We start from the raw sequence: 288,358 nt of genomic DNA, 5'->3' as shown, positions 1-288,358 counted from the left end.
TTCCTCCTTTTCCTCTAGGTAACCAAAACTTTGTTTTTACATCTGGCTTCACTATTTATTGAGTAATGTTTTTCTATTAATGACATACACACAAATTGGGTGATTTTTTTAGGAGAGTTTTGTATCAGTCAGAATAACCTGGGTCTATATGAATAACAAATAGTCCCCACTTTTTGTTGGTTTAAAATAACAAAGGTTTGTCTTTCAATCCACATGCTCTTCTCAAGGAGAACAGTATATCAAGAGTTGGCATACTATTCTTAGAGGCCCATTTAGTAAACATCTTAGGTTTGCATATTGTAACAGTCTCTGTTGCAACAACCCAATTCCACCATTGCAGTTTGAAAACACATAGATAAATGGATATGGCTTTTTTCCAATAAAACTTTATTCATAAAAGTAGGCAGCCAACCCAGGGGCTGTGGATTGTTGATGCCTGTGGCATATCATCCTCACTCTGGCACTGAGGCTGGTGGAGGCTCCCTCATCTGGAATGCGCCCATCATGGTGGCAGGGAAGAAAAAGATCATGAAGAATCATGCCACCAGGTCTTAAATGCTTCACCTGGAAGTCACCCATATCACTTGCACTCATGTTTTATTGACCACAGACAATCATACAGCCATATCTGTGTTCAATATATGGAGGTAAGGAAGCCCATCAGTGGGCCTAGAAGAGCAGAACCGGAAATACAACCAGGAACACAAGTTCCAGTCTATCTACCATATGTTGCATCATTCTGTTGTTCATCTCTTTTTGTGGCTATGTTTTTGCTGAGCTTTAGGTTCCTAGATAAGGAAATGAGTTATAAAGCTGTGGTTTGCTCTATGTTCTTACAGGTGTATTACTCAGTTTCTGGACAAACTAAGCCTCTTTTTCCTGCTTTTCTCATCCAACCCTTAGGCTTGTTATTACTCAGCAAGCAGAGTGCTAAAGAGCCAGAGGGAAAGTGAAGTGTAAAATGCAAATTCATCCACCTCAAATGTGGCTCCTGGCCTTGTACCATCCCCCTAGGAAAGTCCCTGCAGAGGGCCCATTGTCAGGCTTGGGGGTTGCAGAAATTTGCATATCATCAATTATTACCTAAATTATACAGTATTCAAAGTAACCATTTTTTGTGACAACTTCTGGCCTATGTTGAACAGCTATGTATTAATATGTTAGAAATATGTGTGTGTGTGTGTGTGTATCAGGATGAATATTAAAAAAAAATTTGGTTAACTTCTTGTTGCCATCCTCTTTTCCTCTGTTTTCTCTTTATATTTTCTCTTTCTTTCTTCTTCTTGAACCCTAATGTTTTCAGAGAGTCAAAGATAGGTTAAAGGGAGTGGGAATTAAAGTTTTTTTTGTTTGTTTAAAATATGTCCCTAGCCTATGTGCCTAATTATATTTTCCCCAAAATTTCTTTTTCTCCTTCATGCATCCATTCATCTATACATCTGACATCTAAATGAGGCCCTATTATTTGCCAGGCTCTTTGTAGGCAGGTAACAGGGATATCAGAGAAGGCAATGGCACCCCTACTCCAGTACTCTTGCCTGGAAAATCCCATGGACGGAGGAGCCTGATAGGCTACAGTCCATGGGGTCGCTAAGAGTCAGGCATGACTGAGCGACTTCATTTTCACTTTTCACTTTCACCCATTGGAGAAGGAAATGGCAACCCACTCCAGTGTTCTTGCCTGGAGAATCCCAGGGACAGGGGAGCCTGGTGGGCTGCCGTCTCTGGGGTTGCACAGAATAGGGCACAACTGAAGCGACCTAGCAGCAGCAGCAGCAGCAACAGGGATATAGCTTTCCAGGTGGCTCAGGGATACAGCTTTCCAGGTGGCTCAGTGGTAAAGAATCCACTGCCAATGCAGGAGACGCAAGAGACATGGGTTCAATCTCTGGGTCAGGATGATCCCTTGTAGCAGGAAATGGCAATCCACTCCAGTATTCTTGTCTGGAAAATCCTGTGGACAGAGGAGCCTAGCAGGTTACAGTCTATAGGGTCGCAAAGAGTTGGACACGACTGAGCAACTGAGCTCACACACACACACACAATGAGGATAAAACTGTGAATTCGAGCAACACAGTCTTTGCCTTCATGGAGCTGAAAACTTTTGTGGAGAAAAAAAAACTGTAATGGTTAGTAAGAGACCTGAAGAATACTGGAGGTTGGAGACTGTAAGGGAGCATATGGTACAGGCCTCTAACTCCTGGAAGGTAAAGCGTTGGAGGGGAAGTTTCTGTTCCTCTAAGTGAATGAAGGTACTATTAAGGGATTTTATTCAAATGCTTTTGTTCTTTAACCTTTTGCTTCCTCTGTTTATGCTACTGCTATCCTTAGCTCTGTTTGAAGAATGGCAAATAGCCAGCAAGTTCTCGGTAGATTTCCCATTTGTAATATGTTTCTCATTTATCAGATTTTGGCTTAAAGATCAAATTGCTGTTAGGGCTACTTCTGATCTTTGCCAGAAAAAGCTGGCTCTTCTTCCACTCATCTGTGTAAAGCATTGCTCAGGTGAGAATTTTCACATGATTTGAATAGACGAACTAAAACTTTCCAGGAAATAAAGGGAGCAGGAAGGGTATAATTTATTTCTTTATTTTGTTACTTCCAAAGATGAAGATAGTATTTTATGGTTTTCTTTTGTTTTACTTCTTATTTTGTGGCAAAAATGTATATGTAGTTGAAATGTTGACCAAATAAAATGAATGCAATACCTATATGTAGAGATATTTTGAGAAAATAATCCTCACATAAAATCAGCACAATGGTAAAAATAACAGAACTATATCCAGTGTCAACTCATTTATTTTGTAACCTGGAAAAATGTAATGTTCCATATCACAGAATTTCTAGAAAACTTGCTCTTTTTGCTTGCTCTTTTGTAAGCAATTTTAAAAAATGCTACGGAATCTTGAATTAAAATATTTCTATGATATTTCCTATCTCTTAAACCAAACATAATTTATTCTTGATGGCTCCAAGAATAATTACACATGAATTCAGATGATTCTAATTTTCTGCAGCATACTGACACCTTTGGAGCCAACCTAAGAGGTTTAGGACAATTTATTTCAATAGGTGTGATAAGAAGGCTATACTTTAAAAGTATTTACAGGAAAACCTACTACACGTTGGGCTTCCCAGGTGGTAAAGAACCCATCTGCCAATGCAAGAGACCTGAGAGACGTAGGTTTCAACCCTGGGTCCAGAAGATCCCCTGGAGAAGGGAATGGCTACCCACTCCTGTATTCTTGCCTGGAGAATCCCATGGACAGAGGAGTCTGGCAGGCTACAGTCCACAGGGTCACAAAGAGTTGAACACAGCTGAAGCGATTTCGCAGGGATGCATTACCACAGGTTTGGCAGTTTGTGTTTTCTGGTTTGTGCATGTGTGTGTGTGTCTTAGTTGTCATGGATGTCAGACCTCTCTTCTCCCAGGTATCACGTATCTGTTTCTAGTAACCACAAAACTAACAATTCATTACCTTCAATTTATGTTGAGCATACTTATTAGAATAAACTTGGATGCATATAACATTGAGAACAAAAGTAACAGCAGCTAAAATAAGATAGTAGCTTATTTCTGTCTCATGGGTAAGAAACCAGAGGTAGGCAGTTCAAGATGAGTACAGCATGTCTTGAATTTTTTAGGGGTGCATCTCCTTCTACCTCTCCACTCCATCTATAGGCCGTAGTCCTTATACTCACAGTCCAAGAAGATTCCTAGAACCATCAAAGCAGGGCAGCCAGCAGACTGGAAGGCAGGAAGACAGAAGGGCTAGGTCTCACTTTTGTGGGATGCTTCCTGGGTGGCTGACGAAACACCATTTCTGCTTGTCTTTCCTTGGTCAGATTTTATCACACTTATGGTTGTAAATGTAGTTTTTATCTAGCTTACCTGAACAAATTTGAGTTTCTGATACTAAGTAGAAATGGAAGAAGGGATGCTGGGGTCAATCAGCAGCAGCCTCTGCCATATTTCAATACTAAACATATAAGCCTCTTAGAAAATTGTGTAGAGATTTTGAATAACATGGGTTTCTCCTAGGAAGTAAAGTGAATGGCATTTAATGCATGGACTTACATATCTTAATTACTACAAGACCTTTGAAATTTTTTCCATATTCTCAACTGGGTTCTGAGTAACTAAATTCGTTACATGAGTGCTATTTGAACAATGAAGGTGCTGTTGTGGCTGAAGTGAATATTTATATATAAAATCCTTTTCTAGAATTCAAGAATGGGAGAGGGGTTCAGGATGCGGGGGACACGTGTATACCTATGACTGATTCATGGTGATGTACAGCAAAAACTATCACAATATTGTAAAACAATTATCCTCCAGTTAAATAAATAAAAATTTTAAAATAGAATAAAAGAAATTCTAATTTGCCATATTGCATAGATGCATTCCAAGTATGAGAGTTTCCTCTTGAAGTATGTGCCTTGAATATATGCAGGAATTGTATGTGGCTTGAACAATCTGAATTGGATCCTTATATTTGGTTATATCTACTTCCCTTATCACCATTTCTCAGCTTATGAAATTTATGCCAGGACCTACTCTTTGAAACCCCATGGACAGTAGCCTATAGTTAAGTTAGAAATAACTTTTTCACATCATCTAATTCCTAGAATATAAGCAAAATCTTGTATTTGGTTCATTTTCTACATTTTGTCTAAATCTATTCTTCGCTGCATTTGAAAATTTGGAGTGAAGAAGACGAAGTACACATGAAAACAGGATGCCAATCTGTACATTTAATATATGTGTTTGGTGAGGATCACTGCAGGCATTATTTTTGGTTCCTGAATATTTGGTTTAACGTTAAAAACATTTGCATGAGCTTGATACATGTTTAGTCTAGAACAGGGTCTCCTTCCCCCATGCTCTTGAGTGACAGTTCTCTGGGTAACTCTCATGGCAGCCAGCACATACGCTTTTCTGGTGAATTGTACGGTCAGGTATTAACTGCCCTGACCTAGCTGTGTCCACAAATGTGACTTTTGTGTGTGGAGTAAATGGAAAGCGAAAACAGCGTTTGCTAAGCTGCTAAGCTACTTCAGTCGTGTCCAACCCTGTGCGACCCCATAGACGGCAGCCCACCAGGCTCCCCCATCCTTGGGATTCTCCAGGCAAGAACACTGGAGTGGGTTGCCATTTCCTTCTCCAATGCATGAAAGTGAAAAGTGAAAGGGAAGTCACTCAGTCGTGTCCGACTCTTCATGACCCCATGGACTGCAGCCCACCAGGCTCTTCCATCCATGGAGTTTTCCAGGCAAGAGTACTGGAGTGGGGTGCCATTGCCTTCTCTGGAAAACAGCGTTTAGCTCACTCCTAATACAGCTGCGCACTCATACAGCTGCACTGGCTGTTTACAACCACCCTAGAAGGTATCAGCTATTTTGAATATCTTCCCTAGTAAGGATTGGACAGATCTTCCTAAGCTACATATCGAGGACTCACCAATGCAAGATTTCCAGCTCTTCTAGGAGAAGTCCACCTCACACACCATCTCTGGCACCTCAAGTTGCCCACAGTTCCCAGCCAAGCCTGGGAGAGATGAGTGCACTGGGAAGATGACAGAGTTGTTTGTCTTCCACATTTACCATAATGACCACTGTCCACTCCGCTTTTACTCCCCATCTCAGCCATTCCTAGCCTTAGCATGTTCACATGAAGTTATAATAAGTGGACTAAATGCTTTTTTTTTGACATACCATTAAAAGGAAAAGGTGAAATAACAAGGTGGCTTAGGCATCTTCCTTCTGCACCCTCTGCAGGCATCTGCCTCCTCTTTACATTCTGCCTGAACTCTCACACTGTACTGGAGGAGAAGCATCTGCCAAATCCTGGGGAGTTATGGAAATGACAGCAATGTAGGAGACACGGCAGGAGCCACGAGTTTGATCCCTGAATCAGGAAGATCGCCTGGAGGAAGGCAGGCAACCCTCCCCAGTATTCTTTCCTGAAAAATGCCATGGACAGAAGAGCCTGGCTGGCTATAGTCCATGGGGTCACAAAGAGTTGGACACAATTTAGCGGCTAAACAAAAACAGCAAATATGGAAATGACTGCAACTCCAGCTTTGCCTTCAGGTGCTTACAGTCCAGAGGTGGAAATAGTAAGAAACCATAATAATGAAGTGAGGGATCTTGACCTGGTCCAACCCTTCTTGTGAAGGAATTGCATTCAGTGGGGAGAGAAGAGAAAGGATGGGTAACTTAGTCTGCTCACGGTGCCATAACAAGATGTTATAGATCAGGTGGCTTGAATAACAAACCTTTATTGTTTCATAATTTTGGAGGCTGAAAGTCCAGGATCAAAGTTCAAGTCAATTTGGTTGTTGGTGACAGCTCTCTTCCTGGTTTGTGGACATCTCTTTGTGCATGTCATCACTTGGCATTTATTCAGTCTGCACTGTGGGGAGCAAGTTGCCAAGCTGTCTGATGTCTCTTCTTATGAGAACATTAATCCTATTGACCTTAAAAGGATTCAGTTCAGTTCAGTTCAGTTCAGTCACTCAGTCAGGTCTGATTCTTTGCAACCCCAAGGACTGCAGTAGACCAGGCTTCCCTGTGCGTCACCAGCTCCTGGAGTTTGCTCAAAGTCACATCCATTAAGTCAGCGACGCCATCCAACCATCTCATCCTCTGTCATCCCCTTCTCATCCCACCTTCAATCTTTTCCAGCAACAGGGTCTTTCCCAGTGAGTCAGTTCTTTGCATCAGGTAGCCAAAGTATTGGAGTTTCACCTTCAGCATCAGTCCTTCCAATGAATATTCAGGACTGATCTCCTTCAGGATGGACTAGTTGGATCTCCTTGCAGTCCAAGGGACTCTAGAGAGTCTTCTCCAACACCACAGTTTAAAAGCCCAATTCTTCAGCCCTCAGCTTTCTTTATAGCCCAACTCTCACATCCATACATGACCACTGGAAAAATCAAAGCTTTGACTTGGTTGGCAAAGTAATGTCTCTGCTTTTTAATATGTTGTCTCAGTTGGTCATAACTTTTCTTTGAAGGAGCAAGCATCCTTTAATTTCATGGCTGCAGTCACCATCTGCAATGATTTTGGAGCCCCCCAAAATAAAGTCTCTCACTGTTTCCATTGTTTCCCCATCTATTTGCCATGAAGTGATGGGACCAGATGCCATGATCTTCATTTTCTGAATGTTGAGTTTTAAGCCAACTTAATACTTAAAGCCAACTCTTCTCTTTAACTTTCATCAAGAGGCTCTAGTTCTTCACTTTCTGCTATAAGGGTGGTGTCATCTGCATATCTGAGGTTATTGATATTTCTCCCGGCAATCTTGATTCCAGCTTGTGCTTCATTCAGCCCAGCATTTCTCATGATGTACTCTGCATATAAGTTAAATAAGCAAGGTGACAATATACAGCCTTGAAGTACTCTTTTCCAGATTTGGAACCCGTCTGTTGTTTCATGTCCAGTTCTAACTGTTGCTTCTTCACCTGCATACAGATTTCTCAGGAGGCAGGTCAGGTGGTCTAGTATTCCCATCTCTTTAAGAATTTTCCATAGTTTGTTGTGATCCACACAGTCAAAGGCTTTGGCATAGTCAATAAAACAGAAGTAGATGTTTTTCTGGAACTCTCTTGCTTTTTTGATGATCCAACGGATGTTGGCAATTCGATCGCTGGTTCCTCTGCCTCTCTCAATCCAGCTTGAACATCTGGAATTTCACAGTTCACAAACTGTTGAAGCCTGACTTGGAGAATTTTGAGCATTACTTTAGTAGCTTGTGAGATGAGTGCAATTGTAAGGTAGTTTGAACAATTTTGGCATTGCCTTTCTTTGGGATTGGAATGAAAACTGACATTTTCCAGTCCTGTGGCCACAGCTGAGTTTTCCAAATTTGCTGGCATATTGAGTGCAGCACTTTGACAGCATCATCTTTTAGGATTTGAAGTAGCTCAGCTGGAATTCCATCACCTCCACTAGCTTTGTTCATAGTGATGCTTCCTAAGGCCCACTTGACTTTACATTCTTGCATGTCTGGTGTTAGGTGAGTGATCACACCATTGTGATTATCTGGATCATCAAGATCTTTTATGTATAGTTCTTCTGTCTATTCTTGCTACCTCTTCTTAACATCTTCTGCTTCTGTGAGGTCCATACCATTTCTGTCCTTGAGTGTGCCCATCTTTGCATGAATGTTCCCTTGGTATCTCTAATTTTCTTGAAGACATCTCCAGTCTTTCCCATTCTATTGTTTTCCTCTATTTCTTTGCATTGATCACTGAGGAAGATTTTCTTATCTCTCCTTGCTATTCTTTGGAACTCTGCATTCAAATGGGTATATCTTTCCTTTTCTCCTTTGCCTTTCACTTCTCTTCTTTTCTCAGCTGTTTGTAAAGCATCCTCAGACAACCACTTTGCCTTTTTGCATTTCTCTTTCTTGGGGATGGTCTTGATCACTGCCTCCTGTAAAATATCATGAACCTCTGTCCATAATTCTTCAGGCACTCTGACTATCAGATCTAATCCGTTGAATCTATTTGTCACTTCCACTGTATAATCATAAGGGATTTGATTTAGGTCATACCTGAATAGTTTAGTGGTTTTCCCTATTTTCTTCAATTTAAGTCTGAATTTGCCAGTAAGGAGTTCATGATCTGAGCCACAGTCGGCTCCCGGTCTTGTTTTTGCTGACTGTATAGAGATTCTCCATCTTTGGCTACAAAGAATATAATCAGTCTGATTTTGGTATTGACCATCTTGTGATGTCCACGTGTAGTCTTCTCTTGTGTTGTTGGAAGCGGGTATTTGCTGTTGCCAGCACATTCTCTTGGCCTAACTCTATTAGCCTTTGCCCTACTTCATTCTGTACTCCAAGGCCAAATTTGCCTGTTACTCTAGGTATTTCTTGACTTCCTACTTTTGTATTCCAGTCCCCTGTAATGAAAAGGACAAGTTTTTTGGGTGTTAGTTCTAGAAGGTCTTATAGGTCTTCATAGAGTCATTCAACTTCATATGACCTATTGATCATATGACTAATCCTTATGATCTGATTTAATTGTAATAACTTGCTTACTCAAATACAGTCACACTTGGGGGTAGGACTTCAACATATGGATTTTGGGGAGATACATTTGTTCCCTAACAATGGTTTGAGATGAAACACTTGGAAAAGGGGCAATGGACTGTCTAAATTTTAATCTCATCTCTGGAAGATTTACTTGAAAAACAATTCTTTATTCCCTTGAGAAATTCCTGTTGGTCTAACTCCCCATGTCCTAGTTTAGATCTTCAGCCTCAGAAGCTACTTGATTTGAGGAGGATGGATGATGCTAGAAGTCTGAGAAACACTTGAGTGGGCTGTTGAAGTGGCAACATCTTGATGGTCCTTCAGACTGCGGTTTTGAATAACCACATTTTCAGAGCTAAAGCCAGGACAGACCTCCAGACTGAGATAAAAATGTTTAGAATTGGAATTTCTCTGGACTGTATTGAGTAGAATATGGCTGCTCTAGGGTGGGTGCAGAAGACAGTAGGGGAAATAGTGGACTGTGTCCAGGTAGAGAAGTAGGGGATTGGGGTGGGAGAGAGGAACCTGGCTGAGGAGCAAGATCTACTTTTATCCATGTCTATAAAAGGACAGGAGGTTCACAGGTGTTTAATTAGGCCCTTTATGTTCAAAGTCTACATCTCAAAGACCTCCTTTCTGTGCTGCCCTGGGCACTCAAGGTTTCCCCAGCTAGGTTTCCCACATCTTTCTCTGTGCTTGTGAACAGATACTGTGGGAGATTCTCATTCTCCCCATCCCTCTGCCAGTAGGTCACTCAGAGGCAGGGCCTGGAAACTGGAGAAGCAGGTGTGGTCAGGACAGAGCAGCAGGCTGAAGTTTGACTCCTGGCATGTGTGTAACAGTTCATAGGGAGAGATTGCTAAGGTTTCTAAAACTCCAGAAAATTCTTAGCCCTTTCCTGGATCTGCCATGTAGCACAACTTCAGAGGGTACGATTCATACCAAACTCTACATGAGCAGTGCCCCAGAGTTGTGCAGGACAGAGCCTGCAAGGCTATTCAAAGTGACCCTGGCTCTCACTAGTGACCCCGCCTCTCTCTAGTGACCCCAGTCCTGAAGGGATTGGTTACTGCATGTCTTCTCTAGCAACAGCAGGAATAGGAACAGAGACAATAATGACAAAAAAGGAAAATGGAAATATTAGTCACTTAGTCATGTCTGACTCTTTGCAACCCCAAGCACTGTAGCCTGCCAGGCTCCTCTGTCCATGGGATTCTCCAGGCAAGAATACTGGAGTGGGTTGCCATTTCCTTCTCCAGGGGATCTTCCTGACCCAGGGATTGAACCCAAGTCTCCTGCATTGCAGGTAGATTCCTTACTGCTTGATCCACCAGGGAAGCCCAGTAATCACAAGGCCAAAATCTATTCAAGTGCTTGTGCAAAAACTTGATTTTCTATACCATCTTATTGCTCAGCTACATGCCTTGATATTGGAAGTGACCTGTACTCTTATGGATCTCCACTCATCAGATTTCTTCCAGCTTTGTAAAGGGCAATTTGCCTAAGAAATGTAATTATTTATTCCAGACAAATGCTGCTTTCACTCCCTCAAATATCTAAATCTCCTCTTGGAAAAATAGGTTAATAATTCTTCTATTTACAAGACTGACTTGATCTTGGTGGACCAAATATATGCAAAATTATTTAAATTAGCATTGGAAAGTACAAAGTGTCCCTGAAGCTTTCAAAGTAGCAGAAAGGTTTTTTTCCTAATTATTTTAAATCTAGTGATGCATGCTAATGGCTAACAATCTGTAAACCAGTAACTCTCAATATGTGGTGTCTGAAACAGCATCACCTGGGAATTTGTTAAAAATGCAAATAATCAGGTTCCAGTCCAGACCTACTGAATCAAATTCTGAGGGGTGGGGTCTGGCAAGCCATCCAGGTAATTCTGATGTGTGCTTATGTTTGAGAAGCAGTGTTCTAGGTCTAGGAAAGTGAGTCTCAGTCTTGCTTGAATTGATATCTAAGAATCTCTTGTTGTTGTTGTTTAGTCTCTAAGTCCTGACTCATTTTTCCCCCATGGACTGCAGCATACCAGGCTTGCCTGTCCTTCACTATCTCCCAGAGTTTGCTTAGATTCATATCCATTGAGTCAGTGATGCCATCCAACCATCTCATCCTTTGTTATCCCCTTCTCCTCCTGCCCTCAATCTTTCCCAGCATCAGGGTCTTTTCCAGGGAGTCAACTCTTCACATCAGGTAGCCAAAGGATTGGAGATTCAGCTTCAGCATCAATCCTTCCAATGAATATTCAGGGTTGAATTCCTGTAGGATTGACTGGTTTGATCACCTTGCTGTTCAAGGGAGTATTCTCCTGAACTGCAGTTCAAAAGCATCAATTTGCCTTTGTTGGCAAAGTGATGTCTCTATTTTTTAATATGCTGTCTAGGTTTGTCACAGCTTTTCTTCCAAGGAGCAAGAATGTCTAGAGAGCTCTTTAAAAATATTCCCATGGCCTAGACAACTCAGAATTTCTGGAAGGAGAAGGCAGGCATAAATTCCTGAGGTGATTACAATGTGCATCAAAGGTTAAGAACCACTTATTGCTTTAGGAACAATACATCTCAGATTTTACCATGTATAAAAATAAACCAGGAATACTTGTTCAATATTTAGATTGTCCCCAGAAATTTTGATTCAGTAGATCAGTGGTTCAGTTCAGTTCAGTTCAATTGCTCAGTCATGTCCAACTCTTTCCGACCCCATGGACTGCAGGACACCAGGCCTCCCTGTCCATCACCAACTCCCAGAGTTTACTCAAACTCATGTCCATTGAGTTGGTGATGCCATCCAACCATCTCATCCTCTGTTAGCCCCTTCTCCTCCTACCTTCAATCTTTCCCAGCATCAGGGTCTCTTCAAATGAGTCAGTTCTTTGCATCAGGTGGCCAAAGCATTAGAGTTTCAGCTTCAGCATCAGTCCTTCCAATGAATATTCAGGACTGATTTCCTTTAGGATGGATTGGTTGGGTCTGCTTGCAGTCCAGGGGACTCTCAAGAGTCTTATCCAACACCACAGTTCAAAAATATCAATTCTTCAGCCCTCAGCTTTCTTTATAGTCCAACTCTCACATCTATACATGACTACTGGTAAAACCATAGCTTTGACTAGATGTACCTTTGTTGGTAAAGTAATGCCTCTGCTTTTTAATATGCTTTCTCAGTTGGTCATAACTTTTCCTCCAAGGAGCAAGCGTCTTTTAATTTCATGGCTGCAGTCACCATCTGCAGTAATTTTGGAGTCAAAAAAGAGTCTATCAATGGTAAAGCCCAGGAATTTATATTTTTAGCCAATATCCCAGGTTGCTATTGTAGAAGGTCCATGGACCACTCCTAAAGGAACCCTAGTTTAAAGCCAGGACTACCTAAAGAATCTTGAGAAAGAGCAATACTTACCAGTGGTAATTAAGAAACCATAGCTCTGAAGACTTAAACTTGCAGGGTCAATTGGCTGGTGATTAGATGGTAAAATGACCTTGGGTGGTGATCATTTTGTAATAAATACAGGTGTTGAATTATATTATTGCACTTAAGAAACTTATACCATGTTATATAGCAATTTTTACCTCAATAAAAAAATTAAGTGTTTTTCAAAGTTGGTGGCTGAAAAAACTCCAATGGATTATTGCATGGAGAGTTTGGGAAATGGAATTGCAGAAAGGTGGTGAAGCAGTTTAATTATGTTGAACCATAAAAAAAGCTGAGTGCTGAAGAATTGATGCTTTTGAACTGTGGTGTTGGAGAAGACTTTTCAGAATCCCTTGGACAGCAAGGAGTCAAACCAGTTCATCCTAAAGGAAATCTGTTCTGAATATTCATTGGAAGGATTGATGCTAAAGCTGAATCTCCAGTACTTTGGCCACCTGATGCCAAGAACTGACTCATTGGAAAAGACCCTGATGCTGGGCAAGATTGAGGGCAGGAGCAGAAGGGGATAACAGAGGATGAGATGGTTGATGGCATCACTGACTTGGTGGACATGAGTTTGAGCAAGCTCCATGAGTTGGTGATGGACAGGGAAGCCTGGCATGCAGCAGTCCATGGGGTAGAAAAGAGACATGACTGGGCAACTGAACGGACCCCTGTCACCATTGATTTCCTTAACCTTGGGAGCTAATGAACTCTCTTAGCAATGGCAACCCACTCCAGTGTTCTTGACTGGAGAATCCCAGGAATGGGGGAGCCTGGTGGACTGCCGTCTATGGGGTCGCATAGAGTCGGACATGACTGAAGCGACTTAGCAGCAGCAGCAGCAGCAAATGAAATCAGGAAACTGACACAAACAACTCCTTAAATTGCACGGTCTTATGGTGGAGGCTAGGGCTTTCCTGGAAGTGCGGTGACAAAGAATACATCTGGCGATACAAGAGATATGGGTTTGATCCTTGGGTCAGCAAGATCCCCCGGAGGAGGAAATGGCAGCCCACTCCAGTATTCTTGCCTGAAGAATTCCATGGACAGATGAGCCTGGCAGGCTACAGTCCATGGGGGTTGCAAAGAATCGGGTAAGACTGAGCAACTGAGTAAGCACACACACACAATTGATGGAGGCTAGCACATCCAAACAAAGGAAATTCCCACACCACGAAGCAACAGACTTTGGAGTCCAGCAGACCTGGACTTGAATGTCACCACTAGCTAGCTACATGATCTTGGACAAGTTGCTCATCTCTCTGACTGCGCTCTGGTCTGTCAAATGAAGATATGGATACCTCCCTCACAGGGCCATTGTGAAGATTAACATGAAAGGCACTTGGCACCCACTACTAGCCTCACACAAAGGGTAGCTATTGTTACTTTGCTGTTGACTGACCAGGCTGCTTTCTAATTTATTGTCCCAGATGCCGTTCAGAAGTTTTGACTTACTGAGAAATTTCTCCAGCTTCTCTGTTTAGACACAGAATTCACAAGAAGCACAGGCATGAAAACTGTCATTATCTTTAAATAAAAGCAGCCAAGAATGGATAATCTAGGGAACACTTTTTATAAGCCCTGTGCTTGATTTAAACCTCTAAACAATTCTTCAGTCTGTTGAGCAAACTATACCTATAGCAATTTGACTGATAAAAAGCTAACTTGGGGAAAAAAATCTTAACTATTTTCCCAGCTGTGTTCTAATTGTCTGCTTAGAAAGAGTATACATACATTTCTTCTGTTTTGCTGTGGTAACTTCAAGGATAGATGCTGCTAAAGGGAATTTTAAGTGATTCATACCATGTTTCCTCATTCGAGAAAGCTTTTGCTAACCTTGTTCTGATAAGCCTACAGAAATAAAAGAGCATATGGTAGAGGAGGACATTAAGAATTTAAGTTGGGACAAGGAGTCGCCCAGTTTATTTTATGAGCTATATATAGACAGAAAGTCTAGCCTGACCCTCACGGTGGTCTGAGACAGATGGAAACTTCTGCGAACCTGTTTTTACTAAAGTGAAACTCTCCTTATTGTTGGGCTGCATTTCTCTCACCACAGGACAAACACGGCTTCTCAAGTGGGTTTGGGATGGAGAGGAGCTGGGGGATCACTCAAATCGGAATTACCCCTCAGACATGCAAGGTGACAATTGAGTCATCCTCTGGCCTCTTTTTTTTTTTCCCCTAGGAAAAAATTCAGTTCCTTAAAACCTACTAATGGGCTTTTCTCCAACCCTGTAGTCACGGTCTCTTGTGCCCTGGCCACCTGCCCTGCTTCTCTTCTCAGCTGTGACTCTCAGAGCTGGACCTGGCCCACGAATGAGGACCTGACCATGCTGACAAGAATAGGAAAGCCCCTCTGTTTCCATAAGCACTTTTAAGCCAAGAAAGTAGTTAATAGCCATCATGGAGTACCTCCCAGGCTTTGTTGTAGAAGGTGTGGATAACTCTGCTGCCATAGAGCCAGGCAGGACCACAGTGAAGTGAGGGTGGGGGGGTGTGGGAGGGAAGCGGAGGACGATGTCAAGCAAAAGATTGTGGCCAAACTTGGCTCCAGGATCTCTTGCCCTGAGGTCCATTCTTTCCAGATCTTTTCCTTTCTTTCTTTCTTTTAAAATTTATTTTCTATTTTTTGGAAAAAAAAAAAAAAAAACAAAGTAAGCTTGAGGTGTAATTGACACATAGCATTATATTTGTTTCAGGTATACAGCATAATGATTCAGTATTTGTATATAGTGCAAACTGATCACCACAGTTAGTCTAGTTAAATCAGTCACTATACATAGTTAAGAGTTTTTTTTTTCTTATGAAGAGAACTTTTAAGATTTACTGTCTTGCTGCTGCTGCTGCTGCTGCTAAGTCGCTTCAATCTCTGTGCGACCCCATAGACGGCAGCCCACCAGGCTCCCCCATCCTTGGGATTCTCCAGGCAAGAACATTGGAGTGGGTTGCCATTTCCTTCTCCAATGCATGAGTGAAAAGTGAAAGGGAAGTCGCTCAGCTGTGTCCGACTCTCAGCGACCCCATGGACTGTAGCCTACCAGGCTCCTCTGTCCATGGGATTTTCCAGGCAAGAATACTGCAGTGGGTGCCATTGCCTTCTCCGTTTACTCTCTTACCAATGTTCAAATAGTCAATGGTGTATTTTAATTAGCACCAGCCAAGGGTGAGTGATTCCTCTCTCAGAGCACTTGGTAACCAGGGTGTTGCTGTCACCTCCTTGTCGCTCCCCATGTTTACCATCTACCTTCTTGTAAGAATATCTACACTTGTGATCTTTCCAGCTTTATTTCTCACTTAGTCTTCAAGTCTCTAAAACCCAACTTCACCCATCATAACTGAAGCTACCCTCTCCCAGCCCCAGTACTTTCCTGAAAGTAAATTCACTGGGCGCTTTGACAACCTGCTTCATGTGACCTCTCTGTAGTGTTTGACACCTTTTACCCTGGTCCTTCTGGAAATGTCTCTCTCTCTCCTTTAGCTTCCAGTACCTCATCTCTTGCCACTCACTACCTCATTCTGTTTGTGCTCTAGCCATACGTAACTCTTTGCAGTCCCTTGTGCAGGGGATGTGGTGTTGACTTCACAACTCCTAAACCAAGTATGATACTCACACTCCTCTTCTAGCAATTTGATTGGGAAACACAAATGATCCAAATCCTGGCCAATAAGATGTAAAGGGAAGAAAGATTTTCTTACTGCAGAAGAGAGTCCTGTGGAAGAAAGTATCTTTTCTTATGGGCAGGATGGAGCTGAAAGCAAGGAGGAGAGACACCTGGAAGGCACAGAGAAGTGAAGGTGAAATTGTGGGTTCCCAACTTGAGGCCCACACCACACATGACCTTCTTGTCATGTGAGATAACAAACTGTTTCATGGCTTAGTGAATGTGAGTTGGGTTTTATTTACTAATGAAACTTAATGTTTCTTCCTATGTGTATTGGCTGTACATGTTTCTGTTCCTGATAAGTGTTTTTAAATCTCTTTTGTTCTTTTTTCTAATTTTATGTGTCTTTCCTCATTGATTGGTAGAAACTTTTTTATATTCTTGGTACTAATTAGTGTTAGTTGCTCGGTCATGTCTGACTCTTTGCAAACTCAAGAACTATAGCCCACCAGGCTCCTTTGTCCATGGGATTCTCCAGGCAAGAATACTGGAGTGGTCTGCCATTTCCTTCTCCAGGGGATCTTCCTGACCCAGGGATCGAACCCAGGTCTCCAGCATTGCAGGCAGATGCTACTTACCATCTAAGCCACCGGGGAAGCCCTTGGTACTAGTTACGTGTGTATTAAAAATATTTTCTCTCCATTTTGCTTTATTATTCATTTAATTGAAGGTATTTTTCTGATGAACAAAATATACTAATTTTAATACAATTTAAAAATATTTATAGCAGATGTTTTTTTAAGGAAAAAACTTGTATTAAGAAATCTTTCAGATGCTTGGGGCTGGTACACAGGGAAGATCCAGAGAGATGATATGGGGTGGGAGGGGGGTTCAGGATTGGGAACTCATGTACACCAGTGGCAGATTCATGTCAATGTATGGCAGAACCAATACAGTACTGTAAAGCAAACTAAAGTAAAAATAGAAATTTAAAAACAAAAATAAAAAAAGAAAAAAAAAAGAAATCTTTCAGACTTTCCTTGTGGTCCAGTAGTTAAGAATCTGCCTGCCAATGCAGGAGACACAGGTTTGGTCCCTGGTTCAGGGAGATTCCATATGCTGTGGGGCAACTAAGCCCGAGTGCCACAACGACTGAACCCACATACAGCAACTACTGAAGCCCATGCACCTGCAACCTGTGCTTTGCAACAAGAGAAGCCGCCACGGTGAGAAGCCCGTGCACCGCAACTAGAGAGAGCCCACACGTATCGTCAAAGACCCAGTGTAGTTAAAAATGAATACATAGCATTTTCTTAAAAAAGAAATATTTCCCTATCCAAAAATCTAAATCATTTACTTTCATTTTCTACCATGAGTTTTAAAGTTTTATTTTTTGTATTTAAACCCTCAATTCATCCTGCGGTAATTTTTATATGTATACGCACTCCTCTATTTTATTGCTCCTTCTGCCTGGGATTAACTCTACTTATTCACGACAGTTATCTTTTCTGTACATGGTTGAACTATGGTTGGATTTGTTTTGCTAATTTTTTAAAAAAATTTGTATTTATTTCTTGAGAAATAGTGGTTTATAGTTTTTGTTTTCTTTATCTTTATTGTAGTGTTTGTCTGGTTTTAGTATCAGGGTAAAACTAAATTTATGGAATAAATTGAAAAGTGTTTTCACATCTGGAATTTTCTGGCAGAGTTTGTTTGAATTGGCATTATTTCTTCTTTAAACCTTTATAGAATTCACTAAAAAAGTCACCTGGGATTGGAATTTTCATTGTGAGAACATTCTTAACTACAAATTCAATTTTTAATTAGATATATGACCCTTCAGGTTATTTTTTTAGTCTTAAATGAGCTTTGGTTGTTGTGCCTTTCAACAGTTGTGCCTATTTTATTTTAATTTTGAATTATATGTGCATAAAATTATTTTTGGTAATCTTTTATTATCATTTTAATGTCTGTAAGATCAATAGCTGTGTCCTTTCTCTTTTTTCTTTATATTGTTAATTTCTGTATGTGGTAGGGTAGATATTTCACAGCTTAGTGAATATGAGTTGTTCCATAATCAGTGAATATAGCAACTTGTTTAATGGTGCAGTTCAGATCTTCCATATTCTCACTGATTTAGTGTCTCCCTATCACTTCTACCAGTTATTGAGAGTGTGGTAGTGAAAAAATTATAGATTTGTCTATTTCTTTTAGCTGTCCTGTCAGTTTTCTTATTGTGTATTCAAAATCTGTTATTAGTTTCACATACATTTAGAATTTTTATGTTCACTTAATGAATTGATTCCTTTATTACTGTGAAATTTCCTTTCTGATCACTCACAATATTCCTTTTTCTGAAATTGTCTTCATCTGATATTTATGTCTCCATTCCAGCTATCCATTTATTAGTGTTGGCATAGTATATCTAATTTCATCTTTTCAAGTGTAATTTATCTATATATTTAAAGTGCATTTTTTTGTAGACAGAAAATAGCTGGGGGTTGTTTTTCTATCAAGTGTTATAGTTTTACTTTTTAATTGGAGTGGTCTTACCAATTATATATATTATTGTCATTGCTGGACTTAAATCTACCATCTTGGTCTATGTGTTCTATTTGTCTCATGTGATGGTTCTTTTTTCCCTCTGAAATTTCAGCCATTATTTCTTCAAAAAAATATTTGTGTTCCCCCACCCTCTGCCCCATCTCTCTACCATCTATTCTGGAATTGCAGTTGCATACATTTTAGGTCACTTGATATTGTCTCACAGATTATTAACGCTCTTAATTTTTTCTTTAGTCTTTTTTTCTGTGTGTATTTTATTTTGGATACTTTGATGTCCTCACATTAACTAACCCTTTCTTCTGAAGTACCTAGTCTGCAGTTAAACCTATTCAGTACTTTTTCATTTCATATATTATAATTTTCATTCCAAACAGTTTAATTTTGAGTTTAAAATACCTTCCATTTCTTTCCTCATTATTTCCGTGTTTACACTGGGCACACTGTTTGAGGTCTCATCCCACCAAGATCTGTCTGAGTTTCTCTTCCCTGCAATATGGCCTGGAATGTCTCTCTGGAGTAATCACAGAGCTTATCTTGTTTAGCTATTCTCAATAATCATTCTCCTGCCCTGGTATTTTTCAGTATCTAAATATCATTGGTTCATATATTCCACCCCCCACCTTTTTTTTAGTGGTTTAATGCAGGAGGGCCAACCCAGTCCCTGTTACTCTATACTGGTCATAGACTTCATTATAAAGATAATTCTGCTAGGTGTACAATTCTATGTTGAAAGCATTTTGCCTTCAGCAGATTAAAGCATGTTTTGCTCTTCAGTATGTTAGAAATGTTATCTTCTGGCTTATGTTATTTTTGACAAGAAATTGTTATACTATTTTCAGTGACTTTCTTCCCGGTCATAGGTCACATTTTCTTCCTTCTCCACTTGTCTAGTATTTTTTAAATCGATGCTGGAAATTGTCGTATCGCATCGTTGTGTGTCTGGATTTTGTTGTCTTTCTGATTTCTGTCTCCTCAACTCATTACTCAACTTCTGTACTCTGCTTGGATTCCTCTACCTTGTGGTATGGTCTGGAGATTGCCTCTAAGTAGAAAGCCAGAGTGATCACAGGATCACTTTATTTGATTCTCTTTCCTCAGGGATAACTTCAATGAACTGCTTATTTTCCAATATCTGAAAGCTTGAGTTTTTTTCTCCTACATTTTGTCTAATTTTCTAGTTGTTTACAGTGGGAGCATAAGTCCAAAATCAGTTACCCTGTTTTTTGCCAAAAGCAGAATTTGTTACATTATTAAAAATAACTGTCCAACTAACAAGCACACAATTTAACAAGGGTTTTCATGTATTAACCAAGGAAGAGTAGTATCATAAACCATGAATTATGATTAGAACAATCCCACACCCCTGAGGCCCTTTTTGAAATAAGTTGAAAAAATTAATTCCACATTTGTATCATTATTCCATTCAATGCTGAAAACTCACACTATTTAGCAATATATAGTTTTTGCTCTTGTGCGCAATTGTTGGTCTGATATATGCCTTTTCTTTTTCTCTGTTGTGACCTAATTCTCTTAAGTATTATGAAGAGGTATTATATGCCTTAGGGAGTATTTGCTATTTGGGAAAGTCTCAAAGATTTCTGGACTAATTCTTTCAGAATGAAAACGATGTTCCAAGTATTAGTTTCTCAGAATTTACTCCACGCTCATATTTTCCTTCTTTCTTGAACATCTCACTCCTGTCTGTATCTGTTAAAATTCCATTCCTCCTTCAATATTTGAACAATAAGTCACCTCTTTTAGTTATTCCTTCCTTGTCAATATCTTTAAATTCAGACTTAGCTTCTTCTCCTCTGTGTTTCCACATTTTTTTGGCTTATACTTCAGTAGGATAATTTTGAATTCTAAATTAAATTGTAATTATTTGTACAGATGTCACATTTACCCTCCAGTGAGTTCACTGAAGGAAAAATTAAATCTTAATAATCTTTGAGATCTCATGTCACTTTGTATCATGTTTGTCAAATAACTGTGCTCAGTATATCACTGTTGAATGAATGGTGAAGGGAAATGGAAGGGCTTTCAAGACAAGTTGCCCTTAATCTACTGTTTTTACCTACACCCAGCTCTATTCATTGCAGTCACACAATGCAGGCATCACTGTTCTCTGAATGCGTGCTTCAGAGATCAGTGGTCCTGATGTGGCTACAGCTCATGCCAACTTCTCTTCATTCCAAGTTGCCTTGGAAAGCGGATGGTCACTGAATTGGTGGTAAGACAGAGTTTCTTCTCCTGCTCGTCTATTATATTCTTCTGCCAATCCCCTAGCCCACTGTCAGTCTCCCTAAATCTCTGAAGCTCTGGAAGCTTCTGTGAGCTAATGACAAAATGTCCCAGTCATTTCCAGATGTGTGTCTGCCCATGGAGAGTAGTGGTGTGTGTTTAGACGACAGGATTTCAGTGCCACTCTAGTGCAGCTTCCTGCTTTGAGAACACTCTGGGTTCCATGGCTTTTTGCCTCTGTAAACTTCTCTTTCTTCAATGTGTTGGCTTATTTGTCTTTAACCACCCTTTGACTGCCAAATTCATCTTCACATGGTTATATTCTTTGAGAGTCTAAGTGAGCTGGAAGTCACAGTGCAGCTAAGCAGGGGAAGGCTTACTGGTGTACTTCGGGCTCTTTATTGAGAGCAGTCCTCAATTATTTACGGAGTAACACCTGAATGCTGTGCACAGCTCTGTGTAATGAAGGTGCAAAGTTTAGTCTGTTTTGGCCTCAAGGAACTTATCTAGATGGAGAGATTGATAAGCAACAAACAAGTATACCCTTCATGAGTGCAATAATAGACGATGGATAACAGGATGGTCTTCCCTGGTGGCTCAGTGGGAAAGAACCCGCCTGTAATGCAAGAGACACAGGGGTCGATCCCTAGGTCTGAAAGATCCCCTGGAGAAGGAAATGACAATCAACTCAGGGATTCTTCCTTGGAAAAGCTCATGGACAGAGAAGCCTGGCAGGCTACAGTCCATGGCGTTGCACAAGAGTCAGATATGACTTAGAGACTGCACAACCACAACAGATCCAGAACTCTGGAAATGTAAAGACGAATTAATTCTGCCTGAAGGCAGTAGTGTGGTGTCTTGATACTGGGGAAGGTAACATCTGACCTGGGCCTTCCGGAATGAGTAAGGAGGTCATCAAGCAAGAGTAGGTGAAGAGTTCAGCAGAAGGATGTGGCAGAAGAAAGTGCAAGAGCCCAGAAACATGAAAGAGTGTGGTTTGTTTGGTATGCTTGGGAGAGAGGCAGTAAGAGGAAATTGTTGGAAAAGTGCTCCTGAACCAGACTGCCCTTTTTATGATCTGCTAAGAAACATGGATTTCTTTCCATAGGGCCATGTTTCCTAAATTTTGGTCTTTTTTTTAAACCACTGTCACATTATCACCATATATAATTTACAATACCTGTACCAATGTTTCTTTAACACTTTTCCTTTAAATCAGCTCTAACTTATCTCACTTTAAATAGTTTATTATGCAATATTTGATTGAAAAGAATATTATCACATGTATGAGTCAGAATAACAGAATGGCCACTTGTGAACTCTTTATACAATAAAAGAAGTAAAACATTTTTATTCTACTTAAGAATTAAAACATTTCCACCTTCATTGTTCTGCTTGTATACTTTTTTCCTGTGTCATCTCCTTGACTCTCCCAAGAGATTACCACTATGCTATAGTTTGTGTTCATTATTCCCTTGTTTTTACTAAAGAATTTCTTCTCCTCCTATGTATAGGTCCCTAAACAATGTATTACTTAGCTTTGCCTGGTTTTTTGTTTTTATTTTATTAGAGTATAGTTGATTTACAATGTTGTTTGTTCCAGGTGTACAGCAAAGTGATTCAGTTATACATAAGCATACATTCATTCTCTTTTAGCTTTCTTTGATTTTGCACTTTAGATTTTGATTTCTGATATACTTGTACAAGAAAGATTAATGCAGGAACAAGCCTAGAAGCAGGGAGATCATTTAGAGGTTATTGTCATAATCAAGAAAAAGTTGATGAGAACCTGGATTAAGGCGATACAGAGAGGAAAGGATCATTATGAACTATTTCAAAGGCAGGGTTGCTGAAATTAAGGGACCATTTAAAGAAATATATAATATGAGCTTCTTAAGAAATTTGCCCTCTATGATGTTTCTAATACTAAAAATCTTTGTTTAGTTTATTGATACATTTTGAATTTTGACCCTTGATGAGCTAATGGTTCCTTGTGGTTTCCAGGGAACAGGGAAAAACAAACCCATATGTCTCCTTCCTAGAAGGCCTGTTCTGTGACTTTTAAAGTTAAGTAAATAAAAGCCAGGTATTTTTTGAATGATGTTTAAGGTATAGTACTTAATGATTCTACTAGGAAGCTGAACAATCATTTTTAACTCCAAAACAAGTCCTCCCCTCCAGGCCATAATGTCTTGAATTTACTTTTTAATTCGCCACACCCAGATTTCCCCCACATTTTTTTAAACAAAAATGTCATCTTTTTGTAATTTGTCTATACAACATCACTATTGTTTTCAGAATGACTTTGGAAAGACCCAACAATTTGGGCGATATTCACAAATTGTGGCTGTCTACGCTGAGGAGATCTTTAACTTTAAAGTAAGAGGTTGAATTAGCCAGTTTTATTGAGACTAGAGCAATTAACTTGTAATTTGTGGTGGCTGGAAACAGCCATTCACTGGAAGGGGAGCCTGGGTGCTCCCCAAGGCCTCATGCTGACCTGGATTGAGCCATGTGAGCAAAGCAGTGTGGTTTGGAAGAAGCATTCTCCAGCCAGGAGACCACTCATGCTACGCCAATTAGACTTGGAAATTGGTTCAACACATTGGATCAGAGAACAACCACACAGCAGAAGTTTTGTAGGAAAATACAAAGTGATCACTTGTGAAAAATATAGGTGAAATACAGTGATTTAAGTCCTCTTTTGAGAGGCAATAACCCCTCTATCTTTTTAGTCTTTTATTTGAGCAGTTTCCTTAGTTTAAGCCAGATTGGTTGCTCAACAAACTATTTGATAGTCTAGGAAAGGTACAAAGTCTTGGATAAATTAGCCATTTTCACTCCCGGTAGAATTAAAAAGGCGCCCTGTGGTTCCTCATGCCTCTGCTGGGCTGTGGCCTCTTAGACTATTTAGCTCAATTAAACTAATATTTAGTTAGTGTCTGTTATGAAAAAGTTCTGCCCTAGGCACCCTGCTGATACTGTATTACTTTCCTAATGGGCTGGGGAAAATGGGAAAATATCAAGTAGGTTACAACAGGTTTCCCAATTTAATTCTAAGGAGGAGATACTATTTATCTCCAAAAAAACTGACCAGTCTGGGGAAAGGAGGTAGGGCATGAATGGGGATCCCACGGGGAGTCGCTCTGTTGTTTTGTCTTCCCCAGTGGAAATCTGACTAATGTGAGGTGGGAAGCCTAGTGCAGAAAAGAATTTGGTGGTTTGGGGATCTGGAGAGGCAAGATCTTAGGATCTACTCTCTGATGCTAGAGGAGGACCTATGACTTAATTCTAACAGGGTATGACACATTCAGGACTTTGTGGTCACCTTGATGGGTTGACATACATTCTTTCTGCATTGCTCTTCACTCCAGTCATTAATTTTGTTTGACTATATACCTCTACTCTGGAGCGGTGCTCTTTGAAAAGGTGAAGTTCACTTTATTTTTATTTTTTACCTCCTGATGATTGATGGTGGGGAGGGGAAGGATGAGACAGGAAGCAGAGATAAGCTGATAAAAATGACAAAATACAATTTTATGTTTAAATCAGAAGAACAAAAGGCTGTTTATGAGTTGTGATATTATTTGGCATTGAAGAGTAATGCAGATGTAATTAAAGTCTTTCAACGCAATGTTTTATCCAGAGAGATAAAGACTTTCTTTTCAGAGTCAGGCAGTATTTATCTCATACAAGCAACCCTGGTACATGCAGCTCATTTATATGACAGCTATTATGACCATGATATCCAGAGCCAGGGCCAGAAACACGGTCCCAAATAGAATCTTTCAATACCCGAGGCATGAAGGAGTGAGTATGCATACAGAGAGGGTAATAAAATCCGACATTTGCATAGTGCTTTTCTCTTCTTTCAAAGCAGTTTTACATCTATTAGAACACAAAATGGTGATGTTAGTTTTTTTTTTTCCTAATGATCATTTGGCCACAATTCTCTGGATTGTGTTGTTGAACTAAGCTGAACTAAGAATCTTCAGGTCAAAAAGGATATTTGGTGGTCTCTTGGACTGGGAGATGAACTGTGAGATCTAAAGGTCTTTCTTAAAATGCAATACCCCTTGGAAGAGATACGTTCCTAGATAACCGCTTAAAATGTGATTGTTCACATATTAACACAGATTTGTTGCAATTACCTGAAAAGAGAGGGGGCTTTTAAGGTGGTGAAGGAAGTTATCTGAAAGAGGAAAATGCTTCCAGGAGAAGAGGGAGTGTCCATGTGCCTGCCAGAGACAAAGTTCATCTCTCCACCTCTCCAATTGCAATCTCATAAAACTCCATTAGAATTATTTTCTTAATTTCCCTTTCTGATAGTTCATTATTAATGTATTGAAATACAATAGATTTCTGTATAGTTTATATCTTGCCACTAATTAATTTGGTAAAACAAATAAAGGGAAAGATATACTGCGCTTACGGAGTGGAAGAATTAATATTGTTAAAGTGTCCGTACTACCCAAAGCAATCTACAGATTCAATATGCTACTGCTAAGTCACTTCAGTCATGTCCGATTCTGTGCAACCCCATAGACGGCAGCCCACCAGGCTTCCCTGTCCCTGGGATTCTCCAGGCAAGAACACTGGAGTGGGTTGCCATTTCCTTCTCCAATGCATGAAAGTGAAAAGTGAAAGTGAAGTCGCTCAGTCGTGTCCGACTCTTAGCAACCCCATGGACCGCAGCTTACCAGACTCCTCCATCCATGGGATTTTCCAGGCAAGAGTACTGGAGTGGGGTGTCATTGCCTTCTCCAACAGATTCAATATAATTCTTATCAAAATATTCATGGTGTTATCTCAGAACTAGAACAAAATAATTCTAAAATTTGTATGGAACCACCAAAAATCCCAAATAGCCAGGCAATCTTGAGAAAGAAAAACAAAGCTGGAAGCATCATACTCCTTGATTTCAAGCTGTTCTACAAAACTATAGTAATCGAAATACTATAATTCTGGCACAGAAACAGACACCTAAATCTATGGAACAGAATAGAAAGCCCAGAAATTAACACATGCTTATATAATCAATCAATCTATGACAAAGGAAGCAAGAATAAACAATGGTAATGAGCATTTCTTCAATAAATGGTGTTGGGGAAACTGGACAGCTACATCCAAAAGAATGCAACTAGACCACCACTTTTTTTATACCATATACAAAAATAAACTCAAAATGGGTTCAAGACTTAAATATGAGACCGGAAACCATGTATTTTCCTAGGAGAAAATATGGGCAGTATGTTCTTTGATATCAGTCTTAGGAGTATTTTTCTGGATAGAGCTTCTCAGGCAAGGGAAACAAAAGTAAAAAGAAACAAATAGAACTATACTAAAGCTTTTGCACAGTGAGAGGAGCCATCAACCCAACATAAAGACAACCTACTGAATGGGAGAAGATGTTTGCAGATGGTATGACTGATAAGGGGCTAATGCCCCAAATGCAAAAGGAATGCATACAATTCAAATTTTTTTAAAAGGCAAATAACCCTATTAAAAAATGGGCAGAGGACTGGAGTAGACATTTTTCCAAAGAAGACATACTGATGGCCAACGTGCACGTAAAAAGGTGCTCAACACCATTAATCATCAGGGAAATGCAAATCAAAACCACAGTGAGATATCAGCTCAGAAATGACTGATATCTGTCAGAATGGCTACCATCAAAAAAGCAACAAATAGGAAGTTCCCTGTCAGTCCAGTAGTTAAGACTTGGCACTTTGACTTTTATGCCCCAGGTTCAATCTCTGGTCTCCTAATTTAAGATCCCACAAACCAGAGGCCTAATAAAAAATAAAAAACCCAAATAATAAGTGTTGGTGAAATCCATGTGGAGAAAAGGGAACTGCTGTGCATTTTTGGTGGGAATGTAAATTGGTATATCTGCTACAGAAACAGCACAAAGTTTCCTCAAAAATTAAAAATAGAACCATGATACAAACCAGCAATTTCACTTCCAGGTATTTATCCAAAGAAAAAGAAAACACTAATTCAAAAAGATATGTACACCCCAGTATTCATTGCAGCATTATTTACAATAGCCAAGATACAGAAGCAACAAATGTGCTCAGCAATAGATGAATGGCTAAAGAGGATAGATGACTATTTTTAGACATCTCACAATGGAATATCGCTGAGTGGTGAAATAAGAATAAAAGCTTGCCATTTGCTACAACATGGATGGACCTAGAGGATATTACATGAAATGAAATAATTCAGATAGAGAAAGACAAATACTGCATGATTTCACTTTTATGTAGAATCTAGAAAACAATGAAAGAAGACAACAAAAGAGAAACAGACTCAAAGATACAAAGAACAATCTGGGGACTTCCCTGAGAGTCCAGTGGCTAAGGCTGCCAATGCAGGGAGCGTGGGTTTGAACCCTGGTCAGGGAACTAACATCATGCATGCTGCCTGGTGTGGCCAGCAAAAGCAAAGAAAGAACAATCTGATGGTTGCCAGAAAGGGGGAGAGAGGTGAGGGGATGGGAAAAAAGGGGAGAAGGATTAAAGGGTACAAACTTCCAGTTACAAAATAAGTCATGGAGATGTAATGTACAGCAAAGGAAAGATAGTCAATAATATTGTAGTAACTGTATGATGACAACTGGTAACTAGATTTATCATGGTGATCATTTCATAATGTATAAAAATATCAGTTCACTAAGTGGTACAACTGAAACTAATACAATATTGTATGTCAATTATACATCAATTAAAAACTGCATTAGTTACCTCCTCCATGCGCTCGCAGGGCCTCTGTACTCTCCTGACAGCACGCATCACTCTTGGTTTATTTGCTCAGTCAACACTCTCCTTCTGTCCCTAGACTCTGCCTTCTTTGGGGTCAAAGACTCTTGTCCCTCACCATTGCTTTCCAGCATTTCTGCATATAGTAGAGACTCAGGAAATAAATATAGAATGAATTAAAACTTACTAATCCATAATTTTATGCCTAGTTAAGCTTCTCTGTCATGCTATCTTTGTTTTCAAAAGGAATGACTCTGGAGCATGCCAGAAATTGAAATGTTTATCTTTGTCTTAATCCTCTGGAAGAGAAAAGTATCCAATTTCCTTGTACAATAGTATAAATAATAGATAGCTAACACTTACTGAATGTTTATTGTGTGCTGGGTGCTGTTCTATCATTTTATACAGATTAATTTATTTCATTCTCATTACAGTCCTCTGAGGTAAATGCTACTATTATTACCATTTTAAAATAAAGAAACCGAGGTGCAGAATTTAGTCTTCTTGCATGTAAATTTTGCCTTTGTTATTATGGAAAAGGAAAAAAGACACTGAATGACAATGACCAAAAATGTTTTTTCTATTTGCATTTTTCACACTTCAATTAGACTCAAAAAAAATAAACGCAATTTTAAAAAGACAAAAGGAAGAATTCATCCCCGAGGGGCACAGCACAATGCCTAAGTATGTCATTGTACAACAAACTATTATTAACAAATTCCTAAAACCCACATGAATGTGGGTTAGCAATAAATATTAAGTGGAGGATCCAAGATGGCATTCAAACTATGTCCACCAGGTGGCACTAGTGCCTCTAAATGAGGGGCATGGGTGGGAACACTCCTGATCCTGCTGTCAGCACCCTTAACAAAACTGGTCCTCAGTTTCCTAGGCCCCAGTTCTGCATCCAGAGGGAGCTGAGGAGCTCTCTGATACCCACCAGTGTACTCTGCCTATTTTGCTATAAGAGGAAAGTTCTCAGAGGCATAGTCACTGTGGTGTAGTGGATAGATGCTGGTCTGTTTCAAATCCAAATTCAAATTCAGGTTTCTTCAAATTCCAGCCCTACCAGCTACTAGTTGTATGACCTTGGGCAAGTTATTTAACCTTTCTGTGCTCCCAGGTTCTCATCCGTGAAATGCAGACAATCCTTGAGCCTACCGCATCTTGCACCACCTATTGTAACAGTGCTCTGCTCACAGAAGTTCTGCATGAATCTTCTACGCAATAGAATCAATAGTTGACCTTTCCATAGCTGAATGTGTGTGTGTGCTAAGCCATTTCAGTCATGTCCAACTCTTTGTGACCCTATGGACTGTAGCCTGCCAGGCTCCTCTGTCCATGGGATTCTGCAGGCAAGAATCCTGGAGTGGGTCGCCATGCCCTCCTTCAGGGGATCTTCCCACCCAGGGATGGAACCCACGTCTCCTGCATCTCCTGCACTGGCAGATGGGTTCTTTACCACTAGTGCTACCTGGCACACTCAAATGCAATTAGCATCTTACTTGGCTCAGAATAGGCCACAAAGGAGATGAACTTGAGTTTCAGTTTTACTTTTATTTTCTTGGGCCACACAGCATATAAGATCTTAGTACACTGACCAGGGCTTGAACCCATACCTCCTGTAATGGAAGCACTAGACTTCCACAGAAGTTCCTGAGCTTACGTTTTAAGTATTAACGTAAAGCTACTACTGTTAACTAGATGTGAGCTGGTCATTAGAAGAAGAAATATGATTCAGCATCTGCAATGCTGCAGTCTCTTCTCTAGGTGCTGCTGCTAATGTGGACAAAGCAGGTAATTCCCTCACCCTCATGAAGGCTGTAGTCTAGCCAGCAAGATAAACATTAAACAGATGATGACATAAAAGTAGACAATTACAAAGGTGCAAAGAGCCAAGTCTTATAGGAAAGTAAAACAGGTGCACCTAACCTAGTCGGGCGGGGGGTGGGGGGGGAGGGTCAAGGAAGGCATGAAAGTGGAAATGACTGTTAGCAAAAGGAGGGTGGCTAAGCATTCCAGGTGAAAGACATGACATTTGTATGGGCCCGTAAGTGGGAAAGAGCCTGCTCAATTCACACGACTGAGAAAATTCCAGTTTAGTCAAAGGGTAGGAAGAGTAGATGGGGAAAAGGAAGCTGGAGAAGCTGCCTATTGGGCAGTAAGAAGTATTAAAAGATCTTAACTAGGAAAGTGACATCAGATGTGCAGTTTTTAAAAGGTTGTATGACTGAAATGGGGAGGTTGGTTCGAGGAGGTGAGGGAGTTTGAGGAATTTAAGGAGGTGAGGGGGAGAGACCAGTGGGGAAATTCTGATGCTGTTTTAGTCAAATAGTGATGGCAACCTGGCCCAGTGTGGCAGGAAGTGTGAATTTATTGGATAGGTGTGTGAGAGGGAGGAGTCAAGTCTTCTCCCTTAAACAGGAGGATTGATGGTAATGCCATTTTCCAGGGTAGAGAACGTTACAGAAGGAGCCGTTTTGGAGGAAAGCTCCTATGTTCCTTTCAGGATATTTTGAGTTTGAAGCACTTGACAAATATTCAAGAGGAGCTGTTTAGAAAGCACTTAAATGTGAGGAGCTCAAAAGAAGGACTGTGGTTGTTCATATAGATTCAAGTGTTAGCAGTACACAGATTTAAGTGGAAACCACAGGGAGCCCTTGTAAGGAGAAAGTGAAGCGGGAGAAAGGAAGCTGTCCAGAGACAGAATGCTAGGGAACCCTACCATCGCCAAGTTGGCAGAGATTAGATATCAACAATCAGTAATGAAACCAGAGAAGGAACAGTTAGAGGTACCGAAGGAAAACCAGAAAGCCCAGTTCCCCTCCCCCGAGAAATGATTATGAAAGAGGACGGTGTCATTAGCATTGAGAGCTACTGAGAAGACAGGCAAGCAGAGAACTCAGTGTGTCCTTTGGATCTGGGGACAAGAAGGTCACTGGTGACCTTGGTGGGCTGAGTTTCTATGGCACCCTGAAGGCTGAGGCCAGATTGCAGGGAGTTGGAAAGTTGAATGGAAGGTAAGCAAATGCTGATGATGTCATCCACATGTTGACACTTGCCAAGAGCATTTGCCAGTGACTGAACAACTCTCAGAGCATTTGCCATCTGCCTGAGCTGCTGCAGCTGCCTGCCTTCAACACCCCCTGAGGGGAATTCAGCGTGGACAGTGAGGCACTCCTTGCTCCAGGGAATGCGGCAGAACAGGCCTTTGTATAGTTACATATTTTCAGGAACTGACTTCAGGAAACCAACCCTTGCATATCTCCTCATATCTAGAAAAGCACTAAATCCCTTCACAGCGACATCAGCTCCTCGTGATGAGCAGAAAACTTTTGTAAAATAAGTGCTTGATTGCACTGAACTCCTCCTTCTCCAAAATCTTATATATTGACCTTCCCCTGCTGCCTGTTTGGCGCAGTCTCTAAGAGCTATCTGAGGTGCTGTCTCCTGGACTGTGGTCCTCATTTTGCCCCAATAAAACTTAACTAGCAACCTTCACATTGTGCATCTTTCTGTCAACAATGATTATGCTAAAAATGTAACCCAATTGATTGACTGGGCCTACACCAGGGGCCTAGTCTAGGGAAGACCCCATGTCTTTGCCAGGGAGGTTCTTTTTCCAGTCAGATTTTGCACAGCCAATAATGGAATAATGCGAGGCTGGAAGAGCACAAGCTTTATTCAATGGCCAAAGAATGGAAAAGCTGGAACCTAGATCACAATATTGGCAGAGACACCAAATATATAGGAGAGATGAAGCAAAAGGGAAGGAATTGAAAAGTAGGCTGTTCATGACTTATCTAAGAACAGGGGTGTGGTTTGGACCTGGAACTGACATAGCTTTCTTTTTTGGTCCTCTTAGGGACTTATCCAGTTGTTGTCATGACAATCATCAATGAGCACAGTGCTGGTGGTTGTGTCATTGAGCATGCTAATGTATTACAAAGAGTGTGTAATAAGGCCTAAGATTATGGGAAGTCAAATCTTTCACCATCTTGGGCCTACTTGGTTCCAACTAGTCTTGTTTGGTTGGTTTTTTTTCTCTTTGCAGCTTCCTTCTGAAACTTAGATGTAATCGGTTTCCATTTCAGGGAGGGGAGGGGTATGACTCTGGGGCAACAACCTCGGTAAGAAAAATATTTTCTAGAAATTTGGTTGGGAAGGGAAGGGAAGGTAGAAGGAGGGCTTTTTCAAAGGGGAGAAACACGAACAGTTTTAAATGCTGATACAACAAAGCCAGTAGAATGAGAGAGATGTTGGAAATCTCAGCAAGGGAAAGGTTCCTAAGAAGGCCGCAGGGGATAGGATTCAGAACACAAGAGGAAAGATGACCTCCCTATGAGAAGGTCAAGGTGAGGCAAATTCAGGAATGTTTGTAGACTAGGTGGCCGGAAGCTGGTCTTTCCTGTGCGATGTCTGTGATTGCCTCTTACGTACAGAGGGCGTCACCGCTAACAGTGAGTGAGGACGATGTGAATTCAGAAGGAAGACCTGATGTAGTCAAAGCGCTAACCAAGTAAGATGAAGACCCGAACGAGGCTGGTGACCACTGACTCGTAGTGACACAGGTAGCAGAAGGTATGCGATTTTCTGCAAGCTATGTCCATGATGCACAGTTACTCAAGAGAGTGAACAGTTGGGATCACTCACTTGCACATTTTTATTGTATATCTGCTGTGTGCCGACCTCCTGCTATGCATCGGGTTCTGCTGGGCAGATGTTGTACAAGGAAGACTTGGACAAGGTAATTTTGGATATTAATAAGAGAGTGGTTTAAATGATGGAGCACTGAATCTTAGCTCTGTAAGGGATGAAAGACTTCCTCGAGCCTCTCAGATCCTGTGACTGGGCCTGAGAATTAAGCTAACAAAAGACAGATTAAGGGAAAAGAGCATACAGCTTTATCTGGTGGTGCTATTTTCATGTGACACAGGAGCCTTCCTAGAAAAGAACTGAAGACCCCAAGAAGCAGATACTTATGTACCATATCAATAAAGAACAATGCATTGTGCAGATGTAACACGGCAAGGGAAGAAGGGTTTGGGGTGAGGGGCAGGAGACTGAGGGCAAATGATTAGGAAATAAATGGGGGGGAATTGATACAAGATGCAGGCTATTTTAGTAGGTCTGTTTGTACGGATTCATCTCATTTCCTGTGATAAGAATGTTCCTCTCTTCATGGTACAGTGAGGGCATCCTTCTCACTGGAAATTTATGTCCTGCTTTTAGACACAAAGTGGGAGCGCAGAGAACCCTTCCCCCATCTGCTGTTTCTTAAGTGCCTTGGGCTCAAAATAATCAATATGTCAATGTGGCATATTTTGGGATGGCAGGTTCTGATCCCCTTCAGCTAGATAGGGAGGAGAGAGAAGGAGAGAGGATGGGCGAGTGTGGAGACAGCAGGGTGAGAAAGCCACTGGAGGTCTCCATGAAATAAAAGAACAGGTGCCCTGAGGTGTCTGCTATAACACTAGGAGAAAAGGAAGTTGTGGCCAGAGATGAAAAGTTCTGCGTTACTGCTCTGAACTGTTGGTGTGGCTCTAAGAATTGATGGCTGGGGTGAACAAACCATGTTGTCACAGCAACCAGAGTGATCTTTTTAAAATGCACATTTGAATGTGTCATTTATGACCTTTGGGGTTTCCGTTGTGGCTCAGATGGTAAAGAATCTGCCTGCAATATGGGAGACCTGCGTTTGATCCCTGACTCGGGAAGATCCCTTGGAGAAGGAAATGGTTACCCACTCCAGTATTCCTGCCTGGAAAATCCCATGGACAGATGAGCCTGGTGGTCTAGAGTCCATGGGGTCGCAAAGAGCTGGACACAACTAACACTTTCAAGAGCAACTAACACTTTCACTTTGATGGCTCTTAGCAAGAAGACTTAAAATTCTTAACATGGCCTGTGAGGCCCTGCTCACGCTTCCAGCTTCACCTCTTTCCAGCCACTCTGGCCTTCTACCACGGAGCTTTGGAAAATGCTGTTTCCTTGATCTGAAATGTTATGCCCTCACTCAGCCCTCAAAAGCTCTATCAAGTTATACCCTCCTCAACCATTCATACTTGGGTATCAACTGAGTTCTGTGAACTTTCCCTTCATAGCGATTATTACAAGTTATCATATGTTTGCGTGATCTTTAAGAATTATTTTTGTGTCTCTCCCACAAATGGCAAGCCCCACGAGAGTAACAACTATGCCTGCTTCCCTTCTTGTCCTGTTGTGATAACGAGCTCTGTGCCAAGGATGTAGGAGGTGCTTAAAAATATTTGCTTAAATGAGTGGGTGAATAAAGAGGTTAAGTGACTTGCCCAAAGGCATAGATTGGGCTTGCTAAGAACAACAATATTTATAAATTGTGCTTCTTATACTTTATACCTTTGTGACCTTGCATGTATATCATGACGGGCGAATGTCCCCAACAGACATGACTGATGGCAGAGAAGACAGAAACAGGAAGGGAACAGCAATATACTACAGGAGGTAACACAACAGAGAGACTTGATACCCAGAAGTCTTCACTGGCACTCCTCCTGTAGAATGAGGGTTACGCACTCCTCCTGTAGAATGAGGGTTACACACGTCTCCTGTAGAATGAGGGTTACGCACGTCTCCTGTAGAATGAGGGTTACGCACGTCTCCTGTAGAATGAGGGTCATGACAGGCTAAGATGGGCCCTTTTCTATAGCCACAGAAGGCTTTATTTTATTCTGTCTCTCCTCCTACCTAACCATTGTGGAAAGCCTAGCAACCTACGTGCCTGTCCACCAAGAGCAGACATGCGTAAAACAACCCCTGAGTACTGACTACATGGCTGGGTAAAGAGAAGGAGTACCAGCCCAAGCCCGAGGTTGGTCCGAGGTCTAGACCGGCCCATCTCTTCCCTTATTTTCTTGAGCCAGCATTTGAATAGTTGGTAGCAAGATACTTTGACCTACTATCCGAGGATTTTGCTCACATATTTTCTTGTCACCCTCCACCTCTGCTCCCATTTTATAGCCAGAGGAGAAGCCATCCCCTGACTCAGAGGAAAAAGAAGTGTTTTCCTGACTCGAGGCCAAATGTACAAACCCTATAGGGAACAAGTTAATGGATCCGAGAGAATGATGCAGGAACAAGATTTTCCACCCCAAAAGATTGTTTGATGGGTCAAGAGTGATAAGTGTCACTGAGTGTCAGAGGGGAAACAGAGTCTGTGAGCTGCTAGTTTGTTCTTAGGAAAAAAAAAAGACACCTCATTCCCACTCCCCATCCGGCTGCTGGAGAGGAGACAACAGAAACTCCAGGCACACAGAGAGACTGGCTCCTGGCTGCAGGTAAAGCTTAAGGAAGCTTCAGGGTGTCAGAATAGGCTGTGGATTTTGTCTCAGTTCAGAGGCCTGATGCCCTGCCTCACAGAGCATCCCCAACACAACTTGATGCAGCTCTAGGGAATGAGTCTAGTGTGCTCATGAGGAGTACAGAACTGCTGAAGGCCCTTGGACAGCCCTCCAGACCCCCCAACCCCCACATGCAGGGTCCTCAAGGAGAGCTTATGTAGCGAGGACAGTCACTGACTTTAAGGGGCCCTTTGGAAAGGAACAAGGTCCATCCAAGTAGCCATCTGGCAGCCCAAGCCCCAAGAGCCAGATAATACAATAGATATCAGTGGATGTCAGCCTGGGCACCTGCCTGTTCCCCATTCTTCCTCCTATCATTTCAGTTCAGTTCAGTTCAGTCGCTCAGTCGTGTCCGACTCTTTGCGACCCCATGAATCGCAGCACGCCAGGCCTCCCTGTCCATCACCAACTCCCGGAGTTCACTCAGACTCGCGTCCATTGAGTCAGTGATGCCATGCAGCCATCTCATCCTGTCGTCCCTCAAATTGAGAGCTGAGAGCATTGATGAAGAGAGAAGTTCTTTTATTGACGAACACTACAGTTTTGCCTCTTGGAAGAATTTGAACTTCACGTCAGTTGTAGACATTCACTAGCTTCTATGTTAGCGACTCTAAACAATAACAACAAGCCTTTTCTGTTATTGAGAAATAAAGCATTCCTTGCACACTTGAATCTGCGAGCAGAGAAGCATGTTCCACACACAGTTTGCTAGTGATCTTTTCCTGCATTCATGTCCAGTCTCCACAGCTGAACTGCAAGATTTTCAAAGCTGGAGAGGGGCCCCTTCCTACCCTCTTTTCTTCCCGCTCAGCATCTTGTACACAACAGGCCCCATTTTGTAGAGAAAACCTATGGAACAGGGGTGCATGGTGGTTTTGTTTACATGTTGGTTTGCCAGAGTCTCATTTCAAGAGTCTCTCAGCTCTGACTTCATTGGTAAGTTGTGAAAGTTCTCCCAGTATTCATTTTTCACTTTGAGAGATAACAGATGTTTGCCAAGTGTCCATCATACCCAAAGCCCACTTGGACTTCTTCCTAGGGATGCAGGCCTCGTCCCTAAGGAACTTGTTATCGGAAATGTAGATGGGATGTAGACGAGGGAGCTAAATGTGCCTTGACTTTCGGACAACATCTAGGAGGTTTCGTTGCCTGTTATTTTAAATTCACACATAATCTCATCACCAGAGTGACAAATAATCTATTTGAGAAAACTTGCAAAATTTAGAAGCAAAGAAATTGTACCCACAAACTCAGTACCTGTAAAATTAGAAGTAGTCAATGCTGACATTTTGACATATATCACTACTTATGCATTTTAAAATGGTATCATGATCTATTGGAGTTTGTTATTTAAAGACAACTCTGATATACTAGGTTGTGTGTGTGTGATTTTTATTTTCTCCTAAAAAGGAGATAGGGGTATTCCAGGGTTTCAGGGACTATGTATTCGGTAACCAGTACAATGATGAAAGAAATTTGAAATTGTATTGCAGACTAGAAAAAGTTGAAAATCAGGTTTCTGGTAGCTGAGTGGGATGGGAAACCAAATCAAACATACATTTGAATTGTATCCATGATGGATCCTTGGAAATGATTCTGCTGATTTACTCAAATATCCTCTCTTCACTGAAGTGCTCCTGTTTTCTTCCAGCAGTTAGCCAGCTAGTCTCTCCTTCCTCTCAAATATATTTTTACTATTTATATTTAATAATATATTAATTATTTTAATAAAAGATAACAGATACTGTTATCTCTATACTATATCTTAGGAAGGCAGTATACTGTTGTGGTTAAAAAAAAAAAAAGATTTTGGATTTAAACATCCCAAGTTCAAATTCCAGACTTACCATTTGCTAGCTGTGTGACCTTGGACAAGGTATTTAGCCTCTCTGAATCTGAGTTCTCATCTGTAAAATGGGAATAATAATACTTACTTCATAGGGTTGTGGTAAGAGACAAGTAGGACAATATTTGCAACATGCTGACCCACCCCAAAACACAGTCAATAGCTAATAGGTATAATTATTTTTATTGCAGAACTTACCAAGTTGCATTACAGTTATCAACCTAGGAATGTTTTCCTCACTGGACTGTGAACACCTAGACAGCAAGCTCTGGGTCCTGACCTCTCTCATCCAACCTCTCTTTCTTCTAGCGGAGTAGCCTATAAATAGCAAACAATCCATATGCATTTGCTGGAGGATAAAATAGCTATAGAAAATGCCAGGTTTCCATTGCTTTCCCTAAGAGTCCTATATCCTTACTCAGATTTTTAGAACAAACTCTTAACTGCAAATGATCAACTCTTATAATCAATATAATACAGGACCATTTCCACTTCAATGCAAGCCAACATTTAATGGGGCTTCCCAGGTGGCACTGTGGTAAAGAACCCAGCTGCCAGCACAGAAGACAGGAGACATGGGTTCGATCCCTGGGTCGGGAAGATCCCCTGGAGAAGGAAATGGCAACCCACTCCAGTATTCTTGCCTGAAGAATCCCACAGACAGAGGAGCCTGGCAGGTTTACAGTCCATAGGGTCGAAAAGAGTTGGATACCACTGAAGTGACTTAGCATGCACGCATGCACAAAATTTAATGAGCACTTGCTGTGTGGCAGATTTTGTCCTAGAGCCTCACATTGCATGTAAACCTTTATGAGAGGGACATTATATCTCCTTTAACAGATGAGGAAACTGAGGCTCAGAGAGAGTGCTGTGAACTCTTTGACTTCTGAGATCTTGTCAAGCACCCCAGGAGGGTTTTTGGCTTTCTGTCCTTCCATTTAAGTATGGAGGTGGGAGGTGAGGAAAAAAATCAACCATCTATTTTTCTTTCTCTTTAGTAAAAACAATTTAATTTATTTTGCAGTTTCTTTTCTCTTCTGGAAAAACAAACAAAAGAAATTCTTGCTTCATTCATGATTTTACCCCTGCTGAGGTCCAGGGTAAGACTTCTCCCCTGCAGAGCCCTGTTCAGGGATGCAAATAAAGGTTGGTTACAAGACTCAACTGAGTGTCCTAAGCAGTAATTTTTTTTTTTTTTAAAGAGAGGCATTGAAATAGATGTTCAGTACATTCAATTGATAACAATGCTTCATATCCCATCTGTGTATATAAAAACAATTAAGTCACCTGTAAAGCCATGAAATATCAATATGCTAGTAAAACTGAGAGTGGAGAGCACTAAGACTTTTTAAAAAGCAGCTTATTCTCAGGGAAGATATTTTATCCCATATGACCCAGGTTTTATGTGAAGGAAATTTATCAGTTACTTGTTCATATCGCCTGCATGAGTGAAAGATATGTTTTAAAAATAAGAGAAACCTTGGGATGATTTTACTTCAAGGATGCTGATTGGAATCTCTCCAGATTCCACATTTGTTCCTATTGACCAGAAGTCTTCTGACTTGGGAAAATATTTTTGTTTCCCTCCCCCTTTTCTAAATGTCCTATGAAGACCTGCATTAGGATGGGAAACATTTTCTGAGTCCCAAAGGAATCTTGCATTTGTCTGAAAGAGACAGTTGAACCAAGTGTTGAGAGAAGCCACTAAAGAAGAGGGTGAAGATGCCTCAGAATAACAGTTTCGAACATTCTGTGCATACTTTCTTCATTCATAGTGACATCGGCCGTGTGATAGAGAAAACGGGAGTCTAGAGAGCACTATGCTATCTTTCTTCCACATACATCATAAAAGATGTCCCCAAAGTCACTTTTGAGATTACAACTGCACGGTGCCTAGCTTACTGATTCTTTAAAAAGTTTGTTTCAGTTTACTTCCAAAATTGAACAAACAGCAGAGGCCACTACCGTAGAAAACTGATCAACTGTTATTCTTCTCTAAGAAAGTAAATAAATTATGAGGAAAGGGAAGAATTGAACAGGTCCCTCAAATATGAATTTTGCCTCATTTTTGCCAACATTACCCTGATAATAATAACCTAAAACAGGTTAAGTAGGTAAATTAAGTCCATCTGGTGAAACCTGATGTAGTAACAGAATTCTCAAGTGCAATATGTAGTGAATTTGTAAACTAATGCAGTCATAAAGGTAGCTGCTGGCTGCCCAGTGGTCCTTTCTATAGTGAAGCAAGTAGCCCTTCCTTGGAAAAACACTTTGAAAAATACTGTCCTCGTGGAACTTTGTCTTAGAATTGAGGCCAGGATTGCTTCAGGCTTCAGCTCTGGGAGAGAATATTCTGAATGAGTGAAATGAGAAATGTAATGTGCTAAGACAGCAGGCAAAGACTTCATTCAAGGTATGAAGAAGGTACTTGTTAAATGTTTGACGAATAAATGATGAAGAATGTTACTGGTTGTTAAGGGTCTGAAGGGTTGTCATTTAGAACACACCAGAATCAATGAGTCTCATTTACTTCCATTAGGTGTGAATTTATTTCTTCCTTCCTTCTTTCATTCATCTATTGATGCCTGCCATGTGTCATGGAACTGAAAATACAACTGTGAGCATTACAGACACTGCTTTTATCAAACTGACATCCTGAAAGATGGAGAGCAAAACAAACAAGCAAATAAAAACTTCATAGACCAGTCAATCACCTTAGGCAGCCACAAGTCTTCATGTGGCTCTGATCATGTCGGTATAGATCCTGTCTGTATAGAGGTTAGAACATGCCTGGTATGAGAAACAGCAAAGACAACCTCTCTCAGGAGCTCCTCCCCACCCCTTCTCTACTGCATCCCCTGATCTGAGGGTCTGACTGGCTCAACCTTCAGCTTCCAAGCTCTCAGTTAAAAAAAAAATAGAAATCAAAGTGTATCATTCCACTGTGGGGGCAGAGAAGGGGCAGGACACTTGTTGGAGTAATAAATAAATCTCATATGCTTTTTCTTTAAAAAATGCTCATTTAGGCTTTAGTTTACTTAGCTGCATCTGTCATCAGAATAGTCAGACAATTTAAAGTGAATAGAACTCCTTGAGAAGAATGGCTGATGACTGGTTCCATAAAGCAGTGATTATCATACAAGCCCCTCTCTTCCCTCACTGTCCCTCCTCCTCATATCACCATCATCTTCCCTTGGTTGTCTTATAAAATTGAGTAAAAAGCAGGATCTGGGGTCAACATTTTCAACAAAGCTAGCCCACATCATCCTCTGATACCAGACACTTTTTACTTTGTTTGTGGCTTTGAAAGAGGGCACTATGTCCCTCTAACTTTTCATGTTAAAGTAGTCAAATTGCTTTTTCTATACAAGATTCCTCTACCGTGCAGAAAGGTAGAGCTGAAGTCTTGTTTCGTCTCTTCTGGTTTAGACAAGCCCTTAGGTTTCGCATGGTTTGACTTCCAACATCAGATTTTAAATGCTGGGTCTTTGAACTAGACTTAGGACTTCACACTTAGGACTCTGATGCATGACCAGTGTTGAATCTGTTTTGCAAGTGGGTCCCTTGTTGTCATGTGCGAACCACTGTTACCTTTCCTATGAACCAGTGTGGCTGGGTCCTGAAGAACAGGGTCGTGAAAAGGAGCCAGTCTGGCAGCAGTTATCCCCTCTTGACTTCATGGGCTGAATCATGCAGAGCTGAATGACAGCAGGCAAGCCAGACAGCTGTCCAGGAGTGAGCCCAGGGGACCCAACTCCATGCCAGGTGGGTGGAAGAAATGCTGTGAGAGTCCCTTGAAGTACAACCCCAGGCTACATGGCACAGGTGTGGCTGAACTGGAAACACCAAGAGCAAGAGGCTTTCTCAATCAGAAGGGAGCCAGCTCTTACAGAAGAAAGGAGCTGGGTACTGTGTGAATTAACAATCAGGACAGAAGGTCAGGTGTTACCATTAAAAGCTGTGCCCCTAAATTTAAAGGAAGGCCTTTACACAATGATCATGTAGAAAGAAGTCCTCTGACAGTCACTGAAGAGTATTGCTCTTCTCTAGAATAAAACCCCTATATCCGCTGAAGCGACAACTACAGCTTTTAATGTGGCACCACATATGCGTGAATGTATTCACCTTAAACATTTTTTTATTCATGTATTTGCTTGCTTATTTGTTCGTTTTGGTGGTGTTAGGTCTTTGTGGAGGTGCTCAGGCTTTCTCTAGTTGTGAGGGCTGCCCTTCTTTGCAGTGTATGGGCTTCTCGTTGCAGTGGCTTCTCTTGTTGCAGAGCACGGGCTCTAGGTGCTCGGGCTTCAGCAGTTGCAGCATGGGCTTAGTAGTTGTAGTGCAAGGGCTTAATTGCTCCAAGGCATGTGGGATCTTCAAGGACCAGGAATCAAACCTGTGTCCCCTGCATTGGCAGGTGGATTCTTAATCACTGGACCACCAGGGAAGCCCTATAGTCATTTTTTAATCAAAGATTCCTCTCATTACTTGAGTTGCAGGGTTGCAATAATGTATCTATAGCTGCATAAACAGTTATCCCAGCTTAAAACCACAAATTTATCTCACACAGTCTCTGAGCGTCAGGAATGAAGGAGTGGCTAATCTGGATGGTTCTGCCTCTCCTAAGGCTGTTGTTGAGCTCTGGGCCAGGGTGGGTGGGGTGGGGATGGAGGCACACAGTCATCGCCATGCTTGTCTGAATGCTTCCAGGATAGCTCACTCACATGACTGTTGGCAGGAGGCCTTGGTTCCTCCCCACAGGGGCTTCTCTGAGGGCTGCTTAAATGTCCTCATAACACAGCAGCTGTCTTCTCCCAGAGCAAGTGACTGGAGAACAAGGCAGAAGTCACAGTGCCTTTTATTATTGATCATAAAGACACACACCATCACCTCTGCCCATTCATTAGAAGTGAATCATTAAGTACAGCCCACAGCAGAGTGGGGAGTAGAAACTTTTGAAGGAAGAACTGTTGAAGAATTTTGAGCTCCTGCATATAGTATTCATTTGGAGGATCAAGAAATGTATATAGGATTTGTGGGACCCAGTGCAGAATAAAAATGCAGAACTACTTAAGAATTCCAAGACAGTGACTGTAGAACATTAAGCATGGGCCCTTTCTAGGCACCAGGCCCTGTGCTACTGCCCAGGTTGCGCATCCAGGAACAGCAGTCCTGAGGAGAGTAATGAGGAGCATGGGCTTTGAAATCAGGGGTTTGAATTCTAGCCCTCTGCTTTATAATTGTGAGACTACTAGAAAAACTACTTAATATCTCAGAACCTCCACTTCTGGGTATGATTAATGTACCTGCTACTTGGGATTTCTGTGAGCATTAAATGAAATAATTACAGTGCCTTGTTCATAATAGGCACTTGAAAACCTACAGATGTAATGATTATAGTTTTAAGGAGCTTGGCCTTCCCTTGTGACTCAGCTGGTAAAGAATATGCCTGCAATGCGGGAGACATCGGTTCGATCCCTGGGTTGGGAAGATCCCCTGGAAAAGGAAAAGGCTCCCCACTCCAGTATTCAGGCCTAAAGAATTCCAAGGATTACAGTCCATGGGTTGCAAAGAGTCAGACACGACTGAACAACTTCCACTTGCACTTTCAGAAGAGAACCACTTTGCTGGTAACTCAGATTATTCTGCTGATGATTATAAACTCCTTAAAGTAGGAAGAATATCTCTTACTCTCTGCAGTATCACATTTCTTTTACCAAACATGTACCCACATGTTCATGCATGTGAAAAATGTGGATGGTAAGCTACATTAAGAATGGCTAAGAAGACGTGTTTCAGAAATGGCGTTCTCAGCATTCTAGAAGTAGAACCAAAGTTACTGTTTTAGGAAAATTCATTTATGATCAACATTCCATTGGCTGTTGTGATACTAGGCATTTATTGGCAACTTAGAAATAGTTGCCATGAACAGCTCTCTATGAATAACTCAGCTGATGAGACTGAATATTAACTAGGAAATTTCCCTAGCAATATTCTTTCTTAGTGGCTCAAAAAACAAAAACTGAAACTATTCCTGGATGAAGTCTTAATACCAGTAAAATGATTTTATGAAACACTTTAGAACTTCAAGCAGACTTTCTGCTTTCTTTCTTCAGCTGAGCTGAGCCTGGCTCAGTGACGCTAACAACCATGGACTGCCCGTCTTCAAAAAGCATCAACTGTTTCCACGTGGACCTTCTCCTAAGCTCTTAACCAATGTCTACTGTTGGGCCAAGACATCTTCACTCATTTGCAAAAAGCACGTGTACCAGCTCAGGCAACGGAGTCCACAGAACCTAGGAACACCTTGCTGCGTGTATGCTTGGTGTTGCTCTTCAGTCACAAAGTCGATTCTGGGGACTGTAGCATGCCAGGCTTCCCCCTCCTCCACTATCTCCTGGAGTTTGTGTGAATTCATGTCCACTGAGTTAGTGATGCTGTCTAACCATGTCATCTTCTGTTGCCCTCTTCTCCTTTTGCCTTCAATATTTCCCAGCATCAGGGTCTTTTCCAATGAGTTGGTTTTCCCATCAGATGGCCAAAATGCTGGAGCTTCAGCATCAGTCCTTCCAATGAATATTCAGGGTTGGTTTCCTTTAGGATTGATTGGTTTTATCTCCTTGCTGTCCAAGGGACTCTCAAGAGTGTACCATACCTTTAATTACTGCTGAATTGTGCCAGGGGTATCTCTGTTGTCTCTTCTAAAAAGACGGTCTCATCAAAGACTAGAATAAGGAAAGTGGATAGAGATACTGGTTCTTTGCATGAGCAGATAAAAAATATTAAGAGAAACAGCACAAGCTGGAGTCTTTTCACAAACACGTTTAACACCATAAAATAAATAAGCCAGGTCTAAGTGGGAATAGACTCATTCCCCATCCCCGTGCCCCCACTTAACTGTAGGCAGTGCTGTTTTCTTAGCAATAGTCTATTTCTCAAGGAACTTCTTTATTTATTCCCCAATCCAAAATTAGTTCCTTAATTTGAAACAGCCATAAACAAACATTACTAAAGAAATCCCTTGGGATCTCTTCTCCCACACCCTCTCCCCCCACACACATATTTTCTGTTGCTTTGTTTGTTCTCAGTTTTTGCCTTTGTGCTCAACACAAGGACCTGCAGTGGCTTGGCTTTTCTGAAATCCCTTCATAAGTCTCTTGAAAGATGTTTAAATTCCATTTTGGCATGAAAGAATTAAATTCACATTAATTTCAATTAATTATATATTAAGTACACACAAACTTCAATAACTTCAAAGCATGGATTTGAGCACTCCACTGATTTCTAAGGTTGCTTGCAGCTCTAGAATTCTTCTGTTGGCCTGTGCCAGCTACCACTGGCCAGTGAGTATAAATGGAGCCTCTGATCTCAGCAGCTGCTCCAGCAGACTTGGAGAGAGATCCCCTCTTCTTAACTTGTGATCTTTGCTACCCTTTCTTCCTCTCCTACCTTTTTCCTTGGCCTCCCTTTCCCTCCCCATATCAACAAAGAATTTCACAGCCATGTGGCTTTCTTCTTCAGACTCATCGCGACACTATCTTTATAAAAAGGAAGGTGCTGTGGACATTTACCTGGTTGCTCTGGCCTTTCTCCTGCTCTGCTCTCTATCATGGGGACTGCATTTGCCAGCTTTGTTGCACTCTGGCTTCCACATAAGCTGAGTCAGGGGGATGCTCAGGCAGATTTGGGGAAGGTGGGAGGAGGGGAGAAGCCAGGGAGTTTCTCCCCCTCCATTTCTGTTATGAGTGGTTTCTCTGGCAGGGACTGCTTCTCTTCCATGATTCCAGCTGCTGTCAGATAGTCCCTCCCTTCCTGGTCTCAACATCTGCTAAGAATCCTCCTCTGTGCTCCTGACTTCCCTCTGATGGTCCCACCTTCTAGGCTCTGCCCTCTCCCTGGGGCTCTCCAGCCCCAAGGAAGGGGAAATCAGGCAAGTTATTAACCTCTAACCATTGTTAATGTTCTGTTACTCACACCATCCTACGTAACTCCTTGGTTTGGAGTCTTTTATTTCTTCCACCACATGTATAATGAGTTCCTGTATTAAATTTTCTCTGTTTGAAACACCTAGAGTGGTTTCTTTTCTCTCATTTGGCCTCTGATTGAAGTAAGAGCTCATGATGACAACAACAACAAACAGGAACTCCCAGGCTGTGGACACGTGGAGGCGCAGGGAGAGTGGCAGGCTCAGTGAGGTCAAGGAAGCTCCTCTCCTTTCCACGTATCTGGCCTGGGCATCTCTTCCATCTGGCTTCTCATGAGTTATGTAATAAACTGGTAATCTAAAAGCAATTAAAAAAATATAACCTCCTCTGAATCTCTCCTTCAGCATTACTGGTCAGGCATAGACTTGGATTACCGTATATTGAATGGTTTGCCTTGGAAACGAACAGAGATCATTCTGTCATTTTTGAGATTATATCCAAGTACTGCATTTCAGACTCTTCTGTTGACTATGATGGCTGCTCCATTTCTTCTAGGGATTCTTGCCCACAGTGGTAGATATAATGGCCCTCTGAGTTAAATTCACCCATTCCAGTCCATTTTAGTTCACCGATTCCTAACATGCCAATGTTCACTCTTGCCACCTACTGTTTGACCACTTCCGATTTGCCTTGATTCATGGACCTAACTTTCCAGGTTCCTATGCAATATTGCTCTTTACAGCATCAGACTTTACTTTCATCACCACTCACATCCACAACGAAGTGCTGTTTTTGCTTTGACTCCATCTCTTCATTCTTTCTGGAGTTATTTCTCCACTGATCTCCAGTAGCATATTGGGCATGTACTGACCTTGGGAGTTCATCTTTCAGTGTCCTATCTTTTGCCTTTTCATACTGTTCATGGGGTTAGCAAGGAAACAATACTGAAGTGGCTTGCCATTCCCTTCTCCAGCGGACCACATTTTGTCAGAACTCTCCACCATGACCTGTCCATCTTACGTGGCCATACACGGCATGGCTCATAGTTTCACTGAGCCTTAGACAAGGCTGTGGTCCATGTGATCAGATTTGTTAGTTTTTTATGATTGTGGTTTTCATTCTGTCTGCCCTCTGATGGAGAAGGATAAGAGGCTTATGGAAGCTCCCTGATGGCAGAGACTAATTGAAGGGAAACTGAGTCTTGTTCTGATGGGCAGGGCTATGCTTAATAAATCTTTAATCCAATTTTCTGTTGATGGGTAGGGCTGTGCTCCCTCCCTGTTATTTACCTGGGGTCAGACTATGGTGGAGGTAATGAAGATAATGGCAACCTCCTTCAAAAGGTCCCAAACACTCACTGCTACACTCACTGCCCCCAAAACTGCAGCAAGCCGCCGCTGACACATGACTCCACTGGAGACCCCTGGACATTCATGGGCAAGTCTGGATCAGTCTCCTGTGAGGTTAATGTTCCTTTGTCTTGGGTCCTGGTGCACACAAAGTTCTGTTTGTGCCCTCCAGGAGTCTATTTCCCCAATCCTGTGTAAGTTCTGGCAGCGTTATGGTGGGGTTAATGGCGACCTCCTCCAAGATGGCTTATGTCATACCCAAGTCTGCTGCACCCAGCCATATCCAAATCTTCTACCCATAACTTCTAGAACTAACACCGAAAAAAGATGTCCTTTTCACTATAGGGGACTGGAATGCAAACGTAAGAAGTCAAGAAATACCTGAAGTAACAGACAAATCTGGCCTTGGAGTACAAAATGAGGCAGGGCAAAGGCTAATAGAGTTTTGCCAAAAGAACAGACTGGTCATAGCAAACACCCTCTCCCAACAACACAAGAGAAGACTCTACACATGGACATCACCAGATGGTCAATACCAAAATCAGATTGATTATATTCTTTGGAGCCAAAGATGGAGAAGCTCTATACAGTCAGCAAAAACAAGACCGGGAACTGACTGTGGCTCAGATCATGAACTCCTTATTGCCAAATTCAGACTTAAATTGAAGAAAGTGGGGGAAACCACTAGACCATTCAGGTGTGACCTAAATAAGATCCCTTATGATTATACAGTGGAAATGACAAATAGATTCAAAGGATTAGATCAGATAGAGTGGCTGAAGAACTATGGATTGAGGTTTGTGACATTGTACAGGAGGCAGTGATCAAGACCATCCCCAATAAAATGAAATGCTAAAAGGTAAAATGGTTGTCTGGGGAGGCCTTACAAATAGCTGAGAAAAGAAGAGATGCTAAAGGCAAAGGAGAAAAGGAAAGACATACCCATCGGAATGCAGAGTTCCAAAGAATAGCAAGGAGATGTAAGAAAGCCTTCCTCAGTGATCAGTGCAAAGAAATAGAGGAACACAGTAGAATGGGAAAGACTAGAGATCTCTTTAAGAAAATTAGAGATACCAAGGGACCATTTCATGCAAAGATGGGCTCAATAAAGGACAGAAATGGTATGGATCTAAGAGAAGTAGATCTTAAAAAGAGGTGGCAAGAATACACAGAAGAACTGTACAAAAAAGATCTTCACAGAGGCTTCTCCATTCATGGGGTTTCCCAGGCAAGAATACTGGATCCAGGGGATCTTTCTGGACCAGGGTTCAAACCCTTAAAAAGAAAAAAAAAAAAAAGATCTTCACGACCAGATAATCGTGATGGTATGATCACTCACCTAGAGCCAGACATCCTGGAATGTGAAGTCAAGTGGGCCTTAGGAAGCATCACTATGAACAAAACTAGTGGAGGTGATGGAATTCCAGTTGAGCTGTTTCAAATCCTGAAAAATGATGCTGTGAAAGTGGTGCACCCAATATGCCAGCAAATCTGGAAAACTCAGCAGTGGCCATAGGACTGGAAACGGCCAGTTTTCATTCCAATCCCCAAAAAAGGCAATGCCAAAGAATGCTCAAACTACTGCACAATTGCACTCATCTCACATGCTAGCAAAGTAATGCTTAAAATTCTCCAATCCAAGCTTCAGCAATACATGAACCGTGAACTTCCAGATGTTCAAGCTGATTTTAGGAAAGGCAGAGGAACCAGAGATAAAATTTCCAACATCTGTTGGATCATCGAAAAAGCAAGAAAATTCCAGAAAAACATACACTTCTGCTTTACTAGCCATGCCAAAGCCTTTGACTGTGTGGATGACAATAAACTGTGGAAAATTCTGAAAGAAATGGGAATACCAGACCACCTGACCTGCCTCCTGAGAAATCTGTATGCAGGTCAAGAAGCAACAGTTAGAACTGGGCATAGAACAACAGACTGGTTCCAAACAGGAAAAGGAGTACATCAAGGCTGTATATTGTCACCCTGCTTATTTAACTTATATGAAGAGTATATCATGAGAAATACTGGACTGGATGAAGCACAAGCTGGAATCAATACTGCCAGGAGAAATATCAACAACCTCAGATATGCAGATGACACCACCTTTATGGAAGAAAGTGAAGAAGAACTACAGAGCCTCTTGATGAAAGTGAAAGAGGAGAGTGAAAAAGTTGGCTTAAAATTCAACATTCAGGAAACTAAGATCATGGCATCTAGTCCCATCACTTCACAGGTACATGGGGAAACAGTGGAAACAGTGCCAAACTTTATTTTTTATTTTTTTGGCTCCAAAATCACTGCAGATGGTGACTGCAGCCATGAAATTAAAAGATGCTTGCTCCTTGGAAGAAAAGTTATGACCAACCTAGGCAGCATATTAAAAAGCAGAGATATTACTTTGCCAACAAAGGTCCGTCTAGGCAAGGCTATGGTTTTTCCAGTAGTTATGTATGGATGTGAGAGCTGGATTTTAAAGAAAGATGAGTGCCGAAGAATTGATGCTTTTGAGCTGTGGTGTTGGAGAAGACTCTTGAGAATCCATTGGACTACGAGCAGATGCAACCAGTCCATCCTAAAGGAAATCAGTCCTGAATATTCATTGGAAGGACTGATGCTGAAGCTGAAACTCCAATACTTTGGTCACCTGATGTGAAGAACTGGCTCATTTGAAAAGACCCTGATGCTGGGAAAGATTGAAGGTGGGAGGAAAAGGGGATGACAGAGGATTAGATGGTTGGATGGCATGACCGACTCAATGAACATGAGTTTGAGTAAACTCTGGGAGTTGGTGATAGACAGGGAGGTCGGTGTGCTGCAGTCCATGGGGTCACAAAGAGTTGGACATGACTGAGCGAATAAACTGAACTGAACTGAACCTCTCAAAACTCAAGTCTTATGATGTCTTTATAAGCTGATTCTGGATGACAAATACTTGGGAATGGCAGAGCCATAAGAAGGAATGAGCCTAGGTCCCTAAATCACCACATAGAAGAAGGCGGCCTACTCAATAGATCAGCATCTTCAAACTGGCACACGCACAACAAAGAAGATGTCATTGCATTTGTGCCATGGCATATTGGGGTTATTTTAGCAGCTATACAACTCTGTTAGTTACAGGTAGAGAAGAGATGAACTCAAGTAATAGCTAGATCTTAAATGAGTGATTTACGTGGATAATAAATACTATAACAAATATCCAAATATTAGTCATTTTTTGGACTGATGAGATGATCAAATTTACACAAGGTAATGAAAAAGCAAGAGAGTTCCAGAAGAACATCTATTTCTGTTTTATTGACTATGCCAAAGCCTTTGACTGTGTGGATCACAATAAACTGTGGAAAACTCTGAAAGACATGGGAATACCAGACCACCTGACCTGCCTCTTGAGAAACCTATATGCAGGTCAGGAAGCAGCAGTTAGAACTGGACATGGACCAACAGACTGGTTCCAAATAGGAAAGGGAGTACGTCAAGGCTGTTTATTGTCACCCTGCTTATTTAACTTATACGCAGAGTACATCATGAGAAACGCTGGTCTGGAAGAAGCACAAGCTGGAATCAAGATTGCTGGGAGAAATACCAATAACCTCAGCTATGCAGATGGCACCCCACCCCAGTAAAATCTGGAAAATCCCATAGATGGAGACCCTGGTACTCTGCAGTCCATGGGGTCGCTGAGGGTCGGACACGACTGAGTGACTTCACTTTGACTTTTTACTTTCGTGCATTGGAGAAGGAAATGGCAACCTACTCCAGTGTTCTTGCCTGGAGAATCCCAGGGACGGGGGAGCCTGGTGGGCTGCTGTCTATGGGGTCGCACACAGTTGGACACGACTGAAGCGACTTAGCAGTAGCATGCAGATGACACTACCCTTACAGCAGAAAGTGAAGAGGACCTAAAAAGCCTCTTGATGAAAGTGAAAGAGGAGAGTGAAAAAGTTGGCTTAAAGCTCAACATTCAGAAAATTAAGATCATGGCATCTGGTCCCATTACTTCATGGGAAATAGATGGGAAAACAGTGGAAACAGTGTTAGAATTTGTTTTTTTGGGGCTCCAAAATCACTGCAGGTGGTGATTGCAGCCATGAAATTAAAAGATGCTTACTCCTTGGAAGGAAAGTTATGACCTACCTAGATAGCATATTGAAAAACAGAGACATTACTTTGCCAAGAAAGGTCCGTCTAGTCAAGGCTGTGGTCTTTCCAGCGGTCATGTATGGATGTGAGAGTTGGACTGTGAAGAAAGCTGAGCGCCGAAGAATTGATGCTTCTGAACTGTGGTGTTGGAGAAGACTCTTGAGAGTCCCTTGGACTGCAAGGAGATCCGACCAGTCTATTCTGAAGGAGATCAGCCCTGGGTGTTCTTTGGAAGGAATGATGCTAAAGCTGAAACTCCAGTACTTTGGCCACTTCATGCAAAGAGTTGACTCATTGGAAAAGACTTTGATGCTAAGAGGGATTGGGGGCAGGAGGAGAAGGGGGCAACAGAGGATGAGATGGCTGGATGGCATCACTGACTCGATGGATGTGAGTCTGAGTGAACTCCGGGAGTTGGTGATGGCAGGGAGGCCAGGCCTGCTGCAATTCACGGGGTTGCAAAGAGTTGGACACAACTGAGCGACTGAACTGAACTGAACAGAATCTTCCATGTGTATTTCCTAATCAGCCATGTAAATACGTTTAGACTATTACGTTAGTAGGTCTGCCAATGTTGAAGGAGATACAAAATTCCCAGAGACATGGAAGTACTCATAATTTTGATGTAGTAAAACAATAAAGATCAAAAGGGCAATTAAAAACTATTGCAAAACAACAACTACAGCAACAGCAATAAACCACCACAGCAGCATCTAAGATCAACAGTTCTCCCAAGTGGAACCCTGTTCTGTATGGCCTTCTTCTTGTCTTCTCTGGGCTTTTACACACATGGCACACCTTATGAAACCAATAGCTTTCAAAGTCCAAAATCAATGTCAAAGGTAATTTTGGGGTGCACAGGAGAGGTGCACTGGGGAAGCAGGTGGGGTGTCTTGTCCTCTCTGCACCTGTAGAGGGCATCCTGTTGTTTTTCACTCTCCTAAAGGTGGAGAGGAGGATTCTCCATGTACTTTACTAATATGTGCTTTATACAAAATGTCATTTGAGAGTTGGCAGTGACTTTCTCATTTCCATCTGAGAGGATATGTCACACTCACGTTGTACCACTGCCTCAAGACTCCAGTAATGTGGTTTTGGTCTTCACTGGGTTCAATAATCTTGAATCTCACCTGAGAGTCGCACCTCTCTGCTTATGAATCTGAGAAATATTTACTATAGAGCAGTGGTTGGAAACACTCCATGAGTCAAAGCCCTTTTGGGAGAATCCTGGGACTCATCAGATTCCTCTTTGGTGCACCTCTCAGGTGCATGCGCACGCACACACACACACACACACACACACACACACACACACTACACATACTTTGATATACATCTCAGCTAGCTCACTGATTCCAGATTAAGCATGCTCCACCCCCTGCCCAACTAGATGGTCTTTGGTCAAGTATTATTCTTAATATCCTTCGGTTTTGCTTATGTTTTATATATAACTTATTTTCTTCCCATTTACCTCCTTTTCAATGATGGATTTAAGTTCAAAATACAAAATCTGTCAGACATTATTTGGAGAGATTCTTCCTTCTTTTGGACTGATCCTTAAGCAGATAGTTCCATGTCTTACTTGTGTTAAAAGATTTCCTTATAGTGATATTAAATGCTTCTGCACATGAAGCAGGCATTTCCTCCTGCTGTTTTGAGATAGCTCTTTTACTTATTGGCACCACATAAGATAAAGTTCTGTAATTGGAACAGAGATTTATGTAGTGTTATTGCTGAATGTATGTGTATGCTTCTTTCTGGTGGTGAAAGACCCATGATATAAGACTTCCGTTTGGGGATTGATCTGGGGCCTCGTGTAACATATATGCTGTAATAAGTCACAGCAGATGCTGCCTATTCAGTCTCTGCTGTCCCATGTGGTTCGAGAGTGGATAATTTCGCTCATTCTTTTGGCCTTTGCTATGACTTGTCAGGGACTGAACTCATGTTCATAACTCTGAGAAGTGCTCAGCTGTGAAATAAGTACTGAAAGGATGAAATGCAATTGATACTGAACCATTGTGATCTTTCAATCCCATGTAAGCAAGAAATAAGTATTTAAAGTGGCCCCATAAATCTTCTTGAGTTTAAAAGTTCATAGATTTAAAATATTTATGGACTGACTTGGGCAGAAAGACCAGGAAAAACATATGTACTGGCTCTGAAGCAGAGCTAGAAACCATTATGGTGTATTCGTGACAAGCTCACTGGGTCAGTCCAGTGTATCTGTTTCTACAGAAATGAGGACCTTTTAGCATCCAGGTAGGAATGTGTGTTCAAAAGTATAGGAGATGTCAGTTTCAAGATTGATAAAAAAGGAAAGATTGGGTTTCTTTTAAGCATCTGTAGCTAATTTTTTTTGTGTTTGAGCTTAATAGAAGAGGATATTATACTAAAATTCTTGAGGGTTTCTCTAATAGGAAATGGGGTAATCTTACAAACTGAGTGGTAAGAGTTATGCAGGACCCATGGAAGAATATATTGAAAATGCTTGATATTCATTCATTCTTCATTTATTCAACAACCATTACTGAATGCCTACTACATTTCAGGACCTCTGTTAAACACAGGAATAAGAAAATGAATGACATCATTCTGCATTTAAGATAGTCTCAGTATAGTAAAAAAGACTGATAGGTAATTTAATCATGGTGTGATACATTCTATGACAGACATGCAGAGCATTATTGGAGCACTGAAGAAGTGTTCTTTTCTTATTTTTAGAGGTTAGAAGATCTCAGAGAAGGTAATGTTTTCCAGAATGAGAAGGTGTCTTCTTTCCAGGGGAAAAAGGAGAGGCACCCCAGGCAGCAGAGACACCACATGCAAAGGTGAAAGTAAAGAATCCTAAGAGATCAGGGACTGGAATGACTTGGTGCAGATGACCTGGGTGGCGGTGTGGTGTGAGATGGGCTGGAGAGGGAGCACACGTCACATGTATGCCATGCTGACAATGGAGTAATCGGAAGCTAAAGGCTTTAGGGTGAGAAGACTGAATATGGAGAAAAGAGCTCGGATCTTTGAGTTAGCTAGGATGTAGAATAACAATAGCTCCCAGATTGACAGAATTCAGAAGATGACAGAGAACAAGGAGTCTAGAATACATTTGCTTCCGTCTTGTACCACTAGATTGATTAACAATTGTATTCACCATAATCAAGAATCAGTTCAGTTCAGTTCAGTTGCTCAGTTGTGTCTGACTCTTTGCAACCCCATGGAATGCAGCACCGCAGGCTTCCCTGTCCATCACCAGCTCCCGGAGCCTACTCAAATGCATGTCCATCGAGTCAGTGATGCCATCCAACAATCTTATCCTCTGTTGTCCCCTTCTCCTCCTGCCTTCAATGTTTTTCAGCATCAGGGTCTTTTCAACTGAGTCAGTTCTTCGCATCAGGTGGCCAAAGTATTGGAGTTTCAGTTTCAACATCAGTCCTTCCAATGAATATTCAGGACTGATTTCCTTTAGGATGGACTGGTTGGATCTGCTCGCAGTCCAACAGATTCTCAAGAGTCTTCTCCAACACCACAGTTCAAAGGTATCAATTCTTCAGCCCTCAGCTTTCTTTATAGCCCAACTCTCACATCCATACATGACTACTGGAAAAACCATAGCTTTGACTAGATGGACCTTTGTTGGCAAAGTAATACCTCTGCTTTTTAATATGCTGTCTAGGATGGTCATAACTTTTCTTCCAGGGAGCAAGCATCTTTTAATTTCATGGCTGCAGTCGCCATCTGCAGTGATTTTGGAGCCCCCCAAAATAAAGTCTCTTACTGTTTCCACTGTTTCCCCATCTGTTTACCATGAAGTGATGGGACCAGATATCGTGACCTTAGTTTTCTGAATGTTGAGTTTTAAACCAACTTTTTCACTTTTATTTTTCACTTTCATCAAGAGGCTCTAGTTCTTCTTCACTTTCTGCCATATGGGTGGTGTCATCTGCATATCTGAAGTTATTGATATTTCTCCCAGCAATCTTGATTTCAGCTTACGCTTCATTCAGCCTGGCATTTTGCATGAAGTACTCTGCATACAAGCTAAATAAGCAGGGTGACAATATATAGCCTGACTTTCCCAATTTGGAACCAGTCTGTTGTTCCACGTCCAGTTCTAACTGCTGCTTCTTGACCTGCATACATAAGGGACAAGAAATGAGGTTGGGATTGGTAGAGATGATGGTTTCTTTTTTCATGTTTTATCTGAGATACCTGCGAGTTTCTGTTCTGAATGTACTAAATTTGAGGTAGATGTTCAGTAGACACTTAAATATAGGAAACTTGAGCTTAAGAGACATAAATTTGGAAGTCATCAGTAGTTGAAGCCTTGGATGTGGGTGAAATTAGAAGGGAAGGTTGAAAAGAGAACCTAAGGTAACATCAACATTTATGGAGGAAAGGCAGAGACAAAGGAATTTTAAGTAATATTGAGAAAAGCCTGCAAGAACATTAAGAGGAAAATAAGGGGTAGCCAAATGAAGCCAACAAAGAAGAGTGGCTCATGAAGGCAGCAAGGTTTCATGTGGCAGTGACTCCAGGTGACACAAGGACTTAAAACTGCCCCTTAGATGTGACAACTGAACTGAGCATGTTGGCAAGATCACTTTTAATACAGTCATAGGAGCAAAAGCCTGGGTATAAAAAGAAGTAAAAAGGTTTTCTAAAACTTGATTGGCAGGGGCAAGAGCTTTTAAGACCAGGTTTTTTCATAAGAATGCAACTTAATTAGCTCAAAATTTTGATCAGATAGGGCTCCCATCTCCCCGAGTATCGTGGCTCAATCTTCTGAATATTTCTACCCACCAAGCACCTTTTATTCTAGGTTTACTTATAGTAATTTGTATTATATATGAAATATTTTTCCCAAAAAGGTATTTATAGTGTAGTAGTATAAAACAGCATCCACTCCCCAAGAATTCGATACTATACATAGATAGGAACTACTGAGGTTACTAATGTAGAATTCACCTGGACACCTCAGCACAGTGACAGGGTGGGGGTTGTGGTCATTAAGTTGTCGGGTTAATTTTAAAAGCTAGTTGTGAATGAATTATTATTGACTGGAAACCAAGTAGAACTGTGATGTTGTATGCAATAGCAACCAGCATAGGAAAATAGCTAGTTGGGAATTTATAGATTTCATATTTAAGTTCTTACATGTATGCAGTGGTTCAGCCATTTTTGAGGATTCTAACAGAGCCCCCTGGCCCAGGGATCTTGGTTGTCTTGCCCTTGACAGATGTCTTCACAGTCGTAATTCTCCTTTGAGATTGTCATCATAGCCAACTGCCAAGCTCAATGGAGAGACTTTCCCCATCACACCCTCCAATCACTCCTGTTTCCTACTCTCTGCCCCCTACCCATGGGCACAAGACTTCATGAAGTGGAAAGAAGGCCCTCTTCTATTAAAGAGGATTCAGTAAAGAAATCCAAGGACTTCGCACTCAAGGTAAATGTTCTCTGTAGGTTCTTTGCATAAACTCTCACTCAGTGGAGCTAGTTACCAGATCTACTACTTTCTAACATATTTGACAGAAAAGTTCATGGAGTACTGAAATGTTCTGATGGAAAGGTATTAGAAAAAGTGCGCAAGCAATATTTATTATTATTTTTTTCAGTAGGGCTAATGCAAAAAAACATCCTCTCAAAACTTACAGACCACACATTTTGTCCAAAATGAAAATAGCTTTATTATTTTTCCGGATTGTAAAAATAATGCATGTTTATTATTACAAAAACTTGAACACTGTTTGTATGAAAAAGAAGTAAATATAGCATGAAATCCCAAAACCCACAGGGGCCAAAAGTTTAAAAACAACTCACGTAGTTTCTTTAGTATTTGACTTTCTTGACTAGAGAAATGTCAAAGGATATCTTTTAGCTACTAAGTTTTTGAATATTTGAAATTTGATGATTAAAGTTTGAAATGAAGAAACAAAAGGCAGCTTTTTAATCTCTTACTCAGAATTGAAATCCTGGACCGCACTGTAGCCCTTCTGAATAACTGATCTAAAATGCTCAGGGCAACACATGAAGGACCAGCTGGACTGCTGAGGCCTGGGGGAGAGGCATCAGGGCTCTCACTGCCTGAGGTCTGGGGAGATGGTCTAAGGGAAAAGGGAGTTTCAGTCACCAGAAGAAGGAGCCAAAGACCTGAAGTTTGAGTTATTCACTGAAAGGTCACAATCATCTTGTTCATTGTCCCATCCTAGCGACAGGGCCAGCACAGGACTGGACACGGACTCAGTTAAAACCTCTTGATGTAGGACAGGTTTTGTCTACTTCACTGTTTAGCCCTGGGGTAGTGATGCAGGACCACAGGTAACAGAACAGAAGGAGTCACCAAGATTGAGGTTCGTGTATGGTCGCTGTGCATGTGAGCATGCTTGGTCGATTCAGTCGTGTCCGACTCTTTGTGACCTCATGGACTATAGCCTGCCGGGCTCTTCTGTCCATGGGATTCTCCTAGCAAGAATACTGGAGTGGGTTGCTATGCCCTCCTCCAGGGGTCTTTGGGATCAAACCTGACTCTCTTAGTTCTCCTGCCTTGGCAGGAAGTTTCTTTACTACTAGCACCACCTGGGAAGCCTTTTATGGTCACTAACCTGGAGCAATTATAGGACTAATCAAAATACCCAGTGGCAGCAAAAGCACGGAACAGCCCACGTGCCAGGAAATAAAGAGATTCTTTTCCCTTATGCCCAGGCTACATCTGGCTGGGGCTAGTTGCTTTAGGCTAATAAAAATTCATAAAGAAAAATGAGAAGTTTTAGCATGCTTTCCAAACTGTGAACTTGTAGAAGCTTGCATGACCCTGCAGAATACCTCAGATGGTAGATAATGAGTTTCGAGGAGACTTCAGGATTTTTGAAGCAGTTTGCAGACCCAGCGCTTCAGGGAAGGAAACGTTTGAGGTCTTTGGATCAAGATTATTTCAGGTCCAGATTCAAGATTTGGGGAGAACCTGTAAAATACCCACTAGCTGAGGGAGCCTTGGGGCAGGTGAGGCCTGGCAAGAGAGGCCCAGAGAGTCTAGGACACGTGTCTGTGTCCTTTTCTTAGCAGTATGATAGGATTCCTGCATGTCTCGTGGGAAAGAAGATTATGCATCTTTTCAATTGAGTCACGCTGCCTTTGGGAGCTCAGTTGCTGTTCAATTCATGGGCTCATGTGGTCTCATTCTTCTTCCTCCCCAGGAGGTAGGCTACTCTTCAGGGCTTCTCTCTTTAAAGTTTCAGCTTTATTCACAGTTGAAGTAGACTGCGGAACCCATTAGCAAGACCTACTTTTGTTTTATCTTGCTGTGCAAAGTTTTAAAATTGATCTAAGACCCATCTGGAAATATTGTCTGAGATTATGTGCTAGTTCAATGGGCTTCCCTGGTGGCTCAGCTGGTAAAGAATCCGCCTACAATGTGGGAGACCTGGGTTTGATCCCTGGGTTGGGAAGATCCCCTGGAGAAGGGAAAAGCTACCCACTCCAGTATTCTGGCCTGGAGAATTCCATGGACTATTTAGTCCACGGGGTTGCAAAGAGTCAGATACGACTGAGCGACTTTCACTTTCGCTTTACCTAAAATAACAATGATTTATAAAATTCAGAAACTCCCTGGTCCAGTGATTAGGACTCTGCACTTTCACTTGCTGAAGGATGCAGGTTCAATCTCTAATCAGAGAACTAAAATCCTACAAGCCTTGGTGGGAAAAAACCCCATCATTCATCAATTCAACAATATTGAATCTGGTATGTTTCTAGGCTCTGGGAACATGACAGTGGGCCAAAGAGATAAAATTCCTACCCTCATGGAGCTTCTCATCTTGTACAGAAGATGGCAAGATTGAGAACGCAGCTGAAACCAATGAACAAATCTATTATGAAAGTCTTTTAGTTCCAGTTAAATTTTGGTTTATTTAGTCAATAGTCCTTACACCTGGATTATGTGTTGTCTTGGTTATGTTAAAATGTTTTTTGGCTACACAATTATCTTTCTCTATCAGTATTTTCTTTTATATGCTAATACCTATGATGAATGTATTCACCATACTCAAATAAATGGACGTTTAGTTTTAGGGACTGAAGCAGAAGCAGACAATTATTTCATATATTTGCTAATTGCTCTTCATTTGGTATAGATAGCTAATATTTTGTTTTATTTTGGCATAAAATTTGCTTTTCCTTGTAGTCCTCCTCAGGTCTTCTTGGCAATGAGATGACAAACTCCCCAGTTATCATTAAAAAAATGAAAATACTTTTTAAAAAAGATTGGAAAAACCATCTAGTCATTTTTCAGATTGATTTATTGCTTAACAGCAAGGCTTTGCCATAATGGTACTCACTTGCTACAGCTTGAGTGGAAATAAAAAAGACAATTATTCCACTAGTTGAAATGACAAAATGCTAAATTATAAAATGTTAGGGGAAAAATTCAGGCTTTACATTTCCTGGCAATGGATCTATAATTTATTTGAGGGATCAGTATTCTGATCTATAGACAAATGTATTTTGTGGAGAAAAAAATTACACTTCAGTTTCACTGCCCAATTTTAGTGCTCAATTACACTCATATTTTATAAAGCACAGTTTTTGGTTTTCACATATAGTTCCTATAAGGAGCCCTATTCCTGAGTTTTTAATTCTTCTCTTTTTGTCATCTGAAAGTTTTAGCAAACTTTCCTGCTTGGAAGAAATTTTATCAATCATTTTTTACCCTGTAATATTTTTGTTATAGCTTATCTATAGTTTTTAATTTTTTTAATTAATTCTATTTTAGAGGTATAATTGACAAAACAATATTAATTTCAGGTGTACAATGTAATGATTTGATATTTGTACAAATTGAAAAATAATCACCACAGTAAGACCAGTTAATATCCATTATCATACAGAGTTACAAAATTTTTACTTGTTTTCTTATAATGAGAACTTTCAAGATCTATTTTCCTACCTACTTTCTATCTATAGTTTTTTAATACTTGAGAGTTGTATATTTCCTGCTGTGTCCCACAGGCTGAAAATGCCATAGAAATGTTTTCTACAATACCTATTCTGAGTCAAATGATACTTTAAGCAATATGCATTTATTTTCAAAGCATTCTTTAAATACATAAAAAAAGATTCTTTTTTTTTTGCATGGAACTGAGAAATACTAATTCAGTTCTTACTGCATTTAGAGCACTATTATAAACTAAGAAATATATACATTAAAGAAATGAGACAGTACTTGTTTTCTCGAGAGACAAAAGGAAAAAAGAGCTCACAGATGTGAGAGGAAGTCTATTTTTAGACTTTAGGTAAGAGATCAAGCCCTGAGGCTAGACTGACCAGCTTCACATCCTGACTCTAGGGTTATTACTGTGGAACCTCTGGTCAGTAATCTTTGCTCTGCCTCAGTTTCATTCTCTGTAAAATGGGATCATAAAAACCTACCTGATTGGGCTGTTATGAGGGTTAAATAAATCAACACACATGCAAAGAATTTAGATTATGTTCTAGAACAGAGCAAACTCTCTCAGGCAGTTCTTACTATCATGGACTTGGTGTTCCCAAACTGAATTACTCCTTTAATCTAGAGATTTGTCATCTAGTTGGAAAGGTCAAAGAGAACAACTGGAAAGGTTTCACAACCTGGGACAAATTGCGAACTATGGAGAAGATGTGGCATCAAGATGTTACTAGAGCAAAGGAAGCAGGATCCAATTCAAGAAGGTGGTCAGTAATTGGTAAGAACTGAGAAGGCAATGGCACCCTACTCCAGTACTCTTGCCTGGAAAATCCCATGGATGGAGGAGCCTGGTGGGCTGCAGTCCATGGGTCGCTAAGAGTCGGACACAACTAAGCAACTTCACTTTTCACTTTCACGCACTGGAGAAGGAAATGGCAACCCACTCCAGTGTTCTTGCCTGGAGAATCCCAGGGACGGGGGAGCCTGGTGGGCTGCCGTCTGTGGGGTTGCATAGAGTCGGACATGACTGAAGCGACTTAGCAGCAGCAGCAGAGTGTGGTCTCAAAGGATAAGCAAAGTGGGTGAAAACTAAGGACAGGTAGGTAGGGAGAGAAAACATGGCAAGAATAAAGACTCTTAGATTTTTTAGAACCAGAGGCTCTGAACACATTCAAGATGATGTAAAATAACTAGGGCAGAAAGCATGAGCTTTTTAGCTAAAATTCTAAAGTTAGTTGCCCACAGAACCAGTGAGAAAATCTAAAACTATGACTTCTAGCACACTATGTCATTTGCTACACCAGTATGAGGTAGAATCACGTCATGTGATCCTTTTGTTGGTCAATTTTCTCCAATGTTTAATTCTTAAAAAAAATTTTTTTAAGAGTTCAAGTAAAAACATCTAAGGAAAACAACAACAACTCTACACATTTAGTGGTAAAATAATTCTCTTCCTGGGACACACACAAATGTGTTTTTATTTCTAAAATTTTCCACAAAGATGACAGGATTTTCCATGTTTTAATTTAAATCACTGCATGTTTTCATTGAGGTAAAATATACCTCTTACATTCTTTTACTCCAGCGATTTTATAATTTATGACTATAATAACAGTCTTTTTGTTTCTTCATAGATTCTACTTCCTTCAAATAGACTTAGGGGAAAGTAAAAAATGCTTTGTACTTGATGGATTTATTATCTATTCTTGACAGTTATTAGAACAGCTGTAATCTGCTTCTTTTAAATTCAAAAGTTGTTGATTGACTTTTGGAAAGAACAGCCAGGAAGGTAAAAGTATTTAAAAACCTCATGGTATGTCTTCAGAAGTTTGAAAGTTACGAAAACTAGGCTAATGGTATTTTAAAAAGAGAAGCATAGCTTTGCTCTAGAAACATTTTTGGTTTTCTAATAGCTTCTTGGTTCATTTTTTCAGTGTTACTAGGATGAGTTCAACAGTTTCTATTATTTTCTTTTCTGAACTTGCTTTAAAAAAAAACAGGGAGAATGCCTCAGGTGTCCCCACTCTGCTAGATTCTTCGTGAAGCAAACTGTTCTTACATAACTATGCTCCCAATTTCTTTCTTGGGGCAGGAGCTCCAAAACCTTCTTGAGAGAAGCTCTCTTAATTATCCTACTCAGTATATACTTGTCTTAAACCTACTTTTTACTAACCTGGTCTTCTTCCAAGATCAAAACGTTGTAGAACTCGCCCACTCTCTCAAACCACCTATTCACATTTGTTCTTGTGAAACTACCGTTTGAATTTCTGTGACTTTTGAAAAGCTGGACTGGACAGCAGAGGTCAGGGGCTCCCTGACTACCAAACCGCTAAAAGTAGTTAATTTGCGACCTGAAGTCAGATGGGTAAAATGGAGAAGAGAGTCTAACACTTGTCATGGGGTAGCAGGTCTGTATGCTGTCTGTTGCGAAGGCAGACATCTTCAGGGTGTTCATTAGGCTAGGTTATCAAAGTCTGAGGTAGTGTGCCTGACTGTGGTGAAGACTGTAGTCAGATTGCCTGGGTTCACACCCCAGCTCCCTCAATGTCCCCAGTGCCTACTGCTCTGCAGTGACCACCCTTGCATCTTGTATAATTGTTACCTGTCCTGTTTCTAGGCACTGACTAGGCTCAATTAGGGTTTCTTTTGAGGTCTCTCAGTCAGGGCCTGGGACTGGAGTAATCTCAATGGCTTTGTAACTCACATGTCTGTCTGTTCATTTGGCTGAGGGTTGGGTCCTTACTTGGCATCATCAGCAGAACCACCCATACCTGACCTTCCATGTGACTTGGGCTTCCTTATAGCATGGCTGCTGAGTTCCAAGGATGATTATCCCAGGAGAGGGCCAGGTGAAAGCTGGAGCTCCTTTAACGACCTCGAATGAAGGTCATTACACCTCATCTGTGTTGTTTCATCTGATTTCATCTCGAATCAGAAGTTTAAGTTATGTAACATCACTTCTGCTGGATTTTATTCATTAGAATCACATCTCTAAGTCTAGCCTATATGCAAGAGGAAGGCAATTAACTCCATTCCTTAACGGAAGGAGTGTAAAGGAATTTGCCGGCGTGTACTCAAACAAGTATAGCCACTTATTAGCTGGAAGAATTCTCTGTTGTTGGTTTCTGGTTTGTAAAACAAGGACAAAGAGGGTAACTTACCTCCCAGTTTTTTTGTGAAGATTAAACAGGAAAAGAACCAGTACCTGGTACTCAATATGTTTAAGTTTAGAACATCTCGGGTGTCTTATGTAGATCAGAATGCTGATGGTGCCATCAATGATAATGTCATTTCAAAGCAAGATACAGTTACCTTTTCAGTCTCTACTGGTGGCATTTGACAAATAGCACTGCCTGTGGTTCTTATGCCTGTGGGGACAGTTACTATATATGGTCTGAATTCTTTGGATCACCTCATTTTAGTGACAGTTTCCAGATATAGGTCAGTCCATTTAAACCTGGCCCCATTTATGGCAACTTATTTCCTTATTGGATAAAATAGAAACATGAATAACAATTACCATGTCTACATTGCTTTCAACACCTTAGCCAAGTAATCCTCACCTCACCCAGTGAGTAAGTTAGGATGAGCACCCTTCCCTTCTTGGGATGAGGAAACCAGGGCGAGGGTCAAATGGCTTGTTCTGAATTTTACAGAGACAAGAACCCAGCTGGAGTGAAGGAGGGCATGATTCTCTGTCCACTCCAGGATACCGAAATAACATACAGATGAACACATTGTCACTGATCATTTGATATTCATGTGTATTGTTGTTCAGATATTAAAAAATCTTGTAAATAAAAATACATACACATACACACGTAGTTGAAATTTCTTTTTAAACTATCTTTTATTTTCTGTATCAGAGACTTGGCCAGTGTTTACTTAGCATAACATGAAACTGAGTTAGCAAATATTAAAAAATCTTTTAAATAAAAGCACATTTTGCTACTCAGTACACTTTTCTCCTTTTCGGTCAGATTAATATTTTCCAATATTCTTGGGTATCCCAACTTTTTTTCATCCAAGGGAGAAGGAACAATGAACACTCCTACTCTTTGCCAGCCGGTGCCTGCAGGCTGGCTTCTAGTTGTTATTCCCCGCCGGCTCGGTCCCCCTGGCCTGCCCCTCCAGTAATTATATTTGTCGTTTGATGTTAATAAATTCGGGAGTAAACAATGTAGAAGGGCCGTGCCTTCCGTGGGCTGAGAGGGACGCCTCTTCCTCTCCCTCTTTTCCACTGCTTGCCCGGTGCAGGCGGGTCCTGAGGCCGAGGCTGCACTCGTGCTCACCGGGGGGCGCTGTGCCGTGGGCCCCGAGGCGGCCGGAGGTGAGCCGGCTGGGAGGCGGCGGCTCCGGGTTCTGCCGGCTCGCCGAGGGGCGAATCCCAGGCTGCGAGGTCGGCGCCCCCGCCCCTCGGCCGGCCCCTTCGCCCGTGTGGGGGAGAGGGGAGTGGCCGGGCGCCTCCAGCCGCAGCGCCGCACTCCGCAGCGGCCGCGCACTCTGCAACTGGCCGCGCACGGGAGCCCCGGCCGCGGCGCTTGGAGGCGGTGTGGGAGCGCGGGCGCAGGGGCAGCAGTAGCCGGGCAGCAGCCGCTGGCAGCATCCGCCGAGTAGCCGCGTGGGAGCCCCGCAGCCTCACAGAGGGCCAGCGTCCCGGAGCGCACCGGAGAGGGTGGACGACGAGGAGGCAGAGGCGCTCGGCGAGGTAGCGCGAGCGCTGTCCCTCTTCCCCCTGCCCTGCCCGCTCGGTCCTTTGTGCCCGCGATCCCCCGTGGTCCTGACGCAACCCGCGTAGCGCGGGGCAGCGGGGTCTGAGGTCTCCACTGCCGGGCCGGGCGGCGGTGCGGCTCTTGCCGCACCGCGACCCTGGAGGTCGCGCAGGGTGGTCGCGACTCCGCAGTTGCTTCGGGGGTGGGGGGAGAGTAGAGGGCGCTAAACTAAGTTGCTCTCACTTTGCCCCATCCCCCTTGTACCTGTGGGCAAAGTGGAATCCAGGTCTTCCTGGTGTTCACCTACACCCCCTCCGTCCCCCTGGTGCACAGCTGTTTCCTGGCCCCCTGGTTCTATAGAAGGAGGCGGGGTGGCCTCCTCCGGGAAGGAAAGCAGAGGGAGAACAATGGGGCGTCCTGGGGAGTGGGGTTCAGGTGCGGCGAGCCCCGGCGGCTGGGGAGAAAGGGCCCGGGACCGGATGGGGCGTCCTGCGCGTGCAGCTATGCTCTGCTCCTTTGTTCCACCGCAGCGGAGGGGGCTGCCCTGGGTCTCGTTTCCTGCCCGGGATGGGATTGATTCACGGTCCTGGAGAGGGAAGGGGAGGGGGCGGGGCAGGAATGGAAGCCAGTTGAGGAGCGGGCGTCCTGGAGGGTTCTTGCTGGGGCGGGTTGGGGAGTGGGTGATGAGAGAGAGTGGAGAGTTGATTACAAACACCCAGCATTTTGTCCAAGGGCTTGCTGTGTGGGTTTCTGGAGCTTATTTGGAACGCTTTGTTCAGACTGCGGCCGAGCGTTTATTGCTGCAACAAGTTGTGTACTTCCTTGAGTTCTAGGCGTTCTCAGTGTTAGTTTGTTGAAATCAAATCTTCTTAATTAGAATGGAAGACTTTTTTTTCCCCCGCTGTAAATCAGAGTATTTGTGTGCATATATGTGTCTGTGTATCCGTGTTTGTAGCTAGTAGGTATTGACTTGAATGGGTAGGGAGCAAATTTTATAGCATTGATTTTGACACAACTTTCTCCATTGTAATATAACAAATTTCCAGGAATATTGGAGGAGGGAAACCATCAGAAAATTAGACATTGCTAAATAAATGAATCAAGTTAGGTAACACCAGACTGAAAAACCCTTTACAGTCTTTCCCAGAAAACACATCATACACACCACTCTTTGGGCTTTGAGTTGAGGAGTCTTGACTTCTGTGCTTTCACTGCCATAATGTGGGTCATCTGGACTTAGAGAACAGTTAGCATTATGGTGAACAGGAATCTTTTTTTAGGGGGAGGTAGAATTGAATGTAAGGTGTTGGGCATATGTTAAGTGACCCTTTCCTAGATTGGAATCAAGAGGCCCAAGAGGATTGGCTGGCCTCCTGGGGGGAGTCAGAGGATTGAATGATGCGTGTTTTTTGAATGGAGTATTCCAAGTGAAACCATTTAGGGGGGAGGCTGACATTTCCAGGCATTCATGGTTTGTGCCTATGGGACCCTGGTGGAAAGATCCCAGAGTTGTACTGAACGTTAAAATTACTGTGGGGATAGTTCAGGAGACATTCAGTTATAGTTGTCTGGCTGCAGGCAGGGCTGGGAAATGACGCAGATCTGCTGCTTTGAGACGTCTGAGGGCTCGGGGTAAACTACTCCATTGGCTATTCATTTGAAGACAACCAAGTTGGAAAGTCTCTTAACCTTAGAAGGGGGATGAGAAACTTACTCCGGGGGAGAAAAATGTTTCCTGCCCACTCAGTGGTAATGGAAAAGAGCTGTACCAGCTACTAGGATGTGGTCAGACTTTTAGGCCAGGCTGAAAAGCAGTGGGATTTGTCCTCAGGAGCCATTATGATGTGCAGCTGAAGTGGGATGCTGTCCAAGCGTCAAGCTGTTTGTCGTTATAACTAACACACTGCTTGGCAAAACATGGTGCCATGGGCAGTGAACAGAGGGAGACTGCCTTCCTTACTGTTGTCTTGGCATTTTGGGCTTTTTGTTTATGTTGTGAATTGTTTTATAAAATAGAGCAGAGTTGGATTCCTCCCAAGTACTCTTTGGAATATACATTAACAAAATGCAAAGTGTAAGACTGTCACTGCTACCAAAGACATGGATGGCGGATGCTCTTAAATAGCTGGTCTCTGGCCACAGGCCATTCGATGGATTTCCCATTGTATGATGAGGCTGGTTACAGGCTGCACCCTCTTCTTGGGATGGGATGAATCATCACTTTGTTAACCCTGGAGTTAAAGACAGACTCTCCCTGATTGCTTCAGTTATGCAAAGCATCCAGGAGCTTCTGACATCAGTGGGAGGGAGTGGAGATGGGTGGGAGTGGTATCTGGCCGAGAAGGGAATCCTCAGCGAGTAGGATCCATGTTTTTAATACTTGTTCTCCTTTTGGGCGAGATTCTTGTATTGTCCCCCTCCCTGCTGCTATTTCTCATTTTTCTGCTGTGCTGGGTCTTCATTGCTGAGTGGGCTTTTCTTTCATTGCGGAGAGCAGGGGCTACCCTTTGTTGCGGTGCATGGGCTTATCACTGCGGTGGCTTCCCTTGTGGAGCGCAGGCACCACGTGCATGGACTTCAGTATTGAGGCTCTAGGGCTCTGGAGTGCAGGCTGAGTAGTTGTGGTGCACGGGCTTAGATGCTCTGTGATAAGTGGGATATACCCTGACCAGAGATCTTACTGGTGTCCTCTGCATTGCAAGGTAGATTCTTAACCACTGGACCACCAGGGAAGCCCCCTTCTACTATTTTCAATGGACACTTTGATTTTACGCTATCATTTAGTATTTAGTATGTGAAAAGGGTTTTATATGCATTATTCTGTTAATCCTCACAACTTGATAAAGTGGGTATTATCTCCATTTTAACATTTGAAACTGAAGCCTAGGGAATTTGGTAATTTGCTTAGTTGTGTAGGTATCTAGTAAGTGGTGGAGGTGAGATTTGAGTTCTAATCTCTGATTCCAAGTTGCGCAGTGTATCTTTTAATGTGATTATCTTTTAATACTGGGAATGACAGCAACTTGATTATCTATTTGATTATGCTTAGTTTCTCAGTGTCCAACTCTTTGTGACCCTTTGGGCTGTGGTCCGTCAGGGTCCTCTGTCCATGGGATTTTTTAGGCAAGGATACTGAGATAGGTTGCCATGCCCCCCTCTAGGGGGTCTTCCCAACCCAGGGATCAAACGTGAGCCTCCTGTGTCTCCTGCATTGCAGGTGGATTCCTCACCTGCTAAACCATCAGGGAAGCCCAAGTATGTATTTGTTTAGCCATTTGCAGATTTGATATCACTTTCATGTATCTTACCATCATGGATTCTTTCAAAATCCACTGTGAGATAGGTTTGAAAGGCTAGATTAGTGACAACTCTTCAAACTGTGTTGTTAAAAAGCTTTGCTGTTTGATGGCCTATGTTAATAAACTTTAAGTGAATGAAATAAATGAAAAAGTTAGGCTGCACATTTTTAAAAATAAGTTTTTTTTTTTTTTTGCAGGGGGAACATTTAAAGGTAGTGGAATGGAGTAGATCTTACAGTCACTTGATATTTATTGAAATCTATTTTAGCCTGTTTTTCTTCCAGCCTTTATTAGAACACTGCACTTTGCTTCTTTACTGAGACCTAATGCCAGCATGTCTTTTTAGAAGAGGAATAAGGAGGAAAGGAATGTGATTCTAAAGAGGAAGTGGGACATCAGAATTGGAGTCATACACAGCAGCAGGCCCTAGATTTTCCCAGCACTTGATTTTTGTCCTGGCAGTCGCCTTTTACAGAAGACATTCTTCCTTAGGGAAGTGTCAAGGGTCTTTCTTTACAATATCCTCTGAGATCATCACATTTCTGAGCTCTGTGGGAACACACATTCCACAGGATTTCTGTGCTCATCCTGTCCCCACAGGGGAAGGGAAGGGAAGCTTAGGCATCCACGTGAGAGGGGAATGGAAGTGGTATCCGTCCTTGGGGTGGGGAGTGAAGCATGGTGCTGGACTGGAGGTACCTAACCTTGACCTAGGAGACATCTGAGTGCAGGAGCAGAGTGGATTTGAACGCTTGGCATCATCAATTGCTTATGGACTTCTCAGAATGCTCCTGGGCAAGTGGAAAATTCAGTATTGGTTTCTGTTTGTTGTTGTTGTTCCTAAGAGAAGACTGAAGACTGAAAGTTCTACCTTTACTTGTTTAATTATTTCAAGCTAGGACATCATTTGGGGTCTTCAGAGACTGTAGTAGAAGTGCAGTAAGTTTTGTCTCCTGAGGCCATTACATTCCCATCCACTGGATATTTAGAGGGGATGCACACACATGGGCTGCTGAGTGCTAACTGGGAGCACCTTCCATACCAGCTAAGAGGGATGAAGGATGCTCTTATCACCAGTCTTAGGTTTCTTTTCAGTTGCCAGTGTCTTCATCAATTCATATCTTATTAAGCACACAGCTGATGTAGGGCTGTGCATTAAAAAAGAGCAAAGGAAATCTACTGTGTATCATAGGATGTACAGGGCAGCTCAGTGCACCCAGAGAGTGGATGTTGGTAATGAAGAAAATGACTGTGACAGTTGTGGTGATCAACACTTGCTGCTGAGACAAAAGCTGAAAACAAACAAAAGTGTGAGAGTGGGAGGACCCAAGCCCAGCGCCTGAGCCTTGGTTTGGTTTCCTCCAACTTCTGATGGTGCCAGAGGATTGAGTCTCTGAACACCTGCCTCTGAAGGCTGGATGGGTTGGGATGTTAAGGAGCATCTTTCTTGTGAATTTGCTGCCTGAGGAGAGAGGACTGTATCCTTTTTTAGACCCCGAGGATGTATAAAGTACCATCCCATGGGAGGGGGTGTTGCATTCCATGGTTGGTCCTGCTGTCCTGCTTTCTTCCCTGCTAGCATCCCACCATTCCTCATCTTGTGTTCAGCCCCACTGAGGCTGTTCATAGACTTCAGGCCTATTTGCATTGTGGACAGGAAATGCCAAGTCACCAAAGAATTGTAATATATCTTGCTACATGACATTCATGCTGCTGTCCATTAAGCATTGGGTACTCGTGCTGTGTCAGGCTGCATTCTGTATTCTCCATATCCTGATTCATTTATTCCTCATTGTTCTTCTCTCCATAGCCTGATTCATTTATTCCTCATTGTTCTTCTTTAGTAGGAGGTATTTGTAAATGGGGGGTTGAGTAACTGGCTCAGGCTAGTAGAGATCAAACCCAAGACTGTGTGCTTTGCCCTCTTCCTCTTGGTGCAGTGCTCTTGGAAGCCTTCAGGAGTGAGTTTTATGGAGTTAGAGAGCGAGCCCCCCTGACAGTGTCTCTCCATCCTAGATAGCTTCCTTTGTCCCCTGGAGTCAGGGCTCCTGTGTCCTTGACTGGACTAGTGCTGGGAGAGTTGGTTGAAATGCTTCTGAGTTTCTCCTTTTTTTCCTGTGTCTTGTGCTTGGCTCTCCTGCATTATTCTCCTCTCTCAAGTGAGGGAGACTTGGTGAAACAAACCGAGGAGCCAGCCGTGCCTAGTGATCTTTCTCATCCTCTCCTGATCACCGCCTTCTCTGTGGGAGTTCACTGGCCTTCTGGGAGTTTTCCGGGGCTTTGTCTGATCTCTGGCCTCCAGTCTCTGTGGGCACAGTTATGCTGCTGGGCATCCAGTTGGAGCTCAGGGTCTCATGCATGTGGGTAAACTGTGGGAGTACCATTGCAGAGCTGGAACTTTGGGCGTTAAGACTTTGGACAAAGAAAGGAAGAAAAGAATTGGTATGAAATGCATGCTCGTCCAAGATAGGCAGTTTTTGAAGTTGAAGTCTAGAGGTAAATGAAAATGGATATTCTTCCTTTGCTTAGCAGATAAACCACAACATTGAGCTTTACAAACACCAGGTGCCTGGCTTTCGTAGATAACTTGGAGGGGCCAGGAGGAGACCAAGTCTCTGCTTTCCAGGGACTTCTGATCAATCCTGCATGCACTCAAGATGCCTTGAAATTACACAGATGGCTTCATTTTGCTGTGTTAAAATGAAGATATTATTCAGAATTGTACTTTAGAAGTTTTAAAACTTGTTAAAAAAAAAATACATCCTTGAAGAGACTTTAGAAAACTGCATTGAAAGGACAATGGAATGGAGCAGGTTATTCATTGTTGGTTTTGTTATTGTGTGTGTGCATATTGAACACTGCTTGTTTTCACTGGCTTCATGAAAACATTTTCTGCACACTTCCACCAGAAGAGAAAAAAACAAACCAAAAACCTTGGTTGAAGAATTCCCACTGGCCCTGCTGACTTTTGCCAGTGTACACCTTCTCTCTCTTACCCTGGTGCTCATTTCTTATAAATTCTATATTAGACTCCGAAGCACTGTTTGCAGTGTTCAGATTGCAAATAAGCCCGGTTCCTAGCTGATCATTTTTTCCCCTTGAAAGTGCTTCAAAAGGATCATCACTCTTTTATTCATTTTATAAAGTCCCTGTCTAAATGCTTTTAGGAAAAGTTTAATTTTTATGAACATAGGGCTTAGGCCAGTTTGCATGGCTTTTTTTTTTTTTTTTTTGGCAGCCCTCATGCAGTCTAATTACAGTTGTAATACGCTCACCACAGTTTTGATTTACTTCTGATGTGGTGAGCCATCTAGTAAAAAGTTCTCACTTGCTTGAAATCTTCAGAGTGTTGAGAGGCATTCATAAAAATATATGAACCACCACATTGGGTCAGGTTCAGAAATCTACTTTCTGCCGTAGCAGAATACTAAGTATTTTGTGACAGTGGAAGAGGGGACTGTATAGCTTTTATAGATCTTGGGGCAATCTCTTTAGCACCCATAATTGTGTAATCTCTTAAAAACCTGTCGTCCTTGTACTTAACTTCATATATTCAGATTCTTGAATTGTTTATTTGTATCTTGTGTTGTAAACATTTCACACCTTCTTTAAAGGCAGAACTTGACTCTCGTGGTGTTTTGACTTCAGATATTTAGTTTTTGGAATGGTAGAGTGGTAAAATTGAAAGGGCCTTCAGGCCACCCCCGTAACCCCTTCCGTGTATCTGAGAACTGCCCAGGCTCAAAAAGTTACCCAGGGATACATCTGTCACTGGACTCCAGATCTTTGAACTCCTTGCTCATGCTCAGTTTTCTTTTCAGGGGAGTCTTACTCTCTCTCCAGATCCATCAAAATCCAACCTTAGGGCCCATTACCTAAGTAGTTGATCCTATGTCTGTGCTAATAGCGTTCTTATAGTCATCTTGACTTTGGATTTCGGAAGCATCACTGACTTCTCTAGTTTCTGTGACTTTTACATCCGTCCACTCAGTTACAGTGTCTGGCTGAGTGTTGCCTTTTATTTTCAAATCCCTAAGTCTGTTCTGGTTCAGGCCTTTAAAAGGCTGGGTTACCAGAATGCAACATTTCCCAAAGGGTGTTGTTCCATGAAAAGTTGGTAGATGTGAGTGTAAAAAAGACTTCTTTGGCCAAGTAAGTATTGGTTAAACAACATTTTGAATAAGTTTCTTTAAATAAACTTAAAACAGTTTCCTCTTTGCAGAAAGCCTTATCAGGGGCTTTTATTTGTGACTGTGCACTGTGGATCTCCAAGAGGAAGATGGATTGTGCACAGGTCCCAGCTTATGTGACCAGTGTCCCCTTTGGGGCAGGATCACTTTGTAGGTAACTCTGCTGGAGTTACTACATTGTACTGTTTCTAGATCTGTCACTGTCTGGCTTTCCATGGGACCATGTGTTACTTGGTTCTCGCTCAGATATTTCTTTTGCTTCTCTGCCTTGTTGTTCCGGATCTTTCCTTTTTCCTGGAAGCCCCTCTCCACCTGTCACACCTACACATCTGTCACAATCCAGTTTCCCTGAGCTGGTAGCATTTACTGTTTCACAGCTTACAACAGTGAAAATATTTGAAACAAAGTGTTGGAAGTAACACTGCACACCCATAATAGTTAAATTACTGGAATTCACACCAAATGCCATGTTCTGTCTTTGTGTCAGTTGACGTGTCAAATGCGTGTTGCATTCTTCTCTCTCCCTCCACATGGGTTAAACTGCACATATGTTCTCCAAGCATGTGGCTTGTTTATGTATTTATTTTTTATTTTGTGTTATTGGAATTACATTCATAATAAAATTTAGGGAGAATTGGTATCTTTAAGGTCTCATGGCTTCCCATCTGCAACCTAATATACCTCTGTATTGATTAGGTCTTTATGTCCTTCAATGAAAGGACATAGAAGACCTAAGTAACTTTCATAATTTTATGTGTAAAACTTTTTCACAACTTCTGTTAGATTGGTACCAAGGTGCTTTATGGTTTTTGTGGTCATCATGAGTGGAATCGTTTAACACATTTCTGATTGGTGTCTCTGGTATACAGGAATGGGATTGATTTTGTATTTGTTTATTGATGGGTTCTTGACCAAGTTCACATTACAACTAGTGTTTGCTATGGGAGCCTGGAGTCGGGTGGCTTTTCTAATAAAAGTGTGAAATAACTAACAGCCTGTCATGGAAATGTCATAACTCACTTCAATTTAAAAATTCTGTATGATACTTTCAGAAGTAAGGGGAAGGGGTGATTATTGGTTGTTTAATGCATTCATGTATTCAGGCATCAAATGTTTGGGTGCCTAGTATGTCCTCGGCACGGTATTAGGTGCTGAGTAACAGTGAGCAGAGCAGGTATGTTTCTGTTCTCGTGGAATGTGAGGGGAGAGACGCTGCAGAAGTGAACACAGATATTTATGACATGTTTGTGAATTGTGATATTTGCTATGAAGGGAAAGGACAGGACACTGAGAATAAGAAAGATGGGGAGGGGAGGCTTTGGCTTGGGGGCGGAGGGAGGGCCTGCCTTAGGAAGCAGGCGTTCATGCAGCTGCCTGATATGCCTCTCCGGGAAGAGAAGGATGGTGGAGTTTTCCAGGCAGTGGAAGTGGGCCCAGAAGCCCTGAGGTGCAGTCCTGCTTTAATGATAGATTGATGGAAATGTTAGTAATCAGTGATTTAAAAATTTGACTTCTTAGTAAGTCATCATCATAGTAAGTCATCAGGAAGATCCCCTGGAGGAAGGCATGGTAACCCATTCCAGTACTGGAGTTCTCTTGCCTGGAGAATTCCATGGATGGAGGAGCCCGGGAGGCTCTATGGGGTTGCGAGGAGTCAGACACCACCGAGCGACTAACACACCCTTATCATCATAATGGTATGTAATAGTGTTTAAGTTATGATGGCATAAAAATGTTTAGTTTTGGTCAGTGTGTTCCCCTTCCTTCTCAAATGAAGCCGCACCCCCAAGCCCCTGCTCCACCCCTTGAGTGCTGCCGCTGCCCTGGTTCCTAGTGGCTGCTGGGCACACTAGCGTCCTGGGCTCTGCCCTGTTGGACTGAGTTTTGCTCTGCGGTCTGGAGAAGCCCTATCTCTCCTCCTGGGAGTAGGGCCATCTGTGGCTGTTCCAAGGTCTAGGGTCTCTCTCTCCCATTTCCCTCTGGCCCCTTCTCTAGACACGCAGAGGGCTCTGTTGTGACAGAGTGGGGTGGGGGTGGGGGACTCTGGTCTGAGTCATGCACACTTGATTCCACTGCAGACTGCACACTTCAGTTGCAGCTTTTTGGTCTTTGAGGCTTTGTATCTGGGCCAAGTGTGTCAAGGTTTGGTTCTCCCTTACGTGGTGATAACCCTCACTCAGTGACAGGCAGTGTGGTTCAATTATTATAGACTTCACTCTGGGGAAAGTACTGGGTTTGAAACGTGACTCTTCCGCTTAGAAGCCCCTGTCCACGTCCTGGGGCACATAGCTTAATCTGTCTCTGCTTCCATTTTCTCATCTGCAACATTTGGATAATAGTAGAGCCTTCTTCCTTGAGTTGTATTAAGAATTCAGTGAGTCAAAATGTGTATAGAATAGTGTCAGGCACAGAGCAAGTGCTTGGTATAAATGTTGGTTGCTACTCCTTAGTCTTTCCTGAAAATGGATTTCTGGGGTTCTTCCTCCTTTTCCCCCACTAGATATTCAGATTTGTTTGACTCTAAGTAGTGCATATATGATATGATACGGGTCTCTAGATACTCCTCTGAAAAATGTATAGGAAGAAAGATGACAAAGAAACCAAAGTGTTCACAGTGATCATGTTAATTTAGTAGATTGGGATGGCTTGCTTTACAACCCTACTTATTTTCCATGTTTTCTGTAATCTGGTTATGTTATCTCTGAACTAATAATAATACACAAAAGTCTTATAAGAAAGATCAGGCTGCTGTTGCCCAATGATTCCCTCAAGTAGGACAGAAGAGGGTGGGATGCCTGGGGTCTGCCTATTTTGATTGCAGTTCACAGGTGCAGGAGTTTCCCACGTATGCTTATAGTTGCAGGAACACACCATATTTAATAAAAATCTTCAGCAGAAGTATCCCTAAAAGTTAGAAGACGGGGATGTGGGACCTTGTGAGGCTCCTCTGTCTTTGAGTGTTTCTTTTTCTGCCGTCATTTTCCCTTTTTGTCTCTGGCTGCACTCCCTGAGTGGGCCTCTGGCCATCTGTTATTCCCTTTGGTCTCCTCTTACTCCCCTCCCTTTGAAAACCGCTCCTTTCAGTGACCCCATCTTTCTCCTTTACTTGTTTGTCACACGGAAATGGTGCACACATTTCTACAATTCAAAGTAAAGACTAAATTTTATTATTTTTAATTGTAAAAATAAATGTAACTTTCACCTTCAAAATCTAAATTAAGTTGCCTTTTATTTATTCATATCTAGAATTAATCAACTTCGTAGCTCACTAAAGGCTGGGGGAGTGGTCTGTGTGCTAAGTCATTTCAGTTGTGTCTGACTCTTTGTGACCCCATGGACTCTAGCCTGCCAGGCTCCTCTGTCCGTGGGATTCTCCAGGTGAGAATACTAGAGTGGGTTGCTGGGGGTGGTTGGTCTTTGATTTCCTAAATCAAAGCACTGAGAATCTTGGAGGACTTGGAAAATTGAGGGAATGTTGAAGTTGAATTTTTTCTCTTTCCTTATTTTGCTTAGGGTAATCTCCATGGCCCCCATCTTGTTATGTCTCAGAAGTTTTAAAGTTTTCCAAGCTGAAAGAGCAAAATCCTGGAAAATTATTGTTGTTCACTAGCTAAGTCGTGCCTGACTCTTTGTGATCCCACGGACTGCAGCACGCCAGGCTTTCTTGTCCTTCACTATCTCTCGGAGTTTGCTTGAACTCGTCCATTGAGTCGGTGATGCCATCCAACCATCTCATCCTCTGTCGCCCACTTCTCCTCCTGCCCTCAATCTTTCCCAGCATCAGGGCTTTTTCCAGTGAGTCTGCTCTTTGTGTCAGGTGGCCAAAGTACTGGAGCTTCAGTTTCAGCATCAGTCCTTCCAATGAATGAATATTCAGGGTTGAGTTCCTTTAGGATTGACTGGTTTGATATCCTTGCTGTTCAAGAAACTCTCAAGAGTCTTCTCCAGCATCACAATTCAAAAGTATCAGTTCTTTGGCGCTCAGCTTTCTTTATGGTCCAACTCTCACATTTGTACATGACTACTGGAAAAGCCATAGCTTTGACTATATGGACTTTGTTGGCAAAGTGATGTCTCTGCTTTTTAACGCTGTCTAGGTTTGTCACAGCTTTCCTTCCAAGGAGCAGGTGTCTTTTAATTTTGTGGCAATAGTCCTTCCGCAGTGACTTTGGAGCCTAAGAAAATAAAATTTTCTGGAACATTGCCAAAATACATCTTTAGAAGGAGAACTTGGCCAAATTTGACACATTTCCTCAAAAGCCTGTTGATTTTAATTACTTTTTAAAAAAGTTCAGTGAGCTTTACAGTTTTCCTTTCCTATGTCCCTTCTCAAATAATTGTGAGTGGGGAAATGGGCTTTTCTGCTAAGTTTGTTTTATCTACAGGAATTTATTTTTAAGCAGTGGCATGCTGTAAATATCTCAAAATTATACTGACACGAATTGCAAAGGAAATGTGACAGCAGTGTTGCCTGGTATCAGCAGAGTAGCTATTTCTTTGAGAAATATTGCTAATTTCAGCGATGTTTCACAGTCAAATATAAATCTAGTTGAGGGGATTTAAATAAAGGGATGCCTTCCTATACTTTACCCCACAGTTGTTAATGTTTTTCATCTCCAACCACAATGTCTGATTTGAACATAACGTAAACATTTAATGTGTTCCTTCTCTGGTATAAGGAAGTCTAGTTTACTTATGGTGAAATCTGGATTGATAGATTGGGTATAAGGAATCCTCCTTCTAATGCAGGAGACCTGGGTTCCATCCCTGGTTTGGGGAGATTTCCTTAGCGAAGGGAATGGCTACCTATTCCACTATTCTTGCCTGGAGAATTCCATGAACAGAGGAGCCTGGTGGGCTACAGTCCATGGGGTCACAGAGAGTCAGACATGACTGAGCCACTAACGCATAACTGGGATTTAGTATTTACTTTTCAAAGGGATTCATCAGAAGAATTCTTAAAAAGGAAACAACATATATGCTACTACCGAGTAAGGCAGCAGTTCTGAAAGGTCTGTATTATCACTGACCCACTAGGCATGGACAAGATCTTATAGCTTGTCTGTTTCACTTTATATACACCAATACATCAAGGAAGAGAAATTTGTTGGATTTAGCTGACGCATGCCAAGGGGATGACATGAGTTGTTTGAGAGATAGTGGTCAAACTGTCAGCCAAATCCTTAATATTTGCCATTTCTTGATAATTTAAAATAGAAACAGAAAAATGTAGGTAAAATGCAACAGGAAACTATTTCATATCTCATGGACTTTGGGATGAAAGGGTTGACAGCTTCTTTCCTTGGATGGGAAAGTGCCTCTTCCTTACCTGTTAGTCATCACCCCTGTCGGACTCTTGATACCAAGGGGCTTCACCTTCTGTGATTCCACTCCAGCTCTGCACTTGCCCTCCTGGCAGCAGCGCCTGTGTGTTGATCTTCTCTTGCTAGAACAGTTAATAACCATGGCAGATGCTGAGAGCCCAGTTCCACAGTCATGCAGCTGTTAATGTGTCCAGTTGGATTTCTTGAAAGAATTAATTTTTAGGATCTCACTCTGAGGGCTACAAGTATAATAGGATTTAGAGGGAAACATAATTTCGTGGGAGTTTGTGTTAGATGTTGCAACAGATGTGACATGAAGGTAGCATGGCAGCTGAAGGGAGTTCTATAGTAAAATTCCCATTTATCCTGAAACCAAGCAACTCAGAAGGTCCAAGATTACTAACAAACACTTGCCTTTGGGTATTTTGTACTTAAAAAAAAAATCATCCTAAGAACATTACAGAAAGTTTAGAAAATGAAACTAAGAGACTTCTTGAGGCAGCTAACTTTAAAATATCAACTCTGTGCATTTCTGAATATTCCTTTTCAAGCTTTCTATGTGTTTGTTTTGGAATGATTGCAATCATAGAGTTCATGTATTTTCTATATTACTACAGGTTTTGAAATAAATTTTATAGTTGTGGATTCTGTTGAGTACAGTCATTTCCTGAAGCACCTCTTTTTTATTGGGCATTTGGGTTGCTTCTACCACTTCGCTGCTGTAAAATAATAATACTATGATGAACATTTTTATACACTGAGCCTTTTCTGTATTTTGGGTGATTTGCTGATAGTAGCTGTTGAGAATGTGCTGATTGGGTCAATGATTGTGGTGAGTGTTCTGATGTACCCTTCTTTAATCAGTGGGGGGATGTAGTGACTGGGTTGGAGAGGGCTGGGGAAGTGGGGGTCTGGGATGACTCTCGAGTTTCTAGCTGTGTGACGTTGGGAATGGTTGGCATAGGCAGGCTGAAAGTAGTGGGTTTCATTTGGGATGTGGGGCCTCCAGGCAGAGAGTGGGATTTAACAGATGCACAAAGTACAGACACTAGGGCTCAGGGACAGGCCAGGGACTGAGGTCTGGATGGAGGGACCATCAGCATCTAGGTGTGATCAAAGCTGTGGATGCTGTGAGGGTCACTTAGAGTGAGGAGGGAGAAAGGGAGAAGGTGGGTGATAGGAGTCTGGGAGACGTTATTTTGTGACAAGTGGACAAAGGAGAAGAAGCTGCTGAGGAGAAGAAGGAGTGGTGGGGGTGGGAAGTGGACAGCCAGGAAGAAGTGGCCAGAGGGAAGCCAGGGCTGGAGAGAGCTTTTAGGAAGAAGTGCGGTGGGCAGCACGCACTTTGTACATTGTGGTGACATTGTACTTGAAGGTGTTTCAGTGGCATGTGCTGAGTGAGCTCTGGATGCCTAGGAAGGGTGGCAAAGGTCAAGGTCAAAGGTTGGGTGCATCAGAAAGCTTGGCTGTGGAGGAGGAGAGAAGTAGGCAGTCTTACAAGGGGTTATAGAATGTCAAAGTATTACTCTGCATGCACTGCTGTGACAAAATGATACGACTGGGTGTCGTACACAGCAGAAGTAAATTTTCTCACAGTTCCGCAGGCTAGAAGTCCAAGATCAAGGAGTCTGCAGGTTGTTTCGTTGAGGCCTCTCTTCTTGCCTTACAGATGGCCGCCTTCCCACTGGACCTTGTACAGGCATCCCTCAGTCTGTGCTGGCTGTGTTCCTGTTACCTTATGAGGACACCTGTCATGTTGGGTTAGGGTCCACCCTAATGGTTTCATTTTAACTTAATCGCCTGTTTAAAGGCCCTGTCTCCAAGTGGTGGTGTTGTTGAGTCCCTCAGTCGTGTCTGACTTGTTTTGCAACCCCATAATCTGTAGACCGCCAGGCTCCTTCCTCTGTCCATGGAATCTTCTAGGTTCCCATTTCCTTCTCCAGGGATCTTCTCGACCCAGGGATAAAAAATGGTAAAGAGAGGTAAAGAATCCACTTGCAACGCAGTAGATGCAGCTTCGATCCCTGGATGGGGAAAGATCCCCTGTCCTATACTCTGAGGTGCTGGGGTTTAGGGTTCAGCATAGGAATTTGGCATTGGGGTGAAGGCACAGTTCAGCTCCTACCAGGTGGATTCTAGACCTGCTGACACACTTGTTCTTTCTCCTTCCTCCGTGTCCCCCATCCTGCACACCGTTGACCCTCTGCTGCTCCTTGTCACCCTCACACGGAGCCGCACCGGTGTGGCTGTGGTGACCTTTGCTCTAGTCTCATCCTCTCCTCCCCTGGTCCCTCGGTGTGCAGATTTTCTAGGATTTAGGCCTTGGCTGGCTTTATTCTCCTCCTGGAATCAAGTTCATTTATTTGTCTTCAGTTCCTCCCAGCTCTAACTCAATCTCATATAGCAAAGCATTCCTTCTCTCAGGTATAAAAGTTGTGTCCCATTAACCCTGTAGTAAATGTTATTTGATGATCAGATTAAATCATTCTGTAATCTTGTCCTCATGGCTGCTCATGTCACAGTTAAAAAAAAAAACTAAAACATAGTGGGAACATTGATTTAGTCAGGGTTCAGTCAAAATTTTTATGAGTTCCCCTCATATTTTACAAATTAATGCTTACCCCCCCCCCCAAATTTTGGTTTCGATTCCTTTTTTTCCCCCACAAGAGCCCATGTCAGTTAAAATAAGACTTGAGTGGGTGACTATCCCAGTAGTGCCTGGGGGCAGAACGATTTGGGTAGATATGGTATTACTGCCTTTTTTCTCCAGATGTGGGTTTTTTTTTTTTTTAATTAAAAGTATATAGAAGTTTAGGTTGTCCTACTAGATGCAGAGGAGGGAGGCTTTCCATGCATGGTGTTGGTGAAGGAGTTGGGGTTGAACTGTGAGTATATGTTATTTAAAATGGTTGGTCACTTTGGGGTGTCTGTATATGTGTTTACACAGTGTTTCTCTAGGTAGTCTATTGAAATATATCAGCATGATTTCTACATAAAAGTTCATATTTTTATTGAAAAGGCTATCGGATTTCTCAAAGGAGATAAATTATGGGTAGATTTACTGTTTGGCTACCTAAAATAGAAGCACCCAGATTTTTCTGGGCAAGCTTGAGAGGAACATTTATCTCTGTCGACAGTTTTAAAAGAAGTATATAATTTTAAAGTATGAAACTCAAATTTAGTTTTTAATAGTAACTTCTGTGTTTTTTCTTTCTATCTTTGAGAGGCAGGTTATTGGAAAGACATGTGACCTTGTACTCTTGACTCTATGTCTGGTTGTGGGTTTGAAGTGTTATTTTTGTGCTTTCTTAAATGACTTAAGCACTTCTGACTCTACATTTGGGACAGAATAAATATGGTAGTTGGATATGGTTTTGAAAAGCCAACTAGATTTTTAGCCTGGTAATATGATAGTACTGTTCATTCTTATAACTGTCTAGGCTTATAGCTTTAAAAAACTCTTTAAGCTCCTAGTGACCTCCAGATTGGCTGGATTAGTTGGTGCTCTTTTCCTTTGTAAAATACATCAGCTGATGCCCGTAACACAGTAAATGCCCAAAGTTAGAGGGCCATCCTATAGTGTGCTCTTGAGTTTCTCTTCCTATTAGGCTATGCTTATCTGGACTCAGCTGTGTTTATTTCAAGCCTATTTATGCCAGCTTTACTTACTATTATAGTTAATATAATGATTTTAAAATGGATGCAAAAAGAACTGTTTCTATGAAAATTCATTTGATTATTTTATAAACCACCTAATAAGAGTAAGTTTCTAAAAGTGATTACAGCTGATTTAGGAGTAGCTGAAGTAACTAAAGGATTTGCTGTTGTTTAGTTTTTTAGTCATGTCTGACTCTTTGTGACCCTGTGGACTGAACCCTGCAGGCTTCTCTATCCATAAGATTTCCCAGGCAAGAATACTGGAGTGGACTGCCATTTCCTTTTCCAGGGGATCTTCCTGACCCAGGGATTGAACCCGTGTCTCCTGCTTGGCAGGCAGATTCCTTACTACTGAGCCACCAGGGAATCCCAAAGAATTTGGGAGATCATAAAATAAAAGTGTTCCCATTAAAACTCTCAGTTATTTAGCATAAGTAGATTAATTTGTGATTATGTAAACCTGAGAATCTTAGTGACTCAAATAATCACACTCACAGTGGGTGGGCCATTATAGGTGAGGTGGGAGGTCTACCCATATTGCCCTGGTCCTCAGCCCAGGGTGCAGAGTGATGGAGCTGTGCCCTCTGAAACACTGCTTATCCCTGTGGCAGAGGAAGGGCAAATGTGAAACCTTCTTCGCTATACACCTGAATTCAGCAACCCCGAAGAGAAGAGTAGTGAGCATTTGTCAGGAATACTGCAGTCCACCCCACATTGCATCCCAGGTGTCTTTATAACCTCACCTTTCTTTGAAGAAATTAGACCTGGAAAGTGATGCCACGGAGAATGTTTTACAAGAGACCACTGGGGACTACAGTCAATGGACATAGACTCAGAAGGCCTCAACACTACAGAAAAAGATTGGAAAATAAATCTATATCTTTATAGGGTTTATTTAAAATATTAGATTTAGGGGGATTTCCCTGGCAGTCCACTGGTTAAGACTCTGTGCTTCCACTGCAGGCGACCCGGGTTTGGTCCCTTGTTGGGGAACTAAGATCCCACATGCCGCTGCTAAGACCCGGTGCAACTAAATACATACATTAAAAAATAATATTAATAGGCTTTGGTATATATCATTTACTTATGACATCCAACCTTAACTGATCTTTTAAAAAAACCAACCAGCCAAACTTAAGCATTAGGATGAAAAAGACGTGAGTCTTAAATCCTCCTCTCTCTCTTGTGCCCTCCCATCAAGTTAGTTTCCCACCTCTTATGATAGATTTGTTTGTTATTTCTCTTGCACTTACCTTCTTGTTTCATTTCCATTAGTTCTACCCTAGTTCTTATTCCTGACTTCTAGCTTCATGCCCCAGCTGAATTACCTGCTGCTAGCTTGTACAGTGCACTTATGCAAGTAGAAAAAGGTGTCCTTTAGGGCAATCACACCCCCTCAGGAGCTTGACTTGATGTCAGTCCCCGCATTACCCCTTGGCTGGCCCACTTTAATGCAGTGCAAAAACTGAACACTGCACAGAACAATCCCACTTCCTGCTGCTTCTCACTCCCCCAACAAATTCAGATTATTTCCTGATCAAATCTCAAATTTCTGTTGTCTCCATGTCTGCTCAAAAATTTTTGATGACTTCCCATCATCTATAATGGCTGTCCTCAACTTCATTTTCCATCTGACTATCACCAGTGACTGTCAGTCACACTTGTTGCCCTCTGGACGCACTGATACCAGCAATGACTGCAAGAGGCAGGCTGTGTGATGCTTCCCTCTCCTCTCCCACCCATTTCCACCCCCTCAGCCCGCACTCTCAGCCTTGCCCCCAGCTCACCTTTCCTTCTAGCTTCATGGCCCAGCAGGACATGAAATCAGCTATCTTCTGCTGCCGTTTTGTCTAGACATCATCTTCTGAATAGGCTTTGTACCTCTTGTTTTAAGTTCTATCTTTTTAATCACATCCTCAGTGCTCATGTGCTTCAGTCGTGTCTGATTCTTTGAGACCCAGTGGACTGTAGCTCACTAGGATCCTCTGTCCATGGGGATTCTCCAGGCAAGAATACTGGAGTGGGTTGCCATGCCCTCCTCCAGGGGATCATCCTGACTCAGGGATCGAACCTGCATCTCTTACGTCTGCTGCATTGGCAGGTGGTTCTTTACCACTAGCGCCACCTGGGAAGCCCCTAATCACATCCTAATAATCATATCCTGCTGCTGCTGCTGCTAAGTCGCTTCAGTCAGGTCCGACTCTGTGCGACCTCATAGACAGCAGCCCACCAGGCTCTGCCGTCCCTGGGATTCTCCAGGCAAGAACACTGGAGTGGGTTGCCATTTCCTTCTCCAGTGCATGAAAGTGAAAAGTGAAAGGGAAGTCGCTCAGTCATGTCCGACTCTTCGTGACCCCATGGACTGCAGCCTACCAGGCTCCTCTGTCCGTGGGATTTCCAGGCAAGAGTACTGGAGTGGGTTGCCATTGCCTTCTCCGAATCATATCCTGTTCATCATCAAAAAGGATCCTCATGGTCAGGTTTCACCTCTTCAGCCATCCTTCTGTGATTCTCCTAGACCATGAAAATAGTTCACCTTTGAACATAGATGGTAGTCTCTATATTCTTTTTATAATGAATTATCAGCCCTATGTGAGCACTTTTTTTTTTAAGTTTTTTTTTTTTTTTTAATGTGGACCATATGTAGAATCTTTGTTGAATTTGTTACAATTTTGTTTCTGTTTTATGTTTTTTGGCTTGCTGGCTTCGCAAGCTATGTGGGTTCTTAGCTCTGCCCACCAGGGGTTGAGCCTGCCTGGCATTGGAAGGCAAAGTCTTAACCGCTGGGCAGCCTGGGAAATCCCTGAGTTTTATTAGTTACATTGCTCCTAAGAATTTTTCTCACCCAGCTAGTTTGCTAATGACAGGGAAGCAGTTGAAGGGTCTCTCATTCCTTGTTCTTCCAGGGGCACAAGTCAGAACAGGAGGATGTGATTGGAAGAGAGTCCAGCCTGGTTAATCATATAATTCAGTTCTGGACGGAAGCTGAGGCTGTGTCTTCCTAGCCACAGGATATTGACCTACTTTCCCCCTCTTATCTGTTTGCAAAATATTTGTTGTACTTAGTGTGTTTTCCCTGTCACAACGAATGTTTGTCTCTCCCTTTCATATGAACTGAATGCTAAAGTGCTAGTTAAATTGGTGGAAAAAACAATGGAGAAGAAAAGTTGGTAAGCAGTTTTAATTTCTAAACTCGGATATCATAATTATGTCATTTAAAGAGAACTCTGTAGTTTTCAGATCTACCTGCCTACCTACTTACCTAGTGAGAGACGTGATTAAGGATAGAGTGTAAATTTAAAGGTGTTTAGGCCTTTTGAGTTGATGCTTTACAATATTAAAATGTGACGCCTTTTGAGTTGATGCTTTACTATATTAAAATGTGGTAGTTTGAAAATCTTTTTTTCGTAAACTACTTGTAGCAGGAAATGAACTTTTCTTAATCGTCCATATACAGTGTAGTTCACTATTAAATATTTATATCTTACCAGAACTTCCCTTGGGAAAATTTACTGTATAGTTCTATACCTGGTCAAACTGATTAGCAGTTGATTTTTCTATAGCTTTACAGGTTGAGACCATGCTGTATTCAAGGGAAAAAATAAGTGTGCATGTCTTAAAGGGCATTTTTATGTATGTATACTTTTGTAAATATATGAAATAATTGCTGCTTCTGACAGAATTTTGGGAAATGAACAGAACTGTTATTACAGTTTAGTAACCATTTATCAATTTAAATTTAGTAAACGTAAATTTTGTTAGACGTTTTAATTTGTGACTTATTTAGCTATGGTATGCCTTGTAAATGTTTCTGCTATATTGTATATCTTTTTGTTTCTTCCTAAATACGTTATAGTGTGTTTAGAGATACAGAAAAGTTGGTTCATTTGGTTTTAAATTCAGTAATGCTTCCAAAATGAGCAAAACTAGAAAAAAGTTATTCCAGAAAATACTTCCAAATTCGAGTCTGATTGCTAATTTTAGTCAATTTAGGTGAAGTAACCCCAGTGCAATGTAGCTATTTTCTTTAAAAATTCTTTTTCAGTGACAAAGTCATTTTGCCTTCTCAATTTACATATCAGTGTCATTTTGGTAACATGTTAGCTGTTTTTGTTTGATCAGTTCTCAACTAATAAACATTCATGAAGCCCTAACGTAAACGTATAAACATCTCTGTCTTTGATTACATAGTGTGGATATGTAACTATCCACTAAAGTAGTTTAATGGATAACTGCTTGAGGAAGCTTCTGAATTTTTATTATTCCAAAAATACTTTTTCTTAACCACAAGTACAGAGACGTTACTGAAGATGTACTGTTGAGCGATGCATATTTTTCTTTTACTATGGTTTCTTTTTCTTTAATTCTTATGGTTGGTTTTATATGGATTTCTTAATTTGCAATTTTAGATCCCTTTTTGCTTTCATAACTGGATATATTTGTTAAAATAGCCAGTGCCATTTTGCAGCTAAGCGTGTAGTTGTAAACAGACAGCACAGGCACATGTGTCCCGATGCCTTTCCTGATGGTGATCCTGTGATTGTGTGCATTTCCTTCTGTGCTGTGTGTGGTTATTCCCTTAATATATTTTTCTTTCTTTTTTTTGTCTGGTGAAGTCAGAACAAAGAGAGCTGCGTTCCTTTACGTCTGAGTAAGTGTCATTGGGAAAGTTTTCTGTGGCCTGGCATTTTTGGTTTTTCACATTCTTTGTAATCACACCCGTGATTGCTTACCCCGAAATGAAGGAAGTCAGTCTTTCCCAGTTGAGCTGTTCTTGCTGAGTCAGTAATGATGGAAGCCGGAACAAGACTTTAGGAGACGATGTGTGCAGCCCCTTTGTGGGGAGACTGAGGCTCAGCATTGGCAGTGTGCTGGATCTCCCTGCACTACCACAGAGCTGTCTACAACATGGAACTCGGGGGATTCTTTCCGAGCCACTGAGGTGTTCATTCCAACTCTCTGGTCTGTTGCAGAGTGCAACAGCTGCTGTTTCCCGGAGAGATACTTTACTTCCTTACCGCAGAGAGCAATTCAGTACCTTTCCCTCCATTGTCACTGAAAAGAGTCTGGATGATGAAAGGAGCCTTTTTAAGGGAAAGTAATTTTGCTTTGGTGTACCCCAGGCTATTTCATGTGAGTGTCTTTGTTCAGCCAAGTGTCTTCAAAACTTGATATAGTGGGACCCCCAAACTGCTGGGTACAAGGAACCTTACATGTATAGCTCCTAGGTGCAAATCACCGTACTTTGAACTATAAAGGAACAGCTTGAGTGCTTGGATGGTCTGGTCAAGCATACAGAGAACAGAGAGGGACCCCAAACCTTGTAAGCAAGGGGAGGGGCTGAGGACAGGAGAACTTGGTGTGGGTATTAGCGTGAGGGACGAGACTGAGACCCTCTGATTAACGAGGCAGTTCATTTGGAAGGAAAGTTGGATTTCCCCTGGTGGCTGTGTTCTGTTTAATAACCACTGTGTTGTATTTGGGGTCTGCGCACCAGCCAGGAACTAATCAGAGCTGGCAGGTGTGCCAGTTACACGTGAGCCCTTTTACGTTCACCTGGGGGTCCCAGGGCATCAGGTTTGCCAATCTAAACACGTTGGACTTCTTGGAAATTTTTTTAATCCGTCATGAGGGAACGGATTGAGAGGCCTATTGGTTATAATTTGCAGGTCCCAGTGCAGCTGAGTTTGTGTTTCTGACTATAACAGTGGTTTATAGTTTTTGGCTCCTTTGTCCCTCAGGAACTCATAGGCCTTTTCAGACATTAGCTCATGAGTTCTCATAACGTCCAGTGTGAGTGGGACAGCACGACCATAGGTTCCCCCTAAAGCCAGGACGGCTTGTCTTCCATTCCTGATGGGTACTACGCTGGGGAAGGGGTGGAGAAGAGGCATGGGGGTGGTTTTCAGACCCAGTTTTGAGGGTGGGTGGCATTCTCTGAAGGCACCCTGCCCCTTGGCAGTTGTTCCTGCCATGACTCTGCAGAACTTCCTCCGGGAAGTGATGGTGGAGACAGTGCTGTTGGCTGCGTGCCTCCTCGGGGTACTGACCTCCATGGGATGTCCACTGCACATGAGGCAATGCTCGAGGTTATTTACGTGGACACACCGGCCAGGAGACCTCAGGGCCGAGCAGGCGAGCTCTTTAGGTTAGCAGAAACAGGCACTAGGGCGGGAGAGAACTGGCATCTGGTGACAGCCTCTTGGGAGTCGGGCTTTGCCTTCTCAAAAGAGGAAGTAAACTGGATGTTGTCATCCCTGAATTTTTAGATCAGAAACTCGAATTCCAGAGATGAATTTCCTTGGATGCAAGCTTGGGTCAGTGATTCAAAGCCTGTGATGTTCCATGTTGGGTGGATCAAAAGTGAATTCTCAGTCATGGTAAACTCTTGGTACTGAACTTGTGAAAAGTTACTCTTTCCCGAGTCAAGCTTCTCTTTAAGAACTGTGGCGTATTCTGAAGTTTGATGACTTAGGAATTAGAGTGAAGGATGTGTGTGTAATATAATGAGTATGAAAGCCTATACGCTTAGACCCATTAGGAAAGCTTCCTCTTCACCCTGGCTCTTCCAGAAACCAAATATGCAACATCTCCTGGGTCCATTTCTATCTCTGGTAAAATAAGGCTTTGCCTGGGATCCTAAGAAATTTTGCTCATACATCAGAAGAGGTAGTCTGTAGTTTGTAATCCAGAACCTTCAATGTTGTCATAGCAGCCAGTTATTTTTGATTCAGAAGTCTTTCTAATTAGTCTCGATAATACACTTCATCATTTCCTTAGGTAGAAAAAAACTTTTTTTTAACCTATCACATTATAAAGTTCTGTCTAGATGCTATCTTTCAAATCCTTAATAACTGGACCATGCCTGGGGTTGAGGGTAGCCCAGCTCCTGGCTGACAGCTTTGGTTGATAAGGCTAGCCTTGCTATACCCAGACAGAAACAAACCTGACATTGACACTGAGTGGTTCCTGGCCCATCTCTGCCTATTCAGAGGTACTCTCTGGGGTGTGGACTCTTAGATATTCAGAAAGTTGTATTAATTGCCTTTCGCATTCACAAAGCTTTTTAAGATCTGAGTCTGGCTTTGTGATTTATGGGCTTCTGTATGGTTTTAGTTGTTTCTTTTCATTCCCAGTTCAAATCTATTCCATTTTATCATTGCCTGATAACTTAATGTCCTTTTTATTATCCATAATTGGAGCTCAAGACAACAGTTATTGTATGGAAACTGCCCAGTAGTTAGGCCTGTTTCTTTCCTAAATCTAAGATGCTAACAAAAGCCTTCCTACTAGCAGTCTATTAAATATCCTTAACAAAACGCTTTAGAGAAAGATGGATAAAACCTCAGTGTGTAGTGGCTTTAGCAGTGGAAAACAGGATTGGAAAATCAGATAGCTATGAGAAGTAAAGCCATGAATCGGCATACCGTATACTATAAGCTTCTCTAAGGAAGTGTGTTGATGGGAATGAAAATTGGCATCATCCTCAGATGCTGTTTCATAAATGAACGTCATGGCCCATTTTCTTAGACTTGGAGGGAGCCCTGCACAGCACCCTGTGTGGCGCACCAGTCTCTTCTCCTTGAGTAAATTGTCCTAAAGAATGCAGTTTTCATTCTACTTGCCCTTAACTTCATAAATACTGAGAAAGTGTTTTGGCCTTCAGTTTCTAACCCAGGTCTTTCTTATTCTTGGTGAACCTCATGAAGCTCTCTGGTAGGAAGGGTAGAGATAATGGAAACAGCCCTGGAAGGAAAAATGGGCTGAGTCACTCCCACGTGCATCCGTCTACCTATTCTGCACACCAACTCCTTGTGCACCATCCCTTGGCCAGGCAGCGGGGGTCTTCACACGTGGGGAGTGCAGGCTTTCTCCAGAGGCCGGAGGAGACCAGCAAGCTGACAGTTGTGCTGGATGTGTAGGGCTTGCTCAGAGCACACTGCTTTGGGGGAAGGGCTGCTCACACTGGTTTAAGTCAGAGGGGATTTATTTAAGACAAGCAGCTCAGCTGATCCTGTGGAGCAAAGGCCTACAGCTAGAACCACGTTTCTGTTTGTCCCAGGAGGTCCCTCATGTGAGGTTTGCCTTAAGGGGTTGAGAGACTTGGTCAAGGAGCAGTGAGAATGAGGAGGAAGGCTGGAGTCCAATTGTGGAGTCATGTCAGCTCTGATGAGGAATTTTTTTTAATATTTGATAAAATATGCATAGCGTATCATGACCATTTTAACGTTTTTAAGTGTGGCAGTTCAGTGGCATCGAGTATATTTACATTGTTGTGTAACTATCAGCACCATTGGTCATCTTCCCAAAGTGAAACCTTGTACTGGTTAAACAGCAACTTCCCTTTCCCTCCTCCCTCATCTCCTGGTAACCACCGTCCTAGTTTCTGTCTTTATGAATTTGACTGCTCTAGGACCTCATATAAGTGGAGTCATACAGTACTTGTCCTTTTGTGACTGACTTATTTCAGCTGGTCAGATGGTAAAGAATCCACCTGCAATGTGGGAGATCGGGTTCGATCCCTGGGACAGGAAGATCCCCCACGGAAGGGAATGGCAACCCACTCCAATATTCTTGGGGCTTCCCTGGTGGCTCAGATGATAAAGAATCTGCCTGCAATGTGGGAGAACTCTGCAATGCGGGAGACCTGGGTTCAATCCCTGGGCCAGGAAGATTCCCTGGAGGAGGAAATGGCAACCCACTCCAAGGTTCTTGTCTGGAGAGTTCCATGGACAGAGGAGCCTGGCGGGCTACCATCCATGGGTTCACAAAGAGTGGCCCATGAATAAGTGCTTAACACTATGGCTACTTCAGTTAGCATGACGTTCTCAGGTTCCATCTGTGCTACAGCGTGTGTCAGAATTTGCTTCTTTTCTTAAGGCTGAATAATATCCCATTGTTTGTGTGGCACATTTTGTTTTGTGAATAATGCTGCTTTGAACAGGAATGTTCGAATCCTTCCTTTCAAATTCTAAAGTAGAATTGCTGGGTCATATGGTAATTCTCTGATCTTTTCGATCATCTCCTAAGGAATTTGAATATTAAAAGATGCTGGAGTTATTGGAGGATTTAGAGCAGGGCTTACCTGATCAGTGGAGAAGAAAATGGCAACCCATTCTAGTATTCTTGCCTGGAGAATTCCATGGACAGAGGAGCCTGGTGGGCTACAGTCCATGGGGTCATAAAGAGTGACTTTGACTTACCTGATCAAACTGTGATTTAGAAAGGCAACTTGGGTGGTGTGGCGCGTGGATCGGGGGAGGAGTGGGCCTGGCAGAGGCAGTGGTGAAGACAGCTTAGGAGGTTGCTGCCTTCAGGGTGAGAGATGATGAAGCCTGCACTGGGGCAGTCCCAGTGGGGAAGGGTGGGAAGGGATGGAGCAGGGGTGATTAAGCTGATACAATCAAGGTGAAACATTGTGTGGGGAGTTAGAGACAGGGAGAGGCCAAGGGTGAGAAACTGGATCAGTTGTGACTGTGGAATCTAGGGAGAGTAAGATGGTTTTGTTTTTGTTTCTGGCCTTGTGGTGTGTGATGGTAGAAGAGAGGCGGATGTGCACTGATATGTTGGAAACAGCTAAGTGGTAGAGATGACTGGTGGGCAGGCGGTTGATGCTGTGGGTTGCTAATTTGAGGGTGGGGAGATGGTAAAGAGGGGCTTGCTTGGTGGGTCAGAGTGTAAAGAATCTGCCTGCAATGTAGGAGACCTGGGTTCAGTTCCTGGGTTGGTAAGATCCCCTGGAGAAGGAAAGGCTACCCACTCCAGTGTTCTTGCCTGGAGAATTCCATGGACAGAGGAGCCTGGTGGGCTACAGTCGATGGGGTTGCAAAGAGTCAGCCATGATTGAGCGACTAAGCATACACATAGAAGGTAAAGAACAGAGGGGCAGATGGCCATACAATTTGGCTGAATGTTAAAGTGTTGGATATTATTGGTGTAGCTCCAGAGTTTCATAACTCCCATGGATCTATTTCACATTCCTACCTGAGGCAGAAATACTTACATAGATCAATAAAGCCAGAAATGATGGCCATTTCATTGGTTATAAAAATCAGGTTTTCTAGGGATTCTAGTGAATCCAGAAGGATTTAAACTAAAGCATGAGGCTGTTGGATTTGGCTTATATTCTTTTTGCTCATCTACATTTTCTGATTTCTTTTCTCCTCTAGTGCACTCGTGTTGCTTTTAATCATTAAGATGGTCATTTGAAATTTCAAAAGTCACCTATTTTTTGTCTCGACTCTCTTACTAGACCGTGAGCTCCTGGGGAGTGTATGGGACAAGGAAGTACCATGATTATTCAGTGTGTCCCTAGCACTTAACACAATGCCAGGGACCAACAGGGCTGAATAGCGTTAAGCGGTGGTTGAACCGAATTGAATGGAAATTTAATCAGACTTTTCTCAAAGATGAGGTTGGTGCTATTTTGAAAGATCCAGGAAGGAAGTTTCAGGGTGTTTTTAGTCACTTAGCCCATTATATTTGGTACTGAACCACGTCCTATAGACTTGGCCTCTCTTTTGCCTTTGTTTTGCTATCAGGATTTGCTGAGTCTTACTTTATTCATGAAATCCTGCCACATTGGCCTTGTTTTCTTAGTTAAATGTGTTTCTCAGGTGATCCTTAAAAGCATTAGCGATGTCTTTGGGAGCCAAATAGCTCAATTCTGTTTCCTGTCCTTTGTTGATAGTATTGTGTTTTTAGAGGAATGGATCAAAGTGGCTTGAAGCCACAGTCATTATTTTGCCTTCTGGTCGGCTGGGAAGGAACCACCCAACCCAGGATGGCAGCTGTGAGAATGTGCACTATTGAACAACTCAGTTGTCAACCATAAATTTGCATACTTGTTTTCCTTTTGTCTTTGTCTGAATGCCTGCCATGTGCCAGAGGCTGTGCACTGTGCCTTTGGGGAGATAGAGATGAATAAGGGTGATTCTTGACACCGTGGAGCTGATTCTCCAGAAAAGGGGCTATAAAGCATACAAGACTATGGCACAAGGAGGTTAATGAGGGTAACTCTGAGTCAAATAACAGTGGTTACTATGGTAAGAAGACTCCCCAAAGGCTCTGCTTCTGATGTATATTATAATAGATGTATTTCAGACGTCCTCATTTACAGTTGCCAGAGCAGTAGATAACCTGCTTTCATTAAGTTTTCCTGCAAGTGGCTTTTATGGCTATGCTTAAGAAATGCCTTCACATTTTAAAATTTATTTATTATTTAATCATTTATTTTTTTGGCCATACTGGGACACTCGCAGGTTCTTAGTTCCCCCACAAGGGATTGAACCCAGGCCATGGTAGTGAAAGTGTCATTAAGAGTCCTAACCACTGGACTGCCAGGAAATTTCCCTTATTTACTATTTTTTTAAGTTGAATGGCTTAGATGGTAAAGAAACTGCCTGCAATGCGGGAGAACCAGGTTTGATCCCTGGATGGGAAGATCCCCTGACGAAAGGAATGGCAACCCTCTGTAGTATTCTTGCCTGGAGGAATCCTTGGACAGAGGAGCCTGGCTGATGACAGTCCATGGGGTTGCAGAGTCAGACACGACTGAACAACACACACTTTTTTTTCATAGTTGATTTACAATGTTGTGTTAGTTTCTGGTGTGCAAATGATTCAGTTTTATATGTATTCTTTTTCATATTCTTTTCCATTACGGTTTATTACAGGATATTGAATATAATTTCCTGTACCATACAGTAGGACCTTGTTGTTTATCTGTTTTATGTAATATTTGCTTGTAGTCCTGGAGAAGGCAATGGCAACCCACTCCAGTACTCTTGCCGGGAAGGTCCCATGGATGGAGGAGCCTGGTAGGCTGCAGTCCACGGGATCGCTAGGAGTCGGACACGACTTCACTTTCACTTTTCACTTTCATGCATAGGAGAAGGAAATGGCAACCCACTCCAGTATTCTTGCCTGGAGAATCCCAGGGACTGGAGAGCTGGGTGGGCTGCCGTCTGTGGGGTCGCACAGAGTCGGACACGACTGAAGTGACTTAGCAGCAGCAGCTTGTAGTCCAAGGTTTCTTCAAATTTAAAATTGTGTTCATAAATTAATGTTAATTCTTGTGAACCATTGCCCAGCTCAGCTCTGATTTGAGAATGTTCTTTCAAATTCTACAGTAAAACTGTTTCAACTTAAAAATACACATTTGTTCTCATCTGTGGCATTCTGAGGCTTTTGAGTAACTGGGAGACCAACAGATAATATATTTCAGCTTAAAATACATCTCTTATTTAGTAATTAAATTACCGATTACTTTGGAATAACTTTTCAGTGTTGCTGTTTTGATGTCAATAGTAGAATGGCCATGCTCTTCCTAAGGATCTACTGTCTGGTGTGGCCATGTCTCTGTGGGGCTGTTGGCTTGGGGAATGCTGGTCTTGACATCTCCAGGCATAGACAACATTAACGTGGTAGGTGACTTGTAATTTAAGGTTGGGGCTGGGTAGACTACTCATATATAAATGTTAGGTTATAGATGGCATTTTAAGATGCTGTAGGATGTTTATGTTTCATTCTTTTGGATTTTGAGGGATTTTTGAAATGATGCTTTTCAGATTTTAAATGGTATTCTTATGCTGCAAAATATGCCAGTAAATGAACTGATACACACTGCAATATAGGTGGTAAGTTTTTGAGGTGAGAGTAAGTGGGGGAAAGAATGGTTGTGAACATGTATTTTGTTTTTCTTGGATGGACAAACAGGTGAAAAGAGCTTGTGCAGCCATGGAGTCACCTGTTATCAGTTGGTGAGCTTCTGGCTGGGCTAAACCAGTGCCCTTAGGTGGAGGTCCTGCCTAAGTGGCCCCCTAAAGGCTCCGCCAGTCATTGTATTTGGTGGATTGCTTTCTCCAAGGTTGGGGGAAAAAGATTAGCTTCACATAATATTGAAGATCGAACGTGGTTTAATACTTATATTGGGCACAGTACTTAGTGTTCAAGTCAGTCAAGGATCTTGGTTGGGTGCAATGCAGAAAGGATGTAGGAACTCACAGAATTGCTGAAAGGTCAGAGGACCAGGAAGGATACAGGCCTAGAAGGTAGGCAGGAACCTCCGAAAGACTGGGGGACTGGGCAGCGGGATCCATAGCAGAAGCCAGGGCACGGGAACCACCTGGTCTTCATGCTGCTGCTGTCATGCAGTGAGTAATGAGTATAACCACCAGCCGTCATCATGTCACGGGACTCCTGGTCATAGGAGGATGTGATTGGCTGTGCATAAGCCACGTTTGGCCTTCCCAGGTCGCTCAGTGGGTAGAGTCTGCCTGCAGTGCAGGAGATGTAGGAAACTGGTTTGATCCCTGGATCAGGAAGCTCCTCTGGAGGAGGGCATGGCAATCTACTCCAGTATTCTTGCCTGGAGAATCTCATGGACAGAGGAGCCTGGCGGGCTACAGTCCATAGGGTTTCAAAGAGCTGGACACGACTAAAGTGACTTAGCACGCATGCATGCATGCATGCATGCAGGCCATGTTCTTTGGGGATGAAGAAAGCATGTCTGTCTCCTTCGAATTCTGTAGTGAGAACTGGGCATTACTTATCACTAGTTACTTGTTATAAGGTAACTTGGACTCCTTGAAAGGGGGAAAAAAAGTAAAAGTGTGATAGTTGCTCAGTTGTGACTGACTGACTGCGACCCCATAGACTGAAGAATAGACCCCAGGGACTAGCCCATGGACTAGCCCACTGGGCTCCTCTGTTCATGTCCTGGAGAATCCAGGCAAGAATACTGGAGTGAGTTGCCATTCCCTTCTCCAGGGGATATTCTTGACCCAGAGATTGAACCTGGGTCTCCTGTATTGCAGGCAGATTCATTACTGGAATAGGATTGTATACAAGATAGTGTCTCCATTGAAAAAAAAAAAAAAAGAAAAGATGAATGTCTCCTCTGGCTCCTCTTGTGGCTGCCCAGCACTCACATATGCCTTTCTTTCCGTGCTTCGGCTTAAGAAAATGAAGTGCTCCAGCCAGCATCATGCAGCTCTTCCCTGTGTGGCTGAAAACATCGCTGCCCCTCTGCAGAGGGTATCAGGAAGATTTCTCTCGCCCGGTGTCTTCTGTGGCCTCATCTAAAGTGGAGTGTAGGGGATGATGGTTTTGTCATGTTTTAACAGTTCTTGTTTTTAGTTTTTTTATGAGTTGGAGGTCTTGGTGTTGATTGTCTTAAGGATTAAGCACTCGTCATTGTCAGCCAGACTCCTTAAAAATGGTGTTGGCTTTCAAGGTTTACTGCTTCCATGGACTAATAAAAAACAGTATGTGCGTGCTAAGTCGCTTCAGTCTTGTCCAATTCTTTGTGACCCCCTGGACTGTAGCCCGCCAGGGGATCTTCCCGACCCAGGGATCAAACCCCTGTCTCTTACATTTCCTGCATTAGCAGGCAGGTTCTAGTGCCACCTGGGAAGCCCCAATAAAAATCAGGCATACTACCAACCCCTAAGGTTTTGGACCTAGAACCCGATCTGAGAACTTGTCTCTGGGCAGTTGAACCTGGCCTTAGCTCTTGGTGAATGGAATCCACCTGGGAATAGTTAAGAAGCTTAAGAAGCAGTAGCGTGGGTGATAATTCCCCTGCGTTCCATCTTCACGGTGGGTGTGCTATCCTGTTCTCGGGCTGTAGAGATGAAACAGTTGGTTCTTGGGATAGCGGACTTCTCTGCATCTCCTGCTTCCAGGCAGTGACTCCTCTTAGAATCATATGTTCTCCCCTCTGGCTTTCAGACAGGCTAGTTTTACAGCTTTCTTGTAGATCTTCAATGAGTAGCACACACATACTCTAGCATTGGATTTTTTTCTCACATTCTCAAAAGTTGCAAGCACAAGGTCCATGTTTTAAGGCACAACAGGCCGTTAATCACCTGTTTCTCTGTTAGATATCAACGGTGATCTTGCCAGTCCAAATTAGTAAGTAGGTCCTCATGCCTCCACCCTTGCGGCCTTGGCTTAGCCGGTTCATGCTCTTTAGTGTGTTATTTACAACATTCTATTTCCTTGTGCCACCTTCTTTTATTGGGTAAGATGCTTTCTGTCGCAAGTAATAGAAAATCCAACTCAAACAACTTAGACAATAAGGAGACTTAGTTGGCCTCTGTGACTGAAAACGTGCGAGCTGTGTGGCAGGCTTCAGGCGCAAACCTTTCTGGAGGTTTGTGATGTCACTGGGTTATTTTCTTTCCTTGCCCTCCTCTGTGTACTGTTTTCCTCCTCAGACCAGCTCCCTCATAAAAGCAGACCCCGTGGACTGTAGCCTGCCAAGCTCCTCTGTCCATGGGATTTCCCAGACAATAATACTGGAGTGGGTTGCCATTTTCTTCTCCAGGGGATCTTCCTGACCCAGGGATTGAACCCGAGTCTTCTGCGTTGCAGGCAGCCTCTTTACCATCTGAGCTACCAGGGAGGCTCCAAAAGCAGTCATGGTCGCAGCAATTCCTGGTACCACATCTGTAACTCATGCCACCCTGAGATAGATGGAACCTTTGTCCTAATACTCCAGGCCAAAGCTTCAGGCTCAGTTAAATGACCAGCGCTGAATCAGCTCTCGTGGCTGGGAGATGGAAATGTGTTCATTGTCACAGTCTAGATCGCACGCTCTATTCCTGGCCATGAGATAAAAGTGGCTTCCTTGGAACAACGTGGATTCCCCTGGGAGGGTCTTGGGGAGGGTGCAGGTGGTGAGCTTGTATGCATCAAACACAAAGTGTCCTCGGTGCTCTCCATGTGTTCCTGTGTGGATTCTTCTGGTAGTTTATGGAAACCTTGAGTTAGCAAGTCATTCTGAAATTTGTTCCTGTAGTCAGTGTTGCTCTTTCAGAGAAGAAACAAATCAGTTTCTTTCAGCTGAACGAAATATATGGGCTAATTTTGTTGAGATGTCAGAGTGACCCAACCAGGCCTGGAGATGGTAGTCAGGGAAATCAATCCATTTGTGTGAAGATAGGAAGTATCTCTGTGCCATTTTATCAGGGTTCCAGTTTCACCAGAATGAGAATGTGGGGGAGGGTATCACTGTTTGCTCCCCCAGAAAACCTAGATGCTAAAAAAGAAAAACTGGTATGAAACAAAACTGTGCTGGCTGGACTAAATGGATGTTGGTATCACCTTTTCAGTTGGTTTACTTTATTGTGGTATTTTGATATGCAAAATTTGTGTTTTAAGAGTTTTTCCCTTTTACCCACTGCCTATAACAGCATTTGTTTTGCCCTCTTCCGCCCTTGCCCTTCGGATTGATTATAAAGTTGGGAAAGAAGTGTAAAAATTAGAACCCATACTCTCGCTTGAAACTCATATTTGAAACGATGGTGAAGCAGGTTTAATTACACAGAAAGATTGGCTGCTTAATTGCTGTTACCTGCCACGAAGCTGTTGTCTTTCTGTAGCTGTTTCCATAAATAGACTTTATATACAGGAATCTACCCTGGGGCAAAGAGTTCCCATTCGGCCTCCTTACTTAATTCAAATTGCTGGGTTGAGGTGGTTATTTTTGAAACTCTTCTCAGGTTGACTTTCCCCTTAATCCCTAAGCCTTCTTCCCTCATCTGCCAAATTACATGTAATGTATCGCTGCTAGATTGCTTTTGGCATTTCTCAAGTCTGAGAACTTGAAATTTGATTAAAATGTTAATTTATTGCGACAGTTTGGGCACTCACTTTCCTATTCCTGAACAAGTCTCCGAGGACTTAGTGTGGGCCCAGCCCTGTCTCTGGCTTCTGTGCATCCATAGAGCTTGACAGGTCTCCTTCCTCCACCTGGTTTATTTTGAAAGAATCTGGCCTGGTTCAAGGTATGTGAAACCATTCTTGGTGCGACTGTTGCTGGGTTTTAGCAATACCTGGGGCTGTTTATTCCAGGTGTAGTTGGCATGATATTTAAAAAGATTAACAAAGAAGTTAACTTTGGTTTTCTTCTTTTGATTATTAAATAGTTCCTTATTGGTTGCTTTTGTTTATCCGAGAGCCTTGCTGCTGGTTCTTAGTCTCTCTTTTTTGGCTTTTCAGTACACACTTAAAAAATTTTTTTTTAATGTTGTTGTTGTTCAGCTACTCGGTCATGTCTGGCTCTTTGCAACCCCATGGACTGCAGCACGCCAGGCTCCCCTGTCCTTCACCATCTCCCAGAGCTTGCTCAAACTTATGTCCACCGAGTCGGTGATGCCATCTAGCCACCTCATCCTTCATCATCCTCTTCTCCTCCTGGCTTCAGTCTTTCTCAGCTTCAGGGTCTTTTCCAGTGAGTCAGTTCTTCATATCAGGTGGTCAAAGTAGTGGAGCTTTAGCCTTCAGCATCAGTCCTTCCAATGAATTTTCAGAGTTGATTTCCCTTAGGATTAACTGGTTTGATCTCCTTATCGTCCAAGGGACTCTGAAGAGTCTTCTCCAACACCACAGTTCAAAAACATCAATTCTTCAGTGCTCGGCCTTCTTTATGGTCTAACTCTCACATCCATACATGACTGTTGGAAGAACCAAAGCTTTGACTAGACGGACCTTTGTTGCCAAAGTAATGTCTCTTTGCTCTTCTAGCAGTGTGTCTGTTGGAATGAGCATTAAGAATACTGAGGTCATTCTTGGCAGGTTATATTATATAGGCAACCTCTGATTTTCAAGTGGGGTGTATTTTTTTCTATATCAGTCAGTGTTGACTCCTGGAATGAAATTTTTCCTCATAGGTATAGTATTATAAGTGGTGATTTTGTTCTTTTAACACATAAATGTAATATAGTCCTAACTAATCATAAGCAAAATCTCTTAACCTTTCTGAGATTCCTTATCTTAAAATGGGTATAATGATAACAATTTACCTCATAGAATTGTGAGAATTAAATTCACTGATGCACAGAAAGTTCTTGAGATAGCATCTGGTATGCACCAAGTACTCCGTAAATGTTAACATCATTTTAAACACAATATTTTTTGGGAAAATGGCATTTTGCATTTCTTCATGGAATACTGGGTGATGCCACTTGGGGCAGCAGGTTTCTGTGGGTTCAGGTCTGACATTGGTAGGCAAGGGCTGGTAGAAAGGGGTGGGTTCTCTTGCTAGTGTTTTGCAACTTCTGGTTGGGAAGAGGCAATGATCTAAAAAGAAGGAAACAGCAATCCTGGCTACCTAGTGGCTCTTTTGGTAGATGGACTTTGCTTGGGCTGATGATGACTGGGAGGGAGGTTCATCTGTGGTGGCATGTTGGCAGTTGGGACTTTTGGCAGCTTGGCAGTGACTGCAGCCTTCTCCCCACCCCCTCCACCCCCTAGGCTTCTGATGTAGGTTGTAGGAAAGGAGAGGTTACAACATAGGTGAGGTAAGTGAGGACCATTTGGAACTAGCAGTGTTTCCTTTCTCCATTGATGCCAAGAACCTATCTGAACTAATCTTGCTCATTTAAATTGTTCCCTTCTCTTTCTTTCCTACAGCAAGAGACAATGGCCAAGATGGAGGTGAAAACGTCACTGCTGGACAATATGATTGGAGTTGGAGATATGGTTCTTTTAGAACCTCTGAATGAGGACACCGTCATTGACAACCTCAAGAAGCGCTTTGACCACAATGAGATATATGTGAGTGTGCACGGAAGGTCATCTGGGGAGTTTAGACTTTGCATTTTATGGTGCAGAGTGGGCTTCTCTTCCTCAGACTCTTCTTTTTTCGGTGTGTTTATTGGAGTCCAGAGGTATTTGTTGATACCCTCAGGAAGAAGTTTGTCTTTGCTCACTGGTGCGTGAGTAATGTTGATGAGAGTCACGTGAGTCTCTTCCCACACATGATGTCTGCTGACCAGGCAGAGTGTTGCGCTGGATGTTGATGGTATTCAGAATCAAGTGGAAGACTACAGTCTGCCCTCTGAGGGACATATGCTCAGGAGGAAGTTTGAAATCCAGAAGTGTCTTGGATGCCTACATAAGATTAGTAGTCTAACCTTTGAGAAACCACTGATTGAAATGCAAGTCAGTCAACTATCAAAAGAGAGAGAAACCTTCTTGACATTTGTAGTTAGTAGAGACAGGAGCAAATTACCAGCTATGAATATGTATTTGGTCTCTGGAGATTTGGGAATAGTCATGTCCTGCTATACAAAAGTATCATGTCAGGCACAGGAATGAAAACATAGAAATATATACAGTGATAGAAATTTTATGTTGTAAAAATTCTCTATGAAGGATTTCACAGTGTTACATTGTCGAGTTTTTAAAATATATTTACAATATGAATGACAAATGCTTTTATGTGCAGCTTTTTGGGAACTTGCAGAAGCACAGAAATTTGCATCTGCTCAGATAGAGACATGGTGTTAACTAAACCAAGGAAATGGGGCAGTGATGCCCTGTACCAGCAGCTGAGAAGGAAACCAATGGATTGGGTAGAAGTAGTTTTGGTAGAACCTTCATCACCTTTGAGTTCTATTTCTTCCACTCTATAGTGTCTCTGTGTCTGGATATGAATTGGTTTATTGAGACATGCTTTATGTTTTCCTATTAGTGTGCAAACAATAGGAAGAAATATAAATAAATAAAAGGAGAGAACATAACTGATTTGTAACTTCTGTGAAACTAATATATTTTAAAAATCATATGCAAAGCTATATTTTATGTCTCATATAGCTTTCCTTTTCAGGTAGCAATCATGTTTCAAGGATAACGTTGGATAATTAATTTCTTAATGAAATAGGAGTCTGGGAATTGAACTTTTCCTCTTTCTTGATTTGAGTATTAGAGATAGGGGTAGGTTGACAGTAACAACAATGAGATATGTGGGTACTGCTTTGGAATATTAATTGGGTAACTGGCTACTAACCTAAGTTCAGAGATGCAGTTATGTAAACTGCTGATTCAGGTGGATGAGGTATAAAATGCTGTTGCTTTTATAACAGGGGGAAGGTGTGGTTTGGTTGGGTACTGAGGCCCCAGGTCACCTTTCCTCAGGCTATATCAGCTTTCAGGTGGGAAAACTGCACGGCTCTGCAGCTTTAATTGAAAGTGTGGTCTGATAGCAAATAAAAGACAGACTTTAAACATTGGTCTTTCAGGTGGAGATAGGAGAAATCAGTTATATCCCAACCTAACGCGGCTGATCATTTTTCTTTTTGGCTCTGAGAAGCAGAATTCCCTTTCAGGTGAATTGAGAATAGGATGGAGAGTAGAACATTACATGCATTCAAATACCTGATTTGTTGTACCCACTAAAAATAAAACAGTCTCCTTTTAAACAAAATGCCAAGTGTTAACATTCATGAGTCTTTAGCAGACGAAATGTCTGGGTTTCAGCCTTACATAATTTTATTTTCTGGCTATTTTAGGAATCTTCTTTCTAGTATAAAACAAAAGCAGAAAATTGCTTTCTACTTCCAGATATTCATATAATTAATGTTTTCCATGATGCTTTGGACCTATCATTTCCATGATGTTTGTGCCTTCATTTTGTAACTTTAAACACATCATATTGGAGGCTTCAGTTCAGTTCAGTTCAGTTGCTCAGTCGTGTCCGACTCTTTGCGACCCCATGAACCGCAGCACTCCAGGCCTCCCTGTCTATCACCGGCTCCTGGAGTCCACCCAAACCTATGTCCATTGAGTCGGTGATGCCATCCAACCATCTCATCCTCTGTTGTCCAACTTCTCCTCCTGCCTTCAATCTTTCCCAGCATCAGGGTCTTTTCAAATGAGTCAGCTCTTCACATCAGGTGGCCGAAGTATTGGAGTTTCAGCTTCAACATCAGTCCTTCCAATGAACACCCAGGACTGATCTCCTTTAGGATGGACTGGTTGGATCTCCTTGCAGTCCAAGGGACTCTCAAGACTCTTCCAACACTAGGCATTCTCTATTTTAAGCAAAAAAGGGGAAAAAAAAAGTAGCTTTTATAGGGTAGTGTGTGTTGTATGACTTTTTTAAAGATGGGAGGTATATGACATGTACATGTTAGTATATTTGTATGAATAAAAAGAAAGGCATGCTAACTTTCAGTTCAGTTCAGTTGCTCAGTCGTGTCTGACTCTGCAACCCCATGGACTGTGGCATACCAGGCTTCCCTGTCCATTACCAACTCCCAGAGCCTACTCATATTCATGTCCATTGCATTGGTGATGCCATCCAATCATCTCACCCTCTGTCATCCCCTTCTCCTCCTGCCTTCAATGTTTCCCAGCAGCAGGGTCTTTTCCAATGAGTCAGTTCTTCGCATCAGGTGGCCAAAGTATTGGAGTTTCAGCTTCAGCATCAGCCCTTCTAATGAGTATTCAGGACTGATTTCCTTTAGGAATGACTGGTTGGATCTCCTTGCAGTCCAAGGCACTCTCCAGAGTCTTCTCCAACACCACAGTTCAAAAGCATCAATTGTTCGGCACTCAGCTTTCTTTATAGTCCAACTTTCACATCCATACATGACTACTGGAAGAACCATAGCTTTGACTAGACAGACCTTTGTTGGTAAAGTAATTTCTCTGCTTTCATAGCTTTTCTTGCAAGGAGTAAGTATCTTTTAATTTCATGGCTGCAGTTACCATCTACAGCAATTTTGGAGCTCAAAAAAGTAAAGTCTGCCACTGTTTCCACTGTTTCTCTATCCATTTGCCATGAAGTGATGGGACCAGATGCCATGATCTTTGTTTTCTGAATGTTGAGCTTGTAAGCCGCCTTTTTCACTCTCGTCTTCACTTTGGTCAAGAAGCTTTTTAATTCCTCTTCAGCAATCTTGATTCCACCTTACGCTTCATCCAGCCCAGCGTTTCTCATGATATACTCTGCATATAAGTTAAATAAGCATGGTGACAATATATAGGAGACTTGATGTACTCCTTTTCTGACTTGAAACCAGTCTGTTGTTCTATGTCCTGTTATAACTATTGCTTCTTGACCTGCATACAGATTTCTTTGTTTATTTGTATGAATAAAGAGAAAGGCATGCTAACTTTAGTACCGTACTAATTTAGTGTGGGTGGGTTTAGGCATGTTGACTTTAGTTGGGGGAGGGGATTGGATACGGGGACAGGGAAAAGTTATTACTCTTTTAGACCTCTGTATTATAGGATTTGTTAAGTCAAGCATGTATTGGTTTTGTAATTAACTAAAAATATAGGACAATGAATTTGATCATCCCACCTCTGTAACCCCACAAATTGTATATACCATCCTTGGGAAATCTGTTTTTTGGCCTTTATTCTGATATTTGTGCTTTGCTTTTGTTTGTGGTTTTGCTATAAAACTGTTTAGCCTGGTATCAAAGGCCAAGTTAATAACATGTGATATTTTACTATCTTGCATTTCATTTTGTTTTTTAATTCTTTCCCAGAAAGATACAGGTTTTTTTTTTTTTTTTAAGTCCCTGTCATAGTCTCCTGGCTTTATTTCATTCTGTAAAAGTGTGTGATGTTCTTGCGTGATCCAGCATGCAAACATATTGAATAGTCATTTGCTTGTTCATGCTGTGGTTGATAAGGGGGCCCGTGAATGGAGGGCTGTGTGGCCCAGATTTCAGAACTCTGTCTCTGCTCAGAGCTTTTACAGCTCTAGATCCGAGGACGTGCACTTCCATCCTGCCGTCCACCCTCCTGCTGCCACCACCCTATCTTGAGGTAAGAAATAGTCCCTTCCTTCACAGAGTTCTCACAGGATCACGTCTCTAGAGCATTCATAATCACTAGTGATCCTGTCAGGTAAACCTGGAACTCTGGGTAGGCCATTGAGTCACACATACTCTTCAGTCCAAGTCACCACAGGTGACTGTGGCCAGGTGACCAGAAGGAGCTGAATGGCTTAAGAAAATGTTGACTCTGAGGTTTGGGGAAGTAAGTAAAGTCACTCAGTCGTGTCCGAATCTTTGTGACCCCGTGGACTGCAGACCACCAGGCTCCTCAGTCCATGGGATTCTCCAGGCAAGAATACTGGAGTGGGTTGCCATTTCCTTCTCCAGGGGATCTTCCCAATCCAGGGATTGAACCCAGGTCTCCCGCATTGGAGGCAGACGCTTTAACCTCTGAGCCACCAGGGCAGATGGGTTAACAGACTGTGGGCAGGGCTGGTGGGGGAAGAAGAGGGTGGAAAGAATTGAGAGAGCAGCACTGAAACATATGCATTACCGTATGTAAAATTAGATAGCCAGTGGAAATTTGCTGTATGATCCAGGAAGCTCAAATCTAGTGCTCTGTGACAACCTAGAGGGTTGGGAGGTGGAAGGGAGATTCAGGGGGGAGGGGACATATGTACGCCTATGGCTGATTCATGTTGTTAGATGGTAGAAACCGACACATTTTAAAGCAATTATCCTCCAATGAAAAATAAATTTAAATTAAAGAAAAAAGACAACAAAATAGGTGGATTGTGTGTAAGTAGGTTAAATAGTCTACTGAATACAGGAGTTGATGCTGACCAGACCCTCTGCTGTCAGCCCCTCACAGGCTTCGTGCGTGCGTGAAAGTCACTCAGTTGTGTCAGACTCTTTGCGAGCCCATGGACTATACAGTCCGTGGAATTCTTCAGGCAATAAGACTGGAGTGCATAGCCTTTCCCTTCTCCATGGGATCTTCCCAACCCAGGGATCTGGGTCTCCCACATTGTGGAGGGTTTCTTTATCAGTTGAGCCACAAGGGAAGCTGCACAGGCTTGGTAGGGAATTCTGTAGTAAAGTGGCTTTATTGGTTGGTGGTGTTACCAGGCTGAAGGACACGCCCTGTGAGAAGCACTTATTACTGAAATTCTCAGCTTGAAGTGCACCCAGAGGCACACTTCTTAAGCTTTTTCTCCTGGTGAACTCCTCAAGGCAGGGCAGAGTAAACAGGGGCCCCAGGGGAGAAGGGTGTAGTTGAAGTCCATCAACTTGAGGGAGATTGTGTTGAAATCTTTGCTCCTGAAGTCATCTCAAGTTTTCTTTTAGTCTGTGATGCATATGGTTTTTTTTTTTTTAATCTGCTGTGCTTCTTGCAGCCCTCCTTTGAAGTGTTTTTGGTGCTGACAAGCCCTTTGAGTTTGTTTTCTATCTGATTGTCAGGATGGTGATCATCTAGCCGCTGAAGTCTGAATTAGTACACTTTCAGGATCTCATGTTCAACGAGTTGTAGCTGTGAAAGGACTGCTTTGAATGTCTTGATAAAAATTGTCTTGATCTTTAGAGGCTGGTACTAGAATTAGGATCCTCATAAAAGTAGGATCTGGTATTTTATGAAAGATATTAATGCATGCTTCAGGATTATCTGTTCTTTTCTTTGAGTTGGGTTCACACACTGATTTTAAAAGGCTGGAGTTGGTTTATCACTGTCTGTAGTCTGGCAGAGTCTCTAAATCTGAGACAGTTCCAGATATTGACGTGGTCCTCGTGGGAAGACTGTTCCACTGGAGATGGATGGAGGAGGATCGGGTGAGAACAGATAGAGGGCATGTTGGTCCGCTGGGGTAACGTGTAGAATCAGAGACTATTTGCTTTGATTCCTCACTCTTAGCAGAGTATGGTGCAGGCTGGGCCCAGCTGCAGGGCAAGCTGGTGCTCCAGCGGTCGCTGTGGGGTCAGCCAGTGGTGGGAAATGCTGGCTGTGACATTCCTGAGCCCTGCTCTGCTGTACTCTTTCCTGTCCTTTGTCAGACCTTCTTCCGGCGCCCCGCCCCCGCCCTCAGCCAGATGGGATAGTGGCAGGATTTCAGGTGGACTGGTAATGCAGGAGACCCAGCCAGACGTGATGCTGTTTTTAGGGTCACTGGTCAGGACTGTGGTTCTGTTCAGAAACAGGAAAGGTGCAATTTAGGCAAGAACAAGGCCCAGGGCAAATTTGGAAACTAAAGAACCAAGGTGTCCATTCTCTGACAGGAAGTATTTTTGATGCTGACAAGTAGATTTAGTTTTTTTTCTATCTGATTGTCAGGCGGGCATCATCCAGATATAGAGGTTTGATTCAGTCCAATTTTAGGATCTTAAGTCAAACTAATTGTAGATAAGACTGCTCTCAAAGTCTAGTGAAAAGTGTCTTAATTTTTAGAAGTCAGTAGTAAAATTAGGATCCATATAAGGATGAGATTCAATGCTCTTATGAAAGATATTTAAATGTAAGTATATTTGGTTTAAAATATTGCAAAGCAAGTGAAAATAATTCTAGTTAACATTTATATATTTATTTGAAGTGTCAAAGTCACTTTTCATTTATGCACATGAAAATTCCTACCTCCTGAGAGTAACATTTATTCCTGAGAATTTGGTATAAATGGTGTACTATTTTTTTCTTGCTGCAGAATAGATTGCCTCAAATTTAGTGACCTAAAATAATGTACATTTATTATCTGACTCTTTTTTTGGGATGGCTTAGCTGGGTCCTCTGCTTGGGGCCTCAGAATGCTGCCATCAGGGTATAAGCCAGGACTGCAGTCTCACTGGAGGCTCGTCCCTTTTCCGGGCCCACAGGGTTGTTGCCAGAGTTCAGATGTCCACTTAGTGCTATTCCTGCTACCTAGACGTTCTCCAACTTTTTTTTTTTTTTAATTTCCTTAACAGCCTTGAAAAAATTTTTTTAACAGCCTTGAAAAAAATTATAAAAATAACAAATGCTTTTGGGAAAACAAACAAACAAAAAACAGGTAGTGTAGGGATACATAACATAAAAATGTAATTTTCTTATTTCAGTACCCTAGTCCCATTTCTAGAAGTAATACTAGTTAGGTAGGTCATCTTCCAGATCATGTAAGTTTGATTTAAAATGAAAATTTTTTGTTTTGGTTTGTTTTAAAATTGGAAATAGGAGGTTCTCCTTCATCTAAATGGATCAGTCTTTCCCAGAGAACCCAGACCCCGCAAAGTTGTGTGAAACAAGAACCTTCTTTAATGCCACCTTCTGTCATGCCTTAACCAAACAGAGGAAGAAGGAGGGACTCCTGAGCTGGTGGAGTGAAATGCCTAGACTTAGTTTGTGAGGGATTCGTAGTGAGTATACTCTGCCTGCTTGGCTAGCTGAAAAGGTAGATTGTTAAGGAAACATGAAGAACAAATCATGTGTTTTCAGGAGTGTAGCTTTGGTGTTTGGAATGGAGTCATAGCATTAGGAAGCTAGATAAAGCTTCCTAGTGCTGTGAAAAACAGCAGATCACTAGGCTGTTGTGTCTACTTTCTGAGCACAGTCTAACTCTTGGACTGTTTTGTAATGCTTTTCAAAACAATTATTTTTTGGTAAAAGCTTGCCAGTTTCAACTTGTCCAAGCTCTCTTAAAATCTTTGGTGATTGGAAAAATTTTTCCTCTTTAAACTTGCAAAATCGACACATGTTTATCTGTTATTTGCCAGGCCTAGAGAGTTGTTTCTTCATGTAGGCACTATTATTTGATATATTTGTTTAATATTTATAATATATTAATGTAAATGTTCTGATTGAAGTCATACCTGAATTTCAATTTGGAGGGAAACTAAGGCTTCTCTGGTGGCTCAGCGATAAAGAACTTGACGGCAATATAAGAGATGAAGTTTTGATTCCTGGGTCAGGAAGATCCTTTTGGAGAAGGAAATGGCAACCCGCTCCAGTATTCTTGGGATTACCTGGTGGCTAAAACGGTAAAGAATCTGCCTGCAGTGCAGGAGACCTGGGTTCAATCCCTGGGTCGGGAAGATCCCTTGGAGAAGGAAATGGCAACCCACTCCAGGATTCTTGCCTGGAGAAGCCCATGGACAGAGGAGCCTGGCGGGCTACAGTCCATGGGGTCCCAAAGAGTCCAGTGCGGACTGAGGAACTAACACTTTCACTTTCAATTTCCAGTATTCTTGCCTGGGAAATCCCTTGGACAAAGGAGCCTGGCAGGTTGCAAAGGGTCGGGCATGATTGAGTGACGAACACAGAATGTTTAAGTTTTACTAGAGTCTTATGCACTATATATTTTAAAACTATCTTCATTTTACATATGAAGAAAGAGATTCAGCAAACTTGAGTAACCTGACCAGGGTCACATAGCGGTAAGAGATAGCACAGGGATTCACACCCAGAAAGTCTGGATCTGTAGTTCTTATTAACAGTCCTGCTGACTTTACAGTTAACATGCACATCAGTGATACCACTAATAGGGAAGGATTCTCAGCCTGCAGAGTGCTGTTCAACATAATTGAGTATGATACTGAAGAATGTGTGGGTTTGGAGCAAGGCAGTCTCAGCAACCCAGACAGATAATGGAAGTGATAATCAGTATTCCTGCCATGGGTTGAGTGAGCATTCAACGGTGCAGTGACATGAACTAGTGTGGCAGGGAACAAGTATGTTCAGTTCTAAACTAGGTGTTCCCTAGTCAAAGAAAAGTGACAGCAACCTTTAGGATGGTGTTTTTATCTCTGGAAGATGGGAGAAGATCTTGGGAGGAGATTGATTTTCATCCTGTTCACTGGACAGCTGCATGTGGTCCTTGACCTTTGAGAGCACAGAGTAGGGCGACTTCCTCTCTGGTGGCCCACTGGTTAAGATTCTGTGCTTTCACTGCAGGATCTTAAAAAAAGAGGATGAAGCATGGAGTAGAGGAAGCAATTCAGCACAGGAGATGTATGCCCAGTTCATGTGGCTGATTCAGCCCTCCCTTCTATATATGTGTCTATTTCTGCTCTTACATCTATAGTACAGATAGGTATTAATGATAATCCTAATTTCTAAGGAGAGGCTCTTTTGTTCATTCAGCTCCGTTGTGGAGGGGTTGGTGGGTGAGACACAATGTGGCATATTGGGAAAGGTGTGGGCTGACAGACCAAGGTTGTATCTTGGCCACTCACAACCACTGTGACCACTGAAGTAAGTGATGGTCAGTTCTTTCATCTACAGTATAGGTGTCTTGATGCTTATCTTGTTGAGTTGTGTTGGACATTAAGAGGCATTTTAGCTCAGTGCTTGACACATAGTTGGAGTGGAGTACCTAGGTGGGGCCGTGACCATCAGAAAATCTTAGAAACCCAGAATGACTTTAGTCCAAGATTTGGGACCCTGAGATTTTCTTATAAGTAAAATCTCTCTCTCTCTCTTTCCCCTTCTCTGACTCTTTCTTTGTCCCTCCCTACTCCCGTTTTCCCCTTGTCCCTCCTTCTTTGGTATTCATCATACAGATCTCATTTTTGTTGGATTGCTGTTGTTGTTTACTTTCTAAGCTGTGTCCAGCTCTTTTGTGGCCCCAAGGACTGTAGCCTGTCAGGCTCGTCTGTCTATGGGATTTTCCCAGACAAGAATACTGGAGTGGATTGCCAATTCCTTCTCCAAGGGATCTTCCTGACCCAGGGATAGAACCTGAGTCTCCTGTATTGGCAGGTGAATTCTTTACCACTGAGCTACCAAGGAAGCCTTTTTGTTGGATTACTACTTTCAGTTAGCTGCATAATATTATTTTCAAGACTTGTAGCTGGTAGCAAAGCTGTAATGTGGGACCACTCTGTACTTTCGTTAAGAGAGTCTTAAAAATGGTGCATATTTGGAAAATACTTATTCATTACAAAGTTTATTTCAACGGAGTTGAGGTAGTATTGTGTTATCCTGCTCTGAAATAAAACTGCCCGAGGTGATATTTTTAGTTGGTATTTCAGTGCAGCATAGAACTCATATATAGTTCTTTAATTCATAGTCTGAAATGACTGGCAGCCCAAGAACAAAGGATTATCATATGGTGGTTAAGGCATGTCTCAGACTAGACTGACAGGGACCAGGCTAACCTGATAAACCTGCTAGTCCAAGGCCAGTGATTGATGGCACAGCATAGATAAAAAGGTGAACAGGGCTTGGTTCTTTCCTCCAACTTTGAATTGAGAAGTACTGGAAAAAAATATTTATCAACAGGAGCAGAGGCTGGCAGTCATGATGTAGTGAGGCCATGATGGGCCATATACAGGCAGAAACCTTGAATAAGTCTTTGCAGTGGGCCAGCTATGGAGTAGAAAGTGAGAAGATCAGTCAGTAGCAGGCCCAGAAAAAGCAGAAACATGAGCAGGGGATGAGCACGGGATGAGCACGGGATGAGCACATGGATACTGGGCCTGGAAAGGAGGTCTTCACAAACTCAAGTTGCTTTATTCTGTAATGCACTCTTATACTCATCCACACTCACTCTTGGGTGGGCTTGGGTCCCAGCTTTTCTGGTAGCTCAGGGATGGGTTCCTCGGGGAGTTCCTGAGTGTGTCATTATTATAATAGAACTTTCTGTACTTGATGTAACTAGAGAGCGTCTCTGTGCCCAGCAGCTGACAGAGCCTGACCAAATCATAATTCTCTCTTCTGGCATCACAGACTCTGGTGAGAGTGTTGACGTGAAACTGTCTCTGCCACTAAGTGTGAGAGCTTTGCTAGGTTTTTAAAACCTTCTAAAATCTTCAGTTTCTTCCTCTGTGAAAATTAGGCTGTTATTCTTCTATACCACAAATCTGTTCTTTAGACTGGGCTTGTGAGGTGTACTTACTGAATTCCATTGTTCTTGATATAAGATCCAGATAGAAGCCTAATTGTTATTGGCCTTATGTTTATAATTTTTCACATAGGCAGGCAGCTTTTCACAATTTTGAATTGTGTCTGAAAAACCAGCTGAAGAGTTTGGTAGACCAAACTGTCTTTCAAAAACCAAGACACATGTCTAAACCAAAAATGCTGTGGCAGGTAATGTTTTAATGTCTTGTGATCAAATTCCCAAGATCCAAGACCCGAGAAGAGGGTAAATTCCTCCATGTGAAGTGAGTAGCATGTTGTCATTGCTGCAGATTCCACCAGCTTTTCTTATCCAGGCATTTTGTGTATCTCAGGCTTTTCATACCAACTTATTAAGACCATACATACCTCATGCACCCCTCTGATATTGGTAACTCACCTGTTCCCTGTATACAGAGACCATTTGGTAAGACCATTTGGTAAGTGTCTAGGGCTCATTGATGAATTTAACTGAGATACTCGAGTCCAGAGTTGGCTGTTTATAATAGCCAGTAGATTTCCAGTAGAGTCAAACTGTGAGTTTCCCTAATCAGAGTAGATAATATTGATGGAATACTTGCTGTGTGTCAGGTGCTGTGGTTTGTGTTTAACACACAATCTCATTTAACCCTCAGGTTGGACAAGGGGAAGAACCAGTCTTGTCCTCCTTGTCCAGAGATGAAACTGCAGTTGGAGAGGTTCAATAATGCACCCAGGTTCACATAAAAACTAAAAAACTTTGCTAGATAACATTTGAAGCCTTGTAATGTTGTATGGCATAGAATCTGAGCATAAAGCTCAATATGTAAGTCAGGATGTTGTTGTTCAGTCGCTCAGTCGTGTCTGGCTCTTTGCGACCCCCATGGACTGCAGCATGCCATGCTTCCCTGTCCTCCACTGTCTCCTGGAGCTTGCTCAAGTTTATGTCCGTTGAGTGGTGATGCCATCCAACCATCTCATCCTCTCCCACCCTGTTTTCCTTTTGCCTTCAATTTTACCCAGCATCAGGGTCTTTTCCAATCAGTTGGCTCTTTGCTTCAGGTGGCCAGTGTATTGGGGCTTCAGCTTTAGTATCAGTCCTTCCAATGAATATTCAGGGTTAATTGCCTTTAGGACTGAATGGTTTGATCTCTTGCAGTCCAAGGGGCTCTCAAGAATCTTCTCCAGCACCACAATTCGAAAGGCTTTTTAATGGGCAAAGGGTGACTTGGGTTCAAATTCAGTCAGTTTCATCATCTAACCCCTTCACCCTACACACTGATTTTTACTTCAAAACTGCCTCCAGACTGAAGCTCAGACTCTTCACCGTGACATTTGAAGCTGTCTGCAATTTGATCCCAGTCTTATTTTCTAGGCTGTTATTCACAGAAGGTCTTTGTTCGAGGTAAGCTGTTTGTTTCTCTTTGTCTGAAGTGTGGCTGGGTGGGCCTTTATGTTGCTATCCATGTTTTAATCCTTGCTATAAGCATGTGTTGAATTTCCTTTTTTTAAAGGCTGAATACTATTCCATTATATCTGTCTACCATATTTTGTTTTCCCATTTATCCATCTGTGGACACTTGGGTTACTTCTGCCTTGTGGTACTTGTGAGCCAAAGTTGAACCTGGGTGTGCAGATATCTGCTTTGAGTCTCCAGCAATTCATAGTTTAAAAAATATATATATTTGAAGCATACAACAATCTTAGCAAAAAAATTTTTTAAAAGGGAGGGTTCAACTGTGATCTGAAAACCAAATCTCATGCTACTGTTTGGGGGAATGCTACTTTATCTGAATTTTGCCCGTCCTTTTAGACCTGCCCAAGTCCTCCAACTTCTGGAACATTCTTGGACCTCTGGAGTTGACAGTGACCTTCATTTAAACCCAAAGCACTCCTTTAGAAAGAAGACTAATGCATTCATTTAGCTAAGAATCACTTAAATCCTGTTTCATCTATTTTTGTGGCTAGAGTGGATAACCCTTAAACTTTATGTTTTATGATATAGAAGTCTTACCTCCTAAGCTCTGTTATAATCTCCTCAGGGCACAGGGCACAGGCCACAGGAGTGTCTTACATTTTCACTGTGCCTAATAGGATATTTTGCATAAAGAAGGCTCTTGCAAAATTTGCCGCTTACTTGTTAAATGCTGTAGCCTGAATTCAGTCAAGACAATGTGGTTGTGCAGCCTTGTGAAAGGTTATATTTACTTTATTTGAGTGCTGACCCAGTCTGGATTTGAACTATTATTACTTTAGAGGTGAAAAGAACATGACTTGGAGATTGGGACTTGGAGAACTCCAACATGTTCTTGAATATTTTTTGATGAAATTTTAGACTAAATAATTAGCATTAAGTAAACTATTTAAATAAACATGACCTGTTCCATTGCCACCTTGCTGATTCATTTCTCTCAAGTTAAAATGATGATTGTGACACAGTGTCTTGCGTTTCTTCAAGATGTAGGCACAACTTTATGTGCTGGAATAAACATGAAAAAAAATTCTTTTCCGTTGAGATAAAAAATTTTCCTGTAACTAGAAGATCTTCTCTCCCCTTTCTTTTTTGTTTATTTCTGGTGGCGTAAGGATGTCCGCATTCCTCAGATAGTCAGAAAGAGGCTTCTGCCCAGCAGAGTCACTCTGTTAAACAAAGGTGAAGACCCTGTTGTAAGGCATTGTACAACACAAGTTCCTGTGATGAGGTGTTCTTGGCCACTTTTTGCCAAAGCTTCCCAGGCCTGACAGCAGCATGGGTTGTGTGCTCTCATGAAAAGAGAACAGATTCTTGGCTCTTTGTCCTGATTCCACTTTTGTTAGATAATGTGGTCATACCACTTAACTTCTTTGTGCTCCATTGTTAAGGACATTGAGATGGAGACTTCATTTCTGTCTCATGGGGATTTAGGAAGAGTTTAGTAAAAAGGTGCTTCAGTGTATATTATATACAAGAAACTTTAATAACTGTGGGGGTGAGTTTTTAAGAAACTGCGGTGACTGTAAATAAATGGCCAAAATTCGTTCTGAAGAAAGGAAGAAGCTGACATAGGGGATGCCAAATTAGAGCCTCAGCAGAACAGGGGCTTCAGAAAGATTTTGGAAGAATCTGATATTTGAAAAGAAGCCTCCAAGTAATCATCATGGTGAAAATAAGTCACTGTAGGATTTCCTATGGTATTTATGGTTTATTTATAGTTTTATGTTCAATTTCACATGGGGAATTGAAATATAAGCTTTCAGGGTTAGGGCTTCTAAAGATCTTAATGTTGCATTGCAAAGAACTATGATATGAAGATGCGACACCTTTGTGACTGTTCTGTATGTTTGCTAGCGTTTCGTGAACCTGGTGTTGTGGAAGAATGTGTATACAGTTCTGCATAGTTGAGACACACAAAATATTAAAACCGTAAAAAGGCTTTCCTTTTTAACTTGAAAAAAAAAGTGTTTCCGGTTAGATATCTTTCCGAAATGTATTGCATGTGTCGCTGTCAATGGAAATAAAATACTGTCTATCTCGTTTTGGCTCTTAACTGTTAGGCTGTGTTCTGACTCAGTGCTGTAATAAAGCACTCAGGGCCAACTGAGCTGAGCTATTGGCTCTTATTCTAAATGACTCTTCATTTTTATACTTTTAGAATTGTTTTGACCACTTCTTACTCCTTTTCTTTTTTCTTTGCGTTTCTCTTTTTCCCCCTTTTCCCCCCTGTCTCTCTTTTCCCATTAGTGGCTGTTGTTTTTCTGAGGGTGGGAACTTGTAATCTGGTATATCGACTGTATGCAAACTCTTATGTGCATATTACACGTGTGTTTTTTGGAGAGAGAAGGTTCATAGCTTTCACTGGCATCTCAAAGCCATCGACAGCTAAAAGATGAAGTGCTCAGTTAGCAGTATTTTTTAAAATGCAAGATTGAGCCTTTAAGTGATGAAAACCATTTAGTGGGTTAGGACCACCAGTTTTAAAACATTTTGTAATGAAAATGAATAGCGTTGAACAAAGAATATCAGTACACTGCATATGATAAGGATATTTATGGTTTTCTAAACTTCTATTTCATACATATGTATACATGGATGTGTATGTAAATATACATTCAAGCACAAGTACTTGGTTGTGATGAAAGTATTTTTTACACTGAGTCATAGTCAATGTTTGAAACATACTGCCATGGAAAGGCCCCAGTTTACAGATGCAGCCGCTGTTTCTCTGTAGTGTACTGAGATGCCATATGCTGAGTTTATTATAAATGTGGCTCAGATGAAAGTAACTGAAGCTGGGAGAATTTTCTTTTCTTTTTGAAGTGTTCATGGAATTAATTACATAGGACAATTTAAAGGGGAGGGTGAAATAGAAGATAGGCCAACACAGCTGTGTTTGAAAGGAAAACCTGGTCCTGTGAGCCCTGAGGGTGAAGGCATCAAGCAGTGTTTTTAACCTTGGTTACTTGGTTCTTTTTCTGGGGAGAAAGATGCGAATGCCTGGCCCTTCTCTAGACAGTTGAAATAGAATCTCTGAGGATGAGGTTCTGGAAGAACTTTCCTGTAGAGTGAAATGCTTGGTCCTTGCACTGTTTGTCTGTCTGGGCCCTTTCCTCTGGATTCCGGATTGTGGTCTGGAGAGCGGAGCCTGTGGGGTGCCTGGCCTCCAGTAAAGATTTCAGTTTTCCCTGTCATCGCAGGAGGAGCCCTCTTTTGAGTATTATTTGGATATTTACAAGGCGCCGGTTCTGGAATTCTAGAGATATCTGAAGTATGAGATTGTTTTGACTTAGGAATGTTTGTACATTCTTGGTTTAATGTCTGCCCTTGAGAAGTGAGAGATAAACTTGCTAATTGAATGTGCCATTTGTGGAAAGGTAGCGTCTTTCTTCTCCATCTTCCCTTTGCCTTTTCTCCCCTCTCCTTTCCCTTCCCTTCCCTCTTCCCTCTTAGATGTCAGAGGCTGGGTCTACAGGGTGGTGAGAGTGGAGGGGGCCTTCCGTGTCTGGTGATGTGCACGCTTCAGGACTCAGGGTGCTGAGGGCTGGGAGTATGGAGGTGGTAAGCTAGGATTGCTGGGAGGTTGGTTACACGGAGTGAAAAAGGACATGGATTGGTCACATGCATCCATCCACCCACCGAGGGTAATGAGAACCAGACTTGCCCCTGGTGGAGAAGGTAGATAGAACCTAATTGGGAAGTGGTCTTTGCCATTATGTGAAGGAGTCCTTTTTGGTGTGATTAGCTGAATAGAAGAACAGGCTCTGGATTCCAGTAGGTGTTGATCTGTGAGCCCTTTTGGGACAGAGGGACCAGGTGGAGTGTGAATGCAGCACGGAAGAAGTCTTGGTAGGAATGAGCACATGTATGGATGTGAGAGTTGCACTGTAAAGAAATCTGAGCACTGAGGAATTGATGCTTTTGAACTGTGGTGTTGGAGAAGACTCTTGAGAGTCCCTTGGACTGCAAGGAGATCCAACCAGTCCATCCTAAAGCAGATTAGTCCTGAATATTCATTGGAAGAGATCTCTATTCTTTCCCATTCTATTGGGAAATAGACACCCTATACCCTAATTGCATGGGAGCTGAGAGTCTTTCTTTACAGCAGCAGTCTTGTCTGCTCTTGCTCAGATTGTATTCTTATAGGATGCTGCTGCTACTACTGCTAAGTCGCTTCAGTGGTGTCTGACTCTGTGCGACCCCATAGATGGCAGCCCATCAGGCTCCCCCGTCCCTGGGATTCTCCAGGCAAGAACACTGGAGTGGGTTGCCATTTCCTTCTCCAGTGCATGAAAGTGAAAAGTGAAAGTGAAGTTGCTCAGTCGTGTCCAACTCTTAGCGACCCCATGGACTGCAGCCTACTAGACTCCTCCATCCATGGGATTTTCCAGACAAGAGTACTGGAGTGGGGTGCCATTGCCTTCTCTGACCTTATAGGATGAAAATAGATATAAAAGTGACCTGTTCCGTTTTCCAGGTTGGGGGAAAAGGCTTTTATAATTAAAATAATTGTGACCCACGTTTTGAAAAAAAGATCAGAACATTTTTACTCTTCTGTTTTCTATTCTGTTTAATTTTCTAGAAAGATCTAACAGTTTCCTTGAATCCAGTGGTGATAGTTCTGGAAAAACTTGCTTAAAAATGTCACCTTTTGCTGCTTGACCCTAGAAAGGTGGGGAAGTTGGAAGTGAGCTTTTTCTTCTTTCCTTTCTTTTTTTACCTTTTTCTTAAAAAGCCTTTTCATAACTGACATCTTTTTGTTAGCATCTCCCTTCCTGCCGTCTTTATAATGTTGAAACTGAAAGGAAAAATGAGACTGCTAAGATGAGTTACAGTTAAGTAACTTTCGCTTGCAGCATTGTGCTAGTCTTTGTATAAAGTGACCTAACCCAACACTGTTTTTGCTGCTGAGAATTTAAGATCGAAATGGAAAAAAACATAAATAATGTTATGGTTTGCAGTGTGAGAGGGTTACTGTCTGCTAAGGTAACAGCATGGATCCTTCTGAAAGTACATTTAAATTCTACATTAAATTTAAATTCAACATGAAATGTACTCTTTCAGCAAGTACTTTTCAATTCTGGTATTGAAGCCCATTAGATGTAATATGAAATTATTTTGTTTGAGTGGTGGTGGTTTAGTCACTAAGTTGTATCAGACTTGTGTGACCCCATGGACTGTAGCCCGCCAGGCTCCTCTGTCAATGGGATTTTCCAAGCAAGATGCCCAAGGGAAAGCTGTTACTCTGATATTGAGTTATATGTGGTCTGAGCCCAGTGTAGAGATGGACAGACTATGTAAGGTCAGTGCCAAAGTCAAGGTCCCATTGGATAGGTATGGATGTGGGCAGGGAGGAGGGGAAGCCTGGGTCACTATAGACTGAAATTGGAGAATAAAGATGAGAGAAGGAAGCACCAGTTGTAGCTGGAATCTGGGAAAGCATAGTCTTGTTGACAATTAGCTGTGGTTGGTGACGAAATTTTTGGCAAGTATGGCAGGGTTGTGGAGGACTCTTATCCAGGATCATGAGTTAATCTAGAGATTTATTTTGAAAGCTTTTTTCAGTGTATAAATCTGTGCTTTCCATGTATCAGCAAAAGAAACATTATCGGCCATCTATCTTCAGAGATGTAAAGTGTTCTTGAAAAGTACAAAATGATCAGGCAGTAGAACTAGTGTTTTTATTTTTAAAATTTTGAAATTATTTTTAGGATGTACCACTGTTAAAACTTTTTATATTATACTGGAGTATAGTAGAACCAGTGTTTTTAAAAGGATAAAGCCATGCGACCCTAAGACGTAAGATGGTAAAATGGTTGTATTTTATTCTTTCTTTTGCAGACATACATTGGAAGTGTGGTTATATCCGTTAACCCATACCGGTCATTGCCCATTTATTCACCAGAGAAAGTGGAAGATTACAGGAACAGAAATTTCTATGAACTGAGCCCTCATATGTAAGTATGGTATTAAAGTATCAAGTTTCTCTTTCACTCCAGAGATGTTGAGTTGACAGATGTGTCCAGCTGTTTCCTTTGAGTCTCAGGAAAATGTTATTAGTCATTTTTAAAAACCAGATGAAGGAACATAGAAGCTAATTGTTACAGCTTATTATAAATTTAAAAAAAAAGAAGACTTCATTTGTCCTCAGGCTCTGTAAGTCCTGAAGTATTTGGTTTCAGTATGTAAAGTATTTTCTGTTAAAAATTCTGTGTAAGTAGCAGCTGCTGCTAATTATTTTTTCAAATAAAACAGGAATGTGCATTGTTTGTTATTATAAAGAGCCCAAGCAGTGTTTCCATGCCTTTGTTGGGTCAAGAAAGATACCAAGTGTTGGATTGTGTAATGGGTTTTGAGAAAAAGAAATAAATAATACCTTCAGTTTATAATCTTCATGGACATTGTTCACCAGATGTGTGTATTAGGCCTATGATTTCACCTTCCTTGAAGTTAGTCACTTGTTTGATTTTTCTGAGAAGGTCGCTTGTCATTGTAAATAATTCCCGTAAGTAATAATCTATAATTGGAGAAGGAAATGGCAACCCACTCCAGTATTCTTGCCTGGGAAATCCCACAGAGAGGGGAACCTGGTAGGCTGCAGCCCATGGGTTCGCAAGAGTTGGACATGACCTAGCGACTGAAACCAACCACCAGAGTTGGACATGACTTAGTGACTAAAACCAACCAACCAGTAATCTACACTAGTTACCTAGTGAGAAACCCTGAGCTGAAGTCAGAGAATCTGCAGAGTTTTAGTTGTGTCCTAGCAGAAAAGAATTTTCTGTGTATGATTGAAGATGGGCTCTATTATTTTTACTAGAAAATAAATCTGATAATTAAAGAAAATGCACACCACTGTCCAGATACTTATTTTAGGTTTTTTTTTGATAGTGGAGCATACAGTAATATTTTTGAACATTTGAAAGATTTAAATAATTTGTGGGAGTGGTTATTAAAACTAAACCCTGTATTTTACCAATCGAGTAGATTCTGATTATTCAGTTTTCTCCTAGGAGTATGTTTTGTAAGTGAATTTGTTTGATTTTGATCCTTAGCAAAAATAAAATCTGAAATTTGTTTGATAAAGTTTTCTTTATAAGTCCCTAGAATGAAATATCTTATTTGATGCCTTAAGATTTAAGTTCTCAGCCTTCAAGTCATGCCTTTTAAGTGCTTAGATCAGTTATATCAGTATTGTGCCAGGAGCTTAGGAGAAATTTAGTTTTCTAAGCCTTACCTCTGGTAGGCCAGGAATCTACATTTTACACAAGCTTTCCAGGTGATTCAGAGGTATTTGCAAGTTTGAGGACCTGTTGTGTCTTGTGTGTACGTGTGTGTGTGCACGCCCACATGTTCAGTCACTCAGTTGTGCCTGACTCTTTATGACCCTATGGACTGTAACCCACCAGGCTCCTCTGTGCATGGGATTCTCCAGGTAATACTGGAGTGGGTTGCCGTTTCCTCCTCCAGGGGATGTTCCCAACATCTCCTTCACTGGCAGGTGGAGTCTTTTACCATCGAGCCACCTAGGAAGCCATTGTCTTAGATATATATTTGCAGATGTTTTCCTTTCCTTAACTGCTTACTGCTTTTTACAGTAATAGCATTAATAATAATAGTAGCAGTAATAGCTTGTATTTATTGAATACTTACTGTGTGCAAGTACTTCTCTAAGTACTTGGCGTGTATTGTAACTCATGCCATTCTCAAAATAATTCTGTGACGTAGGTACTACTGTGTGTGCATATGTGTGTGCCAAATTGCTTCAGTCGTGTCCAACTCTTTGTGACCCTATGGGCCATAGCTCACCAGGCTTCTCTCTTCATAGGATTTTCCAGGCAAGAATACTGGAGTGGGTCTCCATTTCCTTCGCCAGGGGATCTTCCTAACTCAAGGATTGAACCTGTGTATCTTACATCTCCCGCATTGGCAGATGGGTTCTTTACCTCTGACGCCATCTGAGAGGGGAAATTGTCTCAGAATAATCACCCATTTACAAAGCCACCCAGCTCTGGGTTGAGGAGCAGGGATGTGAGAATAGCTAACCTGCCGTGCCTCTCAGCTGGAAATACATTCTGTCATTTTCACATTAGGCCTGTCACTGTGCAGTTTTATTCTGCTATCCTGGGGCCTATGTTCTGCATTCTGAGCTCTCCAGAATAACTTCGCTGTGCCTCGGTTTGCCTCCAGAGACTGCATCCATTCTTCCATTTGCAGCTGAAATCTCCACTTTGGGGTTGTTTAGTTGTATGCTAGATGTATACTCTAGAACACAGAAATTCATGCTCTGGAATATCCATTTTTATCCCTGCTCCTAAAGATTCTTATAAGAGCACTGCTTACCTGAATTCACCTTTTATCCCCAAGGGAAAAATACCACACCAGCAATAAATTCCCAGAGTGCCTATGATAAAGACAAGATATTTTTGCCATGCTCTGTAAAATAGTGGCTCAGTGGTAAAGAATCCGCCTGCAGTGCGGGAGATGCAGGTTTGATCCTTGGGTCAAGAAAATCCCTTGGGGAAGGAAATGGCAATCCGCTGTAGTATCCTTGCCTGGGAAATTCCATGGACAGAGGAGCCTAGTGGGCTGCAGTCCATGGGGTCACAAAAGAGCTGGAGGCAGCTTGACAACTAAACAGGAACATAAAACATTGTATGTGGGGTGAAAGGTACAATCTCACCTATTAAATCTGAAATCGCTAGGTTCATATCACAGCTCCCTCCCCACCTCACTTTTCATTCCTCAGCACATTCCTTCCCACCATCAGGTCATCTTTGCACATTCTGTGCCTTCTTCGGGGGAATGCTTTTCCCCTCCCTTTCCCCCAAGGCAGCTCTTGTCCTTTAGATCTTAGATTGCATTAGACCCTTTCCTTGCCAAAGTCAGATCTATTGCTCTTGTCACAATTACAGTTAAACATTTCTTTCAGACATTATTTGATTCCTGTCAGCTTTACCTGCCTTGCCAGCTTTTGCTCACCATAATTTTCTTAGCACCTGAAAATAAGTGTTCAAAATACATTGATCAAGACTTGGTTTGAGTCCCAGTTTTCCCATTATAAACTCGGTAACCTTGAGCAAATTACTTGAAAAAAAAAACTTCAACTCAGAAATTAAGTAATTTGCTGCATACAATGGGAAAATAACTCATAGGATTTTTGTGAGGGATAACTATCTAGAAGATACTTAGAAAATACAATTATCTGATATAAATACAGTGCTTAGCAGGGAATCCATTGTTATGGACAGCTGCTGCTATTAACAGTGATAAGTATAATAATTATTATAATAAGTGGGACACATTTCCAACATTTTGACAAGCTCTTCCTTACCATTTTCTCCTCCATGGTGGGACATTTTCACTTACTTTAATGCATTTTCCTTCATTATTGTTTGCGAATGTCCATCTTTGACAGCATTTGAAACAGGTTTCTGGTTTTTCCCTACTAAAACCCAACCTGACCTTTTCAGAGATAGCATCCACAAAGAGAGGATCTTTGTGGTATAAGAAGATGAGATGACTTTAAGCTTTTGATGCATTCTAATCATAACTACTTCAGGAATTTGGTTCCAGTTTGAATAAAAAATAACTTAAGTAGCTGCTCAAACCATGTCCCTTGAAAATTGCTGATTAATTTGCCTCATATTTTATGTGAAGTTTCTCTTGATCTGTTGTTCACTGTTAGTCTGCAAATCTGTCCAGATATTTCCCTCATAACTCAATGTGTTTTTGAAGATGTCCAGATATGGTCTTTCTTAAGTGTCAGACAACTGAAAAATATTTACATTCTACATAAGTATGTGACTTTCAGAGAGCGGAAATGTATAAATGAATAAAATGAAGATAAACAGTGGCTTCTTATCTATATTCCTTTAAAAAAATATTTTCTTAACTCATGAATGAGGGGTTAAATGGAGTAAATTAATTGTTAGTTATAAATGACCATCAATCACTTGTATAAATTATAGTTAGCTACAGACAAATCATTGGAAAAGACCTTGATGCTGGGAAAGATTGAGGGCAGGAGGAGAAAGGGGTGACAGAGGATGAGATGGTTGGATGACATCACTGACTCAATGGACATGAGTTTGAGCAAACTCTGGGAGATAGTGAAGGACAGGGAAGCCTGGTGTGCTGTAGTCCACGGAGTTGTAAAGAGTCGGACACGACTTAGTGACTGAACAACAACACAGACAAATTACAAGCAGTGTTACCTAATTTATGGAATCATATGTACATATATAGCACTTTCCTGGTGGTTCACACAGTGAAGAATCTGCCTGAAATGCGGGTGACCCGGATTTGATCCCTGGATCAGAAAATCTCCTGGAGAAGGAAATGGCAACCCATTCCATTATTCTTGCCTGGAAATTCCCATGGACAGAGGAGCCTGGAAGTCTGTAGTCCATGGGATTGCAGAGTCAAACACAACTGGACGACAAGACTAACACACCACATGTACACATATACAATAAATATACATAAGACAGGATTTTGAAGAATTTGTATGAAGAGGCTAATTGTTGTCTCTATTGAGTGGTATTATGGACATTTTTTAATGTTGTTTGTCTCGTTTGGTATTCTTTTATGTAAGAGCCATGCATTGCTTTTCTAATAAGAAAAATAAAGAATACAAGTAATTGGGGGGGAAAAAAAGCCAAAAATGGTTTTCTAGTGTCATAATCTCTTCTTTCCCCTCCTTTGAATTCCTGTCCCCTGGATGTTTGGAGCTACACCTCAAGCCTGATAACATTGGGTGGCTGGCTCTGCATAGGTGATACTGTTTACCTTTCTAATTGTGTAAGCCGTGTCTTTGCAGTGTGGTTTTTACAGTTTTTGCATATAAGGCATTTTTCTTAAATATCCTAGGGAGGACTTACATTTCAGACCACTTAGTAACTGTTCATGGAGAACTGCCTCAAAGGCCAAACCTCAGAGATGGGGAAGAATGATAGGGGAGAGAGAAGGGGGATGACTGAACTGGTCACTGTCCCCTCCACTCAGACTACCGTGGTGACATACACTTTCTGATACGTTGGTTAACTAAATCAACTGGCCTGTTCTTGGGTTATTGCTTTTTTTTTTTTTTTACCTTGCAGCACTAGATAGAGTTTATCACCCTCAGATGGATCTTCGTAAAATCAGAAAACTCCCTGGGCTCCCCGTTACTATCTGTGTGAACTCCAGGTTCCTTGGCTTACTGTTCAGGCTTCTGCCAGTCCAGCCTCAGTCCTCCTCTCCAGCCTAACCACCACTACATGCCTTCTGGAGTCACAGGTTTCCATGTCTTCTCCTTTCTACCTCTCCCACCTCATACCCCAACTCTACTGTTAACATCCTGCCTGTCTCCTAGGTTCTGTCTTAAAGACTTGATCAGCCCTAGACTGATCCACTGGTGACTTTTCCTGCCTCTGAATTCTTGGAACCATTCATGTGATCTTACACACCACCTTTCTTACTGTGGCTAATTGTGTTTCAGCATCATCCTCCTTAATGAGACAGAAGCTTCTATAGATCAGGAACTTTATTCTGTCCATCTCTATGGCTTTCTCAGTGCTTTTCTCTTAAGAGCTCCATAACTTGAGTACAAAAGAGGTTTTAAATAATGTTTCATTACATTTTGCTTGTATTATCTCTGACAATTCAAGGAAATCAAACTATTCTTGGAAGGCTATTTGCAGAGTTTATTCAAAACTTCATGTGGTATAATGAGAATTTTTTTTCATTTTTATAAAAAAGTAGACTGAAGTATTTTTATAGTGTCATTCAACACTGTGTTCAGATTCAATTTATTCCTGATATAGAGCACTTACCATCTAATTATATGCAATGTCTAGGGAAGGGAACATGCTTCTAGCAGGAAAAGTACCCCACCACCTACCCCTCTCAGTGGTTGCAATCCAGGAGCAAGCTGAAATGTGTCCTTCTCAGACTGAGGTATAATATGGTGGTCGTATTACATAGGCATTACAAGCACTATTTGAAGGAAGCAGTCTTTACATTCTGGTAAATGGAAAAGCTTTCAACACATTTTAAAAACTGAGAAAAATATCTTAAGGCCTTGAAAAATTTCTGGCTACTCTCACTTAAAAAGGGACAAGTGATTAATGGGAGGATGTAGACCGTGTTCCTGTCAGTTTTCTGTCAGTTTTCTCTAGGGAACCTCTGATCCCTAATTTTATGGTGATTGAATTTGTAGGGCCAGATATTAGTGCCTGGAGAATGGTGTTGCTAGAAAGATGTTGTGGATTTTGAGTCCTTGTTGATCCTGTCGTTGTACTCCTTTCAGGGTGAACCAGGTTCATATTAGAAAGAACATTTCTGACCGTATCTCACAATGTGCTGGTGCAGTGGTTGCATGTCCAGGACTTAGGATAGGGTTTAGGGCAGAAGCCCCAGGCATTGTCCCTGTTCTGTTACCAGTATTTTCCTTAGCAGAGTTAAAATATTTTGAGTAAAAATTTATTTGTTTTGAGAAGTCTTATGGTAACTAGAGTCTGCATTCTCATAGAGGTTGCTTTTTACAACTGGGTTTAAGGTACTTTCTCAAGGAGAGAGATGGAGAGAAGGAGGAGGGAACGAGAGGAAGAGGGAGAAAGAAAGAGAACAAGAGAAAACGCTGATGTGATGTCCTGTCACTGAGGCTTTTGTATTATTTCTCTAATTTTCCTTTTGAAATAGGTGAGCCTCTCATTGATTCAGTCCCTTCTGGAAAACCACTTTCAGAAAAGGGTTTTGTGCTTTCCCATCTAGCATTCTTTCTGGTTATTGCTTTAGGAAAGTTACTCATTTACTGAGCAGATGGTTATCGAGAGCTTACCATATACCAGGCTGTCTTTTAGGCACTGGGATATAGCTGTGAACAAAGCCAATAAAATTTCTGTCATCATGAAGGAGACAATCCTCAAACTTAAGTGTACAGAAACCGATGTTGTTCAAACCATCCGTTCAAGGGGAAAAGGGAAGAGGAAGGGAAGAGAAACTCTTATGAAAAACAAAATGAATTTAAATAGTATTCTTGTAAAGCACCTCTAAGCCATGTTCTCTCAGGTAGTTTAAGTCAGTAGGCCACTGGTTGTGATCTGGTAGGGTTTGTATCTGCTTAGGTCTCTAATCCACGTGAGTAACTTGTGCTCAGGAGCACCTGAGCTCCGTCTTACTCTTTAGTTTGAATACCTTAAGTTAACAACTCATATGGAATGCTGTATCTTAAGAATCATTAAAATTGCCCTTTTTCCCTTGCTGTATGACTGTCTTGGGTCAAAATAAGCAGAAGGCAGTCACCATGTTTGTCTTGGCATATACTTGTTGGATTCTGGACAACGGTGGATGAAAAAATTTCTTGATGTAGAAAGACTGGTTTATATAAGCAATGTGATGCCCTGTGGTGGTGAAGGACAGATGTTAAATGGAAGCTTCCTGGGCCTCTCACTGAATCAGCTTTTACGAATCTCTGTGATCTGAACTTCCTGCCTTTAACTCAAACTTTTATTCTCTGTCTATAGCTTGATGGGAGTTAGTTTCAAAACAGTCTTTTAGAACATGTATTATTAACAGAAATTGACCTCAGCTAATTTCTCTTATAGTTTATGAACCTTTTAAAATTAAAGTCAGAAGGCTTAGGTTCTATACAACTGTGATGTTTTTACCATGAGAATTATGATAGAAGGATACATTTATTAATGGAAAATGTTTTTGTTTGTTTGCGAAGTCTCTGAATTCTAATTTCTAGATCTCTAATTAAAATTTTTATCACTCCTTAGAAAACGCATATCTCAGACCCGAAAGAAAGTTTATTTTGACAAGGTGATTCTTTGAGCTAGCTAAGCACATATTCATACCAGCAAACGCGATTATTTCAATGGTATATAATATTAAAGGGAAAAATTTGATTCTTAGCAAAATAGGCTGCTTCCCGCCAGAATGTTACAGGAATTTGACAGGCCCTGAGAAATCCTACAACATTCTGAAAGAGATCCATTTCACCTTAGGCCTCAGCCCTGAAAGGAGTTAATGTAACACTTCATCTACTGTTAGAACCCATGCGAGGAGTGCTGTCTAGAGAACTTGTGTTCAGAAGGTGGGGAAGGGTGCCCCCTTTGTTGTTGAAATAATACTCACTGCTGTGGCCTGTTGTTGGGACTTGTGTGACCATTGGACTGGATGGGTGGGGCAAAGGGAACTGTATGGGAGTTTGTCTAAACAGGGCCCAGCAAATACTGGTCCATTCTGGGGGAGATCAACAAAATCAAGGGTAATAGAAACAGAGTTCAGTAGGGCACTTAGGAGAACCACTCTTAGGAGACAGGGCCCCAGGGCTGTCATGGGACAGAAATACTTGCAAGGGGGGTGGGTCCTGGAGGACCATCCCCTACCCCACCCCAGGGTGGGGCAGTGCTTGCTGCTGTGCCCACTGTCTAGGTGTGCCGTGCTCCAGCCTGTCTCAGGGTTCCAAATCCCCAAGCAGAAGCAATGGTTCATTCATTCACTCAGCATTATTAAGCATCCACAGTATGTGTGAGGTGTTGGGGATACAGAGATGATTTGTCCCTGAAGAATTTATTGTCTAGTGGGGGAGACACACCAGGAAGTAAATGAATACACAAGAGATAGAATCGCTGTGAAAAAGGTGGGAGATCAGAGTGACCTTGTGTTCTGGCCTGCCCTTGACAGCCTGTCATTCCAGCATAATTATCAGTAGTGCCCCCTGTCTTCAGGTGTCCTGAGTGTGGTCCCCCATGGATAAAGTGCTGTGGGCATGCCAGGGAGAAGGTGTTAGGCCCTGCCTGAGGGCAGGGGGATGGGACAGTAGGATTTTTGAAGAATGAGTTAGCTGCATAGATAAGGAATAGGATTTAGGGTCAGGATATAATTTTCCCAGCAGAGGGAACAGTGTTGATCCAGTGATTCAGCAGATGTTATCTGAGTGCCTGTCATGTGCCAGGCCTGAGTGCAGGTACCAGGCAAAAATCTCAGCCTTTCTGAGCCTACATCCTAGCAGGGGGAGAGACAATAAACCAGAGAAGGAAATAAATGGTGTTGGAGATGGTGACACGAACACAGGAGGCCTGTCTAGGGGTGGGAGTACCATGGTGTACCATTTTAAATAGGGCAGCCAGGGATGCCTTACTTCCTGAGATTGTGATACTCCAATGGGTCCTGAAGATAAGGGGATGAGCCATTTGGAGGGAAGAGTGTTCTGGCAGTGGAAACAGCAGGTGCCAAGCACTGAAGGAGAGAGACAAAGGTACAAAGACATGGCACGTCCTTGATCTCAATTCCTGTGGTCTGCAGAGGCTGGAATGTAGGATGCAAGCTAGGAAGGGGGATATATGTGGAAGAGGAAGAGCTGATCTGGGTCACAAAGGGCTTGTGTGCTAAGGATTTGCAGTTTTAAGCAGGCAGGAGAGATAAGGGCAATTTGAAACTCCAATACTTTGGCCATCTGATGTGAAGAGCTGACTCATTTGAAAAGACCATGATGCTGGGAAAGATTGAGGGCAGGAGGAGAAGGGGATGACAGAGGATGAGATGGCTGGATGGCATCACTGACTCGATGGACGTGAGTCTGAGTGAACTCCGGGAGTTGGTGATGGACAGGGAGGCCTGGCGTGCTGCGATTCATGGGGTCGCAAAGAGTTGGACACAACTGAATGACTGAACTGAACTGAGATTTGAACTGTCCTGGTACCCCAGGGGAAGGGAACTCAAGGACAGTGAAGTTTAGGGATCTGATCGGCTTTGGCAATAATCCAGGCTGGAAGGGATGAGGGCAGAGTCTCATCTGGAAATGGAACATTTCAGAGGCAAACCCATAGAATCCAGTGGCAGTGACTTGGAGGGGTAGGAGGAAGCTCAGTGGCCAGTCTTGACTCCTGGCTGAGCTGGGCGTGTGGATGCCAAGCAGTCCCCCTAAAGCTAAGCTAGTCTGGAGACAGCCTTATAAAGCACTTGTGGGTACTGGGAGTTGGCTTGGACATGAAATGGGGCACTTCTTCCCTGGCATCCTCATATTCCCTGATCCAAGCATGTGTACAGAGCGGATCCAAGCATGTGGACATAGTCCATGGGGTCTGAACTTCTGGAAGGGAATATGTGTGTAGACCTGCATTTCCAGTATTGAATCCTGGCCACTCATGCTAAATCACAGAGCCTTACTTGTTTATAAATGTGCTTCTGAAGGTTTTATGTAAAATTTGAATCCCTCATTAGTGTATGAAATTACCACGTAGATGTTTTATTTTTAAGGTAATTATTTGTTCCGAGTCCAGTTGTTTATCTTTCTTAATTGCTTGGCTCTGCGGTGCTTTGGTCTGACCTTTCTCCTCGGGTGATTAAGGTTTGGAAAGCAAATAGACCAGCCTTTGCTGTGTGTGAACTCGCCACCCTCATGTTTTCTACATTTAAGATCCAGAGTTACTTGTGTATATTTTTAAGAGAGTGCGGTTCTGTAGTCTTGTTTTCTTATTCCTTAAACCTGGTAGCTTTGAAATTTCAGCATGGAGACATTCACTGCTGTCATCAATTCTCATGGTCCCTTATCACTTGTTTGCTTTATTCCCTCATGGCCTAAGAGCAGATGTTGTGTGTTTTCTAATACCGAAGGTATGGTTATTTCCAACACCAGCCAGTTCTCTGACACCAGCTGGCAATTCAATTCTGGCACTAACTACCAGAGTTATTGCATATTCCACAGGTCAGAGGCTCTGCCCCACAAGTCGGCCCCTGCTTCTGATGCCAGCAGAAAATGAAGTGCCCAGGCCCCCCAACACTTCTAGAGCTGACTGCAAATTTGGGGGCTTCTGCATCCCCCTTCAAGTTCAATACTTTGCTAGAATGACTCAGAACTCAGGAAAACACTTAGATGTATTGATTTATTATAAAGGATGGGCTTCCCAGGTGGTGCTAGTGATAAAGAACCCACCTGCCAGTGTGGGAGACCTAAGAGACATAGGTTCGATCCCTGGGTTGGGAAGATCTCCTGGAGAAGGACATGGCAACCCACTCCAGTATTCTTGCCTGGAGAATCCTACAGACAGAGGACCCTACAGTCCATGAGGTCTCATAGTGTTAGTCGCTTAGTCATATCCAACTCTTTGTAACCCCATGGACTGTAGCCCACCATGGGGTCTATTGAGTTTCTACGAGTTGGACATGACTGAAGTGACTCAGCATTATAAAGGATTCAACTCAGAAACAACCAAATGGAAGAAATGCATAGCACAAGTATAGGGGAAAAGAAGTGCAGAGTTTCCATGCTCTCTCTGGGTGGATCAGCTCCCCAGCACATTAGTGCCGTCAACCCAGAAGCTTCTGAATCTCTTTGTTGAAGAGTTTTATAACCTAATCTGCAGCCACCCCCACCTGCTTCCTGGAAGCGGGGAGTGGGGGCTGAAAGACCCCCTCCCCTCTAATCATACATTTGGTCTTTCTGGTGACCAGTCCCCAAGCTGAAGCTACTTGGGGATCCCGCTGTGAGTCACCTCATTAGTGTAAACTCAGGTGTGGGCAAAAGGGGCTTGTTATGAATAACAGAAGACTTTCCTGTTACTCAGGAAACTCCAAGGGTTTTAGGAACTCTGTGCCAGGAACCAGAGTCAAAGACCAAATATATTTCTTTCTATACTAGAGATGGGCTTCCCAGGTGGCACTAGTGGTAAAGAACCTGCCTGTCAATGCAGGAGACGTAAGAGATGCAGATTCGATCCCTGGGTTAGGAAGATCCCCGGGAGGAGGGCACAGCAATCCACTCCAGTCTTCTTGCCTGGAGAATCACATGGACAGAGGAGCCTGGTGGGCTACAGTCCATAGGGTCGCACAGAGTCGGACATGACTTGAAGCGACTTAGCACGCACGTGCCACACGTTGGTATGTGTGGATACGCCCTTCTTGAGACACATAGGAAGCTTGGCCTGAAATACTCCAGTGTTAGCTTCCTGAAGCCAGGTAATGCAACAGTTTCTGTAAAGTGTTCTAGAAAGCTGAATTAGTGGGGACTCCTTTTTATAAGAAATATCTTAAGTAAGGGGAGTTCAGGTCCATAAACACTTGAGAATTATAGAGACTGGGCTGTCCAGTCCACTGTCAGGTCTGGAGGAGATGGGCATGCAGCCCCTCTCATGCCCTCAGGACTTCGCTCTGTGAGTATCTCCCCACTGCGCTCTGTTATCAGCCTTTTCTTCTCTTCCGCCCATTCCCACCAACAAACATGCTGTAATGTTTCTCTTGAATCCGTGTCTCCGAGCTATCATGCTGTTTGTTCCCCTTTATTACAAAACTTTCTGAAGAAGTTGCACATGTGTGTTGTCTCCAGTTTATCTCCTTTTCTTTGTTCTCTTTAGTCAGGCGTTTCTTTCTCTTCTCCATGAAAACTATTCTTTATCAAGGTCATCTGTGACCTCCATGTCATCAACTTCAGTAGTCAATTTTGAATTCTCTCCTTCCTTTAATTATCAGTCATATTGGACAATATAACCAGTTCCTTCTGAAACCCTGTTTGAATTTGGCTTTCTGGCCTCCATACTTTCTATTTTACCTCCAGCAAGCTGGCTGTTCCATTTGCTGGGTGGAAGGCTGGATGTGCCTGTACCTCTGAAGGTTGGCACCTCTGAGGGCTTGGCTTGGGGCCTTTTCCTTCTCCTCTGTAGACACTTAGAGGAACCCACATGGGCTTCAAAGATGCGCTGATGCCCCCAGATTTAGGTCTCCAGCTGGACCTCAGCCCCTAGCTCCTGGTGACTCAACTATATTCAACCCTTCAGTATATAAATGAACTTCAGCTGCTTCAGACTGGAGGGCGGGTTGCGCCCTCCACCTCTTTCTCATCTCTGGCAGTGGCAGCACCATCCTTTGGCTACTTATGCCACAAACCTTTTCTTCCTTTTCTCTCCCACCCCACATTCAGTTCACTTGTTGGCACTGCCTGTATAGATCCCCATCTCACCACCACTGCCACCGTGCTTGTCCAGGCCACCAGCCTTTCCCACTTAGATTACTGTGGGAGCCTTCTAGTGAGGCTTCCTGTTTCAGCTCTCCCAGTGTCTCTACCCATACCTCAATACCTCAACCATCTTTTGCCCAAAAATGTGATGGCTGCTGGCTGAAGTGATCTTTTCTTGAAGATGCCCATTGGCTTGCTTTTCTCTGCTGCTCAGAAACCTGCAGTGCCTCGCACGTGGTCTGCAGGGCTCCACCTGATGTGGGCACCAATCTCCTGACTTCTCATCACTATGCTCTAGCCAGGTTGGCCTCCTCCCTGCTCCTCTCACGTGTCACACACTCTGTGTCACTTTCTCCCCGTAAAGGGACCAACATGTTTGTTATGTCACTTCAGTTGTATGTGTGTGTGTTTAGTTGCTCAGTTGTGTCCAACTTTTTGCGACCTCATAAGACTGTAGCCCTCCAGACTCCTTTGTTCATGGGATTTTTTCAGGCAGCAGTACTGGAGTGGTTGCCATTTCCTTCTCCAGGGGGTCTTCCTGACCCAGGGATCGAACCCTGGTCTCTTGCATTGCAGGTGAATTCTTTACCATCTGAGCCACCAGAGAAGTCCTCTCACTTCAGTTAGGAAACTCCTTAACCGTCCACGATTACCTAAAATACTTAAAAAAGCAATCCGTGCTGCAGCCACTCGCTGTCCCTTGAGACTGTTTCACTTTCATTTATCATCTGACATTTCACTAGGTGTCTGTTGCGTCTCTATCATTTGTCTCCTATATGTGAATGTCATCTCTAGGAGAGCAGGGGCTGTGTTTATTTTACATATCTATGTATCCATAGCAATTAGAATAATGCCCGTCCCATAGCAGCCATTGCGTTAAGTGTTTGTTGAGTGAGTGACTGATTTAATGACTATAGGGAGCCTACTCTTTAGTTAGAAACTGTGTATAGAAGATACAGATGTTCTTTGTTTCCAAGAATCTCAGGCTAGTTGGAAGTAGAAAGGAATGGCTCCATAAATAGGTCATTTTAATATAACAGCGTACCTGGAATGACAGGGAATAAGGTGGAAGCACAAAAGATTGGTGGGTTCAAAGATTCTGAAGGTGCCACCTGTGTTGAGTCTTCAAGAAATCAATGGCCGCTGAAAAGTAAAACGATCTGTATAGAAGAAAAAGCAAAGGACTGGTTTCAAGGCACAGTGCTCCAGGATGATAGGAGGGTATGTGAGGAAGGGAAAAGGTGTTTGAGTTGAGATGATGGTCATATGTAGAGCTTTTTTTTCTACAAAAATAAAACGTTCAAATACCAGTCTACTTGAATCATTGGGAGGATTGAAGGATTATGTTTATTCTAAAGTAACAGGAGGAGGGTTTGGGATGAGGGCATTACTTAAAATTACAAGCTTATGTGTCTGAAAAAACTGCCATCTTGCATTTTCAGTCACCAACTGGAAAAAAAATGTCAGGCTTGTCAAATATGCCTAAATATGTATGTGTGTAAATGCAGTGTTTTAATGAATGAGTGGTAAGTGACTGAATGTTTGCATGAATTTTAGAAGTGTAAACAGATGTTAATTCGTTATGTTTTATGACAAAACCTCTAGTTGCTATGGGTGATGAATCATAATGTTATTCAGGAGGAAGAGCATTTTATGTACAGTAGTCCTGATTTTCAATCATTATTGACTTCTGTAAAGGATGTACTCTCCTTTGAATATGGAGTCCTTCTCTTGGGAGATTCGTGTTCAGTGTCCAAATGCCTGGTTGGTCAGTGGAGATCTGAAAAGAATATACTCAATTACATTGAGAACATTGTAAGCCCTATTGATGGTTTGACTTAATTTTAAAAAAAGCAGTAGAGGCATAAGTTAGAATGTATACATTTTCTACTAATCTTTTCCCTTCAGTCCACCTCAACAGCAAAACATTAGAAAGTACCTGGAGGGAGGGAAGGTTTGGCTGGTTTGTGCCAGGTGTGTGTGTTGGTTGCTCAGTCGTGTCCGACTCTTTGCAGCTGTGTGGACTGTAGCCCACCAGGCTCCTCTGTCCATGGGATTCTCCAGGCAAGAATACTGGAGTGGGTTGCCATTCCCTTCTCCATGGGATCTTCCTGACCCAGATAGCGAACCCCGATCTCCTGAGTTGTAGGTGAATTCTTTACCGTCTGAGCCACCAGAGAAGCCACAGTTTGTACCATGGACTTTTATTTTTGGGGAACACAGACAGGCATTCTCCTAAGTTGCCTACTTGAGACCTAGATGGCCACTTCATGAGTCCATTTCCACTTCTGTCATGTTTATCTTCGTGAAGCGTGGGTCACTAAGGGCTTTTGAGTATTTCCTTAGGACTTGCTAATTTTTAAGCTGTTGCTTTGATTGCTTTCAGAGGACAGACTCTGGTCTCATACACGCTGCCTCACGTTCTCTCCTTCAGTGTTGCTGCTGCTTCTCTCTCTGTTTAGAATTGCCTTGACCATTGTTAATAGCAGAGGCTTAAATGTGATTTATATGTGTGAATAGCATTATGAATAAATTATAATGAACAAGGATATTAAAAATGGCAGAATCCCACCCATGGTCAGAGAAACGTATTAAAGAAAATGTTGCTGAAGTATAAAATTGTTAGGACATAAATCATAAAATGAACCCACTTAGCTGGTTAAGATTGCTCAATATGAGTGAGTCCTTGCTATCTGGTTACTCATTACCTGAAACATGGATATAAGGAAGGAGGAAGTGTGGAAATGTCTCTGGGTGTTTCTTGGGCATCTCTCCTAAAACAAATAGAAAATGGTGTATAATGCTTTGAACATTTTCTTTCTTTTCAGAGTGTAATATGATTGTCATTATAATAGTGTCCTATCTAGGATTGTATCTCACAGGCATAGATCAGGCAGCATAAATGAATCTTCAGATTTGAAAATTTGTCATTTTAAAGATTTTTCCTTGCTGTTTGCATATATCTGGCATTGATCTTGAACAGAAAATTTTGGCTGAAAATAGAGAGGTTGAGTTTGAATAAATTTGGCTGGGGATCTGTTAGTTGTAAGCTTTCCTTCTCTTGGCCTCTCCTCGCCTGTCTTGCTGTTGCTTGCATTTTTCCTTCTTTTTAGGCACCCTGGTCGTGTATTGTTTCACTTGCTTCATTCTTTACCATGTGTTCAAATCCTACTCATCTTTCAGGATGCATCCAGAGTACACCTGCATTTTGAAGCCGTTTCCCAAAAGGCCACTTGATGGTTCTAACATGTATTTTCCATAGCATGCATTATGTCAGAGTTGTATGAACTTTATTGTATACTGTCTTATATATTTCATTAATTATTTCTGATTTAAGTATTGGACAAGAGGGAGCATCTTTTGAGCAGGGACTAAACAGTTATAATTATTTTCTTGTCTCAAGATTATGGATCTTAAAATCCATCCAATATGTGTGTTTATCTATTGTATGGAGTACATTATGAAACATCCACAAGAACAAGAACTTTAAAAATATGATAAAGACCTATAAATAGAAATTCTAATATTTTATATCCATATTCAAGTGGCTTATCTTAGGCATGCCCTGGGATGCCCACATGTCACTTTGGAGACCTAGAGTTAGGGACACATTAGGGACACAGGAAGTATTTATTTTTAGCCTTCAGCTATTTTCTGCAGGTTGTTAACAAATTTTCTACCTGTCCAAAATAAAGTGACGTGACATCGCTCAGTCGTGCCCAACTCTTTGCGACCCCGTGGACTGTAGCTTACAAGGCTCCTCTGTCCGTGGAATTTTCCAGGCAAGAGTACTGGAGTGGGTTTCCATTTCCTTCTCCGGGGGATCTTCCCAACCCAGGGATCAAACCCAGGTCTCCCGCATTGCGGGCAGACGCTTTACCGTCTGAGCCATCAGGGAAGCCCTAAGGCAATAGCGTATATTTTGTATCTAGTTAGGGAATATCAGGAATGTATTAGAATAAGATAAGTTATGCTTGAACAACAAGCCCTCACACCTTAAGACATAACAGAGTGCAAGTTTGCTTGTCACTGATAGCACAGTCTGATGGGGGTCAGATGGCTCTCCTCAGAGGCTGTCCTCTGAGTGGTGACTCATATTCAGGCTGTAGTTGTAGCAACTGGAACACGTGGCATTTAAGTTTGCTGTGGGAGGTAGAGAGAGAGCATGGTCTACCCTTTCCTCATTGGTTGATGTGTGGTCCCATGGGCCCAGCCTCCTGCAAAGGAAGCTGGGAAATGCACCCAGGAAGTAGAAGATAGAATGGGATTTAGTCAGTATGTGTCATGGCCTCCTATTTGCTAGGATGATCTGTTCATTTCACTAGGGTTGTTGCTGTTTAATAATTCAACTCATGGTTTACCAAGTAAAGCAAGCTTCTGCATGAATTTAAACTTGAATTCAGTAGTATAATTTAGAAAGAAAATAAGTCCTCTTAAAGTACTGTCAAATATTTCCCTTTTTATGATTATAATCACTGTGGATTTTCACATTTCCATTTGAACCTTATCTGAGTGCATTTTAAACTACAAAAGTAAAACTGTTCACTCAGTTTTCATGTTTCTGTTGTTATTCCTTTCCTTTTTCCCCACTCAGCAGAGACTAGTGGTTTATTCGTTTACTATGAACAGAGTTTATAGTAGTGTCCAATTTCATTGCGGTTGTTTACAGAAGTAGTTAATATATGAATATTTGAAGATGTGTGTAAATGCTTTGATCGTTTATTTCAGTAGATCTGTCTTTGGTATAATTCCCATATTATCGATTTTCTTGGAACAAGTATGTTTACTGAGAATTTTAGAAAATTAAATGCTGATCTCATCTATGTTAATTCACATATTCCCTTATTGAGAATTGTGGCAAAATGGTCTGACCAGCTTTGAATCTTAAGCCAGTGTAGTTTTAATTTTTTTGGATTCAAATCTTCTGACAATGAATGAATAAAAATCAGTTTCCTTTACACTGTGGAATTTAAGTTGTGTTTAAGGACAACTTTAGTGAAATTCTTTTTCCAAATATGAGTGTAGTCAAAGGTGGAAGGTGAAGAAATATTAAAATTTTAAAGATGGATACAGAAGAATTTTAATATTACTTCTGACTAAAAAATTTTAATTTTAAAGCAATCATATTAATTTTCATGGTGGGAAAACCAAAAACCATAAATAAATAATGTCACTCCCAATAAGTAATGTTACTCTGTAGTTTCATCTTATACAATATAGATATATTACTTTTAAAATTTTACTTCTAGTTTATAACAGTCATTCTCTTGTAAACTTTGGTCATGATTAAGTACTTTGCAACAATGCTTATGGTATATCCTTTACATACTTTTCTTGGGTCTTCTTGATCTGGAAAAATACGCTTGTTTTTGGTAAACAGATGAACTTGTGCTGTCAGTAGACTTATTATTGGTGGTTTTGAGTTGTGAATGCTAACAAAGAATTTGTGAATGGGAAATAATTTAATTCTAAGGTTCCTTTCAACTCTGAAATCCTATGAGTATATGATCTTCCTATTTAAGAAATGTGGAGTGTATTTTAGGAAAACTTTCATTAGAAAAAAATGTTTTATAATGTTGCTGATTTTTTAAAATGTTAGTTGGTTCAGTTGTTTAGAATAACTAGGTAATAGGTTGTATATGCGCATCCCTGGTAGCTTAGCTGGTAACGAATCTGTCTGCAAAGCAGGAGATCCTGGTTCGATTCCCGGGTTGGGAAGATCCTCTTGAGAAGGGATAGGCTACCCCCTGCAGTATTCTTGGGCTTCCCTGGTAGCTCAGATGGTAAAGAATCCGCCTGCAATGTGGGAGACCTGAGTTCGATCCCTGGACTAGGAAAAGTCCCCTGGAGGAGGGCGTGGCAATCCACTTCATTTTTCTTGCTTGGAGAATCCCCATGGACAGAGGAGCCTTGTGGGCTACAGTCCATGGGGTCGCAAAGAGTCCGACACAACTGAGCGACTAACCACAGCACAGGGTGTATATAGGACCATTTGATTCTTCAGTTTCTGAGGTTACAGTCTAAATTAGGGAAGTTGAAGATTAGTTAACATATCTAGATTTAAAGTCTAGTTTTGCCCTTTTCCAGCTTCATTGTCAGTTGGGCACTTGTGACAAACTTATGTATCAGGGTGGAGATGTACCTGCAAGGTCTTATTTATGTGGAAAAGAAGGCAGATCTTCTCCAATTCTCTTTATAGAGATAACTTTCAAGAAGTCTTATTAACTCTCTTTGAGTTACTGGTGACCAGAATTTGTTTATTATACTCTGGAAATCTTAGTGAATGGAATAGTACATTTTCACAAGCACACACCTCATTTCTCAGCATCTCCATAAAAAGCATGTAAGGAAAGAGTCCTCTTGGAATTGGCAAGAAAGGAGAATATTGGAGTTTTTCAGAAGAGATGGGGCAGTTTTGAAGTGTTTGGGTGGTGGGTTAGAGGAAAGCATAGAATTAGGAATGAACAGATATAGAATCCATGCCAACAGTCACCCATTCAGAGTTTCTCTTTACATAACATGAGATGGGGCAATAGTCTTGAGGTTTCTCTTAACTCAATGTTGCTATGATTTTTAAACTGTAGTCTTTTACTTCCGATAAACCTGCTTGCACACTGAAGGCTTTTCTAGATTTGTGAATTTAGAATGTTACAATTTTAACTGAATAAATAAAAAATTTCTGGGAAATTGCCATTCTTAGCTATACTTTAAGTGAGCTCATATATTTTGAGGGAGGTCTGTCTATCTACCTACTTGTCTATCCTCCCCACTCCAAAAAAAAAAACAAAACAAACACCAAAGAAGAACGTTTCAGGTATCCATGGATTTTAGTCACAGCAATGCCAGTATTTGGTCTTTTATCTAATGTTTTTATTAGAATATGGTTGCTTTATAGTTTTTAGTGCCACTGTACAATGAAGTGAATCAGCTTTATATATACATTTAAAGATATGTGAAGAGTATGCTGCTAAGTCGCTTCAGTTGTGTCCAACTCTGTGCGACCCCATAGACGGCAGCCAACCAGGCTCCCCCATCCCTGGGATTCTCCAGGCAAGAACACTGGAGTGGGTTGCCATTTCCTTCTCCAATGCATGAAAGTGAAAAGTATGGATGGGAACTAATTGTTTTATCTCCTCATGTTGCAATTGACTGAAAGCAGCTTACTGTTTTACAGTCAATATTTTAAAATGATAGCTTTCAAAAAGCCAGAGCTGGTTGGATTTTTTTTTTTTTCTTCACTTTTGGAGCATGAGCCACCTGTTCTCCTTGCTTGGCTCTGTAATAAACCTTTCCTTTGCTTTAAAAAAACAGAAAAAAGGCAAAGGAAACAGAAATAATGAGACCAAAGCAAAAGTTAATACCATGCTGTCCTCTATGGTTATTGAACTTGGATTTTTCATTTCCTGGTGGTCAAAACAAAAAGGGGAATGTGATCAGTTACAAAATTCTATTTGCACACAAGATCAAAGTACTTGAGTTGCTCAAGAGAAAAGTTTTCCTTACCAGCTAGTTTTAAAAGAGATTTTGAAGTCTTAACGGGACTTACGAAGTGAAGGATAGCATCTTGAGCAACACCTCCCAAACTTTCTCTGCAGAAAATAAAGTAGGAATTTTATATAGCTGCTTTTTATGTCACTTCATTAAGTAGAAGCAGAGGACATAACACCAAAGCACAGTTTTGCAAACGCAAGTCTGTAAGACACTGAAGTTAGCGATTGGTTATCCTTGGCTGCTCCACAGGACCCCTACAGAATTCCATCACAACTGTGGAAGGTGGGGAAAGGGTAGCGAGGCATCAGCTCCTCGGGTGATTCTGATGTGTGTCCAAGGTTGAGAACCACCAGTACAGGTACCTAGGTTATTGATGGTTTGGCTTGATTCAGAAATACAAGGAACAGATAGGTTGCCGTTTCTCCCTCGGTGCTAATCTGTGACAGTTTTGTATGCTCCTTTATTTATTTTCAGTTTTTTCATAACTGGGCTTTGAATGAATGGTGGTCTGCTGACAGAGATGATGTTCTTTGGAAAGAGCCCAGAATATACATACTCTGTTGTCAGGAAAAGATAGAGCTTTAATTTGGAAATGAGGTTGTCATTATTTTATGAAAATTGAGGAAGCAAACCAAGACTCATTTAAATGGGTGGCTGCTTCCTCTCTGTAGAGTTGTGGGCTACAGACATGACAAACAGAAGATTCTCTAGACGGGAACTAGTTTACACTTATGCTTAGGCAACCATGAGGGGTATAGGGATGGTTCCAGTCTTTGGGTCTGGGGGGTTACTGCAGAGATTGATATTTCCTCGGTTAGTAGGTATTTGAAGTACATGTACTTGGAGAGAGCAGTCGTGTGTGTGTGTGCGTGTGTGTGTGTGTGTGTGTGTGTGTGTGTGTGTTTAACCTTAAACAGTAAGTTTAGGGACCATAGGTCTCAATGGCAAAAAAGACACATGGAAAAGGGACAGCGGGTTATGACTATAGCTTTTCTAAGTAGTCTTGTAACCAGTTTAAGTTTTAAAGATTTGGTATATGGAGTCTGAAGATTTATTGGTTTATTCATCTGACAAAAATTTTCAGTGCCACACCTCTGCCTGTCCCAGTGCTTTTCTTGGTGTAGAAACTCTGCTCTGAAGAATGTAAATTCCAGACAGTGAGACTCCATTCCTTCTTCCAGTGGAGTCTTTTGCTGGGGGAGCTGAAGGGGACTGTGCTGGGTTACTCTGAACAGAGTCAGGGCTGTGGAGGGGGAACCTTGAACTTGATGGTCTGGATGGTAAGGGTAAGCTCATTTTCATCTACATGTCCTCTGATGCTGAGTGCATGGTTCCTGGTGGGTTGTACCCTCTTGATAGATATTGGCTGTAGAATCTGAGGAAGCACATTAGGATAAACATGATGATTTGCTCAAGGGGGTCCTTGCAGAGGGGCTATACATATTTTGGAGAGGAGCGGGACTATCAGTTGAGGGCTCTGAGAAGCAGTAGCAGCAGGATCTCTTCATCAGGCAGTTCTGGAAATGACTGGTTGCTTTTGCCTCTTAGTTCAAGAACTGTAATAACAAGGTCTTAGAGTGTTACCAGGGCAAATATAATCATGCTTTGTCTTTCCAAAGCAGAGGATTTTAGATGACCATTTGCCTGTGTCTTTAAACAGAATCTATATGGATTAACGTTAGGGAGAATTGCTAGATAGTAAGAAACCTAAATGAAAAATTTCAACTAGAAAATATAACATAGAGTCCCAGTTCTCTTCAACTTTCTTCTCTAAGTATTTTAAATCCATAAGTCTCTTTCTTTGTAAAGGTGTGAATGTACACTCACATATACATACCTGAATAACATTTGTTTTAATTTCTCCCTAACTTAGTTACAAATAGGTGGTAAACTTGAAGTTTGTAAATGCCATACAGTGATTCTGTCAATTTCTTACATGACTAGGAGAGAAGACTATGTTAGGATTCATTTCACAAATTTATTCTGACCATACACCGTGTATCATCCACTGAGATGATGAGTCATAATTTCTGCTCTCAAGGGAAAAAAGCAAAAAAAGTTCTCCAGAAATTTAAACCGCATACAGTAGATATACAGATGAGATTTTTGTAGGTTTATAGGCAACGCTGTCTTTGAACAATGGGAATCGGTGAGGATTTCCAGAAGAGTGTTTGGTGGGGATAGTGCGGGCAGAAGAGGAACTGACAGGGAGATGAAACAGGAGACAAAACTGATCTTGCTCCTGGGAGGGGCTTGGCTTCTTTAGCACACCAGAGAGAAATAAAGCCCTTAGACACTGGATTCTGGGTGGGTGACCTGCCTGATTTTGACCCCTTGGGCCAGAAACCAGTAGGGATATGCATGAAGGATGTTTTTAAGTGCTTCATGGTTTAGTCACTAAGTGGTGTGACTCTTTGCGGCCCCATGGACTGTCGCCCACCAGTTTCTCTGTCCACGGAATTTCCCAGGCAAGTATATTGGAGTGGGTTCCCATTTCGTACTCCAGGAGATCTTCCTGAGTCTTGAGCTTATGCTCTATAATAAAAACATACCCTGGCACTGTGCATAGCTTTTAGGGACCCAGTATTTGTATCTAGAGCACCTGGGGCATGGTTTCATCTCATCAGAATCTTTTGTCCCTATGCCGCTCATTTGAGAGGATTTCTGCTGGCTTCCAGGACTTTATTCTTAGTATTTCAAAGTTTAGTTTTTTAGGACAAAGTCTTCATCAGATGACTTTTTGTTCTTTAGTCATATGGTAATGATACTAACTGCCCACTTGCAGATCCGAGTCTTTCTCTCAAATATCCATGTCATCTGTGTATGTGGCATTTCAAGGCAGTCATTTCCTTGTGGCCACTTTGCAGACACTGTGACCTAGCTTAAGAATCTTGAAAGCAGATGTTTGCATGCTCTGTGCTTTAAGTCCATTCTGGAGCTGTGCTTTCTGCGTGCTACAGTGATAATGAGGGTTGTTTCAGACCCCTTTCTGAGTACTAGGGCACTTTGTGGGTATCAGCATTAAATCTTCCTCCAGCAGTAGCTCAAAGCATTGTTGCTTCGTCATCCCCTGCCTCAAGTGTGGGCCAGAGAAGCTTGTGGAGGAGGGAGTGACCTGCTCGCAGTTTAGAAGGAGGAGGGTTGTGGGGAAGCCAGCCTACAGACAGAGTGGCATATGGTATTTTTGGTTTACGCATTCTTACGTGGCCACTTTGAAGCCATTTTTGAAAGGCAGATATTTTAGCATAAGACACACACACACACACACATACACGCACATAAAAGTTAACCAAATACTGTACAGAGCAGACTTCCTGGCATCTTAGGAGCCTGCCTTATGTTATTGTTGAACCCCTTCCTTGAGAAGGGGAGCAGAGGTAGAGTAAGGAGGGAGTGGCTGTGAAATCTTTCTGGGAGCCACACCCAAGTAAAGAGTAGTCATCCTTGGTTAGCCTCTCAGAGAGGGCTCTCAGTCACCCCAAGCCTGGAGCCTACTCATTCTCTGAGGGGGCTTCTGTCTCAATGGTCTGTTTCGTAATCCTCTGATTCCCTCCCTTTATCTTAAGTTTCTTTTTAAAATTGAGACATGGATTTGGCCATGTAATTTTTTTTTTCCTGTTTGGAAATTCAGAAGAAAGGTTTCTGCATTTTGTCCTTGTCCTAAATTTGTAAACCTTATTGGAATAGGTACATATTAAACTCTGGTGGATTGTGGGCCAGCAGAGCCCCTTAGGATCACTCCAGTTCAGTCCAAACCACTATGAAATCCTCATCATGTGTTCAGCACTTGTGTCTGGTGCCTAAGCAAAATAACCGCATTATACTTAAAATCACAGTGCGCCATAGGATCATAGTTTTGGAAGACAGGAAAAATACAACCTAGCTTTGAGTTTAACAAATTTGAGGGGAAAGCTTTGTCACAGAAACACGTAAAATCAAGAAGCTAAACCTGGATGCAATGAGATCAGGGGAGAAAGTCATGTCAATGAAAAATGGCCTCAATTTTTGACAGTGTTGTATCAAGATGGCTTGGGAAAAGTATCTTACTTGGATATAGAAAACCCATTTAAGAGTTACCAAAGCTCAGGCCAGAAATGAGGAAGTCATCTAAGGCAATAAAAAACTAGTGATGGAGAGGAGAGAAAGACATAGATTTGAAGGGAATACTGAGTACCTGCATGAAAGAATCAAATAAAATTTTAATTAAAAATTTTTTTTCTAGAACTGGCATCCCTCAAGCTTTAGGAAATGGATTTCTTGTTTTTTTAAGTAAGCCACATAGACCAAGTGACATGTCCTCAAATGACTGAATTATTGTCTCATTAGACACTATGTGATTTCTCTAAACTGAGCAACCCGAGGGTGGGGATGACATCATTTATATTCCTCTGCCTGGAATACTCCATGGCACATAGAATGCTTATTGAATTAACGAGTACTAAATTCTCTTAAAATTATTTCCCAAAGATGTTTCTTCCCTTAAAATATCATGATATAAATTTAGCTAATTTCAGGAAGTTTCATTATTATTATTATTATTTTGCCAATTCACTTTCTTTTCTTCACAACAATATACGTAAGCTCAGGCAATTGCATTGTATGTACATGACGATCTGTGTGTGTGTGTGTGTGTGTGTGTGTATGTATGTACATGTATCTATTTGTAACCAGGAATCTTAATATTGGATAGGCTAAAACGTTCGTTCAGGTTTTTTCTGTAAGATGTTATTGGAAAACCTGAATGAACTTTGTGGCCAACCCTATATTTGTTGATTTCACTGAATTGTGTATCTACTGTATGAAATGGTGGTGGATCTCTCTCTTCAGATGTGAGTCGATTTGTGAGCTTGATTCTATAACATGCAATCTTAGCCCGATCTGGCCTTCCAGTCCTTTATTTAGATCCTGCGGCCTCTCTATAAGGGGCACCTTCTGCCAGGTCTGTCAGGCTGGAAAGCTAACAGCTTCTTCAAAGCTTTCACTGCTGCCCACTCCCTCTCCTCTGTGCTTTTTTTTTTTTTTTTTAAATCCAAAGCAGGTGTACTTGGGGTTCCTGTTCAGAGGCCATCTCTACTCACTGTGTTCCATGTTAACCACGGCCAGATTTCTCTACACTTCTTTAGTACGGGGTGCCATGCAGGGTGCTCAGCACAGCGTCTTCCAGTGTGGATAGCTGTCCTGTGTTTCTCTTCCTCTCTCTCTTACTGGAGGGAAGCTGAGACCACCTCACGTCATTGTATCCTGTGCATATACCTGGCGGTGGGGACTATCAAAGTTAGATGATGATGCAGAGTGCATGACATTTGAATGCTGAAAAGTTAACTTTACTGAACAGTCTTAATTGTTTGGTTTGTGGATGTGGAGTGCTTTAAATCAGAATGTGTATTTCAGTGTTAAACAAAGACACACAGAATGGCATACGAAGTGGCACATTTTTAGGCTTCTAGTCAGTAGGGAACACCTATCTCAAAAATCAGCATTTTGAGAACGTGAAGTCATTCTGTTTACTCTAATGAATAAACATCAAGTTCTCAGGACAATTAGGAAGGCCATGGGAATAACTTCTCTTGGAATCAGTTCAGTTCAGTCACTTAGTCATGTCACTTAGTCTTTGCAACCTCGTGGACTGCAGCACGCCAGGCCTCCCTGTCCATCACTATCTCCTGGAGTTTACTCAAACTCATCTCCATTGAGTCAGTTGGATGAGATGCCATCCAACCATCTCATCCTCTGTTGTCCCCTTCTCCTCTTCCTTCAATCTTTCGCAGCATCAGGGTCTTTTCCAGTGAGTCAGTTTTTCGCATCCGGTGGCCAAAGTATTGGAGTATCAGCTTCAACATCAGTCTTTTAGGACTGATTTCCTTTTGGACCGACTGGTTGGATCTCCTTGCAGTCCAAGGGATTCTCAAGAGTATTCTCTAACACCACAGTTCAAAAGCATCAATTCTTTGGTGGCAAAGAATTGGACTTTTTGTTGGCAAAGTAATGTCTCTGCTTTTTATTATACAATCTAGGCTGGCCACAGTTTTTCTTCTAAGGAGCAAGTGTCTTTTAATTTCATGGCTGCAATCACCATGTGCAGTGATTTTGGAGCCCCCCAAAATAAAATCTGTCACTGTTTCCACTGTTTCTCCACCTGTTTGCCATGAAGTGATGTGACCAGATGCCATGACCTTACTTTTCTGAATGTTGAGTTTTAAGCCAACTTTTTCACTCTCCTCTTTCAGTTTCATCAAGAGGCTCTCTAGTTCTTCACTTTCTGCCATAAGGGTGGTGTCATCTGCATATCTGAGGTTATTGATATTTCTCCCGGCCTTCTTGAGTCTGGCTTGTGCTTCATCCAGCCCAGCATTTCTCATGATGTACTCTGCATATAAGTTAAATTAGCAGGGTGACAATATACAGCCTTGACGTACTCCTTTCCTGATTTGGAAGTAGTCTGTTGTTCTGCGTCCAGTTCTAACGGTTGCTTCCTGACCTGCATACAGGTTTTTCAGGAGGCAGGTCAGGTGGTCTGGTGTTCCAATCTCTTAAGAATTTTCCACAATTTGTTGTGATCCACACAGTCAAAGGCTTTGTTTTGGCATAGTCAGTAAAGCAGAAGTAGAAGTTTTTCTGAAACTCTCTTGCTTTTTTGATGGTGCAACAGATGTTGGCAATTTGATCTCTGGTTCCTCTGCCTTTTCTAAATCCAACTTGAACATCTGGAAGTTCAGGGTTCATGTACTGTTGAAGCCTGGCTTGGAGAATCGTGAGCATTACTTTGCAAACGTGTGAGATGAGTGCAATTGTGTGGTAATTTGAACATTCATTGGCTTTGCCTTTCTTTGGGATTGGAGTGAAAACTGACCTTTTCCAGTCCTGTGGCCACTGCTGAGTTTTCCACATTTGCTGGCATATTGAGTACAGCACTTTAACAGCATCACCTTTTAGGATTTGAAATAGCTCAACTGGAATTCCCCATCACCTCCACTAGCTTTGTTTGTAGTGATGCTTCCTAAGGTCCACATTCCAGGATGTCTGGCTCTAGGTGAGTGATCACACCATCGTGATCGTTGGGGTCATGAAGATCTTTTGTGTATAGTTCTTCTGTGTATTCTTGTCACATCTTCTTAATATCTTCTGCTTCTGTTAGGTCCATACCATTTTTGTCCTTAAGTGTGCCCAAAATGTTCCCTTGGTATCTCTAATTTTCTTGAAGAGATCTCTAGTCTTTTCCATTCTGTTGTTTTCCTCTATTTCTTTGCACTGATCACTGAGGAAGGCTTTCTTATCTCTTCTTGCTATTCTTTGGAACTCTGCATTCAAATGGGTATGTCTTTCTTTTCTCCTTTGCCTTTCACTTCGCTTCTACTCACAGCTATTTGTAAGTCCTCCTCAAACAACCATTTTGCCTTTTTGCATTTCTTTTTCTTAGAAATGGTCTTGATCACTGCCTCCTGTACAGTGTCACGAACTTCGGTCCATAGTTCTTCAGGTACTGTCTATCATATCTAATCCCTTGAATCTATTTGTCATTTCCACTGTATAATTGTAAGGGATTTGATTTAGGTCATACTGAATGGTGTAGCGATTTTCCCTACTTTCTTCAATTTAAGTCTGAATTTGGCAATAAGGAGTTCATGACCTGAGCCACAATCAGCTCCTAGTCTTGTTTTTGCTGACTGTATAGAGCTTCTCCATCTTTGGCTGCAAGGAATATAATCAATCTGATTTTGGTATTGACCATCTGGTGATGTCCATGTGTAGAGTCTTCTCTTGTGTTGTTGGAAGAAGGTGTTTGCTAGGACCAGTGCATTCTCTTGGCAAAACTCTATTAACTTTTGCCCTGCTTCATTCTGTACTCCAAGGCCAAATTTGCCTGTCACTCCAGGCTTCTTGACTTCCTACTTTTGCATTCCAGTCCCCTATAATGAAAAGGACATCTTTTTTGGGTTTTAGTTCTAGAAGTTCTTGTAGATCTTCACAGAACCATTCAGCTTCACCTTCTTCAGCATTACTGGTGAGGGCATAGACTTGGATTACTGTGATATTAAATGGTTTGCCTTGGAAACAAACAGTGATCATTCTGTCATTTTTGAGATTGCATCCAAGTACTGCATTTCAGACTCTTTTGTTGACTATTTTGGTTATTCCATTTCTTCTAAGAGATTCTTGCCCACAGTAGTAGATATAATGGTCACCTGAGTTAAATTCACCCATTCCAGTCCATTTTAGGTCACTGATTCCTAAAATGTCAACGTTCACTCTTGCCATCTCTTTTTTGACCACTTCCAATTTGCCTTGATTCATGAACCTAGCATTCCAGGTTCCTATGCAATATTGCTGTTTACAGCATCGGACCTTGCTTCTGTAACTGGTCACATCCACAACTGGGTAGTGTTTTTACTTTGGCTCCAACCCTTCATTCTTTCTAGAGTTACTTCTCCAGTGATCTCCAGTAGCATATTGGGCATCTACCGACCTGGGGAGTTCATCTTTCAGTGTCCTGTCTTTTTGCCTTTTCATACTGTTAATGGTGTTCTCAAGGCAGAATACTGAAGTGGTTTGCCATTCCCTTCTCCAGTGGACCACATTTCGTCTCTTGGAATAGATATTTTTAACCTGAAGTTTGAGTTGCCTATAATAAAGTCATAAAAAACCCATGATGTTGGTTGTTGGTGGTTTAGTCGCTCAGTCGTGTCCTACTGTTTGCAACCCCTGGAGTGTAATCCACCAGGCTCCTCTGTCCATGGGATTTCCCAGTCAAGAATACTGGAGTGGGTTGCCATTTCCTTCTGCAAGGAATCTTCCCAACCCAGGGATCGAACCTGGGTCTCCTGCATTGCAGGCAGATTCTTTACCGACTGAGCCACTGGGGAAGCCATAAGTTGGTTGAAATAAGCTATTTTGCTAAAAAGCTTGGAAACAATTGTGCTGGGAGTTTGTTTAAATTATATATACCCTAAGCAAAAAAGGCTATTTTTGTAAATAAATAGCTGTGTCCTTAGTTTTATGAGAGTTGTGTAATAAAAGGTTATTTGTTAGTATTCTTTTGTTAAAAGAGGTGCTAAAAATACTTTGAGGGCTTATTGAATTTGCATTAAGAGCTCAGTTGTCTGGTTTTTTCCCTCTCAGATCAGGTGTGTTTTGTTAATTTCTGAATAGAGGAAATAACACAATTTCCTCTTGTTTTCTGTGTTCTCCCAGCCTCTGTCCTTGCGTATGCCTTGGGGTTCGATGTGACATACCTGTCTTCTGTGACATGCTTTTCTCAGTAGGGGACTGATCGTATGTTTCTTACCATCTCCCACACCTTTTTTTTTTTAAATGAGGAGCTCTGTTCAGATCTATTTACAAGTCAATGGAAAACCGGGGAAGACAGGCCAGAATGCTTGCGTCTTGTGCTGTTTATTATTTTATCATATTCATTGAAAGGATATCTTGTGTAATGGTAGAAGTTAGATACCAAAAATATAGGAAATGTGGAGCTCTACACAGAACTCAGGATTCTGTGTAGAATGAGCTTTGTATCATTGTGTCATTGTTTTCGACAGAATCTTTTAAGAGTGGGAGTGGATTAGAAGGGAGAAATAAGTGTGGTTTAACTGGAATTCCTCTTGTATGAATAACATTATGCACCTTAATGTTCTTCTACACCTCTCTTTTGGGGGGATTTAATGTCTTTCGTGTTTGATTTTAAGCTGTTAAAAGACAGATTTTCTTCATCTTTATTCCCAGAAGCCTCACAGTGAGTATGATGCCTTTCAGCTTGGGGTGCCTGGGAACCTCACCCTTGTGGATGTTGTTGCTCTAACCTCCGCGTATTCTTCCATTATTAGTTGTTAGGGGCCCTCGTTCAAGATAGAAGAAACCAACCACACTTCATTAATTTGCGAGATAAGGCCCTTCAGCAGCAAAGACTGATAAAGTGGAGTCAGCTTCTGTGCTTTTAACTGCTTGCCAAGTCCGAGCAGGATGCTGGCCCTGTGACGGGCTCTCCCCTGTGGCCTCTCATGCTCAGGACACCATTTGCAGAAGGAAGTCCTCAACGGCACAAGGGATTACTGCTAAGTTCCAAAGAGCAGCTTCTAGGGCCTGAAGGCAGATGTTTCCTCCTCAAGGCCTTCATATCTGAAGTCCAGTCCTTTTCCTTCCTGACCTAATTTAGTCTTTTTAAACCTCTTACCTACTTCCTAATGTCTGTCTTCAGTACCTGGCTTTTGCAATTCACCTTTGTAAATGAGTCACCCCTTGGCTCAGTCCACCTTCACATCCCTCTTCAGGAGAAGGAAGGTGTTTGTTCGGTTGAGGGACACTCAGCCAACTGACCCCGGGCTGAGTAGAACTGAGGAACTCCATCATAATTTTGATAATGGATGGGCCCATGGGATTGGGAAAATGTGAGCATGCCTCAGAGCTTCTTCCATCGCAAGAGAATTGTAAATAAAATTCCTAGAATCTTGAACGACTACCCTTTAAGTGCTCTTTGCAGTTTGTTTTGGATTATATTGCATATCTAGCACGTGAACTGGTGAGTTAAAGAGCTTTGTTTGTAAATGCTATTACTTAAGGAGAAGAATTTCTTGTCTAATTACACAGGGATTTCTGTTAGTCCTTAGAACGTTACAATACATGTGAACCATTTTATTCGCACAAAACATTCTAATGCTTTGGTTTTTGTCCCTTTAGTGGTTATGTCTGACTGTCCAGAAACTATTTTTGAGTAACTCATTAAAAAATAATGGGAAGCCTAGTGTACATTGAGGTTGACTCAGTCTATGAAAATTTGCAAAAATACTCTGTAGTCTGTTTTTTGAAAGCCAGTGTAATTCTAGAAAGGAAGAAGAACCTTTTTGTGCCCATTTGTTATGTCTTATTTTAAAACCTTTTGAGCTTTATTTGATGCCTTAACTGTGTCACTTCAGAACAGATATCATTTTAAAATGATTCATCCCTGATGAGATTTCTGTTTTGTACCTAATAGAAACAAGCCTTTTAGGGTATAAGAATGCATATGAACTTTAAAAAGTAAGTATTGATAAATATTTTTTTTAAAAATGATGGATGTTAATGAAGTTTCACCTTTAATCTGCCATATGTCATGTCATGACATAACAGCCTTCTTTTCATTGAGTTGCCAACTAGGGGCCTCTTTGAGTTTAGATGAATAAAGAGAAAAGAAAGTGAAATGTACTTCTGTCTCGCTCTGTTTTTGACCAGTTGTTTTGGCATGGTATATATATATATATATATATTTTCTTTTTTTCCATCTTACTTCCTTTTAGCCTATCCATGTCTTCATATTTTAAGTTTGACTTCCATAGGAAGCATCCAACTGGGTTTTGTTTTTATATCCATTTTAACATACTCTGCCTTTTGATTGGAGTATTTTGTCCATTAACATTCAGTGTGATTATTGATGTGCTTGAATTTAGGTTTACCATTTAATAATATACTTTCTGTCTGTTCCCTGTTTTTCCTCTTGCCTTCTTTTGGATAATTTGAATTTGTTTTTAGAATTCCATTTTAATTCTTTTGTTATTTTATACCTCTTTGTGTTATTATTTTATGATTGTTCATGGTATAATGTATATCCTAAAGTTTTCAAGATCCATACATAGTTAATGTTGTGCTGCTTTATGTAAAATGCAGAAACCTTACCATCATTTAGGTCCATTTACCATCCATCTCCCTCCAATTCTGTTCTTTTTTTCTTTCTCATAATCTTGCCTTTTTACTTTATAGTATATACATGTCCCCTTGGAGAAGGGAATGGCAACCCACTCCAGTATTCTTGCCTGGAGAACCTTGGACAGAGGAGCCTGGTGGGCTGCAGTCCATAGGGTCGCAAAGAGTCGGACATGATGGAAACAACTTAGCACGCACACATGCATACATATGCCCATTGCTGTTTATTTTGAAGAGAGGCTTACTTTTGTTCTGTCTTCTCTTGGATTGTTAGGAATGATTACCAATGTTGTGGCTATGTAGGAGTAAATGTATTTTTGTAAATATGTTAATTTACTGTGCTTTTTAAGGCACACCTCGGAGATATTGTGGGTTCAGTTCCAGACTACCTTAGTAAAGTGACTATCTCAATAAAGCAAGTCACATAAATTTTTTTGGTTTCTTAGTGTATATGATAGTTACGTATACCCTATACAATAGTCTCATAGTAAAGTATGTAATAGTGTTAAATCTTAAAAAAGTACATACATTAAATAAACTATATGAAACAAAAAGTTGTAATAGTGACATCAAAGATCACAGATCACATGTCACCATAACAAACATGATAATAATGAAAAAGCTTGAGATATTATGAGAATTACGAAAACATGGCATAGGACAAGAATGGAACAGAGCTTTCCAGGATAAAAAGTTATAGTTACTTGTAACAAGTATAAAAACTTATTTTCCGTTAAGTTTTTCCTTAAGATGTGGGATGAATGTGTCACAGAAGAGCATAACACTAATTTAACTCAGTGTTATTTTTCAAGCAAGTGAATGTTTCTGACTTAAGAATATGAGACAATTATAGGTGTACAGGTATCTGCAATAGTATTTTACAAGAAAGGCCAGCATTGTGTGTCTCCTTTGGAGAAGGCAGTGGCACCCCACTCCAGTACTCTCGCCTGGAAAATCCCATGGACGGAGGAGCCTGGAGGGCTGCAGTCCATGGGGTCGCTGAGGGTTGGACATGACTGAGCAACTTCACTTTCACTTTTCACTGTCATGCATTGGAGAAGGAAATGGCAACCCACTCCAGTGTTCTTGCCTGGAGAATCCTAGGGACGAGAGAGCCTGGTTCTTAAAAGCCAGCAAATAAACAGACCTCAAGGATACTATACAAAATACACCATACATAATTCCCTTTCTTTCTTTCCTTGTCTTGCGTGTCCTTGCTGTGGACCTTAGTCCTTAATCGGATTTAATTATGAAGTTAGAAATTGATGGCATAATTAGAGGTTAGGAATTTTTTTAGAAAGCACTTTATATTTTTGTTGTTATTGCTTAATTTTAAAAGCCTATTGCTTTTAGAGGTGAATCAGAGCTAGAAAGTGGAGAAATAGTTAAGTTTCTCAATGTGGTCTCAATGTGGATGAGAATTTTGAGACAGAGCTGTTTTAAGAGGGTTAAATTCAGAAGCAGAATTTCCTTAGTGTGATTTGAAAGTATTCTAGGATTCAGAATTGAGTGAAAGGAAGTACCATTTTGAGAGTTCTTAGAAAAAAAGATAGAAACAGAAAGGTAGAAACAGTCATCTAAATCTAGGAAAGTTTCCTAAGACAAAATTTGTTCTGCGTAACACTTTGGCTAGAGGAGATGACAAACTAGAAGTCTTCAGAATGGATTAGACTGCTTTAGAGAATGGTTCCTCAAGCGCCTCATTAGGAGAGCCAGAGGGACTGAGAAAAAGGGGTCTGCTTGGGAGAACATGGGTGGCTTCCCTGGTGGCTCAGCTGGTAAAGAATCCACCTGCAATGCAGGAGACCTCGGTTCAATCCCTGGGTGGGGAAGATCTGCTGGAGAAGGAAACAGCTCCCCGCTCCTGGAGAATTCCATGGACAGAGGAGCCTGGCAGGCCACAGTCCATGGGGTCACAAAGAGTCGGACATGACTGAGCGACCTTCACTTTAGGAGAACATAAGCTTTAGGTGGTGGTGGGTGTATATTTGGTGTGACACCATTTTTTTACTCCCTGAAGTAGGTGAAGGAAACCTAGAAAGAAGATGATAGGGTGAGGAGCTCGGAGTTTTGGGCAGGGGCGCCCTGATGCCCACGAAAGCAGGACCACGGCAGAGATTCCCATTCTGAACAGAAATAAAATGGTGAAAGACCATAAATACTGGCTAGATAATTTTGAACATGCAACTCAATCTTCTGCTCAGACAGAACGTGATAGATGAGCCCCCAATCTGGCTTCCGAAACCTATAAACGATAGATAACAACTGTTTGCAAATGTGCAACAAACATGCTCAGTATGGATGGAAGGTTGACTCTCAATGAACAGCTGTTTAGCTAATCTGGAAATGAAGGAGAGACTTGCATTCAGACGTCAGGCTGTTGCTATTCTTAGAGCTCAAGTAGAGGACAGAAGAAATAGATGAAGCCCTACTCTTGATGTGGTCCGATGAAGACCATGTTTGCCCCCTAAGTTATCATCATTATAGTGCAGTAAAGCATTCATTTTTGTGTGTGGTAAATCACAATGCTGACATGCTCACAAAATAATGTGAAGCATATGGGTCACAACTGTTTTTAAGTAAAAACTGCTCTAAAGATTTATTTAGATTCCTTAATTATAGAGTGGTTGGAAGACTGGCATGTGGTTTCAGTTTAGTTACAAATGTTGGCTGTGGTGATGGGTACGTGCTAACGTTGCCAGAGAGAGTAAGATTGAACATTGCCAGAGAGAAAGAGAGTAAGGTTGGGAGGGGAGCTGGTGTCCTGACCCCTGTGTTATTTTTTTAAGTGAAGTCAAGATCTTGTGTTTATACAAAATAAATAAGAATGCATTATGCTCTGCTTGAGGTGGGTGTGCTAGTATCCCGGGCCAGTTTTCCCAGTGTGTGAGTACTTTAATTGGTAAATTTTAATGACAGTTTGAAATCATTGACTCTTCAGAAACCTGACAGAATAACCATCCCTTTTAGCCTTTATCTTAAAATATACTCCCCACTAGATGTATCAAGCCCAGGTTGGGGAACAGCAGTTAACGATTCTGTCTAGATAGACAAGAGAAAACTAAGTGTTCCATCTGGGTGTTCTGATAGGAAATAAACCCATGTCAAGGGTCATTTGGTGATCTTCTGAGCCCGTGTGTGTGTGTGTGTACACATGTATGTGTGCAGTCATAATCACATGTGGTTAATCATGTTAGAAGTAATTTTGCATCATTTGTGATCTAATGATGTTATAATATATAAAGCTAACTTGCAGTACTAGGAGCCTGGGGAAAGGCCTGCGTTAATCCATGAAGAGGTCAGCAAATACATCAGTATATGATTGGAAGAGTTCATTTGTATTTGGCGTAACATGCTTTCCTGCATTTCTTGCCAGTGGTGAAGATGACATTGGTTCTGCTGAACTATTGTCTGGAGGTGGGAGGTGTGGGAGGGAGGAGGGGGCTAATAAGAAATCCAAGTAAAGCTTTCCTTCCCTGTCTGAAGGCGATAGGAGATGTGAGTTTCCTGCTTATGGAGCTCAGTCAATTAGGGGCTTTGTCAAAACCTGGAGAAGGTCCACTCATTCATTCATTCATATTTTGGTATAGACAATGTCTTATGTTTATAGCTCTGTGGAATGCACGAAAATTAATTACACAGAAAGGCTGTGCCCCCAGGAGCTTGCACTCTGGTAAGGGATAAGAAGATGTCTGCATAACTAATTATAATACAGAAAGACATTAGAATTTATTGAGGACTTACTCACTTTTAAGGTGCTTTCATACAGTTTGATTTAATTTTCTGAGCTAAAGTACAGGGCTACATTTCTTTATTTTGTACCTGGAGAAATGAAAGTTCAGCCAAGGTGAGTGACTTGCTCCAGGTCCTGTAGGTGGTAAGTTGTGGTTCTGGGGCCCAGAGAGTCCTGTCCATCTGGGATGCCCTCTGCCTCCAGATATACTGTTTTTTCCACTGTCCCAGGGTGCAGTGGGGCTTCCCAGGTGACTCAGTGGTAAAGAATCACTGTTAATGCAGGAGATGCGGGTTCCATCCCTGGGTTGGGAAGATCCCTTGGAGAAGGAAATGGCTATTCACTCCAGTATTCTTGCCTGGGAATCCCCTGGACAGAGGAGCCTGGCAGGCTACAGTGCATAGGGTCACAAAGAGTTGGACACGACTTCATAATTAAACAACAACAACAGTATGTAATCACACAGAGGGGCTTACTTGCTTCTCACTTGGGAAATCAGGGAACGCTGGACAACGATGAGGCCACTGAGCATCCTTGGGGGTGAGCAGGGCACTGCTTATTCAGGGGATGGCTGAAGGGGTTTGAGGGTGAGGGAGGGAGGGTTGCTGGATGGAAAGAGATCAGTGTACATTGTTCACATAAGATTCAGCTCCTGGCAGATTGAAGGTGCTCAGTGTATTGTCAATGGCTGCACACACTTTTCTGAAGAAAAGCCCAAGACTGTGATTGAAAGGCTGAATTGACACCCTTCCAAGTGCCCCAGCCTTTCACTGGGCTCCTTGCCTCAGATGGATCTCTCTTAGTATACTCCTGTGGCCCTGTGATCTGTCCAGAACACAGAGGTGGTGTATGCTAGTGGTCAAGAGCAGGGCTCAGTTTGGGCTCCACTGTGTCATACTGCCAGTGTGACCTTGACACCTTCTGTCTTCACTTTGTGCCATGATTTCATCATCTGAAAATAGGATTAATAATAATATATTCATAGTGGTTTCATTGTGAGACTTAGAATCCTTAAATACGAAGGGCCTGGGGCCCCTGCTGGTGCAGGGTAAACGTTGGTGTTTTAGCTCCAATTACTCTCTGGTTACTGTCTGGTCCTGCCCCTCCTTTGCTTACAGTCCCGATGGGTGGATCCATTCCCCTGATTTGAAGTCTGCTTATCTCTCTGGGCTTCCCTGATGGCTCAGATGGGAAAGCATTTGCCTGCAATGCGGGAGACCTGGGTTCAATCCCTGGGTCGGGAAGATTCCCTGGAAAAGGAAATGGCAACCCACTCCAGTATTCTTGCCTGGAAAATTCCATGGATGGAAGAGCCTGGTAGGCTACAGTCCATGGGACATGACTGAGCAACTTCACTTCGTCTCTCTAGTGCGTTTCTCCTCAGGCCTTGCCTTTCAGCAGCATGCAACTGCTCATACCCTTAGCCCACCTCTAGGATATTTTGGCCTTTGTTTTTGCCTCAAAGCCTTTTGTCTTGCTGATTAATTCTTTAGGACTGTTTTTTCTACCTCTTAAGATATTCTAGCTCCAATCCTCACCCTACTGAGGGCCCTGTCTGGTTTCGCAGTGTTTTGCATATATCTTTCTCCTTGCACTTCACTTCAGTTCAGTCGCTCATTCGTGTCCGACTCTTTGCGACCCCATGGATCACAGCATGCCAGGCCTCCCTGTCCATCACCAACTCCCGGAGTTCACTCAGACTCATGTCCATCGAGTCAGTGATGCCATTCAGCCATCTCATCCTCGGTCGTCCCCTTCTCCTCCTGCCCCCAATCTCTCCCAGCATCAGCGTCTTTTCCAATGAGTCAACTCTTCGCATGAGGTGGCCAAAGTACTGGAGCTTCAGCTTTAGCATCATTCCTTCCAAAGAAATCCCAGGGCTGATCTCCTTCAGAATGGACTGGTTGGATCTCCTTGCAGTCCAAGGGACTCTCAAGAGTCTTCTCCAACACCATAGTTCAAAAGTATCAATTCTTTGGCGCTCAGCCTTCTTCACAGTCCAACTCTCACATCCATACATGACCACTGGAAAAACCATAGCCTTGACTAGACGGACCTTAGTCGGCAAGGTAATGTGTCTGCTTTTGAATATACTATCTAGGTTGGTCATAACTTTTCTTCCAAGGAGTAAGCGTCTTTTAATTTCATGGCTAAAGTTACCATCTGCAGTGATTTTGGAGCCCAAAAAAATAAAGTCAGCTACTGTTTCCACTGTTTCCCCATCTATTTGCCATGAAGTGATGGAACCGGATGCCATGATCTTCGTTTTCTGAATGTTGAGCTTTAAGCCAACTTTTTCGCTTTCCTCTTTCACTTTCATCAAGAGGCTTTTTAGTTCTTCTTCACTTTCTGCCATAAGGGTGGTGTCATCTGCATATCTGAGGTTATTGATATTTCTCCAGCAATCTTGATTCCAGCTTGTGTTTCTTCCAGTCCAGCGTTTCTCATGATGTACTCTGCATATAAGTTAAATAAGCACGGTGACAATATACAGCCTTGACGTATTCCTTTTCCTATTTGGAACCAGTCTGTTGTTCCATGTCCAGTTCTAACTGTTGCTTCCTGACCTGCATACAGATTTCTCAAGAGGCAGGTTAGGTGGTTTGGTATTCCCATCTCTTTCAGAATTTTCCGCAGTTTATTGTATCTCTCCCCTACTTTCGGCTGAAAACTCATCAAAGAAGGGCTGAATCTTAATTATCTTTGCATTCCTAGCATGTTCTTCACATTAGGCAGACTCAAAATAAATGAATTAGAAAAGCAGCTTTACCTATTTTAAGATAGCATCGTATTGTCAAAATTATTCTTCGGTTAGCTAGAGGGAGTCAAAATTTACCCTGTTAGTTGATTTTGAGGAGGGGAAGGTCAACATGAGCGCTTACTTGATAGGGGGCCCTTTGTCATCATGGAGCCCAAGACTGGACAAGGACCATGGCAAACCTGCAGGACCACCTGCCACTGGTGGGTCTTATAGTTTCAACTGTCTTGTTTGTGGAGGTGGTGGTTCTGTTTTAGTTTTGTGATGGTAGTATCAGCTATTTAGTATTTGATAGCATTTTCTAACATTTGAAAAACTTTATTCTCAATGTTTTGAAACTCCAGTGTATCATCCTGGAAATATCAACATCATCCAGTTGTGGACATGTGTTGTAAATTTTTTTCTTGGTTCTCTTAGTTCCCCGGATTTTAATAAAGTAAGCTATAAATATAGCATGTGGGTTAAAGAAAGCATATCTTTATGGTGTACAGTATATCAATACCATTTTAGTTAATAGGGAATGCATAGGAGAAGATAACTTGGGCCACAAAGAATAAATAACTTTATTTATTTACTTGAAGAATTTGAAGAAAAACAATGTGATATGTCTGTTTTCTACCTGAAACATATCAGTGGCCCTTAAAGAGCCTGTTATATCTGGTAAACAAATAATAATGAGCTGAATTGTAAGGACTTTTTATTTTTTTTCCATTATCCCCTGCAGCTTTGCCCTGTCAGATGAAGCATACAGATCCCTAAGAGATCAAGATAAAGACCAGTGTATTCTGATTACTGGGGAAAGTGGAGCAGGAAAAACAGGTAAGGTCACCACCGGACAACTTACTTTCTCCTCTAAGAAGGTGAACCATGGACAGGATGATGTCAGCAAAGTGGGCTCATTAGCATGAAGGTTACAAGGCTTCTTTGCAGGAAGACCAGTTGTTAGGATCCTGGAATGTTTTCCAGGAAGAACTTGCCTCATCTTTCATGTGAAGGAACAGGCACATATCAAAAGGGGTTCCAGCCAATGCGGGAGTCAGTTCCTGGATTCTAGACCTCTAGTGTAGTTCCTGAGTACTTCAGGGTCTTTGACCTTTCCTCCAAGATGCCAGAACCTGCACAGTCTTACCTCTTCCCTAAGGAATAATTGTTTGAGTTTAGGGAGACCACAACCACAAGCCTACCTCTGCTTAAATGTGAAGGAAGGCCCCAAGAAATGCTGGATTTAGCCCCAGAGAAGTCTTCCTCTGGGTCTTCCCTGGTGTCCCAGTGGCTAAGACTCTAAGCTTCCAATGCCGGAGGCCCAGGTTTGCTCCCTGGTAAGGGAACTTGATCCCACATGCCATAACTAAAGATCCCGTATGGCGCCACTAAGACCCAGTGCAACCAAATAAAAAATAATAATAGTAAATATTAAAAAACTATTTGAAAAAAAGATAAGTCTTCCTCTGAAGTCTGAAGAATTGAGATTTCTGTATATATTTTTAGACAGGCTGGCAACTTCCCCATAAAACAACCCCTCAAATGGAGGGATTATGCTTTATTTCTCGTGCTTTTAATAAAAACAATTTGTGTGATTGATGGTCTTGAGTGAGAATCTGCTTTTACAGGTGGTGCCCAGCTACCTGGAAAAGGTTCAGAAGAGCTGTGCTGTCTGAGTCAGTCAAACTTGGACAGGTTAGGACTGCTTTTGTCAGTGGGTTTCTTTGATGGAACTGATGAGCCCATGAAAGAGGAGGATGATATTTCCATGACTGTTTCATCTCTAAGATGTTCTTGTTTTATAGATAAGACTCTTTTAATTGGTAATTTTTACTTGTTTGCCAGGGTGGGATTTAAATGTTTCCACTTTGCTTGGCTAATTAGTTGTCAGATTAATAACTTTGATTTCCTGATGATCAAAAGAAGAAAATCCCCTGTGGGTGTTTCAGTTGTCTGACTGCATCCATTCTGTTCATCAGCCCTTAGTTAGATCTGTGCCTTGAAATACCTATTTCTGTTTCTCCCTACCTTCCCTAAAGTATCTATTTCCACTCCGCTTTCATGAGGAGCGCCTCTTCCCTGTTCCCTAGGGTAGCTGAAGAAAGAACGGTTAGATCAGTGTGTCCAGCTCCCTTCCTAGAGCCTTTGGACACACGGTGCACGTTTCTTTTGGTTATGCAGGTTCTAGGCACTGGGTGGACAGAAATGGAGGGGGAAAGTCCAGCATGTGAGAATCTTAGGTAACAGAGAGCGTAGTCTCATATAGACCATCTATTGTAGGGTCCTCCCAGGAACAGCAGAATCTGATAGAAGGCTCACCATTCTGAACGGTGGCCTATGGACTTTGTCACAGAGGTTTGGCTAACAAAGTTCTTCCTTACCTAGAGATGAATTCTGCCTCTGTGTATTCCTCTTTACTCAGCAGTCTGGAAGCTTACCAAATAAGTCTAGTTGCTCTTCTGCAGGACAGTTGCTTAATTATTTGAAGTCATCTATATTATCAGTTAAGGGAGGGTCACAATGAGTCTCAGATTATGTAGTTGCCTCCTAAACTGTATACGCCAGTCAATTCCTCTTACCTGGTCTCCCAGCTTACACGTCCAGTACCTGCTTGTCATGTCTAAGTGAGTCTCTAAGAGACATCTCAGACTAAGCATGCCCCAAACTGAACTCTTGATTTCATCCACCAACCCAAACTTGATCTCAGTAAATGGAACCACCTGTCAACCTAGTTTCTCAAGCTAGAGATGTTAGATGTTTTCTTTTCCTGTATTGTCCACATGAATTCCATTTTATATCAGCCCTACCTCTAAAATATATCTCCTGCCAAGCTCCTTCTTCCTTTTCTTTGTGTCCACCTGGAGACTCTAGTTAGAACAACCCACTGATCCTTTTTTTCCTTTGAGGACTGTTTGTAGCAATATCTAACAGCTCTCTTTCTCCCTTATGCTTGCCTGCAGAAAGACACCAGAATGATTTGTAAAACTGAAAACTGGATCAAAGCCTTGGCCTGTTTAGTTTAGTTTTTTGTTTTTTTTTTGTTTGTTTTTTTTTGAGTTACCTTCTTTTGTGTCTATGTAGTGAGAACTTTTAAGATCTACTCTCTTAGCAACTTGTAAGAATACAATACTGTGTTAACTCTAGACTCTATGCTATACATTAGATTCCTAGCACTTCAACTTGCAGCTGGAAGTGTGTGCCTTTTGACCACATGTCTTCATTTCCCCCTTCTCCTCCAAACCAACAATCTACTCTTTGATTCTATGAGGTGTTTTTTTTTTTTTTTTAAAGATTCCATGTATAAGCAAGATCATACAGTATTTGTCTTTCTCTGTCTGACTTACTTCAGTGAGTATAATGCCTTCACAGTTCATCCATGTTCTCACAAGGGGCAGGATTTCCTTCCTTTTTTTTTTTAGCTGAACAATATTCAATTGTATACATACAACACATTTTCTTTATTCATTCATCCATAGACAGACATTTACTTTGTTTCCATGTCTTGACTATTGTAAATAATGCTTCAAGGAACATGGGAGTGCAGATCTCTCTTCAACCTATAATTTTATTTACTTTGGATATGTACCCAGAAGTGGTTTTGCCGACTCATATGGTAGTTCTGTTTTCTTTTAATTTTTCAGGAACCACCATACTGTTTTCCATAGTGGCTGCACCAATTTTCATTCCCACCAATAGTGGCGCAAGGATTCCCTTTTCTCACATCCTCTCCAGCACTTATGTTTTGTGTGTATGTGTTTGCTTTATACACGTTAGCCACTCTGATAGGTGTGAGGTGATACCTCATTGTGGTTTTGATTTGAATTTCTCTGGTAATTGATGGTGTTGAGCATCTTTTCATATGCCTGTTGACCCTCTGTATGTCTTCTTTGGAAAAATGCCTATTCAGGTCTCCTACTCACTTTTTAATCAAATTGTTGGGTTTTTTGCGGGATTGAGTTGTATGAACTGTTTATGTATTTTGGATATTATCCCCTCACTGGTCATATTATTTAGAGACATTTTCTCCCATTTAGTAGGTTGCCTTCCATTTTGTTAATCATTTCTTGTGCTGTGCAGAAGCTTTTCAGTCTGATGTAATCCCATTTGTTTATTTTTGCTTATATTATTTGTGCTTTGCGTGTCATATCCAAAAAATTGTTGCCAAGACTAGTGTCTAATACGAGTTTTCTCCTTTGTTTCCTTTTAGAAGATTCACAGTTGCAGGTCTTGCGCTTAAGTTTTCAATTCCAGTTTGAGTTAATTTTTGTGAGTGGTAATTAAATTTTGTCAGTTTCATTCTCCTGCATATCACATGCTTTTTCCACATCTGTTGAGATGATCATATGATCTTAACCTTTTATTCTATTCAGATGTGATTCATGTATTAACTGTGATGTATTATGTTTATTGATTTGCGTATGTTGGATCATCCTTGCGTTCCAAGGACAAAGCCCGCTTGATCATTGTGTATGAACCTGTTGAATTCAGTTTGCTAATATTTTACTGAGAATTTGACAGTTATATTCATCAAGGATATTGACCTGTAGTTTTCTTTTCTTGTAGTATCCTTATCTGGCTTTGGTATCAGGGTAATGTTGGCCTGCTAAAATGAGTTTGAAAGTGTTACCTTTTCTTTGTTTTACAAGACTTTGAGACAGTTTTGGTGTTTTTATTTTGGAGTTTTGGATTACTGATTCACTCTCCCTAATAGTAATTGGTCTCTTCAGATTTTCTAGTCATAATTCTAGAAATTTATCCATTTCTTCTAGGTTGTCTAATTTGTTGGCATATGACTGTCCAGAGTAGTCTCTTATGATCCTTTATTTTTGTGGTATCTATTGATTCCTCTTTCACTGATAATTTTATTTACTTGAACTCTCTTTTTTTCCTTGGTTAGTCTAGATAAAAGTTTGCCAGTTTGGTTTATTTTTTTGAAGAACCAACTCAATTTTTTGTTGCTTTCCTGTTCTCTATTTCATTTATTTATGCTCTAATCTTTATTGGTTCCTCAAAAAACTGTATCTTCTGCTAAGGTTGGGCTTAGTTCTTACTTTTCTACTTTTTTGAGGTATAATATTAGGTTGTTTATTTGAGATAATTCTTTATTCTTGATGTATGGATTTATAGCTATAAAATTTCCTCTTGGAACTACTTTTGCTGCATCTCATCAGTTTTGGTGTATTTTCCCATTTTTGTTGCCTCAAGGTATTTTTTAAATATAAAGTTTTCATTGCATGAAATGGTTTTTATTGTGCTAAAATATAAGCCTAACCCAGAAGATTCTGCTTGACCTAGCCCCTACCTGCTTCTGTACCTTCTCCTCATGTTTCCCCCACCCCAGTGGCAGCTCATGTTACTATTCATTGAAGGGTTTACTTTTTGCTGTGTGTTGTCAGTATATATTGTAAATAGTCATTATATTGAGTTTCCCACCCCTTTTTAGATCATTCATTTGAACTCTGGGTATGGGCTCTTACCTCTGTTCACTCAGAAATTTGTGAAATCTTTCACTATTTAGGATTCCTTCTTCCCAGTAAGAACTTTAGGAGGAAATTGATCTCTTGGGAGAAAGTTTTTGTTCTTTCACTGCTACTAACCATTCTTTCTTGTGAAACAGAATTTAATTCTTAAAAGCAGTACCACTTCTTATTTGTCTCCAGGTTGACCAGTGAAAGTGGTGGCAAGGCCAGTTAAAAACTGCATCCCTTGACGGAGCCATTTCTGTTGATGATGTCTCATGTCACCTATCCCCACCCCAGTCATTTTGTTGGTTTCTACCAGCCTGTTCATTTCACATTTGTTTCCTTTTTAAGGCATAAAGGAGGAAGAGATGAAAATATTCCTAAGCCTATTAATTTTCTTTCAGATTTTTACTCATTCTTCATCCTGCTTTTATACCTTTTTGAGTATCAGATTATTTCAGTTTGTTACCAAGTGAGTCATCAGAAGTGGATTGTGGTCACTGGTTTGATTAGTGTGGGCCAGTTCTTCATCTCCTCTGGAACATGTGTCCCCTCCTGAGCCATGTTAGTATATGATTTCCTCCTTCTCAGAGAGTTTTAAACCACCTGCTTCCTCCTGGTGCAGAATTCTGTTTCCTGGTTGGGCTTGTGTCCCTTCGTTATTGAGAGATGGAGTAGAGGTTGCTGTTCCTGTTTCATGGGGTGGACATTCATTCTTTCCGTGAAAAACAGAAGCACCTTATTCCTCTAGTGGAAATCTGGTGGCACATTGAGTTCATTCTTCTTTTCTATATTTTTCTCTTCTCTTGATATTTTTCTACTTCATACCTTGTCCTCTTGGTTTCAGTGTCCCATTCACTGCTTGAAATCCTATCATCTTCCCTAGATTTAATCCTTCTAGCCCCCGTTTACCCTCTCATAAGCTGAAGAATGGACAACCGCTTCACAGGGTCATTGCCACCTGCTCTGGTGGGAAGCTTTGCTTATAGGTGCTGCTTCCTGTGGGAGGTTGGAGGAGGGTACTGCCGTTAGTCATATTGTCAAACCTTCCACTGGGAAGCACCAGCTTCTTCTCTCGCCCAGACTGTTGCTAATCAATACCAGAAGAAATCGAAGAAGACATAGACAAGTTCCCAGCTTACAGTTTTAGTTTCAACAGACAAGGCACCAGATTGCTACAGAAACTTCTCTTTGTCAAAGTCTGTTCTCCTGTGTAGGCAGACCAATAGCTGTTCATGGACCGATCAGCTTTTGAGTAGTGCTGGTCCTTGAACCATACTTTGAGTAGAGCTGTCCGAAAGTCACTTGGAACATTTGTGTTGGTTTTGAGCTACTGTGCTTCCTAGATCTGGTGAGGCTTCACTTATCCATTACATTGAATTCCTGGTGCTGGGTGGTGGGCACTATACCTAAGAACTCTGTAAAGACTACTCAGCTATACCCTTTGATGACTGCTTAGCCCTTCCTTTCATTTATAGATTCCAAAAGCATCTCCTGCCTCTCCATCTCCATAGAGACAGTTAGTGTTTTACTTACTTGTTCCCATCTTTTTCTACTTTTCCTTCCTTTTGAAAGTAGTGACACAGAAATTGTTTCAAATTGCATTAAGGTTTTGATTGTCGTTAGGTTATAGTTTTGAGTAAAGAGACTTTGTGTCGTTTAATGTCTCTGTTTCATAGAGATTACTTACAGGAAAATGAAATGATGGAAAATAATACAGAGATTGTAGCACAGTGTGTGAGGCTTTTCTAGAGGGGGTTTAATCTCAGTTTTGTGGGGAAGAGGAATGCCAGGCCATTTTTTGAATGTCACGTTATCTTATTCACCAAAAATTTTTTGAGTACATGTAGTTATTAGCATTTTTGTATCAGCTAATGAATGAAAGAAGAAGAGAGCTAACATTTATTGAGGGTCTGGAATATGCTCTCTACTTATACAGTGTCTCTTTTCAGTGAGAATTTTTACTTAATAGCATATACAGAACCACCATGCAGTATCAGAGGGCTCATTTTATAAGAAGCAATTAACTTAATGAGGTTGTAAACCTCTCTTGGCAGATGATGATGTTATTGGTCTTAAACATTGGAGACACTCTTACACTGTAGGGTCGTATAATGAGAGCTCCCAGGGAGAGGTGTAAACTCTTTGAATCCTTTGGGGTCCTATTTAATTCATTACTGCTGTGCTAAATAAAAAATTCATCATGCCTCATAAAAGTGCCCAACTATTTCTAGACAGTGAACTCACAATTCACTATCATGAATACAGATAGTTTGTGGAGAGCCATTCAAGCACTGATGGGGGCAGGGAGGCAGAACATGAGGGAACCATCATAACTGCATTTTTCCAAGGACATCAGAGTAAACTGTGGGCCTGAGAAGATGATCCTGATATAAGAAAGCTTTATAAATTATTTGGCTTCTAATTTTACAGTTACATCAGTTTCTAGGAACTCTGCAGCCATCTGCTACAAGAGCTGTGAAGCCTGCCCTGCTCGTTAAGACCCGTGGTTCTGAACCCCAAATGACCTTGCACTGCTTTATATCTGTGATAGTTTTCTGACTTGGTCAGCAACAGAGATGTGACTGACTTTTTGTAGCCTAAACATCCATAAGCGTTTTACAATGCTGAATATCTCCACATGGACGCAAAAGAGCTAAGCAAGCTCAAGGCCAAAATGCCGTGAGCTATATTTTCTTTCTTCCTCATGTGAGCGAGGTCTTTCATGACTCGTGTGTTTTATATGAATTATCAGAGATTTTGTGGCCAACTTTCAGAGGCAAAGCAACTTGTTCTTAATTGTGTTTCAATAAAAACATTTCTAGTCACGATTCCTCTCGGAGCAGAGGCAGTTTTTCATTGCAAGGCCCTTGCTTTTGATTGGGGCAGTTCACAGCTGCCTGTTTGGTCAGTTTGAATGTGCTGCAGCTGGGTTATTTTGTAGCACTGCAGACTCAGGGCTACTAAAAAGGGTGTTCTTCTATGTTGCAGAGCCCTTGTTTCACTGTATACAAACATGGCTTGCTTGATTTAGGCAGTCATACTCTTTGGGTCACTGAACCACCAGACCTGTTCAGCCCCTAGAAAACCTTGGGTGCTTTAGCTAAGGAAATAGAGAAGTGTGTAAGTTGAGAAATTTATCAGTATTGGGTGTATAAGTGTATGGCTATCTCTATGCTATGTGACATATGTAACATGGTTTATGTGATGTGTATGTGACATATGATAATACTTATATTGGGTTCCATAAGATGTTATGGGAAAAAAAACTGAATTTTTTTGGCCAACCTAGCTATATGTTAATGCATGGGTGGGTACTTGTTAACTCCTGGATAAATTGATTAGTTCTGAAAAAAAGATCCTCAGAATAAGCCTTACTTATGTTCATACCTTTCTTCCCTGACATAGTAATTGAATCCACGTGGAGCCTACTTATTTACATGTATGGGTGTTCCCTTGTAGTTCAGTTCAGTTCAGTTGCTCAGTCGTGTCTGACTGTTTGCAACCCCATGAACCGCAGCATGCCAGGCCTCCCTGTCCATCACCAACTCCCGGAGTTCACCCAGACCCATGTCTATTGAGTTGGTGATACCATCCAACCATCTCATCCTCTGTCATTCCCCTTCTCCTCCTGCCCTCAATCTTTCCCAGCATCAAGGTCTTTTCCAATGAGTCAGCTCTTCGTATCAGGTGGCCAAAGTATTGGAGTTTTAGCTTCAACATCAGTCCTTCCAATGAACACCCAGGACTGATTTCCTTTAGGATGGACTGGTTGGACCTCCTTGCAGTCCAAGGGACTCTCAAGAGTTTTCTCCAACACCACAGTTCAAAAGCATCAATTCTTCGACACTCAGCTTTCTTTATGGTCCAACTCTCACATGACCACTGGAAAAATCATAGCCTTGACTAGACGGACCTTTGTTGACGAAGTGAAGTCTGCTTTTTAATATGCTATCTAGGTTGGTCATAACTTTTCTTCCAAGGAGTAAGCGTCTTTTAATTTCATGGCTGCAATCACCATCTGCAGTGATTTTGGCACCCAGAAAAATAAAGTCAGCTACTGTTTCCACTGTTTCCCCATCTATTTCCCATGAAGTGATGGGACCAGATGCTATGATCTTAGTTTTCTGAATGTTGAGCTTTAAGCCAGCTTTTTCACTCTCCTCTTTCACTTTTATCAAGAGGCCCTTTAGTTCTTCACTTTCTGCCATAAGGGTGGTGTCATCTGCATATCTGAGGTTATTGATATTTTTCCCAGCAATCTTGATTCCAGCTGGTGCTTCTTCCAGCCTGGCATTTTTCATGATGTACTCTGCATAAAAGTTAAATAAGCAGGGTGACAATATACAGCCTTGACGTACTCCTTTTCTTATTTGGAACCAGTCTGTTGTTCCATGTTCAGTTCTAACTGTTGCTTCCTGATCTGCATACAGGTTTCTCAAGAGGCAGGTCAGGTGGTCTGGTATTCCCATCTCTTTCAGAATTTTCCACAGTTTATTGTGATTCACACAGTCAAAGGCTTTGGCATAGTCAATAAAGCAGAAATAGATATTTTTCTGGAATTCTCTTGCTTTTTCATGATCTGTTGATATTGGCAATTTGATCTCTGGTTCCTCTGCCTTTTCTAAAACCAGCTTGAAGATCTGGAAGTTCACGGTTCACATATTGCTGAAGCCTGGCTTGGAGAGTTTTGAGCATTACTTTACTAGCGTGTGAGATGAGTGCAGTTGCGCAATAGTTTGAACATTCTTTGGCATTGCCTTTCTTTGGGATTGGATTGTAGATCAATTGTACCTGCAGTTCAGGAGACTCAGGTTCAATTCCTGGGTTGGGAAGATCCTCTGGAGAAGGAAACGGCAACCCACTCCAGTATTCTTGCCTGGAGAATCCCATAGACAAAGGAGCCTTGCAGGCTACAGTCCATGGGGTCACAAGAGTTGGACACGACTTAGCAACTAAACTACCACCACCACCAGTATTCTTGCCTGAAGAATCCCGTGGACAGAGGAGCCTCATAGGCTACAGTACATGGATTCGCAAAGAGTTGGACGGAATGAGATTCCCATCCTTTTGTTGTCATGGTTGCAAATCTCATTGTTTTCTGTTTCTCAAGCACCTATAGCTATTTCACAATGTTTTCTTACATAAAAACATTACCATATATGAATTTATATGATTACATATTGGGCTTCCCAGGTGGCTCAGTGGTAAAGAATGTGCCTGCCGTTGCAGCAGCCACAGGAGACACACGTTAGATCCCTGGGTCAGAAAGAGCCTCTGAGGGAGGACTTGGCCAACCCACTCTCAAATGCATAGGATTTGATGAAAATCCTGTGGACAGAGGACCCTGGCAGGCAACAGTCCACGGGGTTGCAAATGAGTTGGAGACGAGTTAGTTTCTAAACAACATGATTACAGATTATGTAATTCTACAATGACATACAATAGATATTATTCACAACACAGTGCAAGGTATCAGAGTATACAGAGTTGAATTAGTTATCATTACCTTTAGTTCAGTTTAGTTCAGTCACTCAGTCATGTCCGACTCTTTGCGACCCCATGAATCACAGCACACAAGGCCTCCCTGTCCATCACCAACTCCCGGAGTTCACTCAGGTTCACATCCATCGAGTCAGTGATGCCATCCAGCCATCTCATCCTCAGTCATCCCCTTCTCCTCCTGCCCCCAATCCCTCCCAGCATCAGTCTTTTCCAATGAGTCAACTCTTTGCATGAGGTGGCCAAAGTACTGGAGCTTCAGCTTTAGCATCATTCCTTCCAAAGAAATCCCAGGGCTGATCTCCTTCAGAATGGATTGGTTGGATCTCCTTGCAGTCCAAGGGACTCTCAAGAGTCTTCTCCAACACCACAGCTCAAAAGCATCAATTCTTCAGTGCTCAGCCTTCTTCACAGTCCAACTCTCACATCCATACATGACCACAGGAAAAACCATAGCCTTGACTGGATGGACCTTAATCTGCAAAGTAATGTTTCTGCTTTTGAATATCCTGTCTAGGTTGGTCATAACTTTTCTTCCAAGGAGTAAGCATCTTTTAATCTCATGGCTGCAATCACCATCTGCAGTGATTTTGGAGCCCAAAAAAATAAAGTCAGCTACTGTTTCCACTGTTTCCCCATCTATTTCCCATGAAGTGATGGGACCAGATGGCATGATCTTCGTTTTCTGAATGTTGAGCTTTAAGCCAACTTTTTCACTCTCTTCTTTCACTTTCATCAAGAGGCTTTTTAGTTCTTCTTCACTTTCTGCCATAAGGGTGGTGTCATCTGCATATCTGAGGTTATTGATATTTCTCCCAGCAATCTTGATTCCAGCTTGTGTTTCTTCCAGTCCAGCGTTTCTCATGATGTACTCTGCATAGAAGTTAAATAATCAGGGTGACAGTACAGCCTTGACGTACTCCTTTTCTAAGTAAGAATTTCTAGAATCATAAGCTGTCACCTATAACCCCTATCCATTCTTTGTAGAAATGAATTCTGATCTAGATATTTTGATCTAGAAATGTTTTGTTATAGGCCATTTGTCCATTAGTGTATATTGTTTGGATAACCTTCGATGTTCTGCTATTCTCTGGTGAGAAGATATTTTGACATCGAAGACTTCATATCTTATTTGTCTGACTTAATACATTTTAAAATTTAAGTTACATTCAAATGTGTATGTGTACATAAATCTACACATGTAAAGTATCTATGAGTTAGAGAAAACAATGAACTAGAATCAGTTGTAAGCAATGCTGTTATGTTTTGCTAATTTTAAATGTCAATGTTCTTATATCTAGAACAGCTGTGCTTTTCAGAACTATGAGTACACATAAGAATATCCTTTTTTTTTTTTTTTTCGTCCTAAATAGAACCCTTTTATATTTTTACAGCAAACATGCAAGACATTGTCACTGAGAGTATGATTAGTGGATTAATGCATTCATTTTACTCAAAAGTATTGTCTTGGAAAAGGCTTACTGTTTTATGTTGTGGTTGCCAAGGTCATGCGGTTCCTGTGATAGTTAACATGATTCAAAAACTGGGCTTTGTAGTATGGAGAAGGATGATAATTTAATTCTTGATTCTCCTCAGAAATGTAATATTTTTCATTTGTAGAGGTGATTACATAAAGTTTTGATTTAGATAAATATTTAAATACTTGAATAAAGATCAAAATTTATTTGAACTTCACAATAGAAGTGCCAAAGGAAATGAAGCAGAAAGTCTCATGAGATAGCTATTATTTCTTGTTTCCAGCATGGCGAAATATAATGAAAACAGTCTCTAAACTACCTTGGACCTTGCCACTTGTCCTACAGGTTTACTTATTTTCTCTAAAGTAGTCGACTCTCTTGTGAACTACTTGAGTTAAATATCAAGTATTATGTCAGGAAAAAAATAATAAGAGTTGTCTCTTTTAGACAGTGAGGCTTTATTTGGAGAAAATTACCCTTAATCCCAGCTTTGAAAAATGATTTATAAAAATGAGCCCAATAGTAGAATTACTGAAGATAGTTAAGAATATGAACATAGAAACTTGTTAACAACTTAGAAGGATCTTTTAAGTATATTAAAAAATTATATTTGAATTACTTAAATAGATTTTAAAATTAATAAAACTGATTCCTAATTTCAACTTAAGTTAATCTCATCTTGGTATCTCAGTAGATATTGTGAGTTTACATACAGTTTTAACAGCCATATGATGTCAGTCCAATCCAAATTCCAAAAAATCTGCTACTGGTGCCATTTTAAAATAGATCTGACCCCGAGAGAATTTGATACTGTTTCATTCAGGCCATTAAAAGATCTCTGGGAGGTCAAAATCAATTCTCCCAGCTACCAAAGAGTTCTCATTCTTGGTTTATCTCCCTTCCTCCCTCTGCTCCCATATGCACACACACACAGCAGTTTGTCCCTGTTGTCCATCCTGGACTCGAACAGGGTTTTCAGAGAACAGGGTGTAGCCATGTATCTGAGGTTTGAGGTTTGGCTACAGTGAGGTTCATAATCACTGAAATAAGCAAAATAGCCTAGCCTAGACTTTTAATATTTCTTGTTAGTTTACCTAAAAGAAAACCTATCTTTCCATCTGAAATATGTCTGTCTGTCTGTCTGTGTGTGTGTGTGTATGTGTGTGTGTGTATTTACCACTACCTGGAGCAGTTCTTTTGCCTGTAAATGCTTCCATTCTTTAGTAGTATAATGAGTAGAGGGCCGGAAATTCAAGTCAGGAAGAGTATAGGTAATACATACATGTGAGATTGTAGGTGGGGATGGGGAACAGAGAATGCTGCTGAGAAAGCAGGATGATGAGAAAGCAAGCCTGGAGGTGAATGGTTTCAGAGGCCACACCATAGGGTTGGAATGCGTGGGTGATTCAGGAGAGTTGGCCCACAGTTGGGAGACCAGATAGTGCAGGACGTCAGGAGTTTGCTGGGAGGGCTGTCTCACCTGACTTTGAAAGCCAGAGAGCCTAGAAACAACGTATTTCAAAGTGACAGAAGAAGAGTTCCAGTGTGGACTGGTGAGCATAGGGAAATGTAGCACCCAGACGTGAAATGAAAGGTAATAGTATAAACTTTGGTCCATGACTGAGGCCAGGTCGCCCTGATGGAGCAACAAAAGTGTGTCCATACGGTTCGCTTGCCTTTACATAGTTAAACCCTGAGCACAGTGGGAAATGTGGTCCAGAAACTAGACACGATGGAGGATGTGTTAAGGGACAGTGCCCTCTGGAAGGGAGGGTATTACAAAAACGCAAGACTGATATTTCTCAGTTACAGTCTTTAAGAGGAGACAGCAGAAATCAGCCATCACAGACAACCAGAGAACCTGTTTGCACTCATTCTCGTTACCCAGAAAGCAAATTGGAGGCAGCATTAACTCCAGTCATTGAAGAAGTACGCCTCGTCCCACCACCGTCCTCAGGGCTCCAGTGAGATCGTCTGCTTCCTCAGCACTGTATCTGCTAGCACTCCCTGAGGACTCTGTGGGACCTGCGTGGATTCCTGGTAGTCTGTGGCTCCTGTTACTAGTTGATGCTTTGGGTTTCTGTGTAGGCCCTGAAGCACATGTTGGGCAATGTACCCAAGGTCATGTTCCAGTCATTCATTTCTTCACATATGGATGTGGGAAATGGGCTGGAAGTTACCTGTATACGTCCTCATGAGAAAGAGCAGTATTGAGTTCGATCCCCTTACACCCATAGGTAGGGCTCCTGCCACTCACACCTGGGGAAGGCTCTCCTGCCCTCCAACAGTGGCACCAGAGCAAAGAACTTTCAAGAAAGTAAGATTTGGGGAGATTGGTTTTTCTTCTTGACTGCCCGAATGTGGGTCCCTGTGTTATTTTGCTGACATTTACTGGTTGAGTGTTTACCAGATCCTGATTATGGAACATTAGAACTGGGACAGTTCAAAAGAAATTCGATAGCAAATAAGTTTGGGAAATGGTGAATTCTTGATCTTTTTCCGGACTTCTACAATGCGCATGCTCCTCTAAGAAGCCATGTAATAAGGAAACCTGTTTCATTTAACCTAACTCACTGTGGCCCCAGATTCATTTGACTTTGGACTTCATTTTCCCTTAACATCTATTACCATTCCTTGGAACAATATTAAAAGGATCAGTTTTTTGGAAGTAGATGCTGTGAAGAGACATGTACTGATTGGGGAAGGATAAAACTAGATTTGGCCCACCTTACCAGTTTCAGCTGGGCTTCCCACGTGGCTCAGTGAGAAAGAATCTGCCTGCCATTGTAGGAGATACAGGAGATGTGGGTTTGATCCCTGGATTGGAAAGATCCTCTAGAGGAGGAAATGGCAACCCACTCCAGTATTCTTGCCTGGAGAATTCCATGGACAGAGGAGCCTGGGTGGGCTACAGTCCATGGGGTCACAAAGAGTGGGACACAATGAGCACAGTGAGCACTTGTGCAAAGCAAAAGCACCAGTGTGAGCAAAGAGTTCTTTGCATGCTTCTGGTGGCCTGTGTGTTTTAGCAGGGAACTTTCTACTAGTGAAGTCTATGAAAATAACTAAAAGGTTCCCTGGAAAGTCTGTATTTCTTGTATTCGAATCCTTAAGATTAGCTGCTTAGATTTTTAATTGATTTGAAGAGTAATTAATCTGATTGTAAGCAGGCCAGTTTGATTTAGAAAGTATTTTTGAGGAGAGGCAGTTCTTTTAAACTTTCAAAATACGTTTGGTAAAGACACCCAGGTTATCAAGTTCATTTTGACTTGAATCACCTGTGTATAATATAGTAATTGTATATAAACAATTGCTTTTAAAAATTAATTTTTTATTGAGGTATACTTGATTTACAATCTGTTTCAGGAATATAGCAAAGTGATTTAGTTATATGTATATATTTATATACAAACAGTTATTTTTAAGATCTTTTTCCCATATAGGTTATTATAAAATATTGAATATAGGTCCCTGTGCTATACCGTAGGTCCTTGTTGTTTATCTGTTTTATTCATACTAGTGTGAATTATGGTTTTTTTCTGGATATATGCCAGGAGTGGAATTGCTAGATTATATGTGGTAGCTCTATTTTTAGTTTTTTAAGAAACAATTGCTTTAAGAAAATAGACTTGAAATCTTGTTGGCTATGTTTACTCAGCCAATTTTTTAGCAACTCAGTGATAACCTTTAAGCACAGTTCCTGTTACATCTAAATCAGTGATATGTCTGAATAGAAAGCATGAATATTTTAAAAGGTTTCCAAAACATTCTTTGCTCCCAGGAAGTGCAGGCTTTTGAAAACACTATTAGTGCATATTCTTGCCCAGATCTCTTCACCCCAAAATTTAAAAAAAATTTTATTGGCTTAATTTATTAATATGGCTTGTTTTCATCCACAGAGGCCAGCAAGCTTGTTATGTCCTACGTGGCAGCTGTTTGTGGAAAAGGAGCAGAAGTTAATCAAGTCAAAGAACAGCTTTTACAGTCCAACCCAGTTCTGGAAGGTAGGATTTTGGGTGTATATTGGTTCACTGTGACTTGAACAGTAAATCCAGTTTTCAGGGCACTTCAGGCACCTGGAGGTAGCCTACGGGGGCAGAGGGAAGAGGAGAGTCAGGCCCAGACCTGCTGAGCAGGTAGCATGCCATAGAACTCGGGGCTGCATGAACTTGAAGGAGGGAACACTTTCCTTGACTAAAGGAGCTCTCCCACTTGCAGTCACTTTTTTCCCTCTCAGTTTTTGTTTGAATTACCTAAATTTTGCTAAGAATAATCAATTGATATTTGCATATGACTTGACAGCTGGGAGAAACTTAGTGAAAAAGAGCAATGTGAGGGCAGTGCTATTTTATTCAGAATAACACCCATGGCTGGAGATTTCTGTTGTCAAGGAAACCAAGGCTACGGCAGAGAAACATTTAAGGACTAGTTTCTAAGGGTTACAGAAAGCCTAAACTTGACTTTATTCTCTGGTTGGCCATCTGGGTCAGTCAGCTTGGGCTGCCATAACAAAGTAGCACAGACTGGGTGGCTTAAACATCAGAAATCTATTTTCTCACACTTGTGGAGACTCCGAAGTCTAAGATCACCTGCTGCTAAGGTAGGTGTTCTTCTGAAGCCTCTTTGTAAGCAGCTACAGCCTGCTGTGTGCTCACATGACCTCTTCTTTGTGTGTATATGTGGGAGGAGGAGGGGAGTGATGGGTGGTTGGGGGCTGGCCCATAACCTCATCTGATTACCTCCTAGAGGCCCATCTCCAAATACCATTACATTGGGGGGTTAGGGCTTCCAACATGTGAAATTGGAGGGAGGGAAGGACATAAGCATTTAGTCTGTAATACCATCAGGAAACCAAGCCAGAGATAAGTCCCCTTCTACCATGGAGGTTGGCATAAACCATCAGCATAAGCCATCCATATGTTGAAACCAGTAAATGAAACCCTGTCTCTGTTGATGGAAGGCCCACTGCATTGCTTTATACTGTAAGCATACCTGTATTGTCATTTGACAGAGTTGTTAGGATAGAATAGGTTTCTCAGCTGGGGCATTGACAATTTGAACTGGATAAGTCTTTGATGTGGAAGGCTGTCCTGTACCTTGTAGGATGTTTAGCAGCATCTCTGATCTCCACCCACTGGGTGCCAGTTGCACCCCTGCCTCTAGTTGTTACCATTGAAAATGTCTCCGGACATTGCCAGCTGTCCCCTGTGGGGGTCAAGACAACCCCTGGTCAGAAGTTCTGGTCTCAAAAGAGTAGTTTGGTTCAACTGTTTGTTCAGAGTCATGGAAGGTCAAGATTTAACATGGATTAAAAGCAGAGTGGCTTTTGGAGGGAGAACCACCCCCACACCCTGCCCCAACCCAGTATGGAGAAATAGAGCCCTGACCATTGTCTCTGTTACTCAGGCCGAGTCCCTCCATCCACTTTATTACACCGTATACATCTTTATCCCCCAGACAGTGAAATAAAACTCATGGGAATACTTTGCATGTGAGAAACAAAGGCCAAAACATCTATTATATTGTTACTGATCTTTCTTTCCCTTCAGTACCTTAACAAATAAAGACGCTATGATAGAAAGCAGTATATCTTCTTCTTATTCCAGTATTTGACTTTTTGTTTATTGTCTTTTGCTTTTAAGTCAGGATGCTATACATGTGTTATATTTCTGTAGATGCTTATTTTAAGAATGCTGAGATCTAACAGAGAAACACTGTGGAATGCTATAGCTCGCATCTGTGATTAGAATTTGACTCTTTATTTGATGGTATTTGAAATGAGGCCTCAGTGCAGGAAATGGGAGAAATGTCCACTGTAGGCATGTATTATATTTTATGGGAATGCTTTACTTTTTAACTGGAGTTGCTACTGTAAATGAACACTTAGAACAATGAACTTAAAAAAACAATTGAGGAATGTGTCTCGAGTGTTCTATAATGGAACACTTGTTTTTGCTTCTGAGGCTTACAATAAAAGACTTTAGTGTTTAGAGCTATGTTTAGTAATATGCAACTCAGATTTGTTTGATGAAAAGATGGTCTATGGCTTGCAAATGGCACCCTGAATAAAGTTTCTTGAAGCAATTCCTTCACTTGCCCTTGACCTTCAAACCACAAGAAACTCTCCTTTATGTGTCAGCATTTTGTGCTAGACTTTGGGCTGTGCATATTAGTTAATTTGGCATCCCTGTATATTCACCCCCGCTGCAAAGATCTAGCCTATGAAAACACAGAAAAGTTATGGTGTTCATGATGACTAGGTCAACACTCAACCATTAGCAAGGTTACATATATCAAGGCCCTTTAGATGATGGTGGACGTGGGATAGGGACCTTTTCAGCAAGCATCCTTTTTTGAGTGTTTTTCATGTGCAGGCTTCTTTACTTAACACAGCATCTCAGCTTATTTACTATCAAAAAGAGAATTTGTTGTCAGGGACCGTGAAGCCATACCCATTCCAAGTGGAATCTCTGAATCAAAGGACTTGCCTGGTGTGACTTTGTAAATTTTGTCTTAACTGAGCAGGAACCAACTACTTTTTTTTTTTTTTAACAATCAAAACATAAAAATACCAGCTAACATGAAATCTAAAACAGCAGGTTTGGTTATTGAATAGCCACAGTGAACTTTCCACATTTTGATCAGACACTTGCTTTCAAAACTTGGACCATCTTTTGGCCATTTTAATCATGTGAACTTATTGTTCTGATCTTCTTGTCTTTGTTTAACTTAATGAAGTTGTGAAAGCTGGGTTTTGATGCCTGACCTCTCATCTAGAGCCATTTCTATTCACCACATCATCGCATATCACACTTCAGTCCCTACTGGCTGCAGTGTGGCCCATGGATCCCTCAGGGTAGGGTGGGAGGGTATTGGTAGAAAAGCAGAATTTCATGCCCATCCCTGGACTCAGTGAACTGAAATGTGCACTTGAGCAAGATCCTCAGGCGATTGGTTTACCTATTAAAGTTTGAGGTATGCTTCTGGGCTTCACAGCATCAAACAGGGATCCTCTCTGCTTCTATGACTTACATTTATCCCACTTAATCTTCTGTTACCAAGGCCCAGATTAATCTGCTCCTATCTTATGCACAAGTTTGATGAAACAGTCCTCTTACCTTTTGACACTGAAAGACCTTTGTCAGACAGCAGCATTCTGTGCCTGGGGCAGTGTCATCCCTGCGGTTCTTCTGTGTTCTCATTGGAAAGAGCGTCCTGTGGAAGATTCTGGCTCCTTGAAGCAGCTAAGCCTGGAACTAACTTGATTTTGCCTTGGGCTGTTTTTGTTTTGTTTTTCTGGAAAGTTTTGCCTAGGTCTGATGGACATAAACTAATGAAACTGGTATTTTTAGTCTTTTGGAAATGACGTTAGCTTCCAAAGTTCTTACTCTTTCTGTATTTCAGAGTTATATATTTAATTACATTTAAATAGCTTTTATTTCAAAGTTAATTAAATAGTTTAAAGTTTCTTATGTTTTTTTCCACCTGGAAACCTCATCAGTTGAGTTTCATAAAACCTTTGGTAATGTTAAGTAGTTATCTCTAAAATAACCTTGTTCGTTGTTAGTCATGGAAGAAGAACACAGAAGCCCTGCTTGCTAGCCATTCAGTTGACTACAATCAAAACAGTTAAAAGGTGTTGAATTAGACAAGATTGTTTACAGTAGTACTTGAAAAACAGTTCCACGAATCATAGGGATGATTCTTTCTATGAACTTATAAGAGGACATGGGAGCTTTGGCAGCTGATTAAAAACTTGTGTTTAGTTTCTATGGAAATTTTCTGGACAGAAATGTCATTGCTGCAAGTAGCATTTCTAGAAATTTATAGATGTCATATATTTGTTTTAGTATTGGCTTGAAAGTATTTTTCTGTCGCTTGACCACACATCTGTTTCTTTCCTACCAGCGTTTGGAAATGCCAAGACTGTAAGGAATGACAACTCCTCTAGATTTGTAAGTATTTGTAAAAGCATAAGTGTTAACACTAATATTTAGCTCATGTGTGTTTAAACAACCAGTAGATGTTTAATATTTCTTAATACCCTTATTTTTTTTTAAAAAATAAGAAACACTGTATTGAGACAGGCTAAAAGTTCTATAAGGACTATTTTCATGCTTTCTGGAATTTTCCTTTCAAATTCTTCTTGGAGTGACAGGCTGTTTTTTTCCCCACGTTTTCTTATCATCTATCATAAAATTCTATGAGCAATTTAAATAGGGCTGTTTAGAATCTTCACTCATGTGAGTTTTGATATTTAGAAATCATAATTAAGACTTAGAAGTTAAGTAGAAAGGAGGATAGACTAGGTGCCAAGTTTGTATACTGTACAGCTCTTACCCTTTCTTCATTGGGGCCAGAAAGGATGGACATGTATTCTAAAACCTTATAGAGATAAAAATCAATTAGTGTGGCAACCAGGAGGGGATGAGAGGCGTACCAAATAGTGACAACTGAAGCTAACTGAATCCTTTCCAGCCTCGTCTCCATCTCTTTGCAGTGTGCGCTGTGCACTCAGCCCCTGGGATCTCTCCAGCTGGGCTGCCTTCTCTCCCACCTCTGGTCTTTATGGAGACAAACACTGACTGGAGGCAGCTGGGGGAAATATGATGAATGTGATGGTTGCATTTTGAAATTGATGGCTCTTTTCCTATAGTTTAGTTCTATAAATTTGATAAAGCTGTGTTCTCATACACATTGCTTGGGACCATTATTGATGATCTTCTGTGCCTCCCTGAGATTCTTCCTGTACGCACACCTCCTCCCCAAGCCCCACCCCTAGCTTCTTTTAGTCCCCTTTTACTTTTTTCTTATTAGAGTTATCCATGGACTTCCCTGGTGGCTCAGACGGTAAAGCGTCTGTCTACAATGAGGGAGACCTGGGTTTGATCCCTGGGTCGGGAAGATGCGCTCGAGAAGGAAATGGCAATCCACTCCAGTACTATTGCCTGGGAAATTCCATGGGCAGAGGAGCCTGGTAGGCTACAGTCCATGGGGTCGCAAAGAGTTGGACACAACTGAGTGACTTCACTTTCACTTAATGACCTCAGGTGGAGAGAGTTTTGATAGCTTGGAAAGTGAAAGACTAAGGTTCCTAATTCCAAGGCAATGATTTTTTTCCATTTTTTCCCCTTAAGTTGTTAAAACTGATTTAAGCCATGCCTTCTCCTGTTGTGGTAACATGGCTAATCTCATTACATAAATAGAATTAGACACAAAGTGTGGGCAGATAGGAGTAATTCCAAAGATCAAGCTTCTATATAGGTTAGAGATTTTGTTTTTGCTGTTGGCAAATGTACATACATTTTATTTTATTTTATTTTTTTCATACATTTTAAAAATTTGCAAATATATTTAGTCTATAGACCATAAAAATGCAGAGAAGTATATTGCTTAAAGAGTCATTGGTACTTAGAGATATTGGAAAATCTAGCAAAAGGCTCGGCAAGTGATTCAGCTTGTTGAATAACTTCAGAGAAATGCTGTCATAACATGGGTATTAGGATATGAGATTAATACTTGATTATAAGCTAAATCATTTCATGCCCAGTTTTTAGTAATTTCTCTGCTTTGTGGCCTGTGATTTTGACCAGTAATATACTCAAGTCTGTGTTATAATACTATAGTAGGACTCTTATATGTTTAAAATTACTGCTGTATATATAACAGGGGTTTATGACTCCAGGGAAATTACCTTTCCTTCAACTATGCTTGACTGATTATCCTGGAATAAATTTCTTGATCTCTTTGCTGAGAAATCTGGTAGACCCTTCATCTCACTGTAGCTGACAGTGTTGACCAGTGTTCCCATGATACATCTCATAGTGACCCCCACCCCAGCACTCACTTTAATTTGACGTATTGAGCTTCTGTTAAGACTCAGTGTTTTTTTTTTTTTGTTTTTGTTTTTTTTTGGAGGGGGTTGGTTTAAGGCTTTGAAAATCACTTCTTGACCAAAGAACTTTGGAAGGGGATTTCATTGAGCATCTGCTGTGTACCCTGAGCTGAGTGAGGCTCTGGAGAGCATGGGAGAGAGCGTTATAGGGTCAGGAAGAGCTCATCACCTCTCATTCAGTAAGAATAGAAACACACATGCAGTTTATTCATTTGTTTGAAAACTCTGTTTTTGTTTTTTTTTTTTTTTTAAGATAGTTAAGCTTAGGTCTTCCTGCATGTCCTCTTGCAGCCTGCAGTCCTTTCTCCACTAGCAGCCTGAGTGATCTTTGCAAACTGCTGTCCCCCGCCAATGACAGCCTCTGTGTTTCCCTTGCACCTGGAACACAGCCTGGGCTCCTTCAACCCTCCTAGGGCGAGCTAGGCTGCCCAGCCGACCCTTACTGGGCTCCCGAGGCCTCAGCCACACAGGCCTTTGTGACTGCCAGGCGTGTCCAAGTACTTCCCGGCCTTGGGCTTTTCTGTTGCTGGTCCTTTTGGCTAATGTGCTCTGTCCCCAGCTCTGTGTATGACTGGCATCTCGTATTGTGTAGGTCTTATCTCAGATGTCACTTCCATGATGCCTTTTGTAGCCTCTGTGACTTCACCCTGTTTTCATTTTTGAAGGCACTCATCGGGCTCTGGAGTTAACTCTGCTCTCTTCCCCCATTTCCATCCTCATTGGCCCTGGATAGTAGGAGCCAAGGAAGCAAGCTGCTCAGCCTCTTGTTCACTAAAGTGGCCCTAGGAGCTTGCGTAAGCTGCTGCCATAGTGGACTCTGGAGACATTTATTTGTTGATGAATGGATACCTGTTTTGAAGAAGCTTAGAGGCTAGTCAGGAAAATGGACATGTCTGAAAATAATTACAACACAGAAACTAGCAAGTTCCCCATGACAAGTACAGAATGAAGTGTTAGGGAAGCTCAGACTCAAGAAGCTGGAGGAGTCCGGGGCAGGGACAGTCCTGAGCGGGTCCACAGGATTTAAAGAAGCCAGAATCAAGTGGTGAGCCCAAGGAGCTGGCAGCACAGCATAAGGAACTGAGGGGCAGAAGCCAGTGTGGACCTGCATTTGCCAGAGTTCGTGGCCAGGCCAGAGGTTCTGTGAATGGAGCCGTAGACCAGAGCACTGGGAAGCTGGATCTGGGCCCCAGGTCGAGGGCTTGGAGAAGCACAGTCAGGGTCTCAGACTTGGTTTTGTAGTCTGCGGGAAGCCCCTGGTTCTTTGTGAGTGCCCTGGTGACAGGATCAGAACCAAGCCTTGGGGAGGTCATCAGCACGTGCATCCGCTGGGTTCTCAGTGCTGTCCTGGAGTTGAGCCCTGGTCAGTTTCTATTTCCCTTCTCCACGGGGTTCACTCACTTCAAACCTCCTATTCTTTATTCTCAGCTGATGGTATTTTATGCCTGCTTCACAGAAATCATCTTCCAAGCTTGCAGACTCACTTAGCCCCACTCCTTGACAGCTCCTGGTCCCCATGTCAGTTCACACACACTCCTGTCTCTCACTCGTCCCTCCTTGGGCGTTCCAGCTCTGTCACCACCTATGCCCAGGGACCGCTTGCCATCAAAGTCATCCTGTCTCCTCTGGTCAACCTCTGACTGTCTTGTGAGGTTACTCTTCCTCCCCCCTTCGTAGCTGCTTTGGCTCTGGGGTCCCCATGTCTCCTGTAGAGCACTGTTCTTGATTGCCTGGATCTCCACCTGGACTTTGGAATTCTTGACCCCAGCCCTCCTTACCTTCTGCGTCTAACTGCAGCCTGTCATCATGACTTCCTTCATAGCTCTCAACTCCGTTTAGTTTCCTCCTTTGCTACTCCAGCTACAAACTACCATTTCTCCCCATGTGCTGTCACCTCTGCCAGCTAGATCCTTTGCAGTCCATTCTACACAGCCAGGGTGATCTTAGAAAGAGGCAAGTCTGATCACTGCATCCTTGCTGAGGAACCTTGAATGACAAATCTTTTGTGTCAGGAGAAAATGTTGGTGTCATGATGTTGTGGCTTCCCTTAGCATCCTCGTGGGGGCCAGTCCTTAAGCCTGCTCCTCCCTGACCCCCAAACGCCTGCCTGCCTGACCTCTCCTGATACTTCACCTTTAAGTCAGGGCAGATCTCCCACACCATCCCCCGTCCCCTCTTCTTTGTGCACAGCACCATGACCCACTGTAGGACGCAACCCTGTACATGGTTATGTCCTGTTTATGTCCCAGTTTCCCCCAGGCTGTAAGTTCCTTGAGGGCAGGAGCTATGCCTTGCTTTCCCTTGTGTCTACGTTAGTATCTAGGAGCTGCTTGATAGACATTTTCGTAATGAGTAAGTGAAGACTTTTAAAGAGGCCAGATGACCCATGACAGTGAAGAAGACGGGGGAGCGTTCAGAATCTAATAAAAAGTCACAAATTGCATCATTGATTTGTGCCATGTGACCGTGTTTCTTCTCCTTTACCATTATTTTGAAAAATATAATTAAATTAATTCTCTGGGAGAATTACTTATAAACCATAGATCTGACTAAGGTAGAACATGAAACAAAACCAGACAACTTATTAGATCAACACACACTTTTCCAAACAAAAAACAACTGTCGGTTATTCTATTTGTTACTCTTTAACCAGATGATTTGAGATTCTTCTCTACAAATCAAAGTAGAGAGACTCTACGTGTATTCCTGTATGTTTGAGATTCTATCTATATACATGGGTCCATCCATCTAAAGCATGGGTTATATATTGCTATATAATCTAGATCAAGAGCCAAAAAGAATAATAATGATCAGTCTTTGATTCTGAGGTGGTCACAACACATAATCATTCATTTGATTTGAGTAGATATAAAAACAGAACTTGAAGTGTTCCATTTTATCTACCAACCAGTATGTCTGAAATGTCTAGTCATGGCTTAAAACATACTTTGCCTATAAAACTGAAATAATTTATATTCCTAGCTAGTGCATATGCAAGAAATACTTATTTTTTCTGTTTTTCATTTTTGGATTGAATACACACACCATTGCGAGCTTTGAAGCACATATCTGAAATGGAAAAGTCTTATGATGGCTGAAAGATGTATTCTTAAATTAGCAATGAGATATGTTCAGTTTGAGCTAATAGAGTGTTTAGTATGAGTTGTTTATGGAGGCATGTTGTTTTGCATCATGGTTACATAAACTATGTCCTTCTTCATTACATTTAAACCAATGTATAAAGGGCATATTATGCTATGTTTTAAAATACAGACTGAGTATTTTGAGGTGAACTTAACTCACAAATTCTTTCTTTTGCAGGGCAAATATATGGATATTGAATTTGATTTTAAAGGCGACCCACTGGGAGGAGTGATAAGTAACTGTGAGTATTTTAAAGAAGTTCAGAATAGTAAAACATATATTAATATGTAAATAGAGTAGTTTAGATACTGGGTCTTTAAGAAATAGCTATAAGGATACATTTCCTGTTCTTACATTTAGTTTTTTAACCTATGCATTTTAGATTGTTTTTATCATATTTAATTTCCAAATCTTTTTTAAAAGATCAGAGTCTTTGCCTTTGAGAAACTTTTTAGAAATCTGCTAAAGAAATAAATGTTAGCCCAACTGTATTTTATATTCTGTAGCCAATCCAGTAATAAAAAAGATTCTTCAGCAGTTGTTTTCTTTAACAAAATTATGGTTAAAAAACCCATAAATAATAATTGATTTTAATAATTTTTTGAGATAATATTTATCTGATAGGATGAGATAAACCTGTTCTTCAGGTTTTAAGAAATTTTGTCTTTAAGTGTATTTAGATAATTGAAATGTGATACACCTGTTAGGTAGAAACAGATTTATTTAGTTTTCTTTAGTCATGATTTGTGATTGTAGTGAAGCATTCTCTGTCAAAGGTGAAAAAAAGGAACAAAATCAGGTCAGGTCTACTCAGCAGTCCCAGGTGCAGAGTTTTCTCGGGGGACACAGTGGTCAGTACCTGTTGTCAATGAGGCCCCTTCATCCATGCTTTGGAACTGTCCTGATATCTCTGCTCGTATTGATTTAGTCTCATTCGTTTGGGATGTGTAAGATGACAACTCAGGGTTTGTGCCCATCCAGTGGGAGCCGCAGCCTGGCTACCCTCTTGTTTTTCTGAGGGCCACACTGCTGAGCCACCCCACCTCCCCACCTTCCCCTGGCTCTTCTCTGCCCTAAGATGCTATTGGAATTGTTAGAATGAAAGCAGTCTAAGCCTGTACTAGACAAAAGCAAATTTGCTCAGATATCTGAAGCACTGCTTTTTGTTATAGTAGTGGCATTCTTTCTCCAAATGAAATTTTACTCCAAATATAAAACAAATAAAACAAGGCCTGATCTGGTTAAAGAGGATATGAGTTGCCAGAACCCCTAGACCCCCAGGTGGCCCCTGAGATCTTCCTGAAAAACTCTAGAACCAGAGGAATGCCATTTGATTCCAAAGTGAGTGTTTTTAGAATTTGGGCACACCATGCAGCTGAATTTTTTAAAAACCACAACTCATGGAGTAAACTTCTAGGGCTAGAGTTTCTTCATCTTGGAAACAATAGAGTTGACTTGGATGAATTCCATGGTTCTTCCCATTTCTACCATTTGTAGTTTTAAAATAATTTAATTTTTAAATTTAGTTTGTATACTATCCATTGGGATTATCCATATTTGAAAAAATGTATTGTTACTGGGAAAACATCCTGAAGATGAAGTTTTAATCTGAAGTGAAATTGGCTAGGGTGGTGCTACTTATGTTAAATGATTTTAAATGTCAAATAAGGACGCAGAAGTACTCATGCAAACCATTTATGATGCCACCAAAAGCAAATGATTATAACCCTGCCAAGTTTGTTAGGCAAGCTTCCTTCACAGTGTGTGCCAATTGGTGAGAGCTATACAGGAAAAGGTAGCCTCAATTTTAAGACCACCATTTTAAGAAATGATTAACTTTTATTCTGAAAGATAATTTTAACACATTTATAGCACTTGTATTTTATAAGAGAAATTAGCTCTAGTTATTAATTGAATAGCACATTATTTTGAAAATGAGAATAAATGAACTATATTATAGAACATTCTGAGATGACTGAACCTATGTTACTCCTGAGGACTCTAGGAAAATATTTAAGGATGACTTAGATTAGAAAGTATTAGAAAATCACTTGGGTTTTACATTTTGAAGTTTCAAATTTCAAACACAAATGTCTTCCTGTCCCTAGTTCTTGCAGTATCCATGGAGAATAAATAGTAAACACTCAATTCATTTCCAGTGAAGATTAATATATCATCATGAATGGGTTTCAGATGGACTCTGTTACCATTTGTTCCCACAATGAAATTATATTGAAATTTGTGGTAGCGGGAACACCCTGGTATTTTAGAGTATCCTTTGCTTTGAAAAGGAGAGGGAAACATTAGTGGTGAGGTGAGAACAGGAAATTTCACCCAGGATAGACAGAGGACTGACTCATAGGTGGCCACAGGGAACTGCTGACTGCTATCTTAAGGGAGTATAAAGCCATGGGTAAACCCATTCTTGTTCTCACCAAGCTGCTAAAAGTTAGCTTCTTGTACCCAGAAAAGAAGACAAGATCTGCTGTTTTGTTCAGTTCAGTTCAGTCGCTCAGTCATGTCCGACTCTGCGACTCCATGGACTGCCGCATGCCAGGCCTCCTTGTCCATCACCAACTCCTGGAGTTGACCCAAACTCATGTCCATTGAGTCGGTGATGCCATCCAACCATCTCATCCTCTGTCGTCCCCTTTTCCTCCTTCCTTCAATCTTTCCCAGCATCAGGGTCTTTTCAAAGGAGTCAGCTGTTCGCATCAGGTGGCCAAAGTATTGGAGTTTCAGCTTCAACATCAGCCCTTCCAGTGGATATTCAGGACTGATCTCCTTTAGGATTGACTGGTTGGATCTCCTTGCAGTCCAAGGGATTCTCAAGAGTCCTCTCTAATACCACAGTTCAAAAGCATAAATTCTTCAGCGCTCAGCTTTCTTTATAGTCCAACTCTTACATTCATACATGACTACTGGAAAAACCATAGCCTTGATTAGTTGGACCTTTGTTGGCAAAGTAATGTCTCTGCATTTTAATATGCTGTCTATGCTGGTCATAGCTTTTCTTCCAAGGAGTAAGCATCTTTTAATTTCATGGCTGTGGTCACCATCTGCAGTGATTTTGGAGCCCAGAAAAGTAAAGTCAGCTACTGTTTCCAGTGTTTCCCCATCTATTTGCCGTGAAGTGATGGGACTGGATGCCGTGATCTTAGTTAAAAGAAGACAAGATTTGCCGTTTTGTAGAAAGTCTGTATTGCTTGCTTTGTTAGCAGCCAGCTAGTAAAAGTGTAAGTCGCTTTGGCTTAATTATTACCTTGAAAAAGTCATAGGATCACTTGAGCCCATTGTGTACCTAGGAAGTGGCGGGAGGAAAGCCCAATAACTTACTCTGTCTTTCTAAGAGAGGTGTGCTGTAAAACTTGTCTTCAACTCATTTGAAAGCTGTGTGTTTCTGAGATTAGTGTCATTAGGAGAGAGGTGTTACAAAATAGAAAATGGCAAACATTTACTTCAGTAGAGAATTTAAAATATGGATGCATATCCAGATTTTTGGCTGATGTGGAATACTGTTTCTCCTGTTTTGTTAATTCTGATTGATCTCATAAAATTTATACATTTACCTTTGAGGATTTTGGACCTAATGTTATGAACTTAGAATGTTTGGAAACCTGTTGCTTTTATTAATAGCCATAGATACTTTTTTATAGTTAAGGCAGTAAAAGGCAATTCAGACTGTGCAGAAAATATGGTACAAGTCTCAAGGGATTTTATTTCCTAAAAGAAGAATAACATAAGATATTGGGTTGGTTAGAAAGTTCATTTGGGCTTTTCCATAAGATCTTACAGGAAAACCTGAACAAATTTTTTGGTAATCCAATACTAAGAAGCCTCAAGATTTCAAGTGTGCATATATACCAGAGGGAACTGTAAGGATGGGAGACAAGACTGTCCTGTTTACAGTAACATATCAGGAGCCTAGGGTGATATCTGGCATACAGTAGGTGCTCAGTAAATGCTGGAGACAAGGATGGAATTGGTTAAATACAGGTAGGCTCGTTTTCCTGCTTTATTATTTGGGGCATATCCATGAGCTTATGTATGCAGCTCTCAGTGATTTATCATGTGGGTGCCAATGTCTAAACAAAAAGACAAGTTACTTAATTCTCTCTGCCTTCATTTCTTTATCTTTGAAATGAGGGTAATAGTGCTGATGTCATAGAATTGTGATGAGTTGTGAATAATTTGTTAACATCCAAAGTGCTTGTAACAGGGCCTGGCATGAAGTAAGCACTCAGTAAACGTTAGTTTCTTTTCATTGTACTTATTTGTTGATGGTCTGTAGCTCCCAGACCAATATATACCCTATAATAACACAGACTTAGTTTGTATGGTTGCTGGATGACAGTAACTAAAATAGTGTCTGACGTCTATTATATAATTGCTGAATTAACTACATGTAAGTACCTAGTGTATAACAAGTACAGTTTGACATAGAGAAATTTGTTGAATAATAAAACTGCTTCATTGGATAATTTTATCCAAAAATTATATGCTAATCATTTAGAAATACTTTTTCTAAATCCCAGAAAGGCTAAGAGAGTTGTTGGTAATCAAACTACCTCTGTTGCCGACGTCTCTTCAGCTTGAAAGAAGTAATGCAATCCTGTGATTATGAATGAAAGCAAATGTTGAAGTTGGTGTGTGGTCCAGTTATGATTACTGCCCAGTAAACCACCCCAGGCTTAGTGGAGTAAAACGACACCCTGTCATATGCTCTTGAATTCTGTGGAGCAAGAATTCAGATGGAGTCAGCAGAGCTGGCTTGTCACCACAGCATATGGAGCTTCAGCTGCATGGACGTCCCCAGTGTTGGGGAAGACTTACACAAATGTGGGGTCATAGTCGTCTGAAGCCTTTGTTACTCACATGTCAGGCTCCTGGGCTGGGATCATCCAAGGACTGGGCTCAGCTAGACTGAGAACCTCCTACATGTGGCCATGGGTGGTGTGGGCTTCTCACAGCAGGCCGGCGAGGTTCTGAGAGGGAGTGCCCCAAAAGGGAACACACTGACAGACCATGTTCTGAAAGAACCAGGAAGAAGCCTGAGGAACCTGGGAAATCGTACAGTGTCTCTTTGACACTTAAGTCCATGTAGGCACAAGTTTGCTCATTTTCAGTGCTGGGGGATGTAGATTCCACCTCTCAGTGGGAAGAGTGTGGAAAGAATTGGTGACCATTTTATTTTAAGTAGCCTAAACCCAATAGATCATTTACAGAAATGGCCACAACAATTTTTTAGCTTGGATCCACCCTCTGCAGTAGTCCCTTCTCTCAATGACATAAGGCTTGGCTGGGAGATTTATTTTGGTCACTGGAATAGTTCACAAATATGGTGCATTTACAGACTTGAAAATTGGTTCTGTGCTGGGACTTGTCCTCTCTTGCTTCTCTGGGGAACTCACTCATCACCTTCATATGCATGAACCTGGGTGAGTCAGCTGGATGATGAGAGACACATGGAATGAACCAGACATATGAGTTGAGAGCATCTTAGGTCAGCCAACTGCCAGCCAACCTGGGTTAGATCAGAAGAGCTACAAACTAACTCTCAGACTCATGAGTTAATAAATGATACTGGTCTAAGCTGGTAGGTTTTGGGGCCTTTGCTATGCAGTGGAAAGTAAATAACTAAGACAGAGGTCTAATAGGTAATGTGCTTTCCCCACACAGTTTGGAAACACATGAGAAATAGGCATAGGAATCAAGCTGGAGAGAAGGCAGCTTTATTACTGTAGAGGCAGGGTTGAAGAAAGTGATTCGGTTTATCACCAAGAGGGGTGCTAGTAGTCCTCTGGCAGGTGGGCAGGTATCAACCACCCTGAGCAGCCCCTGGGGAGTGGAGCGGACTGTGCACAGTGGGGGGAACCAGAGGACTGAGCTGTACACACATGCCCATTTCTTCTCCAAAGTTCGCTGCTCAGAGGTGTATTTCCTCCTGCCAAGTGGAGGAGTGAGTAAGGGTCTGCAGGGCTGGGGAGTTAATCACAGAAAATCCTTCCACATGGACTCAGAAAGCAGGAATAAATGCCCACCTTACTCACTGGAAAGATGGGGGGGTGGGTAGAAGGAATTGCTTTGAATTCCTTTTCTTTTACATTTCTTTTGAATTTTTGATGCAATTAATTTATGTGCTATCTCATGGCATGCTGTTTAATCCATATGTATGGTGCACGCATGCCATTTTGTAGCATATGGAATATAATTTTACTCTTTTTAAATTGTTTGAGATTTATAGCTTTTTTTCTTCCTTTTACATTTTACCTTTGGCTTAATTGATGATGAGTGGGTGATTGGGAGCAGAACTGCTTGTTACAACCCTTCCTAAAGGAAACTTGAATCTGCTTTGGGTTTTGGGGGGAGTGTGTGTGTGTTTGTGTGTGTTATGTATTGAGGTGGAATTGGGGACTTTCCTGTACATAAATCAGTTCTCAATAGCTAGTGACTATTCATCAAGGTCTGTTTTTATAAATAAATAGGGTCTGTTTGTAATCTGTCTTCTTTAGAGTCAAAATTCATCAAAAAACTGAGGCAGTACATCACCTAGTTTATAATTCAAGGCTGGGCTTTTTTAGCACTTTGACATCAAATACCCCTACAGAAGACAGAAATAATCCACCATTGGTTGTAAAGTATCTATAGTAATAAAGCTGAAATTTCAGAGAACAATTCTGTTCCTCTGTAATGGATGGCTGTATATAAAAGTAGATGCTTTGTCTCATCTTTACTTTGGTATTCTTTCTTATATAAAAATATGTTTACCATGAAAAGAAAAGACTGCATGTTTATCATGAAGTAAGACTGCATACAATACTATAGAAGAAATCAGATGTCCACATATGTCTAAATTAACCTCAAATTAAGAAATGAATTGGGATTTATTAGAATAATGTGTATAATAATAAGATATTGTGGACTAGATATTTCATTAATTTTATTTCCGGGTTGGGCATCAAATTTTAGATTCAAATACATAGACACATGAGTAATTTTTCAGTTATTAGATAAACTTTAAATTTGTATTAGAAAAAAATCCATGGTGAAAATGCATAAGTGCTATATATATGGAACCAGATTCTAGCAAAAAACCCATAGTTAATTAGGTATATAATACGGTACATTTTCTTAGTATTTCAAACCCCAAGTTGTTTTTTTATGTATAGACAGTGAGAGCCCTTTCACAACTTTTAATGCAACATGTCCAGCTATCGTTGGTACTGATTTATCACTTTAGGATTCTGACGTTTGAGTTAGAACGTTAAGCTGATTTCTTAAAAATGAAAATGCTGCATGGAGGTGGAGATACGGGAAAAACTGTCATGCCAGGTGTTTGAGGGTTCTCAAAGTCTGGGACATGCAGCCACACAGAGGTCTGTGTGAGACCTGGGCTGAGATAGAGCCCTGGGGTGAGCACCCGTGTCTGCTTTCTTTTAGTATAATACATGGGCACAGGGAGTGATTTGTAAGAAGATATTTGCCCTATCTTTTTTTACTTTAAAGCTTGTCTTTAGTGAAACTTCCTAATTGTCAATCTTGAGGATTATGTTGTGTATTTCGAAAAATATAGTGTAGAGTTGATTTTAGAATATATATCCCAATGTATGAACAAACATTTGTTCATAATCCAAGTTTTTCATTGAAATTACCATCAGTTATGCCCAGTATCCAGTTGAGCTGTTTCAAATCCTGAAAGATGATGCTGTGAAAGTGCTGTGCTCAATATGCCAACAAATTTGGAAAACTCAGCAGTGGCCACAAGACTGGAAAAGGTCAGTTTTCATTGCAATTCCAAAGAAAGGCAATGCCAAAGAATGCTCAAACTGCTGCACAATTACATTCATCTCACAAGCTACTAAAGTAATGCTCAAAATTTTCCAAGCCAGGCTTCAGCATTACGTGAACCGTGAACTTCCTGAAGTTCAAGCTGGTTTTAGAAAAGGCAGAGGAACCTGAGATCAAATTGCCAACATCCACTGGATCATGGAAAAAGCAAGAGAGTTCCAGAAAAACATCTATTTCTGCTTTATTAACTATGCCAAAGCCTTTGACTGTGTGGATCACAATAAACTGTGGAAAATTCTGGAAGAGATGGGAATACCAGACCACCTGATCTGCCTCTTGAGAAGCCTGTATGCAGATCAGGAAGCAACAGTTAGAACTGGACATGGAACAACAGACTGGTTCCAAATAGGAAAAGGAATACGTCAAGGCTGTATATTGTCACCCTGCTTATTTAACTTATATGCAGAGTACATCATGAGAAACGCTGGACTGGAAGAAACACAAGCTGGAATCAAGATTGCCGGGAGAAATATCAATAACCTCAGATATGCAGATGACAACACCCTTATGGCAGAAAGTGAAGAGGAGCTAAAAAGCCTCTTGATGAAAGTGAAAGAGGAGAGTGAAAAAGTTGGCTTAAAGCTCAACATTCAGAAAACGAAGATCATGGCATCCGGTCCCATCACTTCATGGGAAATAGATGGGGAAACAGTGGAAACAGTAGCTGACTTTATTTTTTTGGGCTCCAAAATCACTGCAGATGGTGATTGCATCCTGAAATTAAAAGGCGCTTACTCCTTGGAAGCAAAGTTATGACCAACCTAGATAGTATATTCAAAAGCAGACACATTACCTTGCCGACTAAGGTCCATCTAGTCAAGGCTATGGTTTTTCCAGTGGTCATGTATGGATGTGAGAGTTGGACTGTGAAGAAGGCTGAGTGCCAAAGAACTGATGCTTTTGAGCTGTGGTGTTGGAGAAGACTCTTGAGAGTCCCTTGGACTGCAAGGAGATCCAACCAGTCAATTCTGAGGGAGGTAAGCCCTGGGATTTCTTTGGAAGGAATGATGCTAAAGCTGAAGCTCCAGTACTTTGGCCACCTCATGCGAAGAGTTGACTCATTGGAAAAGACTCTGATGCTGGAAGGGATTGGGGGCAGGAGGAGAAGGGGATGACCGAGGATGAGATGGCTGGATGGCATCACTGATTCGATGGACGTGAGTCTGAGTGAACTCTGGGAGTTGGTGATGGACAGGGAGGCCTGGCGTGCTGCGATTCATGAGGTCACAAAGAGTCAGACACGACTGAGCAACTGAACTGAACTGAACTGATGCCCAGTAAATCACTGGTTATTTGACATTTTTTCTTCAGGGATGGTGATCCAAGGCAGCAGAGTCCATATGGAGATAATGTTGTTTCTTAGGTGGCAGGTCCTTAATTACTGCTAACTGTATCATTTCACATTAGGGAAGGGACATAGATCCGTTGGAAAAGCCGTGTGTTTGTTTGTGTGTGTGTGTGTTTGTGCGCACGTGTGCGTGCATGCACTTGCATTTGCTCTATCGTGTCCGACTCTTTGTGACCGTATGGTCTGTAGCCCACCAGGCTTCTCTGACCATGGAATATTCCAGGCAAAAATAGTGGAGTGGGTTGCCATTTCCTATTCCAGGGGATCCTCCTGACCCAGGGATTGAACCTGTCTCTTGTGTCGCCTACATTGGCAGGCAGATTCTTTACCACTGTGCCACCTGGGAAGTCCTCAGTGCCACTCACTTTTTTCTAGTGTGTATCTGTGGAGAGGAGCAGGGCTGATTGTCATTCCTGCCTTACAAGCAAAACAGGCAAAGTTGATTCTTCTAGAAGCTTTAATCAAGATCTTGGACCATTTCTTTTTCTTTTTCGTCCAGGAAGAGAGATTATACATAAAGTAAAGAAACTTTGATCCTGCTATCTAATCCTTTATCTGTTATACTCCAAGTAATGTGAAATTTTTTTCTTCTTCTTTGAAACCACTACTTGTTCTTTTATTTCTTGGCTTATTAAAAGACTTTCTTCTTTAACAGGTGCAAACATGGACATTTTACTTCTTTCATTTCTTGTGCCTTAGGGAGGTTGTCTCAGTGCAAGGCACATGTATCAGCTATGACCTAGCAAGTAATTAGTCAAAACTAAGAAAGCCCCTCAGTTGTTCTGGTGCTGTTAATAGTCAGGTGTCAGTATCATGGTGTAGTCGGGGGAAGTTCTGATTTTAGGATTTCTTTGTCCCTTCCCACTGCTTTTCCCCTTTAGAATGTCTTCATAGGTTTCTTTCTTCCCTTTAAACTTAAATTTATATCAGATATCAAATGGGCTTCCCTAGTGGCTCAGACAGTAAAGAATCTGCCTGCAGAGCAGGAGACATGAATTTGATCCCTGAGTTAGGAAGATTCCCTGGAGAAGGGATTGGCTACCCACTCCAGTATTCTTGCCTGGGAAATCCCATGGACCATGGGGTTGTAAAGAGTCGACATGACTGAGTGATGAATGCTTTCACTTAAATAAAATTTAATATGAACTTAGATTTATGTCTTGAGGGAGGAATGTAGCTTCATTGGAATATATGGAATATATGGAGATTATTTTACTGTCTTCTCTATTAAATATCTGGTGTATCCTGTACTCCTTTTTATTAAGTCTTGTTAGCAGAGGTGCAGTCTTGTTAGCAGTGGTGGCAGAAGCATCTAAAACAAAAGAGGAGGCCCTGCCAGTGTTTTGCTTTGCCTTAAGTCAGGGGAACACTTAAATAAATTTACATGTTCAGGTGGCAAGTCCTTAGAGTGAATTGAATTTATTTGAGTAATTATTTGATATGGCTTCATGCTGTTAGGTTATGTTGGTGCACACACATTTAAAAAATAGAATAGGGAATAGCTTTAAGCACTAGTAAATTATTCAGGAGCAAACATTTTCCTGATTACTTTTCTGTCTTGAAGCTTAAAACTTAAAGAAAAGTCATAAAGAAATGAGAGGCTCTGGGGTAATTGACAAAGCATTTTACATGGTAAAACCCTTAACTGCTTTGTAGTAAAAAGCTCCTCACTTTGTGATCAAGTTGTAGGTGAAGTCAAACATTTTTTGTCAAGAATAGTCTCAGCCTTTCCAAGTGTTCATGGATTTAGCATTCTGTTTGAAAGCAAATTATAAAGCACATAAGCAGGATACCTTAGTGTCCTAAAGCTTTTCATTCTGGCTCTGTCTCTTAGTAACAGTGTGTGGCCTCGTTTTCTCATCTGCGAAATGGGGCTTGTAAAACCAACTTCAGAGGAGGTATGATAATAAATGAAAAGTACTGAATGGGGAGCAAAACGTCAGTGAAAGTTTCCTTGTACTTCCCTTCCTGCACTTTTCCTTTGAAACTCATGTTATATTATGTTTCAGATTTGAGTGTGATCGTGATCACTGATTATATCAGGATGTGTGGTAAGAGGAGTACACTGGCCAGCATTCTTTTCCACACTGCATAAGCGAATATCATTCATTAACTTGGTGACTGTTATCTGCTGAATCTTAGAGCCATCACTGTTTCTAAGCTCCCCATTGTGTGTGAGCATTTGTTCAAAAAGTGCCAAACACGAGGCTGGCCGTGTTGCTGTTGCACAGTGTGTCCCTGTCATGGGGTCTGAAGTTGATTTCGTGTCTTGAAGTAAGTAGTACAGTTTGCTTGTGGAGTGTAACTGGGTGAGTGGCACTGAACAGTTCGTCATCATCATTGGGGGCCCTGTGAGGCGAGGGCCGCAGGCCTCCGGTACTTATGGAGCGTGGTGGGATTCTTGGTGCTTTGGGGAGAGCCTGGGTTTTGCGGGCTTTCGCAGGTGAAGGACACATGGTCATTCTGCCCTTCTCATCCCCACCTTCTGCTGTCTCTCTCAAGGGTGTTGGCAGCCCAGCTTAGACAGAGCTGCTGCCCTTGGTTTGAGTGGTGAGAGTGATCGAGACAGTTGTAGGTGTGACAGGTGTAGGTCCAGAGGAAGAAGGTCTTCAGGTGTGTAGTCGGTGCTGGGCTCATCCCAGGTAATTCTATCACATGGTGAGTGAGCAGTAAGTGAGCTTCATGAAAGGATGAAGTAAACTGGGGCGTTTGTTTGTGTTTTTCATGTAGTTACTTTCTTCTAGGCTTGAGGAATTAGGATTAGTTAGTGTCTCAGTGCGGAGAAGGAAATGGCAACCCACTCCGGTGTTCTTGCCTGGAGAATCCCAGGGACGGGGGAGCCTGGGGGCTGCCATCTATGGGGCTACACAGAGTTGGACACGACTGAAGTGACTTAGCAGTAGTAGCAGTGTCTCAGTGAAAACTCTGCCCAGGCACTGAGTTCTTTCTTCTAAAAGCGTGCTAGTACTCTTAGGGCCCCAGAGGAGCTTGGTCCATGATGAGTGCAATGATATACTTTCATCCTTACCTGTTTTGTTTATTCTGTCTGCTGCCTTGGATGTCAGTATTTATTGATCGATTGAAACGTTCAGTCCTTAGAGATGATGACTATTGCACAATCCTTTTTTGAATTTTATCTCACTTGTGCTTTTCAGTTGCAGTTTTTTTGGCTAAATATGAAGTCTTCATTACTCTCCATCTGTGATTTGAGGGCATTGGCAGTTGTCCAAGTCAAGTGAGAGCTGAAGATGAAATCTCTGCAGCATCCTCTTCTTAATAATTTTTGTGTTTACATGTTTTTGTTCTTTCTGTCAACTTTATGTGTCCCCTTAACCCATCTCTTCATTCTTACAAATGGCCTCATGTATTTGGAACACCCTAGGACGCCCCTGTTCGCTGAATCTACACTTTTTAACTCTCCCTAAACTCCTCCTCTTGTGCTAGTAAGGTTTCCATAAATACAAGTTAAGAAGTTCAGGGAAAAGTCCCTGTGAAGTTGCACACTGTATTCTCCTTTACTAATTTTTTGGATAATGTTTAGATTTCAGTCTGATGGTAAATCGAATGTGTCTGTTCTCTAGAATTAGTGCTCAATAATGGGATCACTGATGCATAATTTTATAAATACATTTGGCCTTTGACCACAGAATCCAGACCCTGTTTTATATCGCCGGTCAGTGATAAACAGGACTCTAGGTAGGAATATTCTCTGCAGTTGTACTTTGCCACTCCCTGTTTCTGCCACAGTGGTGCCTTTTCTGGTTGGCTTGCTGGTATTCGTCCCTTCCTTTCTCCCTGTCTGCCTCCCTCCCTTCCTGAAAATTTGATAATGTGTCAGTTAAAGCATGAAAAAAATCATCCAGCATCAATGAAAGTATACTGTCAGATAACACCAGATTCCATGAGAACCACCTTTCATTCTTTAAGACTTCAAGAGATCAAAGAGGTTTGCTGCTTTTATGCCAGGTAGTGCTGAGGTCAGATGGCTTGATTTCAAGTCCTTCTTAAGCACCTGGACTATCAGTTTTTTCATCTGTGAAGTTATACCTTACAAAATGATGAGGAGGATTCAATGAAATAATGTCTATAAGGCACTTAGCATAAAATATCAAAATATTTAATTTGTTATCATTATAACTCTTCAGTTAAGTGAATTCGTAACTGAATGGCTGCATTTCCTTACTTGGACTTGTGATACTACATATTGAAGAACCTAATGTCATCAGGTTGCACTAGTGGTAAAGAACCCTCCTGCCGATGCAGGAGATGCAGGAAACTCGGATTTGATCCCTGGATGGAAAGATTTCCTGGAGGGGATGGCAACCCACTCTGGTATTCATGCCTGGAGAATCCCATGGACAGAGGAGCCTGGCAGGCTACAGTCCATAGGATTGCAAGGACTTGGACATGACTGAAGCCACTTGGCATGCATGCAGTGTCATCATATATAAAATCAAGAGAATATTATTATAAAAGCTATGTTGTCTTTAATCAGCTTGTTGATTATATTGTTAAACTTATTTTGCATATTCACTATTGTACCAGAAGGTGGTTTGTTTAATTTAGTGGTTCTAGTTAGAGTTGTGCTTCTTCCTAAAAGTAGAACTGAAAATGTAGCGTCTGTTGTTACTTTATTAGTACAAAACAGAAAATGAAAAAGAAAGTTGAGGGGGAAGAGAAGGAAGCACAGTGTATTTGAAAGTGAGATTAATACTGTATTACGATTTTGATTCTTTTTCTCTTTAGATCTTTTAGAGAAATCTCGAGTTGTTAAGCAGCCAAGAGGTGAAAGAAACTTCCATGTGTTTTATCAGCTGCTTTCGGGTGCCTCTGAAGAGCTTCTCAGTAAGTCCCTGTTTTTGTGTTTTAATTTAATTTTTACTGTTGCAGCATCCAAAGCAGAAGTGTCCCTTATGATTTTCCTCTTTTTGTCTTAAAATTTTTCCATGATTCCACTTGAAGGGAAGAACACGATGGGTTGGCTTCTACCACCTTGCAGTCTTTGGTATCTGTCTCTGTAGTACCTCACCAGGTACTGGAATGTGCCTCAGATGGATTGCTAAAAGAGCTAAAAGTTAGGGGAGGGACTCATTATCAATTAAAAAAAATAAAATGGAAGACTATAATTTGTGTTTCAGATGGGTTGCTAAAAGAACTAAAAGTTGGGGGAGAGGCTCATTATCTATTTTAAAAAAAAATGGAAGAATATAATTAGTCCACTTGGAGAGAAGTTAGCAGGGAGCAGTAGATGAGTATAATTATATAAAAACATACTACTCAGTGACAATTTAAAAATAGTGGAAAAGACATTTGCAACTGATACAAGAGACAAAAATCTGACCTTTAGATATTTTAGAGAATTATTATAAGTCCATCAGGAGAGTATCCAATAGTCAGTAACTAAGTGATGAAAAGTTTTGAACAAATAGTTTAAACAAAAAGAGCTATGGAAAATCAACACACTTGGGGGAAAAAATTACCCTCATAGTTCAGTTCAGTCGCTCAGTCATGTCCGATGCTTTGCGATCCTGTAGACTGCAGCACGCCAGGCCTCCCTGTCTATCACCAACTCCTGGAGTTTACTCAAACTCAAGTCCATTGAGTTGGTGATGCCATCCAACCATCTCATCCTCTGTCATCCCCTTCTCCTCCCACCTTCAATCTTTCCTAGCATCAGGGTCTTTTCCAGTGAGTCAGTTCTTCACATCAGGTGGCCAAAGTATTAGAGTTTCAGCTTCAATATCAGTCCGTTCAATGACTATTCAGGACTGATTTCCTTTAGGATGGACTGGTTGGATCTCTTTGCAGTCCAGGGGACTCTCAAGAGTCATCTCCAACATCACAGTTCAAAAGCATCAATTCTTCAGCACTCAGCTTTCTTTATAGTCCAATTCTCACATCCATACATGACTACTGGAAAAACAATAGCCTTGACCAGTTGGACCTTTGTTGACAAAGTAATGTCTCTGCTTTTCAATATGCTGTCTAGGTTGGTCATAACTTTTCTTCCAAGGAGCAAGCATCTTTTAATTTCATGGCTGCAATCACCATCTGCAGTGATTTTGGAGCCCCCCAAAATGAAGTCTGTCACTGTTTCCATCGTTTCCCCATCTATTTCCCATGAAGTGTTGGGACAAGATGTCATGATCTTAGTTTTCTGAATGTTGAGTTTTAAGCCAGCTTTTTCACTCTCCTCGTTTACTTTCATCAAGAGGTTCTTTAGTCCTTCGCTTTCTGCCATAAGGATGGTGTCATCTGCATATCTGAAGTTATTGATATTTCCCCTGGCAATCTTGATTCCAGCTTATGCTTCATCCAGCCTGGCATTTCTCATGATGTGCTCTTCATATAAGTTAAATAAGCAGGATGACAGTATATAGCCCTGACGTATTCCTTTCCCAATTTGGAACCTGTTTATCCATGTCCAGTTCTAACTTGCTTCCTGACCTGCATACAGATTTCTCAGGAGGCAGGTCAGGTGGACTGGTATTCCCACTTCTTGAAGAATTTTCTACAGTTTGTTGTGATCCCCATAGTCAATAAAGCAGAAGTAGATGTTAATTATCAACAAATGTAAATTGAGGCAGCACTGAAGTAGCCCCTGTACACGTATTAGCTAAAGTTATTGAAGAGGATAAAGCTGGCAGAGTTGTCAGGACTGATCTGTCTAGAGCTTCTGAGTATCACTTCAATGTGAGGACTTTTTCCTGGGGGGACTAGTTGGCAAAGCAGAAGAAGTCATAAAATGATCAGACCCTGCTGCCCAGGCACACCACTTTTTGGATTACGTCCCAATGGAATCATTCAAAAGAATCCACAAAATATTTTGTGTGAAGACATTTATCACTGGCTTTTATTTATTATAACAAACTGGAGAAAATCCAAGTGTCCAACAGTGGGAGAATCACTAGGCAGACATCATATGTTATAAGGAAATAGCACATTGAAGATAAATAATCCAAATATGGAAAGGGTCTGTAAAAAAAAAAAAAAAACAGTTTGAAATATGTACACACGATGAAGGTGATTTTGGTCAAATACTATTACTGATATATTTGAGTTGATACCATTCATTTCTGTTCTTTTGGTTCAATGCATAGTATGAAAGTCTTTTTATCTGAAGGGTTAAAGGAATGAGATGTTAAAGATGATTAGATTTATTGAAGTAACTTATCAACTCGTATGTGTGATTCAATAGATAAGCTTAAACTTGAGCGGGATTTCAGCAGATATAACTACCTGAGTCTGGACTCGGCCAAAGTTAATGGAGTGGATGATGCAGCAAATTTCAGAACCGTTAGGGTAAGATGTAATGCCTTTGTTACTCTTTAAAATGGGTGATGTTATATTGTTCAATCAGCATTGTTAAAGTTCGGACTTTTCTTTGATTTCTAACTCATGCTCCCAAAGGTTTTAGAATTATAGAATTTATTGTATTTTTATTAGTTTGATATTTTACTAGCTCAGTAGTCATATGGTATTGAAAAGGCCAGGCTTTATTGGAGCATGCAATTTTACTGTTTATCAAAAGGAGCTTTCTTATCTATTTTGGGGTTTGACTTTTTATACTGTGCTGAAATTCCAAATGTATTTATATGCTCAGTAGTTAATTTCCACATGTGAAAACTGTCCTACAGTCATGTTAAGTCAAATCTATTTCTCAGACAGTCATGTTTATATATAGTTTTTGAAAAATCCTCCATAAAACAGAATAATTAGCATTTGTGTCCATTAGAAAAAAAAAGTATTTTAAATTAAATTCTGCTCTCTATGTTTCTGAGGCACTTGGAAAGTTGCTTCTATTAGGAAATGATCCTGATAACTGGTATTTACTTCCAGATGATACAGCTGCAATAGTGGCAGGGGTGGGAATAGGCTGGATTATAGGTAAAATAAGATTGGAATCAGTTCACCTTTAGGGGTGAGTGAATATAACATGTGGTTCTTTTCCTGCTCCCTAGACTTGTATATGTTTGAAATTTTCTAGAATGGTAAATCTTATAGTACTCCCATTGCTGTGTAACCTAGTCATTATAAATAAATAGGCAGGTAGATTGATTGGGGTGGGGGGAAGTAAATAAGCAAGCAAGCAGACTGGGCTGTTCTTCAGAAAAGAAAATGTTTCTTGAGAGTATCATTTTTTCTAAGTTGTCTGAACAGCCTCATATGGAAGCCTGTTGATACCTGGTCATGATTTTAAGTTTGGGACCAGTTCTATGACCACTTTTGCTTGGCAAATCATTGGCACTCAATAAAAATTTATGACTGGACAAATGTCCCTTATTACCCGTAGTTCCTGGAATTGAGTACTTCACCTTTGCAAACCACAGTTTTTCTCATATGTAAAATAAATGAGGAGGTTTCTTTGTAGGGGATTATATAAGATTTTTTGCTTGGTTTTGTTTCTAGCAGCAGAACTCCAGTATGAAAACACACACACACACACACACAGACACACACACACAGACACACACAGACACAGACACACACACACAGACACACACACACACAGCTGCTGTGATTGGAGTTGGAGTGGGAACCCAGGGCTCAGCTCTCCACCTTCTTCTCTCCCTCTATCTTCCTCTTTGCCACAGCCTGTGAAATACCCCAGGGTTCCTTGAACTCGAACTTGAAACCACTGAGCAAGATAGAGCCCAGCATTGGTGCTAATTCAGTTCATTCATTATTAGGTTGGCCACAAAGCTCGTTCAGATTTTTCCATGTGATGTTAGTTTTGCCTTTTGGAAAGTTTACTCTGGGACACTTTGTCTTTTTGATCTTTTTTCAGAGGCGAGTCTGTTTTATGATTTTTTTTTAAAATAATAGAGAACTGCAGACAGAAAACACGTGCTTTTTCTCCCCTAGAATGCCATGCAGATCGTGGGTTTCATGGACCATGAAGCTGAGTCTGTGTTGGAGGTGGTGGCTGCGGTGTTGAAGCTGGGGAACATTGAGTTCAAGCCTGAATCGCGAGTGAATGGCTTAGATGAAAGCAAGATCAAAGATAAAAATGGTAAGTCAGTGGAGGACGGGCCCTGTTGAGCAAAACTGACTTTGAACTTCTGCCCAGTTTTTAATGTAGTAAGTAAAACTTGCTTTGAGTTGAAAAAACTTTCTAGTGAACCGAGCAGAAATGTAATTACAGCTCAGTCTGAAGTCTTTTGATTTATATATTTTACATTGATTGGTTTGAAAATGATTTAGAAAGAACACTGTAAGCCTTGAAAGTGATTGATTATTAGCAGCAGATATGCAGTAACTCTTTGTGACCATTCCCCCTACAACAGAGTTAAAAGAAATTTGCGAGCTGACCGGCATTGACCAGTCAGTTCTAGAACGAGCTTTCAGCTTCCGAACGGTCGAGGCCAAGCAAGAGAAAGTTTCAACTACATTGAATGTGGCTCAGGTGGGTGAAACATAATGTCTGGAAGGGAGTTTTAAAAGTCTTCAGAATCTTGTATAAGTGGAAACAAAAATTTTAGTTTTCAGGCTATTATCCTGTCATATTATATTCTGGGCATTGTTTTAGGCACTAGGGGTACAGAGTAAACTAAACACACAAAGATCCCTGCCTTTGTGGAGCTTAAAATTTTGGCAGGAGGAGCCAGACAAAGCAGTAGACCTAGAAAATTCATATAGCAAGCTAGCAGGTGCTAAGTGCAATGGACAAAGAGAAGAAAGTAGAGCAGAGTAAGGGAGGCCCATGGTGTTCAGGACAGAGGGGCTGAGTGAGCTGAGAAATAGCTGGAGAGTTGTGAGCACAGGTGGTATGATCTGCCTTGTAAGGGGTCATCTGGCTGCAGTATAGACAGCATAATATAAGGGACAGAGGGTGTCTTAGTCACTTTGGCTGCTATAACAGAATACTGTATTCTGTTTAAACAAAAACAGTTGTTTTTCACAGTTCTTGAGGCTGGAAGGCTGAGATTAGAGTGCCAACACAGTCAAATTTGTGCTGAGGGCCCTCTTCCTTACATACAGACACCTGCCTACCTACTGTGTCCTCACATGGTAGAGAGAAGGAGTGAGCAAATGAGCTTTGGTGTCTTCACCCCTTTTAAGGGTCATTCAATCAGTCAGTTCAGTCACTCAGTCGTGTCCGACTCCTTGCGACCCCATGAATCGCAGCACGCCAGGCCTCCCTGTCCATCACCAACTCCCGGAATCCACTCAAACTCACGTCCGTCGAGTCGGTGATGCCATCCAGCCATCTCATCCTTGGTCATCCCCTTCTCCTCCTGCCCCCAATCCCTCCCGGCATCAGTCTTTTCCAATGAGTCAACTCTTCGCATGAGGTGGCCAAAGTACTGGAGCTTCAGCTTTTAGGGGTACTGGTCCCATTATGGGGACTCCAGCCTCACCACCACATCTAAGTCTAATTGCCTTCTAAAGGCCCCACTTCCAAATGCCATCACACTGGAGCTTCAACATATGGATTTGGGGGAGGGGGATACACATTCATAGCTCAGGGGAGCACACAGTTGTACGCTAACCCAGAGTCGATGGTGGCTTTTGAACCAGATGGCGGCAGTGGAATGAGAAGTATATTTTGAAAGGGGATGCAATGAGATTTGCTGATGCGTTGGTATATGTGAGATGAAAGACACAGAAGAGTCCAGGATGACTCCCAACACTTTTGGCCCAAGCACCATTATTGATTTGGAGAAGATAGTGGGGGAGCTGGCTGTGGTTTAATGACCAGATTGGCTTCCCTGCCTTTCTTACTGTTCCCCCTCCACCCTCCACACTTAGGCCAGTGGAGTCCTTCTAAGACACAAGTCTGAGTTGCTTATGTCTTCTCTCCTTTGGTTCAAGGATGGATGAACAGATGTATTCCGGCATGCTTGTATATGTAGGAGCTTGTATAGACCTTTTCAGTATAAATCCTTTGTTCTATGGCTTAGACACTCTCCCACCAGTCAGTGTTGATATGGGCTAGAATTAAATGGTTAACTTAGGATTTTTCCCACTCAAGCCTGTTCTGTCTAGCTGTATTTTCATCCTCCTTGTAAGTAGCCTTAAGCATTGGCAAAACATTGAGTGGGCTTAGTCTTTCTCTCTACTGCTCTGAGCTAGCCTTTCTTAGTAACCCAAAACACATACATGCTTTTAGCTTTCTTTCAACATTGATTTCTTATTTTAGGCAAGCAGTCTTGACTATGAAAATACTATACCTTTATAATTATGTAAATTTGAGGTGTAACAATCCTTTTCTAGCTGTAACTGCTACATGTCCTTCTTTCTAAGTTACTACTACTGCTATGGTGTCTGTCCTTGTCCACCTCACTCATTCAAAGTCAGATGGTGAGTCACTTGCTTCATCAAGAAAAATTGGTTGAGCCCACACAGCGGAAGCCTCTGTGTAGACCATTAGTAGGGACATAAGGGATTAAAGAGGATTTTTGGAGAACATGGTTTCTGAGCTAGTCTTTGAAGGATTTAGATGTATAAAGAATAGACGAAATGATATTTTGAAAAGAAAAGTGTGAGAGGAGCCAGGTTTGGAGTACACAGGAAAAAAGAGTTGATCAGGCTTGGTTAAAGTGAAGTGAAATGAAGTCGCTCAGTCGTGTCCGACTCTTTGCAACCCCGTGGACTGTAGCCCACCAGGCTTCTCTGTCCATGGGATTCTCCAGGCAAGAATACTGGAGTGGCTTGCCATTTCCTTCTCTAGGGGATCTTCCCAACACAGGGATCGAATCCGGATCTCACGCATTGCAGGCAGATGCTTTAACCTAAGGCTATAAATATGTAAAGAGGATTCAGAGCTACATGGCTAGAAATTATGTCAGAGTGGATTGTGTGCAACAGTGGTTCTCGAACTTGAGGGTGCATGAGAATCACCTGGAGGGTTTCTTAGACATGGTTTGCAGGTCATACCCCCTGGCGTGTTTGGTTCAGTATGTCTGAGGTAGGATGGGAGAATTTGCATTTCTAACAAATTCCCAGTTGCTGCTGCTGCTGCTGCCACTGTCCATCCCAAGGTCCCATTTTAAGAATATTTCAATAGATTGGGGATGGTGAAGGATATAGTGATGCGATGAGACAACATCTGTTTAAGAGGCGCTTTAGGAATATTTCATATATGGATGTATTTTTGTCTTTTTAGTGTGTGTTTTATTCTTGCTTTTTAATCATCCTGTAGAGAAATCAGACCCAGGTGCCTCTTACATGTATAATCTTGAGTCACCTTGCATCACTGGGTAAAACTTTCCCCCATTCTTTTAACTATTGACATAAAAGAATTGGCTTGAGATCTCAGATTATTCAGCTTCTTATTCTAGTTTTGTTGCTGTTGTTGCAGGATTCAGAGAGTTTGTTTCTACCAGTCTTATGGCCTAAAAGATTTTTATTCCTACAAGATGTGATTTGTTTTATTACCTTTTCCTCATAACTTCAATTCTTGGGCCCCATTATCATCTTTACTGCCCTATGCCTCATTTTCCCCAAGGCATTTAGATCTTTCCCCAGATGGAATGACTAATATTGAAATAACAGGAACTCAAAACAGAGTTATTGTTCAGCTTCTACCACATACTTGTGCCTTGGCTCCCAGAGTCCCTGTCATCTGATCCTAAATGACTTCTCCCAGTTTATTCCCTGATAGTTCTCTAAATGCCATACTTATTTCTACCGGAGGCCTTTGCTCCTGCTTATCCATGTCATTGCTAATTCCTTCTGCTGTCTAGATGGTCCTTGAATTGTACCTCATCTAGGAAGCCTTCCGTGATCATAAGGCCCTGATTCTTCCTTCTCTGAGCTCATTTTTCTCCTGCAAACTCCCTTGGAACTTGCCCTTCGATTGTTTGACCTCCCATATTCCTCTCTAAGCTCCCGGAAGGTGAGCCCCGTGCCCATGCATCTCTGTGTCTCCACTTACCCTACTGTCCTGGGTCACGCCTGATACTGGACATCATCATGGAAGCAGATTCCTCCTGGGGTTTTTCTCTAAGAGCTTCATCAGCTGCAGAAACAGTGCTGTCATTTGTGCTTAGAATCTGAGATGGCGAGTCTGTGCACTTGGTGTCTTCCCTCATTTCTACACACCTTGCTCCACGATCCTTATATGGGAATAAACCTTCCTTTAGAGGATGTTACTGTGGAGATGAGGTGGCAGCAATCAGACCCGAAAAACTACAGGTAGCAAGCTGACGTCCGTGAGGCCAGGTACAGCTCAGTAGGTGTACTTTATTTGATGAATATTTGAGGAAATCGTAGTTTTGGCTTATTTGTTTTCTTATGTTAGCTTGGTTTTAAAATTTTGGCGTTGAGTGCCTTTAACCTGGAATGCAGTCTCTAGCTCACTTGGACCCCACTATTTCCCATTGATTTCTATTGTGCAGTCCCTGAAAGCATCTGAGTTTGAGACTTCTAAATAAGTATTTGAACAAAACAAGGGTGATTAAGATTGTCAGTGGTTACACTTTAAAAAATATAAAGCAGTTTACCAGAATAAGTTGTCACTATTCATTCAGTTGCATACTGAAACAGTGGTTTGTTTATAGCAAATTGCATACGGTTAGGAGAGCTGGATGATGTGATGATGAAATAGGGTCTGTTTATAAATAAGTAGTGTTTGGAAATGACTTGATCTTATAAGAAGAAAGGGGAAAGGATTAAGAAAGAATTATCTAGGTTTATGAGGCTGTAGAAGAGGACGAGGACACTTCAAAATACACCTGCAGACTATGTGACAAGCATTGTTCTAGGCACTTAAAATATCTATTAAAAAAAAAAAAAAAAAAAAGAACAAAACCTAGAAGAAAGGGTATTGGAGAAAGACTGTTCTTCTAGATTAAACATTCTGTCTTTGTGCCAGCATTTTATATATACATTTTCTTCTGTGGAATTATTCCCTCTGCCCTCCAGCCCCCACCTCCCGTATAGTATTGGACAGTCAGGTTTTACTTTTTTACCAACGTCTAGGTGGATTTTCTACCCTTATTGGAGTAGCTGCCTGAGACTTAGGGAGACAGGTTTGGGATTAGTGTGGAAGTATCAGATAAAGGGAAAAGGTACTCTCTTCCCAGCTGTAGCATATTATCATGGAGTGAGTCTGTTATTAAAGTTGTCACACTTCATTTCAGAAGAATTGTAGAGAAAGAATTTTCACATAATTTAGTATTTTGTGTTCTTTATAAAATAAAAATATAATGATTTACTTTAACTGTAATGCCCAACTTTCTGTTTATAAACAATGAAGTACGCACATATGTCTAGTCTTTAAAACAGCAACAGAACCTCTTCTTTCCTGAGGCCAGTTTCTTCTTGGGCTGCTGCTCCCTATTTCCAGGCCTGTCCCCAGAGCAGTGGTATCAGACGTATCACTAGTACTTACTTCCTGCATACCCTTGGCACCCAGTACGTTTATTTAGGGTCTGTTAGGTCTCCTGACCAAACCCAGCTTTCTCCAACCTTTGTATTCTAAATCAAGGTCAGAGAAACATCCACGTCTTCTACCTGTTCTTTGTTAAGTAGCTGTGAACAGCTTTCAAACAGATACGAAATGAAAGCACTTTATTTTTATTATACAGAGTATTATCCAACAGCATGTTGTTATACTCCTTATTACAAAAGTTCTTTTAGATGCTCAAAAGACTAATTGATGAAAAATAACTACAGATCTCATCAGTCAAAACCATTTTCAGTGTATTTCCTTTGAGTTTCCCACATCTAATAGTTTAAAAAATAGTTGTTATTATAATAAATGTATATGTTTTATTATCACAAAGCATAATAGGAATTTTTCATTTCATTATCTGATTTTTATAACAATCATTCTGTGATGACTGTGTAACCTCCCTTCCACCAGGCACTTATTTATTTATTTTACTATGCTTCTGTTGTTGGACATCTAAATTGCCTGTGATTTTTCTCTGTTCTATAACACTGAGATGAATATCTTTGTGGAGAAAGCCTTTGCAGTGTTTAAAGTTAATTTCCTGGGATGCAAAAAAGTATAATAACTGGGTATAAGCAATTTCCCCAGTTTTCTTAATGGCTTGACTATTCATCCAGAGTACAATAAAAATGCTCTGAAAAGAAATTTGAAATAAAAGAGTTTTCAATATCTTTTAAAAATATCTTCATTATTTTATTGAAATTAAGCATTGTGGTAATTGTGGGTATTGAGTTTTTCGTTTTCTTTTTAATAGGCTTATTATGCCCGTGATGCTCTGGCTAAAAACCTCTACAGCAGGTTGTTTTCATGGCTGGTAAATCGAATCAATGAAAGCATTAAGGTACTGAATCTCTATACAGAGATAAATAAATAATTGTAATAAGTGGTATGCAGAGTATAAACATTAAGTTAAGGATATTTTAATTTTATAATCAGGTAATTGATTAGCACTTACCGAGATTGTTCCTTGAAAAGCATTTCCCTTTTTTAGGATTGGAATTTGTCAGCAGTTCTGTTTTTGTTTTGCATGCATGTTATAAGAAATCTCACCAGTGAGTAGTCTCATGGTATTTGCAGAGTTACTGCGAAAGAAAGCATCCTAGGTCCTGGTTGTGACTCATCTGGTGACTAGTTATGCACACTTGGCTGAAGAGGTCACTGGATCAGTCTAGCTATAATATATTCTTCAAGAAAATGAGAGTATTGGACTAGATGGTTTTGAAAGACCCTATGATCTCTTTTGTTTATAATTAAGCATCTAATATAGCGCTGATAAAGAAAGCATAATGATACCCTCTTTAAATCATCTATTATTAAAATTTGGGGGAGATTCCATACAAATGGAATCTTTATATAAATATAAGAAAAAGAAATTAGGAAAAACTAAATACTAAATTTGTTTAGAGTTTTCAAATAAACACTTTTCAAATATAAACTGGTTTTCCTCTTTCATGTGTTTAAAAAAACCTAAATTCTATTCTTCTAGGCCTGAGACACAACTAACTTGTAATCTACGTCTATAGTCCTTATTATGCTTTTAGTGTTATATGTAATGCTTAAATTAACCCTTCAATTTGAAACTATTTTTAAGGCACAAACAAAAGTGAGAAAGAAAGTCATGGGTGTTTTGGACATTTACGGCTTCGAAATTTTTGAGGTGAGCTGCTTATTATTATTATTGTTATTATTATCTTAATTTTGTGAAACAGTTGGAGATTAAATCTTGTGTTCTATAGAAAACATTTAATATAATTAATATTACTCTTAATCTACAAGTAACTCTTGTAAAGGTGTAACAGTTGTGTGTGTGTATGTGTGTTAAGAGCTGAGATCCAGCATTTTGGAGACTGTGCTGTTTAAAAAAACTTTCTTGTATTAGTACTTGACTTTTGAAATTGCAAATTCAAAATTCTTACTGTGAAATTCCTAACAAAGTATATAGACATTATGTCTGTAGTTATTAATATTTGTTCATTTGTAGGTTGCTTGAAAATCAGATAGGATGGTGCCGTAAAAAAAGCCAGAAATGGGAGAGCCAGAGGCTGGCTGTGGCCTGGCCAGAGCTGGTTACTTCATCTCTGTAGGACTCAGGCAGAGAGTGTCTGCATTATGTGCTTTGTTGGATCTTAGCTAGGTCTCATCCAACTGTAGTCTTATGAGTTCTGCTGCACAGGTTGAAAGAAATTTTCAGCTAAAAGTTCACAATGAAACTTTTTTTAAAAGACTTCATGTTCATTGCAAGTTAAATATTTAAACATGATAGACTTATGTTAGAATTTCTTATTTACCCCCTTGCTAACTTTGGCATTAAGAAGCTGTTTTAAGGACCTGTTAGGAGAAGGGAATGGCACCCCACTCCAGTACTCTTGCCTGGAAAATCCCATGGGCGGAGGAGCCTGGTAGGCTGCAGTCCATGGGGTCGCGAAGAGTTGGACACAACTGAACAACTTCCCTTTCACTTTCATGCACTGGAGAAGGAAATGGCAACCCACTCCAGTGTTCTTGCCTGGAGAATCCCAGGGACAGGGGAGGCTACCGTCTATGGGGTCGCACAGAGTCGGACACGACTGAAGCGACTTAGCAGCAGCAGGCATCCTTAAAGGACTCTGGCTTAAAGTGAGACCTAAAGGAGTCTTACTTTTAGGACTGGTATTTTGGTTTGGTTCAGGAAAAATAACGAGTAGATCTTAACTCTCCCCACCAGTAATTTGTGAATTCCTTTAAACAACGAGGCCCTACCCAGAGTGACCACCCAAAGAATTTACATGTTCTAAGTATCAGTGTCACAGAGTCACCAAAAAGACATCAGCTCGCTTCCTGCAGCTCAACCAGTCCTTTCTAGTAAATGCCTTTTTCTTACAACATTTACTTTGGGGATCATGCCTTCTCCTTGCTTTATCATGTTCCATATTTAACAGCTAGAGGGAAATGATCATCAAGAACTGCCTATATGCAAGAATTGTAGTGTTATATACATTGTCTGATTTAATTGCCACAATAGTCTCATGGAGTGGCTGCTGTTATTTGTCCTTTTATAAAAGAAGCAGCAGCAGCAGGGCTTTGAAGGTCAAATAACTATCCCAAGGTTATGTGGCTACTACATGTCAGACTCAGGACCTAAATCTTAGGCCTCTTTGATAAATAATTTAAAAAGGCCTTCTACTGGACTTTTCTTTACTTTTCTCCCCAAACTCACATGGTTCCCAGTATCTGGAGACAAAGAAAAAACCCAAATGCTTTAAGTGTCCGAAATGCTCCCTATATCTGCACGTTTGTCATTATTCTAAGCCCCTGGGCATTGTGGGGCGCCTTCCCAGGGTTCATCTGTGTGCTGGTAGAAGAGTGCAAGGGACTTTTGTGCTTCCTGCTGCCCTCGAAGACTGCGCTTCAGCACAGTGTCTGCTTATATTGGTGTCCCTTTAGCAGACTCTGAAAAGGAGAGCTCCCTGTCCCTTGGTAAGAGGAAGAATTTGGGATTTGTGCATGAGAAGGATTGCCTGAGTAGACTCAGAAGTCATGGTGCTAAAATTAGTTTCTTTCCAGCAAAACCTCACTTTACTGTCACTTGATGGGCACTAAATGTCAAGTCATTCTTTACCGTTAGCAGGGAAAGAGGTTTCTTACCCAGCATATTGCTTATCTTCATTTAGATGGTTTCATGTGCAGGGCAAAAGTGGAGATCTCACCAGAAAATTAGGGGAAAAAAATCCATTCATTGATATTTCTCAGATCAAATTAATTTTATTTTTGCTTTGGCAGAAAAAATTCATTGATCCTTGCCAATGGGCGAGTGTTTGGTGTCATGTCACAGTACATGGAACGTTTGTTTAAAGAGGATAGTGGAGTCATGATAGAACATTGGGTTGGCTTCATCTTCCAGTGAGCTCTAATTAGCCGTGGGGAAAGAGACCTGCCATGCCCTGCCCCGCTGAGTTAAACCTCATGAGCAGTTTGACCATGTGTAAGTGAGGGAGTCATTTCCCCAGGGTTTATTCTGTACCTCCAATGAGCCAGAATGCTGGTGGTAAGCAAGGCAAAGATGTTCCTTGCCTGAATGGAGCTTATGGGCTTGGTCCTAAGATGGAGAGTCTGTTGCTGGCTGAGGACACATCCTGTCTCTGGTAGGAAGCTCTAATCAGGAAATTAGATTTCTTCTTTAAAGTGTTTATTATAGACCTAATTTGTCTTCCCTGGTGGCACAGTGGTAAAGAATCCACCTACCAATGCAGGAGACACAGATTCAATCCCTTGGTTGGGAAGATCCTCTGCAAAAGGAAATGGCAACCCACTCCAGTATTCTTGCCTGGAAAATTACTTGGACAGAGGAGGCTGGTGGGCTACAATCCATGCGGACACAAAGAGTCTGACACAATTTAGTGACTAAACCAGCGAACAGCAAGCAAGCAGACCTAATCATAACAGAATTTAGACGTTCCAAGTGGAAACTTGCTGTAACTTAGCACTGAGTGGGACACCCTTTAGCAATCCAGGAATATTTTTCATTTATGGTTAATTCAGGTTTTTCTACAAGCCTACCTTTCCGAACATGCTTTCCTTCTGCAAGTTTTATCACCATTTTCCTCAACATTGTTATAGTTATGGACTTTCTGAAAATGCCTGCATTATGTTTCTAAATGGTCTTCCTTCCTTCAGAAGAAAGTTCTGAAGTTCTCACGGCTAATTAGAGCTTACTGGAAGATGAACCCAACCCAATGTTCTATCATGACTCCAGTTCAGTAGTTCTCAAACTTAGCTACACGTTGAACTCAACTGGGAAACTTTGAAAAATTTAACTATTCGGGCTGCACCCCAGACCAATAGATCAGAACTTCTGGATATGGAGTCCAAGCAGCAGTATTTTCAAGCTCCCAGGTAATTCCAGTGTGCCATCAAGGTTGCTCTTATAAACAGGAATCTTCAGTGTGAACTGTAAATTCCAAGCTTATATGGTGTCCTTGCCATTTGACCTCTGCACTAGATGTCCTGCCTCACACACAATTCATCTTAACCTAAACCTAATCTGTGTGTATATAATGTTCCTAAAACCAAATCGGTTATACTTTTACTCTTTTTAAACAGACCAGATCCAACCAGTCGTATGTCTACAGCAAATCTTATGATGGCCATAAAATCTTTAGAAGTTAATTTTCCTTCTCCATGCCGTAAATCAGTAAATAGGGTTCCCCCCCACCATTTCTTAAGAGAATTAAGATTTGTTTTTCATTATAGTTAATTGTTCTCTCCATTTTCCTGTCTAAACCTTCTCAGTTAATCTTTCAAGCATCTTGATTTTTAATAATCTATTTATGCATTATTTCTTTTATAAATAAACTTATTTGGGGCAAAGGCAGAGGAGGAATTTGGTTGGGCTCTTTTAAGATACGTTTACCTGCTTTTTGATTCAGAATTAGAAAGATTTTTTTTTCTTTTAATGTATTCACACAAATACCCCAGATCCTATTATACATTTTTCTGGATTCTCAGCAAAACTGGAACATGTGGAAATGTCAGAGCTCATCAGGTTGAACACTAGGAATCTAGATAATTGAGGACGTAAAAGTACCATACGCTCGTGTGCAAGGGCTCAGAGTATGACCTAAGAGGAGGTATTCAGAATCCACATCAGTGCAAAAATGAAAATTTCAGTGATACTGTACACTCAAGTGAAAATAAACTCATAGAATATAGAAAAAATTCTTTCTTTTTTCTTCAGTGAAAAATGGCTGCAGGAATTAAGGTCCTGCCTTTTGGAAAGCCCTGGGCATCACTTTAAAAATTGTACAGGACTAGAAGGAATTTTTTTAAATGTTTCTAATTCTGCCTCTTGACCCTACTGACAGTTCCCATGAGAATGTTTTTCAGCTGAGCTGGTGGAAACCTTTCACTTACTTTGGTCTGTCTCTAAACGGAAGAGGGAAACTGATGCATTAAACCATGGGATGATGACACATGCGTTTGACTGCAAAACATTCCAGTCCCAGCTGGGTGAATGGCTGTGCCTTGCTGGCCACACGTGATCTAATGTCAGTTTGGAAAACAGATTAGTGGAACATTGATATCAAAAATAAGGTGAAATGAATTAAAGTTCATTGAGGAGAAAAATCTAGCTATACATCCTGGTAGAATGTATTCAGTTTTGCAAAGGAAGAGAATTATAATCCAGACACTCCAAATCTTCACAATTAAGCTTGGATATTCTTATAACTGAAAACATGCGTTTAGATTTCTGAGGAATATTTATAGCATCTCCATAAAGTAGCAAATGCTATTCTTAAAAAAAAAGTGAAACTGAATTCAGAACAATGCTGGGCAATCTAAATTGATTCAACTCTTTTCTAAGTACTTATCTAATAGAGTGGACAGGTGGTTTACTGGGGAACTCTTGTTAGTGTCCTATAGACCAAAGCAGGACCGCAGTGACTGAATATTTTACCTCTCACGTGGCTGAGCTAGTTTTGCACAGGCCAAATGCTATTATTTGCAATCAGGCATTCTTACTCATCTTGCTCTCAGAACTTCATTGAAAGTGGCCGTATGTAGTAAGGCTGTGATCGGTGAGGTGCCATGATTGTTTCAAATTAAAGAATCTAACTAATACTTGGGGAAATGTCAGTGTGAGACCAACTGGTAAGTTCATCTAATGATTATAGGATTTGTTTTCTAAAATATTTTTTAAAAGAAGATTGATTCTAGTTGCAGGGAACATCTTTTGTTCCAGCTTTTTGTATTTAATTTTGTCCTTTATATGCTGGAGAACTTATAGTTGAAGAGGAAGGAGATGATTGAAAGTGGATTTTAGAATGAAAATTAATTTTCATTAATTAATTTTGAGAATTAATATAGTTCATAACATGTATATGCTTGTTTGTCAGTGTTGTTGCTATAACTTTTTAAGTCAAAACGTATTTAAAAAGTATTTCAGAGAACCAGAATGCTGTTTTTCTAATATTGACCATATTTGAGTAGGTACTGGAAAGAAAAATGTTACATATTTAAAGGGAAGTTTTCTATAGCTTCAATTAGTCAGTTTTGTGAGTGTCTTTTGAAAAGGAGAATCTTTAATGTTAAATGTTTCTCTCCTACTCTGAGGATTGTTTTTTTTTTACAGAGTTAATTTTCTGGGGAAAAAAAAGTGCCTCTTGATCTGGGGCCCACTTATTGACATTGTGATTTTTGAAAATGGATTGTTAAGTGCATTGTATTTTCCTGTAGGAAGAGCATTATAAATGGGGACTGCCCAAGTGTTTTCCGCTGAGTAAACCTTTGCTAAGACCAGCAACACACTTTAAAGCAATAATATAGCCCAATGTCTAAACCAGTGTTGTAACAAAGTTTTAGAACTTTTAGATAAACGTACTATTTCATTTGTTATGCAAAAGACTCCATTGTATGTAAAATAGGGAACCCCCACCCAGCCTGTTACATCCAAACTTTGACCTCAGATGAAAGTGTTGAGCTATGGGAAATATCGATTAAATATGTAATTAATAGTGTTTTTTGCTGAAGTAAGTTATGATCTTTGAGTTTGAACTGCCCCCCCCGTTTCGTACATTATCTGCATGCTAAGTTGCTTCAGTCGTGTCCGACTCTGCAACTCTATGGACTGTAGCCCCCCTAGGCTCCTTTGTCTGTGGGATTCTCCAGGCAAGAATACTGGAGTGGGTTGCCATGCTCTCCTCCAGAGGACCTTCCTGACTCAGGGATCGAATCCACATCTCTTGTGTCTCCTGCATTGGTAGGCAGGTTAGTTCATCTGCAGACTTCTTCCCACCCACCATCCTAATGATGGAGTTGAAGGAGCTACCTCATTTATTTTACATCTTCCTTTCAATGTTTATTATTTATAAAGAGTATAAGACATCATTAGCCTTCTTTATTGCTGAGAATATACAAATATGATAATAGGCCAATATTTTTGATTCATCTTTCAAAATCACTACAGGTAGAAAGCTCATGGTTGACATGAGTATAAACTGGCTATGAATTTTGGGAATATGAACTTATGGGTTTTTTTGATGTTGAAAGGCTGGACTCAAACTCTAGAATTCTTAATAAAAGGCCTAGATTTTAAAATGTTGGTGTATTTTATATTTCTAAATCCAATGAGTGCTTACTACCCCAGTCTGCACTTTGTAAATAGTGTAGAAGGGTATAGAACCCAGACACTTTGCTGTTTACTTGTGTTTTCTAGAGCAGTCCAACAAGAGTAAGGGTGGTTCTGAGCTTCATTTAAGGGGATTGTCTAGTGGAAAATTCAGTATGTTCTTGTGCCAAGAGTTTTAGTGTTATCCTTCAGTCTTTAGGGATGAATGTACTTTAGACAATGGAGAAAAATTCCATGAGTGGAGCATGGATAGAAAACTGGAAAGAGAGGAGGTGAGTCATTCATGAGGACATGCTCCTGCCTACTTCCTCCTTTGGAGAATTTGATTCACAGGACTGTCGTGTACAAGAGAGAACCGGCTCAGGGATTGCTGGCCACCCACAGTTCTGGACAAGCCAGAAAACATCCAAATTCCAAGCTGCTTTGGCACCTACATATTCATGTGATAGTTCCTTGACCCAGTTTAGCTTTTCTAAAGGGGAGCAGAAGAACCTGGTGATATTTAATGCTTATATAAATGAAGAAACTGCGTGTGTGCAAGTTGCACCTGTATGAGCTAGTAACAGACTGTTCTTTAATTTTCTGCAAATTGTAATTTTTTGCAACTTACATGTAATGATTTGTGAAGTCTCATTTCCCCCAAATTTGGGACACTGTCAACAACTTAAACATTAATCACAGGAAATACGATTGCCTTCATTTTCAGCAGTAATGAATCACTCTTTGACAGTTCATGGCATGTTTGGGGTCAGTGAGGTAGGTTTGCAACAAATGCAAGGTGTTTCTCTTGTAAGTAAGCTGGCTTCTGCCTAATTGACTGTGCTGTTGATTTTGAGTTTTGTTCTGTAAGCAGCAGGTTGAGGTCGGAGTCGTTTTTGTTCTTATGCTATTTACAGAACACTCTCCTGTCCCTCTTGTTTGTATTTGAAGGGGACACAACACGTGCACCACAGGAAGGGGTCGCTGTGGTAGGAAAGGGGAGGGGTGCCCTGGATCTCCATGAACCTCTACTCTTTTGGTGACTTGTCAACTTTGTCCCCAAGTCTTTGAGTGAATATGTCAGACACATTTTATTTTTGCTGATAATTTAGTATTAGAAGTACTACATTCTGAAGCCTTAGGACTTCAAGCAGGATATATGACATATTTCAGGCAAATGGTTTTTATCCTGAGTAGCTCTCACCTAGCAGAACTCCAATTCAGAATACCACATGTAGGGTAGGTATTGTGATCCTGTTGATGGGACACGTGTTTTGATCTCAAGTTTTGTGCCAATCAGAAATATACCATGGATGAAAAAATCTTTCATATGTACCAATAAATAATATCCATCAGTGTTTACTTTTAGAAGTTCATTGCAGATTGAGAACTGACTGCATTTTGTGTAATCTGTCCCTTTGTGCACCAGAATGCAGTAAGTATGACCTGTGTGCAGTGCTGGGGTGTTGCATGTGCCTGTGTTAATAGCTTCTCCAACTGTGTGAAGTTTTTGCAGTAAATGGCCATTGATTAACTGTGTGTGGATATGAAGTGTATTGTAGAAGAACTTACAAAAAAGTTCATACAAGAATTTATAAAAATTGAGAGGAAGTTTACTTTAGCTCAGATTTACGCCTTAGGTTGTATTGTGATTGTGAAGCTTTGCCTTGGTTCCTAATTCGCTTGTGTGTATTTATTTCGTAGTCCTGTTCTAGAAGCATACCTCCAGCTGCTCACAGCCACATACTGTGTCAAGGACACCAGTTGTTCTCCCCTCCCTTCTTCTCATTAGTTACCATCTGAAAGTTTAGCATAATTTTGTTTAAATAGCTCCATGGGTACAAACCTGTTAAATAACAGAAAGGATTCACTCCGTGAATTAAAAAAAAAAAAAAACCACAAAGATCTACTCCTATAAATCTCTAAAATTTTAATTTTATGTACAAGTGTTAATTTGGGGTAGTAGCACTGTATACAGATATATTTTACCAAAGTAGGAAACCCAGGCTTTCTCGTAAATGGCCTTATACTGATTATAATAAGGCATCTATTGATATATCAGACCAACATCAGCTGCTAGTCAAACTGATTAAGCTCTGAGAATTGGAACACTTGGTTTTTAAAACTTTTCATGAAAATGAGTGCTGGGGAATGACCTTCATGTCCAGGACTATATTGATTGAATGTTCTGGTGATAATTGTGTGCCTTTTAAATCAGAAACTTCAGGATTTAAAAAAAAAAAAAAAAACACCACCACAACTTTTATCTTCAACATTTAACACTAAAAGATTAATCAGTGATAATATATTTTATGTGTAGTTTATCATTTAGAGTTTAAAATTTCCCTGGATTAATTAGTTTACTAGTGATTAGAGATCCTTAGCCAACCTCTAGGACAGTATGTGGTTAGGTGCTCCCTCCCAGGTATCGTTTTACAATTTGTCCTGGTTGAACTAAATTTCATTTTGAAAGATCAACTTTCAAAAACCTATGACTTTTGATTTCATCATTTCTGGAGAGATTTGAAGGCAGCTGCTCAATATTCACAGAGTGGCGAGCTTCAGTTCTGTCGCTACAGGCGGCCCCTCTTAGCCTCAAGGCCAGGACTGTCTACCGCAGTGGGAGAAGAGTCAGTGGTGTGGTCACCATCTCTCACTCACTGCCACCGTGTCCTCTCTGTGCAAAGAGGGGGAGAGAGTGAAAATCACAAGTTTTATTTCCCAGAGATGCTTCTTTCTGAATGGTGTGGTTCTTGGTGTTTTCATCCAACAGACATGCATTTTGTGCCCTCTGTATGTACAGCAATACATTAAGAGCTTCAGATTGTTCAGAAATGGTTTTAGAATGGATCTTTCTAGGCAACAACTCTGCTGTGAAGAAGAAACTGCTGAGAATCAGAAAAGTGATACACTTGTGACCCTTCTGAGAATCATAAAAGTGATACACTGGTGACCCTTCTGAGAGGAGACTGTTTCTAGCTAGGAGATGATTCTGATGTACTGATTCCCTTAAGTCTGTATTTTGTGAGCCCGCCATTCATTCATTCACTCATCCAGTACATGATGAGTGCTTGTTCAGGTGCAAGTTGCTGCAGGCATGGGCTTCCATTGGTGAGTAAGAGATGTATAGTCAACCCTTTTGAAATGTAAAATCTAGTGAGACCAATTAGTATGAAACTAATCAAAGGTGTGAATACACATGTACATGCTTATATACACATAACATGATTTTTCACAAGTGCTGGTATGTAAGAGTCAGAATAAGGGATATGACCCTGGGTGGGGGAGTAAGAGCTCTTTCAGAAAGAAACAATGTCTTGAGCTCCAGAGTTTCACTTGAGAATGGAAGACTGAGAACTTGGATGACCGAGATGAAGAATCTCACTGTTTCTTTGATGATCTTCTGTGGGGAATGTATTTACTTTTCATTTTTACCATGTGTGGGCTGCTTATTTGTCAACTAAAATTCTTCATTCTCTATAAACTGCATAACTTGTGTATCCTTCATTCATTCACTTGACTCGTGTGCCTACAGTGTGCCAGCATCTGTCCGGGAGTTGTGTGCTGGGCCGCGGTTAGGTCCTCAAGACAGTGTGTGGCGTTTCTCGTGGAGTGAGATGTTAAGAGTTGCATTGTTGTGGGAGCGCTGCTGGCATGCTTTATAAGGCTGTCTTCATTTTTCTCCACACAGGACAACAGCTTTGAGCAGTTCATTATCAATTACTGTAATGAAAAGCTGCAACAAATCTTCATTGAGCTGACTCTTAAAGAAGAGCAAGAGGAGTATATACGGGAGGTAATGTTGAAAAAAGTTTTCAAGTATTCCTTTTTTTAGCTCATAATACAAATTCTGGTTTCAGAAGACTATTCAGACATGACCTTACATTCAGATGTATCAAGTACCTTTTTAAAGCCTGTTTGTTATGATATCTAAGCTGACTGGGAACTTCTTTGCTGTGGGTGCAGGACAGTGCCCAGCACATAGTAGGTACTCAGTGGACATCAGTTGATGGACTTGAGTCTCACAGGATTCCAGTGCAATGAAATAAAATAGTACCCTGTTAAGAAACTAGTCTGAGATGATTGAACAGAAAAACAGTGGTACATCTGTACAAGGCCCTAGTATTCAGCAATAAGAAGGAACAAACTGTTGATACACAACAGCATGAAGGAGCCTCAGATGTGTTTTGCTAAATGAAAAATGCCAGATTCAAAGGCTACATATGTATGAGCCTGTTTGTATGTCATTCTAGAGAAGTCAGAGCTGTCGAGGCACCAGAGATAGAGACATAATAGTCAGTAGTGGCCAGGGGATAGGTGTGTGACTACAGAGGGGCAGCTTGGGGGAATTTTGGAGGCTGGTTGTGGTGGTGGTGGTTACCTGATGCTACGCATTTGCCCAAATTTAAGAGAATAGTATGCCAAAAAAGTCTTGTATATAAATTTGAAAATATTTTAAGACTTTGTTCACTCTTTAAAAGCATTGATTTTCTAAAATTTTTAATAAAAAGCAGGTATTAATGCTAGTGCTGTGGATGTTATTATCTCATTTAGATGTAGTTGGAAAATAATCAAGTAATATTTACAGAGTACATTCATCCTTAATTTTAAAACACATACTTGGTTTTCACCCTTTGATTTTTTAAAAAATAGCCAACAGTTTTCTATGTATAAATGTATTTATTTTAGACAAAAGGAGAAATTTTATTGTATCTGTATTGCATTATATTTTGTTTCCCTTTCATTTATTGCTTTAATATTTTAGTAATGTTACCTATTTTTCTTCATTTTTCTGTAGTGTCATTTTAAGTCATTAAAGACACAGAATCCTCTTTTTATGGCCTCTCAGTATAGATTTTTCTAATGTGAATATTATCCCCAGAGACTTAGTAAAATAACTCATCTACTGAAAAACTAAATCATAAATATTTTATTTACCATTTGGAATTAATATCTTGCTTTAGAAACATTTTATACTTGAATGACACCTTTTTTAACATAAACATCCTAAAAGCCAGATTCATTCTTTTCCTGTCTTCTCATCCTAAAATGAATACCCAAACTTTGATCTGTAACTTAAAACAGTTTGTACAGATTGTCTAAGCCAGTTCTAAGAGTATATAGGAAGATCCTTTCCTTGCAGTATGAATTAGCTCTCTTCCCCTTAGAGGAAAAATAAATGTTTACACTTATGGACAAAGTGTACGCAGATACAGAATGTTTACATTTGGCCTCCCCGCTTTGGCTTTGTAGCTAGTGTTAGAACTAGTGCCTAGGTTTTCATTTTTTCTTTCTGTTGAAAATACTTTTCTCAGCAGTGTTCTATTTTTACATTTGAAATAGTTAATGGCCCTAAACATTGGGTTGACTCTAAAATGAATTTCTTCCTTGTGATTACAAATTAAGAACAGAAAAATCTAGGCCTTAGATTCTTGGATTCAAGTTCTGACTTATTTCCTTATAAACACTGTAAATATATACAAAGTAATATTGACCCGAGGGCCTGGTGAGTAAATGGCCCAGAGCCAGCAAAGTGCATGGGAAATTGCCACAGATGGGAGTCTGGAAGGGGAGGCCGTCTCAGCCCAGGTCAAGGGCATTTATTTCAATCGAATTGTGTCTCTGCGGCTGGTGCTAAGTTGCTTCAGTCGTGTCCGACTCTGTGCGACCCCAGAGACGGCAGCCCACCAGGCTCCCCCGTTCCTGGGATTCTCCAGGCAAGAACACGGGAGTGGGTTGCCATTTGCTTCTCCAGTGCATGAAAGTGAAAAGTGAAAGTGAAGTCGCTCAGTCGTGTCTGACTCTTTGCGACCCGTGGACTGCAGCCTACCAGGCTCCTCTGTCCAAGGGATTTTCCAGGCAAGAGTACTGGAGTGGGTTGCCATTGTGTCTGTGCTAGACTGCTGCATTACCAGAGTTTTGGAAACCAGAAGATGACATTTGCCACACTGACTTTTATAAAGGAAATTTTCAGAGAGGAAGTGGAAGATAGTAAGATGGGCAAAGTCTTGTATTATAGATAGTAGTGTTGTAGCATCATTATATGGGATTTGATTATGTTCTGTTTTTTCTTTTTCAGGGCATAGAATGGACTCACATTGAGTACTTCAATAATGCTATCATTTGTGACCTAATAGAAAATGTGAGTATTAAGGACAGTTTTCTAACAAATTCTTGGTAGTATAATTTACTAGTTATGAATGATCTGACTGCCTTCAATGTTAAGCTTTGGTATTTCCAGTATTTGAACATGTTAGAGAAATACAGAGTTCTGTGGAGACTTTTATCACAAGCTTAAGAAATTACACACAGTTCTTAAACACATACATAGACTGCTAGACATTTTGATACTTAGCCAGTACTTGCCCATGCTCATCCTATTGCTGATAGATGATTCTGATGTACTGATTCCCTTAAGGCTGTATTTTGAGAGCCCTCCATTCATTCATTCACTCATCTAGTACACGGTGAGTGCTTGTTCAGGTGCAAGTCCTGCAGGCATGGGCTTCCATTGGTGAGCAAGAGATGTATAGTCAACCCTTTTGAAATGTGAAATCTGAGCGTTCTTGACACTCAGATGCTATGCCCTTATGTATACTGTTCTATCTTATGTGCTGGGATCCCAGGTCCAATCCACAGCTCCTGGAAATAAGAGCCCTGATCATAGGAAACTCAATAAAAAAAATGTTTGCCCAATTAAATTATGCCGTTCCTAAAATTCTAGTGACCTCTTAACATACTATTCAGTGGTTATTATCAAAAAGATAATTGTTGGTGAGGATGTGGTGAAATAGTAATCCTTGTGTACTGATGGTGGGAATGTAAATTGATGCAACCGCTATAGAAAACAGTGTAGAGAGAGAAAAAAAAGACAAGAAAACAGTATAGAAGTTCCTCAAGAAATTAAAAATAGCACTGTTATGTGACCCTGCGATCTCACTTCTGGGTATATATATCCAAAAAAAAAAAAAACAGAATCAGGATCTCAAAGAAGTATCTTCCTCCCGTATTCACTGCAGCTTTATTCACAATAGCCAAGATTCGGGAAACCACCTAAGGGTCCGTCCACAGATGAGTGGGTAAAGAAGATGTGGTGCACATATACAATGGAATATTGTTCAGTCTTGAGAAAGAAGGAAATCCTGCCATTTGTGACAGTAAGGATGGACTTTGAGGGCATTATGTTAAGTGAAAGAAGTCAGAGAAAGACAAGTACTGTATGATATCACTTGTATGTAGAATCTAAGTTAAAAAACTCAGAAACAGAATAAATGAATAGTGATTGCCAAGGGCTAACATTTAGGGGAAATAGGGAGATGTAGGCCAAAGTGTGCAAACTTCTAGTTTTAAGATGAATGAGTTCTGGGCTCTGATGTACAGCATGGTGATAGAGTTAACAACACTGTATTATATATACTTGTGGTTAAGGAAGTAGGTCTTAAATGTTCTCACCACAGAAAAAGAAATGGTAATTATGTGATGTGAAGGAGGTAACTAGCAATATTGTTGTGGATCAATGAACATGTTGTACACCTTGAACTTTCATAGTATTATGTCAGTTATATCTCATTAAAACTGGAAAAAAGTTTACAAAAACAACAACAAAACCCCATGCAGTTCAAGTTAAAGTAAAGGAAGATAAAGGCACCATCTCGGGAGCTGAATTATGTAGGATCCCAGGGGTGGCTGGTATGGATCACGGCCTTGCTTTAGGATGTGACGGACAGTGTATATGACTTCACAGGTGGCCGAAGGCCATGGGATTTTTCAGGTGACAAATTATGCATGTGAAAGGCTTAAGCTGTGAAAAGTTCCCGCATCATTTTTAGTAACCTTTCCAAATCCAAGATTTTTGTGTTTACATCATATTCTGTAGTTTATTGTGAATGAATTGATTGCGGGAAGGTGTGTAAAAGCTTAGGATCCTGACCTTGATAACAAAGTAATCGGAAGCAGTGCGTAAATTTAGCTGTCATCATAGATGAGTGCTGTGTTTCAGCAATAGAATCACAGGCTCTAAATGTCCAACAAGTTGTCTGCTATTCATCTTTAACAAGATGTTTTTGAATATTATATAGTTCACCAATATCTTTTCCTTCAGTATTAACAATATTCTTGAAAGCTGCACCTCTGATTATTGAATTAAAAAAAATTATGAGCCATTATTATTTTTCAATTAAAAAGTAAACCTTGTTTTGAAAAATTTGGACAGTTTTGGATTGTGAACAGTGATATTCCGCCTAAGCAATTTAAAACTGTAGCCTAAAATTTAGAAAATCAATCGATTTCCTGAATAGTTTTTCTGGTAAGTTTTGTGACTGAAGAAATTTGCTGAGGGAATTTTAACTTTCAGAAGTTGTGACTGACACTTTTTTCTTCATAAATATAACATTGCACTTAATTGTTTCCCTTCAGAAGGGAGGGGGGTAAAAAAAGGAACAATGGTAATACACCTAATATAGCTAAATTATCTCAGCCCCAAATCCCCTTGCATATGTGATTAAAGAAACTCATGTCCTCGTAGGAGCCTGGATACATAAAGGAAATGTTTCCTTTCAGCAACACCTAACAATAATGTTTATTCTGGGGATGTTATGAACACATTTGATTCCTGAGAGTCCACACTTCCCCCAGATTTTGTGTGTGGAATGTTTAAGTGCTGGTCAGAGGATGTCACGGCCTTGTAAAGAGAAAAGGAGAACCATGAGACTTTGCCCTAGTGGAAGTGGGTGGGGCTGATGGTCAGTAGATTGTTCTCCGTGGAATGGAGATGTGTGGGCCCATAGGGGCAATCGAAGGAACAACAGCCTTTATTTAGCAAAGTAGAAGTTTCCTGATTTTTTATTGGGTTTAGTTGGGCTGACAGCTCTTGGGATAAATATGATCACAGGGTCTGAATACTCAGCAAGCAAATTCTCAACTCATGTTTAACATCCATTTCGAAATTTAATATGAAAGGAGAATTTTATTCTAAACAGATGATTCTTGAAATATAGCTTGATTGCATTGATCATTAAAAACAGCATCCCAATCACATCACTTTTTTTTCCCAGAGAAAATAAACTATTTTGAACACGTGAGCAATTTGGAAACATCTGAAACCAATTTCCTTCTCAAGCTATGAATTAAATAATGGCCTTAGAAGACAGTGCTTTGTGATTTATGACCGCATGTTATACAGATAGTAGTGTCACACTAGTCCCTGACTTTCAGATTTGTTTTTTGGTCTTTGCGGTATAAGTTGCCTTTTTCTAAACTACCTAAGTTTCAGTCATCAGCCTGCTGAGGTGGCTGAGGTGACTTCTACGTCCTGTTCTGTGGGGGAGGCACCATGTACAGGGGAAGTGGGGGGAGCCTCATAAAGACACTCCTGCCCCCTCCTCCAACACACCTGGGACACCCTGGAAGGGGTTGATTCTTGTGTTTTTCTTTGTTATTTGTTTTGATTCCCCACTTTTTGTTATAACAAAACAGATTTTCTTGTGACTAAGTTGATTGTGTTTAACAGCATAATTAGGAATAATTATGAAAACAATACAGTGAGGAAGGAAGGAAACCTTTTTTATTTCCTTTCTCCTAGAACACAAACGGGATCCTGGCCATGCTGGATGAAGAGTGCCTTAGGCCGGGCACGGTCACGGATGAGACCTTCTTGGAAAAGCTGAACCAAGTCTGCGCTACCCACCAGCATTTTGAGAGCAGGATGAGCAAGTGCTCCCGGTTCCTCAATGACACTTCCCTTCCTCACAGCTGCTTCAGGATCCAGCACTATGCTGGCAAGGTGTGGGAGCCCGGGACCCCAGGGAGGTCACAGTTACTCCCTGGAGAGCAGACACCTTGCCTCAGAGATGGCATTCTGACCAGCGCCAGCTCTGGAGGATAAATGGAACTGCTGAGGGGGCATGGAATCCATGAATGTTCCGTGGGCATAGAATCTGGACCATACTGAGAAAAATCTTACTAGTACTGAGATCTGAAAGGAAAGCCAGCGGACCTAATCAAAGAGTTCAAGTATATATTAAAAAATAAATTTTATTATTTTCAGGCTCAGAGCTAGCCTATAAAAAAAGATCTATTGACACGTATAAAAAATTTGCCAGTAAAAATGAGCAGTCACTAAAGACATACAGTAAGGTTTTAATTTTTTAAATTTTATTTATTTTTTTGATGTGGACCATTTTTAAAGTCTTTATTGAATTTGTTATAGTACTGCTTCTGCTTCATGTTTTGGGTTTTTGGCTGCAAGGCATAGCTCCCTAATGAGGGAACTAACCCACACCCCCAGCATCGGAAGGCAGAGTCTTAACCATTAGACTGCTAGGGAAGTCCCTACAGTAATTATAAATAAGCTTGCAAACATCAAAGGGGAAACAAAATCTGATTTTGTATTTTGTATGAAGTTGTTTTGTTGTTGTTTAGTTACTAAGTCATGGTCTGACTCTTTTGTGATCTCATGGATTGTAGCCCACCAGCCTCCTCTGTCCATGGAATTTTCCAGGCAAGAATACTGGAGTGGGTTGCCATTTCTTTCTCCAGGAGATCTTCCTGACCCAGGGATTGAACTAGAGTCTCCTGCATTAGCAGGCAGATTCTCTACCAGTGAGCCACCAGGGAATCCCAAATATGAAGTATATAGTATCTAAATTACCTTTAATTTCAAAATGTTGGAACTTGTTACTTCACTTTTTTTTTACTAGCCCATGTTATTAAAAAATACTTTTCTGGTCAATTTCCCTGCCAGTGTAGGATGTCTATAAAAATATCAGTGTTATCTGTGTTTTCCCCTGTCTCCTTTTAAACACACTCGAATTGGCACATGTAAACTAAAAAATATAAGTAAAACCTCAAAAATATGATTGAATACCAAAAAAATCCCTAAAATCCTTTGAAAATGTTATGATAACATTTTTGAAGTTTATTCTTGCAAATCCTGAAGGGTAATAGAATTTATTTTGAACTCCTCTGTGATTTAGACAGATGGAATTTAAACTTGGAGGCTAATTTGGTATTAGAGTGTGACTAACATGTTGAGGGTTTTTTGATGGAGAAAGAAGAGGCTGCAGTATAGATAGTCTCAGGATATTTTTAACAGCTGTTTGATGTTCTGGTGTGCAGCGTATCAGCTACTGAGTCCCATGTGCTGCTCATAGGTGCTGTACCAAGTGGAAGGATTTGTGGACAAGAACAATGACCTTCTCTATCGGGACCTGTCCCAAGCCATGTGGAAGGCCGGACACGCCCTCATCAAATCTTTGTTTCCCGAAGGAAACCCTGCCAAGATCAACCTGAAAAGGCCTCCTACAGCCGGCTCACAGTTCAAAGCATCCGTAGCCACTCTGATGAAAAATCTACAGACCAAGAATCCAAACTACATTAGGTATTTCTGGCACATAAAATTCTTTGGCCATTCAACTATGAAGGCATTCACTAGGAAGATCATTTTCCTGTGTGCTTAAATCTGAGTGTGGCCCAAGCAGAGGAGTAACTAAAGTACTCACAGTTTGAATCATATGGTGTCTTAGGTGTGCTTGAAAAATACTCCAGTGCCCCCAAAATAAGGAATTCAAGAAGGAAAGAAGCGTGGCAGGTGATAGGAATCGATACTTAAATGGGTTGTTGGCACACAGGAGTTCTCAACTTTGTGTTGTTTTTTTTTTAAAGACAAGAAACAAAATATAAATTTATTTCTGATAAGGTTTTGCATAAACTCTTCTGTTGGATTCATTTTGGATTCTTGTAACATTGACTTGGCCCATTGACAACCTGAGTTGCAGGGCTTGTGTGAGGAAGCATGTGCCTCAAGTAATGATTTCTGAAACAATCGGAACTTTTTCAAAACAAGACAAGAACCCCTTTTAAAAAATCTGGTTTCTTTTTTTGCTTCTAAGTCATCGTAGATTTCAACATTCAGTAAAGGCCGATTAGTATTAGAGTTTGCGATGTGCGTATTTGATGAACTAGGTAATAGAGGGTGTGTGTCTAGCAGGTCAGGTTTCATGTGGCACATGCGTGCCCACACATACTTTCTCCTGTTGTCTTTGAAAATTCAGTTATGAGGAAGTTAGCATGAAGAATATTTTCGTTGTTTGGCTTGTTGCCCTAATATTTGTGTTCATAGCAAATGTAAATAGCATCCCCTGGTTTGGTTGCAAACAAGTTAGAACATATATTAGGTAAGGATCCTAGTTTCAAACAACATGAACCAAGAAGCTTTGTGCAATCAGTCTTTTGTTATTCTCATTTGAGTCAACTTTTTTTTAAACCTTAAGATTCTATTAATTGAGGTATAATTTGTATAGAGTGATATGTACAGATCTTAGGTGAATGGCTCCATTGTTTTTTCACCACTGAATACACTTTGGTAACAACTACTCAGATCAAGACATGGAATGTTCCATCACCCCCAGAAAATTCCTTTCTTCTCCTTCTCTTTCAGTGGTTTTAATTGGTCTCTAAGAATTCTTAATTAATAAACTCCAATGTTGTGAATATATAATTTTAAGTGTATATATATATCTTTATTTTTAGACTCAGTTTCAGATTCATTTTAAGGTCTATTTTTCCCAGATAGGTATCTTGTATTGGCACTGTGTATTGAAAAGAAAAACAAACGTCTATTTTTCACTCATTTGCCGTGATGCCTTTGTTGAAAATCAGTTGAATATATGTGTAGACATCTAGATCTAAACTCACTAGTTTGTTCCATTGATCTGTTTGTTCTTAAACCAAAAAGTAAGCATTATTTTTATAAATGTAAAAAGGAAAATCATAGAAAACACTAGGGTCAAACTATGTAAGATTTAGTTGTCCATATATTATATATGCATGTGGATTTTATTTGACAGTTATGGTGAGGCAGATATAACTGTAACTGTTTAACAGTATATTAATTAAGATATAGAGATTGCTCCAGCAAGATCCAGAAATAATAGGGGCCTAAACAAGACTAACATTTATTTCTCATGTAACTTCTAAGTGTACGGACTTCAAGGCTAACAGAGCAATGTCTTCTGTGTTGAGGCTCTGCCATTTCCAGGATATCTCCTTCTATGTATATAGTCAGAGATAGCTCTCTACCATGTCAGCATGCCAACCAGCAGTTAGCAGAAGAGCAGAGGGAGAACCAAGTTCCTTTTAACAATACATCAAAAGTAGCAAACATCATTTCTGCTCTGGCTAGAATTTTGGTCACATGGCCACACTTACCTACAAAGGAAGCTGGGAAATCTTGTCTTTCCTTGGGCAGCAAAGTTCTCTGTTTAAAAGGAGGGAGATAATAGGGATTTAGTGAGACAGCAGTGTTTTTAACTGTTTCATTGAGGTATGCAATATACATATAAACAGTCTAATATATGCAGCTTAACTGTGCAGGCTGTTGAATTTTTACATATTTCTATGCCCATGTAGCCCCATCCTGACCAACATATAAAACATTTCCATCAACCCAGAAGATTCCCCTGTGCCCCTTCCCTGTCCATCTTCATGCCTTCCTCTCCCCAGAGGTAAAACACTGCCGAATTCTCACTAGGAATAGTTTCTCTGAACTTAGTATAAATGAAATCATAGACTATGTACTCTTACACATCAGACTTCTTCCATTCAACAGAATGTCAGTGATATTTATCCATGTTATTGTACATAAGAGTTTATTCTTTTTTATTGCTGAGTCTGCAGTGTATTCATCTTAATGTTTTTATAAAATGATCTAGAATAATTTCAAAGGAAATGATGAGGTTTCCAAGAATAATAAGTAATATGTCACTGTGAAATAATTATATGTAATACTTTGTAAAACATGGACAGATCAATCTGTAAGAGACAGAGTTTAAAACCTAAAATTTGTGTAATCTTTCAGGTGTATCAAACCGAACGATAAAAAAGCAGCACACATCTTCACCGAGGGTCTAGTGTGTCATCAGGTCAGGTATCTGGGTCTTTTGGAGAACGTCCGTGTGAGAAGGGCAGGCTATGCCTTCAGGCAGGCCTATGAACCTTGCCTAGAAAGATACAAAATGCTTTGTAAACAAACATGGCCTCACTGGAAAGGACCAGCAAGGTAAGACATTCATTAATCACATTTAATGATGAAGTTTTAAAACATACAAATACCATGTTGTTTTCTTCACATGCTGTTCAGGCAAAACAGAATCCTATGAAAAATTGGATGTAACTTCTGTTTTGGACCATCTTTTGTCAGGATACCATTTGTGCCAATTTTTATTGATTATAGAGCACTTGTCTTCAAGGTTAAAACAGGGCTTATCAAATCTACCTTTGGAATTTGTATGTCAATAGAACTTCTAAAATATGCTGTGGCGAGTTAGCAGGAGGGAAATTTGTGATTGATAAGTGTATTTGTGTAGAATCATAGCAGGGAAGAGTTAGAGGCATCCTGTATCACTGCTCTCAGCTTTTCATTTTTTTTGCTGGAGAATTAACCCCAGAGAGAGTGAGAAGGGAATGGGGGTTGCATTCTTTGCCCAAGTCTGTACCAATTAAGAAATAGATACAGGAGCAGTTATATCTGTTCCCTTGTAGCTTCCCTTGTGGCTCAGCTGGTAAAGAATATACCTGTAGTGTGGAAGATCTGGGTTCGATCCCTGGGTTGGGAAGATCCCCTGGAGAAAGGAAAAGCTAGCTACCCACTCCAGTAGTCTGGCCTGGAGAATTCCATGGACTGTATAGCCCATGGGTTCGCAGAGTCAGACATGACTGAGTGAGCAACTTTCACTTCACTTTATATCTATCTATGCTGTGTTCTGTATCTGAACACAGGAGAGTTCACAGTGTCAGTGTTATTGCAAGTAAAACTGGATTGGAGAATATGGCAGAACTCAGGGCCATGTGGCTTTTCAGCTCATCCGCCCTGCATTGCACTCAGCCATCTAGTCCCAGCAGAGCACTGGACCACTGCAGATCCGAGCAGAGAGAGTTTGTGTGCTGGTGGGGGGCTGCTGCAGGAGAGAATCCAGGCCTTGTCTGCGCAGGGGCCTTTCTTCTGCTCTCACCAGAGTCAGAAGTTACTCTTCTGCAGGCCACAGGAGCTTTCCCAACTGCTATGGCAGGGCCAAAGTGCTGTTTGCTGGGGATTTTCTTTCACTGCACTGGTTGTGCCTCCACATTGTCAGTGCACCTGACCTTTCACAGGAGCATCAGTAGAATTACATGCTCACCTCTTGCAAGAAATTCCAGACTTACGGTGTGGTCCCTGATGCATAATTCAATGCCCAAGTAATTAGGGTGTGGGTGCTATGTCATTTCCCACTGCTAATTTCCAGGGTATTATGGTCATTGTCTACTATAATACACAGAACAAGCATTCACTCCCTGCCTGGTATCCAGTCCACAAGTTGTTGGGGCAGAGTTTAGGGCAAAAGCCTGACTTTAAATCCAGGGTCTAGGATGAAGGGGTTAGAGCCAAGTCCAGGCCCCTGCTTCTGTCCTGTAAAGCCTGTGTTCTTTTGCATTCCATTGCCTGGCGCTTAGCACTCTTGGTCCCTGTCTACAATCTGAGTAGTAGGAGAGTCCTTAAAAATGTTTACAGGGATTAACTAAGAGGATTCAAAATAGATGTGAATTTCTTGTATACTCTTTTGGCCCTGGTTGATCCATTGTTATGAGTGTTATTTGAGCACCTCTGCTAATGAAATCAAGAAATTGGCTTGAATAGTATGTTTTCTTAGAATATGTAGTTTGAACCCAAAATGCTTTTTTAGTATTTACCCCTGGATTTGGTTAAATTTGTGGAATTCAATCTGGGAATTCTGTGATGAAAGGATGCTTACTGAAAGAACAATTATACTTGGAAATGAAATTTTTTTTTTTATATTGCTGAGAACCTAATATCATGGTTTAAGATAAGATAACCTATTTTTGTAACTTAGAAAATGTGTTGCTTTTATTTATCTTTATAGAGCTGGTGTGGAAGTTTTGTTTAATGAATTGGAGATTCCTGTGGAAGAATACTCCTTTGGTAGATCAAAGATATTCATTAGAAACCCAAGAACAGTATGTAATTTTGCATTTGTGTTATAATCATGTAAGCAAGTTCTTAAAGGATGTTTAACTTTATAGTGTTACCCAAGATGCTACCAAGAATGTCACATTTTTGTTTTTCTACAAATGTCCAAGTGGGTGGCTTAATAAGGGATAGTGGAAGAACACATGTTTTATGAAACATCAACATTTTTGAGTTGATAGATGGTGTAATATTTAAAAAATCATAAAGAAACTGATATTACAGTAAAACCTCCCTCATTCATAAAAATTGGGGGTTAATTCAGTCTGTATGTGTAATGTCTGAATTATACAGTAATTTTAGGAAAGACAACTCTACCATTTAGAGGTACATGAAGTCACCCAAATTAAAAAAAATTAAATTAAGAACACTGAAAATTCTACTTATTAAAGAAATCCGATTGAGCATTTTTAACTGAAGAGACTAGCATGAAATATAATGAACATAGAGGTTTATTGGAAATATGGTGAAATATGAAAGTATTTAAATCGTTTGAGAGAAACCTCGGCAATCATTTGAAAGCACCTCCCTTCTGTTAACAGTTTCATCCTCATTGATAATGTGAAGGCACATCTAGAGCTCAGTCCAGCCCTTATGTGACTTGTCATAAACACTTTGTAAAACATTTGTAAAACACTGTACCCTAAATTGTGTATCTTGCATGAATTCATCCAAATAGTTTTTTCCATCTGTTGTTTTATTAGTTATTCAAATTAGAAGACCTGAGGAAGCAACGGCTTCAGGACCTGGCCACTCTCATTCAGAAGATTTATCGGGGGTGGAAATGTCGTACACATTTCCTGCTGATGAGAAAAAGCCAAATCGTGATTGCTGCCTGGTTCAGGAGATACGCGGTAAGAGCTCATGACGTTTTTGAGGTGTAATCATGGTACTGTTTTGCGAATGTTTGTTCTGTACTTAACTATGAAAGTAACTTTTTACATACTTAATCTTCCCAATGACCTGGTGAAATTGGTCCTCTTCTGGTCCCCTTTTTTAAAGATGAGAAAACTAAGTAACAGCTATTAGATGGCTGAGATGGGGTTCGAGTCCAGGACAAGTCAGATCCCCAGTTGAGTTCATCCCACTGTTTTCCACTGAAAAATACATGTAGTGGAGGTCTACATCTTGAATTTGGTTTTCAGATTGGAAGAGATATTGTTATTTAACCATTTGAGTAGGGTAGGGTCAGTTTTCCCAAATAATTGGCTGTCCTCCATTTATTGTAGGAGCTCTGAAAATGGTTTTAATTCCAGAAAGCTAGTGCCACATTTTAGTAGAATTCTGGGTTTGGGTAAAGGTTTGGATTTCCTTTGGTCCTCAGATATCAGGCCCTTTGGGAAAAGATTCGAAAATAAAGTATGTTTATTTAATTGATATGGAATTTCTTTGGGGAATTTTCTTTCTCACTCAATTATAGATGTTTCATTGACGGCATAACTGGTTTGAGGGAAACCTGAAGGTTTGCCTCTAGGCTAGGTTGAACTTGGCATTGTGTCCTCACAAAATGAATTTTAGTGATAAGAGAGCTGCTGCCAAGTGTATTTTCATTCTCTGCATTTTCACTAGAGAGTGGGTTGGAGAGTGAATTAAAATTGCAATCAAATCTCCTTGAGTGTGTTCTTCTTTTTCAGCTGTAGAGTAGTTTTACTTTAAAGGAGTGTATAATTAGAACGTAACTTATGCTGGCCTATTCTCATGTAATACATTTTAGTGTAAATTTCTGACTTTTAGAAATCAATGTTACTTAAATGAGTAAAGAGAAATTACATTTAAAAGAACATCTTCAAAATTGCTTCCTGGAGTTAAAAGAGTATAACCAACAGTACAAGTGTTAAAGTCTGAGCCTAGCCAGCCACATTAATGATAAATTTATTCACATGTATTTTGCAAAGGCCCAAAGGGCTGTTGTCACCAGCCTGGCTGCACATAGTAGTGGTACCTTGCCCTTTGGCAGTTTTATAACACTCTGTTTTCTGTTTGCCTTAGAGTGGGAGGACTAACAAATAACCAGTCCTCAAGGAACCCATTTTTATTATTTCTTTATTTTGAGATCATTAAGAAAAAAAAAAAAAAAACAAGTTTTGAAGCATCCTAAATTCAACTGTCTTCAATTCTACAAATAGTCTTGAAACTCCTCCTCTGCCAGACTCTGAGGGGATAGCAACGTGAACCAAATAGCCTGGTTGCTGACCTCATACAGTTTATGTCTAGTGAGTGGCAATGTGCATTTAAGCAAATAAATAATCAGAACAATGGCAGATTGTAGTAAGTGCTAGGAAGGAAATAGAGAACCGAGATCTAGAATAATGGTGAGACAGATATTACTCTAGATGCGGTGGTCAAGGAATACCTTCTGGAAGGGGCCGTTTTGTCAGAAGAATGAGAAGAAACAGGAAAGGAACCGATAAAGCTTTGGTATCTCCAGATTTTAAAAAAGTCTTCATATGTATTATTAATTCTTGATGCTGAGAGTTAGAATGAAAACAAATAATAGCCCAAGCTTTAGACTGCTCTAATGTCATTTCTGTTTCAGAATTTTAACTATGGGCAAAACTCAGAAACTTTTGTGGGTTTGTTTCCAGACTGTTCCAATAAAGCTAGTCACACGAATCTTTTGTTTCCCAGTGCATATAAAAGTTATGTGTGTGCTACACTATAATCCATTAGGTGTGTGGTGTTATTATATCTTTAAAAGTACATACCTTAATTTTAAAATATTGTTAAAAAATGCTAACTATCATTTGATAACACAGAGTTGCCACAAACCTTCAATTTGTTAAAAAAAAAAGATTTTCTTAAACTCCAGTATCTATGTAATACCTCTATCAGTTATCTATAATTATCCAAGCCAGTGATTTTCCCTTGATCAAGTAACTCAGATTTTCTGAAGGTCCATTTTCAGATACTGATTACCTTAAAACCCATATTCTGTGATATTTCATGGCTCCTTAAGGTGAATTTTAAAGAGAGAGTTATTTTCAAGCCATGTAGGAATTTTAAAAGAAAACATGGAGGTACTAAATGGATGTGAGAAGCAGTAGTCAGGTATTACAGGTACAGTTTGTTCCCTACAGACACGGAGTGTCCTTCTGTGTGGAATCTTACAGGTTTTCCAGCTCCTCATTTGACTGATGGGGAAACTGAGACCAACAAGGGCAGTGACTTGTCCAAGGTCCTGGAAACAAGGTCCTCTGGCTGGGTCCAAAGGGGCTACTTCAGGGTAGTTCTCAGGCCTGGAATCCTTTCCGCGGCTGGGGGATGAAGGGGGGAGCCTTGGACTGGGAGTCCCATGGCTTCCATTGCCCTTTGTCGGGATCTCTGCCTTTCTCTCTGCCATCATCTTCTGTTCTGCTGCTCATACATTGATAACATCACCCTCCATCTCTTCTGAGCTTCCAGAACGTAGCCTAGAGCCCTTGGAGCATCTGTCCTTCCTTAGAGAAAGGGAGCTGGGAAGTCTGCCATTTCCAGGATCAGAGTCACAGCCTGGCTTCAGTAATTTGTTTGAAAAACTGTGAAACTTCATCCCAAGGGCCCACGTTATAGTGAATATTCCCCACTAAACACAGTCAACACTCACTTTTTCTAGAGTTAGTGTTCTAGCAGCCTCCGCTTTCCAAGACATCAGCTGGGAATTAAGAAGGGCCTCCAGCCATTGACCTTGTCTCACTGACCCTTGGGAAGACTCTGACTGGGTCTTCCTTAACCGTGCCCATCTCTGGATAATCTCTGCCGCATCTGAACCTGCCTGTTGGGCTCACATTTCTCTGGGCAGACCCTGTTTCTCTTTTCCACTGCTGGCTGGTGTCCCCTCTGAGTCCTTGAGTGCAGGGAGGCAGTCAGGGTAACATCTCCATCTTCACAGTTCTATTCAAGGGCTGGATGTAGAGCAGCAGCTCGATAAATAAAGTTTAGTCAGTTGATAAACGTTTACTTCAATTTGTGAGCTGATTTCCCAGCTTGAGGAGTAAAAACAGCAAACCTAAAAGAAGCGTGGGATGCCAGAGGTTGACCCAGTCAGTGGCATGGTGAGAAATGGCACCAAGAAGAGAGCACGCTCAGAAGCAGTGCAGAACTCAGTGTGTATTCATTCCGTGTGTGTTCATCGGTATCTGTTGTGCATTTGACCGTGTGTTATAACAACATGATGCAGAGAACAGATGTTAATAATGCTGGGTCCTAAGTCATTTAGACATTAGTTAATTGTATTTACCAGCCTTGAAGCAAACTTTGGATTAACTGTAATAAAGTTGGATTCTTGGATATTTTGATTTCTATACTTAATTGGTTGCCAGAAGCAATATGGGTGATCAAGAGGTCATGGCACTAAGTGAGCCGACTCTTTCTTGGTATGTGTGTTGTGGATAATATAAATAGAACTGCTGATATCTTCCCCTTTCATCCTATAGCAACAGAAGAGGTATCAAGAGATAAAGAGCTCTGCCTTGGTAATTCAGTCTTATATCCGGGGTTGGAAGGTGAGTTTGAAAGAAGGGACTCTTACTTATGTGGTGTTTTCACGTTCTTTACAAAGGATGATGTCTTCATGCTCACTCTGCAGGGGAGGGCTCCTTGTCTCCTGTCCACCTTGTAAACAGTCAGATGGAAAGAATAAATATTATGGGCCAAACTGGGGCCCTACAGCACCATGTCTTGGCTGCTTCCTGCTTTCAAGATTTGTTCTCTGAGCAGGAAGTCCTTGAAATAATACTGTACATGATGGCAATCTCCTCTCACCCCCTATTTGCAAGGGAAGCTGTAGTTCACGAGGCTGAGCACATGTGAGTTCTGCCAGACCTCAGCACCCCCAGCCCCGTGCCTTCCATACCCTCCCTGTGACAGTCTTACAGGCTGTCCCGTCATGATTGAAAGATCCTAAGCTCTGGTTGTCCTAGTGCACCCGCTGCACCTGATTCTAGGTCCTTCCTGCCAAAGCTTGGTTCAGAGTCAGCAAACTGTAGCCCGCAAGCCAAATGTAGTCTACTGACTCTTTTCACACGGCCTGAGAGCTAAGAATGGTTTTTATATTTATATATTATTATGAAATTTAAAAAAAGAGAAGAAGACTATTTCATGACATGTGAAACTATAGGAAATACAAGTTGCATATAAATATATGCATACCTGAAGTGCAAAGTTCATGTAGAGCTTTATTAGTATACTACGTCCTATACACGCTGGGCAACTGGACAACATCAGGACATTACTGTGCTCACTTGTTTGACATCTGCTGCTTTAGTGCTACAGCAGCAGAGTTGGCAGTTGTGATAGAGAACATATGATCTGCAAAACCAAAAACATATACTATCTGTTCTGCAGATAAAGCTTGCTGTTCCCTGCTTGGGTCAAAGGTACTTCAGGGCCTGTTGTTGCCATATTCCTGTTGGGTGATTTTGTGGAGGGAGCTGGATCCAGAGGGACTACTTCAGGGTAGTTCTCAGGCCCGGAGAACTTTCCGGAGGTGGAGCCTTGGACTGGGAGTCCCATGGCTTCCATTGCCCTTTGTCTAGGCCAACCCAGGGACTTAGTATTAATAGTTGTCCGCAGCAATGGCCAAATACAAGTCTGAGCATACAGAGTATGTGAGATTGCTGCCTGCAGGTTTTTCTTCTGATGTACTACTTTTTGAGTCCTGGGGTTCAGGTGTCCAGTCCAGAAACCAGAGGTGGGACACAGGATTCACCTCCAAACCAGCTGTCCTCCTAGCCCCCCACACTAAATCACTTTCTAGCAATGACTGGAAGGAAGCCACTAGTATTGAACCAGTGAGATAATTTTATTTTATAACAAGTTTTTAGCTATCTCTTTTGAATAAAAAGTACAGCTACACTTTCCATTCCAGACAGTAATAGGAAAAGTGATCAAGTGGCTCTTGATGGATCATTGGAGATAGACCTACTATATACACCCACCATGTTCAGGGAACTCTTCTTTCCATCTGACGCATCCAATTTATATTGCTGTGGTCAGATTTATGGTAAAGAATCTGCCTGCAGTGCAGGAGACCTGGGTTCAGTCCCTGGGTGGGGAAGATCCTCTGGAGAAGGGAATGGTTATCCACTCCAGTTCCCCATGGACAAAGGAGCCTGGAGGGCTACAGTCCATGGGATTGCAATGATTTGGACACGACTGAGTGACTGACACTTTCACTTTCATCAGAGTGTGGGAGGATGCTGTCTGTCTGAGTGGGGCTACACTGTCATGATGGACAGTGTCTTCATTTACCTCCTCCTCACGGTCCATTTTGGGCTAATGAGAAACTTTCCCTTTTCCTTTCTTTAAGCTCTTAATTTTTCACTTGAGAATAGAAATTATGACTGTATTTTCAGGTATTTTCTTTCAAGTCACTATGGATACACGGGGTTTGTTTTTTGGTTGATTTTCACTCTTTCTGGGTCATTCTGTGTGCTTTAGGCCCGGAAAATCCTGCGGGAACTGAAGCATCAGAAGCGCTGTGAGGAAGCCGTCACCACCATTGCAGCATATTGGCACGGCACCCAGGTAGGCCAGAGACCCCCCAGGATGGCAGTGGGTCAAGAGTGACGTGTGGAACAAGGGACCCCCTCATTCGGGTTTCACTGGCTTGAGCTCCTGAGCACGCGTTTGCCTCTCGCTCTTTCCAACGTTTTGGTGTGGGGTGGTGGCTCACGCTTTTGTTTACTGTTTGATGGTGACGGTGTCTGTCTTCCTCTTTCTCCACTGGGAACCAGCAGTAACCTTTCTTGCCTTAAACTTCTCTGTAAATCCTTTTCAAATGCATCACAGGCGCGAAGGGAACTGAGCCGGCTGAAGGCGGAGGCTAGGAATAAACATGCTATTGCAGTTATTTGGGCTTACTGGCTTGGATCTAAGGTACTTGAAATGCATATCCCATCACTCCCATCCTGGAATCTGCAATAATCAACCCATGTTTCTAGCGTCTCAGGGGATGAAGTCCCACGGTTAACACTGGCGCATGTCCTAGCAGTGAGATTTAATAACCCTGGACATGTTCATGCCAACAGAGGAAGCTAACTCTAAGCACGTATAGGCAAAAAAAAAAGACTAATTGCTTACTAATGAGGTACTAGCATAGCTGCTCTTTTTTTTAAAACTCTCAAATAATGTGCATGTTTAGTTTGGGAGGAGTTTTTTATTTGTTTGTTTTTACCCCCTTGATGTGTCCTGTCAGTTTTCTAAAGGTGTTTTTAGTACACGGCGGGGGCATGATGGGAATGTTTAATTAAAATTTGGATTTTGATTGGTCCTTGTAACATTGATAATAGAAATGCCTTTAATGCATGCTTGGCAAAAATATTAATCCATGAATGAAATTGGTTTTAGGCTCACTGTAGCTGCTATTGATTATTATAAGCAAAATATTATATGTGAAAAGAATGATCATCTGTGATTTAGTAGAAAGCTATGTTCATGCAAAACTAGCTGTAATTGCCCCTGAAGAATCCCAGGAATTTCGGCATCAGCTGTTTGTGTTCAGAAACAAAGGCCTCCTGAAATACTCTCACTAATCCCCAGGCAGAGTCGTGGGCTCTGTGAACATTTCACATACCCCAAGGGACGAGCATTTTAGATGTTTTCGTTACTTAGAAAATCAAAGGTCATCTCTGCTAAAAATGTGAATCCCAGTTACAAACTCAAATAGCAACATAGTCCTATGTTTTTAAGTCTACCTTGTCAGCGTTATAAACCCATATTGTGAGAAAAATGAGAAAAGTCAACATTTGCCTGCATAAAGATTATAACTTGCCACAAGCTAACCAAAGTTGTTCGTTTGTGTTTGCCCCTGAACATCTGTGTGGAACTAGCTAGTTCCTTTTATGAGCTGAGGGAACCGAATCAGAGGCAAAGGGTCTCTGGACAGTGGGATTTCTCCACTGAGTGAACTCATTTCCTGGTCTCAGTACTATGATGTCATGAAACATGAGTGCCTATCTGTTTTCATAAAATAACACGCCTCAGATCAATTTTTTCCTCAGGTTGATTTTTAAACCTGTGAGTTGTTTTCACTTTTTATCTTGCTTCTGTATATGTCACTGTTTGGGGCCCTAGCTAATATTGAATTTTGATACATGCTACTTCTAATTTTCCAACTGCAGAGTTTGGGTGTTTTTTGGTTTGTTTGTTTTTTTTTTGGAAGTTCAGAGAAGCAACCTTTATTCCTTCCAGTTTTCTAAATGGTTTTTCACAAGTTATCTTTTTGTATGTTCAAGTGAATGGACTCAGAAATTCACTGTGTCTTTAGCCCCATGGACTGTCAGCAAAGAGGAGTCCACAGAAATTATTAGGTGCCACTTACAGTTCTGAGGCTTTGATGAGGGAGGGAGTGAGAGAGTGTGGATGAGGATGTAAGAGGGAAAAAGAACAGGGGAGAGAAAAGGAATGGAATGGAAGGAAGGGGACAGGCGGGGAGTGTTTCCCTCGGGTCACACACGGATTGTCCTTCTTGGAGACAGAATCTCAGTGCCCTGAAAGTACGCCAGCCTGACACCGATGCTTTGGATTTAAATGATTGTGCACCATTTCTCTTTCATTCTGAAATCCTGATACATAAATTGGCTCTCCTGTTTGGTGGGGTGTCTTTTTCTGGTCATTTGTGCTATCTGCATTGGGCTGTCTCTTTTATTTACCATCTAAAACATTCTAGGCTCGAAGGGAATTGAAACGCTTGAAGGAGGAGGCTAGGCGTAAGCATGCAGTTGCTGTCATTTGGGCTTACTGGCTTGGACTGAAGGTACTTCCTCAACCTCTTCTTTCTGTCCACGGTGACTCGATGTAGCCCTTCTAGCACCTACTAACCCTGACCAAATGATCAATTATGCTTGCTGATGGTCTGCACAATCTTTTACAGTGGCATCTTGCCTAATTTGGTTTCCTTTAGAGAGCAAACCTTTACACTAAAATTTTCTGATTTTATTGCAGTGTCTTTCTTTAAGTAATAGGTTTAAAGTAATATAGCATATTATTTAAATATAGTAATGTAGCATATTTTATTCTTTGTTATGCAAATTCTATTTAATATCCTCTCCATGAGGATGAAGTGGTTTTTTTTCCCCCATTTGTGATACAGAGTTATAGCAGTTGAGCTAAAAGCTGACCCACTGTCTGCAGTGACCAGCCTGGGGATATTGGGCTTTTGTTTCCCTTTATCCTTCTATTCTGTCCCATTGATGGCTCCTGGAGCAGAGCTTTCTTCAAACTGGCCATCATTCTAATTGTTGAGCATAGAAACTAAAGAGTGTTGCATAAATGTACAGATTTTGACAAGTAAGACCAGCAGTGGATCATTCAGGTTAAAGAGAACTTTAGATTCAAATGCCTTCTCATTTAAGGCAGGGTTTATTTCAAAGAGGTTCTTACTGCTTGAGGTAAGGATGCAGGTACCTAAATATGATTAAGCTCTGGAAAACCTTGAGAATGACCTTTAGGCAATACAAGGATTTTGTCTTCCTAAGAGTCAATAACTCATCACTATAGGGAGCTATTCATATTGTCATTGGGGGGATAATTAGGCCCCTTTTTGGTATTTGCTCTTCATTCTTTTTACTTTAATACTGTAATAATTCACTTTTTTCTAAATATTTGAATATTATCCAGGAAACCATTAACTCTGAATCTGAACTGAGTTAGCAGTATCCATAAAATTCTGCTTTTAAGAGTCTGCATTTTTCCCTGAAAGTTTAGCCTATAACTTTGAGTAAATTAACTTTTTGATTATAATGAATATTCATCAAATTTTGAAGTAATTAAGAAGTAACTTAAATATGAATGTAAGATGTTCTATTTCAAAAATTGAACAAGTTTGAAATGACTTTTTTAAAGTCAAAATTGAGGATTTTATTTCCCGTTTTATTCACATTCTAATTTGCATCTAATTTTCATAAAAGGAAAGAACAAACAGCATTGAGTCAGGAGTTTTACTCTCTATAATGCTCTGTACCAGCAACATCACATTTATCTTCAGTTTTCTGGATTTAACTAACTGCACATATGATTTTGTATTTATTATAATACTTTCATATTAAGAGTGTGTGCTCACATCTTATCAACCAAATTCAGTTTGTAGGTGAATGCTATTTTAGTTAGTTAACTGGCCTTACTATAGACATAACTGTCTTTTTTCCCCTAGTTTCCACAAAACAGGAGTATTTTAATGTGGTACCGTAAAATTGTTAAACGATTAAACTTCTTTGAAGTCTAAGAATGTAATAATTTTGTATTTTTATATATTTTTTAAAAAAGAATTTTGTTGATATGAACAGTAGTTTTGCCCTTTTAAAGGATTTGATTTTGTGGAATTATTACAAAGTGGGCCCTTTTTAAGACCCCTGGGGCCCATGAAGGGAACCCATTCTGTGTACCATCTTGTCACCAGGCATCTTCTGTGTGTAGCTGTATTTCAGGAGAAAGGGCCTGTCCTGTATCACAAAGCATGTTGCATTAAGCTCAGTTACAATGACATTCAAGTGTATATAAATGTACATTCAAGTACATTTCTAAAGATACGTTTTCATGAAACCTCACTTTAACTTCTCTGCTTTTGTACATTTTTATAATTTTAGGAGCCAGTTAATGAGTATCATTTTTTTTCCTGTTCCTTTTATCCTTGTAAGCTTAAGATTGAAGGGAATCCCCTAGTGGTCTAAATGTTAGGACTTCACACTCTCACTGCTGAGGCCCTGGGTTCAATCCCTGGTTGGGGAACTAATATCCCATAAGCCACGTGATAAGCCTCCCCCACAAAAAAATTTTAATTTTTTTAAAATAAAATAATGAAACATAAACTTAAAAAAATTTTTTTGAAATAGTTATAAACAACAGGCTGCATACTAAGTCACTTCAGTAATGTCCTACTCTGTGTGACTCAGTGGACTGTAGCCCGCCAGACGCCTCTGTCCATGGGATTCTCCAGGCAAGAATACTGGAGTGGATTGCCATTTCCTTCTCCAGGGGAATCTTCCTGACCCAGGGGTTGAACCATGTCCCTTATGTTTCCAGCATTGGCAGGCGAGTTCTTTACCGCCAGCACCACCTGAGAAGCCCCTATAACCAACTCCATGACTACAAGAGAAATGATCATCAGTAACATGAGTACATGGTATATAAGAGAATTTTTAAACTTTAAAAGTGCATAGGTGTAGAGAATAAGTCTGGTACTCAAAAGCCCAGAGGCACCAGGCGGGTCACATGGATAAGGGAAGTAGCCGATGAGAGGTGGGGAGGGAACACAGGCCTCCAGCTGTTTGGAGCAAGCAGCTCTCTTCCAAAGGCTGCTCTGGCTCACTCAGTTCTTGCTGTGTGAGAATGGGGCTTCCTGTTGCTAGATCTTAGAGAATTGTAAGAGAAATCTGCAGTCTGAACTATGTGAAAGTCTTAAGTTAAAGTGCATATAAAATATTTTTCAACAAATTGAATTTGGTTACTTGGTTGCTAGTTTATAGCCCCCTAGTACAGAAATATTTTGAACATGTGCTGTTAAACCCAGAAAGCTAAGATATAAGAAAAACATAATATCTAAATTATTCAAATAGGCAAATATTTTGCCAGATACTAACTCTCCTAATTATAGCTGGATGATAAACATTTTAAATATTTTCCCCTCAATTATGAAACTTAACTACCATTCATTCATTTGACAGACACCTCAGTTATTTTATTTGTTAGACACTAGCATACAAAGTACATATGACAATATAGCAGAGAAGAAATAGTAAACTAAAACTAATACAGTGTCTTAAGTGTTGTGATTAGTATTAGTAGAAAGTTTGGTGGGAGTAGGAGTGAGAGAAAAATTAATGTGATTAAGTGGAAGATAATGATCATTCAAAAGCTTCCTTTTACATTCTTATTTTTAGTCTTATGCCCTTCTCAGTATGTAGTACTAAAGTCCTGTCTTCATATGCAAGGCTTTTGGAAACTGCCATATATTTCCTCAGGCATTTCTTGCCTTTTAAGAACAGTTTGAAGTGAAAATTACCTTATGTAATTTTTTCTGAAATGTATTTTGATTTTTGATGGATTTGCAGCTATGCCTATACCGTGTTTCTCATCAGATCTTCAGGCTCTTTAAAAGCTAGTTAAGAGGATTTTAAACATCAAAACATTCTGGTATTATCTTGCATCTCTTAATTTCTTTTCCTCTGACTTAAAACCCACTGTCTCAATATGCTTCAATTACTTTCCTGTATCCAGAAAGACACTTGTGAATTTACTTCTTCCACTTAATTTTTGGTTTTAATAGAGGTGTGTTGTCTTTATGGGCATCTGTTGGCCACACACTAACCTCTGTATTCTGCTGCTTCTTTTTAAAGGTACGCAGGGAGTACAGGAAATTCTTCAGAGCCAATGCCGGCAAGAAAATTTATGAATTTACACTTCAGAGAATTGTAAGTTTATACTTTATATGTGGCTAATTAGTATTATTGGGTTAACTAGTTCATAGCACCAACTCAGTAGTATGTGACTTATCTGGTAACAGTTAAATCCTAATTGTGACATTGAGAGTTTAATATGACCTTTTTTTATCATCACTCCTAAAGTTCAGGTAAATTGTGTCAGAAAGAGGCCCATTAAAGAATATTAATCAAATATTCTTTTTTTGACAGAGAGAACATACTTTGGGAAAAGTGAACCCAAGAAAGCCAGGTGTCTCAATTCAGGCTGCTATGACAAAAGTGCCATAGACTGTGTGGCTTAAACAGCAAACGTTCATTTCTCTGAACAGAAACGTTTATTTCTGCATAGCCTCCAGGGTGCCAGTGCAATCTGGGTCTGATGAGGGCCTCTTCCTGGTTCCTCACATGATAGAAAGAGAAGCAAACTCTTTCCTGTCTCTTCTTATAAGGACACTAATCCCATCTCGGAAGCTCTGCCCTCATGACCTCATCTCAACCTCATTACCCCCCCAAGGCTCCATCTCCTAATACCGTCGCATTGAGGGTTAGGGTTTCACCATAGGAATTTGAGGGGAATGCCAAGATCTTGCCCTGCTAAACTGCCATGAACCACTGCCGAGCAAGGCTGGCAAACAGACTAGTGGGTGGAGGGGTGTGGGAGAGCGACGCTGTGCCCCTCTCCCAGGATGGATTCAAAAGTTCTCCGTTTTTCTGAGAATAGGTGTACTGCTGAAGAGTGCGAACTCTGAAGCCAGCTTGCTCCACCACTCACAGATTTGAAAGCCTCATTTTGTCATCTGTAAAGTGGGGATAGTAATAGCACTTAACTCGTAGAGTTAGGGTAAGGGTTCCGATGAAGTCACACTGTAAAGCCCCCACAGTGCCTGACCCATGGCAAGTGCTCAAGAGCAGTGCTGTCCAGTAGAGCTTTATGTAGTGGCAAAAACGTCCTGTATCTTTGTGGTTCAGTAGAGTAGTCATGAGCCATGAGTGGCTGCCTGTTAGACATTGCAGCTCTTCGTATTGGTGATAATAATAAAATTAGTATTCACGTTGGTTATTTTTCTTTTTCCTTAACCATTTGGTGGAGCTCAGATTTCTCCAGCCAGTGAGAATAGTAGAGTAGAGACTTTTCAGAGGAGTTACAAAGTTTTATGGACCAGAACTTGCTAAATTCCACTAAAGACTGGTTTCTTTGAGTCCGGTTTGTATTAGACAGTGTTTTCTTTTTCTGGTGTATTTGACTCACCTGATATTTTCTGTCAAACCCAACACAGGTGCAAAAATACTTCTTGGAAATGAAAAATAAGGTGCCTTCCTTATCTCCGATAGATAAGAATTGGCCATCAAGACCCTACATGTTCTTGGATTCCACTCACAAGGAGCTAAAAAGGATTTTCCACTTGTGGAGGGTAAAAATCATCTTTTTATGTTTTTTTCAAAGACGTCTTGCCATCTATTTTGAGTGTTTGCAAAGGGTAACATAAAAGCAGGATTTTGAAGTAAGAGGCATGCTTGGCTACTGTGAGAAGTCACAGCGCCCTCCTTGCTCCTGTGATGTCTCCAGGACTGTGTTGTCTTTTCCGTCCAGATTCTAGTTGCTTTCAAGTAGTTCGATTTCTTGTCTTCATGTTTATCTGAAGAAATACTACTGGAGGTAGAAATAATAAAATTTGAACATCTCCATGTGAATAGTAAAGTCTCACAAATTATATGAGTTTACTTTCTACATAGATCTACATAGACATATATGAGAACGTACATGTTCTGATGGACTGGGGAGAAAAGCTCTAAAGTCATCCAAAGGACATAAAATTTCCCTCTGTCTGAATGAAAGGGAAGCTGAAAATCTATTTGATTTGGCCTTATATTTTAGCTCACTTAATTTTACATGAGCACGTAACATGTAATTTAGGTCGTGCTCAGCGTGGACTACGTGGGGTACTTGTATAGAGGTTGACTTTATTTCAGTAACTTAGTTGGTATATGGAATGGCACAATTATTTGTCATTTGGATAGAATGAAGTCTTAGGTTGAAGGGCTTGTATTTAGTGAGTGAGCAAATGATGGATACATCTTCCAGGAAACTTTCCTGCTCAGTGCTGGGACTTGTTCTTAGCTGAATCATATGTATATACAGAGAGACATTATCACTAATCACTGTAATGATTGTTCCCAGCACAGCCTGTGGAATGGAATACTAAGTCCTGTTCTCCTACTTAGTGAGTCAGTTTGGCAAGATTTGCCATTATCTCAACATTCACTTCCCCCTTTGAGTCTGATACAGAAACTATTTCAGAAATAATGATGGGAGGTTGTGAATACTAGGCATCTGCTCCGCCTCTCCTTCCCCCTGGCTCCTGAATTTTGCCCTTACCTCCCTTGGTTTGGGGCGTGGAGAGAAGAGAGGGATGCATTTATTCCAAGGGTGGGCAGTAATGCTGATGATCTGATCATGTGGGTGATTCTCACCCATCCGTGAACTGGATTTCTTAGAAAGTTCATCTAAAGAAACTGGTCTTGCTCCTCATGCCATTCCCTGTCTCCTTTCAGTACAATCTCAGAGTCAGTGTAAAGGGGAGATTTCTCAGGTCCTATTTCCACATTCCGGCTTCCCTGGTGGCTCAGTGGTAAAGAATCTACCTGTCAATGCAGGAGACTCAGGTTCAATCCCTGGGTTGGGAAGATCCCCTGGAGAAGGAAATGGCAGCCCACTCCAGTATCCTTGCCTAGGAAATTCCATGGACAGAAAAGTGTGCCAAGTTATAGTCCATGGGGTCAGAAAAGAGTCTGACATGACTGAGCGACAGACAACAAGAAACAGCAATGTCCATGTCATGAAATGGTAATGGAGGGTTTGGAGCATTGCTTTTCAAACTATAGATCATAACATATTTGTGAGTCATGAAATCAGTTTAGTAGTATTACTACCAGCATTTTGAAATGAAAATAACAGGATATATGACATGTAGACAGGATAAGCGCTGTTTTTTGAAGCTTTTATGTCAATTGTATATATGTGTGTGTATAAATATGCACGCTGGGCTGTGATGGACCATGTTTTTCTTCCTGTGAGTCTCTGAAAGAGTGTGGATGTCCAAGGGCTGACGTAGTGGGAGGAAACGGTACTCTCAGGAGGGCTCAGGCCAGAGAAGTTCTTGTATGTTTTGAAGAAGCATCGCAAGTTCTGCAACACAAATAGTTTTTATGATATTTTCCAAGACCAGGCTTTTAAAACTCAAGAAGGAAAAATTCTCTTGACCTTTTAATGAATATCTCATACACGTTTACTCTTATTTTTAACTGCTGTTAAATTGGTTTAGCATATTTAAGGATGAGTAATGATTTACTTATATAAGTGATGTCTTTTTTTCTTCTTCTTTTCATATCTCACAGTGTAAAAAATACAGGGACCAATTCACAGACCAACAGAAACTTATCTATGAAGAGAAGCTAGAAGCCAGTGAACTCTTCAAAGACAAGAAGGCTTTATATCCATCTAGGTATTATGGTTTGACTTTACCTGTAAAAATCAATATTTTAAAAAAGTTTCTCAAATGTATTGTAGGCATTTTCTAGTGGGATTTGATTTTAGTGACACACAGACTTTTAATTTCATGAAGTATTTTGAGATTGGCTGGATATGTTGTTCAGTGGCTCAGTTGTGTCTGACTCTTTGTGACCCCATGGACTGCAGCACATCAGGCTTCCCAGTCCTTCGCCATCTCCCAGAGCTTGCTCAAACTCAAGTCCATTGAGTTGGTGATGCCATCCAACCGTCTCATCCTCTGTCATCCCCTTCTCCTTCCACCTGTAATCTTTCCTGGCATCAGGGTCTTTTCCAATGAGTCAGCTCATCGCACCAGGTGGCCAAAGTATTGGAGCTTCAGATTTAGCATCAGTTCTTCCAGTGAATATTCAGGGTTGATTTATTTTAAGATTGACTCGTTTAATTTCCTTGCAGTCCAAGGTACTCTGAAAAGTCTGAATATGAATGTAACACATTTGAGCAAGAGCTTTCATACTTAGCATACTTAGAGAAACAAGATCACATGTATTGGTTTTACTCCCTTAGCATTATCCTGAACACTTCCTAAATAATTAGAAGTTGTCATTTAAAATAAAAATTGTCTAGGCTAATAAGAGATTTACTCAGTAAATTCCTATGCGTTTTCCATTGGTTTCAGAGACTAGCTGGTTTCTGTTGACAATCTACTGTAATCACCATTCCAATCTTCCCACTTTAACAAGCTGGGTCAGAATCTCCTTTGTAAGATAAATGAAGAATGAGCCAGTCTGTCACTTTCTGGCGTTGCCTAGACTGTGGCCTGTAGTGACTTTTGGTCAGCTAACTCATTGCCTCTGACTTCACTGGCCTCTGCAGTAATTTCAGTTCCTTTATTGTAGACATCAAGTACTCAGTAAAAGAAGGAAAACCAATTGCAAGTTTGCCAAGTGCAGTTCTTGGTACAAACTGCTTTATCTGAATATTCTTACTTCTCCCAAGGTCATCATTCCCGCCCCCTCACCCCACCCCAGAATTCCTATCCCTTTTGTATCTGGTATTTATAAAACAGTAGATTGTACAACTTCAAGCCAAATCTATAACAACTTCTAGCTTTTTCCAAAGAATGTCCTAGAAATAAAAATGTATTATATGCTAAGTATATTCACTTGGACTGCATGTTGTATGTGTGCACGTGTGTTCTCTATGTCTACAGCTGTTCTTCTTAAAGGAGGAAATGAACATAAGTTGCCAAACTCATTTGCTTGAGATATTTTAGTAGCACGGCTTACTTGGTTAGTTGATTTGGTGCTTGAGGGGGCATACACTCCCCTCAGTCAAACATAGTGCCTAAAACCAATGGTATTGAAAGTGCCTGCTGTATAAAGCATATTCAAACGGGTAAACTGTCTGTATGCTTTCCTCACCAACTTAATTCATTCAGCATTTTTTTAATGTATATTTAAATTGTAAAGTAACCTTCTTAATTAACATTCCCTGTGGATGACTCCTTAGAAACTGGAAGGAGGGGGAAAAAAAAATAAAACATTTTTGAAGAAACAAATTTCCAATACTATTAGCACTTTGTATTATTAAAAACATGTTAGAATATGAACAATCATCCAAAAATGTTAATATCAAGCCAAGGCCTTTCGGGTAGTTTTACTAGTTTTCAGGAACGGTGGCGTGCTGAGTCTCCGGCATTAATTGAAGTGGAATCGTGTACGCGCCCACTCCTACGTGAAGCGGCAGCTCTTAGGGGTGCCGACCTTTCCTATCCTGGAGCTGTGAAACCCTGACCACCTACGTGGATTTTCAGCCCTGATCCTCCACCCACAATGCAAGCATTTTAAGTTGCATTTGCAAATTGCTAGAACTTTATAGCTCAAAGTGAAGCCGTGGTTTTTTCTTGGCGTCTTTGAAGTCACCCCACATGTCTTTAGGAAAAGAAATCTTGGTGCTGGGTGCATGATCGTGCCTCTTGCAAGAAGTAGTTTGTTTGGAAGAAAACTGCTCCTATTCTGAATGTTTACCTTGGCCACTTCTGTCCATTTAGGGGCATATCCTAAGAGGAGAGGCCGATTTTCCTTTTATACATGGCCGGCTTAGAGCCAGAGTTATATGATAATATTAAGTGCTCCAAAGTTTTCTTCTAAAGTGGTTGCTCTGGATCTGTTCTACCCCCTAGAAGACCTGTCAATTTTCTTACTCTTTGTGAGAAAATGAAAATTTTCTTTGGAGCAGAAGATCTGTGCCCTCTTTATCGTTGCTCTGTACTGTTTAAAGGTGTTAATGAATCCTGTGTAGGCAGCTGTTAACTTTATATTAACAGATTGGAAGAAATTGCCTCTTCCTTCCCATGAGACTATGCACATGGGTCTTGACTGTCTTTCTTGGGACAGATTTCTGTCTTGGTTGTCCCATGTGATGAGATTTGTATCAAAGTCTTACCAACCAAATGCCATGGTCACATCAAAAATATAATGAAGTTTGAATTTCAGAATTAACCAACCCATTACCTTTTTCTAGTAGTACTTCCATCTGAAACCATTTCTAATGTTAGGAACTTTTTTCCTTCAGTGTTGGGCAGCCATTCCAAGGACCTTACCTGGAAATCAATAAGAATCCCAAGTATAAGAAACTCAAAGATGCCATTGAAGAAAAGATTATCATTGCTGAGATTGTGAACAAAATTAACCGTGCTAATGGGAAGGTAAGAATGCTAACCCTGGAGACCTTTAATGACAGTGTTTCAATTGGGACAGTTTTCTGAATGTTAAAATCTGCATTGCAGAAAGACTCAGATGTAGAAAACAAGCACTGTTATCAAAAGGGAAAGGGGAGGGGAGGGATAAATTAGGAATATGGGGTTAACAGATACACACTACTTTATATAACATAGATAAACAGAAAATTCCTACTGTAAGGAACTATATTCAATGTCTTGTAATAATCTATAATGGGAAAGAATCTGAAAAATATGTACACAGAGTATATGTATAACTGGATCACTTTGCTGTACATTTGAAACTAACACATCAAAAAAAAATTTTGCATTTCATATTCTCTGCAGAGTTACTGTGAAGGAAGCTATTTTCTCTTGCCTTTAAGCTTAGGTGGAATTTTGCTCATTCTATGAAATTTTTGCAAATTGAAATAGATTGGCTATGTTCTTTAGTGTGTTTTCAGTTTACATAGGTGTGCAGGCTGAAAAATACTATTGTAAGATGTGCATTTCTATAATAACTAATGCCTTAAACACGTGGACAATTTGGAGGTGTTTTTGATCTTTGGTTTTATATCTTTTTTTGTTTTGTTTTCTCATAGAGTACATCCCGTATTTTCCTCTTAACAAATAATAATCTCCTTCTTGCTGATCAAAAGTCTGGACAGATCAAGTCAGAGGTTCCCCTGGTGGATGTAACCAAAGTATCCATGAGCTCACAAAATGATGGCTTCTTTGCCATCCACCTCAAAGAGGTAAAGCTTCAACTATTGATTTGACGGAAAGATTTCTGCATTGGTCTGATCTCTCAGCCATTGATTTGAGATTTTCCACATGTGGATAATCCTGTTACTTGAAGTTTATATATCCTTCTTACTGATCTGCAAAATCGGGCTATATTCACTCTTACTGTAACTAAATAAGATTAATGACTTTTATTGACTTGTTCACTTGAATTCTCACTTCATTGAGTAGCTTTTTGTTTATACCCAGTGTTATGTGCATTATTTTGAGACTAATGCCTAGAAATATCAAGACATTTAAAATTATGCTTCCTTCTATTATTTCTTGTATCTCCTAAATTGGTAAATGTCTTCTTGTCCATACTCAATTTGGGGATTTTTTAATTAAAGGATGCAACTATAGTAAAACAACTGCATAATAATTTTGACCTGAAGATTTTTTGATGTCAGCTTAGCCAGGACCGCCTGGCTTGAACTGAGCAGTTAAAGTGTAGACTCTGGCATTGGTACCATTAACTTTACAGTGACTTTGGCCAAGGTATTTAAACTTTAATATGCCTACCTAATTTTTCTTCTCTTATGAAAAATATTAGTACCTACTTAATAGTGTTGTTATAAGGGTTGAATGGAACTATGTAAAGTGCTTAGCATACTACATGTCACATAATAGTCACTGAATAAACAGATGTCAGTAAATATTAACATATATAGAGACATGTACTTAGCTAATAGATAGTAGTCTATCTAACTGATTTTGAACTTTAAAAAAAATCCCATAAGCTTTGTTTAGCCTGTTTTCCCCACTGTGGAGTTTAACCTAAGGGAACATATTATTTCATTGCTGATTATGAGCCTCGATTATATATTAAAATATGCTGGTGCATAGGCCATTTCCCCAGTCCAACCAAAGTGGAGTTTCTTGGAATGGGGCACAAGCACCCTATTTTCTGAAAACTCCCCAGGTGAGTCCCTTGTGCAGCTGAGGTTGAGACACTGCCCTAGAATATTTGTTGCAAGCGTTGTTGCTGCTATTCTTTTTTTTTTAACCAAATCGTGGAGGAGCTTTTAGAACAGTGCTTTCAGGATAAGCTGTAGGTTAGGCCAGTGAGTGCTTCTCCAACCTGCAAGCAAACAGATCACACATGGGCCTTGCTGTGGAAGCATCTGCCATAAGCCTTTGGTCAGGCCTGACTCAGCATATGCTTTTCCAACAAGCTCCTAGGTGGTGCTGGTGGTACTTCTGGTCCATCGACCAGCTCGGGGTGACAAGGGCTTAGGTGACCTTACTAAAGTGCTCTGAACAAGTTGGAAGAAATGATGACTGCTCTTGTCATCACTGTTGATTTGGAAGACTTGACACCAGTAGCTGATGTTTTAAAGAGATTGTGAATGTGTTTTCAGCCAAACCTGTAAACACATAACCTCCCGAGCTGTCTTTAATTACAATTAGCCTGACTCTTGGTTTGTTCTTTCAGGGCTGCGAAGCAGCTAGTAAGGGAGACTTTCTCTTCAGCAGTGATCACCTGATTGAAATGGCCACCAAGCTCTATCGGACGACTCTCAGCCAAACCAAACAGAAGCTCAATATTGAAATTTCTGATGAGTATGTTTATGAATTTTTTGAATATGTCTTTTCCGTGTCAGCTTTATTGCTTTAGTTGAGGGACCTGGTCTCATTCATTTTGACAGCTACTACTTATTGAGGACCGAGTATGTGTTCGACATGTGATCTAGGTGACGGATGGGCAGTGAGTGACCCTGACCAAGTATCCACGGTCACATGCCTGACATCCTAATAGAGGACACAGATATGCACAGATGAAATAATAAATAGGTGGCATGACTTTGGTTAGTCGTAAATGCTGGCAGAGGAAAGAAAAAGCAGAGTAAAGGTCAGAAAGTGTTATTTTTGATAGTAGACCAGGGAGGCCGCTTTGATGCGGTGACATTTGAATTGAAACTGGAATCCAGGGAGATGCCTTCCAGGAGAGGCAGCAGGTGCAGAGGCCCTGAAGTGGGAGTGGACATTGTTAGAGCAAAATAGGGAGTGGGGGAGGACCCTGGAGCAAGAGGCAGGGTCTGTGTAGAGCCTAGAGTTGAGATTTTATGAGGATGATGGAAAGCCAGTATAGATTTTGAGCAAGAATGTGACATGATTAGATTTATGATTCTCGAAGATCTTTCTGCCTGCGGTGTGGAGAATAACTGTAGGGAGGCAAGAGCGAAAGCAGAGGAAATAGGAGCTTCTCCGAGCTGTCGGGTAAGGATGACGAGGCTTAGGCAGGGGTGTGAGTGGGAGGCTGTGAGAAGTAGTCAGGTTCTGAATGTAATTTGAAGGAAAACAAGAGAACTTATTAACAGATTGGGTGTTAGGTTTTGGGCATGAGCCCAAATGGTACCATTTACTGCAGTAGTTGACACTGAAGAATGAGGGGTTTGGGGGTTGGGGGAAGTCAAGAGTGCCATTTGGGAATGTGTTAGGTATTTTTGATATACCTTTTTTTTACATACAAAGTAGAGTTATGGAATAAGCATTCTGGGTTGACTGGGGTTCACTAGTGTTGACTGCTGTGAATCTGAAATCTGCTTTTTTTGCTTCACAGTAGGGCTCTAATTCTAGAGACCTGTTATTTGCATACAGGTGGGAGCATCCCTCTGTTTATTAAATCTGTCAGTATGAGATCACTGGAATGAATTTTAGTTACTATGTGGATTGATACTTGATTGATTACTTTTCAATAGATTGTTTACTGTCTGTATATATACTTTCTTGGACATGGAGTAAAATTTGCATCACCATATTGCATAGGAAATGATTTTATTTTCTAATTAAGATTTTCCCTGCCTATTTTATTTCAATGCTTTTTAAAAGTTTCTCTAAAATAAGTTCATATCCATTCCTGTCCCTTTGTAAGCCACACCAGCTCTCCTTGATATACTAGGTTTGACAGAACCTCAAGTTCACCGTCTGTTCTCGTCGTACACTAGGAATGGTGTTTAGATGGGAATAGAGGGTGAGGGGGAGGGGTGGTAATTGACTTTCATGTATACCCTATATTGGAAATTGCAATTTAAACGAAATAACTTCCCTTGTTATCAAGTCCTTTCTCATAAAACAAAGACTTAGGAGAAAAGATATGGACCAGTTGGGTGCTCATCAATTAAAATGTTCACCTGTTAGGGTTGTTAGATCTTTAAGCTCTTAGTTGAAATATTTCGTAACTCAGGAAGCTGGGCTCCTGTTCTAGTGGGACTGGTCTTCCCACACCTCCTGGAAAGATTCTTTGTGTTCAGATGCAGACGCTTCTTATATGGATGAAGCAGCTTCACATGTGGTTTACTATGTTAATAGGGCCATCTTTACAGAGAAAACTACACCAACATCCAGGCCACTAAGGATTGCTGCTTTTAGCACTTACCAGACTGGCATTCTGAGAACACTGCCTTGGCAGGATGTTAGTAGTGATGTGTTGTGAAGAGAGGAACTGTCCTTCACTACAGCACTTCGTAGAGCTTCTGCAGTCTTGTTGTACATGGTGACTCTCCTGAGGCGCCCTGTGGGGGTGCAGGGTGCTGTGTCAACCACAGAACCCCATCAGCAGCTCTCACAGAACCCCATCAGCAGCTCTCACAGTTTGTCTTTGAGGCATTCGATCTCAGAACACGACTTCCAGGTGAAAGGGACCCTGCTTGTCACAGAAGGGGTGGGGGTGATGTTCTAAGTGTGTAAGTTTTCAATAAACATGCTTGTCTGAGCGAAGATTCAGTGTGTCCATGTGAAGAAAACAAACATTTAGTAGCATTATAAACTAGACCAGAACACCTTTCCTTCTCCTATTCCTAATTATTGGTTGGTCTCATACAAGAAAATAGCTGATGGCACCTTGCATAGCCCCACAGTCCCTCCCTAGGCAGCACAGGAGTCCACGTGGCAGAACAAGGCTCCCATGTAGCCTCTGCTTCATAACCTCTGGGAGCCCTTAAGCAGGGATTATATACTTTTTTGGTGAGCATTTTAAATTTAAACAAAATTTTACAGAGTCATGGACAAGCATGCCCATGATGTCTTTTTGTGGACTATACAGACCAATGTTATAAACAGCATGCATTTCAGTGACCAAAACCTCCCTCAGTGCATCCTTTTTAGAAATAGAAGTAGGTATTCTAACAAACCCAATCTCCATAATCATTGTAGATAAACTGGATGTCAGCTTACAGGAGGAAAGCCAAAGGCCTGCTTCCTCCTTAGAGCAGTTTTAACCAGCACATGTCGACATGAGAATTGAATTCATTGAGAGACTCGACTGCCTTGTGATGCCCAGTCCTTAAATTCCCAAACTATTCAATCTGTAAATAGATTACATTTTAAGGATAACATTAAACAAGATCTATAGTTCTTCTAAAAATGGATCTGTAGTATTGAAAACTAAAGTGAATTTTTTCTATCAAATACTTTAAATATATATATATAGGCATACATACATGTAATACATACACGTGTATCCTTTAAGTTATACAGTTATTTTTCTGAATATTTTAAATGCAAACAACTAACCTGTACTCAGTTGGCTGTGACATTCTAAGTGGTTTGGATGCTGTGAAATCATGCATCTGACATGATTGTTTGCTAGAGGGTGGTATGTCCTCACTGTGGGCTAGGCTTCAGTTTTCTCTTCTGTGAGAGAGATAATAGTATACTTACCTCATAGGACTGTTTTAAAGTTGAGTTAATATGTGTAACGTACTGAGAACAGTGTGGTGCGTGGTAAACACTCAGTAAGGTTTAGCTACTGTTATTTCTGGCGTGAATCATGGGCATGAATTGAGGACATGGAGACAGTTGGTATATGCTTAAGTTATTGGGAAAAGAACTTCCCTCTACGTTTATTACACTACAGATTGTCTTTAAAAATTAAAATGAAAATATATTTGATCTTTTAAATGTATGTATTTGTGTTAAACTTGAAAGATTTTGCTTTTCCTCTGAGGCACATAGATTTAAGTATGCGTGCTAGAGAGAGATTGCAGCCGAATTTGGAACTAGAGCTGCTTTTTAGTGCTTTCAAGTTGAAAAGAAACAGCCCATCTAAAGCTCAGATGTACCACCGATGAGTACAAGCTTATGTGTCACGTTTCACTCCAGGGCATAATGTTTGCGAAACATGGGCTCTTCAGACCTTGAAGCAGAGACTGACATGTACAGAGCAGAGCTATCGTGGGTGCCAGTGAACATGTGACCTGCCACATGCTTTTTAGACTGACTCATTTAATTATACACCAGTAACTCAGAAACAGTTCCCTGAGAAACACACTGAACACGTGGCAATGCTATACTGATTCTGATGGTAGAGAGAAAAGAGCTGGGAAAGCCGGGGTTCCAGTACAGCCATGCTGCCCGTATGCCTCCCCAGTGATGCCTCAGAGACCTCCTTTCGTACATGCAGTGCCTGTTCTTCACAGCACCCAGCCCAGGGGAGGCCAGCCACATGTCTGTTGTAGGAAGCTGTGACAAATAGTCTTGTGGGCAAACGCTTGACTGCTCTTGGTCTGTGAAAGGAAAGATTTGAACTAAAATACCGTTTCCCACAGTGTACTGCTTGTACCACTTGTACCATAAGAGATGTCTTTAGGTGTACATGATAGATTTTTAAATTTTTATGACGACATACCTGTGTGTGTATACATATGTTTAAATGGATATTAAAAATATAACTGGCAGATAAAACTTATGAATTCATCATTTTTATTCTGTAGGGCATAGCTATTTTAAAACACAGTTATTTAGTGTATAGATATAAAAAAAGTAGTGTAGGAAGTGTGTAAATATCCAATATTTAGAAACCATAGTCTGGAATGTCTCTGGACCTGTTCTCTGTATTTCTGTATTTCATTTTCTCAATTTGTTGATAATTTTACTATTTTTGCTATGCAGAGGTGGAGAAAAATGGGGAAAATAGGATGTTTGTCTATTAATATTTCAAATGTGGAAATAATTATTCATAGTCCTTCTTACTGTATAGGAATAGGATGAGCTAATGAGCTTGAGTTTACTTAGGGCCAAATGGTGGCCGTTGGAAGCAAAAGGCAATGTAATACCTGGTGGTATAATCCTCTGGCTAGAAGGGCTGATGGAAAGGGGAATACTTGTCAAGGTAAATATCCATTAAAAAACAAGGGCTAGTGTTCATGTGATCATCAGCTGTTCTGTGTGTACTTTTCTTTAGTTTGTCTTATTCTTTCCTCCTAGGTTCCTGGTGCAGTTCAGGCAAGACAAAGTGTGCGTGAAGTTTATTCAGGGCAACCAGAAAAACGGGAGTGTCCCAACGTGCAAGCGAAAAAACAACCGCCTCCTTGAAGTTGCTGTCCCTTAACTGGCGCCTCCTCTCTGCTTCCATGGACTCGTTTCTTTGTAACAGTGCAATTTGGTTTTGTTTTGTTTGGAGTTCATTCTATGTTGGGGAATTGCCAAAGGTTAATACTGTTAGAGTCCCTTGGCAAAATAAAAATATTTGACTAATCAATTTTTATTATTGGAGTAGTTTAACCCTTAAAGTACACATTCTGCCCTGGGACAGAATTGTAGAAGCTAACAGTATCTATGCCATGTCATGTGTGTTCTTTGTTTAGTCATCATGTTAGATTTGTGTGCCCTAATGCAACATATTACTCATAAATCATTAATACATCAAAGTGTAGGAAACAGTCTCAAAAGATAGTGCATCCATTCGTCACCTATTTATTGAATGCCTACTCTGTGCTAGGCACTGTACTAGGCAATACAAAAACTTATTAGTAGGGCCCCCCCCTTTTTTTTTCCTTAAGGCCATTGTGTTCGGGCTGGTTTGTGCTGGCTTTACCAGAGCTAAGAGAGTTTGAAAATGCTGAGACCAGAACAGTTACTGGTGATAATGGACAGCATTCATTAGGAACCCTGTAGGATGGTCTTTAACAATATATACTTCAAGAAGGGCTGGTCCTAGGAAGTAGAAACATATGACTGGGTAAAAATGCCTCTACATGTGGTTTCTGTTTGAAAAGAGAAAACTGACATTTGAACAGGACTTTTAATTTGTTCACATCTCTTATCATTGCTTTTAAAACAGTAGGAAAGAGTAATTCTTATTTTAGAAAAAGTAACAGAAGCAGTCCAGCAAGGTTATATATTCCTGTTTCTGATAAGCATCATATATGATCCTAGATATGCTAATACCTGCAGAGTGTTGTTTTCATCCAGATTTGAGTATCTGTTTTAAACATCTAATAAAGGCAAGGGCTTAAAGCCTTTCAGATGGTGGTAAGCGTTCTCTATGATGTGTAGTGAACATCTGAGATCTTTTTTGAAAGTTTTATTTATAATATACATTTTGTATGGAGAGGTGATTAGTACAGGGTGCATATTTTAGTCAAGGATCAAAATGATGTGTGTTAATTTGCAGGACTATTTTTACCCCAAAATTTATGGTTAGGATTCATTTTGGAAATCACATTTTAAACTTTGGAATCAAAATTGTTTCTTATTTGGGAGGATAATGTATATACATTGGTATGTTAAATAATAAAACTGTTCTAATTTGGTGCCATTTCCTGGATCACAACTGTATTTTTGTATTTCAAGCTATTTTCTAAAGTTATGTGTCAATGTGTTATCGCACGGAAAGGCTTTACAATCCAAACGTTACATGTTCTCTGTGTAATTGAATTTCACTTACCTTTTATAAACCAGAAACAGTCAGTGAAACTATTTTTCTGGGGATTTTCTTTTAACTTTTGTACTTTAAAAAGTTGTTCCTGTAAAAAAATCCTCAAAAGCCTTTTGCTTATTGGTTCAAATAGAAGATATAATTGCTTTCTTTTAGTCTTTTCCAACATGTATCTAAAGTGGTAGATTGATGATGCCTGAAATAGGTGAGTAGAAATTTGGAACTGAGAGGTGGGGTTTTTTTTTATACTTTAAAAAATATGTAATGCATTCCCGTTGTTTGACATAAAAAGAAGTATGAAAAGACATATAACATAGATTTTCCATCCCATCAGTCACCCATTTGCTCAATTCCTTTGCCTTCCTGAAAAATTAACTATTGTTTTCAGTTGGTTTTGCTTTACTTTGTTGTTAAGTTGCTAAGTCGTGTCCAGCTCTTTGCAACCCCATGGGCTGCTGCACACCAGGCTCCTCTGTCCTCCACTCTCTCCCGGAGTTTGCTCAGATTGATGTCCATTGAGTCGGCAATGCTATCTATCTCTCATCCTTTGCTCCCCCCATCTCCTTTTGCCTTCAGTCTTTCCCAGTCTTTCTTTTAGTTTATGCATATGCTTACAAGAGGAAATAAAAATAGAGATTCTTACCTTCCTCCTGCTTTAGTAGACAAAAGCTAATATGTTATAGATATTGTTCTTTACTTTGCCTTTTTCATTCTTCATTCTTTGTACCATATCGTCTTCAGTTGTATGGATGCACTATACTTTATTTATCCAGTCCCCTGCTGATCATCGTTAGGTTGTTTCCTGAATGGAAGCTTTCAGGGCACAACGTTGTTGGCCAGACCGGCCTGTGCTGCTCACCCACGTCCCACCTAACTAGAGATTACGATAAGCTGTACTGTTACCTACTGTAGCAGGTGAGCATCCACTGTTTGTGTGTCTTTGAATTTCTGTCACTGTCCTGCAGTGGAGAATTAAAGTACTGGTGGCACTCCAGATTTCCTGTGTACCCTAGTAACACAGCCCTAACTTATTCCCAACCACCACTTGCTTGCCTGGCCCATGGAGTGTCTTGTAGATGTTGTGCTTCAAAAAAGTAACCAGGCAGTGAGGACCAAACATCAGACCATGATATTGCCAAGTTTCCTCATTGTTGACGCAGTTACCCTTGACTTTGACATCCATCTACCACAAGGCAAGAAAGGAACTTAGGGAAGTTACCAACTTAAAGGCTGGATACAGCTTTGTGATTTCATACTCGGAATAATAACTTGGACCCAATACTCAAATGGAAGACCTTCAGCTGCAGTTTGAGTGCCTTTGCTTGTACTCCAGGCGATACAGGGCCTGTCTGTAATGGCAATGTACCAGGGCCAAGGGTTCTGAGAATTGGGCACATCCTTAGAATTGAAGGTTTGGCTGAAATCTAAGAGAATAAGTGGTTTTATTATCATGGCATTTCAAGTAATATGCTGAGTGAGAACTCTCAAGTTCATGTAATTGAGTATAATTATGATAATTACAGCATGGTTTAAAATTCTTTGAAGCTACATATAATAGAAAACAGCATTTGGGTTGTTTTTTTTTTTCCTCTCTTTATATGCTATTTTTCATGTATTAGGTAAGGTAGTTTAGGCCCTAAGATGTTCAAATAGCAAGCACTTTTTGAAATGGTGTAAGTTGCTGGTAAATTCCATAATGGTCTATTCTTTTGCCAAAAGGCATTGTAGTAGGATTTGTTTTAAACTGGGCATTGTTTTTCCATTAATACAGCAGTACTCAAATTCATGAAAAGGAAGGGCAGTAGTCTGCTCTTCTTTCCACCTGGTGAGAAAAGCAGCTGTGAGTTTTCATTTTCCATTTGAAGATTTAACATTGAGGCGTTATATTATTATTGGAGGGGCTCTTTCTTTGGATCTCACGTTAACAACTCCATTCTGTGTGCTTTCATTCTCAGGGTTTGCCTCGCTGAACCATAGGAAGCCTCATTCTTGATGAACTGACACTTTATAGTCTCATCAGCTTGTATTCCAATAGCCACTTGGTAGAAAATTCATTCTTTTTCAGTTGTTTTCTTCCAAATCTTGAAGTTGTTTGCTTTGTTCTCTTAGGTTTGAAGATCATTTTCAAAATCTGTAGTTAATCACAGTAGAGCATAAACCACAATCTCTTCCTCATTAACTTTTCTTTTTTTTTTGGCTGGCACGGTGGCCAGATCCCACTGCTCAATTTCATAAAATTCAACAAAATTCTAACTTTGTAAGGAATAGTTTCAGCTTCTCAGTGTTTAAGGAGAAAACTGGGAACAGAATTTAATTCCGTATTCACCAAAAGGCCTGGCAGTACTGAGAAAAGAAATAGATCAGCCAGTTACCTTTTCATTGCACTTAGTTTTTTAATGTTTTTTTTTTTTTTTAAACTAACACACACTTAGTTTTAGGTGTGTGTTCATGCCCAGTCGCATCTGACTCTTTGCAACCCCGTGGACTATAGAGCCCGCCAGGCTCCTCTGTCCATGGGGTTCTCCAGGCAAGGATATGGGAGTGAGTTGCCAGTTCCTCCTCCAGGTAGTTTTAGGTATACAACATAATGATTTGCTATATGTGCTATTGTGAAATTATCACAATAAATTTAGTTAACATTCATCACCTCTCAATTCTTGTGGTGAGGACTTTTAAGAATATTCTCTTAAGTCATTTCACTCCAACTTTTTTTTTTTTTAACTTCCTTACTTTTTCACACCAATTAATGGATCTGGCATATTCTCTTTAAAAATATTTTTTTAATGATAAGCACATCAGAAATATATACAAACCAGAAATTGACCTTTCCAAGAATTTTTTACCAAGTGAACACGTCCATATAACTAGCACCCAAGAAAAACGCACCCCAAAGATAGCACCCAGAAACTTCCTGCATCCCAGTCATGATCCCGTGTAAAAGTAACTTTGTTTTTGTTGCCTAGTATTAAGTTTTAATTTAGACCTTTTTTTTTTGCTTCCTATAAGTAGAATCATCCAGTATATTCTCTTCTTTCTGGCCTCTTTCATTCAGACGACTTCGAATTTTGGATTTTGATCTTTTCCTGGGCCTGAGATGCTCCTGTGATCCTGGGCAGTGGCAGCAGCTCCTGGTCAACACCGAGATCACAAGGGGAAACAGATGATACACCTATGACCATGCTGTGCCCAGACAACTTTCTGTTTTTCACTTTCAGTGTAGTATTCAGAAAATCACATGGGACGTTCAGCACTTTATTATAAAACAGGCTTTGTTTTAAATGACTTTGCCCAACTGTAGGTTAATGTACATGTTCTGAGCATGTTTCAGGCGGGCTAGGCTAAGCTACCCTGTTTGGTGTTTAGGTGTATTAAGTGTATCTTTGGTTTATGGAATTTTCAGCTTATAATGGGGTTTATCAGGAATGTAATCCTGTCGTAAGTTGGGGAAGGTATAATTGTGGGATTCACTTATATTATTGAATATAGCTAAAGTTTGTTCTCCTGGCTGTATGATACTTCATCATGTGAGTAGACAGCACTTTTGTAATCCATGCTGCTGTGATGGGCATTTGGCTGTTACGCGCAGTGCTGCTGCAAACATTCCTATGAACATCTTTTGGTGAATATCTGTATACACTTCTGCTGGTTATATACCTAGGAATAGAGCTGCTGGTTCATAGGTAAGCATGTGTCCAGCTTTAGTAGATTCCGTCAAACTGTCTTACAAAGAATCGGCACCAGTTTACACTCTCCCCAGTAGCTCACGAGGTCATGGTTGCACCACATCCTTGCCATACCAGGTGTTGGCCGTCATTTTCACTTTGATCCTTCTGATGGATCTTTAATTCAAATTTTCCTGGTGACTGATGAGCCCAAACATCTTTTCAATATTGTCCATTTGCTTATCATCTTTTGTGAAGTGCCTATTCAAGTATTTTGACATTTTTCTCTGTTCGAATTCTCTGTCTTTGGCTTGCAGTTGTTTGTGTATGAGACCTTTATAGGGTGTGTATGTGGTCTGCATTGTCTCACAGTCTGGTCTCCTTTTTCCTTGCTTACCAGTGCCTTTCGATGACTAGATATTCCCTTTTAGCATAGTAAAGTTCGCCGATTCTTTCCTTTATGGTTAATACTTTTAGTTTTCTATTTATGAAATGCTTGTTTACCCGAGTCTATGATTATATTTGCCTGTGATTTCCATTAAAATCTTTATTTTTGTCTTTCCCATTTAGCTCTTTAGTCTATGGGAGTTTTTGTTTGTTTGCTTTTGTGTTTGAATGGTGTAAGGTAGGGAGTCAAGATTCATTTTTTTCCGCATTGATATGCAGTGAACCTGGCACCTTTTATTGAAAAGGCCATCCTTGCCCCACTGTACTGTTTGATTCTTTATTACATTGATTATGTATCTTTGTGTTAGTACTAACTAATATTAGTTTGTAGCTTTGCAACATGTTGGCATAGTCATTTAGAAGTGAAATTCAGGACTCTTAGAGGTCATACACTCTTGTGGTAGAAGGGGGAAAGCATTAAGACTAATAAATTTTCAGGTACTTGAAGTAGTGACAGTTGGATTTCTAAAAATGTGAACTTAAATAGCCTTTCTCTAGCCACAAGGATCAGGCATGGGAGTTTCTAATGGGATCATATGGAGAAAAGATTCAAGGTTTCCTTGAAGTAAATTAGCAGCTTCTAATTTTATATGATATTTTGGTTTTCCATTAACTCAGTGGCTCCTATCCATATCCCTAATTATCTCCATTTACAGTTTTCCATGCAGTCTTCTTAAAAAGTGTGTTTGAATATTTTTAGGTGTTTCCTTCTTCAATCCAGTTCTTTCCTGTGCTGTTCTTAGTTGCTCAATCATGTCCAACTCTTTGTGACCCCATGGACTGTAGCCCCCAGGCTCTTCTGTTCGTGGGATTTCCAGGCAAAAATACTGCAGTGGGTTGCCATGCCTTCCTCCAGGAAATCTTCCAGATCCAGGAATCAAACCCATGTCTCCTGTATTACAGGCAGATTCTTACCACATTGAGCCATCATTGCGCTCAGTTCTTTTGTGGTAAATCATGAGAGACCTCTGAGGTGGTTCTATAATAGTCGTCTACAATACTTTTACCATCTTTTAGGATGACTTACCTTGTGCAGTGATAATAATTTGTAGGTGAGGCTGTGAGGTACTGCAAGTGGAATTCACATCATTGAGTACCACATTCTGTGGTACTCAAACACTTTTTTTAATTAAAATTTTTTTTGTGAATCATTTCCTAGTAATCAGCCATTCCATTCTCTTGTGTGCAGTTCTATGCTAGTTAAATTCAGAATTGCCTTCTCTAAAATGATTTCTGCAAACTCAGCTTTCCTGACAGAGATTTTAATTGACAGAGAGGAACAGTAAAGGCATATGCATTCACCACCCCCTTCTTTTTTTATGAGGGGCAAATTATAAACATAGAAAAACATGTTTATTGTTAATTTTATATGCAGTAGTAATAATCATTTCCCAGAAAGGTATGCATGTCTATAAATCAAATAAGAAGTTTACATGGGTCTTAGCTTATACACAGAAAGGAGAGGGGTGGATTTGTTGAGGCACTGCACAGCAGAAAATAAAATTTCGATTTAGAAACCTGAAAGTAGTCCTTCAGCTACAAGATCATCTTCATTGTTTATTCAGTAACATAATGTGTACGATAATATTGCCATTCTGTTGTCTCATAGAATGTATTCTAACTTATACTGAAGCAGAGTAATCATAAAGACTCATTCTCCTTGTTATAGCCCCTAAAAATGACCTGAAATGAATTTCCTAAAGTTTGAAAACAGCTTTTAGAATAGAAGCTCATAGAAGATAGAGCTGTATCTATTAGATAGGAAACAGCACCATTTTATTCCATTGGAACTACCTAATAACTTTCTCCTGGTGGCTCAGACAGTAAAGAATCCACCTGCAGTGCTGGAGATGGGTTCAGTCCCTGGGTTGGGAAGATCCCTTGGAGAGGGGAATGGCTACCCACTCCAGTGTTCTTACCTGGAGAATTCCATGGACAGAGGAGCCTAGTGGGCTATAGCCCATGAGGTCAGAGAGTCAGAGATGACTAAGTGATTTACACATACTTCCTCATGGGGGAAAATCAGTAAGTTTCTATTCAGATGTCTAAGCTGGCATTTTTGAGATTCAAGTTCAAAAAGGGCTTGACAAGTTTAACACTGCCCAGGTATAACATTTACTCAGAAGGAGAGAAAACTCATTTCTGTCTTGAATATTTGTAGGATTTCAGTACAGTTCAGTTGCTCAGTCTTGTCCAACTCTTTGCAACCCCATGCACTATAGCACACCAGGCCTCCCTGTCCATCACCAACTCCCAGAGTTTACTCAACCTCATGTCCATTGAGTTGGTGATGCCATCCAACCATCTCATCCTCTGTTGTACCCTTCTCCTGCCCTCAATCTTTCCCAGCATCAGGGTCTTTTCAAATGAGTCAGTTCTTCGCATCAGGTGGCCAAAGTATTGGAGTTTCAGCTTCAGCATCAGTCCTTCCAATGAATTAGAATCTTTTTCCTGGCAATCTTGATTCCAGCTTGTGCTTCATCCAGGCCTGCATTTCTCATGATATACTCTGCGTATAAGTTCTATAAGCAGGGCAACAATATATAGCCTTGACGTACTCCTTTCCTGATTTGGAACCAGTCTGTTGTTCCATGTCCAGTTCTAACTGTTGCTTCCTGAGCTGCATACAGGTTTCTCAAGAGGCAGGTCAGGTGGTCTGGTATTCCCATCTCTCAGAATTTTCCACAGTGTATTGTGATCCCCAGAGTCAAAGGCTTTGGCATAGTTAATAAAGCAGAAATAGATGTTTTTCTGGAACTCTCTTGCTTTTTTTGATGATCCTGTGGATGTTGGCAATTTGATCTCTGGTTCCTCTGCCTTTTCTAAAACCAGCTTGAACATCTGGAAGTTCATGGTTCACGTATTGCTGAAGCCTGGCTTGGAGAATTTGGGGTATTACTTTACTAGCATGTGAGATGAGTGCAATTGTGCGGTAGTTTGAGCATTCTTTGGCATTGCCTTTCTTAGGGATTGGAATGAAAACTGACCTTTTCCAGTCCTGTGGCCACTGCTAGTTTTCCAAATTTTTGGCATATGGAGCAACAGCACTTTCACAGCATCATATTTTAGGGTTTGAAATAGCTCGACTGGAATTCCATCACCTCCACTAGCTTTGTTCTTGGTGATGCTTCCTAAAGCCCACTTGACTTCACATTCCAGGGTGTCTGGCTCTAGGGAGTGATCACACCATCGTGATTATCTGGGTCATGAAGATGTTTTTCGTATAGTTTTGTGTATTCTTGCCACCTCTTCTTAGTATCTTCCACTTATGTTAGGTCCATAATATTTCTACCCTTTATTGTGCCCATCTTTGCATGAAATGTTCCCGTGGTATCTCTAATTTTCTTAAAAGAGATCTCTCGTCTTTCCCATTCTATTGTTTTCCTCTATTTCTCTACATTGATTACTGAGAAAGGCTTTCTTATCTCTCCTTGCTATTCTTTGGAATTCTGCATTCAGATGCTTGTATCTTTCCTTTTCTCCTTTGCCTTTCACTTCTTCTCACAGCTATTTGTAAGGCCTCTTCAGACAAGCATTTTGCCTTTTTGCATTTCTTTTTCTTAGGGATGGTCTTGATCACTGCCTCCTGTACAGTGTCATGAACCTTTGTCCATAGTTCTTCAGGCACTCTGTCTATTAGATCTAATCCCTTGAATCTATTTCTCACTTTCACTGTATAATCATAAGGTCATTGATTATACATTGATTGATCTAAATCATTTGATTTAGGTCATACCTGAATGGTGTTAAGATTTGGGTGACTATAAACAAAAATAAGAAAGATTTTCATAGGCATCTTTTTGTTGGAAAACACATTCACTTTACCATAGTATTACTTTGAAGGTTTTGGGTGACTATAAACAAAAAGAAAGATGTTCATACGCACCTTTTTGTTGGAAAGCACATTCACTTTACCATAGCTTTGTGTCTGTGTATTACGGACAAATTAAGGTAGAGATCCAGGAAATGTCAGAAGTTGGAATCTAGTCTTTCTGATTGTCTCCAAGGCAGTTTGGTAACAGCTGTCTTTACTTCCTTGCACAAATTGGACTTGGATCTGAAAAAGAAACGGGATCTGGTAATATTAAATGAAAAGCAGTTGGGAGCTGGCACAGAAACATTATAAAAAGGGAAGGAAATACACCCACCGATTTGTTCCTTCCACTAGAAAGAAACCCCACAGATGAGGATACCATGTGGTGTCTTGAACTGCCCCCAAACCACAGCAGACACACAGAGTTTGTTTGAAACCACTTATTTCACAAGTGTACATGCAGATATGTGTACATGCAGACACACCATCATATCTCTTTCTAAAGATGCCATTTCTAACGGGCACTTGGGTGTACAGGTTGGCTGTCCTCATCCTGGATTGCTCAGAAGTCATCATTAGTCACATGGTTGTCAACGTACCTGCCAAACAAACCCATCTGTGAATACTTTTTCTTTGGGGCAGCCATTTCAGGATTTCGTTCTACAGTTGACCCTTGAACAACATGGGTGTAAATTTTCAGGTCCACTTACATGCAGTTTTTTTTCAATAGTAAATACTGTAGTACTACAAAACCCGCAGTTGGTTGAGTCCCTGGGTGCTAAAACCACAGATATGGAGAAGCAATATATATGGAGAGCTAACTACATGATACGTGAATTTTTACTGGGTAGAGGGTCAGTGATGCTAATCCCTGCATTGTTCAAGGGCCAGTTATATTTTCTGCTAAGACATGCTACATTCTAGGAATGGGAGCTACTTTATATTGGATGCAAAGATTTAAATTCTTACAATTTTGCCATCAAGTCCTATTCTGATGCAACCAAGTCACTTATCATTTAATAATTCATCACTGTTCTTTTCATGAAGGTAATAAAATGTCTTTAAACCAAAATCAGATCCCGGAATGGGCCATTTTGCTTTATCTTAGACTTCACCTCAACAAGTCTTGCCAAATGTACATCATTAGACAAAAATGCCATTTGATTGCTTGGTAGAAACCTGATACTGCTTTTCAAATGTAGGTACATTGAGAGTGTCTCACAGGTTGCCATTCTGACTTAGAATGTGGATGCTGAGGATTAAAAGTGTTAGTGAAGAGAAAACACTTTCAACTCTTGCCTGAAACGAGAATCTTTCCTTTCACAGCAGAGTTTCAAGAATAGCAGTGAAACAATATTGAGATCTTCTCTGTCATGTAATTGGGTGGATCCCAATGTTGTCTAGTATGAGGACCTCTTCTTAATTTATTCCTGAATACCTGCATGACCTCATGCTTTTAACATTTTCTGACTGGGAAGATACATAATTTTTGAATTCATTCAGTAAGTTTGCATTTTCTTAATCATAGAACATCTCAACACATTTGCAAAGAGGAAATACATATTTTTGCTCTCATCGGTATGATAAATAGAAGTTCACGTAGACTCATGGGCCCCTTGCCAAAACTCCATAGTTTGAGAATTGCAGTCTATAACTTACAGTTCCCTTACATTACAGGTAAGAAAAATTAGGGCCCAGAGTAATTTGGTCCAAGGTTTTATGGTCTTTGGCAAAACCAGACTGTAATCCGTGTCTCCTGGTTTTCTCACTCCCTATCCCAGGCTCCCTTAGTTGGATTAGGAAAGGATGCTCAAACTCCTGAATTTTCATTTATGAATTTACAGTGGTGGATATTAGTGGAAGGGGCCTCTCAGGTGGTGCTAGAGGTAAAGAATTGCCTGTCAATGCAGGAGGCACAAGAGATGTGGGTTCAATCTCTGGGTCAGGAAGATCCCCTGGAGTAGGAAATGGCAACCCACTCCAGTATCCTTGCCTGGAAAATTCCATGGAGAGAAGAGTCTGGCCTCAAAGAGTCAGACATGACTGAGCATATGTTAATGGAAGATGCCACAGTACAAAAAAAACATGCAGGAGAGATGGACCCCATGTAGAAACCCAAGCTGTAATGCCTAGCACGTAATAATTGTTCAATAAATAGACCAGATAGAAACAAAACTTCTCCATTTCTAACCCTCTGTCCCTTTACCTCCCTCTACCCTCTGCTGTTGCTGCTGCTAAGTCACTTCAGTCGTGTCTGACTCTGTACGACCCCATAGATGGCAGCCCACCAGGCTCCCCCGTCCCTGGGATTCTCCAGGCAAGAACACTGAAGTGGGTTGCCATTTCCTTCTTCTGAGTGTTCGCTTAAATGAAGATTTCTCTTTGTTCATTCAAGTTATACAGTTGAATGCTCAACCCCACTTTTCTGAAAGATGTTTATTTATAATAATTCCTACATCTCTCCACTCTCCCCACCACCAATAACTTTATATAATAACTTTGAGACCATCCCTCTGGCAAGAAGTAGACACAAGCAGATGGATCGTTCTCAGTTCCCAGGCAAATATTTCAGAAAGAAATTTTCTCTCTTGCAATCTTAAGGAAAGTAACATTTATATGAACAATTAAGTAAGTCTTTCTCTGGTCTTCATTCATTCTTTGGAGTTACCTCTAAGCTAATTAAGATGGTATATATTCCTTGTGGCTGATTCATGTTGACGCTTGACAAGAAAACAAAATTCTGTAAAGCAATTATCCTTCAGTTAAGAAATAAATTTTTAAAAGATGATGTATGTTCCAAAAAATCTTATATTTAATATCAGAAGTATCAACTATCTGGTATCATGAACACCATTTCAGAACTATATTTGCATCTTCCCCATGTCCATTGTTATTTGAGTCCCACTGGGCTTACCTTTTGTAGAAGAGCTGACTAGCTGTCCAGGGAAGAGTGTTTCATGTCAGGCAAGCTCAGATGTTAACTCAGACATTCAGATGAGCCATTCCTGGATTCAAGGCTGTTTCAGACAAGTCAAGAATAGACCCTTCTGATTTCCCCCAAAGGGAGGAGGAGAAAACAGAGATCTTCAGCTGTCTGAGAAGATATAGACCCTTTAGGTATTTTATCTCAGGGAGAAATTGTCACTTTGTCTGATAGTGACTGTTTAAATTAGTAATATTAAGTCTGTATGAGACTTGGCAGGCTTTCCTGGTGACTCAGTGGTAAAGAATCCTCCTGCCAAAGCAGGAGACCCGGGTTCAATCCCTAGGGTTGGCAGATCGCTTGGAGAAGAAAGTGGCAACTCACTCCAGCATTCTTGCCTGGGAAATTCCATGGACAGAGCAGCCTGGTGGGCTACAGTACATGGGGTCACAAAGAGTCGGAGATGACTAGGTGACTGAAGAACAGCAACATGAGACTTGGCACTTCAATTTTTGTTGTTGTCTAGAACAATGTGACTGCTTGCAACACACCATTTATTTAATAGGAAGGATCAGGGAAACTGATTGAGCTTCATGAGGCTGCAGTAAGCCAATGTTTGTAGCCTCTGATGAAGTAATGATGGGTGTTCATACAGATTTATACTGCTTAGAACCAGGGGCCCTGACATCTTTTATCTTTGAGAAAGAGCTTTTTAGAGCAGATTGGAAGCTTCTTCTAGAGTCTGTCAGCTCCATTAGTTTTTAATCCTGGTTTACAAACACACAGCCCAGGGCTTCTATTGCACATTCCTGGGTCATGTTTATTCTTTTTTAAGGACAAACCTTCACTAGTGGTCACTTGGCCCTGTTATTCTCACTTATCTCAATCTCTCCAATTACTCCATCTCTAAGCCTCCTCAGGATAAATGGAAAGCAGAAGCCCAAATTATTGGCATTGGAGAGTGACCCTAAGAGTATCTGGAGAAGATTACTTACAAATTTCTATTAACAAATTAGTAACCCAAATGAGTACTTTTATTTGATATTAAATTGATGAAGATTAAAATGCCCCAGAGTAAACTATGTTACAGGTGAAAATATGATTAGAGAATCCTGTATAAAACTGTGACCATAATCTCTACCTTGGTTCTCCTCTGAAGCAGCTCTGAAGAAGTCTCCTCTGTCATGACAGCAGCATTGGGTCTTTACTTAAAAAGCAGAGATTTGGCACCCTCCTTTTCTTCACCTACTTATGGTGTTTACCTGGGTACCCTGCCTGCAGGGCAGTTAGTCAGCAACCCCACACAGAGTTACCCACACTGTTCAATGTGGCAGCCTGGCACTTCTCTGCTTGTAAAGGAACTGACTTGTTACACTTCCAGTTAGAGAAAAATCAAAACCAAGTGATCAGAAACTTATAAAGTGATTACAGATAAAACTTATAAAAATACTGAACTTTTCAGAATATGCCCAAGAAAGCCATATTTGTATTATCCCTCTAGAGACAGATTTTGTTTTGTTGATAGAGTATCTGCTATATAGCACTTGGGTTTTTTTTGTTGTTGCTTTCTGTTTTAAAAAGTTACTGTTTAAAAAGTTTCTGTTACCTGTCTTATTTTCTAAGCTGCTGAATAGAATAATTCTGTTACTGAAAAAAAAATTAGAATAATGTGATCAGGTATGTTTTCCACAAGCAAAAATGGCAATAGTTTTTAAAGTATTTTTTCAACTACTGAAGTAAGGAGGATGAGGGTGGTGGTTTCAGCATCTTAACCATGTCCTTCAGCACTTGGTGTGAGTGGTGGTTTCAGCATCTTAACCGTGTCCTTCAGCACTTGGTGTGAGTGGCAGCAAACAGAGAAGAGACAGCCTGGCAAACTGCCCCCTGAGCAACAAATGGCTCTTGAGCCTACCCAGCTGGTGCTTTGGACCATAAAGAGAAATAATTGCATCTGCAGAGTTTAATTTATGCTTCATTTGAGTTTTGTAGGGAATAGCTTTCTACTGTTCCCCTTGAAAACCTTGGGGGCCCAGATGCTAAGAAGCTAACTGTATCAACTCTCTCTCCATCTTTTTCTGGTACTTATTCAACACAGGAAGACTTATTTGCATTTAAATTTTAGATAGGGGGCCTCTCTTGACTTAGCAGTCATAAGATTTCCATGGGCTTGTGGCTGACAGATGGATATTTAAAATAAACGTGTTTTAAATGTAACATCAAACATATGTTATTCTTTGAAACCATATGATCCAGTCTCTCTTGTGGCTAAATTGTTTCCCAAAACAAAAGGTGTCCAGAGTCCTCCCCTCTGAAGAAAGCGTGCGTGCATACATATACACGTGTGTGTCGCTCAGTCGTGTTCAACTCTGTGTGACCCCATGGACTGTAGCCTTCCACGCTTCTGTCCATGGGATTCTCCAAGCAAGAATACTGGATTGGGTTGCCATTCCCTTCTCCACGAGATCTTCCTAACCCAGGGATCAAACCCTGGTCTCCTGCATTGCAGGCAAACTCTTTACCATCTGAGCCACCAGGGAAGCCCCCCACCCCACCCCACCCCACCATATACACATGGGTATACATCAAAAAAGAAAGAAAGAAAAAGTAATTCCATTATGCACTTGCTTCTTTGAATTTTAACCTCATCTTGAAAATAGGCAGACCTCCTTATCTGTGATACATCTAATCAGGAAGTGCTGGAGATAGTTTTGTAACTATTTTGCAACACAATCCTGCATCTTTCTGCCTCCCTTGAAAGCACCATGTCCTATCCCTCAAAGTTCATAACATTTGGGTTAAAATTTTGAAAAAGCAAAAGAACAAAATAGAAATCCATGAACTGTATCTACCACATTCCACCAAGCAAAGACCCTGATGCCAGAACCTCTAAAAGCCACTGTAAATTCCTTCTCTACTGGAAAAATGTAGTCCCCTTCATGCCATCAGGAAGATGCTCCATCCCTCATGCAGCAGGGGACTAGTGTGTCGGCTCTGGGTCATTCTGACAGACTCATGGGGATAACGGATGAGAGACATAAGAGAGCTAATGATGACACCATGGAGAGAGGGACATGGCTGAGCTATCTGAACAGAAGAGCAGGCAACACATAGTGACCAGGGCTGGATAATAAGTGGGAAGAAACATTGCTGTGTATAGAGGCAGTTCACGTTGAATGCCTTACCACACTCTCTAATAATAAAGTGTCAATTATACCCTTACATCTCTCCTTCCAATTAGTCTTCTAGAACTCAATTATAAAGATAATTTTATTAAATTGAGACATATTTGTCTAAATCATAAAATTAATTTTTCAGAGAGACAACAGAGGAACTTTCTAAGGACGAAACATCTTGTGTTTGAATGATGTCCTTTGAATGATGTGGCATTTCTGCTCCCTCATCCCCCACCATTCTGCGCCCATTGACCCACTCTGGATTGAATTGCTCTGTGCTCTGGGGAGGATATCTCCTCCTCACATTCTCTCCTTTCACCTCATTTTCTCTGAGGGGTGCTGCGTTTCATCTCTGTCTTTCCATTCTCTCAGCTTGGTTCACTGCATCTCTGGAAAGTTTATTTTTTTCTGTTTGCACATACTCTTTATAATCTCCTTTCTTATTGCCCTTTAGCCTTTCCGTTTTCCTCAGGAGAATTGTATTTCTTCATCTTCATAGCAGTTTTGAACCAAAAAAAAAAAAAATGTGTGCTAATCATGACAAAGTAACTCTTTCCTTTAGAGCACTTGGCTAACTTTGGATGTTTACATTCACTGTGCTTAGTCGCTCAGTCATGTCTGACTGTTTGCAATCCTATGGACTATAGTCCCCCAGGCTCCTCGGTCCATGGGATTCTCCAGGCAAGAATACCGGAGTGGATTGCCATGCCCTCCTCCACAGAATCTTACCAACGCAGGGATTGAACTCAGGTTTACATTCATTAGTGAGATTCATTAGTAAGATTCGTTAGTGAGTTTCTCTTTTCCCAATAGGAGAATAACATCATGAGGATGGAGACTGGTTTTTCCTGACTTTTTATTATATTCCTAATTTCTATATAGTGGCAGGCGCATAGCAGATGTTCAATAAATATTTGCTGAATTAATGAGAGAATGCAGTGTTTAGTGAGCATCTGCTGCTGCTGCTGCTGCTGCTGCTGCATCACTTCAGTCGTGTCCGACTCTGTGCAGCCCCATAGATGGCAGCCCACTAGGCTCCCCCGTCCCTGGGATTCTCCAGGCAAGAATACTGGAGTGGGTTGCCATTTCCTTCTCCAATGCATCAAAGTGAAAAGTGAAAGTGAAGTCGCTCAGTCGTGCCCTACTCTTAGCGACCCAATGGACTTCAACCTACCAGGCTCCTCCATCCATGGAATTTTCCAGGCAAGAGTACTGGAGTGGGTTGCCATTGCCTTCTCCAGTGAGCATCTACTATATGTCGGATACTATCCTAGGTGCTCAGATATAATGACAAAATTGACAAGTCCCTAGACTCCTCAAGCTTACATTAAATTAACAAATGCATCAAATTATTAAGCAACTGAAAGTAGACATTATAAAAAAAATATGATCAAGCTCTAAAATCCTGGAAGTAAACATAAAATTCTATCTCCTTATCTTTTTCTAGTTAAAACTTAATTGCTGCTTTTCAGTGAAAATATTTCTTATTTTACCTCATTATTTTTCTCTCTTAATGATTAATATTATATAGTATTATTTTCAACTAGGTATCATTGCAAACATAATGTTTCAACCACTTTATAGTATAAATAGCCTTTGAGTATATGAGTGTAGGATCCCAGCTATTTCTTAGAACTATATTTATAAGGAAAGATATTTGTGTATCTAACAATGAACCTAACTTTAAGAATATAGCCTATCTGCCTGGTTAGAGGGGATTTCAACCTTGGCAAAACCCAGTGAAGTGTTGAAAGAAGCATTTCAGTGTTAAGGACCTGGCTTTTAAAAAATAGATGTAAATATTTTTTCTAGTCATTGCTCCAACAACATCATTGTTAAGAGGAAGAACGTGATCATGGCCCTGCAATGTAGGCATTGGTGCTGGGTCTCCTTCCCAGGTTGTGGCCTATCTGTCACTTAGACTTTTCTTCCTCCAAAGGGATAAACCAAACAACAGAAACTGTCCTTCTGTTGATGTGGAAGACCATTCACTAACTACATAAGGTGGCACACCTTTCCCACAAGTTGCATGAATTATCGTTAGGTATTGAAATTAAAAGGCATATTGTGAGAACATTCTTCCAGTGGAAATACTATGTTGACTTTGCAGAATTTCTTTTCTTTATTTTCCAACATTATTGCTTCCTTTTAATTCATTGATTTGTTCATCCCTTAAACATTCTTCATAGAGAGAAATACTGTGAAGACTATGTAATGACATAAAAACTATGTAATACTCCTTGTAAAAGTCCAGAAATAAAAATTGTGCCCTATGTACAAAATATATACATATACTACATGTAACATTGTCATTGCAGTTAAAAGACTGAATTGAAAAGTTATGATAGCAGTGATTTTAACTTGAGTCTAACTCAAGTTGAAACTTTCACTATCTCTCTGTCATAATTGCCATATTACAAGCATGGCAAAAGGAACAGTATATTAATATTTAATATTAATAACATGTAAAATAATAAAAGAATGGCATATATTCATTTAAATGTATTTACTCTTACAATGGATTTTTATTTCTATCAATTCTGCTTGAATATTTTCAGCTACTTTCATAATAATCTTCTTAAAAATGAGATCTGTTTCCTATTAAGGCAAATGCTTTCTTGTGAGTCTTGTTATCATTGCTGAAAACACCTAAGTATATATTTTCTCACGTGAACTACACAGTAGTGACATGTGTAATGTGTCTCCTTGTTCCACTGGGATGAGCTGAAGTGTCAAACAAGCATTTATTTGCATGCGTGCTATTCTGAAGACTCGACCTCTTACATGAACTAGAATTTTCTGTGTATGCCCTGATTTAAAGAAAAATTGTTAGGGAGATCTGCACTTGGGAAGCATAATATTGGGATAGTTTTTCTTCACTAAAGATTTTTTTCTTTTAGGAAAGTACCTAGCGTGGAAGTTATTTAGATAGCCAACATCATCAATGAATTGTTTAGTGAGTGTCTAACTTCAAAAAGACTGATATTGCTTAAAGGGGAGTTAAGACTCCTGGGTTCCCTTTACATAATTCTCCCCATCCCACTAGGTCACCCTCTTTTGGTGTCTTTGATGGCCTCAGTGCCCTTGAATGAATGAGCATATATTCTTTTTTTATTTTTCCAGTCATGAGCCTTTTCTTCATTATGTGAAGATGTAGTCTCCTGAGAGTCTGTACCTCTTGCTTGAATCATTCTGCTCAGGGCAGATACGATGAACTCTTCAGCTAGGAGGTGCCTGGTTGGATTTTTCTTCTAGATCAAAGCTTGCATCTGGAATCATTAGGGGAAATGCCACATAAATCACTGAGTCAGTGATATCCCTGGAATTCAGCACTTGCCTCCATCCGAAAGGGTGTCAGTCTTCAGTGAGGGGAAGCCAAGGACTTAGATTTGCTGAAGGCTGGCCCTAGAAGATGGTTTTCACTCTACCTCATGTTCAGTGTGGGAAGTAGGACAAAGGATTTTAGGAGAGTAAGAATCAAAAGCAGACCAGCCCTCGCCTGATGTGGACAGGACTCGAACAGGACAGATGTTCCAAGTCACATGTGGAGAAGTGTTTGTGGTTGGATTCTGTTTGAAACTGATTGTTGATACTCTCATGAGACAGCCTGTGACAAATTGTATAATAAAAATGTTAAAAATAGCATATTTATTCCCTGGAAAAGCTGAGTTCCCACAATTCAGTGAGCTGGGAAAATTGCTAAACTTTTTGGACACAAAGTGCTGATTCTCTGTTCTTATAACCCTTTCATTACACATAGGATTTTTCATTATAATTTTTGTTTTTCTGAACTCTGAACAGTGTTCTGATCAGCCTTTTAAAAAAATAATAAAACAAGTCAACATATTTTGAATAAAAATTTTAAATCCAAGTAAAATGTACATGCAATATTGATAAATTACCAAATCACTGTAATTTTTTTAAGAAAATTCTATGTATATACCCATTTTAAAGATAATGTGAGCCACAAATGCAATTCGTATGTGTAATTTGAAATTTTCTAGTAGTCACATTAAAAAAGTAAAAAGATCAAAATTAATTTTAATGATTAGTATATTTTATTTGACCCCCTGTAGATCCAAAATCTTATCATTTCAACATGCAATAAATGTAAAAAAAATTATTCAGATATCTTACATTTTTTAATTAAATAAAAATTCAATGTGTATTAATGTTTTATACTTATCACACATCTCAGTTCAAACCATCCACATTTCAAATGCTCATTTGTCACATGTAGCTAGTGGCTACTGTATTAGAGATCACGGGACTATGCCATAACAAACGTGAATAAAAATTTGAAAAAATAATTCTCTGTTGAAAAGGACATAGATATCAGTGTTTCCTAGGACCTTTGATATACAATGGAATGCTAGGATTTTCAGAGGCATAAATCTTGGTTGAGAATATAAGAGATAAAGGGTAAATATAGACAGTAGAAAAATACTTTGTGTGGTTATGACTGAGGTGAACTAGAATGAGAAATGCTTGGACTATCTAAGTTGTTTTCATAGATTTCAAATAGCACTATGTATCAGAAATGCTTTTGGCTGCAAGTAACACAAACTGAACTATAGTGACTGTGGTGGTTAATTTTATGTGTTAACTAGGCTGGGACTTAGTACTCAGGTATTTGGTCCAATATCATTCTAGATGTTCCTGTGTTTTTGGATGAGGTTAACATTTAAATTGGTAGACTTTGAGTAAAACACATTGCCCTTCATAATATGGGTGAGCTTCATCCAGTCAGTTGAAGGCTTTAATAAAAGAAAGCCTGACCTCACCCAAGCATCTGTCAGCAGATGTCCTTTAGACCTGACCTGTAGCATCAACTTTTCCTTGGGTCTTCAGTCTGCCGACACAACCTACAGTTTTGGGCTTGCCAATCTCTATAATCATGTGAACCGATTCCTTAAATCTCTTTTTATCAGATAAACCCACACTAGGGGACAGTCTATGAATAACTGACCAATACTGTTCAAAAATACGAAAGATAAGGCGAGATGGAGGAACTGTTCAAAGTTAAAGGAGGCTAAAGAGACAGACATCTGTGATGCTAGACCGAATAGTGAATGAGAAGAAGGACATTGGTGAAACAACTGAAAAAATTTAAGGCCTATAGATTAGACAATAGAGTTATACTGGTGTTAGTTTCCTGATTTTGATCATTGTGCTTTGGATATGTAAATATGTTAACGTTTAGGGATATCAAGGCAAACGGTAGACAGGAATGCTTTGTACATTTATTATATATTTTTATTGACAGTCTAAAATTATCTCAAAGTGAACATTTTTTTAATAAAAATACTTAAAAATAAAAGAGAATAAAGAAATGAAGATAAACAGAAAATTATTTGAAAACACAATAAATACTAAAGATAGGCAAAGAAAATAGAATGTATGGATAATATGAGAATCTTTCGAAATTAAAGACTTGAAACTAAATATTTAAAGCACGTATCATCTACCCTTAGAATACTGACCTGTGATAGTCAACACCAAGACATGTCACTCAGCTCTAAAGAAAATGAAGATATCCTTTGAGTATCTAGAAAAGAAAAAGTATATAATTTATAAGGAAAAAAATTAGATTATTATACATCCCGACACTAATGCTCTATATGAGAAAACTATGAAGCAACAAATTTAAGATCTTCAAGGAAACAAGTGTGAATCAAAGATTTCTTAAAATCCAGCATAACTTTCAAGTATAATGGGCACAGATCTCAGGGAATATTGTTTCCATGATTCCTCCTGTGAAATCTTCCAGAAAATGTGCTTCAGACAACAAAATAACTAGACAGATATTGACTGACATAAGGATTGTTGGTGAACATTAAGTAGAGACATGAAAGTGTAGTCGCTCAGTCGTGTCCAGCTCTTTGCGACCCTATGGACTGTAGCCTGCCAGGCTCCTCTGTCCATAGAATTCTCCAGGCAAGAATAGTGGCATGGGGAGCCTTTCCCTTCTCCAGGGGATCTTTCTGACCCAGGGATTGAACCCAGGTCTCCCACATTGCATGCAGATTCTTTATCATATGAGCCGCCAGAGAAGCCCCATTATGTTCAACAGTCCCCTAGAATTAAGATGGCTAAATACTAACAGAGAATGCTTAGAGCTATATCCTCTGATAGTATAGATATTGTATAGCTGTTTAAAAGTGGAGATGAGAGTATTTTCAGTTATCATATTGCTGTTCATCTTATCTTCGTCTATCCTGAGACGATGAGGTGTATAAGACAAATAACTAATCATTAAGATATTTAGGTCTGTCATCTTTTTTGTACCTGAGAACAATTCTATCATCTCCTTTATCTCTGGTTCCTTGAGAATCAGGATTTTTGATATGGAAGGAAAAAGATACTAAAGTAATAGAGAAGAGGTTAAGTAAAAGCTTGGTGTTTTCATAACTGAATTGGAACTTTCATTATAAACATATGAGGTACTTGATCTTATTTTATCCTTGGATATGTCCACGCAAAATTCTTTGCAATGACCTACAATCTAACACCCTCCACAATCTAACACCAAGACTGTGGTCTTGCAATACCATGTTTCACTACAAGAGACTCTGTCTCCTTGGAGAAATGACTGGTTCTGGATATAAGGCAGAAAATGAATAAGATGACTCTTGGAACCCCTTGCCACACCAGATGGCAAGGAAGCTATCACACACTACTTGGGACGTGTCTAAAAGAGTTGGAGTCAACCTGAAGAGGTAGAAACTTTTGAGTGCATAATGATAACTATACGGATTGAAGTATATTAAATACGTTTATATCCATGGTTTCACAAAAATATGAAACGTAACTACTCCTTTTGGAGGATGATAGAAAGTCAAATCATTATCTTGAAAACTGGCAAGTATAGCTGAAGAACCAAATATTTATCCCTCTTTTCCTGTATGAATTATATCACAGTACAACCAAATAGTGGGTGTGGGGAAGTGTCTCTTTATGAAAGTATTCTAATGAATAAATCAACTATTTATAGAACTAGAATGTCACAATTTGCTATAGGTATTAAATGTTAACAGTTTCTAAAATCAGGAAAAGAATGACAATCATATGCTATGTGCCTCCATAGTCTTCAAAAATACCACCTATATATATTTGCCAAGGGGATGGAACCAGAATCTGACCTTGTCTCTGGATTCATCATTTAATTTTCAGGAAATATAGAGACCAGAAGAATAAATCGGGATAGTGGTTACTTATGGGGAGGAGAGGGTTTGTGATTGGGTTGGGACACACTAAAGGGCTTCCTGGGATGACTGGTAAAGTTCTTTTCAGAACCTTGGAGACCTTTGTTTTATAATAATTCAGTAAGCCATACATTGAAATTGTGTGGTTTTCTACATTAGTGTTTTATTTTATAGTAAAATTAAAGAGGAGATGAAGAAAAAGAAAAAATATAAAACCACCCCAAAATTAAGTGAATTTTTCCATTGCTGTTAGTTTGGGAAGGCTGTGTCTCACAGAGGTCACGGGTTGATTAGACATAGCAAACTTACTTCTAGGGGACTTTGGGTTAAGTGTCCTCCAATTTATTGTAACCTTTCATGAACAGTAGGTTTATTTTTTTAAAAATCAGTAAACAGAACAGCAATAAGCTTTGTCCCTATTCACCCAGAAGTGATGAGAAAATAGAGTTATATGTTTTCTCTAGCAAAAGCATAGCTTGATGTTACCTAAAACATCTTTGTGCTTTATCAGGGCAATAAATTTCTATGAATCAGTTAGGCAGCATGACAAGATATATGACTCTGAATTGTTTATTTATGCTACCTACTAAATCCTATTATTTAGGTAGAATCTTTTAGACATGTTGATGCTTGCATTTACAGGCACTTCAAGACATTTTCTTGCATACTGAAGATGATAAATGTTTGGTTTGTAAAATGTAAGTGAATAAATTACAGTAACATTAAATTGCACTATGAGTATTCAAACAGCTAAATCTAGACTGTGAACTTATATGCTGTTTATAGATTTAAAGCAGGAAGACCTTCATCAGGAATATCCTAGAATTCTGCCTTCTCTGTTAATTTCCTACATCCTTTCATGCCTTTAAATAAACTGATGACTCCAAAATGTATATCTGTAGCCCACACCTCTCCCTGAACTCCAGGTATATATTCCAATAGCCTACGGAAAAGCTTTACTTGACAAATAGGCATCTCAAACTTATGTCCCAGAACAAATTCCTGATTTCCACATCCACAGAATTTTTCTATTCACAGTTTTCCTGTCTCAATAAATGTCTACTTCTCTCTTCTACTCGCCATAGTCCCAGATCTTGGGGTCATCCTTGGTACCCGTCTTTTGTATCCCACGGCCAATCCATTATCAAATCCTTCCAACTCTACTTTCAAAATATATTCAGAAATTTGTTTCTTATGACATGCATCACTACCACTGTGGATCAAGCTGCCATTTTCTTTATTTCAATATGAATTCAAACATGTAAAAATTGCCAAAATGGTTATAAAGAGCTACTGCACACTGATTATCCAGATTTACCAATGTTACACATTTTTCTTCAATTCCTTTATATTTCACTCATTTCCCTTTTCTTGCCTCTCTCAAACACATAAACATAACACAAACACACACACTATATACATGTAATTTATTCTGAAATGTAATCATTTGATTAAGGTGGTTTCTACCTGGTTTTTCTGTGTTAATTCAGTTCAGTTCAGTTCAGTCACACAGTCATGTCCAACTCTTTGTGACCCCATGAATTGCAGCACGCCAGGCCTCCCTGTCCATCACCAACTCCCGGAGTTCACTCAGACTCACGTCCATCGAGTCAGTGATACCATCCAGCCATCTCATCCTCTATTGTCCCCTTTTCCTCCCTCCTTCAGTTTTTCCCAGCATCAGGGTCTTTTCAAGTGAGTCATTTCTTTGCATCAGGTGGCCAAAGTGCTGGAGTTCCAGCTTCAGTATCAGTCCTTCCAATGAATATTCAGGACTGATTTCCTTTAGGATGGACTGGTTGGATCTGCTTGCAGTCCAAGGGACTCTCAAGAGTCTTCTCCAACACCACAGTTCAAAAGCATCAATTCTTCAGTGCTCAGCTTTCTTTAAAGTCCAACTCTCATGTCCATACATGACATGGCTGGAAAAACCATAGCCTTGACTAGACAGAACTTTGTTGGCAAAGTAATGTCTCTACTTTTTAATATGCTGTCTCAGTTGGTCATTAACTTTTCCTCCAAGGAGTAAGCGACTTTTAATTTCAAGGCTGCAGTCACCATCTGCAGTGATTTTGGAGCCCCCCAAAATAAAATCTGTCACTGTTTCATCATCTGTTTTCTATGAAGTGATGGGACTGGATGGTATGATCTTCGTTTTCTGAATGTTGAGTTTTAAGCCAACTTTTTCACTCTCCTCTTTCACTTTCATCAAGAGGCTCTTTAGTTCTTCCTTTCTTCACTTTCTTCACTTTCTGCCATAAGGGTGGCATCATCTGCATATTTGAGGTTATTGATATTTCTCCTGGCAGTCTTGATTCCAGCTTGTGCTTCATCTAATGCAGCGTTTCTCATGATGTACTCTGCCTATAACTTAATTAAGGAGGGTGACACTATACAGCTTCGACATACTCCTTTCCCTGTTTAGAACCAGTCTGTTGTTCCATATCCAATTCTAACTGTTACTTCCTGACCTGCATACAGATTTCTTAAGAGGCAGGTCAGGTGGTCTAGTATTCCCATCCCTTGAAGAATTTTCCACAGTTTGTGGTGATCCACACAGTCAAAGGCTTTGGCATATTCAATAAAGAAGAAATAGATGTTTTTCTGGAAATCTCTTGCTTTTTCAATAATCCAATGGATATTGGCAATTTAATCTCTGGTTCCTGTGCCTTTTCTAAAACCAGCTTGAACATCTGGAAGTTCACGGTTCATGTATTGCTGAAGCTTGGCTTGGAGAATTTTGAGCATGACTTTACTAGCATGTGAGATGAATGTAATTGTGTAGTAGTTTGAGCATTCTCTGGCATTGCCTTTCTTTGGAATTAGAATGAAAACTGACCTTTTCCAGTCCTGTGGGTACTGCTGAGTTTTCCAAATTTGTTGACATATTGAGTGCAGCACTTTCACAGCATCATCTTTTAGGATTTTGAAATAGGATCTTGAAGGCCACAGACTCTTTTTTTCTGCTATTCCAGTCTATAGGTAAGCCTATCTAGTGACCATCCGTGATAGTCACAGATTTCATTTGTGATATTATGCTTTTCAGTCTAGAACTTTATAATCTTTTTCATAGTTCTCATTTTTACTGTTGAGATTCACCAAGAGTAATGGCTACTTTTCCTTTAAATCATTGAATACACTTATAATAGCTGCTTTAAAGGTCTTGTTGATTAATTCCACTATCGGATCATCTTGGGCATCTATTGATTGTTTTCATTCTTGACCTTGTGTCACATTTTTCTCTTCCTTTACATGTCTAGTAATTAGGATTTCAAGCTGAACATTGTGGATTATATATCTTGGAGAACCTTGGATTTTGTTATCCAGTTATTTTATGATAATTTACTTGGCTAAACTTAAACTCCAAACTCTGCCTCCCCTTCTGTGAGCAATAGTTAAAATTTCTCATCAGTTCTTATAGTCTTCTTCCTGTTGTTTTCCTCTGAACTTTTTTACCCCATATGTTTGTAGTCCAGGATTCCACCAAGAAGTTGAATGGAATTTATAAGCAGAATTTTGGGATCCCTGTGCCGTGGCATCTTTTTTTTTTTTTCCCTGAGATTTCTTTGCTCAATTTCCAGCTGCTCTCATAGCCTCTAAATTCTGTCTGATTCTTCAAACCAGTAAGACTGCTTTCTGAGTGAGTTCTAGCTGCCCTGTGTTACATGGACTGGAGCTTGCTGTCCAGTGAAAACCCACAATCTACTTAGTGTGATTCCTTTCTTAAAAGGGTTGTATTCTCTCCAGTTTCCCCCTGCTTCTGATCAATTGACAGTGCCCTAAAATTCTTTGAAAACCTTTTGTTCAGAGTTTATAACTATTATCTGTGAAAGGTTTAATCGATACATGTTCCTCTGCCATTCTCGGAACCAGAACCTGCCATCATTTCTTACCTAGAGTATAGCAATGCCCATCTCATGGGCCTCCTTGCCCCAACTATTACCCTTTCAGCCTGTTTTCTTTTGAGAAATCTAAAGTATCCTTTTAACATTGAAGTCATATCATTTCACTTTCATGGTCAGAACCCTCTATTTATTTCTCACCTCATTCAAGTAAAAGCAAAATTCTCTGCAATGACCTACAAAGCCCTCTACCATCTGGCCTCTCATTGTCTCTCTATCTCATGTTCTGCTCCAGGAACACTTGCCTCCTTGCTGTGCTCAGTTCAGTTCAGTCGCTCAGTCGACTCTTTGCAACCCCATGAATCTCAATGCCAGGCCTACCTGTCCATCACCAACTCCCAGAGTTCACTCAGACTCACGTCCATCGAGTCAGTGATGCCATCCAGCCATCTTATCCTCTGTCGTCCCCTCCTCCTGTCCCCAACCCCTCCCAGCATCAGAGTCTTTTCCAATGAGTCAAGTCTTCACATGAGGTGGCCAAAGTACTGGAGTTTCAGCTTCAACATCAGTCCTTCCAAAGAATACCCAGGGCTGATCTCCTTTAGAATGGATAGGTTGGATCTCCTTGCAGTCCAAGGGACTCTCAAGAGTCTTTTCCAATACCACAGTTCAAAAGAATCAATTCTTCAGGGCTCAGCTTTCTTTATAGTCCAACTCACATCCATACATGACCACTGGAAAAACCATAGCCTTGACTAGGTGGACCCTTGTTGGCAAAGTAATGTCTCTGCTTTTGAATATGCTATCTAGGTTGGTCATAACTTTTCTTCCAAGGAGTAAGCGTCTTTTAATTCATGGCTGCAGTCACCATCTGTAGTGATTTTGGAGCCCCCCAAAATAAAGTCTGACACTGTTTCCACTGTTTCCCCATCCATTTCCCATGAAGTGATGGGACCAGATGCCATAATCTTCGTTTTCTGAATGTTGAGCTTTAAGCCAACTTTTTCACTCTCCTCTTTCACTTTCAAGAGGCTTTTTAGTTCCTCTTCACTTTCTGCCATAAGGGTGGTGTCATCTGCATATCTGAAGTTATTGATATTTCTCCCAGAAATCTTGATTCCAGCTTGTGCTTCTTCCAGCCCAGCATTTCTCATGATGTACTCTGCATATAAGTTAAATAAGCAGGTGACAATATACAGTGTATATTGTATATGTACAATATGGAAGTACGTACAATAAAGGAGTACGTATATTGACGTACTCCTTTTCCTATTTGGAACCAGTCTGTTGTTTCATGTGCTAGTACACAGTAAATACACTCCTATCTCAGGGCATTAGTCCTGGCTATACCCTCTGCCTCAAAGGCTGTTCCTTCAGGTATCCACCTTGCATATTCCTTCATTTCTTCTTTCAGGTCTGGTTCAAACATCACCTTCTCAGTGAGGCCCTGACCACTGAAGTAAGCATGCAGTCCCTTCTCTTCCCCTCTTTCCATTTCTTATCTGTTTTCCTTAGTATATTTTCTTCATAATACTTATCACCATCTAAAATATTTTCATTTTACCCTTTTGTTTATTTTCTACTTCTACTGGAAAAAATGAGCTCCTCAAAGGCAAGAGTTTTTGTCTCTTCTGTTCATTGCTGCCTCCACAATGTCAGAACAGTACCTAGTAGTTAAGAACTGCTCATTGGACATTGTTAAAAGGAGACCGAATAAGTTTGGATCATCCTCCTTTTCAGGTAGGTCTTTACTTAATCAGATTTACTGATGAAGTTTGATTTCTCCTAACTAGGGATCAGGTGATATGGTAGGTCTACCAACCTCTTACTGTAAGACAAACCTATGTTCTTTCAGTTCCGGATATGAAGAACAGCAATAATGCACAGCATTTTACCTAAAGACCTGTCTAAACTTTTAATTTGTATGGTAGTTTAGACTCAGTGTAATACAAAACTCAAAGGCTTTGGTGTTGGACAAAAGCATTCTGGGCTACTTAGCACCTCTGAACCTCAGTTTTCTTACCTGGAAGTGGGATAATGGCCTTTGCCTAGATTTATTAGTTGAGATTAGGTGAGTTTGAGTGACAGAATAATCCAAAATAATGAAGAATCAAACAAGGTAAAAGTTAATTTCTCTCTCATATATAGTCTGGAGGTTGGTCCAGAGCAGGTATAGCACTCCATGCCATTAAGGACTCATTTCATCATGTGACTCTGTCCATAGTAGCCTGAAGTTCCAGGGTGGCTGCTCCTGCTCCAGCTTCTGTATCTACTCTCCAGCTAACTGCAAGAAGAGAAGAAGCAGAGTCTCAAAGTCTACCACAACACATTTATCCCAATAATCAGAATGTAGATAAATACACATATAATGTAGTGTTTATTTTGGAGGCTATCAGGCCACTTGAAAATGCTATTAACCGTGGCAAAAGGGAAGAATGAATGCTACAGGGCAAATGGTAGCCTGCCATTCTAGCTAACTGTAAAGATTAAGTGATTCCCAAGAATCATGATATCTTGAAAGCACTTAAACTATTAACTATCTTCTCCCTTTCCTGCACTAAGTCATCTCTTGGTCTTTCCCTTTTAAGAAAATGAACATTCTTTAATCCTTTTCTTCTGGTTCTTGTTTATTACACATTAATTTTTTGTAATCAGTAGTTGCTTTATTTTTGAAGTATAGTTGATTTACAACATTATATTAGTTTCAGTTATATGATTTCTTGCACAATTCTGCTGTAGTTTTCTAAGCCTCCTCCAACTCTCATAGGCAGAGATGAAATCTAATCAAACCAATCTAAATAGAGTTATTCCAGGTCACGTTAAGCCACTGTTGCCCATTCTTGGTCAGATCTGTCGTCCCTATGCGTGCATGCTAAATTGTTTCAGTCATGTTCAACTCTTCGCGACCCCATAGACTGTAGCCCGCCAGGCTCCTTTGTCCATGGGATTCTCCAGCAAGAATACTGGAATGGGTTGCAGGCCCTCCCTCCTGGAGATCTTCCCTACCGAGGGATCGAACCCATGTCTCTTATGTCTCCAGCATTGGCAGATGTGTTCTTTAACACTAGCACCACCTCATCCTGATAGCAGTTCCTTGATTGCTGTCTTGATTGCTGGTTTTCAAGAGGTATCCTTCAGATCCTCAGAATTCCCTGGAATCAGATGTAGTAAGACAGAGTTACAGTATTTTATTTGTGTTTGTTCTTATGCCATTAGCTCTTTTCTCAGTACTCTATGTAAATTGAAGTTCTAAGGGGTAACTCTCCACCTCTAAATGATCAATGCTTTTATTTCAAGTAAAGGAAATCTTCCTTCAAATAAAATCTTATAAATACACCCCAAAAAGACTGAAGCACAACTGTACTGATTGAAGCAAGACTGGGGCCATAGGCAAGTAACTGGTCAAGATCATCTCTTAACTCATTGAAAATCAGTTAGTAGAGGATGAATGGTACTGATTATGAAAAGGAGTTTGGAAGGAAGTGAATATTCTTGTTCACCTTGGTAACTCTGGCTATAAACTGAGGCCTGGTTGCCTACCATCTCAACCCAATCCATGATAGGCCATGCCAATACTTCCCTTGGACTCTGTCACAAAAAGAAGCAGAACTAATGATTTAAAATGTCCCCACTTGGTCATGGTGTATGATCTTTTAAATGTGTTTTTGGATTCTGATTGCTAGAATTTTGTTGAGGATTTTTGCATCTATGTTCATCAGTGATATTGGCCTGTAGTGAGAAGACTCTTGAGAGTCCCTTGGACTGCAAGGAGATCCAACCAGTCCATTCTGAAGGAGATCAACCCTGGGATTTCTTTGGAAGGAATGATGCTAAAGCTGAAACTCCAGTACTTTGGCCACCTCATGCGAAGAGTTGACTCATTGGAAAAGACTCTGATGCTGGGAGAGACTGGGGGCAGGAGGAGAAGGGGATGACGGAGGATGAGATGGCTGGATGGCATCATGGACTCGATGGATGTGAGTCTGAGTGAACTCCGGGTGTTGGTGATGGACAGGGAGGCCTGGCATGCTGCGATTTACTGGGTTGCAAAGAGTCAGACATGACTGAGCGACTGAAATGAACTGAACTGAACTTAACTTTCTTTTTTTGTGGCATCTTTGTCAGGTTTTGGTATTAGGGTGATGGTGGCCTCAGAGAATGAGTTGGGAAGTTTACCTTCCTCTGCAATTTTCTGGAAGAGTTTGAGTAGGATAAGTGTTAGCTCTTCTCTAAATTTTTGGTAGAATTCAGCTGTGAAGCCATCTGGACCTGGGCTTTTGTTTGCTGGAAGATTTCTGATTACAGTTTCAATTTCTGTGCTTGTGACGGGTCTGTTAAGATTTTCTATTTCTTCCTGGTTCAGTTTTGGAGAGTTGTACTTTTCTAAGAATTTGTCAATTTCTTCCACGTTGTCCATTTTATTGGCATATAATTGCTGATAGTAGTCTCTTATGATCCTTTGTATTTCTGTGTTGTCTGTTGTGATCTCTCCATTTTCATTTCTAATTTTATTGATTTGTTTATCTCCCTTTGTTTCTTGATGAGTCTGGCTAATGGTTTGTCAATTTTATTTATACTTTCAAAGAACCAGCTTTTGGCTTTGTTGATTTTTGCTATGGTCTCTTTTGTTTCTTTTGCATTTATTTCTGCCCTAATTTTTAAGATTTCTTCCCTTCTACTAACTCTGGGCTTCTCCATTTCTTCCTTTTCTAGTTGCTTTAGGTGTCCAGTTGGGCTATTTATTTGACTTTTTTCTTATTTCTTGAGGTATGCCTGTATTGCTATGAACTTTCCCCTTAGCACTGCTTTTACAGTGTCCCACAAGTTTTGGGTTGCTGTGTTTTCATTTTCATTCATTTCTATGCATATTTTGATTTCTTTTTTGATTTCTTCTCTGATTTGTTGGTTATTCAGCAGCGTGTTGTTCAGCCTCCATATGTTGGCATTTTTAATAGTTTTTCTCCTGTAATTGAGATCTAATCTTACTGCACTGTGGTCAGAAAAGATGCTTGGAGTGATTTCAATTTTTTTGAATTTACCAAGGCTAGATTTATGGCCCAGGATGTGATCTATCCCGGAGAAGGTTCTGTGTGCGCTTGAGAAAAAGGTGAAATTCATTGTTTTGTGGTGAAATGTCCTATAGATATCAATTAGGTCTAACTGGTATATTGTACCATTTAAAGTTTGCGTTTCCTTGTTAATTTTCTGTTTAGTTGATCTATCCATAGGTGTGAGTGGGGTGTTAAAGTCTCCCACTGTTATTTTGTTATTGTTAATTTCCCCTTTCATACTTGTTAGCATTTGTCTTACATATTGTGGTGCTCCTATGTTGGGTGCATAATTGTTATATCTTCTACTTGGATTGATCCTTTAATCATTATGTAGTGGGCTTTATTCCAGGGATGCAAGGATTCTTCAATATCCGCAAATCAATCAATGTAATACACCACATTAACAAATTGAAAAATAAAAGCCATATGATTATTTCAATAGATGCAGAGAAAGCCTTTGACAAAATTCAACATCCATTTATGACAAAAACTCTCCAGAAAGCAGGAATAGAAGGAACATATCTCAACATAATAAAAGCTATATATGACAAACCCACAGCAAACATTATCCTCAATGGTGAAAAATTGAAAGCATTTCCCCTAAAATCAGGAACAAGACAAGGGTGCCCACTTTCACCATTACTATTCAACATAGTTCTGGAAGTTTTGGCCACAGCAATCAGAGTAGAAAAACAAATAAAAGGAATCCAAACTGGAAAAGAAGAAGTAAAACTCTCACTGTTTGCAGATGACATGATCCTCTACATAGAAAACCCTAAAGATTCCACCAGAAAATTACTAGAGCTAATCAATGAATATAGTCAAGTTGCAGGATATAAAATCAACAGAAATCTCTTGCATTCCTATACACTAATAATGAGAAAATAGAGAAATTAAGGAAACAATTCCATTCACCATTGCAATGAAAAGAATAAAATACGTAGGAATATATCTACCTAAAGAAACTAAAGACCTATATATAGAAAAATATAAAACACTGGTGAAAGAAATCAAAGAGGACACTAATAGATGGAGAAATATACCATGTTCATGGATCAGAAGAATCAATATATTGAAAATGAGTATACTGCCCAAAGCAATCTATAGATTCAATGCAATCCCTATCAAGCTACCAATGGTATTTTTCACAGAGCTAGAACAAATAATTTCACAATTTGTATGGAAATACAAAAAACCTCGAATACCAAAGCAATCTTGATAAAGAAGAATGGAACTGGAGGAATCAACCTGCCTGACTTCAGGCTCTACTACAAAGCCACAGTCATCAAGACAGTATGGTACTGGCACAAAGACAGAAATATAAATCAATGGAACAAAATAGAAAGCCCAGAGATAAATCCACATGCCCATGGACACCTTATCTTTGACAAAGGAGGCAAGAATATAAAATGGATTAAAGACAATCTCTTTAATTGCTGGGAAAACTAGACAACCACTTGTAAAAGAATGAAACTAGAACACTTTATAACACCACACACAAAAATAAACTCAAACTGGATTAAAGATCTAAATGTAAGACCAGAAACTGTAAAACTCCTAGAGGAGAACATAAACAAAACACTCTCTGACATACATCACAGCAGGATCCTCTATGACCCACCTCCCAGAATATTAGAAATAAAAGCAAAAGTAAACAAATGGGACCTAATTAAACTTAAAAGCTTCTGCACAACAAAGGAAACTATAAGCAAGGTAAAAAAAGACAGTCTTCACAATGGGAGAAAAAATTAGCAAATGAAACAACTGACAAACAACTAATCTCAAAAATATACAAGCAACTCCTGCAGCTCAATTCTAGAAAGATAAACGACCCAATCAAAAAATGGGCCAAAGAACTAAATAGACATTTCTCCAAAGAAGACATACAGATGGCTAACAAACACATAAAAAGATGCTCAACATTACTCATTATCAGAGAAATGCAAATCAAAACCACAGTGAGGTACCATTTCACGCCAGTCAGAATGGCTGTGATCCAAAAGTCTACAAGCAACAAATGCTGGAGAAGGTGTGGAGAAAAGGGAACCCTCTTACACTGTTGGTGGGAATGCAAACTAGTACAGTCACTATGGAGAACAGAGTGGAGATTCCTTTAAAAACTGGAAATAGAACTGCCTTATGACCCAGCAATCCCACTTCTGGGCATACACACCGAGGAAACCAGAATGGAAAGAGA

At 40.7% G+C, this 288,358-nt stretch overlaps 1 protein-coding gene across 4 annotated transcripts; it reads left to right on the top strand.

The window, feature by feature from the left end:
• On the top strand, positions 63,694 to 255,926 carry MYO1B (myosin IB). 4 transcript variants are annotated; one of them, XM_018061512.1, is made up of 31 exons: positions 63,723 to 63,914; positions 98,809 to 98,952; positions 117,062 to 117,177; positions 156,540 to 156,634; positions 172,139 to 172,243; positions 176,148 to 176,194; positions 181,456 to 181,519; positions 195,221 to 195,319; positions 197,673 to 197,776; positions 199,340 to 199,487; positions 199,762 to 199,880; positions 205,630 to 205,716; positions 206,467 to 206,532; positions 216,650 to 216,754; positions 219,038 to 219,100; positions 222,539 to 222,739; positions 224,109 to 224,335; positions 226,814 to 227,014; positions 228,873 to 228,966; positions 229,681 to 229,830; positions 233,389 to 233,457; positions 235,394 to 235,480; positions 235,745 to 235,831; positions 237,624 to 237,710; positions 241,288 to 241,362; positions 242,649 to 242,783; positions 244,768 to 244,874; positions 247,457 to 247,589; positions 248,204 to 248,356; positions 249,820 to 249,947; positions 254,592 to 255,926. In XM_018061512.1, exons 2-31 carry the CDS (start codon positions 98,818 to 98,820, stop codon positions 254,713 to 254,715), a joined length of 3,411 nt encoding a protein of 1,136 aa, XP_017917001.1. In that variant the 5' UTR covers positions 63,723 to 63,914; positions 98,809 to 98,817; the 3' UTR covers positions 254,716 to 255,926. The 4 variants fall into 4 exon arrangements, with proteins under 4 accessions (XP_017917009.1, XP_017917018.1, XP_017917001.1 ...); XM_005676279.3 differs by lacking the exon at positions 63,723 to 63,914 and adding an exon at positions 83,455 to 83,558; XM_018061520.1 differs by lacking the exon at positions 235,745 to 235,831 and having other exon boundaries at positions 63,694 to 63,914; positions 254,592 to 255,924.

This window comes from Capra hircus, chromosome 2 (genome assembly GCF_001704415.2).
Source record: "Capra hircus breed San Clemente chromosome 2, ASM170441v1, whole genome shotgun sequence".
Lineage (NCBI taxonomy): Eukaryota > Metazoa > Chordata > Mammalia > Artiodactyla > Bovidae > Capra > Capra hircus.
Note: the sequence above shows the minus strand (reverse complement) of the source record. Positions and strands in the feature narration are given on the sequence as shown.

What these genes read in the sequence shown, in the direction of transcription:
- MYO1B (XM_018061512.1), top strand. Translation starts at nt 98,818, where the DNA reads ATGGCCAAGATGGAGGTGAAAACGTCACTGCTGGACAATATGATTGGA. An exon ending in CAAGATCAAAGATAAAAATG is followed by an intron (nt 199,488 to 199,761) that starts GTAAGTCAGTGG and finishes CCCCTACAACAG; the next exon opens with AGTTAAAAGAAATTTGCGAG. An exon ending in GGATTTTCCACTTGTGGAGG is followed by an intron (nt 242,784 to 244,767) that starts GTAAAAATCATC and finishes CATATCTCACAG; the next exon opens with TGTAAAAAATACAGGGACCA.